This window comes from Uloborus diversus, chromosome 2 (assembly GCF_026930045.1).
Source record: "Uloborus diversus isolate 005 chromosome 2, Udiv.v.3.1, whole genome shotgun sequence".
NCBI classification, from domain to species: domain Eukaryota; kingdom Metazoa; phylum Arthropoda; class Arachnida; order Araneae; family Uloboridae; genus Uloborus; species Uloborus diversus.
The window spans coordinates 56,787,862-56,991,955 of record NC_072732.1 but is presented as its reverse complement, the minus strand read 5'-3'; the positions used below and the strand labels follow the sequence as shown (position 1 = coordinate 56,991,955).

General features: G+C 34.2%; 2 protein-coding genes across 3 annotated transcripts in view; both read right to left on the bottom strand.

Moving 5' to 3' along the window:
• Positions 1-13,309: 13,309 nt before the first annotated feature.
• On the bottom strand, positions 13,310-184,234 carry LOC129217051 (dual oxidase maturation factor 1-like). Of its 2 annotated transcripts, none has more exons than XM_054851291.1 (9): positions 184,181-184,234; positions 132,612-132,845; positions 50,610-50,667; positions 37,969-38,103; positions 32,336-32,410; positions 29,814-29,967; positions 25,160-25,371; positions 14,784-15,168; positions 13,310-13,925 (listed from the first exon to the last, which is right to left on the bottom strand). In XM_054851291.1, the coding sequence occupies exons 2-9, from the start codon at positions 132,777-132,779 to the stop codon at positions 13,838-13,840; spliced, it is 1,275 nt and encodes a 424-aa protein (XP_054707266.1). In that variant the 5' UTR covers positions 132,780-132,845; positions 184,181-184,234; the 3' UTR covers positions 13,310-13,837. The 2 variants fall into 2 exon arrangements, with proteins under 2 accessions (XP_054707266.1, XP_054707267.1); XM_054851292.1 differs by lacking the exon at positions 184,181-184,234 and adding an exon at positions 136,452-136,583 and having other exon boundaries at positions 32,348-32,410.
• A 10,822-nt stretch (positions 184,235-195,056) lies between these two features.
• LOC129235162 (ADP/ATP translocase 3-like) overlaps positions 195,057-204,094 on the bottom strand; it is a 21,137-nt gene continuing 12,099 nt past the window's right edge. Inside the window, exon 2 of the mRNA XM_054868851.1 lies at positions 195,057-196,401. Coding sequence (XP_054724826.1) covers positions 195,656-196,401 — 746 coding nt within the window. The 3' untranslated portion in view covers positions 195,057-195,655. The remainder of the gene's footprint in view (positions 196,402-204,094) is intronic.

The following is a 204,094-nucleotide window of genomic DNA, read 5'->3' as shown; positions in this document are numbered from 1 at the left end:
CTTAGACAAAAGCAGTTACAAGCTACAAAAAAAAAAAAAAAAAAAAAAAAAGATAAATTATTTAAGATTTAAAAGTTTCCATTGATGCAGAAATAGAAGACATCAAAGAAAAAAGTATGAAACCAAAACCTGCGACGGGGAAACAGTTAGCGCACTCTGTAAAAAGGAAATCAATGAACGATTCTGTTCACGAAGTAGAAAATTGTGCTTTCATCTATTGTTTGAAAGCACACAACCAATTGAAAAAAGTACAAGACAGGGTTCAATGTCTTAGATGTTAAAATGCAGTCCCATCACAAGTATTTGGTAAAATTATCATCATTCAACGAAATTTAGAGTGTTATTCCGCAAAATTGTCAACATTCTGCCATTCTGCGAAATTCGGAGTTCCATTCAGCAAATTGAGAATTTCCACTCTTCCAAAAGTTAATATTCGGGGAGTCCCTGCTTGTAGCAAGGACGGTAACGTACTGCTAGTATCGAAGGGTTCCCATTTCGTCGCTTCAGTTTTGAATTAAAAATTTCAATTTCAACGCAACGCTGCTATATAATTGATTTTGCACAACCTTATTAGACACTCAACCCTACCGATGTTCATATAAACAGGCTTCGACCGTTCTCTCTCTGCGAGAGGAACCTTATAATGGGGCCAGCATGCGTGTGTCCTTGCGGTTGAAGTTTTGCCGGGGGCGAGCAAGAAGGAGCGATACCAATCAACTTTCCCTTTTTCACCGAGACCGAATTTTTCTGTGTTCACGTGCCGATTGCTGCCCCGAGGCTCTGAACTATTTCACCGATGATCAGCACAGATACCCAAAGGAACAAAATCGGCGAGGGCTGGAGATGTTTTTCTTCTTTTGGCATTCTGATCTACTTTTTGCTGGATTTTGAAATCGAATTGTTTCGGAAGCGATTATCCACGGAACAATGTTGCATCACGGCTTTCTTTTTTCAAGGGAATAATTATATTAAGTTACAAATGCAAATTAACCTCATTACTGCCCCCCTACTCCCCAGAAAATAACGCACCGTTTCAGTTTAAACCTAAAATTGGAGTCAAGTGCGATAAGTCAGAAGAAAGAGGCTGTGAAAGGTGTTGGTGTTTCATCAGTCAAACTTCGTGGATAGCTATGAAGTCGAGAAGCTATTTTCGGATCACTTAAAATGACGTTTTTTACAAAGTAAAGCTCAAACCGTGTAAAGTTGTACTTTTTATGACTAGTAATGGAAATGGTATGTGGAAACGTTAGATTACCAATTTGGTTAGAAGAGAAAACCAATTTAATTTGTTGCACAAATTTTGTAGATTCGTGTTTTAGAATTAACATGGAATCTCTTTATTAATAATAAAATTGTGAGCTTTAGGATAAAATTTTCCAAATAAAAGCTGCAATCTTATTTCTTATTTGTGTGTTTAATTAGGTTAGTTATCTATCTTTTTGCTCGAAGGAAAACATTTTACTTTTTATAAATTACATCGCTAGCTAACCAATTCCACCAAATTTAATAATAGTGTAGAAAAATATCGGTTTCCAATCTATATATTATGATCGTTTAATCATTCGTATCAATTGCCTAGTTATTGCTTAGACAAAAACGTGTCACAATATTCAGGTCCTGATTTTCACAAGGGCAAGTGGCACACTTGCCCAGGGCCTCACTGTTTGGGGGCTCAAATCCTGGTATAAAAAACCTTTTTTTGAGCTTTGTTCACTAACTATTCAACAATTTCGTTGGATTTTGATTCAAAAATGAACATGTCTCTTAACAGCTCTGACGCAGCTGTTTATTAAATATTAATGAAATCAAACAGCTTACAGTTTCATTGTTTTCTCTTTAAGCATTTCATTTATGTATATTTCAGCAAATACATTTTGTTTCATTTAACTCGTTAATTAAGTACTCGTAATTAATTAATTCCTCGTTTCATTTAACTAATCATAAAATATCAATGTGTCAAACGAGCACACGCCCAAAGTTTTGGCTTAAAACAGGGGTGTTCACAAGGGGGAATTATGGCGCAAGTTGCGCCATAATTCTTTTGGGGGAGTTTTTTTTAAATTTATTTATTTATTTATTTAAATTTATTTATTGATTTATTTTATTTTATTTCATTTTGTTTATATTTCATTTCATTTATTTATTTAGTTTGTGTATGCGTGTGTTAGTCATTGGTGTAGCATAGAACTTTTGAAATAAAATAATAATAATTATTATTATTATTAACAATAAATGTATAAATAAATAAATTTAAAAAATTGAAAAAAAGTAAATTAAATAAAAAAGAGAGCTAAAAATAAAAAATAACGAGCATCACATGACTTCCTTTTACTCCAATTTAATGTCATTTCCCCATTACTGGCAATTTTAATGTGATTCAATAGTTTGCTCTCTAAATATCGCCAACAGTGGACAAATTAAAACGGATTTAAAAAAAAAAAAAAAAAAAAAAAAAAAAAAAAAACCCGCCAAATTTGTCGCCAAATTTGCGACCGAAATAATTTGCTACCGAAATAATTAAACCGAAATATATTGCCAAGTTTCTGCCAAATTATAACATCACTTGAGTTTACATCGAAGTTAGCAATGATTTCCCCCAAAAAAGGGGCAAAAGACCCCTTTAGAAATACTCGAATGCAACCAAAAGGGGAGGTACACAACTAGACCCCACTAGGAGTCTACGTACCAAATTTCAACTTTCTAGGACTTACCCTTCTTGAGTTATGCGACATACATACGCACATACGTATATCCGCACATACATACATACGTACATACAGACGTCACGAGAAAATTCGTTGTAATCAACTCGGGAATCGTCATTACGGATATTTCGCGTGTCTATACGTTCTTAGGCACTTATCCACGTCTGGTCGAGTCGAAAAAAAAACCCCTTCGGGGGTGAGTAAAATGGAAATTAAGGTCGATTTTTGAGTGAAACTTTTTTTCGCGAATACAATACATCCTTTTTACTTCCTTTTACATAAAAGGAAGTATTGTATTCGCGAAAAATTTTTCACTTAATCACTTCACTTTTAATCTGGTTTCAATTTGGCCACTGTTGGTGATATTTAGAGAGTAAACTATTGAATCACATTAAAATTGCCAGTAATGGGAAAATGACATTAAATTGGAGTAAAAGGAAGGCATGTGATGCACACATCAGCTCGTTTGTAAAAGGAAGTAAAAAAAGAGGGTTTAAAAAAATGGGGGAGGGGAGAGGGATTTGTGTCATTGAGCTTGTGGGGATGAGCACTCCTGGCTTAAAAGCAGGCTTATAGAAAAGAAAACCATCGGAGTATCTGCCCTTGCTGCTTTTTCGGCACATACTTGATGGATCATTTTGGTGCCGAATAAAAAAAAATTAGCCAAATTTTCAGCTATTTATTTCAATCGAACTTCGAGTTTTTCAAAAAAGGCCTGTTTCTTCGATTTTTTTTTTCATAGTAAAATTCAAAATTAATGAATGGTAATTTTTCCCCTTATTTTTAGGAATAAAATACATGAAAATTATTACAGTCGATATACAGTCAGTATTTTTTAACGAAAAGCCGATTTTTGGAGACGGAAATAAGATTTATATATATTTTTCCAATGGCCTTTCTAAAAAGTGTCACTCCTCAAATTTTATCAGAAAATGTCTTTTATACTCCTCTATACTCAGGAACTTTTTTGAGTTTTTGGAAGTGGTGGAGCAATACGATGAAAATTAAAAAGTGATTTTTTTTCATCATTTTGCGTTTAAAACAAATTTAAATATTTTTGATTGCAAAAAAAAATTCATTTGAACTAAGTCAGTAAAAAATCGTCTGCTAAGTGAAAGAAAAATAAAAAAAAAACTTCTAAAATACTATCTTACTAGAAAAAACGAGCTGATGTGTGCCTCACATAACTTCCTGTTACTCCAATTTAATGTCATTTTCCCATTATTGGTAATTTTAATGTGATTCAATAGTTTACTCTCTAAATACCACCAACAGTGGCCAAATTGAAACCAGATTAAAATAATAAAAAAATAATAATAATAATTTGAATTTTGACATCTTTAATTCAAATTATGTTTTTCGCAATCACGTGTGTGTGTATGTAGGCGTGTGTGTTTGTGTGTGGGGGTATGTGTGCTTGTGCGTAGGGGGTATGTGTATGTGTGTGTAGGCATATGTGTTTGTGTCTGTGTGCAGGCATGAATGTGTGGGTAGTTGTGTGTATGTGTGCATGTTTTCGTGTGTGTGTAGGTGTCTATATGTATGCGTGTATGTATGTGTATGCTATGTGTGTGTAGGTGTATGTGTGTGTGTGTATGTGTGTGTAGTTGTGTATCTATGCGCGTGTGTGTAGGACATGGATGCAACCTGGAGACGGATTTCGCGATAGGTGCAGCATCGTGAGGAGCCGGTCGACGGTGATGGTGCGGAGGGTGGCGGTGGGAAAATAAAATGATAGGACGCCAAAAACAGTCAAATGAAAGCAATAAGCAATCGTGATTGCTCAAAAAAAAAAAAAATCGCCAAATTTGTCACCAAGTTGACGACAAAACTTGGCGACCCAAAAGACTTGCGATATATTGCCAAGTGTCTGCCAAATTGTAACACCGCTTGAGTTTACATCGAAATTAACAATGATTTCCCCCCCAGAAGGGGCAAAAGACCCCCTTAGAAACACCCGAATGCAACCAAAAGGGGAGGTGCACAACTAGACCCCGTACGTACCAAATTTCAACTTTCTAGGACATACCGTTCTCGAGTTCTGCGACATACATACACACATACGCACATACATGCATACATACGTACATACAGACGTCACGATGAAACTCGTTGTAACTAACTCGGGAATCGTCAAAATGGATATTTCGCGTGTCTATACGTTCTTAGGCACTTATCCACCATCAGTGGTCGAGTCGGGGGAAAAAAAAAAAAAAAAAAAAAAAACACCCTCAACATTCATTTGCACTGTCATAAATGAAACGCTCAATTTTGACGATTTGGCAATCCTTGAGCACTATTTCGTTATTTTCGACGACCCTTTCGTCATCAAATCACGTGATATTTGACAAAACCAGAAATCTCAACTTTTTGACGAAATTATTTCGTCCCGATATCGTCATATTGCAGTGCATTCTGGGAGTTTTCATTTCAGTCTTGTACTTGCTCGTTAAATTATCCTAAAGGCTTCATAAAAAAAGGTTAGTATTTATTAAAATTTGTATGTGCAATGTGCGTTTTCTTTTATTTGTTGTTACATTTTTGTTTAGTGTTGTGTTTGTAGTTGTGTTTAAAACACATTAAAATTGAAAACGAACCGTTCGATTAGGTTTAGAACTCTGTGTTTTTTGAACTAACGATGAGTCACCTCCACGTTAGGCTTAACTAGCATTGTTTTTTTATTTGCAAAAGGAAATGTTGGTTTATTGACATTAGTTTCCAAAAACGTACTTCCTTTATTTCGTTAAAAAAAATGTCAAACATGACCACAGAATTTGTACAAATTTAAACTTACAAAAAAAAAAATTCCACCGCAGCTAAACTAACGCAGATGATAAATACAGCGCTTTTATAAAAGGCATAGAACTTTGAAGCTTTTAATTTCAACGTTGAATATATTACATGGTTATGTGTTTTCATTCTTCTCCATGAATTTTACAAAAATAATTCTGTGTAACAAAGTGTATTTTTTAGTTTAATAGTTCAAATTTTTTTCACTGAGCATTTTTATTTTCTTAAACAAATATGTACCCATCCTCCAATAAGTATTGATATTTTTTCTTCTTCCACTCTACATGTGATGTTTTATTCAATGTTATAATTTATACAGTTGCTCCTAAAAGTGTTCGTACACTTATCATTTTCAATGAAATATTGCTCTACCCATTAGTGAAAATTAATATTTTGGAATGGGTAAACAATATTACAAAACTACATGAAATATTTTAATAGCAAAATGAAATATGATTTTGAAGAAATTAATAATCAAAAAGTATCAAGAACTTTATAACACAAAAGTGTTCGTAGAAAATATTTTTAAAATAATTGTTTAGCAATCTTTGAATAAAACCGATGAAACTCGAGGAATAAAAGCGCTTTATGCAATAAAAAATAAATGCAAACCGCTTATATCAGCTTTTGGATCGGAAATGATACCCTCTTTTTTTTATGCTCGTAGACAGGACTTATAAATGCTTACCCCATGTTGTTTATATAGTCTCTTTCCCTACGGCAGGTGTTTCTACCAATAAGTGCTTGTGTTCATTATTTGTGGACTCTTTTTTTTTTTACTTGCATAAAACATGAAGTAAAGTAAATATCGATTTAATACAAATCATTTTAAGTTAGAAAAGATATTAATTTCCGTAAAGAACTCTATCTTTGTGCTTGATATTTCAGCAGAATATTTTCAATATATTTTTCAATTTTTCCGCAAATTAAATAAATTAATGAAAATAGAGTTTTAAAGTTTAACCTCGATTTAAAAAAAATACATACATAGTAGCATGTTTTGAAAATAATAATGATAAGCATTTTTTGTTGTTTATTTCCACATTTAATACACTAAATTTATAAGTTTTTCTATGTCAATTTGTGTTACATGATTTGTGATAATTATGGGTTTTTCTATTATACATACAATTAAAGCAGCATTAATTTTTATTGCCATATTTGCCGTTTCAAGGTATTGTCAACAAAAAATGAGAAATCCGGGTCTACATGAAACCAGACTAAGAAGCATTTTATAGATGAACTACCAATCAATCCAAATGTAAATTACAGTTGTGATTTATGCTGGATGCAAAGTAAAATATCTGAAATTTTAACCGCACAGCTATACTTTAATTGAAAAATTGGAAGGATAATGAAAAAAAAAAAAAAAAAAAAACATCGATATCGTCTGGGGGTGTTTTTTATTTACTGCGTGAAAATTGCATATTTTAGAAATCAAATATGCTTGAGGAAAAGGTAATACTTCCTTATTAATTCTCCCTCCGTCTCAAACTAGTAGAGCGACGTTTGAATATTTTTGTACCAATAATTAATTCTGACGATTTTATAATTTTGTTTGAATATTTTTTAAAGATTTCAAGGTATAAGGATATCAATTAATCGAGTGTTGGCGCCCTGGGTTTTTGACTCTGATTTGGTAGTGGTTTAAGGAGGTAAGGCTCGGTAAGTATATGTTGCTTATTGATAACATAACACAATAAAATCTCTGAAAAAAGTAAAAATTAATCATAATCATCAGTTTCAGTACTACTTAATTTGTTAGTATCTTAATAGAACTAATTTGTGGTGGAGGGAGTACTTCAGAAAACATTCGTCAAGAAAAACTGCAAATCTGAAAGCGAAAGTCGGGAGAAAACGGTGTGTTTTGGCTGTCGGCTGAAATAAAAAATAAATTTAAAAAAAAAAAATCACAGATCAATAATTGTCGCACCCTTGATTATTTTTATAGCTCGAAAAAAAATGAAAATTCACTACTTGATATGCAAAGGAGTTAACTAGTTTAATGGCTAAGTAATGCTGATTGTCGATAAATTGAAGAAACTCTAATTCCAGAACGCTATTCAGAAATTAATTTCATATACCAACTGAGAGAAATCATTGTCTGTCTGCCTAAATAAAAATTTTGCCCATCCGCTGTAAAAATAACTCACTCTTGCAATCTGCTTGGAAAAAATAGCTGTCACCGTCGAAATAATCATATTTTGAAAAATATGAAAATGAAATCAGATGCTCCTTAAAGTCACAAGAGAATCGTAGCTTTTTAACTAAAGGGGAACAATTTTGAAAGAAATTGTGGAAAAATACTTTATTTCAGAAATAAGCTGCTGCATTTAATCGTAAAACTTACCTCGAAATAGAAAAAAAGATCAAAGTGCATGAGGGCATACACCCATGGACTTACACATTTACTTATTATACATATATTTTCTTTTTTAAACTCTTTTAGGATGGATCCAACATCATGGAGATAATCAGAACCAAGACAGACGAAGATTTTTTTCATAATTATAACAATATTCAGAGTGTTCGTATATTATACATTGATTTCATCTTACACATGTTTGGAAATAATAATAAAAACTTAGGGGTAAAAAGCAAAGGTATATTTTATAATTATTTAACAAACATTACACTAAATTAATTTTACCAAAAAATTTATTTCACATCTGCATTTTTTTAAGATTTATATTTTCAAATACCTTTTGCAATTTTGGCAGAAAATTGTTTTCAAAGTATGAAGTATGAAATGCATGCAATAATAAAGTTCCTGTATTAAACATAAATTTGGCCAAATAAACATTCTACATACAAGCAAAATTAATAAAACAAATAATTGATTGGAAAAAGAAAAAGGTAAGCTTTTTCTTAAGCTTATCAAATTTTATTTTCTGTATCTAATTTTAGAACAAAGATATACTAACTTAAAGTTGTCCATTTTATTTTACTTTTTCTTTGAAATTTGTGGTATAAGTTGGATAAAAATCTTTTTTTTTTTTTTTTTTTTCTGGAATTTTTTCATGCAATGCAATGAAGAAGAAAATCCCCAGCAAATTTCTCCCGAGCATATATCGATGTAACTGTGCATAATAGTGGCACATGATTTATCTTTCCAGAACCCAATGTCAGTTGAGGAAATAGCACTTTTATATTAAAATTAGGGCAGGGCGATGTAGGAATTTCTACATCGTGATGCATCGCCATCCTTACATCGCGATGTAGCGATGCATCGCGATGTAGTCCCAAACAGTTTGAAATATTCTTCTCGCTTTGGGGACACCCCCCCCCCCTCATGAGGGGAGTTTTCCTTACAAAAAATCCAGGCTTTTTCAGTTTGGCACATAGGTCTTTTAATCACATGGGGTAGTACCTCATATGAATACTACCCCATGGGAAACTATCCTATGTGGATTTCCAGCATCAAAGGACTTCTGGGCCGAATCTGGAAAAGATCCGACGAAAACTGGATTTTTATAAAGAAAACTCCTGTGGGGTTTGGCACACATAGCGGGACGAAAAGTACAATATGGAATTCCCAAGCATCAAAAGACAAATGTACCAAATTTGGAACAGATCAGACGAAAACTGGGTTCTTATAAGACCCCCCCCCCCCCCCAACACACACATGGTTTCCCACTGCAAAGCAGGACGAAAACGGGATTTCCCGAGCGTCAAAGGACATCTGTGACAATTTTGGAAAAGTCCTGATAAAACTTTTTTTTTTTAATAGGAAAACCCCCTATTTGGTGGTTGTCTCCCATAGCGGCGCGAAAACTACTTTATGAGAATTCCTGAGCATCAATAAACGAACCTCTATGCCAAATTTTGGAAAGATCCGACAAAAAATGAATTTTTTTCAATGTAAACACCCATCGGGGTTGCCCCCTCCCCCCCCCATAGAGTGACGAAAGCTAACCTCCGTGAATTCCTGAGCATCAAAGAGCCTCTATGGCAAATTTAGAAAAGATCGGACAAAAATTTTTTTAAGGAGAACCCCCAATGCGGGGTTGCTCTCCCCCCCCATCATGGGGGGTTGAAAACTACCATGTGTGAATTTCCGAGCATCAGAGGACCTCTCTTCCAAATTTGGAAAAGATATGATAAAAACTGTTTTTTATAAGAACCCCCCCCCCCCGTATGGGGGTTTCCCCCCCATAGAGTGGAACGAAAACCACCCTATGAGAATTCCTGAGCATCAAATAACGAAACACTGTGCCTAATTCGGAAAGATCCAGCAAAAACTGGATTTTTTTGTAGGAAAACTACCATAGGGGTTCCCCCCACCCCCCAAAGAGGGACGAAAACTACCTTGCGTGAATCCCCGGGCATCAAAGAACCTCTGTGCCAAATTTTGGAAAAATCCGACAAAAACTAGATTTTTTGAAGGACCCCCCCCCCCCCCGCCTTATAATGTGATGAAAACTACCTTGCGTGATTCTTGAGCATCTAAAAACCTCTGTGGCAAATTTAAAAAAGATCGGACAAAAACTTTTTTTTAATACGGAGAACCCCCAATGCGGGATTGTATGTCCCCCCCCCCCCTCCACACACATAGAGAGACATAAACGACTTTGTGTGAATTCCCGAGCCTCCAATAACGAACCTCTGTGCCAAATTTGGAATTTGGCACCTCTCTGTGGCAATGATTTGTTTTACCTTTTTTAAGAAGTTGTTTGTTTGCATTTTTACATAAATAAAAATTTGCTTGACATATTTTATGTGCCTCTTTTTTCAACAATTACTTGTCTTTTTTTTTTTTTGATGGGGGGGGGGGGGGCTGCAGGTCCGTTATTTCATTTTTTTTCCCCAAATATGGCAAAGAGTCTGTACTCAATAAAAATTTTACAGAAAACCAACCAGAACGACGGCCAGTCATGTGTAAAAGCATGAATCTTCAAAAATCAAGACGGGAGGGGGGGGCGTCAATTGACCCCCCCTGACCCCATAAATGACGGGCCTGTGAAAATGACTATACGCATTAAAATGGGAAACTACGGTGGTAAGATTCTGAAGTTACAATTTGATCACACGCACACGAATCTTATAAAATACAGTCGAACCTCGTTATAACGAACTTAAAGGGACCATTAAAATCGATGAAAAACGTGGTTCGCTTTATCCGAAAAACAATAAGACAAGGATTGCAAAAAAGTTCATTTCGGCAGTTATTTGTTATAAGCGTGTTCGAATTAACGAGGTTTGACTGTATTCTGAAAAATAAAAAAAACTATTGTGCTCCAAGATAAAAAAAAAAGAAATAAATTTTCTTAAAAATTTACGAAATTAACGTCCTCATATATGACGAAATTAATTTGACAAAACTAATGCTCTCAAAACCACGAAAATGATTCTTAATTTGACGAAACTAGAATGAAGAAATATTTTGTTACATTTGACGAAATTCGCATCCTCAAACCACTAACAAAAGCAGTTTCTTCAATTTGACGAAATGTTCGCTCGGAGCATATCCCTGGAAGTGGTTTCGTCAAAAACGAAGAAAATTTCGTCAAATTTGAAAATCCATTTTTGAGAGTGTGGGTGTGAGCAAAATGGAAATTAAGGTCGATTTTTGAGTGAAAATTGTTTCGCAAATACAATACTTCCTTTTATGTAAAAGGAAGTAAAACAACATAAGAAACCAGGGCCGGATTTAGGGGAGGGCAGGCGGGGCTACTGCCCCGGGGGCCTCCACAACAAAGGGGCCCCACAATAAAATTTTTACAAAATATCCTAACTTTCACGGGTCGAAAATATCGGATACATACATATATATCAAAATATTCGGATATATATCAAAACATCGGATATTTTCGAAAATATGATGATGTTTTCGAACCCTGATTAGGGGCCTCCACTCCTTCGTTGCCCCGGGGCCTCCACAGTTCCAAATCCGGCCCTGTAAGAAACTAAGACATATCCACCATGAAGTTATTAGGATGTAAAAAAAAAATGATTAAAGAGTTTTTAAATAAATATTATTCAATGCTAAATTGTACATAGAGACGATTATATATATATATATTTTTTTGACTTATCTCGGGCATGTTTAGCAATGCTAAACAACCCCGCTGAATCCAAATATCTGCAAAAAATCCAAGAACAGCAATGGGTCACTAAGGACCTCGTCCTTCGTAAAACCCAAACAAGATAGAATGTGCTCAGGTGAAACCTCTCCAGCAGAGCACCAGTGACACTCCGGAAAAGTCTTGATATTCCCAGAGAATCTAAGAGCTTTTGTGTGGCCACTCAGGAATCTCGAATATGTTGTCTGGAGGAGTCTACCCTTGAGTCTAAAGGACTCACCAGGACATTTTGCAAAATACCAGGCGTGTCTGGGAGGTGTTTTAAATTGGCGATTGAGCTCCATTTTTGAAATTGTGGAGATCTCACTGAAAGTAAGATCTCCACAAGGGCTCACACCCTCCGCAGCAGCAGATCTAGCCAAAAAAGTCAGCCCTTTCATTACCCTCAACTCCAACGTGGGAAGGGATCCATTGAAAGTGAAATGTATGTCCTGATGAAAGAGTATGTAGTAGACTCAGAATGTCCAGGCTGGTCTTGTCGCCCACATTACTCCAATTAGCGAGGTGCTGTATTGAGGCACGACTGTCAGTCAAAATCCAGATTTCCTGGAAACACTCCTCCCGCTGAACAGCACACTGCAGACCCTTCCTGATAGCAATCAGTTCTGATCTAAATACTGAACAGAAATTCGGGTTTCTGATTTTAAATTCCAAGGCCCCAGAGGGAGTAGGAATGAATACTCCACTGCCCGAAACGCCATCTTCTCCCCTGCTTCCATCTGTATAGATTTTCAAGGAGAAATGTGGTATATTATGTATAGTTTCCATGGCCATTTGTTTAACTAGGTCCGGTGGATCTGAACTCTTGATCACACTAGTCAGGAGCTCGTCATGGAAATAAATTCCCTCAAGCTCCAATCCAGCTCCTGCGTAACCCAGGAAATGTGTTTCCACATCGGAGGGAGGTAAGTAAGACGATTATATAATTTGTCCAATCTATTTTGAATAATTTTTCGGTCTGGATCCAATAAAGACAAAAATTTCAAACATTGAAGTAACTTTTTTACACCATTTAACAAATTTAAAAAAAAAACTGACATTAAATATAATAATTTTGAACTATTTATGATGATTTTTTAAGTATAAGGTTAGTCTTCGACACTGTCTTCATTCACAAAGACCCTAACAGACGACTCAATATTTCAGCAGGCTTTACTATTTTTGCCAAATATCGAGCATGAGGCAGAAAATATATGATCGCAGCAATGTGTGAGCAATGACAGTGCGCCTACCATTAGCACAGTCACGACAATATCTTGCAATCCCAGTGATGTCATTCTAATCTGACTGATAATTAAAAATGCAACGATATGTTTTTGACTTAATATGTCGCGATCTCACTTCAAGTTTTATAATATTAGGTGTGATTTCGACATAATGGAGCCATCCTCTTCATTCATCATCTCAGCTAAGTATGATATAACTTGAGGCGTTTGATTTTGACATATATTTTCTGTCTCATGCTCGATATTTGGCAAAAATACGTAGGAAAGCCTGCTGAAATATTGAATCGTCTGTTCGTTGATGAAAAAGTCACCATCTTTGTGAATGAAGAGTGACAAAAACTAACCTTACTTAAAAAAAATCATCATAAATTGACATATCTCGCTATGCTTTCTTTCTCCACAGTACACATTAAGTATTTTAAATCTATAATAGTGATTTCAAAAAATACGAAACTGTTATAAATTAAAAGCGATTTATTTTTACAAAGGAATTTACATCATTTTAAATACAGAACAGGAACTTCATCTATAATTTTTTGACCGTGCATCGTACATAATTTACATGGATTGTATTTCAAATTTTGCTTTCATTAAAAGATAAAAGTTACGCCTATATACATTATTTCCAGTAATACATATTTACATTTTGAATGATATAACAACAACAACATGCATAATAAATAATACAAAGTTCACGATTCAAATCAAAGTTTTTGGCAACTGGCTTGAATGGTGTGTGAAAAAAATCCGAATACCATTCATATATATATTTTCTAAATTTTCAACCATTCAAAATTGGTAGAAAATTGATGTCTATTGGCTGAGCCGTTTCTCTCTTCAATAACAACAATGGAATACGTCAGCCGATCTAAGGAATGCGTAGTCGAAGTTAGAACATCATTTCTTGAGATCACATTGGGGTGCGACGAAAAAGCTGTGTTTTGTAATAGTTGCGACAAAATCACTTTACTCCCTATACTTTCCAAACATCTCATGAAAAATTGAAGGAAAACATTGCGTCCTTTTGATCATGTCACCAAATTCCTGCTACTGATTTCATATCTATGTTCACATCCTTTCCACGTGGAGATATATGGGGTCCAGAGAAACTGTTAATTTTCCTAAAAAAAGTCATAAAACTCTTAGCACATAAGAAGCTTAACAAACAATGGATATAAGTTTAAATTCTCAAAGGAACACGGGGAAAAAATTGAAGAATAAAGCTACAGGTTACCGTCACAAAGCCGCAACTAAGGCTGAATCGATAGCAATTACAGCATCCAGGGACGGTAGTTTATCTCTTATTCTCGGCTCATCAATCATAAATAACAATAGTCACGCAGCAGGTGAATATCCTCGTGTAAAACACTCATTATATCTTCACTCTGGTAGCTAAAAATAGTTTAGCAAAGCAGAGGTCCGCATCTTAGTACGGCTCCACCTCAAAAAAGTGAAGATAAAAGTTGCGGTAGTTACAAATCACACACACACACGCCGCTAAAAAGCCGGAGCGAAAGTACAGTTCAATTTTTGGAGGTGAAGTTGTACCAAGATTGTGACTGTCTCGCTGGTTTACTAAAATATTTTTAGCTTCCAGTGTGAAGGTATACTAAGCACTTCTACAAGATTGTTCGCCTGCAGCTCGTTTATGGCTATACCAGACTGATGAGCTCAAAATAATGACGAAATGGATGCTGTAACTACTTCGGCATTGTTTTCAATCATGACAAAGACCATAACATTTGATTGCATTTCTGCAATAATGGGCTCATATGAGAATTAATAATTGTTTCAAACAATAATGTCAGACTGCGCCATTGAAAATTTCAGAGGAGGGGGAAGGTTGTTTTGAGGGGTATTTTTCACTTGGGGGGGGGGGGATTTGCGATATTTAGGATGGTGTGACCTGCTGTTGGGGAGGGGGGCACCCCCTGGCTCTGTGGCTAATGCTGACTGGGCTATGTCGAGGGCATGCTCACCTTTGCATGTAGGAAAGCTGCTTTCGTCGTCCAGCTTCCTTCTGCGCGAACTTGCCGAAATTTTTGAGGCTGACCGCTCTCTTTCCGTTGACGATGGTGCCGTACTCTCTGCCCTTGTCCTCATCCTCGTCGTCGTCGAACGCCCCGTTGACGAGTCCGTCCGAGGGGGCGTTGTGGGCTGGGCTCAGCACCGGGAAAGGGGTGGCGGAGACGGGGCCCAGGGAAAGGTGTTCCCTCACCGGGGTGGGGCCCGCAGCTGACGTGTCTTGCCCGACGAAGTAGCGATACGGCGTGTCGTAGTCCACCTCGAAGATAGTGGAGAACTTGTTTGGGAAGAAGTTGTCGATGATGGACATGGCGGTTCCCACGATGACGGATAATGTGCCTTGGAGAAGAATTAAAAAAAAAAAAAAATACTTATTTTTCTGAGATATGTAAGTTGCTTAACAGAAATGTTTTCTGAGTAATCAGGGATTGTTCAGTGTTTTTTTTGTGTGTGTGCACCCTTTTTTCGTTTCCTCTCTTTTTTCAATACCTCCTTAACCTCCTAAAATCACTATTTTTTTTTCGAAAAAAAAGAAAAAAAAAGTTGGTAAAAAAACCATTGAGGGTTTTTTTTTTCTGGACACAAAATGAATATACAGGTAATCTACAGGTTTTCCACAATTTCAGTTGAAGGCTGGGATGGGGTACAAGTTGTAAAAAAAGTTTGAAAAGTTCGGGGAGTAAGCGTAAAGGATTTGCTGGCATGTTTGTTTTGAATTTCAAAATATTCAAATCAAGTGCATTTTGATGATTAACTACAACCTTGTTAGGAGCTCTTTCTTATACAGCAGTTGCTTACTGTGGGAAAAGTAATTTTTCCATTTTTACTGATTTTGAGCCGTTCTTATGCTTGTAAATTTAACAATTTGACTAAATTTGATTTTAATGTTTTGAAATTCAAAATAAACCTGCAATCAAACACACTTTGTTTGCATATCATTTTCTTAAAATACACCCATCGTTCGTGTTCCCCAGTCACTCTTCTCCCCACGCAATTCCAAAAAATAACTCACACGAATTCTATCTATTAATTTTCTGCGGGGGAAAAGAAACTTTTTTTTTTTTTTTTGCCGGTGTTTTTGATAAAATTCGGTGTTTTTGATAAAATTCGTGCTTTAAATGTTTTTGGGCAATGCAAGGAATTCGTTTTTCTGATAATGTTTTCAAAATAGAAGAAGGCTTTAGAGTTTGAGTTTGTCAGAAATGTTTTTCCATGTGGAACTTTTCTTGAAAGTTCTTAATTTTTTTTTTAATAAATCATTATGAACTTGATTCAAATTGTAATTTCAAGTATATAACCAAAACAGAATTTTGTGTGACATTGCCAAAGTAAAGTTTTTATTTAATTCTCCATTGCCAAATAATGAGGAAAAAACAGCTCTTACACATCCAGCTATAACAGATACTTTACTGATAAATAGTTGCACATTTCACAAAATTCATTCATCCTGATATTTCATAAAGTATTCGAAGCGTAACTTGATTACAAAAATCAAGCAGTTTTCATTTATTTTACGACAGTTAGATGGAAATTAAACAGAGAGTAACTGGAAGTGCGATATAAACGTTTAGAAAGTTACAACACGGCATCATTAACTCAATTTTCATTGGGAAGTTGTCAGAAAAAGAATGTACTCAACACTGCACTCTTCGGCAGCCAAGCGGCTAAGAAATTAATGGAAAAGTGAGCTTTAAAGTGAATCAGACAAGTCGAATTCAAACTGGTTCAGGTTATTTATGACATCCGCTGATATGCGGTCAGGGTGAAAACGTTTTGCCTGTTTTTTGAAGGATTTCAAACAATTTGGACAGAAAGATTGCGTACAAACGAGACTATCTCTGCTTTTTTTTTAATCTTATGATTTATGATGTGAATAAAAAAAATTAATCATTCTAATATATTGCTTAAATAGAGATGAATCTAAAAGCAAAACTATTTAAAAAATGACAAGTACTGTATGGTGATTTTTTTTTTTAACAAAGCTTTTAAACTGATGATGTAGAGCAAGGAGAAGCTCGAAAAACCTGTATCCTTTGGAAAGTTTCAAAAGCTTAAAACCCACATTAAAATATTCGCTCTTAAGTTCAACCTCGGAATTAATTTGTTACATCTATTATCAGTTAAATTCGTAATTACTTTTATTCATTTTCGTCTCTGGAAACGATTAAAAAGCTTGTCCTACTCTTCGATGTGCAATAGTAGTATCGATGTGTAATAGTGCACCCAATCCTGTTTCTGTGCGGTCTTTTTTTGTGCGGTTTTTGGAAATTATTTATAGAACGAGCGGAAATTATTTATAAAACAAGTGCGAGGTAGTATCTTAAAGTGACGACAGAAGCCTCCCGATGGAAAGTCACTGTGACCTCTCAAAAGTTTCCTTATTCGTGAAAATCTTCGGGAGTTGGCAAAATTATCATCACTTGGTTTATTTTCATTTCGTTTATTTGCAACATTTTGGGTTATTTTCTACGTGAGACTTTTTTAATGCAGTTCCTATCCACCGCATAAAGACAGGTTTGGGTGTATTATTATAGCTCGATGGTCCTACCCAAACCGACACGAAGACTGATAATAAAAGCTTTTATTCTCAGAGAGACGGAGGGGGGGGGGGAATAGAAAATAAGCCTTTATTAAAAAATATGACAAAAAAAGTTTCACAATTGGGAACGCTAAAACTGGCCCCACCGATATTTGTTGCGAATAGCGGGAAGGCAAGGCGAAATAATGGGGTCGTTTCCAAAATTTTAAAAGCATTTTTTTCTGAAAGAGCATGCTTCAAAACATAGGATTTGACCATTTTTAAAATAATTTGTTTAAGTTTAATATTTTAAAAAAATTACTTAAATCGGCGCGCTTTCAATTTTTATGCTTCTGTCCGATGACATCACAAATGATAAAATGCCATTCTGTGTTGCCATTCACAGAGCAAAATATTTAATTCGCATCTTTACTCACGTGTATTGGCAACGATAGGGTTGATAGCAAGCGTAAAGCACAATATTTAATTCGCTTCTTGATTATCATAACGCGGAAACGTGGTAGAAAGATGCACCAAAGTGCATCATTTGTGACGTCATAAAGACCACACCGTGTTTGAAAAATCGGACATTAAAAAAAAATAATTAAAAAATAACTGTTGGAAAATAAAAGTATTTTCTGGGTCCATGTTATTTTTTTTTTTTTTATTCTATCAATTTCAGTGACAAAAAGTACTACTTTTGACTGAAGGAAACAACCCCATTATGAAAATAAAAAAAATATTAAGTGAACGAAAGCTATTGCAATTTTTTTTTCATAATTACCGATGCATACATTCTGTTATGAGAAAGAATGTTATCTAGTATGTTATGACGATAATTTCAAATTTTGGCAAAAGTACAGGTTATTAAGCAACTGTCTTTTTGCGATTTTTTTTTCAAAAGAACACATATAGTTATTACAAATTAGTTATTTTTCACTGTTGTAACACTGACGATGGTGAGAAACAACTATACATTTTACCAACGCATTCTTAAAAGTACATGAAAGCAAAGAGGGAAAAACATATAACCGAACTTTTTCAAATCTACACCAAAGATTTGGATACAAGGAGCAGTTATGGGGGTCGTGACCACCGCCCTTAATCTTCGACAATATTATCTGCCCCACATTGTGTTCAAACACTCAAATAATTAAATTTAAACGATTTCAGTGATCTTTTCAATTTATTAATAATTTCTAAAAGTAAACATTTGAAATTGCTTATGAAATTAGTAAGTAACGTTTATGCTGTATTATGTCTCTTATTCATGGTCGCTTAGGGGCTTTTTTTTTGACACCCAAGCAATTTCAGAAAATTTTCGTACCCAAAACCGTTGATTCGTTATTTTTCAGTATGACACCCCTCCCCTAAATCGGTATTCTGTATGCGCTCCGCCCCTGATCTAAAAACGTAAATTTCTTTTTCTTTTTATTTTAATTCTCTCACATAAACCAACCCTAATTATAGTATTGCTGGTATTCAACTTCCATGATGCGGACCTATACATGTCGCAGAAAAAAAAAAAAAAAATCACAGGCGTTTATGCGATTGAAAGAAACTATTGCTCAACGTGACGAAGTGCGCGACGTAGAGCGACGTTCATTTTTTAGAATTCTATTCTCTTGACTATCATTAATTACGGAAACGAGTTAGAGCAAAGTCATTACAAAACGACTAACTAGAAACATTCTTTTTTCCTAATTTTTCGAACAACGCGAAACCTTATTCAACAATCCTTTAACTATAATGAGTCAGGATTTGTAATTCTTTGAATTATCAGAAGATAATTGCAGTTCAAGTTGAAGTGTCGAAGATTTGTTACATCCAATCGATTTTAAGCGTCAGACTTGAACGAAAAGTTTGGACAAGGAAGTTCCCAGAATTGTTTAATTACTTTGATTAGTATCTATTGGCATTGCTAATATAACAAGCACGGTCAATTAATTTTGACCGGTTGCATTATAATGTCTCATTTCCGTAAAGTTTAAAAAAAAGAAAAAAAAAAGACCTTAGTTGAATTGCTAAGTAAAAATGCTTCTAAGAAGGTAACTGAGGAACAGGCAATCTAAAAATAAATAAATAAATAGTTTGTACACCAGAAAAGCACGTTGTTTTGGGTTCTAAATGGACTTTCCATTGTATTGCAACCGGACATAGTATTCAATTAAAAAAAAAAAAAAAGACCTCTGTGTCTGCCATTTTAAAAATGGAGGGTATGAAAATGGAGGGCGACCTCAGGCCCGACGAAAGGTCAGCCTAGTCGGAAATTAGGAGCCCGGACCTTGGAGGGATCCAGCGACACTGACGCAAAAAAAAAAAAAAAAAAAAAAAGAAAGAGAGAGAGAGAGAGAGAGAAAAGAAGGAAAGAAAAAAGAAAGGAAAAAAAAAAAAAGCGCTTCACGAGACGCTCGGCAGAAGTGATAACTTTCATAGGATTAATTTATTATCATTATTTAATCCTATGAAAGTAAAAATTGGCTTATGGTAGCTAAGCATCGAAATTTTTGCATTGTATGTTATCTAAAAATCTTGCGAAGACTGCATCAAGTACAGTTCCGTGACTTGTAGTGACTTCTTATGGCTTATCAATCATTTGTAATTGTAATTTGGATTGTAGGAACGATACTAAATTTTTAGCTAGATCAGAAGCAAAATTAACATTAAAATCTCCAGTTAAAATTAAAGGAATTGTATCAAAAATGGAACCGACTTCGAAATCGTTCTAAATGAAAAATAATTTTATTTTTTGATCACCATTCAGACTATCCCCGCGTTGCGGAGTCTGCGGGGATGAAGTTCGTTTAAAATATGTACACCTTATCACAGTTCAAAATTCTAAATGACGCAAGATATTTTTAGTATAACTAATCGCAAAAATGTTTTTGTTTTGAAAATAAATTAAAAGATTAAATGCTGTTTTGAATATATATTGTTTACAATGTTATTGGTATTATATTGTATTATTAAACTCACCTTTCGTTAGGAGATTGCGTTATGTTGCGACGATCATCCATCTTCTGTTTTATTACTTTTTTTTTTTTTACTATCACTTAACTCTTAAAGCTGACCCAAAGAGTAAAGAAACAAAATTTCCCCGACCATGCGCGCTTCTGTCGTATGCGCGAACGAAAGGAATGTCAGACAAGAGTTGCTAGTCCAGTCAATGCGCGAACGAAAGGAATGTCAGACAAGAGTTGCTAGTCCAGTCAATAGATACATTTTACCTTGCAAAAAATGGGGTCAAAGATTTTATTTTTTTAATTTGTACATATTGGTGCCGACATGGAAAAACCAAGTTATCCAACACGAAAGACCCCGGGAGAACTTTTGGGGGCCGAAAAACCACAAAAATTTATGACTTTTTTTGTTTTTTCCAAAATATCTCCGAAATGGTTCAACTTAGAAAAAAGTTTTAAATGTAAAGTTTAAAGAACATAAAATTTCCTACAACTTTTGTATTTATAACTTTTTTATAGCACAAATAACAAGCTTGCTATAGCTCTTTGAAAATAGGCAGTTTTCCTCCACTCCGAAAAAAAAATCTTTCACACTGAAAGCAAGGCGTCATAATTATTAGAACTTTAATAGAAACTTTAGTTTCAGAGAGTTTATCGACAGTTAGAGTAGTTTGAGTTTCTTGCTCCCCCCCCTCCCCCCCCCGCTGGACACAGTAGCAATTCTGGCTGACAGATTAGTTCCCACTAGACTCCAAAAACTAACGATGTATTATGAAACTGAAATACATATATACGCATTCATTTAAAGCACATACAACGATGCAATAATAATTTAAAAAAAAACCTTCCCCACTGCTCACGAACTAACTTTTCTGATCTGACAGAGGTAGTCTTCATCAGACTCCAATAATAGATGATATATTGTTGTTTGTAACTGGATTACACAATATATACATTCATTTGAGGGATATTATTCGTACATTCTTGTCTAATTATTGCAAACAAAGATGTGATTTTTAAATATTAATGTGAAGGAATGAATATTAGGCAGCTAATAAGCAAACAATCAACACAGTCATGCATCCTATGCTCTGTCACAATAATAATAATAAACCCTCCCCCACCGCTCACGAACTAATATTTCTAGCCTGACAGAGGTAGTCTTCAGTCAGACTCCAATAACATATGATTTATATTGCAGTTTGTAATTGAATTACAAAATCTTCTCATTCATTTAAAGCACATAATTCGTACCATCTATTCTATTACAAGGGAAAATGCAATATTCGAATATAAATGTGAATGAATAAATATTAGGGTGATAATAAGCAAACAATATACAAAAAGAAAAAAAAAATGAATAAATAAAGGTACAATAGTACAGTGAAACCTGTGTAAGTTGACCACTCGCGGTGCAGTACTTTGGCGGTCAACTTAGACAGGTGGTCAACTTATAAAGGGCGGGAATGATTTTTATTTTATTTTTTGTCATTTCTTGCACCATGTATTTTTTCTTTTTTAAGGAATTCACCCTTACTTTTTCTCTTCAACTCACATTTATTGTTTAACATTATTGAAAGTGAAACAATAATTAAAAATACAATTCAAATAATTTTGTTACTTTTTCCTGGTTTTTAACTATATTAGACACTGTAGTTTTAGAAATTCCATATATGCCAGCTAATTTTCTCTGGCTTTCTCCATTTTCAATTAATTTTAATATTTCATACTTTTTATTAATCTCAAGTTCAACTAACTTTCTTTTTGAAGCCTTTTTATGCAAAAATTATAGTCCAAAGAGCAACAAGCTCGACTCTCCCAGTTCATAAAGGCAAAAATAAAATGTCCTATCTCTTAATCCCTTGCACCAGAAACATGTAACTTTACTCATTAGCAGCCCCAAATCTGCGTACCCGCAGTGCAAGAGACCCGCGTCCTTAAAGGGGCTAACGGCCCTAGAAATTGAAGAAAAATAGAAGAAAAAACTAGCACTAAGACTTATTCACTTTAGTAATAGACACTTTTGGCCACTAGGGAGAGGCCCTACATATTTTACTGCAGGGGGCCCGAAATGTATAGATTCTTGGAAAGCTATCAAAAAATAATAATAATATTAAATGAATAAATAAATAATAAAATAAAATAATTTTCTGAAGAAAGTTTAATAAAATAAACCAAGTGGTCAACTTACAAAGGGTTTTTTACAACGCTCCAAACCAAATTTGGTGTACTTTAGTGGTCAAGATAGACAGGTGGTCAAGATAGAGAGGTGGTCAAGTTATAGAGGTTTTCCTTCATTGTATGAGATAGAACTAATTCCGTTCCTGACAAAAGCGGTCAACATAGACAGGTGGTCAACTTACAAGGGTGGTCAACTTTACAGGTTTTACTGTAATACGTAATGAACACTTTGAAAAAATTCTGCAGAAACTTTTTTTGAGGCATGAAAAACCCTTACAAAATGAAAATCCAACTGTAGAAAATTAATACCTACATCTAAATTACAGAGAGATTCATTCGACCTTAAAGCAAATAGAGAAATAACAACAAAATACGCTGTTTATCTTCTTCGAAGCCGTTTTGAAGGTCCAGGTTCTCCAAGTTCAGAATCTGTAGGGGGTAGAAAGAAGCTGTGATCCTTTAATTGTTCATCTCCTTGTTGCGGTAATTCCAAAAGCTCCTGGAACAAATTATCTTCTTCAGCAGTCTCATCCAAAGATGAAATTTCTGCAACATTTTCACAATTTGCGCCACTGCAGTGTTTGCACTTGCTGAAGCATTTTAAACCTGCCTTGTGACAAGAACAGGCTCCAGTACAGTTTTTCTTGCAGGTACAAGGTACAATCTTCAAAAGATTCTGAGTAACTGAATCTCTTTTCGTGTCAACAAATTAGACCTTGCGTCCTGCGTTCCCAACCCCATTTCTCTGGATCAATTATGTTGCCCAACCAACTTTGAATTTGGTGGTAGAACCGATATGAGTAATAACGTCCAGCATGCCCCCCCCCCCTCCCCGCACGTTGGAGGTACCCCTGCAAGATTTATCTTAGCCCTGTATGCTAGTTTTATAAAAAGATTAAATTGCAAAGCATCCAAAGATAGGTTCAAATACTTTACGTCACCTGTGTATAATATTTGCAAAATGTTTTCTCCAGCTGCAGCTAAGGAAGACATCATGATGACAGATTGGGTCCATAAATACTTCAATAGCTTCCTTAATTTCAGGAGTTTTTTTTTTCTTTTTTTTGACTATTTTGTACAACTTAATTTTGCCTTGGCCAAGATCGCCGAAGTCGTATCACACCCACTAGACGCATGGATGAAAATAATATTGCTGGGGTCAAACTTAAAAGATTTATTGGGGAAAAAAACAAATCACAAGCATTCCCTCTTCCAGGTTTTAAAAAGAACAAGTTGCTGAAAGGCTGTCCTAAAGCTGTCATCAGTACTCTCGCTCACTATAACAACCTTTTCAATTTCTTTTGCCTTTGAAAGAGCAGTAAGTGAGTGAGTCGGCATCATCTTGAGTCTGCCTAACTTCAATGCCACACTCTTCGAAATATGTCTCAAGAAGTAGAATAAGACAATTCTTTTTGTTATAATTTGCCAGAAATCTTTCTTAAGGAATTTAGTTAACATGTTAGGTTCAACCATTACTTCAAGGGAAGAGATTGATTGCTCATTGAGATAGCATTTGTGACAGGCAGTGTGAATTGTCACTTCTTTTAAGAACTTCAAAAAACGCTGATGTTCTTCATTTTGCCGTTTTGCGCTGCATCTTTGAAGATTTTCTGTTCCCTTCTCCTTCACAATCTTTATTTCGCATTCATGCAAACTGATTTCGCAAATAATAATGATAATAAAAAAAAAACACCTTGATCAGGCGTAATCATTTCTAGGGAAAAAATTGTAATTCAGAACACACAAATTGATAAAACATACTCTCGCTCAAACCCTGAAGTGACCAACATGAGTAGCTATTGAGTCGATTCATCTCATTTGGAGAAAAAAAAAGGGGGGGGGGATGGAATGGGGGTGTTTTGTTTAAATTAAAGGGAACGGAGGAATTTACCCTCAGCTGTGAAAGACAAATGATTTCCAAGGTCAGACTGCCGGCGTTTCTCCTTTTTTCCTCCGTTATCCGATGCGCTTTCACACAATTCGCTGAAGGGGTTCAGAAAAAGTGTGACTTTCAAGAAGCTGTAACTCGCTTGCTTTTCATGCTACAAAAATGTTGTAATGACAAAAGTTGAAGGAAATTTAATCCTCTTTAACATTTGCATTTCACGTTTTTTTGTGATTTTAACCATTTTTGAGATATTCTGAAAATACCACAAAAAATCACAAATTTTTGGGGGTTTTCGGCCCCCAAAAGTTCTCCCGAAGTCTTTCGTGTTGGATAACTTGGTTTTTTCATATTGGCACTAGTATACACAAATTTAAAAAATAAAATCTTTGACCCCATTTTTTTTAAGGCAAGCCCTTTTTTTTCTACCTATTGACTGGACTATGCGCCGTTACGCGTGTTATGTCACAAATCGGTTTACCCTCCCACAAGAAGTTATCACTTCAAAAAAGGGAAAAAAGAACTCCGAATAAGAGAAAACGTACAGATTAAGAAAAATTTACTCTGTGGCACTTAAAATAGTTAATATTGTCTAGTAAGCAGTTTTGTTTCCCCCCAAGTAAGCAGTTTTTTTCCCCTTCTTTTATGTTCTTTTTCTCGAAGGCGCAAGTGACCCGGCGACATAACTGACAAGAGGCCTACCTTGGCTTTCTACGGCCCTGGGGGACCCTCTTCCTTTTTGCGTCGAGTAGGGGATTTAAAACAAAGTACGAAATTTCTTCTTACCTGCTACGACGAGAATCCAGAAGCACCATCCAAATGAAAAAGTGAGGACCTGCACTTCAAAATGAATGATGAGGGGAATCTTGGGCAAAAGAAGGGCATAAATGGCATTGGCCGATAGAACCAAGAGTCCCGTCAGCACCATGGCATACGCTCCATAACGTGGCACCATGCACAGAAGAATATTCATGACCATCCATATAGCGAAAGATGTCCTGTATTGGAAATACAAATTGCATCAAATATCAAAAAATACAAGTACTGTCTGACCACGGATTGTATGGAAAGACCGATTCCGATTCCGAGTCACAACTGACTACAACTGTATTTATGTCGAGGACTGCATACTAAGTGCCCTGCCTCCATTATTTTTTCATACCGATAGATGGCAGCACCATCACTGGATCGTACAGTTAATGAGAATTTAGAACTAGTCCAGGAGCTAATAGCTACCTGGTGCTAGCACCCCCAGAGGTATCGTTTCACTTGGAGGACACTGAGACCACGAGCATATTTAACGTCGCCCCCTTTAATGACGACGGTGGATCTTCGACCATCGAGGTTCGAACTCAGGACCCTCCGGCCCCGAATCCGACACTCTACCGATCGGGCTACCACGGCCCGTATGGAAAGACAAACATACGTTTTACAGCCAGAAATGGACGAATCTATTTATTATCGATTTTATTTTTTACCGATGTCAGCTTTTGTAGAAGCAGAGTCTCATTCAAATGAGCGGAATACGCTCATCAAATTTCTACTTTCCTCTCTTATTCACATAGATTCGTCTTATCTGGACGTTTGAAAATTCCATGCAATCCGTGGTTGGACTATACGAGTGTAGTCAGGCTCTGGTAAGATGAGGCTTAACCTCAATGGAGTTCATTTCTTTTCAGAGAGAACAAGAGTTAGAAGAGATTAAGTTATTTTTTGTGCAGAGCTGGGTTGTCCTCTCCGCATGTAATTGGCGAGAAAGTTTTACATCTCTCTCTCTCTCTCTCTCGCTCACTGTTTTTCATTTAAGTCTTGAATAATATTTCTTTCTCTGTGGGTTATACCTTAGAAAAGAACTTTTTTTCGGTTCACTTTGTCCGGAATCAGAAAGATTATTTATTCTAAAGAACGCAGAATAATTTAAAATGTTTTTGAAAAGGAAGTAACTTTTGAAGAATGCATACCAATCGAACAAGTCTAGAATTATACTTGTTGCCAAGCATTCAATGACGATGCCGAGTATATAAATATGCGTTTCATTTCTGAAACCGGTTTTCCTCACTCTTATTTAGACAAATGGAAGCGCTTAATTCTTTTTCCATCCGAATTCAACATATTTGAATCAAATTATAAGAATAGTAGCAGTTCAGGTAAACAGCATTCGAAAGAATTGAAGTGCACGTAAAACGTAGTTAAGTCAAAGGTAGAAAGTGGAGCTGCGGAAATAATAATAATGAAGGAAAGGTCTATTCATGACGTGTTTACGAAGGAAATGCTGGCTTAATGTTGGGAGAAGAGATTTCAGAATTTCCGATAGTGGGCGCTTGTTTACAATTAACCCTGTAGTTGATCAATACCCCCCCTCTCTCCTCAATATTTTGACCTCCACCATTCCTTTCTCACAAAGGTATCAAATTATAGTTATCATAAGAGCAAACACAGGATTAGATTGGGATCTAATCCTGTCTTTCCTTTTCGCTCCTAGGAGCTATTTTTTCAATTGGACAATGTTCAGTCACACACAGCAAGGATGTCACAGATCTGCCTCCACCTCATTATCACTCGACCTTACTTCCTCTGCTCTGTTAACTGATTAATTCCAGATCGAGCATATCCGGGATCACTTGCAAGACTAATAAGTTGGACAGTTTACAAGTTTGATAGAATTAGAGATACGTTTACAGTAATTGTAGAACGAGATGACTCAAGATATGGTAGAATTATTTAATTTATTATTTTTAGGACGTGCATTTATACTCGAAATTGTATATTTGCTTTTTTTTTTCCTTATATTCAAAGTGAAAGGTGTCACTGCAATCAAACGAACTTAAACTCAGAATTATAAAAATTATCTGTACATCAAAAGTTAGGGAACTTGGTGTTAGAAGGCGGATGAACTGGTAGCTATGTTAAGGGTAGCTACGAAGATAGTAGCAATGTATTTTTGAGTTTTTGTATGCGTGTATGTATAACAATAAAAGATTTGATTTAAAAAATTCCTCCTGATTGCAACAGACGAAAAAAATACCAAGTGTTTAGCTATCGGAAATACTTTTACAACATCATACCAGACTTTTCTCTCTTAATGCCCGTCTGTATTAATTTGTGCATTCACGCTAGAGAGGGCCCAATAAGGTTCTAAAACCTCCATTCGTTTGAGATATTTCCTGCAATAAATGATCATTTTATAGATTGACCACGGAGAGAAGGCGAATAAACTGGAAGCGGAAACGGACCACTTTATTTTGTAATAGGTATAAGTAGGATCAGCGAGATCACGCGAACAATAAAACTTCACTGCTTGTGCGTTCTTGCTGATCCTACCAATTGCAAAATGAAGTGTTCTGTTTCTCTTCTCCGTTCATCCGCCTTCTCTCCGTAGTCAGGCTGTACTTTGATTTTGAAATCACTTCTATCAACATCATACTTGGTGAGCAAATTCTTTATGGCAATAAACAGTAAGTTACCCCATCTAAGTCATGCCTAAGACAGATTTACATGCAATGTACTGACTGCTCGGTTATCCCATCCAGAGACTGGAATTTCGTCCTTTAACCGCACCATGTCTGCGGACTCTCGCTGGTGAGATTAAATTTACTTTATCTACCAGTTTGTTGGCTCTCTCAGCTACAATGAGATGACATTTGCCTCCAGTTCGGTTATTCCCTTTTAAGACTAATGAGTCCGTAACAAGGACAAAACTGCAGTCTCTGGATGGGATAACTGAGCAGCCGGTATATTGTATGTAATGAGTGTACATGTAACCATGGAAATCCGAAATATGGTATGTGTCGACACAGAGGTTGCGATTGGAGATTATAAAGGCGGGGTCCAACATTTTTGAAAGCTGAAGATTTTACTTTTGGTTATCTTTGGGTGATTTAAGGAGGAGAGGCTTCGGAAACTCCCCCCTCCCCCCCCAAAAAAAATATTCGAAGCTGAAGTATCAAAACAAACGTATTTGGTGATGTAAAGGTAACTTCCCAAAAATAATCCCGCAACTGGTGTCTTAAAAAAGCAAATTTAGGACATCTTTAGCAATTTTGCATTGTTTAATCGTTTTAAAAACGCTATTTCAGGATATCTTTGAATGACTTAATGAGGAAAGAATGAGTTCGCAGGTTCTCCCCGGTAAATCTTTTGGAACTGATAAAGCCATAAAACATCAATTTTAGACTTCCTTTGGTAACTTCAAAGGAAAATGCGGAGGACTACTTCCGAACTTGTTTCTTGAGGTTTAAAAACGTATTTTAAAATTTTTTTACTGATCTCAGGGAGAAGCGGGTTCGATTCCTAGAAAAAATTCCGAATAACACAAATTTAGGCGCTTTTTGAAGGTACAAGAAGGAGGGAGCTTGTTTATGGAATCTCTTCTGGAAATGTTCCGAAACCGAAATCTAGAAAATGCAGTTTCTAGCTATCGTTGGGTGATCTTCCCAGATTTTTTTTTTCAAATTAAAACCTTAAAAACGTTCAGGCGATGAAAAAAGTGCTGGGGTGGTTGCCCCCCCCCCCCCCCCTTTGCCTCCCGAATTACTGCCACTGTGTCGAAATCAACCGGTGAATATCGAAATTCACATACCAAGGAAACCGGCGAAGGACCGAACATTTCCAGTGGATCCCAGTGAAAGTCAACATTCTCCAATTTCGGTCTTTCACAACAACATTACATATACACCCACACAAAGCCCCTCCCCCAAAAAATCTTGTTTGAAAATCTATATATTTGATTCTACGTAATTTAGCGCTTGACCCACTTCCGATCGAACGAAGCAATCTTTTTCCCAAGAAGATCACGACCAATCAGGCAGACGTAGATCTATCTGTCTATCTATCTATCCAATGAGGGCCGTGGTAGCCCGATCGGTAGAGTGTCGGATTCGGGGCCGGAGGGTCCTGAGTTCGAACCTCGATGGTCGAAGATCCACCGTCGTCATTAAAGGGGACTGGGCGACGTTAAATATGCTCGTGGTCTCAATATCCTCCAAGTGAAACGATACCTCTGGGGGTGCTAGCACCAGGTAGCTATTAGCTCCTGGTCTAGTTCTAAATTCTCATTAATTGTTCAATCCGGTGATGGTGCTGCCATCTATCGTTATAAAAAATAATGGAGGCAAGGCACTTAGTATGCAGTCCTCGACATAAATAAAGTTGTAGTCAATTGTGACTCGGAATCGAATCGAATCTATCCAATGAGCCATCAGCTCAAAAACTCATAAGAGGACTGCGTACTCTAGCGCCTAGCCTCTGTCGTTTATAAAAGTTGTTTAAATTGGTCACTAGATGGTGCGGTGTTGAGACGGAGGTGGGATAAGAAAATGAAAGGGACATCAGAGAAAAAACGAAGAGATCGCCGATGGGAAACCATCTAGCGAAATAATGCGGAAATCCAATAAGTCTGTGATGTGGGATAGATACAGACGTAGATATATTGACAACTTACCACAGCATGATGGAGGTGTAATATCCGGCTTTTCTGTACTTTCCACCCCAGGAAAAGCCCTCCATGTTTTGACTGAGGTACTCGGCGATGGTCAGGATCGGGAAAGGAAGACCCTTGATCAGAGCTTCCCGAAACTCCGTTTTGAGCTGCGTCGCTAAAAGCAGAAAAGCAGTTACTCCAAGAAATGCATTATTTACTCTTATTTCGACAATTGCAGATCTCGGTGCAAGAGGGAGACAGTTACACTATTTGCCGGTTTTGTGTTTTACATTAAAATGCGAAGATAAGTATCGCCTGGCAATTGTGGTCAGAGGTGTGTAAAAGTCGAATAGTATAAGGAGTCATAAATAACAATGGACAGTTGTCATACCGCTTGATAAGCTGCAAGAAGTCCTTCAGGAGAACATCAGGGCTTTGCATACGGATGAAGTGTCGAACGGCTATGCGCGAAAGACGGCATAGCAGGCGAACGCGCAAAACACCTACACACCTTTGAGTAGACAGTGCAATACCACATGCGTCGACGGCAAAGCAAAACCATATTGCAATTCTTGGTGGGGAGTGCCTGCACCATTCGCCAAACATTCTTAATCTCGCACCAACTGACTTCCATCTGTTTCCGGCTTTGAAGAAGAATATTGGCGAAAGGCAATTTGGAAGTAATGCTGAAGTCAAACAAACCGTTATACGTTTCTTTCGAATGTAAAGCCCTGAGTTTTTCCTGGAGAGCTTTTTGAAGCTTATCAAGTGGTTATGACAAATGTTACAATGTCCTTGGTACTTTGGCGGAAAAATAAAAATGTGTCTTATCTTTAATGTCTCCTTACATTTTTTGCCTTTCGCACACAACTCTGTCCACTGTCAATAGGGGAAACTTATTTTCCTACTCTCACTCGTATAAGAAGGAAAACTATTTTCTTTAATTTAGTAGCAAAACGAGGTATCTCCAACCAACATTCTATGAATATTGGTGAGATGATCTCGTTCCACATGAGATAGTCAAGGAAAGGAACTATGCAACAGACTACGTTTCAGCAGAAGAGTGATACTGCTCCGCAATAACTCAATGTATCAAGGAGGAACGTCGAAAACCCGGACGTCAAAAATCCGAAACGTCAAAAATCCGAACGCATTTCCATGAAGTTTTAATATATTTTCCTTCATGTTCAGTAAACAGTTCATTTTTGTTAAAAAGTAATTATTTACATATTATAGCAATCTATATGCTGTGCACATACCCCCTTGTGCGAATTAATGCAATCAAGTTGGGAATTTTAAATTTTCGAATTTTTTAGGTTGTTCAATCTTTGTTTATTACAGCTGTTTAGCCTACCAGTTGATTAGGCGCGATAACCTCACCTTTTTTTTCATAAATATTGTGTTTTGTTTAAGTGTTATAAATTTCTACATATTTTTGCTGTTTTTCTCAAATGTCACTTTTTATCTTTTTTTTTTAGCCTTATGTATTCCTCTACGGAAGACGCAGGCCATTGAGTGAAAATCTTATTGCATAACAAAAGAAAAATGATTTGTGCTTTGCTAAAAACATGGTGTAGAGATCAAGAATTCAAAGAAAAGTGCAAAACTCTAGTTGACACACAAAGGTGTACTAAGGTGTGTGTTAGGTAGCTATTATTAACATTGTAATTTTATCACATAACAGTTCCGTAGTAAAACATGAATTGATGAACAAAAAACCAAAACCAAATTGCAACAAGCCGTTTACCCTGATATGATAGTGACGTGCTAGGTAGCTATTATTAACATTGTAATTTTATCACTTAACAGTTCCGTAGTAAAACATGAATTGATGAACAAAAAACCAAAACCAAACTGCAACAAGCCGTTTACCCTGATATGATAGTGACGTGCTAGGTAGCTATTATTAACATTGTAATTTTATCACTTAACAGTTCCGTAGTAAAACATGAATTGATGAACAAAAAACCAAAACCAAACTGCAACAAGCCGTTTACCCTGATATGATAGTGACGTGTTAGGTAGCTATTATTAACATTGTAATTTTATCACTTAACAGTTCCGTAGTAAAACATGAATTGATGAACAAAAAACCAAAACCAAACTGCAACAAGCCGTTTACCCTGATATGATAGTGACGTGTTAGGTAGCTATTATTAACATTGTAATTTTATCACATAACAGTTCCGCTGTAAAACATGCATTGATGAACAAAAAACCAAAACCAAACTGGAACAAGCCGTTTACCCTGATATGACACTGACGTGTTAGGTAGCTATTATTAACATTGTAATTTTATCACATAACAGTTCCGCTGTAAAACATGCATTGATGAACAAAAAACCAAAACCAAACTGGAACAAGCCGTTTACCCTGATATGACACTGACGTGTTAGGTAGCTATTATTAACATTGAATTATTTTTTCACATAACAGTTCCGTTGTAAAACATGCATTGATGAATAATGTAATAATAATATTCAAACAAAAATTCTAATTTGATGTCACATAATCATCTAAATAATGAAAAATTATATACGAACTTTTATCCATACCTTCTACCCAGTTGAACCTTTCATTGTAGTTTATGTCCTCACTATTCTTGTGAATCGGATTAGCTATAAAAGTAGTTAGGTACAAAAAAATTAATGCACATGCACACACACACACACACATATATATTTGTATATAAATGTGTGTGTGTGTGTGTGCGATTGAAGAAATAGATAAAAAGATAAAAACACACATGTTGTAATAAAAAAAGAGTAAACAGTAAAGACCACTATTTTCTTATTTCTAAGTTGTATAGAACAATATTATACTGTCGTGCTAAACACAAAAGTCGTATTTTTTTTTTTTTTTTTTAAATCAAAAATGAGTTACAGTCACCAGGCGGTTCTTAGTCACTATGCTTTATGGTCATATGCCAATGGGAAATATTTAAAAAAAAAAAAAAAAAAAAAAATCCATCTGAATCAAATCCATTGAGCTGCACTTTTAAACGGCAATTTCTCATTTTGAACTCAGTTTAGCATTTTGAACTCAGCAGATACGACTTTTGCGCTTAGCACGGCAGTATAGTAAACCTCGTTTTTCTGAACTAACTTGGTGGTGATGGGCATAAATGAGTTCTCATAATCGAATCACTCGATTATTCAGGATCATTCGAGAGCTCGATTATCAGATCTCAAGTTCTCGATTATCAGATCTCGAATTGTCGATTATCAGATCTCGAGTTCTCGATTATCAGATCTCGAGTTCTTGATTATCACAACTCGAGTTCTCGATTAGCGTATTTTGAGTTCTCGATTAACACATCTTTCAAAAGATCTCCATTATCAGTCGTTCGAGTTCTCGATTAAAAAATATCTCGATTATCAATCTTTCGAGTTTTCGATTTCCAAAGATCTCGATTAACAATCGCTCGAGTGCTCGATTTCAGAAGATCTCGATTATCAATCCCTCGATTATCAGAACTGCTCGATACCCGAGATCTCGATTATCAAAAGTTCTCGATTATGCCCATCACTACCAACTGGCACTGAAAAAAACCCGGAAGATTGAAAATCTGGACAATCCGGGTAATATGGATGAAAAGGAAAAAAAAAAAACTTTAAGGGGAGTTGGTGCCCTAAAACCATATTTTTAAAAATAGTTTTTATGTATTTAAAATATTAAAGTTAAGAGCTTTCAAGCAACACAAAATTCATGTTTCTATGTAGATTAACAGTAACTTAATTTAAACATTAATGGGGCAGGAATGTATTAAAATGTTCGTGCAATTTTACTTTCAAACGTGATTTTCTCAAAACGTCAATTTTGAAAAATCATGTTCCTTTTTATGGAAAACTACTTTACATGTTTCTTTGAAATGTTCACCACATTTTATTCATATGTTCATAATTATAGTGAAGTGACATTTTTGCTTTAGGATTCATTTTTTCCTAATCAGCTGTTTTTGTGGTCAAAAAAGGTCTTTTTTTTCATCTAAAAAGTTTTTATTGTTTAAAATTTAATAAATTATGAAATAAGTAGAATTTCATTTTAGTAGACTTTTAGATATCTTTTGAAAGCACTTAAAATTGTATATTTTTATCATTAAAACTTTTTTAGAAAAAAAAATACATAAAGACATACATAAGACATAAAAAAAGAAAAGCTCGAATGTTTAACTTATGTGTTGTTACGTTCTTGCTATGATAATTTTAAAATATTTATGCCAACATGAAATTTAAAAAAAAAAAAAAAAAAAGAGATTACAAATTTTATCTCGATTATCCAAAAATCTGGATAAACAAGGTTCTAATTATATTCAGTAAATTACAACCAATATGTAATTTACTGAATATACCATGCCTTGCCTTCAATCTTCGAGCTGAACCGAACCATTGCTTCGGTCACTCGTCTGGTCTGTGCTAATTCTATATTAGCTACCATTTTGTTTGGCACTCTTGGCTTCCTTAAGAGGTTTTCCATCTCCAGCTCAGTCACTTTCCTATGCCGGGCTGATGAGTGCTAATAAGCACGAAACTGCAGTCCTCGGCTGGAAATGACTGAGCTGGCGGTGTATTTCATGTAAGGTTCTAATTAGTGATTGCAATATCGGTATACCGAATCTCGGTATTTCGAGCAATTTTGCAATTTCGAAATACTGGTATTTGCTGAGGTGAAATATCGGTATTTTCGGCATTAGCTGAAAATAATAAATAGTTTCAACTAAAGAACTTTCAACTTAATTTTTTAAAGATCTACTTAGACTTTAAGTATAGGGCAGACCGGGGCACGTTTACGCGAATTTTTTTCAATGAATTTTCTAAATTTTATGTTTTAACTTAGAAAATTTTCGACATTGCTGTTTGATGAAGCAGTTAATGGAGTCAAAATTGGTATATTCAGTTGTTGTCCAGTTTGTATTTTTAAACGTTACAAAAATTATTTTTGAGTCCAATTCGGTTGCGTAAACTTGCCCCGGACACGGGGCACGTTTACGCATATTTATTTTGACACCTAACGTGGTTCTGTTAGTATTTTGAACATAATGTCTTACCATCGTTAAAATAAAGCACATTTATTACAGACTGAATAGTGTATGAAGTAAAAGCTGAACGGGCATGAAGACAGCACTACATGGTTGTAAGCTATAAGATACGAATTTGTAACTCAATTAAAAATTAAATGGTGATTTTCAAACTAAATAGCCTGAAAATACTAAAACGTTTTCAGACAGTTCGGAGCAAAAAAGAGCGTCATCGCACGTTTAAAAGTAAGACTCAGTAAGAACGTGCGTAAAGATGCTCAGACGTCAACGCGTAAACTTGCCCTGTCACCAAATTTGGATTAATTTTTAACGTGCAAAAAAAAAAAAAAAAAAAAAAAAAAAAAAATCAGTTTATTATACAAATACAATTCTCAAAAAAGGATAAAATTCTGCTAATTTTTGTATATTTGTTCTTTCTTAACTAAGTATAATTTATTCACAATAAGCTTCAAAACGTTCAACTCAAAATTTACTCCACTCGGTAAAAAACAGATTATTCTTTCTGCATGATGTACCGAAGTTCGACTGATGCTCAAAAAATTGTGAATATATTTGCTAGGGAACAGCATCTCAATGTGTTATGACTGTTGGCTCTCCAGTTGTGATTCGTTTTGAAAAAAGGGCACTGCGCAAACGTGCCCCGGTCTATACCCTACATTTCTTTTTGCATGACACAGAACCAAAACCAATCTATTGATGTAAAAATTTAGCTTCAAAAGCCCGAACTAATCGAATATCATTGAACAAAAGTTACAGAAAGATTGCTAAATGACATTGTCAAATACTGACTAATAAATGATTGTTCAAATACCAGTATTAAAACCGGTATTGCGGTATCACATTTTAAAAATACTAAATACCGGTATTGAATTTTCGGTCCGTTATTGCAATTCCCAGTTCTACTGTACTTTTAAGTAATTAAAAATACATTGCTTGAAAAATATAAAAAGAAATACATCCAGAGGTGGAGTGGAACAAATATTTGTGGAAATAGAAAATGAAATGATTATTGAAAAATGTTTACTGCTACTCACTGCCTAGATGCACAAAAAATAGGAAACGATGTAGTTTTCTCGTGATTAGCCCCATGGCTTGAAAATAGATGAAGGCGTAAAAAACTGCGGAAGTAATCTTTTCAAAAGCAAGCGTAAAGACATGTCAAAACTATATTTTGAAAACCGCACTGACACGCAATGTGCACTTGCACAAATACAACACTACACTACACTTTCCCCCGTTTCTACCACTGTACGTGGTTTAATCGTTTGGATAGGGCTCCAAAGGCAGATTTTTTTTTTTTTTTTAAATCTTAATCAGGAGTCAAGTAACGCCTCATACAACATTCCCAGAGATCAGAGGCGTTGATTTGCAATGAGAACTTGGAAGACATTATGAGTACGACAGACTTAACGAGCAGAAGTCACAATTATAGAGCATGGAGGAACTTTGTCCGGCTACCATTGAACCCACGACCGTCTAGTTACGAATCTAGCGCCTTCAATTCGCGCAAATTGGACGCGTTTTTACGCCCGAAAAAGAAAATCCAAAGTCTTATGTCAAAAATTTGTACTGAAAATTGTTTTGAATTCGGATTTGCAAGCAAGACTCTTAGTGCAAGGACCAATGCAAGGTAAATTTGATATTATTTTCACATACCAATGAAACACATTAATAACGTCTACATTAATTTACTTCAATTTTAGATATTTTTCTATCAATGACGTACGCACCATCCTTCATCGAATCCAATAAAATGTTAAGAAGAAGTGAATTTAAGAGGTCTAGTACAATGAAACTTGTAAAGTTGACCACCCTTGTAAGTTGACCACCTGTCTAAGTTGACCGCTATTTTCAGGCACAGAATTAGATCTTGTCATATAATTCAACCTCTATAAGTTGACCACAAAAGTAGTGCACCGCAAGTGGTCAACTTACACAGGTTTCACTGTATTCTACAATAATAATAATAATAATAATAATAATGATAATAATAATAATAATGACAATCTTGAAGACATTGATAAAAAAATCTCCCTGTTTTTGAGGAAGAATCCGTTTTGTATTAAATATGGTCTTTGGAACAGCAACAACCAATGTCAAAAATATCAGTTTTGAGAAAATGGTTTTAAACTTTCTTCTCTTCTTCTTTTTTTTTTGGTTTATCTTACGTTCGCGCCCGAGCCCAGCGAAATGTTGCACTCCTCAAGTCTTATACCACATTAGGAATGTGCATATAACTTAGTTTTTAAAATTATACTTGAACTGCGATTGACATTGGTTGTTTTAATTCAATATAAAAATACTGATGTTGAAAAATTAAGATCGTAGAACTTAAGTAAATGATTACTAGACCGTAAAACAAGGGAACATTGCTCCTCTAGGGATACCATTGCTCCAAAAAGTGTAAAAGTTTTTATGCCGATTTTCGGTCTCTAATTGGCAACTTGCCCACCTGTTTACTGGTATCTTCGAACTAGATGAAAGAAATTCCGCATTGTCAACCACTTAGTCACTGAAGTCCTCGAAAATCAGTAAAGTCTTTTTGAAGCAGTGTTATCCCTAGAGGAGCTGTTTTACGGTATACTTGAATACTGGGGAGTTGCATCGCATTGATTGTTGTAGTAACGACGAGTTTATTATTTCGTGATCAGGTTTCTATCATAAATTTGATCAAGATGTGACACTGGCTGCTCTTGTTCCGCGGTACAGAAATAAAAGAAAAAAAGTTTTAAATAATAAAAGTGAAGCTCAGAAAATGCGCCAAAACACTAAGCGCGTCAATTGGTATGGTTTTAAACTATATAGTGCGTGTTTGGTTAGTTGAGCTATGATCCTAACAATGCTTACCTCATTTACGGGTAATAGAGAAGGGCAATTGGCATTGAGTTGAGTTGGGCTGATTTCGGACTAATTTTGCTAAAGTATTCCAACTTAAATCAGCTCCATTTCCTTTGCTTACCTAACTGCCCAAAAAGAGATAAACATTCACAAGGTCATAGCTCAACTAACGAGAGCTGCATTATAAACCATATTCAATAAACAGAATGCAATTTAGGGTAAAAATATACACTTAAAATTGATGGCAATAAAAGTTTAGCACGGCAATTGTTTTGTTATTTTTGCTTTTATTTGCCTTACCTTGTAAAGTTACGTTGACACTCGTAAGTCCAATTCTAACACTGATGTCAGCGTAGAGTTTTTCTTTTGAGAATGCTCTGTATGGCGTGCTGATTGAACCTTCTGAGACATGCCAGTCTGTCCCATTGTTGGAAACTGAAATAAATTGAATTGCGATTGATCTCGTATAGCAAACATTAAAATGAAAGGGTTGTCAAAAGTGTTCGTATACGTTACCGTTACAGTATAATTCAGTTATTTCATGAAATAACTATAGTTGGGAGAAGCCTAACTTGGCAGCATTAGGAAAGCTGCGCAGATCCTAATCACAGCATTACGATTCGCCAGGTTAGGTTTGACCCAACTACAAACAAGAAAGTTCAAATATATAACAGATGAAAAATGTCATGCTTTACCTAGTTACTCCATGAAATAGCTAACTATTCTATTCAAAAACTAATGATGGACCGCTAAAGTGAAAAAATAAACAATTTCGATGTTACTTTGTAAATTAATTGATCACAAATCGTTAAAATGTTTCGAAAAAGACATATATCCCAGGTTGGATGATTAACTGATACAGGGCCCTGCTCCGGATTTTATGAAATTAGGGCGTTTTAACTCCTCAGAACTTTTGGTACTTCAAGTTAGCAAAATGTTTTTCCGAAAAAGATTTTTCGTTTGGATCCACACTGAAAACATTTTAATAGGGGAAGGTTGCCGTCAATAGACCGGTTCCATGACTAGACCGCGAAGATATTTCCCGCACCACAGAGTTTGTGCAGACGCGTAATCAGTTTTAGTACCTTCCTTTGTCTGAAAACAGTCTAGCTAAAATTACTTCATCATATTGTTAATCGTCGGATAAGATTTCTATCACTAGTTATTGAGATTTTCATTTAAATATAACATGCTTTGAATATCACTGATCAATTAAACGTGATCATTGACTTAAAAGAGTGCTTTTTCAAGAACAACTAGTGTTCGCCCAGTGGTCGAAATTCGACCATATTCATAACTGAATATTTGAAAAAACTTGTATGAATTTAACTATTTCCGACATTTTTATTTCTACTCTTACTCATGTTTACTGCATATCTGGAAACACAATTTTTATATGTTTGCACAATACCAATGAAGTAGCGCGCCAAAGTAATCACTTGTAACGTCATAAAGACCACGTTTTATTTCCAAAATCGAACATTTAAAAAAGTTAAAAAAAATATCTGTCGGGAAAATGAAAGTTTTTTCTGGCCCCACGTTATTTCTTTTGCTTATTCTATCATTTCAATGACTAAAAGTAGTACTTTTGACTGAAGAAAACAACGCCATTGGAGAAATTGGTGTGGTAGTCGAATTCTTGGCTTGAATAATTTTATTTTGGATACTATGTTGTTTTGTGCTAACCCTATGCAAATAGATATTTCCCTACTCGTGGTTTACGTACGCAACGGAAAAACGTTTTTCGCGCAGGCATTAAAAACAAAAAATTTGACACCAATGGATAAAAATCGCCAATTATCCAATTTTCGAAATCTTCCCGTATGAAATGAAACATCAAAACTCAGTTTATACGTAAAACTTCTGTGTGAACAATATTACTTATAAAACGTCTACTATTGTTGAGTAAGTTGCTTCTTCGTCATCTCTACTAATAATAAAGTTGAAAGTCTCTCTGTCTGAATCTCTGTCCGGGCCTAAACCGTTCGGCCTATTCTCACGAAATTTGACACAAAATTAGTTTGTAGCATTGGGGTGTGCACCTCCAAGCGATTTTTAAAAAAATCCGATTTTTTCTTTTTCTATTCCAATTTAAAAAACATATTACGCTGCAAATTATCATAACGTGGAACCGCAACGTATGGCTAGCAAATGAACTTGGCCATATTGGCCATGTTCTACTCTTTGTTTACTTATGCAAAGAAAAAACATTTCTTGCGCTGCAATTGGTGCCAAAAATTTGAAACCAATAGATGAAGAGCACCAATTTCCCAATTATCAAAGTCTTCCCGAATGAAATGATGCTGCAAAACTCAGATTATGCGTAAAACTTCTGCATGAACAATATTTCCTCTAAAAGTTTAATATTATTGAGTAAATTGCCTTGATTTCTTCCATTAGAAATATAAAATTTCAAACAGCCAAATGAAAGAATTCTACTTGCTACATTAAAAATTGTTCATTCAAAAACACTAGACATCGCAATAATGGTGCAATTTTATATTAAAAAAAAATCGTCTTTGTGATTTGTTTACTGTTTAGGGAATAACTGACTAATGCACTTTTCAGAATTTTTGATCGCTTTCCTCTTTGCCACAAAGTTTCACACTTCACCATACCCCCCCCCTCCGTTCCCTTTGTCACATGTCACATTGTTTTAAATAAACGTTCTCATCAAAAAAAAAAAAAGGCTTGATGTCACATTTTCCCCAATGCATGTCCCTCTTGTCATTTATTTCCTCCCCGTTGTCACGAACGGTTAATTTAATGAATCTCACCTTAAAGAAGGACTTAATTCATGGTCAGCTCCTTGAAAATAGTCAGTTCTCTACTCTTTTTACGAATGAAATAGAAAAATATTTCTCGCTTTCGCATTGGTGCCAAAAATTTGACACCAATGGATAAAGTTAGTTAATTTCACAATTATGGAAGTCTTCTTGAATTAAATAATACCGCAAAGCTCCTTCAGCCAAATGAACGAACTCTACTCTAGGCAACATATAATTGTCCATGCGAAAGCACTGGACGTCGTAATAATGCGCCAATTTTATCAAAAGTTTACTTTGAGATTTGTTGCAGGCGATAGCAAATGCATGTATTATTGTGAGAAGAAGGTAATTTTATCGAAACTGAAAGTCCTCCCCCACTCCGTAAAATGATTTATTCAAATATTAAAATCACGAAAACATAATCAAAATGAAAATATTTTAGATGGCCGTAGTTACCTAAAAAGCCTCAATAATAAAAATAAATGGGAGAATTTTATTTCTTTACGCACAAGCGAGAAATGGAAAAACATAATATTATCCAGAAATTACTTCGCGCTAACTATGTCGCGTGAAAAAGCAAATAAAAATGAATTTTCACTAACTTTTAAATGCTTCTAGCGCTTTTTCTAGACAATATAACAGGTTTGCGTTTTCACACAGTATAACCGGGTGAAACGTGCTATTTTTCGCAAGCTTTCTAACCATACCAAGCTCGAAGCACTAAAATGACTTTTTCGTGTAGAAAAAGCGGTTTAAAATTGAATTAAAACTTAATGTTTCACCCTTCCAACAATGAATTTCAACAATGGAAAAGAGATAAAATCAAAAATTTTGATTTTCGCTAACTAAAAAACGCTTATATAACTTTTTTTTCTAGTGAATTTAGGTTATTGGACTTTGGACGCCCTGATAATTTCTTCGTTAGGAGTATTTTTTAAAGACCTTTCCAACCATATCAAATTCGAAAAAAATGGACCATCCGTTCGCGTAGAAAGAGCCATTTAGGACGAAAATACGTTTTTAACTAATGCCTCATTAATTAGCGTCTGATTTCAAAAAAAATTATGATGACACTAAAACTCGGCAATAGCTACTGAACAAAAAAAGAATGAAGGAAATCGGTTCCCAAACGGAGGAGGAATCGGTACCGAAAGAAAACGACTTGCCTATTAATATATCAAGATACCACAAATTCACGTCTCATCATGATTCGTCACAGCAGTAACACCTATAAGAATATTCAAAATGACGCAGTTGCTCTCATCGGACCGCTGTTTTCACGAATGGACCACCTGACAAAGTGGTTCATTGATGGAAAACCGCAAATATTGCTGTAACTTCAGCTCGATTACCTTTCGAATTGCTCAATTGTTTTAAAATAAATATGATGATATTGAAAGAAAAAAGTTTCTCTGTAATTCATTACGACTTTTTCACTTTATAATAATTTCAACTTAAATTTTTTTTATAAAATTGATTAAAAATTTTAGACATAATAATACAGTTTCAAATACTTTTGCTGTTCTAGATAAATGCAAAAATTAGTAAAATATGGCCAGTGGACAAGTGAGAGCATGTAACGAGCTACAGTAGCTTACAGAAATAAATCTTGGCATGGACAATAACGAAGTCTGCCGGCAATATAGAGTCTTGAAAGTTAAGATAAATAAATACCTTTGTGCTGAACATTAAAGTAAGAAAAACAACGTTAAAAAAACACAAATTTGCTAATTACAGCAGACACGTGTTTCGGCGTTACAGGGAACGCCCTTTTCAATGCAAAAAGTAATGAGCTTATGGAGGAAAAGAGATCCGACTAAAGCCAAAAGCTTGCTGTAATTGGCAAATTTGTGCTTTTTTAACGTTGTTTTTCTTACTTTCCTGAAAGTTACTCTAAACAGTCGTATAGAAAATAAAACCGGTTTGTTGTTACCTTAGTCACTTATTAAAAATTTAGGAGATAATCCCTCCGAAATAGGAATATAATTAGTGAATCATATTTTGAAACCAGAGCAGAGGTTTTTGGAAATACTTCCGAAAAATCGGGGGAATTGGCCTTTCAATAGGCTGAGAAAAATAACATGCCCGATAGATTTAATTAAGTCAAAAAGTCAGTTAGTAATATGTTCTCTGGTTGCTTGAGACTTTAACTTCTGGTTTCAGTAATAAAATGGTCAATAAGTTGTTTGACATTTTAAAGAGCAAGTACAATTTTGCGTCGAACAAAAATTTTCAAAATGGATTTCACAAAATTCCCAACAGAGGTTGAAAAAATAGTAGCTAAGAACGGTGTTGCACAGGTTGGGAAAATATCAAGTGGTGAACAAGGTGTGAAGACAACAGCTGTGTGAGTGCTAAGTTTTTTTGAGTTTTTTTTCCCTCTTAAATAAAACATTTTAGAAAATAAATCTCTTTTTCTATAACTTATTGTTATTTGTAGTGTTTATTAATGGCCTGTTTCAAATATTTGTAAGTTACGCATTGATTTTTTACTTTCTTCTATATCTAATATATAGAAAAAAGTATTGGATTCGTGCAAATTTTCGAATTTCGAATTTTGACGGATTCGAACGTTTTAAGGTGGGCTGAGTCCATTTCGACTATTTTTGGAAAATGTCTGTCTGTCTGTGTGTGTGTATGTGTGTCACGTCTGTGTGTGACCAGTTTTTTGCGGCCGCTCTACAGCAAAAACTACCGCATGAAATTGAACGAAATTTGGTACACATATGTGCCCCTATGTGAACTTGTGCCCATTAATTTTTGGCGCGAATTCCTCTAAGGGGGGTGGAGCAATGGGACGTTTTTTGAGTTACGCGCGCTTGCTATTCCTCAGGAAGTAACTGGCGGAATCAAACAAAATTTGGTCCATATGTTGCCCCTAACAGGAGCAGATGCTGATTCAATTTTGGTGTCAATAGCTCAAACGGGGGTTGAATTATAGAACGTTTTTTGTCGTCAATTGTGACTGCTGTATCTCAAGAAATAACTAACGGAATCAAACAAAATTTTTTTGACAAGTAGCCCTTAGTGGGTATAAGAGCTGATTTTATTTTGGTGTCAACAGCTAAAAAGGGGGTAGCGCAATCGCTCGTTCTTTTTTTCCATTGTGAGTGCCCTATCTCAAGAAGTAATGCTACGTTCTGGTTGAAATTTGGAATATATGTGAATCCATACGTAAACAGGCTTTGGTTCAATTTTGACTCCAATCGCTCCAAGAGGTGTTGATTTTTTTTTTTTTTTTTTTGCGAATAAAAATAGTTTTATTAATGCAACAATAAGAAAGATAAATCGTAATAGATTGTCGTCTGCGTATTTCTCGTGATTTTAATTGTATGGAAATGATCGGAAATATTATCCATAGACTAATAATAAGAGTAGACCGAGCTATGGCAACCCTTTTGCTGCTCATAAACCAAACCATGTGACTGGTGGATATCCTAGCAACAGCGGGCGTTAATCGTAGCAGACGATCAACGCCAGCGCGAAATAAAATAAATAGAATTGATGGAACACGGAAGAATGATCTTTTATGGAGTCCGATTTGTAAATTTGTTAGTCTAAGTTGTAAATATTTTGTTAATATAGTGAGTTTTTCGTTTAGATAGTATTGTGCATTTTCTTTAGTCAATTTCAATAACTCTCTAAGCAATAAAAGATGCAAGCGACCAAGAAGAATCAGCAAACGGTAAGATTTTTACCTACAGTTTCAATTTAAGATACCGATTAGTACATTTTTGCGTTAACGCAAAACGTTTACGCCATTTCGTTCACGCCAACGCTGACAGCTCCAAATGAAATAAAAGTTACCGAAAACTGATCAAAAACTATTACTAATGTCAAAATAATGCATAACTAAAAGAAAAACAGTTCAATCTCTGCACCTGGAAGTTTTTTTTAAATGAAAACACATTGTCTTAAAATACATGTCGAATGCCAAACTATAGATAATGCTGCCATCTAGCAACCATGCTGCCAAAGTCTTCGCCAAGCCCTTCCACTAGTCACATGATACATCTATGAACCAATTTTCTTCATCAGCAAGAATGAGAAAGCTCGGTCTACTGTTATTATTAGTCTATGATATTATCTCAATGATTTAAAATTTTTAACTGTTGCCATCTTATGTTTGTTAATAAATAAAATATTTGTAATTAATTCAAGTAAGGCTTTTAAAGTAACTTTCCATTTTCGCTCTTTGTTTTGTTTTTACAATAATTCAGACATGGGGATGGTCGTCAAGTTTTTGCATGTGTAATTATGTTTTTGTTAGGAATATTGCTTCCTCGTCAAGCATGGGGAGGGATCAGAAAAAGGAAAAATATAGAAGAAAGTTTCGTGATGGCCACAACATACTAGTTTTAATTTGAGAATGTGGTTCATCGGTGGAAACTCGATGGTCCATCCATAGCAACCGGTTGCTATGAATGGACCAAATGCTTAAATATTTATTTTTAATTTTCATTCTTTATTGTGTATATTTATCGTGAAAGTGAATATTATTATTAAAAGAGAAATATACTGAGAAACTGTTCCTATAATTAAAGTAAAATTTTAGTTGGATTTCCTTTCTAAAAAATTAGAAAACTCTTATGTGGTTCATTGACGGCAATCTTCCCCTATAACCTATAATCCCTATACCGTCATGATAGCACGAAAGTCGTATCTACACTTTTTATCAAAATAGAGTGACGGTCACCAATTGGTTCTTTGAAACATATTTTACCTATATGCACAGTTTTACGATCATTTGTGAATGAGAAGTATTAAAAAAAATCTTTAAAAGTATATCTGAATCAAATATATGGCGGCTTAAAACTTTAAAAGCAGTTTCTCATTTTGAGCTCAGATGTAGATACGACTTTTGCTCTTAGCACGGCAGTATAATGTCGTGCTAAGCGCAGATGTCGTATCTGAAGCCTACTTCAAAATGAGAAATTGCTGTTTAAAGATTTGCACCTCCATGTATTTGATTCAAATGCTACTTTTTCAGAATTAAAAATATATATATATTTCCCATTGACAAATGACCATAAAGCATTTCATTCAGGTAAAATATGTGACAAAAAAACCTCCTGTCAACAGTAGCTCAATTTTAATGAAAAGTGGAGACACGACTTTTGTACTTAGCACGGCAATATACAGCTATAAATATTGTAGTTTTTTAATAATTACGTCGATATATTTAAAAAACTGTTTTGCCTAATGATATAAAATATAAATATACGTATGTTACCTTGAAAGACTGAGACCTGGTAAATGTCAGTATTTACCAGTGAATGTCGACATTCCCAAGCAAAGACAACGGCAAAAGACCGAATATTTCCAGTAAATCATCAGTGTATGTTGGCAATCTCTAATTTAGGTCTTTCACAATAACATATTCATGCATAAGAAAAAAAAAATTCCCAGTCACTCCTAGTCAGAATAATTACAGAAGTGATAACAACATAATGAATATTGTTAAACTACTACGAATGACACATAACAAATTAAAATAATTTTAACAATTTAAATCAACACCCTAGTAGCCAAAACTGTTAGAAAAGTTTTGAGTTTTTATTATTTTTTATTAGCTCCCACCTGCTTACTCTCCAACAATCACACGCGGCTAATGCAAATTTTATCCGTATTTTCGTGTCAATTGCGGATGCAAAGAACTGGTAAGGTGTCAAGAAAGTACCATTTTGGATAATAATGACAATACTAATAATAACTATTCTTATTATTGCTACTATTTTAATTTTCTTTCGATATCAGCAAAATTTATTTTCCAGTTGCATAGTATGACATCTTTTATAGCACTAAGTATTTGTCTATTTTACAAACACTTTGGATTTTCTTAAGGATTAAAATCAGTAATGAAAGCATAATTGGCAAAAAATATTTTTGAATAGAGTGAAAATTTTACTTAGTACTCTGCAAACTATCAATGTTGGCTGGGGGATAGGAATCAATAATTTAACATATTTTCTGTTCGTTAAGAAATCCAACTATTCAATGGTAAGAAATGAAGAAATGCCATTGTGCAAAAGAGTAAATAAAAATACTACAACGTAAAATCGTAAAACATTGCAAAGAACTGCAAATGCATGTTTCATAAGCTTATCTTTTTTGCATTGAAAAAGGTGATCTTTGTAACCCTGAAACACGTGTCTGCAGTTCTCTGCAAATTTGTGCGATTTTACGTTTCAATGTTTTCTTTTACTATTCAACAATAACTTACTTTTTTTCTGATTGTGACTTGAATGAATTGACAACACCTAAAAATACTATTAATATTAAATGCTTGTGAGTGCGCGCGCGCACACACACATACCCTTTTTATGCACTGAAGTAACAAAAGTCATGGCATAGCAGTATGTAAATATACAGACTGCAGTAGTATTGCGTAAAAAAATTTGAAAATACAACGACAGTACTTTCATTTGTTTTTCTGTGTTCTTTGTGAAAACGTTCCTGACGTGATTAAGGCACAACGATAATTATTGGACTTAGAACGTGGAACAGTAGTTAAAACTAAACGCATAAGACGCTTCATTTCAGAAATTGTTCAGCAATTTCTCATTCTGGGATTCAGTGTCGAGAATGTGTCGAGAATACCTAATTTCAAGCATAACCTTGGCAGTGACCCACTGTCTGCACGTAACGACCGAGACCAGCGACGAGTGCGTAGAATTTTCATTGTTTATAGTCAAGCAACACTGCGTGAAATGACCCCAGGAATCACTGTGGACAGTACGACGGGTGAATACGTTGGGACAGGATGGTAAAACTTGGCTTTAATGGGCTATGGCAGCAGAAGATGGACTAGAGTGCTTTTACTAACTGTACGATATCACATGTAAACTCCTATGGACTTACGGCCATATCGTCTTGGATCGTAGACAACTGGAAAACCGTGGCTTGGTCAGATGAGTCACGATTTCAGTTGGTAAGATCTGGTGGTAGGGTTTGAGCGTGACGCAGAGTCCATGAACCCATGCACCCAAGTTGCCAACAAAGTACTGTCCTAGTTTGTAAAGGTTCCACAACGTTGGAAGATGTTTTTACATGTATTGGGACCTCTAGTCCAACTGCAAATCGTTATGTTCAGCTACTTGGAAACCCATTTGCAGCCACTCATGGAGCTCATAAATTCAATCAACAATGGATATTTTATGGAAGACAATTTACTATGTCACTGGGCCGTTACTGTTTAATATCGGGCTGAAGAATATTCTGGACATTAGCAGCAAATGATTTGGCCATCTAGATTTCTAATGATTAAATCTAATGGAACATTTATGGTATGTACTCAAAAGATCTACTCGTGTACATAATCATGCAACAGTAACGCTTCCTCAATAATGGACTTCTTCTTAGAAGCACCACGGCTCACTATTTCTGCTGGTTACTTCCGACGACTTGTTGAGTTCATTCTATACCGAGTTGCTGCATTTCGCCAGATCAAAGAAGGTATAGCATGATATTAGGACGTATCTCGTGGCTTTTCTCACCTCAGGGATGTCTATATATGCACACACACATACGCAAACACACACAGTCGATCTCGGTCGACTTGGGAGATTCACGATATTTATGACTTTAAAAACAGAGGTGAAATTATAAACGATGTTGATTTTTTAGAGACAATAAATGATAGTCCTTACTACTGTACAATAAAAATGCCTTACCCGTCTGTCGTAAAAACATCTATACTACCAAGTTTTGCTTCGTATAAACGTTATAAGACGTTTTGTGAAAGTAATAAGAAAAAGTGTGTGTTTACGTGTATTTTTTTTTTTTTAATGTTTAAGTTTAGTATGCCCGTACATTTTTTTTATAAATTATTTTTGATATCAGACCATTTTTTTACTAGTTATTAATCACTTTCTCTGGTTTTGTAAAATTGAAGTAGTCCTGAAATGCCCAAAATTTCTGTAGTAGCACCAAGATTTAATTTCTAGCAAAAGGATTCTGGGAACTCTATAGTCTTCAGAACTTATTTTACTGTGTAAATAACCTGATTTTCACCGATTGGGGGAAAATTAATTCTAAATTGAAAAAAAAAAAAAAAAAAAAAAAAATGCTGAAGCTTTGCTTCTCCGCGAGCTCCTATCCAAATTAAACCCTGAGTAGAAGAAAAGTAAGAAGGGATACACATAAGTTAGGGTCTTCATTAGCACTGCTGATTTTGTGGCAATCTTTTATTTCGTGATTGGTTTAAAACTGCTTTGTTTTTTCGCTAGTTTGCCAAATATCGACCACAATCTTCGACGCACCCACGTATTTATAAACGATAAAATTACTAGACTTAAAATTGTTGAGAGCTAAGAAACGAACAATGGAAATTAAAGATTAAAGACTCATTCCAATCGCTATAGCGACAACTGTTATTATTTATGGAACGATACTAGAGCACTTATTCCTCCTAAATAAGAGCACAAAAATCATTATCAATTCTCTTTTCTTCAGCCATCTGACAGCGGTAAAGAGACACGTAAAGGAATGTAAATTCGTTTAAATACACTTTACGTTGAGGTCGATAGGAATGTCTTTGCATTTTGACACAGCCTGTACTATTACTATAATTACCTGGTATGTGTGCTATAACATGTGGGCTGTTTCAAAAGTTTCTTCATAAACGTTCAGAGAAAGTAGACGACACAAAACTAAATCAGAATAACACTGGCATGTCTGACCAAAAACCGAAAACCCCTGCCTAATCAGCAGACTAATCCCTTGGCTTCCTACGATTGCCCGGCTTAAACTCTCAGGATCTTTTGCCTGGTTCTCCAACCAGTTCATCAGTACTGCTAAGCCTGCGGAACTGTGAATTGTGAGAGATTGAGACACTAGTTGCGTACACGCATTATCCAAATGTCAATTATCACTAGGGCCATTTCCATGGACATTTTCGACCCCGGAAAAACCTACTTTTCACCGCATTCCGGTTATTTGCGGGGTATATGTGAAGTTTTCTCCTCCTGCTTGCTTCTGGAGTGAAACCAGAGTTTTGACCCAGAATGCATTACGCGAAACAAGTTCGTCTACTTGCTGGATATAGCCGCTAAGGACGCTGGGTAAAAAACCGCTTTCTTTGGTATAATGGGAAACCTCTTTTTACACGGAGACGGGGAATTTTTCAATCGGTTTTTTGCGGAGCAGGATAAGGCATTTATGGGGTCGAAAAGTGTGTTGTGAACGCGGCTACTGGGTACAGATTTCTTCCATACGTTCTTGACTTTTCTTTTCTGCATCTCGCTTTCCTTATAACATTTTAGGTTGTGGCCTTAGACCAAACAATCCTTTGATATAGTGATTGGTTTTTGAAGTTTTTTACATTCCCTTTGGGTTTATAAACACCTTTTTAAAACTCCCCTCGTAACAGAATGTATAAAAATTACTGCTGTACGTTGAATAGATTGTCGATAAAAAAAGAAAGTCTCTTGGAATTATGCACTGTTCTACGCAAAGAATATTATACAATCTTGCAAAGACAGAGGTTTCGTATTGCGGAAATAGGTCATGGATAAGAGCTACAAAGGTTGGGGGTTGTTCAGCTTATTAATCAGGCTTCGCATGCAGATAAAAGGAGCAACATTAATATTTGGATAACGTCGAATGGGGTGACTTTATGCCAACATAGGGTGAGATTGTACCATATGAGCAATAGATTGTGTAGAATGTACCAATACCCAGGGTCCGATCAAGCCAAAGTGATGCTCAGGTCCTGGTAAAACTTGGTGGCCCACTTATAAGAAATTTCGTATATTTTCGTAGTTTCAAAAAGGATGTAGAAAAACGAAATTCTCCCCATTTTGGTGCCCCAAAAAATTGTGGTGCCCAGGTCCACGTACCCGCCGGACCGTGCGTTGAGCAGGCCCTGCCAATATCAATACATAAGTTATATGAAAGAAAAAGTAGAGTGCAGCACATTCAAACCTTCAATCCGTCATTCAAAAAAAAAACATCCTACCTCTTACAGTTACGCCACAATTTATGTGGCACAATGAAGCCCTTGCTGTTACAAAGTCGCCCCATTTGACGGTAATTTTGTAACAAGAAAACTTTATCACTTACTTATCACTTTTATTGACTGCTAAATGACTTTCCAAAGACAATGAACAAAATTTTATATGCACATGACTTAATATAATAATACTGTAACAATTGTCGTGAAAAACAACTTACGTAAAATTACAGCACCAACAAATAGGCTCGTAGTGACTGTTATCAAAGTTGAGACTCTCTAGGATGAAATATAAAGAAAATGAATCAGATAAAATATTTTTACTAATCCTGCGTATAGTTATTTTAGTCTTAAAACTTCCATGAATTTTTCAAAGCAAAATGTTGAAATAGAATATTTCTCTCTCTCATTTTAGTTTGTGAAAAATGCAGAACACGATAATTGATAAGATTGCTGTGGTCTCTTTTTAAAAACATTTAAAAACATACACACACACACACACACACACACACAAAAAAAGATTTTGTAAGAACTGGTACTGTTCTTCAACCAATGAGATGAAAAGAAAACCTCCGATTTACAGGTGGGAAAAGTGCTTATCTATTTATTTTCAGGGGTGCTAGTTTTCCAAATTCGAAGCAGAGAAACTTTGAAATGAAAGAATCATTCAAATAATATTTTTCCTTTACCCCATTTACACTCATTCATTTTCCACGGCAACGGGTTTGAACTGTAATTTTTCAGGCTTGTAGACCTTCCTCCATCCAAGTTGCTTTTGAATTATATTTTGCCTTCGCGTAGAACATTAATGAATATATGAGGGCAAATCAAAAAGTCTTTGCGCCTATTTTCTTAAGCCAAAATACGGCTGTAAATACAAAGCAAACATATACATTCCAGCAGTGGCAGTTCCTTGAACCGTATCAACCGTATCTGTTTTTTGCGATGCAGAGTGGAGCTGCTATCAGTCATTTGAGATGACTCTTGTTCTTCGGACGTCCGCAGCTTATGAGCAGCGAAGTGTTATTCATTTTCTGTGGAGCAAGGGAGCCCATAGCAATTCACAGAGAAATGCACCTGCAATCCAGACCTTGCCCTAGTGTTTTTCACGTTTTTGTTCCTCTGAAGAAGTTTCTGGCAGGACAGAGATTCCCATGGGACGAAGAAGCCAAGAACGTGGTCCGACGGTGGTTCCACAGGCAGCCGGAAGAATTATACCACAGGGGGATCTCTAATTTAGTGCTGCGATGGGACAAATGTCTGAAATGGTGTGGTAACTATGTGGAGAAATAATGAAAGGTACGTAGTACACTGCGTATAGTTGTAAATACCAGCATGTACCTGTTTTTGGTGAATAAAAAAGGAGACTTTTTGATTTTCCCTATTATTAAAAAAAGCATGAAAAAAATATTCCTTTAAAAGTAAATTTAAAGAACTGAGTTCTGAAATCTAACAGATTTTCCCTAAAAATCAGATAGAATAAGAGAGCTGTAAAAAGAGTCAATCAGAAGCAACAGGATCAATCGACACCATAGCCCATTGAGTTTAAAACTTGATCCACAAAATTCTCCTTTTCATTCGTGCTCTGAAGAAACCTGGATCATCTCAGGCGATACGTCAGCCAGCGAGACAACCTGGATGGACCATGGCCTACAAACCCGTAAAGAAGTTAGCATTATTGACGTCGGCCATGAAAGTCTCAGCTCTATCTTTGATTCGGCGGTGCGGTGTTCCCAAATTAAAACATAATGATGATTCATAACTGTATGAAAGTGGTAAATCTGACACGAGATAAATCGCAAACGGCTTTTCTCGCCAGTTAATTTTTTTTGGTCACTACAAATTATCTTCTCAGGTGGACCTTTCAGTCAACGTATTTAGTTATGATTTTTATTTCACCGAACTAGGTCTTTTCCATGAATGTTTTTTTCGTAAAGAAATGTTTTTTCTTCTTTCATTCCCAAAGTTTCTAAAATCGTGACAGGACATTTATTAACACTATCCAAATTTAAAGGAAAAAGAAATTTGATTATTGTAATTTAAAAAAAAAGAAGGTAGTTTAAAATTTAACATTATATATATATATATATATATATATATATATATATATATATATATATATATATATATATATATATATATATATATATATATATATATATATATATATATATATATATATATATATATATATATATATATATATATATATATATATATATATATATATATATAGTTTGAACTCCTAAAAATATCTCGTTGGGTGCAGTCTTGCACTGAACGGTTAATTTGATAGAACTGGAATCGTACGTTGTTGGCTGATGGCATTATGGCCAGTTTACGAGCAGAAGCATTCATTTAAATTCTTAATGATGTTTTCAATAATCCTGCACCGTAGAAAGCTGTAAAAAAAATAAAGATTTAAATTTCATAAGACAATTCACTTGCTATTATATACACTTATTTTATACATTTTCGTGATAATATCATTTACATTTACGAAGATATACACTCATTTCTATTCAAAAAGGGAAATTTAATTCGGAAGTGTTGAACTTACAGCAGGCAGTGTTGCCGGTTGCCCGTTAAACTTTGTCAATATTCCAGAAAGGTCGAGAGCATATACAAGATAAACACAATTATACTCGTATACTGAAATGTGAAACAAAAGCATAGAAAATTTGATAAAATAAAAGCATTTAAAAAATTATTTTACCCTTGCGCTGGATTATTATATTCATTGTACGCACTCGCATTGCTTTTTACATACAGAGGGTGGCCAAATTATTATACTCAAGTAAACTTTTCTGTATTTTTATTGTTTTTTATTGTTGTTACATAGTTTTATTATTTGAACACATTTTACAGTTTATTTAAAAATTTAAAGTTTATTCTGGCAACACTTTACTTTAAAAAAAAAAAAAATTAAATGTATAGACGTCAGTCTCAGTGTCCGTTAAAATTTCAAGTTACAATTTACTTCTTGTGAGTGATTTTTGGAAAAAAAAAATATTTTATAAATAATACTAGTTAACTCAAGTAGCCCATCACGCACTGAAAGAATGCCATGCCTCATCCAAGCCATGATAGTAGCAAAAGGTATAGTTTAACCATAAGTAGTAAATAATTATTTTTTTACATGTTTACAGTATCGATCAGAAACTACTTTACGTTTAAGATGTTTATTCATATAGTTTAAATGAACTTTAAAATGTGTTCAAATAATAAAACCAGTTGCGGATCTAGCCGATCATTTTGGGAGGGGCCAGTCGAAACGTTTTTAAAAATTTGTTTGGGCTGTTTGTCCTGATGGTCACCTCTCAAACAGTGCAGAATCAGTGATTTTTTTGAAAAGCCACCGCCTCTACCTATCTTAATACCAAGTTTGAATTTAAAAATAACAACAGAAATATGGGGGGGGGGGGGGATTATAAAACTTCGGACACTACCTTAGGCTAAGTTTATTAACGACGGAGGGGAGGAAAGGGAATTGTGAGTTACTTCTCCCTCTCTCATTTTTTTCCTCCCCCCCCCCCCAATTCGAAACTGGACTTAATTTTAGGCTATCTTTGGGAAGGAAAGGTTTGGTGGCTCTCCCACGAAAATTTCGAAAATCAAAAGTTTAAGCTGTCTTAAAGAAGTTGGGGAAGTTCAGAGACTCTCTCCAGAGATTTTTCGACATTCAAGTCTGAAAAACAAGATTTTTGGCTATCTATAATGTCATTATGATATGTCCTTATTTAACTAAAAGTGAAGTTAGACAGCTCTAAATGGGAAATATTTTGAAATGACGTCCTGAAAACAGGCTACCTTAGGAAGGAAAGGTTCAGGAACACCTTTCCCAGTAATTGTTTGAAGGTGGAGTTTTAAAAACTCAATTTGAGCAATGTTTCCAAATTGAAATGCTAAAAACATATTTTAGATTATATTTGATGACGTTAAAAAATTATCAGGACCAGGTCAAAGATCAAGTTTTGGGAGCTCACTATGTGCTACTCTTTCAACATTTATCCATAGTTATATGTTGAAAGAGTGAGGGGGGGGGGGATCTTCTCTTTTGGAAATGTTTTGCCATTGAGACTCTAATAACACAATTTTAAGCTAGTTTTGGGCGTGCTAGAGAAGGGGATGGAAGATTCGTGAGATCGTCGTCTATTGAGATGAATGGAACTCTCCCTGCAAAAATCTCATTTTCAAGCTGTCATCACGATAATAGTCGGGGAGGAGGAGGGGGGGGGGGAGTTTTTTACCGGAATTATTTGTAATTGAAGGCTAAAAAAGGATATTTTAAGCCTTTTTTTTAAAGGGATAAAGGCTGTGAGTAAACTCTCTCAGAATGATTTTTTTTTAAATTGAAATCTAAAATGCAATTTTTAGTTATTTTTCTTGGCCGTTGTAGGGGAGCATGGGAATAAGGGGCTCTCCTCCAAAAAAGTTTCAAAATCTATAAAAACTGGTTTAGGCTCTTTTTGATCTCCTGAGCAATAGGTATGCTCGGAGGACAGCAGCATTTATAAATCGTCCAAGTGTCTAAGTTGACATCAAGAAATGATGTAAACGACGGGACAAAATTTTAGGAGTAAAAAATTTCTGCTTCTACTTGGAACCTACATTTCTTCTAAAGTAAAATATATGTATTGAATTTTGTTACCTTCCTTGTTTTTCTTCTAAAAAATTTCTACATTTATAAGGTTTCGGGAGGGGCTATGGCCCCCATGGTCCCCTCTAAATCCACCGATGAATAAAACTATGTAAGATACAGATAATAATAAAAAACAATAAAAAATACAGAAAAGTTTGAGTACAATAATTTGGCCACTCTCTGTAAGTAGAGAGTATAGAGTTTAGCTGTGCAACCTTTTCTTTTAAGTATGAGTTTCAGGTAAGATTCTTCTTCTTCTTCCCAAGTACTTCACAGCCGGTTGCCGGTCAAGGCTGTCTTGAGTCAGCTACACCATCTTAATCTATCTGAAGCTATAATCTTGCTTCCCGAAATCGGTTGATTCCCCAAGTCCTTCAAACACTTTTCTACTCTATCTATCCAACTTGTTCTCGGTCTTCCCTTTTTCTTTTTCCCCTTTGGAGTTTGAAAAGCTATTTTATTTACGGGATTCTCATCGCTATATCGAAAAACATGTCTCAACTACCTAAATTGAGAAACCTTGATCACTCTGACTGTGTTGGGTTCTCTGTAGTTCGATTGAAGTTTATGGTCATATCGTGTTCTCCAGACTCCACTCACTTTTACTGCCCCAAAGATTTTTCTCAAGATTTTTCTCTCAAAAGTCATCAGTTTCACTTCATCTTTGTTAATTGTGCAGCGTTCACTCCCTTTAAAACAATTGGTCTTAGTCTTAATCTAGGTCTAGTACCATTGGTCTAGTGTCAGGTAAGATTAAAATGGAAAAAGTCATTGCGTTATGGAATAACGTATTCGTATAACGTATACGGTATAACGTATAAAATGCAAGATCTTACAAAAATATAAAATAATGTTCTGAAGAAATATTTAATTTAAAACGATATATCATCACCTCATAGCAACAGTAGGATAGCTAACTGTTGTTTTCAGACTTGAATGTCTTACTGTTGCTCTGATTCTACGATATCAAGCATTTATCGTTTTGTTCTCATTAAATGTTTATTGGTGAATTGTATCGCATATCAAGCAAACATCAATATACACTCTAAAAACATATAGAACAAGAGGTTCATAATGTTGCATAAATTATATCTTTTACATGAATTTAGAAGTTGCCCATATTTTAAAGTTTCTATTCACAAAATTTTCAAAAAAAAAAAAAAAAAAAGCATCGTTAAAATTTTTCTTTTTAAAAAGCTGTTTGAGTTCAATTTTCTTCTATGAGAACTATTAAAATGTGGAATGAGTTGTCAACCCTAATACTTTTTGCAGCGCTAAGAAGAACAAAACGTTCTCTCTAGAGCTAAACGAGCCTGCCCTACCATATATCAGCATCGATTCTCTTGCATCAGATCAATCTTATCTAAATTAACGAATGTTGTAAATTATGCCGAATATACCAGTTTGACATTTCACACTGATTTCAAACAGTAAAAAATACTTCTTTTCTTGTGACAAAAAAAAAAAAAAAAATGATACAAGAATTTATATCAGATTACATTTCTCAAACTTCTAGGGTCCATTTTTTAAATAAAATTTCAACCTTAAATGAACTTTTTTAAAATTGGAGCACTTTAAGTGCTCCCAATGAGTCTAATATTTAAGGGCATAATTTTATAAGAGGCAAGTTGAGCAGAATTACAAAAAATACGTCTCTCAACACAAAGTTTTGAATTGGAATATTAATTTATAAATCTACAAATAAGTAAAAGCCAGTTTTATACAATGCAAAGACAACAAATGCATTAGCTTTAAAAATAAATAAATAAATCAATCAATTTAATTATAAAAAAAACCTTTACGTCGTTTTCTATAACGGGTGAATAACGCTATTTGAATTTCAAAGGCGCATAGAAATTGTTTAGATAAAACAAATTATATTATTGTTATCGTATGCTTTTTAAGTAAAGAACTGTCTTTTATGTGGCACACACATTCAATTCTGGATAACTTTTATTTTAGCATTTATAGCTGAAAATATTTTAAAATGTATACTCCCTTGGCCTCCCTTTTTCCTACTGTTTATACACAAATGTTTAACGTTCTTTTTTAAATAACTTGGCATAATGTATTTTACCATAATCAGACATCTAAATAAACATCAAAACATATTTTATCAAAAAAACTTTGTAAAAATATTTATTAACACATAAAAAATTATTCATTTTCACGTGACATAATAATTATGTACCCTCACCTGGTGAAACTAAAAGACTCTATTATTTAGCATTGAAATTGCTAAAAGATGTCCTTGACCGCGAATAACTCGCGTAATACAGACTAAAGTTAAAAGCAAGCTAAGGGGGCTGAGTAAAATTCAAATAATATTCATCAATTCTCTTCATACTGCAACAAAGCGTGCTTGTGCCAGTCGTTTCGGTATTTCCCCTGTACATATTTTTTAATTTTATCGTTACCTAAATGTGCGTTTGTACAATGCAATGGTTGTTGTTTGTAGACTTCAAGGATTTCGTTTAGGTTACGGTAAAAATAAAGCGTGATGTTGTTTTTATAGATTATGTGTGACCTTGTCACTTCTCTGACGTCATTCTCTGGCAGTTTGAAAGTCAATAGTGCAGCCCCTTGAAGGCATATTTTCCCCGGGTGCCTATAAAACTCAAAAAACTTGAAATATCACCTGGTATTCATCTTTGCAAATACAAAAGTAACGATAACTAGTGAAATGGGCCATTCTCCTGTTATGCACGGGACATTTGTAGACATTTAAAGTGCAAAAAAAAAAAAAAAAAAAAAAAAAAAAAAAATTAAAAATGATATTTATTCATGTTTTTTTTTTTTTCAACTGGATCATAAATCAAGATTGCTTCTGAAATTTCAAATGCAGAACAAAACTACAAGTTTAGGTAAAGTATGTAAAAAATGATTTAATATGCTCGTTATGCACGGGACTCAAAAAGAAAAAAAAAATCCACTCTTACTTCTATATCTCATGAACTCTGTGAGTTTAGAACTTCTATCTGACTCTTGTACTTTTTTTCCTAGCAGCTAAATAGTACTCCAGTCCTATTATGTTACATTTTGGTCAAATACATTAATTAGAAAAATTGCAAAACTTAATTTATGTTATGCACGGGACATGTCTGAATTTCACTCTTATCTCAGCTATAAGAATTCAAAAGTTAAAATGGTAGTTTTGTTTCTAATGAAATAAAAAATAATATTGGTAATAATTGTACTATTTTAAGTGAAAGTTCAATAAAAAGTATTTTACACAATTAATATATATATATATATATATACTTTAAATTGATGTAACCATTAAAATGATATGTTACTTCATACTAAAAAATCATTGAAATATCTACCTAAATTTTCAGAAAAAAAGAAAAAGCAGCGGTTTCTGCTACTGTTAAAAACTTGGGCTTAAACATTTATAAACTACCAGTGTAACACAGTCAGTGATCAAGAGTCTCAGAATCTGGTCCTCCAGTTTTTTTCTACCCAGATAATGTATTTTATAACATCAGACGAAAGATGAGATTGAGATCACTATTTGTAAAAGTGGTCAAAAAATGTAGTAAAATTTTATTTAGTTACATAGCTGAAAGAAGCATGTTCTATTTTTAAAGATAAAAATCCAAACTGTTTTATCAGCCTTCAAAAGTTTTGCATGCTACGAACAGAAAATGTTTTCTTATGCGTCTAACACCAGAAGCTCAATCAAAATGCATGATATATGAAAACGTCTTTCCTCAACTAAATCATCAAAAAAAAATTTCAAAGTTTTTTTGGAAGGAATCTTTTTTTTTTTTTTTGCAGTTATTCTCAAAACCAGATATGCACCGAACAATTGGTTGGTATTCGGTATACTGCTTATTCGACAGATAAGCCGAATATTCGGTTCGGTCGAATACTATATTCAGCAACCAAATAGTTAACAAATTCAAATATTAGACAATTGGAAAACTATATGGAAACATTTTTTTTTCTGTACAATAAATGAAGGTTATAGTGTTAAACCAAATACGGCCATTAGACCGTCACGTGCGGTTATAATCAGACGCAAAGCTTAACCAACATTTTGAAATAAATATCAATATTTTAATTACACAAAAGTGAACACATTTTTTACAAATATTTGATACAAAGACACTGCTGAGACAGTTACATTTTTATTAAATAACTAGCTGAAAAACCCGGCGTTGCTCGGGTTAAAATACATTGCATGTTTAATGGTACATAAAATATTTAAGAATTCTCTTTTTAACGTAGATAATATAGGTTTCTATTTTAAATATTGAGAGACTTAGTCGACCATTAAACATGCGATGTATAGAGAGTATAACATATTAATTAACTAATTAATTAATTGAAATTTAAATAATTATAAGTTAAAATACGAAACATCTTAGTAAATTGAAAAGTTATGTTTTATTTTCATAATTATTTACGTACTATATTGAACATACAACATATGACAAATACATATATATATATATATATTACATACTATTATATGATCACTGTTCACTCTTGACTCAATTAATCTTTGCGCGACTGTAAACACGATTCAACTGACGAAAAATCACTGACTTTTTGTTTATATACCATCGAATTTCGAAATTTCTAGTACCAGAACAATCTGAAATAATCAGTCTGTTCTTTCTCACTTGTCAAAATCACTTGAATTCACATGATCACTGTTCACTCTTGACTCAATTAATCTTTGCGCGACTGTAAGCACGATTCAACTGACGAAAAGTTACTGACTTTCGGTTTATATACCATCGAATATCGAAATTTCTAGTACCAGAACAGTCTAGAAGATTACAAATAGATCTTAGCAGTTCTCCACGTTTTAGAACTATCTAGATCATTCTAATTTTTTTTAGAACGTTCTAGATCATTTTGGATATTTCTAGAACCTTCCAGAACATTCTAAGCCGGTTATAACGTTCGCAGACGTTTTGGAACTTTCTAGATCATTCTAGAACCTTTTAGAACTTTCTAGATCATTCTGGAAATTTCTAGAATCTTCTAGAACATTCTTAGTCGATTGTACCGTTTGCGCATGCTTTGGAACTTTCTAGATCATTCTAAAAATATTGAGAATTTTCTAGAACAATCTAGATCGATTGTAACAGTTGCACACATTCTGGAGTTTTCTAGACTATTCCTAAAATTTTATGAACTTTCTCGTAGTTCTCATAAGTTAGAAAAGGACAGACATATACTTTTTCACATTTTTGCCACCCACAACCACTCACTTCCACCCACCGCGACCAAGCTCCCTTATTCCCACCAGAAGACCAAGGGGCGCTTACCACCCCAGGCAGAAGTTGATTGGAATTGGTGGTGATAGAGAAAACCCTGTCTTTACGTACGCACATTAGCATTTTATATATATATTAAGAAAGATTAAGATTAAGATAAGATTAAGATTTTTTTTTTTTTTTTTTTGAAATTTAATTTACTTGCATGCGTCAGGTGCGGGACGTCCAAAGTCAACCTCTTGTAACTTGCTAGATGAGTTAGTTAATATCTTTGCTCTATTAATATAACATTGAAAAAACAAGTTGTAGGTTGTGAAAATTAAGGTTCCAAAGTGAAGGAAACATATCTCATCTGTTGAGAAATAATAATTTAAACCGTGGAAAAAAATTATGCAGGGTTTTAACATACACATGCTGGTTTTTTAACAGATTTTTTTTTTTTTGAAGAAACAAATGTTTTCAAAATTTGTCATTGTTTAAAAATGTGAAATCCAATTTATGCGAAGTAAACAGCAAAGCTTCAGAAAAATAACAGGTTAATGATTTGAAAAATAAGTTTTTATTACTATTATTATTATTATTATTACTCAATCTGTTACACTAGTTTATAAAAATATTGACACGAGCACTGTAAATGTTGCTGCAAAAATTGGGTAGTGGTGAAGTATGACAAGAGTTTGTATGCTGTAGAAGTTACTAAGTTTTGGGTTACAGTATAGAGGTTTCTGCAATGGAAAAGTAAGAATATTTTTTTAAAACGGCCTACGCGAGATGATAAAGTATTCTACAACACAACTGAAGTTGTTGAAATAATTCATCCACTTGCAGTTATAAATGCTTGTGGAGTTTTTGACTTTCTAGATTTTTAGAGAAATTCGCGTTATGCACGGGACATGAAAACAAATGCTCACATTTCTTTTAATATTAAACCTTTATTTAAAAACTTTTTAGGCATGAATTTTAATAGGAAAATAAAAGTATGTTCAAAGCTATTTCTATTGTTCGTGAAAATGAAGCATAAAAAACAAAGAAGATCATGTTTTTGCCTTACGCACCGGACATCAAATTTTTGTTCAAAAAAGTCCTCCTTTTTTAAAAATGTTACATCAATGTTTTTTTTTCTTTTATTCATAAAAAGGAACATAATATAGACACATTTAAGAGTTTAAAAAAATTATATAATATTTTACTGTAAGCCAACAACATGCAAAGTATCCTGGTTGAGATGAAAAAACTAAAAAATCATAATGCTGACTTTCCAAAATTAATTTTATGTTTAAAAATTTTGTTAAAACAAATATTTTATCTCATTTCCTGAGGTTCAACTAACATACTTTAATACTGCATAAATAAAAAAAAATATATTTCTTTTTAAAAAATTCGGCTTCAGAAGGTTTACAGTGGAGAATGGCACAAATAATGAGTGTTAAACTAAACAGAAAAATTTTCTTTGGGAGCGCAAAAAAGTCATTTTCCGTATATTCACACACACACACACACACACACACACACACACACACACACACACATATATATATATATATGACTTTTGGAATATACATTCAAATGTGCTCACTTTCCTGTTTTTGGTATTAAAAATACTTTTTAATATTGTGGTTTTTTGTTTGTTAAAAGTGAAAAAATGAAACTCCCTTGTCAGCGTTAAAGGTTATATATTTTAAAACGGTTCATTTTCAACGTTTGTTTTTGAACAGTCTTCGTCATGAGCATTTTTTTACCAACAAAGTTTGTTTCAAACAAATTCGCTTGTAAGTTTGAACTTAGAATTTCTCCGTAGGTGCTAATGATAATTTTTTTTAAATTGAGAAGAGCTTTTTCCAACAAAGTTTGTTTACAGTAGATACGTTTTTAAGTTTGGGATCTATTTTAACATTAACTCCTACGAGAGAATTTCAAATCCTTTTATATAAAAGATTAACAGTACTAAAAATTATTTTTTTAGCACCCCCCTCCCCCCCCCCAAAAAAAAAGAAAGAAAAAAAAGAAATCTATGCGGATTCTGAATGTATTTTTTTAATTAGCTTTCAAGTAATAGGAAAAAAAATAAGCAAAAATCGAAATAACATCTCTCGTAGACATTGAACTAAATTAGTAATTTATTGACTGAATTAAAATAACGTAAATTCAAAGCGCAAATCCTTTTGTGGTGGGGAAAAAAAACATGTTTTTCAATTCTAAAGTTTTATTTAATTTTTTTATATCTGACAGCGGAAAATAAAAATAAATGAGAAGTGCTTTTTTTTTGCCTGAAAAAAAGGCCTGCAGACGATTTTTTTTTTTGATTAAAGTTATTTGTTTTGATGCGCCTAATTATTTTTTTTTTTTGTTTTGCTAACGATTAAAAAGAAATTTCTTTAAAAAAGTTAATATATTATTGGGGGAAAAAAAACACTTCCTTTATAATGTTGCTGTTAATTTCGTTGTATATTCTTAGTCTTTATGCATTAAGATTTGAGATTATATGTAAGGAGAAATATTTATTTGTAATTCTGTTCAATACCTCTCATAAAATATACGCTCAAATATTAAACAAAATATCTAAACTTAAAATGTTCCTATTAGAAAACTTTTAAACTGTTTAAATTTATGCAGACGGTTGAAAATAAAATCTTACGAGTTCAAAAAACTGAACTTGATAGAAATTCTATATCATCTGCAATAGAATATGTTAGTAAGTGTTCATTCGTTTTTTTTTCTTATATATGTGCTTTTACAACACTACGTAAACTAATTTTCTCTTAAAGTTTTGGATTCCCTTTGAGATGAACAGCACTACATAAACTATTTTTTATATCTTTTTGTATCCCCCTTGAGGTTCTTCCTACGTATCAAAACTGATCCACCACTGAGAAAACAAAGTTTTGCTTACAAAACACGATAAAAAAGAAACTCTTTTGTTATGTCAAACTCTATTATTTGTTTTATTCTTTTATTTATCTGAAGGTTTTTTTCCATTGAAAATATACAACGTTTAAAAAAGCCATTAGTAAGTGAAGGACACTCAGGGCAAACGGAATCGTTTCTCGTGGAACATCAGCGCTTCACTGATGGACCTTAACCACCACGAAATTCTACGTATACATTTGCAACATGTGTTGATCATTTCCGAGTCCAGTATGCGGATGACGACTTGCGTAGCGTTAAGAGTCAAGGAAATAATGAAAATGCAGTCATTTAAGGTAACATTGAACCACGTCGAAGCAACCACGAGCACTTCTTCATATTTTTAATATAGGACCATTTGGGTCAAAAGGAAACAGAATTTCAACATTTGAACTTTGTATCTTTCCCTTTTTTTACACGACTACACGTTTGGAGAGTAACTAGCTATGAAAAAAATGACTTTATGACTTTGTTAGCGAATGAAATCATGTTTCTGTTGCCCCAGAGACAAGGGGTGAATGGAAACACGACGTATGCAAATTCGCACTCTTATCCCCCCCTCCCCAAAAAAAGTTCGCGTACTTGATCCAACTCACTATATTGAAATCAAGTTACACAACTTTGGGAATGGCTTCATACAGGGTGCTGCGCAGGAACTTCCTTTTTTGAATTTGGCGCGCAAAAAGTGTGGAGCATCACAGAGTGGTGGGGAGAGGCTCAACGGAAAGATGTGAATGGGAAGTTTTGTTACATGATGCTTTCAGTTGCTGTCATACTTTGGCCGAGGCAGCATCGCGCTTGCACTGTAGAGTAGACGTATTTTTCCAACAGCCACTCGATCGGAATGGGTACTTAAACTGACCAGCACGCTCGACTGATTTAATCCCCGGTGACTATTTCTTGTGGGGATATCTGAAGTCTCGGGTTAATAACAATCGTCTACGAACCCTGGAGGACCTGAAGAACCACGTCCGAGCCGAAACTGCCAATATACCGGTCGACGTGCTCCAAAGAGAGCAAAACTTCAGAGTTCGGCTGAATCAGTGAATTCACAACGGAGGGCAACACATACAAGATATTACTTTCAAAACAGTGTAAAGCATAATCTCCCATTATACTGTCTGTTTTCTTTAGCCGAGACCTAGCGCCAATTTGCGCATGCGTCAAGTCTGCTCTTATTTTATCAAAATGGGGAGGAAAACCCGGAAGTAAAAAGTGCAAAATAACGGGATCAGCAGTTCTTCCAAAGTAGCGTCGAAAAAGACAGAAATAGCAAGTGCGAGCGGAAAGTGCCCATCCTCAACCTATCGCCCTCTTTTAAAATGGAATATATCCTGAGTGGTAGTCTTTGCTTTCGAGAACGAACAGTATGTGACGATAAAAAGATAATAATAAAGAATTTTTAGGTACGTAAAATTTTTATTACATTAAAAAAAAAGGATTTTTCCGCACCCCACCCGGTATAACAATTTAAGTTAGACATCATTTGTTTGCGACGAAATACGGGCTACTCAGTATTAACAAATTTTGAGAAGTCACTCCACTATTATATATTTAGAAGAAAAAAAACTACGGATAAAAATTTTGCTAATACTGGGAAAAAAAAAAAAAAACATTCCCTCACAACCTATACGACGCTTTAGATCTCCCTGAAAACTCGCTCACAGTTGTGTGACATCTACATGATCACTGACAGGTGATTCAGACTGGCCAAATAAAAAACTGCAAAGTTATCACAGATTCGCACACCTTCGTATACAAGCCCCGGTTTCTTCTATCTAATGGGTTAGAAACACATCATCATATTTTATATAAATTAGTTTTCATGGACCAAAATTTCTTTAGTTATTATTAGGGGAAAAGGTGTAAATGTGGACACTCTCTTTTGTTTTTGATTTAAAGTTACTTTCCTCTCGAAAAATTCTAGATTTTTGTCTTTCATTAACAACTAGAATAAGTATCCTAATTGCGAAAAGGAAAAAACAATGACTAATATCGATGACTTCATTTCGAAAACGACGATTTAAACAAAGCTTTAAAAAAATTCACCATGAGTTGAAGATAGCTATGAGGAACTGCTATGGAACTTGCTATGTGAACTCTTTTGTCGGGCACAACGACTACCCCAAACTACAATTGACCTAAATAGACGCTTTTTTTCCCATTTTTGTTTTGTTGAGATACAATATTAATGCGATATGGGAAGAATTTGTTTCTCAGCGCAAATTTTCTCAAACCGTCTTCGGGCGCTCAAACCCGAATTACACAGCAACGACGATTTCCTGATTCTGATTCTTTGTGACACCGATTACATTTTTAAAATTTCATTTTCGTAAAAACTTGGTAGCAGCTTGGAAGCAGCGTGCCTTCCCTTCAATAATTCTATGTCTCCTTAGAGAGGCGCTCCCCTTTGTCATGTATTTATGTTTTAAGTTTTAGCAGATTGGTAACATCGAGAAAACAAACCACGTAACTTGATATTGGAAATGATTAATTTTAAAATTGTACTGATCAGAATTGTTGGTAATAAAATCATGATACAATGCTTAACATGGTGTCAGAAGTGGGATGAAAAGCTGCTATTGTTGGAAGATTTGCAGAAACTTTTGATGATATGCCAGAAGTAAACCCATATTTTGATGACATTGCTCTAGGTTCATCGTCCATTGAAAAGCACTGCAAATTATTGCATAAAGTTTTAATGCGAGCTAGGGAAGCCAATTTGAAATTCAATATCAGTAAGACCCAGCTTGCAAAGTCGTCAGTTAATTATTTATTCATTTCTGTAGAAAATATTTTAATCCTTTTTATTTCCCTTAAAAAGGGCATGTATTTATGTTTTAAGTTTTAGCAGATTGGCAACATCGAGAAAACCAACCATGTAACTTGATATTGGAAATGATTAATTTTAGAATTGTACTGATCAGAATTGTCTTACTAATATTATATATGCCAAAGTTTGTCTGTATGGATGTATGGATGTATGGATGTATGGATGTTTGTTACTCTTTCACGCAAAAACTACTGAACGGATTTTGATGAAACTTTACAATAATATAGCTTATGCATCAGAATAACACATAGGGTAGTTTTCGTCCCGTTATGGTGGGCCAAACCCCCTTAGGGGGGCAATAAAACACAATTTTTGAATAAATTCTCTAATATTGGGATGAAAAAATACTTGCACATATTTACATTATATGTCCATCGAAAGCTCTGATTTTTCTGCTGAAGATGGCACCTGTTTGAAATTTCTAAGTAGAATAAAAAACGAGTTATGAGCTTTTTAGATCCATGTTCGAAGGCTTTCCTAAACTCAATACAGTATTTAGTGTATCATCTCAACTCCCTGTCGATAGCGACAATTGTTGTATTGTTGACTTTCTTTGCTTTTCGTGATTGTTCAAGGCTTTTCTCAAGTCAAATCTTGAAGTAAGATTTTTGCACAAGATTGGCAAATAATACATCATTTGTGTGTGTGGCTGATGATTTTCCATTTAAACGAAACTTTAATGTAATTAATGGTTTTTATTATTATTTATGCTGATTGAACACTTACTGATTATCCAATCAACCAGCAGATCGCCAAAATTTTTGCAGAAAGATTTCCGTAGCTGATGCATTTTGCAGTTTTTTCAACGTTGCTGTTTTTGAAGCCGAAGACTGTCATATAATGTATTGAGACTCCTTGACGTTTAATATGCATTTTATTTTAGTTGAATTTGGGAACCAGCTTTTCGTTACAACATTTATATCATCTTAAGTCGTTCTGACAATATTTTAAAAACCTAAAGTCACGTTCACTTACAATTATATTAAAAGTAACATTTGATGAAATAATTAAATAGGCAAGGCTAAACTATATTACACGCCCTTTCTTTTCAATGAAACAATAAAATAAAACGAAAAAAAGGAAAATTAAAAATTCAAATTTGTTTTAAAGTTTCAAAGCAAAATAAAAAGTCAATCATAGTCTTTAAAACGAATTGGCGGTCTAGTAGCTCTTTTGGGTCTCGCCATTTTAGGAGTAACTGGAACAGCTTGTTTCACTGGGGTGGAATCGTCTGACTTTTTTGGTCTTAAGTGTATTTATTCCATTACGGCGATATACAGCTCCTTCTGCGGACTGTACTAAATATGATCTTTGACTGTGTTTCTTTATAGTTCCTGGTATCCATTTACGATGATCAATCTGTACGTACACTGGATCTTTTACATTTAAAGATTTTAATTTCGTTGTTGAAAAATCATAATAATATTTTTGCTTCTTTTGATTTTCCTTGAGTTGCAGAATGGTGCTTCTAGTGGAAAATAAAGGCTTTAGTAAAATTGTCTTCTGGGGTACCACTGACCTTAAGAGTCTTCCCATCAACATTTCTGCTGGAGAAGGCAATTTAAATTTTGGCGTGTTATTGTACTCCAAGATTGCTAAATTAGGATCTCCTCCTGAAGCTCTGACTTTCAAAAGAATGTTCTTCATTGTTCCTATTGATCTTTCAATCATTCCATTAGATCTTGGATATCTAGGAGATGATGTTATAGGTTGAATATCATATGATTTCAAAAATGACAAATATGCTTGACTGTCAAAAGGTGGGTCATTGTCTGAATGTATTTTCTGCGGAATTCCATGTGTACGAAATATTTGTCTAAGTGCACTGATCACTGCTGTAGCAGTTTTCGTGTTGAGCTTCCTCAATTCTATAAATTTTGAATGGTAATCTATTACTTGTAAAAAGTTATCTCCATCCAAATACATAAAGTCTACGCCAACTTCTTCCCAAGGCAGTTTTGGAATATCATAAGGCATTAATGTTTCTTTCTGATTTGCAGTTTGGCGCTCTTGGCAGACTTGGCATCGCTCCACGTAATCTTTAATATGTTCATTCATTTTCGGCCAGTACAAAGACACTTTAGCTTTATTTTGACATGTAGTGAAACCTTGGTGTGCAGAATGCAATTTAGACAACACATAAGATTGCATGCTCTTTGGCACAACAAGTCTATGTCCAAGAAAAATCAAGTCATTACTATCATGTAACTCTTCTTTAAAATTCCAATAAGGTCTCAGTTTTTCTGGAACTTGACTAAACTGTTTTGGCCATCCATTTTGTATTAACAACTTTAATCTGGATAGATCTTCATCCTCCTTTACAGCATTTTGCATTTCAGTTGTTCGTTCATCTGTTGTTGATAGAATCGTATGTACAGTTGCAGCTCCTCCCTCCAAGAAACTTGTGTCTGCATAGACCTTAGTAGGACTTCTAGATAGAGCATCTGCTACATAAAGTTTCTTCCCTGGGACATATACAAGTTTAATTCTGTATTTTAAAAGTTCAAAAAGCATTCTTTGCAATCTTGGCGAAAGATTTTCAATTGGTTTTTTCAACAAACCAAGAAGAGGCTTGTGATCTGTCTCCACAACTGTATCAGAACCATATATAAAGTAGTGAAATTTTTTACAACCATTCACAACAGCTTAAAGTTCTTTCTCTATTTGGCTGTATCTTTGCTGAGTGTCATTAAGTGCACACGATGCATAGCAAACTGGGTGGTCTCCTTGTAGTAAAACTGCTCCTAAGCCGTATTGGCTAGCATCAACAGAGACAGTAGATTTTAAATCAGGATTATAGTACGCTAAAACGGGTGCAATGGATACACATTTCTTCAAATTTTCAAACACTTTTTGTTCATTACTAGTCCAAACAAATTCACTCTTCTTACTCAGTAGTTTTCTCAATATTCCTGTTCTGTCTGAGAGATTTTCGATGAATTTTCCTAGGTATGTAATCATTCCTAAAAATCTCTGCAATTCTGTTTTATTAGTAGGTGCTTTGAAATCAACAATAGCTTTAATTTTATCGTCATGAACTGAAACTCCTTCATTAGTTAAGTTATATCCTAAATATTTCACAGACTTTTGTTTAATTTGACTTTTCTCTTGGGAGAGTTTCAAACCAGCTTCTTTGGCTCTGTTTAAAACTGCTTTGAGTCGTCTATCATGTTCCTCTTCAGTTTTACCAAAAACTAAGATATCATCAATATAGACAAGTATACCCTCCAAATCTCTAAAAATAGATTCTATCGTATTTTGATATACTTCAGGGGCGCTCGATAAGCCGTAAGGTAATCTACGAAACCTGAACCTCCCAAATGGAGTGGCAATTGTACATAAACTTGAACTTTCTTCATCTAAGGGTATCTGTAAAAATGCTGAAGATGCATCCAGAACTGTAAAGAATTCTCCTTCAATCTGAGAAAATAAGCTCTGTTGTGTAGGAATAGGATAGTGTTCTCGTTTAACGTATTTATTTAACATCCTAGGATCCATGCAAATTCTAATTTGATTATTTGGTTTCTGAACTATCACTATAGGATGTACCCAATCAGTCGGTTCAACAACCTTTTCTATGACACCTTGGTCTACCATTTTATCGAGTTCACGCTTCACTTTCAATTTTAGTGAATATGGAATTATTCTCGGAGCTGAAATTTTGGGTTCAGCTCTGGCATCGAGCTTGATCTTATACACGTATGGTAATTTACCCAATTTTCCAGTAAACACATCTTGGAAATCTTTAACAATATCCTTACCAAGCACAGAATCAACATGAACTGATGACTTTCTATGAACAAATCCCATTTTTTCACAAGCTTCAATTCCTAATAACGCACTTGACTCTTGGTCAACAATAAAAAATTCAATCAATTCTGATTTATTTTTAAATTTACACATCAGTTTAGAGGTTCCTATAACTTTCAGATTATGTCCCGTGTATGATGTTAACTTTTTCCCTGTTTTTTCTAAACTCTCATTTTTCTTCACATCTTTGAAGATCCTGAAAGGCAAAACATTAACCTCGGCTCCAGTGTCAATTTTGAGAGATACTTCTTTATTATTTATGCAAACATTTTCTCTCCATTCTGACTTTAAAGTATTAATTTGACATTTTACTGAATCTAGTTTAACTGAATTGTCTTCGTCTTCATTTGATGTCGAAAAATTATCATTACTGTTAAGTTCATTTATTTTCTTCTTTTTCTTTTTCTTCATTTTACATGCAACGGAAAAATGATTCAAAAGAGAACAATTATAGCATTTTTTCCCATATGCTGGGCATTTTCCGTAATCATGAACTGTTTCACATTTGGAACAACTTCTGTCCATTTTGCGATGACTGTCATCGTTTCCTTTATGCCTGTTAAAAACTTTCCCGTGTTTATTTTTATCCTTAACAGCATCTATGTCTTTCGGATTATAGTCCGAATGTTCACTCATAATCTGAATTTGTTTAGTACTGGCTTCTTTTGCCCTACAATACTCTATAGCTTTTCCCAAAATTAGCTCGGTTTCCATGAGCAATTTTTCTTTCGTCGCGGAATCTCGTATACCGATAACTAATAAATCTCGAATTAAACTGTCCTCTTGGTTCTCAAAGCAACAGTCTTTCGATAAATTTTTCAGATTTGTGACAAATGAGTCAATAGATTCACCTTCCTTCTGCCTGCTATTAAAGAATTTATAACGTGCAATCACAGTATTTGTCCTTGGCTGAAAATAATTGTCGAAAGCATTTAAAACTTCGTTGAAATTATTTCCAATTGCTTCACTAAGTTTGAAGCTATTAAATATGTCTATACATTCTTCGCCCATTATTCCTAATAATAAAGCTACTTTCATTTTATCTGGCTTCCTTATTTTATCGGATGCCTCCAAATAAAGCATAAAACGTTGCTTAAATTTACTCCAATTCTCGGACAAATTGCCGGATAATTTCATACTTGAAGGTGCTTTCAACTCCATTTTTTAGGTATATACTAATCTTTAATCAAGCATTAAAAACTCAGTTTCACAATAGCCAGAATATATCTATTAACTGACCTTTTATTATATTGCATAACTACTAACCTTTTTATAATGCCAAAATCGCTGAATTTAGGTTCGTTTCCAGCTGCCACCATGTCATATAATGTATTGAGACTCCTTGACGTTTAATATGCATTTTATTTTAGTTGAATTTGGGAACCAGCTTTTCGTTACAACATTTATATCATCTTAAGTCGTTCTGACAATATTTTAAAAACCTAAAGTCACGTTCACTTACAATTATATTAAAAGGGAACTACTTTGATATACCCCCCCAAATCGGAAATTTGGCGACTTTTTTTTCTCGCCAAGCAAAAAAATTAATGAAATCCAAAAATTGTTGCCACAAAACTTTTTTAAAAAAACTCAAAAATGGTACAAAATACATGAAAATACTAAATTTGGCAATCAGCAAAAACCTAAAAGTTGAAAAAACCTAAATTGGCAACATCAAAATAAGAAACAGTAACCCTGAAAAGTCCGTAGGGAGTGCCAGATTTGGCGCGTATTTTTTGGGGGGGTATATCAAAGTTATACCATTAAAAGTAACATTTGATGAAATAATTAAATAGGCAAGGCTAAACTATATTACAAAGACTACGTCATAATGTTTCTCAGCTTTCACCATGTAAACAAAATATCGCCAATCAAAGAATTTTCAAAAGACTTTTTTTACTGTGTTAATTAATCCAGCAACTAAATTAGGCAAATCCATAAACAGCACAAAAACTTCCATTAATTTTCCTTTTTGCACAATTTCAAACAATCACCAAATTTTATTACTTATTTTGGTAACATTTCGGATGAAACTGTTTAGCGCCATTTTATGGTGACCAAAAATATCTCAGCATCTGGCGACGATATCTCTGTTACGAAAATTAATATCATAACGTTTTACAAAGTAAGGAAAGAATGGGAGAGCATCATCGAAGGTACCCCAAAACGACTTTCGCAAATTCGGAAAAATCGCACCAAGAGCCCACAATGATTGAAATTTCCCGAAATAACTAAATCAAGAATAAGGGGATTACGAGCACAGCTACTTTTTTTTAATTACTTCGTACTTCATTAGCCATACAGAGAACGTTTTAGACTCCATGTTAAAAAAAAAGTATCAACAGATTCATCTTTTTAAACATGAGAAGATTAATTTCATGTTTTGTAAATTTGTATATGCTTAAATATAGTGCTTTCGTTTCCAAATCAATACTATTTTGTTCTTTATACTTATTGCTATTTTAGTTTTATGGGTAAGGAAGAAACTCGATTTTTAATCACGTCAAAAAGATGTGTTTTAAATTCTTTCACTTAAAACAGAAAACAAAAGCAAGTAACGATTTTTTCTAATAATTATTACTGACCCAGGCAACGCCGGGTATTTTTGCTAGTTGGTAATAAAATCATGATACAATGCTTAACAACCTTATATTTTAAACCATTGTGTCAAACGGTTTGAAACACACATTTGAGGCAGTGAGAAGCAAAGGGATGCAAGTGCCAAAATTAAAAATCCGGAGGTAACCAGTGCAAATAGTAGGTGAACCTCTCCTCTGTTTTTTAGAAAGAAATAGTATTAGAAGCCCTGGTAGGTGCTGTTTTACAGCATGATTTAGAAAAACTTTTCAATGAAAACCTACCTAGGACCGCAACTTTAAAAGCATTTTACTCAAAACTTGAAAATGTTCACTTACATCCCTTTGCTTCTCACTGCCTCATTTGATAAACTTACAGATGCATATGTTCCAAAACTTCATACAGTCTGACCACCGATGATATGGAAAGGCAAACATCCGGTTTAGAGGCGGAAATGAATGCCTCTATTAGTTTTCAGGAGTGGTAGCTTGTTGCCTCCTAATTATTCAGGCGCAGTTTTGTAAAGATGACAATTTGATCACGGTAATCGTTTTTTTTCAAATATAAACTACATTTGATCTATATTTTCATAATAAAACTAAGTTATTTATTTTTCTTACAACACAGTTTTGAACTTACCATTGGGATTTTAAATTTCCGGACGAAAGGAAAAATTTTTATTTATTTTTTGTTGTTTCCAAAAAAACTCTTTTTGTTTCCCCTTCCCTAATTTTCAACTTAGAAAATGAAATTAATTAATAAGATCCCGGTGACATTATAAAACGCGTTTAATAAAAACCCCATCGCTATTACTGCCAGATTCATTCAGGTGGAATCCTCTAAACTTGGCCGCTCGCCAGATTCCATGTCTTTCGTGGTTAGACTGTACGCAAAGTCAAAAACTCAACTGATCAAAATATTGAGTTGTTCAATAATCATATTACTTGTGATAATTCACTCTCCTACTCATTCTGCTTTAAGAATTACCCAACCTTTGTCTTTACAATGAAAGGCTTTTGAAAACGGACCCGCTGTTCAAGGTTAACAGTAAGAACCAGAATAAATAAATTTAAAAAAAAAAGTAAAAACCATTGAGGGAAAAACACTGCGTTTACACATCTGCTTGCGTGGAAAAAAGAAATTTAAGGGAAAAAAAATATTTAAGCAATCCGAAAATGCTAATCAAAACATTTCTTTCTGAAGGAAGAGAGTGAAATAGTAATGTCTTGAATTGCATCGGATAACAGGAATTCGAATTTCTCAGTCCCGGTTAGCTGAGACTATCGGACCGTGTAACGAGCTAGTCGTTTAGCCAATCTTCGGATTATAAAAAGATTACCTTTTTGTACTAGCTGTAGCTTGAAGTAAAATAGCGTAATATGAGAAATTTTACAACAATATTGCACTTCTTTCATTGTTTATTCCAATTTGCAATTATGGATCTACATTGTTGAACATTGGATAATACGATGGATGACGTTTAACAGGCACGTGGGCGAATAGAGAAAAGTCAGATATAACAGGGAGCATAGGTTAATTAAGTACTGGACATTTATGGGTCCAATTACCGAACATAACAGTTTATATCGGTTACGAAAGTATTTTACAGTTGTGTTTCAGAAGATTGCGCCCCCGACTTTAAGTATAGACGCTGCTGTTGGGGCAAACCTAATCAGACAGCGTCGTAATGATGTGATTAGCTTTTCCGTAGCCTTCACAATGTTGCCAGGTTAGGTTTTCCCCAACTATGGAGTACTTCTTATTCTGCAAGGTAGAAATTAGCTGTCTACAAAAGGAGAAATTTTGTGGTCAAATTTGGAGAAGTTAAATTACATATATAACTAAGTTTGCGAACTTAGTTGAAAGCTGATCGCTCCGATCGCATAACGGCAGAAGTAAAACTCAAAATCGCTTTGATGTGGGTAGCTAGAAACTAACTCTAAGGTGTGCTCTTGTTCCATTGTTATTTTATGTGTTCACGACAATATGTCAGTCAATAGAGTTTCGAATTGTGAGCTGATTACCAGATGTAACTGAACATAGTGGGTAGAGGATAAAGGCATGAGTTGTTGGTAGTGGGTGTAACAGAATAGCTCATTTGGAAGAAGAGTGCCACAATTTGAAGAAATGAAAGTTCAAAGGAGAAGCGTTTGAAGTTTAACTTTTCAGGCGATTTGAAGCAAGAAAGGTAAATTTGCTGTGGTCTCCTGCGGTTCATATCCGAACAAAAAAATCTGTCATTATTTTTCGATGAAGATAACGTCATTTGAATCCCTTTTAGCGAAAAGAAAAAGAAAATTAAAAATTTCGTATTGTGGCATTCTTTTTCCAAACGGCCGATAAGTCAAATTTCAGATAATAAATGTATCGCATAATCGCAAATGTTAGACATTGTGCGTATCGGACAATCAAACAACTGATTGCCAGATACAAGAATGCAACATTCAGAATTAGTTCCCGATATCTGACAATCGAAAGCCAAAAGAGAACACAGTAAAACTGTCAACAGACTGTTAGTGTTGAATGTATTGGATGACTGAAGTACAACTGATGAAAAATTACAGTTAAATAAATGAACGTTTAATAAACAGCTATGCAAGATGCATTTCATATATACATATGCACTGTATTTCATAAAATAGGAGCAAGACTTGAAGAAGTGATAGCACTTATCAAAACTTCCGTCAAAGAATACACAGATCGGAATAAAGACGCAAAGAAGGTTTTTAGGCAAAATGGAGGTTTTACGCAAAGATGGCATTTAAAAACTTTGCCCATGGAAACGCTAAAATTCCATTCCTTTTGCGAGTTATTGGGGAAAAAATGACACTAACATCAAGTGAATTTGATAAAAAGGTATAAGAACCGGTATGCAAAATTAATGCTTGATTATTCCACAAATTTCGCCGTCCTGAGTATACCCAGTATCGTTGTAGGAACATACTGGGAGATCTTGCCCTCCATTATCAGATGTTCATGAAATGATTTGCAAATGGAAATGGTTCAGAGACTCAACAATGGTATGGAGAGCGGTTTCTCTTAACTATCGATATAATATTTCTAATGGATTGGGATAAGTGGCCCAGTAACGCTGGCCCCGCGCTTACCAGATCTTCCTTTCGATTACCAGCCCCGCACTTATCAGATCTTCCTTTCGATTTCTTTTTGCAGAAACAGATGAGAACGCTTATGTATGAGACTCAAACTGAATCTGAAGAAGACGTAGTAGTTAGATTCTCGAACACAACCAGGGGGAGTGTGCCATATGGTTGGTGTTGTTAGTAAGTTCTACTATTCATTGTTCTGCCACGTGTATAGCTATTGCCAATTACTGTTTTGAACACTATCCTATGATCATAAGTCATTAAAATTGCCTCTGCCCGCCCACCTTAGTGGCCAGAGCAGTCTGACTGCAATGGGGAAATCCCAGACTCGAATGCCGGCTCGGGCATGGATGTATCTCTCTCCTGCCACTGTACTTTCTTTGTGGGAATATGCTGCTGTGCTGTGAATGGTTGCCTACCCTATAAACGGGTCCTTATGGCATGTGTGTACTGTGGAAGTCGGACTGCACACCAAATTCCGGTACAGCAGGGACGGATACAAAAGAGGGGTGGTGGGAGCTATCCTTTGAAGGATTCTCCACCGGTAGTTTTTCGAAAATGAAGTTAAAAAATGGAAATTTAGACGAATATCGTTGATGTTTGGGGATGGGCGGTTTGGGTTTGGAACCCTATCCCGAAACTGTTTCAAAATTAAAACCTTTGTGATCACTATTTTAAACCAGTATAAATAGTAAAAAGTAAGTACTGAAAATCAATCGCCCCTCCCTTGAAAAATTTCTGGATCCGCCCTTGCGGTAGAGTTGGAAAAGTAAAGCAGCGCACCCCAAATGACCTGCTTAGCTGGCACAAAACAACAGTAATAACAATATTAAACTTGCCATTGTAAACTAATCGTACTTTGAGTGCTCTTGCTTCGTATAATAACATCAAGCTCGGAACCCTTTGGAACCTTTGCGTTTAGATTTCGACCATGCGTCCTCTGATGAAAGTTGTTTGCTTTTACATGTACTATCACTTTTTAAAGTTTTGCCCATGTTTTACGAAGCACTTTTTGCATACTCATAAAATATCTTCTTTCTCGTTAAAGGCATAAACAGCTTCAAAAATTGTTCCTATCTTTTTTTGAGCAATCACGATTGCTTATTATGCTCACTTGACCGTCTTTGATGTTGTGGTTCCTTTTTCAGCTTGGACCAGGGGCATCTGCAGCACCACCACCCACCGGCTCCTGTGCAGGCGCGACTCCTCTGGTCCTGAGCACTGTGCCCCGGAATGAACCCGCTTCTCCTGGTCGGTTGCATCCATGACCTACACACACGCCTTCATACACATACACGCACATACACACACGCCTACACACATGCTTTCACACACATACACACTACACACATGCTTTCACACACACATACACACATGCCTTCACACGCATATACACATGCCTACACACATATACACACGTCTACGAGCGTACACACAGGTCTACGCACACACACATCTATACACATGTAACCGCTCAGGAGGAGGAGCAGGTTTGGGGGTACAGGAGCCGTTTCTAGAAACAATAACTCCCATGAGTAGGGTCCTGTAGCAACTCGTGATTGCGAAAAGCATATAATTTGAACTCAAAATTTCAGAATTTAAATTAATATCTTTCTTTTTTTGCGTTTTCATTGTATCCGCACCCAAAAACAATAAGAAATTAATCATGATGAAATTGTACAGTCATACACAAATTCAATACATCTATCATGCTATTGTTCCGATAAATATCGTAATGCAATATTCATTGTCTCTAGCATGTCCGTTCTCAAGGTCTTTCAGATTTTAACCAATGTTCTGACTCACCAACATCTTTTTTTTATTCAGACATTCATTCATAAATTTCAAACTTTAATCTACCGTTCGACTGTAGGTTGGTGAAAAACAGTATATCAAAGTACAAATACCTTATTTTTTCACCAATCACGCATATGTAAATAACGATATGACACATTTCGGAATCAGGTGATTTAAATGTAGCTCCACTTTCGGTCTCCAACCTAGAATCTTCTTAATATCCATAACTTGCGGAAACGTGTGTTTATAATTCATGCAATAACTCTAACTCATATGCCACATATAATCGTGCATGATGGTGAACTCAATTCATTTGGATTGTATTTTGAGGACTATGGTCTTCGTATATGTTCAACCAGACACTCTTATACGAGCTTCCAAAAGTTTCATGCAAAATAACAACCGTAATACTTCAACCGGAAGAATAATTTTATGAAGTACTTGGCGACTACTACGGACAACTAGTCGCCTTTAATGTTGTATTTCTTTATGACATTTACCCTACGACGTTGCTTGCAATAAGAATTTAAAAGAAGGCACCTGCGGTGATCATTTAATTCGTCTCTTATGCAGTTTTTATCACGTGAATTTTTTTCTTCTTCAGCTGCACTTCAGCCTTTTTGTAAAACAGTAATGCAGGGTTAACTAGAGCTCAACTTCTAAACTGAAGACGTGTGGAAGTCTTATACAGTCGTGAGAAAGTTAAAGGCAGTATGTGTAAAATTTTCCTCTTTTTTTGCATTTTTGTCATTTATTGTAGTCGATCTCTCGAGCTTTATTGTACGTGCTTGCTTATTTGGTTTCCAATGAAAACAAAACACGAAAAAAACTTCAAATTCAAACATTTTCCTGTTATTATGGAATCCAAAGCGCATTTCTTCAAATATCTTAAAAACTCATATCTGCAGATATGAGTTTACCTTTCTACGGCAGCACAGTCTTCAAAACTGATTTAAATGTGTAGATAGTCTGAATTCCGCACAATAAGAAAATTCACATGAAAGTTTAGGAAAGTGCTGTAGCTGAGCTCCCATGCAAAGTAAACCCTGGGGTTAGCATAAAAGAATGACCGGGTTTTTAAAATTTATAGTCTTGAAACTACTGTTAGGTAAATTTTCGTTTCGTATTATTGCAAACGCCGCGCCGCAACGCTGTTTTTCACATTTCATATACAGCGCCTGTCAGCATTTGATTTACCCTGATTAGAAACTTCTGAATTTGCACAAAAACCTAATTCCGTCAGTGTAGATTGTAGCACCGGAATGTCGTTTTTTAACAAAGGGGCTATGGTTACAATGTGTTAGTTATTTTTCTTTTCGAGCTATCGACGATTGCTATCTTGACTTTACCCGAGAAAAACTCTCTTTAACCCGAGAAAAGCTTTTCTCGGATGACTTTTCATCCAGAAGCTCACACTTCTTTGCATTGAAAAAGGTGTACCTTGTAGCACCGAAACACGTGTCTGCAATAATTTGCATGTTTTGTGCTTCAATACGTTGGATAATTGATTATTTTAATTTTCAGCACAAAGGTATTTATTCGTTAGTTAGACAGTCGTAAGTTTGGATTTAAATAATAAGAATTTTAGGCGGGTAAAACTGATGTTGTTGTTTGCCCATGAATACGGTGCAACCATCTATTGTTATTTAACTGAATTTTTTGAGCTAGTTTTTATTTAAAAGGCAGTGGTGGAAGGTTATGAACAGACACCACGAGGTCAACTGGTGTCTCCTGTTAATTTGAATTTAATTAAGTTTTAGATCCAAAAATACAGAACTTTTGCACATTTTGAAGAGAAAATGGGAATTTTGTCCATTACTTATCCTTTCCTCATCCTATCTGTTACTGGGTATCATCAGAATTGTCGGTGTCTGTTACTGGGGTTCGCACTTTTTTTCGAAATGGAGCAAATAAAAATAGAATTAACTAATGCAGAGGATCCAGAAGCAGCCAAACGTGAGATGAGATGTAGTTGCATGAGAGAAAAGTAGCTTTAAAAGTCTAAATACATTAAAATGCTCAGAAAATTTAGTTAACCTGGGAGAGCGATGTTTTATGCATGTTGTGTTACTGGTGGCGTTACTGTAAACGCTGTCAAGGTCAAATCTCAATTTTTCGAAGCCGCACTATATCTAGGGTTTGGAAGTCTGGGCACATACCAGTTGGAGAACTCATTACAACATCAAAACAAATTGATTTTTTTCTATTAACTTATTAAAATTAGTGAGTTCTTTGTTTCGATTTAATTTTAAAAAATGAAGATACTCGACCAACAAGATACATTGAAGAATAGGAATATTTTGATGAGTAAAATATCACAAATAAAAGTTGTGTAACATTACATGATTTTTGAACTTTATACGATCCATGCTTTTCTTTTTTATGATGAAAATCATTGCTAGACATGCATTCTAAGTGCAGATAGAAACGTACATGAACACTTTGGAAGTGATATTTTTCTATTGGTATTGACGCATGTATACTTAAGGGTGCATTACAAAAACTATGCACTTGAAACCAAATTAAAACGAGATAAAACAACTTAAATGTTTTAAAGATGACACAATTTAAATTTATGTCGCGGATACAATTTTATACAGTTACACTACTGTTCAGAAGCAGCGCTAAAATAATTTTGTTACAGTGAGTTGATTACTTAACTCAAAGAATTATGTTCACGGTTCACTCATATCTTCATTCAGAAAGTTTCATTTATAGGTTGTTAACTCAAAATTAACATATGGTAGAATCCATGTTAATTTAATCATGGAGTCACCTTGATAGTCTTGGAATTTTTTGAATGTAACATATATTAAAACTTATGAAAAAGTAAGATTAGGGTATACAGTACCCGCCACTAATAAAATCACTGGATTATAAAATCAGCCGCTTTTTAAAATCAAATCTGGAAGAACAGAATCATTGCAATATCAAAACATGTTAAAACCATCTCTTAATATAATCATTATCACCGTTTTATAAAATCACTTTTGGACATGTTGTGTACAAAATTGATAAAGAAGCTCCAAGAAGTGAAGTAGAAGGTCTCAGAAGATGAGGAAATCTCGTTGCCGAATTTCCCCTCTTTAATAGATGTCAGAAAAGCGCTTAATGTTTATGTTATACTATGTACTTTAGAGCAAAGAGAAAAATATAACGTTGAAAGTTACAGTGCATTTTGTAAAATCTTAAACGATATTGAATCCTTACTCTCAAATTCTGTTAACCAAACTGCAATACGCCAATATTTTAAGACCCGTGTGTAAAAAAGTAATAAAAAAAACCCCCTCATGGTTAGTAAAAAATGACAGCTGTATTTTGAAATACTTCAAACAAAAATAAATGACGTAATTCATTTCTTTTTTTACAATGTAAGTATGCCGGTTTATAAAATCAGCCGCTTTATAAAATCAAATGATCTGAGAACGAATGTGATTTTAATAAGCGGCGGTCACTGTATTTTGGTTTTCTCAAAAAAAAAAAAAAAAAAAAAAAAATCTGGGCCGTGATGCAGGTTGCCACTTTACACGCCGCGGGATTCAATTCTCACTTGCGATTTTCGACAAAATCTTCAAAACTCTTTTTCTCAGGAACGGTACAACATACTTTATTGCGATTTGTTTTACTTAAAAGGTTAATTTTTTTCTGATTAAAAAGTTATGCAATATTTTGAAATACGTGTTTTAGTTTTCTTTCCAGTCTTATGAGGAAAAAAAAATTATTTTTTTTTCCTGAAAAATGAAATTTAAAAATTTTCATTTTTTTTTTACTGTTGACCAGTATCACTGAGCACTACGTTTCCGGAAAAGGAGAACTTTCAATTTTTCGTTTAACAGATTTTAGAAGCATTTGAAAAAATGAAGGTGTTTCAGGAACTCGGCATGTAAAGGAAGACCTGAAAATTCAAAACTTTTTTTAGCAACAAGTGGCCAGAAAACATTTTTAATTTAGTTATAGAGCAAAGTTTTCATTTTGAGTTGACGCTTCATCTAGGATATTGATTTAAGTGAGAACAAGATGGTACACACACACACACACACTGCGTTTTTCGAATCTTTTGGCATTACGCTGAAAGGTTGCGTGATGAAAAAGGTTATGTTTCAGCTAATTGGCTGGAAATTACGTTCTTGTTCTCATAAAAAATAAAATTCTTGGATAAAGTGGCTACACAAAGTGAACATTTCGCTATATAATTAAATTAAAAATGCTTTCCGGCCATTTGCTGCTAAAAAAAACTTTTGCATTTTCAGGTCTTCCCCTACATTAGGGTTCCTGGGAAATCCTTGTATTTTTAAATGTCTCTAAAACTTGTTAAGTAAAAAAGTGGAAGTTCTTATTTTCAGGGAATATAGTGTTCAGTAGTATTAATCGGCAGTAAAAAAAAATGAAATTTTTTTTAAACTGAAATTTTTGGTGTGTAAGTTTTCTTTACTGCAGTGTTAAAAAAAAAAAAAAATTTAAAATATGTTTCACCGTTCCCGAAAAAAAAAAAAAGAACTTAAAAGAATTTTTCAAAAATCCCAAGTGAGAAAAGATGCCCTGGCCGCCATCTTTGGCGGCCTGTATCAGAAAATGTTTTGGACAAAACCAAAACATAGCGGAGACCGGGGCTAGTAGTGACACTTTTGTCATTTTTGATATTATCTTAAGATTTGAACTGAGATGTGAAACATTTAATGCATCATATCATTAGAGTAAACCTTAAGCAATATATTTACAAAGCAATTATCAACATTTTAAACGTTTTTCATGACATAAAATGGAATTTGCGTAGCCTCTAAGTTTGTCTCAACTTGCCCCGTAGCGGGGCTAGTAGTGACATGCTGGAGGCACATTGTGACACCCAAAGAACGCGTACAAATACGTTGTAACATGTACAGATTATGCAAGAAATGCAATTAAATGGGATATTTTAAGTGAATAATGAAATAATTATTACTTTATAATGCTCTGAACACAAAAAAGAACACCTTCATGTTTCCAATAATACTTTAAACAAAACGAAAATAAAATAGTTAAATTATTAACGCTTGTGAACTCTTTTTTAGAGACACATTAGAAAACTGTGTTAGTCAAGAAAGATAAAACATAGACCAGCATTAATTTTTGACCATGTTAATCTTTTACTCGGCACAATGTGTACGCCCATATCCTACAGGCCTACCTATTTTTATAATCACTCATTATCATCACTTGTTTCAACATCCGATGTGCTGTTAATGCAAATAAAATAATGTTTCTTTTTTGGTACATTTGACAAGAGACCAGTTTTTAAGTGTCACGCATTGTACCCAGTCTTCTGCGGGTCTCGAAACTTTGCATTGCTTCTAGGAAACTGGACATAACCAATTTTTATCATCTTCAAAGCTATCCGAATCTTTTTTCTTCAATTTTTTTTAATAACGTTGGTGGATCTGTAAACGGTGACTGACGTTACAATTTGACTCTATTTTTAACTTACAAATTCAGCGCTGTCTTGAAATTAAATTTTGTTTCTTCTGAAATCGATCTAAAATATCATGATATGGCACATCACTGCCCCACACGTGTTTTCAGACTTGAGGAAGTTTTTTGTGCGAAATTGAAGGGGGTAAAAAAACGTGTCTGATGTTACGCAGAAGAGACATTGAGAAAATTCTCTTCAAACTAATAGCGTAAAATCTAAACAGATTTTTCCCCCTTCAAGTGGAGATTTTAGACTTGATGAAAACACTTTGTTTTACATGAAATACACCGCCAGCTCAGTCATTCCAGCAGAGGTCTGCAGTTTCGTGCTTATTAGCATTCATCAGCCCGGCTTAGGAAGTGACTGAGCTGGAGGTGGAAAACCTCTTAAGGATGTCAAGAGTGCCAAACAAACTGGTAGCTAATATAGAATTAGCACAGACCAGACTAGTGACCGAAGCAATGGTTCGGTTAAACTCGAAGATTGAAGGCAAAAGGCAATAGTATTTTCGGTAATTACAGAATAGTATTTATTACAGATAGTATTTACTGAAAATACCATTGCCTTTTGCCTTCAATCTTCAAGTTTAACCGAACCATTGCTTCGGTCACTCGTCTGGTCTGTGCTAATTCTGTATTAGCTACCAGTTTGTTTCGCACTCTTGGCTTCCTTAAGAGGTTTTCCACCTCCAGCTCAGTCACTTCCTAAGCCAGGCTGATGAATGCTAATAAGCACGAAACTGCAGACCTCGGCTGGAATGACTGAACTGGCGGTGTATTTCATGTTTCTGCCTTAGCCCTGGCTATAGGGCGGTAACTTACTGAAAACACTTTGTTTTGTTGGAAAACTTAAAAACGGAGAGTATAAAAATTATTTAACATCCGTGACTGATGATACAAAGATTTTGTGACTGATGTTACAATTACAATACATGCCGCAATTATAAATTATTTCCCCTTAAAAATGAAATTATTAGCACATGTTTTGTTTAAAAAAATTTATAATAAAAGAAAAGTATATTTATAAAATTTTAAAAGATATATTTTTGATGTATTTCATAAAATAAAAAGTCCTCTTGCATTTATGACATCTAGTGCGTTACATATTTTATTCCTTTCTCATGTGAATAATAAATTTTATTCACATTGATAGGCTATTTCCAATGGCTTTCTGTTTGAATCTTGACCGTCACCAAATACTCCTAGTTTTTAATTTCAATGTATCTAACTTCTCGTGATACCATTGTTAGTGATATTCTTCGAGAACCCGTTCTCTAGTTGCAGTCAACAATTTTGGAACATGTTCAGCTGGAAGTGATTCCCTCCTTTACTGCAAAAAAAGTGTTGTTGCTAACACTTGCTGCAGCTTATAAATTAAAGAAAAAGTATTACTCAAATATAACTCTTTATAACATGGCTGTGCAAGTCGGATGGTGATAGTTCTGAAATTTGCATGAAGCTGTGAACATTTAGAAATATTTCTGTATCAATGATATAGCACTTTTTTCAAATGTATCACATTTAGAATTAGTTGTATCTGCTTGTCAAATTTCATGTTGGAAATGTTTTTTACGGCTGCAGTTTCTTTTGTGAAGATATAACAAAGAGCACTTTTATTAACTAACAGATTTTACGAAGGTTTCATTATTTTGAAGAGGGGTAATGCAGCTAATAATTTAAACCTGGGACTTCAATATTTTAAAATTGTTCTACTCTTGTTCTACTTTATGTTCTAATATATCTTTTTAGTTCCATTCTAAACTAACTTTGGTAATTATGCTAGGTTTTAAAAATTATTTTATTTATTTTTTATCGTCCGCTCTTTTTAGCTTCTACCTTTTTTTTCTTACTTTTTGTAATCTTCATGTTTTTCTTTATTTCTTAAGTATCTCGCCGCCTTTTTTGCCTTTCTGCAGCAATCAATGGCATTTGTGCAATTTGTTTGAGGTTTATTACTGAAAAGAGAAATGTGACTGATGTTACTGTGACTGATATTACATATTTTAAATAAGTTTTAAATAATTAAATTCAACTATTTCTAAATATTTAAGGGATTAATATTAAAGATATCATCATAAATGAAGAGAATATGATTTTTTATTAACTTGTGTTTGTTTTTGTTTAAGCAATGTAAACCTTTATACAATTTTGTGATTGATTTTACATTAGTGTGAGGCCTATTTTTTTTTTAAATATTAAAAGACAATTATAACCGTTTAAAGTTTCTTTGTTGGTCTAATCTCTTCCTGTGTAAACTAAATTTCAATAAAAAGTAAGATTGTAGACATAACAATTAATTTCCTAAGCGTAAAAAAGGATTAACTTTTAGAGCCGTTTATACAACGACACATGGGCACTGAATAGTGTTGTTAAATTTTGCCTACAAAACTTACAAAAAATGTGTTTATAACTTTTTGTGCACAGTTTTATAAAAATAGTCTTTTTCTCCTCACATGAAAGAAAAAAATTACTGATACAATGAAGTTTTTTTTTTACTGTGATATCTCTAGTTTCATGGAATTGGCCTGGTGTAATTTTTTTTGCACTTTTTGGTATTTCCGTACAGTTTAAAATTTTGATTTTTTCTTCAGTTTGTTTCTTGCGTTCTCTTGCTTTTTACTTTGCTCGACTTGACTCTTCACGTACGATTGCTAGAATAACAGGTTTCAAAGCATTTACGAGCAGAGTGCTTGCACTTTCGATTTCCAGCTTTAAGTGGTCGTCTTTTTTTTTTTCTATAAAACGTACCGCTGTTGCAATGCTACTGTCAACTGCCATAGTCTCATCTAATTCAATGAGAATTCTCCGTTCTGAAGACTGTACGGCATTCTTACTATCATTGACTAAATTTATTGCTGAAGTGTGGGATTTGATAACAGCTTCATATTTTTTATTTTCAGTATCATTTTGGTCATCAACGCTCTCATCTCTGATGGATAGCGGACCGGGTCAAGTAGTGACACTGTCACAACGTGCCTCCTTGACTTTGTCACAACTAGCCCCGTGTTACGCCATTTTGAACTTTACTGAATAATTTCTAAAATAGTATCATGAGCAACAAATGAAATATATATAATAACAGCTCGAAACATAGGTATTTAAAAAAATGTTAGGAAAATTTTCACACCTCAGTGCCCTTAGTGGCAATGACAATTCCAACGCAGGTCACAAAATTTACTTTTGCTGTAGAAAACACAAGAAATATTTTTATCTTGAAAACAGTCAAACGCTTTACTTCCAAACTTACACAAGACACTGAGACTATCAACCTGCTCACTCACATGACGCGACACGTGTTGAAACCCATTGACTCAGTATGGAGGTTCGAAGGCACAAAATGCCTCTGGCACTTCTAACCCCGGTCTCCCCTACTCTAATCTTATTTTTCCATTACTTTTAACATGTGTTACACTCAAAGAATTCCAAGACTATCAGGGTAACGCCTTGGTACTGCTGGGCGTCAATTCTATCAGGCTGGTAGAATTGACATGGATTCTAACGTATATACGTGTATATAAAGGATGAATTTAACCTAATCTGCCAAACGAAAGAGGATGTTAGAATAGCCCAAGTGGAGTATAGAACCACCTACTATCGTATCCAATTCGTAACCGCAACCGAGTTACGGTAGAAAGTAGAAAAATGTGCCAAAAACTAAATTTCTGAGATTAACACCGATTTTTGAAATTCCTGGGAATTCTCCACACAAAATAAGAACACATTTGAGAAGAGCAAGCAAAAAATCCTATGAAATGAAACTTTTTTTTTAAATCGAAATAATTAAATTTTTCAGCGAGCTACAAGCTTTGAAACATTCGAAGTACTCAAAGTTGAATTGGAGCTGAAATCTCTATACGGCATTTTTAAAAACAATCGTTTGAGCTACAACCGATCAAATCTACTAAAAACTGGTCCACCTCCCTAGCTTTCAAATGACATCACAATAAACTATACCTTTAAACCTTTTATTTGAAAGACTAAAATCAGCTTTTGTCAAAAAAAAAAAAAAAGACTGGCAAACGTATCACAGCTCTTTAAGTACAAAATCCATGTGCAAATTTCTACCTCTTTCTGCTTTTTGAACCAAATAAAATTTTTAAACATAATTATGGTAACACTAGAAAATCGCTCGTCAAGGTATGACGGGTGAAAATTGCATCTACATTTAAACGAAACAATTGCTTGTTTAGTGATATTTTGATAGCTGAAATTTTAACCCCAACTCCAGTGGATTAACCCTAAACTCCCTGCATGTCAAATATTACCAAAAAGTATTATCAAGTCATCATGCCGTGGAATGAGTTTCATTGCTGATGACGTCAGGGGCTTAACTCGATCACTCGCTATTATATATGAGGATGTTTTCTCGTTGTTGTTTGTCCAAATATGGCCGGACACAAGAAAAACTGGCGCCACTCTCTTGGATTCTAGGTGCGTTCTTTTTTCTTTTACGTTTTCGTTTCATATCGCAAAACTATTTATTTGCGGGTAAAACAATTTATGATGAATTGAAGAGCGTGAGATTACCTTTAAAAAGTTATTTTTATTGTAGCTATTATAGGCGCAGAAATATTTGTTTTCAAAGTTTACAAGTGTTGATCCAGAGTCCGAGCTAAAACGAAAAGTGACATGTAATCCTTTTGCAGACACAATAAATAAAGAAAAGCGAGGAAATTAGTCACTTTTCCAAAAAATCACTTTGAAATTGAATATCTCCGCACCTTTTACAGCTACAATAAAAATAAAAATACATTATTGAAGATAGTTTTATGTTCTTTAATTCAACATAATGTATTTTCCCCGCAATTAAGTAGTTTCTGCAATGCAAAACGAAAACCGAAAAAAACGAACCCAGAATGCATGAGAGCGGCGCGAGTTTCCCCGACATCAGGCCATACTTTGACAAAATAACAAGGCAAAAACATTTTCATCTTATTATAATATCATATAAATTGGTCAAAAAACAGCGGGAGGTAGAAATTTTCACAGGGATTTTTCACTTAAAGGGCTGCAATACGTTTGCTACAGTCGTTATTTTTATTTTTATTAATGTTTTTGACAAACGCTGATTTAAATTTTTCAAGCAAAAGGTTTAATTTCTGCCGAATTGGAATTCCAACATGATAGTGTGATGTCTTTTGAAAGCTAGTGGAGTGGACAAGTTTTTATAGATTTGACCGGTTGTAGCTTAAACGATTGTTTTTGAAAATGCAGTGTACAGTTTGCCGCCAATTCAACATTGAATACATGTTCCAAAGCTTGTAGCTCGCTGAAAAATTTAACTACCTTGATGGAAAAAAGTTCCATTTTATAGGATCTTTTTAAATAAATGTTCTTAATTTGTTCGTAGAATTCCTAGGAATTTCAGAAACCTGTCTTAACCTCAAAAATTTGTTTCTGTTTTTTTTGGCTCATTTTTCTTCTTTTTACCATGACTCAATTTCGGTTACGAATTAGACACGATAATGGGTGGTTCTGTACCGAACTTGGATTCTCACAATATCCCCTTTAGTTTGGAAGATTAGGCCGAATTCAGTCAAAATGCAAACACATTTCCACTATATGACCAAAAGTAAAAGACACTTTCAAAAATTCACGTTTTTAAGGATTTTTCAAGAAATCAAGAGAATATTGGCTTTGTTACTTTTATCACATAACGGTATGCTCTAGCTGACATTTTCCAATAAAAGTTACAGCTCTCTCGCTTTTCGGGGATCAGTAACAAATTAAGAAAGACAAAAATGTTTTTTGATCATCACTCATTCTAAATAGCTGAGAATAAGCTGTAATGTTCAGAAATTAGCTTGCAATGTACAATTGTTTTACATACTTCCAAAAAAATATCAGATATTACGAAGATATAGGCATTTCTTTTAAAATTAGGAATTTTATTTGAAGACTTTTGGCTCATAACCCGCAAAGTTTTCCGTCAAAGCTTACCAATTTTTCGGAAAACTGGACAGCATACAAGAGAAGTATAATATTAAAATTTGAAAACAAAACGTTGAAAATTTGATAAGATATGAACTTATAAAACAATAATATTTTTACTGCAAGTGCGCGAAAAATAGTAATTTATAACCTTTATAATCTAAATCCCAACTAGATTCTTCAACTCATAATAAAATTCCTGTTCAATATCTTAAATAGTCTGAAAGGTATCAGCGACCTAATGAGCCGAATTTCAACAATTCTTGAATAAGCTCCGAACCGTAAGGGATCGTTCGCAAATAAACTATTTTTATTATGAATTACACTAAACGGTTGCAAGCAAAAGTTGCCAACGCGCAAACGCCCGTCACTATTCGTCGCCTATCCAAGAACTGTTGAAATTCGGCTCATTGGATCGCTGATAACATTCTGAATTTTTAAGATATTGAACTAGTATTTTATTATGAGTTGAGGGATCTAGTTGGGTTTTAGATTCTAAAAGTTTTAAATTGTTATATCTTTCGCGTATGCGCAGAGAAAAATAATTGCTTTAAATGTCCATATCTTATCAAATTTTCAACATTTTAGTTTAAATTTTATAATTATACTTCTTTTGTATGCTGTCAAGTTTTCTGAAAGTTTGGTAAGCTTTGATGGGAAGCGAAATGATGAGCCAAAAACCTTCAAATAAAATTCCTAGTTTTGAAAGAAATGCCTATATCTTCGTGAATATCTGTAGTAATGTAAAATAAAGTATGTAAAATAATTGTAAATAGTAAGCTAATTAATTTCTCAAATTTACAGCTCTTTCTCAGCTATTTACAATGAATTATGATCAAAAAACATTTTTGTTTTCCTCAATTTTTTACTGATCCCGAAAAGCGAGGGGATATAACTTTTATTGGAAAATGACAGCTGTAGCATACTTTTTATGTGAAAAAGTTGCAAAGCAAATTGCCCTTTAATTTCTGAAGAAATTCTTTAAAATATGAAATATTGAAAGTATCCTAATGCTTTGGTCATGTAGTGTATATGATTCGTTTGAAAGTACAAATATGACTGATTGGTTTGATGAATCAGTTGTTTAATCAATTGGTCAATATTCTTCAATCATTCACTATATTGTTGATATTTTAACAATCGATCATTTATTCAATTAGTTATTCGTTCAGTAAATGAATCAATTGAATACTCAATTTTTTTTCGTTATTTCACTCAGTCAATGAATCGTTTACCTATGAAATCATTCAATCAATAATTCATCCATTGAATCAATACATCAATCGATCATTCTTAGTCTCAATCAATAAATTAGTGATTCTTTGATTCATTCAATTACTTAATAATTCTATCAATGGTTCACTAAGTCAATTATTTATTCATTCAATCCATCGCTTAAACTGCTGTGAGTTCGTAATTTCACTTTGTCAACCAACCATTCAATCAATCATTCAATAACTTATTCCATCAACCATTCAAACGCACTCTCCCATACTTATTCAAACATCTGTTCAATCAGTTGTTTAATCAATAAATAAATAAATCTGTTGCTCAATAGTTCGTTCGTTATTTCACTCAGCCAATGAATCATTAATCTGTGGACTCATTCAACCGACCACTTTATCATTCATTCATTAAATAAACCCATTAATAGTTCATTCCTAGTAGTCTCAATCAATAAATTGGATATTCGTTCGTTCATTCATTTATTTAATCATTCAATCAATAGTTCAGTTAACAAATAATTCAATCCTTCAATCCATCGCTCAAACTACAGTAAGTTCGTAAGTTTACTTAATTGATTCATCATTCAATCAATTATTCAATCAATCTATAATTCATTCAAGCATGCTGCATTGATTCAAAAATCCGTTCCTTCAGTTATTCAATCATTAAATGAATCAATCTATTGCTCAATCGTTTGATAGTTATTTCACTAAACCAGTGAGTCATTAATATGTGGAATCATTCAACCAATAAGTCTATTATTCATGCATTTTTAATCATTTAATCAATCTTTCAGTAAACCAATAGGCCATTCATTTAATCCATCGCTTACACTAGAGTAAGCTCGCAAGTTTACATAATTTATTAGTCATACATCATACAATCAATTATTCAATCAATCTACCAGTCATTCAAGCACGCTGTACTTATTCAACCATCAGTTCAATCAGTTATTCAATCAATAAATGAATCAATCTATTCCTTAGTCGTTTGTTCGTTATTTTACTCAGTTAGTGAATCATTAATCTGTGGAATCATTCTGTCAATCAATGTATCATTCATTCACTGAATCTATTCATCAATATTACTCTCAATCAACGAATTGGACATTCGTTCATTCATTCTTTTTATTAATTATTCAATCAATCGTTCAGTAAACCAGTAATTTATTCGTTTAGTCAATCGCTTAAACTACAGTGAGTTCGTAAGCTTACTTAATTGATGAATCATTCAATCAATTATTCAATCAATCTACCGGTCATTCAAGAACGCACACCTGTACTTATTCAACCATCCCTTCATTCAGTTACTCAATCAATAAATAAATTTATCTGTTGCACAATCATTTGTTCATTGTTTCATTCAGTCAATGAATCATTAATGTGTGGAATTATTCAGCTAACCGGTTTATCATTCATTCATTGAATCAATCAATCAATCGCTTATTTTTTGTCTCAATCAATAAATTGGACATTGCTTTTTAATCGTTTACTTAATCATTCAATCAATCGTTCAGTAACCAACCATTCATTCCATCAATGCATCGCTTAAACTACAGTTAGTGCGTAAGTTCATTTAGTTGATGCACGCTTCAATCAATTATTCCATCAAACCACCAGTCATTCGAGCATGCTCTCCCTTACTTATTCATACATCTGTTCAATCAGTTATTCAATCAACAAATGAATCAATCTGTTGCTCAATTGTTCGTTCGTTATTTCACTCAGTCAATGAGACATTAATGTGCAATCATTCAATCAATCAATTTATCATTCATTCATTGAATCAATCCTTCATTCTTAGTCGCAATCAATAAATTGGATATTTGTTCATTCATTCATTATTTTATCATTCATTCAATCCTTCAGTAAACCAATAACTCATTCATTCAATTCACCTCTTAAATTACAGCAAGTTCGTAAGTTTACTTAATTTATTAATCATTCAATCAATCTACCAGTCATTCGAGTACGCACTTTGTATTTATTCAACCGTTCATTCAATCATTTATTCAAGCAATAAGTGAATCAATCTATCGCTTTTTCGTATGTTCGTTGTTTTACTCAGTCAGTGAAACATTAATCTGTGTAATCATTTAAACAATCAATGTATCATTTATTCATTGAATCCATCCATCAATCTTAGTCTCAATCAACAAATTAGACATTCTTTCATTCATTCCTTTTATTAATCATTCAATCGATCGTTCAGTAAAATATTAAATCATTCATTCAGTCCATCGCTTATACTACTGTGAGTTCGTAAGTTTACTTAATTCATTAATTATTCAATCAATTATTCAATCAATCTACCATTCATTCAAGCACGCACTCCTGTACTTATTCAACATCAATTAATAAATGAATCAATCTATTGCTCCATCTATTGCTCAATCGTTTGTTCATTATTTCATTCAGTAAATGAATAATTAATATGTGGAATCATTCAATCAATGAATTTATCATTTATTCATTGAATCAATCTATAAAGCGTTCATTCTTAGTCCCAATCATAAAATTGGTTATTCCTTTTTTTATTATTTCGATTATTCGTTTATTTAATCATTCAATCAATCGTTCAGTAACCAATCATTCATTTAATCAATCCATCGCCTAAACTACAGTTAGTTCGTAACTTCACTTAATTGATAAACTATTAAATCAATCATTCAATCAGTTATTCCATCAATCTACCAGACATTTGAGCACGCTCTCTCTTACTTATTCAATCATCCTTTTAATCAGTTATTCAATCAATAAATAAATCAACCTTTTTTCTATCGTTCGTTCGGTATTTCACTCAGCTAGGGAATTATTAATCTGTGGAATCATTCAACCAATTAGATTATCATTCATTCATTGAATCAATCTATCAATCTTTCATTCTTAGTCTCAAGCAACAAATTGGACACTCATTCATTTATTGACCTTGTATGAATCATTCAATCGATCGTTCAGTAAACCATTAAATTATTCATTCAGTCCATCGCTTATACTACAGTGAGTTCGTAAGTTTACTTAATTCATTAATCATTCAATCAATCCACCAGACAGTCAAACACGCACTCTTGTACTTATTCAACATCCGTTCATTCAGTCATTCAATCAATAAATGAATCAATCCGTTGCTCAATCGTTTGTTTATTGTTTCACTCAGGTAATGAACCATTTATCTGTGAAATCATTCACTCAATCAATTTATTATTCATTCATTGAATCAATTCATCAATCGTTCATTCTTCGTCTCAATCCATAAGTTGTACATTCCTTCATTCATTCAATTATATAACCATTCAGCCAATCGTTCAGTAAACAAATAATTCAATCCTTCAATTCATCGCTCAAACTGCAGTAAGTTCGTAAGTTTAATAAATTGATTAGTTATTCAATCAATTATTCAATTAATTTACCATTCATTCAAGCACGCTGTATTTATTCAACCAACTGTTCATTCAGTTATTCAATTATTAAATTTATCAATCTATTGCTCAATCGTTTGTTCGTAATTTCATTCAGTAAATGAATCTTTAATGTACGGAATCATTCAATCAATCAATATATCATTCATTCACAGAATCAATCCAAAAATCGTTCATTCTTAGCATCAATCAGTAAATTGGACATTATTTTTTCATTTGTTTATTTAAAAGTTCATTCAATCATTCAGAACCGAATTATTCATTTAATCAGTCCATCGCTTAAACTACTTATTTCGTGAGTTCACTTAAATGATAAACCATTCAATCAATCACTCAATCAATTATTCCATTAATCATTTAAGCACGCTTTCTCTTACTTATTCAATCATTCATTCATTTAGTTATTTTATCAATAAATGAATCAATATGTTGCTTAACCGTTCGTTAATCATTATATTTAGTTAATGAATCATTAATTTGTGAAATCATACGTCCAATCAATTTATCATTCATTCACTGAATCAATCCATTAATTGTTCTTTCTTAGTCTCAACCTATAAATTGTGCATTCGTTCATTTAATCACTTATTTAATCATTTAGTTAATAGTTCAGTATCCAATAAACTAGTAACTGTGGAATCATTCAATAAATAAATGTATCATTCATTCATTGAATCTATCCATCAATCTTAGTCTCAATCAACAAATTTGATATTCGTTCATTCATTCCTTTTAGTAATCATTCAATCAATCGTTCAGTAAACCACTTATTTATTCATTTAATCCATCGCTTAAACTGCAGTAAGTTCGTAAGTTTACTTAGTTGATTATTCAATTAGTCTACCAATCATTCAAACACACTGTACTTATTCAACAATCAGTTCAGTCAGTTATACAATCAATAAATTAATTCATCTGTTGCTCAACCGTTTGTTCGCTATTTTACTCAGTGAATAAAGATTTAATCTGTGGAATCATTCAATCAATCAATGTACCATTCACTCATTGTATCAATCCGTCAATCATTCATTCTTAGACTCAATCAATAAATTAGACATTCCTTCATTGATTCATTTATATAATCATTCAATCTATCGTTCAGTAAACCAATAATTCATTCATTCAATCCATTCTTAAACTATAGTAAGATCTTAAGTTTTCTTAGTTGATTAATGCATCAATCAATTATTTAATCAATCTATCAGTCATTCAAACCCGCTGTACTTATTCAACCATCAGTTCAATCAGTTATTCAATCAATAAACGAATCAATCTGTTGCTCAATCGTTTGTTTTTTATTCCTCTCAGTCAATGAATCATTAATATGTGGAATCATTCAACCTATTAGTTTATCATTCATTCATTGAATCAATCTATCAGTCTTTCATTCTTAGTCTCAATCAACAAATTGGACATTCGTTCATTTATTCCTTGTATGAATCATTCAATCTATCGTTCAGTAAACCAGTAAATTATTCATTCAGTCCATCGCTTATACTATAGTGAGTTGGTAAGTTTACTTAATTCATTAATCATTCAATCAATCCACCAGACATTCAAGCACGCATTCCTGTACTTATTCAACCATCCGTTCATTCAGTCATTCAATCAATAAATGAATCAATACGTTGCTCAATCGTTTGTTTATTGTTTCACTCAGGTAATGAACCATTTATCTGTGAAATCATTCACTCAATCAATTTATTATTCATTCATTGAATCAATCCATCAATCGTTCATTCTTAGTCTCAATCCATAAGTTGTACATTCCTTCATTCATTCATTTATATAACCATTCAGTCAATCGTTCAGTAAACAAATAATTCAATCCTTCAATTCATCGCACAAACTGCAGTAAGTTCGTAAGTTTACTAAATTGATTAGCCATTCAATCAATTATTCAATTAATCTACCATTCAATCAATTATTCAATTAATCTACCATTCATTCAAGCACGCTGTCTTTATTCAACCAACTGTTCATTCAGTTATTCAATTATTAAATTTATCAATCTATTGCTCAATCGTTTGTTCGTTATTTCATTCAGTAAATGAATCTTTAATATACAGAATCATTCAATCAATCAATATATCATTCATTCACAGAATCAATCCATAAATCGTTCATAGCATCAATCAATAAATTGGACATTATTTTTTTATTTGTTTATTTAAACGTTCATTCAATCATTCAGTAACCAATAATTCATTTAATCAGTCCATCGCTTAAACTACTTATTTCGTAAGTTCACTTAAATGATAAACTATTCAATCAATAATTCAATCAATTATTCCATTAATCATTTAAGCACGTCTTCTCTTACTTATTCAATCATTCATTCATTTAGTTATTTTATCAATAAATGAATCAATATGTTGCTTTACCGTTCGTTCATCATTTTATTTAGTTAATGAATCATTAATTTTTGAAATCATATGTTCAATCAATTTATCATTCATTCACTGAATCAATCCATTAATTGCTCATTCTTAGTCTCAACCTATAAATTGTGCATTCGTTCATTTAATCACTTATTTAATCATTTAGTTAATAGTTCAGTATCCATTAAACTAGTAACTGTGGAATCATTCAATAAATCAATGTATCATTCATTCATTGAATCTATCCATCAATCTTAGTCTCAATCAACAAATTGGATATTCGTTCATTCATTCCTTTTAGTAATCATTTAATCAATCGTTCAGTAAACCACTTATTTAATTCATTTAATCCATCGCTTAAACTGCAGTAAGTTCGTAAGTTTACTTAGTTGATTATTCAATTAGTCTACCAATCATTCAAACACACTGTACTTATTCAACCATCAGTTCAGTCAGTTATACAATCAATAAATTAATTCATCTGTTGCTCAACCGTTTGTGCGCTATTTTACTCAGTCAATAAATATTTAATCTGTGGAATCATTCAATCAATCAATGTACCATTCACTCATTGAATCAATCCATCAATCATTCAATCTTAGACTCAATCAATAAATTAGACATTCCTTTATTCATTCATTTATTTAATCATTCAATCTATCGTTCAATAAACCAATAATTCATTCATTCAATCCATTGCTTAAACTACAGTAAGATCTTAAGTTTTCTTAGTTGATTAATGCATCAATCAATTATTTAATCAATCTATCAGTCATTCAAGCCCGCTGTACTTATTCAACCATCAGTTCAATCAGTTATTAAATCAATAAACGAAACAATCTGTTGCTCGATCGTTTGTTTTTTAATTCCTCTCAGTCAATGAATCATTAATATGTGGAATCATTCAACCTATTAGTTTATCATTCATTCATTGAATCAATCTATCAGTCTTTCATTCTTAGTCTCAATCAACAAATTGGACATTCGTTCATTCATTCCTTGTATGAATCTTTCAATCTATCGTTCAGTAAACCATTAAATTATTCATTTAGTCCATCGCTTATACTACAGTGAGTTGGTAAGTGTACTTAATTCATTAATCATTCAATCAATCCACCAGACATTCAAACACGCACTCTTGTACTTATTCAACCATCCGTTCATTCAGTCATTCAATCAATAAATAAGTCAATACGTTGCTCAATCGTTTGTTTATTGTTTCACTCAGGTAATGAACCATTTATCTGTGAAATCATTCACTCAATCAATTTATTATTTATTCATTGAATCAATCCATCAATCGTTTATTCTTAGTCTCAATCCATAAGTTGTACATTCCTTCATTCATTCATTTATATAACCACTCAGTCAATCGTTCAGTAAACAAATAATTCAATCCTTCAATTCATCGCTCAAACTGCAGTAAGTTCGTAAGTTTACTAAATTGATTAGCCATTCAATCAATTATTCAATTAATCTACCATTCATTCAAGCACGCTGTATTTATTCAACCAACTGTTCATTCAGTTATTCAATTATTAAATTTATCAATCTATTGCTCAATCGTTTGTTCGTTATTTCATTCAGTAAATGAATCTTTAATATACGGAATCATTCAATCAATCAATATATCATTCATTCACAGAATCAATCCAAAAATCGTTCATTCTTAGCATCAATCAGTAAATTGGACATTATTTTTTCATTTGTTTATTTAAAAGTTCATTCAATCATTCAGAACCGAATTATTCATTTAATCAGTCCATCGCTTAAACTTCTTATTTCGTGAGTTCACTTAAATGATAAACTATTCAATCAATCATTCAATCAATTATTCTAATAATCATTTAAGCACGCTTTCTCTTACTTATTCAATCATTCATTCAACCAGTTATTTTATCAATAAATGAATCAATATGTTGCTTAATCGTTCGTTCATCATTTTATTTAGTTAATGAATCATTATTCTGTGAAACCATACAGCCAATCAATTTAACATTCATTCATTGATTCAATCCATCAATTGTTCATTCTTAGTCTCAATCCATAAACTGTACATTCGTTCATTCAATCATTTTTTTAATCATTCAATCAATCGTTTAGTAAACCGAAAATTCATTCATTTAATCCATCGCTTAAACTACAGTAAGTTCGTAAGTTTACTTAGTTAATTAATCATTTAATAAATTATTCAATCTCTCTACCACTCATTCAAGCACGGTGTACTTATTCAACCATCAGTTCAATCAATTATTCAATCAATAAATGAACCAATCTGTTGCTCACTCTTTTGTTCGTTATATTACTCAGCCATTGAATCATTAATATCAGGGGGTTTATACTCTCCGAGAAAACCTGGAATTGTCAGGGAAAATGACATAGTTAAAAATGTCGAGGAAAAGTCAGATAATTTTCTATATTTGCCCCCCAAAAATTCGTTTCCGAATTTTTCCCAGGGAATTTGGTTCTGTGAGATCTAATCTTCATTTTTATCGACGTTTCCTGAAAAAATTGTAAAAATTTTGAGGCAAAATGACGCTGGCAATAAAAAAAGTGGCAACCCAAAAAAACTTACGCAGTAGCCATTTTTGACACGCAATAGTTCCCAAGAAAAAAATTCCTCGGATGAACAGGAATAATGCACAAAGTCAACAGGGGAGAAGACAATTTACTGCTTCTGGAGCACAAAATTGAAGATAGGAGGGCCGATCGGGGAAAATCGTTTTTTTGTTTGGGAAGTATTTTTAGCTACGTGTGAAACGGAGTCGACATTTTTGGTCTTTCGCAAGATGGAAGTAGACACGATCCTTAAATGCCTAAGTTTCCAAAAAACAAAGTTGAGTTGGATGTTTTCTTTAACTGCAAGCAAATAAAAATAACACAATGTGGGGCAAATTGTCTTTTTTAGCCTACTTTCCCAGTAAAAGTATGAAAAAGAAGAAAAAAGCATGAAAGAAGGCTTAATGCATCTTAAAAATTTCGCGAAAAACAAAAAAAAAGTCAAAAATAAATAAAATAATTAAATATGTATCGGAAAATTAAAAATTGGAAAGTAGGGTATTGAGATGGGGAAAAATGCCAGTCGGTCTGTCTGTCTGTCCCCCCCCCCCAATAACTTTTGAGTGAATAGTCCGATTAGAAACATTTTTTTGTTCGAAAGATCTCGGCGAGGACACCTCATTTCTATATTTCATTTTTTGATTTGAACTATTTTTTGTTCAATTTTGAACAGTTCAAAAAAACTTAACATTAGCGCCTACGGGTAAATTCAAGGCAATTCCGAACTGTGAGGCGAATTTGCTTCAAACAAACTTTGTAGGAAAAAGCTTTTGATGAAAAACTTGTATATAAAATATCTTTTTGATTTGAACAATTTTTCGTTCAATTTTGAACAGTTCAAATCCCTTAAAATTAGCGCCTACGGGGAAACTGAAAGTCAATGTAGATTCCGTACTTAAGGCGGATTTACTTCAAACAAATTTTGTTGGAAATAGCTCTTGACGCCAAACTTCAGACTCCGACTCCTAGAATTTAAGGGCACCTGACTCCGACTCCGACTCCTGTGTCCGACAATTAATCAGACTCCGACTCCCCGACTTCGACTCTGATTTCGTAGCTTTGGCAAAAATTTATACACGGAGGACAACTGACTGACTCCGATTCTTGGATATTCGACTCCGACTCCGACACCACAGCTATCGTTTTAACTGTGAAATAATTATTGTTGATATGACTTGTTTTTATTTTCACGCTAAAGTTTTAATTTAGGTATTCAGTTTTCGGCGGATAAACTCGAAATCATTTATGTTTCTACATAAAGATATGCGCAGACGATTTTTTTTTGACAATAAAATTATTTCTTTAAGTTGACATTTTATCGTTTTTATTTATTTTGGTAAGTGCATTAAATCATTTAAAAAATTTTATTTTTTGGCAGCACGGTAAAAGAAACGATTTTTTTTTTTTTTTTTTTTTGATATGATCTATTTATTTTAATGAGTTTATCAATTTTAATTATTATTCTTTCGTTTTGAAAGCTGTTAAAAAAAATTTTTAATGGAAAAAAGTGCATTAGCTGCTTGTTCTTTTTTTGAGAATATTGATCAGGTACTAGAAAGTAGTATGGGTATACGGGAAAGTAGGCTCGTTTAGTTCTAGACGGAACTTCTTGTTTTTAGTTATGATTTTTAATAAATTTCTTGAGAAATGAAAAATTTTGATCTTAAAACTTAATCTTATCCTCATTGCCTTGGACGCAAATGTGCAAAAAACTTTTCAACTGAATTGTAGTTTCATGAAGATTTATTATTTTTAAATTGCTTTCATGTTACAAATTCGAAAAAAAATTCTTTCTTTTTGAGCAATCACGATTGCTTATTGCTTTAATTTCGCCGTCCTTGATGTTGTGGTTCCTTTTTCAGCTTGGACCAGGGACACCAGCACCACCGCCCACCGGCCTCTGCAGGCGCGGCTCCGAGCACTGCCTCCTGGAATCCGTTTCTCCTGGTCGAGGACGTCCATGTTCTACACACACGCGCGCTCATACACACATATACACACACATACACACACATACACACACACATACACACACATACACACACACATACACACACATACACACACACATACACACACATACACACACACATACACACACATACACGCACACACACACCGTCTACGTACATACACACAAGTCTACGCACACACACAAGCCTACGCATGCACGCACGCGCACCTACACATACACACACGCCTGCACACACACACACACACACAACTATACACACGTAACCGCCCAGAAGGAGGGGTAGGCTTGGGGGGACAGGAGCTGTTTCTAGAAACAATAGCCTCAATGAGTAGGGCCCTGTCGCAACTCATGATTGCGAAAAACATAATTTGAATTCAAAATTTCAGAATTCAAGTTAATTTTTTTTTTTTTTTGTGGTCGCCATATTTGGTCATTCCCAAGGTAGAAGTCCACAAGACTTTTTAAGTGCCTAAGTTTCCGAAAACGGCTGAAATCGTTTGTTCGTTATTTCACTCAGTCAATGAATCATTAGAATCATTCAACCACTAAGTTTATTATTCATTCATTGAATCAATCTGTTAATCTTTCATTCTTAGTCTCAATCAATAAATTAGACGTTCGTTCATTCATTCATTCATTTATTAAATCATTCAATTAATCGTTCAGTTAACCAATACTTCATTCATTCAAACCATTGCTTAAACTACAGTAAGTTCATTAGTTTACTTAATTGATTAATCATTCAATCAAATATTTGATTAAACTACCAGTCATTCGAACACGCACTCCTGTACTTATTCAACCATCCGTTCAATCAATTATTCAATCAATAAATGAATCAATCTGTTACTCAATCGTTTGTTATTTGAACGAACAAATCATTTAACGAACAATTAATTTGTTCAATCATTCAGCCAATCAGTTTATCATTCATTTATTAAATCAATTCATCAATCTTTCATTCTTCGTCTCAATCAATAAATTGGACATTTATTCATTCATTCGTTTACTGAATCAATTCATCAATCTTTCATTCTTCGTCTCAATCAATAAATTGGACATTTCTTCATTCATTCGCTCATTCATTCGTTTATTAAATCAATCAATCAGTTGGTCCGTAACCAATCATTCATTCAAACAATCCATCGCTGAAACAACTATTAGTTCGTAAGTTTACTTAATTAATTGATCATTTATTTAATTATTCAATCAATCTACCAGTCATTCAAGCACGCATTCCTGTACTCATTCAACCATCCGTTCATTCAGTTATTTAAGGTATTTTGTCCACAATATTACCTTTTGTTTAAAACGCTCCGCCCTTCATTAGACACGACAACAACAACAACAGGTTTTATACCCTAGACATACGTCCACAGACTCCTCACCCGCACTCAAAATTTTATTTATTAATCAGAATAAAACTGAATCAAAACTAATACAGATACAATTATACACATTTTCTGGACAACTTGAAAAAAATTTTTTTTTTCTTTTCATATTTTTCAAACATACAGCATTCCCTTCACATGCATTCATCTCTTTCATTCTTACCAGGAGTTCGAACACACTCACCATAACAAGATTTCCATACTCAATCTTAACCCTTCTAGCTCTAAAAGTTCCACTTCCCTTAATATCCTTCAGACGCACATAAACAGAATTTTCACATGCATTCACAATTTTCTGTTTCAATTAGAATATTCCTTAATCAGAACTATTATAGTAACAGCACCTTACATTCTACGAACACTTTTAATTTAAAATGTTATTTTTTTCAAAATAATTCAAGCATAATACTCGCACCCTTCACATGCATTCATTACATTCATTTTCAACCGAAATTCTAACACGTTTACCATCACAACATTTGCCAGCATAATCGTAATGCAGATTTCCACTTAATGTCCTTCAGGTATACGTCAACAGACTCTTCACACGCATGCACAATTTTCTTTCTGAATCAGAATAACCCTTAACAGTCATATTTCCTCACATCATCTCAACAGCTTTAATTATGTTGCTTCTCTTTTAATATCTTTCAAGCACACCACATCAAGCCCATCACATGCAGTCATTACTTTCACTCGATTTAGGAATTTGAACATGCTTACCATCACAACACTACCATGCACGATCTTAACACTAATACAGTTGAACTCGCTTATAACGAACGAAAATGGATCGTGATATTTGCTCATTTTAACCGAGTGCTCGTAAAAAACGAGTTCGTGAACAAAAATCATAAACATTCATCATATTTGTTTTTTTCTCATTTTCTGTTCAATCTATGTACATTACCAAATAAGTTGGTAAATTTGCTTTGAACTGTCTGAATGTCTTTTTTTTTTGAGCAATCACGATTGCTTATTGTTCTCACTTGACTGTTTTTGGCGTCCTATCATTTTATTTTTCCACCAGCACCCTCTGCAGCATCACCGTGGACTGGCTCCTTACGATGCTGCTCCTATAGCGAAAACCGTCTCCAGGTTGCATCCATATGCTACACACACGCGCATACATACACAACTACACACATACGCACACACACACAACTACACACATACGTACACACACACATACGCACACACAAACACGCATACATACAGTCACCTAAACATACACACACACACAAACACATACACATACACACAACTACCCACACATTAATGCCTGCACACAGACACAAACACTTATGCCTACACACACATACATATACCCCGCCTCCACACACACAAACACTCATACACACAACTACCCACACACTCATGCCTGCACACAGACACAAATACACATGCCTACATACATATACACATACCCCCTACACAAAAACACACATACCTCCCCCACACAAACACACATGCCTACATACACACACACACACACACACACACACACACACTCGTGATTGCGAAAAACATAATTTGAATTCAAGATGACAAAATTCAAATTAATTTTTTTGTGTCATTGTTTTTGATGAAAACATAAACACACATATAATTCTTAAATGCTTCTTTACTCCGCAAATTGAAAAAAAAAAGGGATTTATCACTTGTTCTCAGAATCTATGACTCATCACTAAATTTCAGTTCACATCAGAATGTAAAAGGATTTTTCCGAGAAAAGATAAGCGGAGCTGAAAGTCGATATAACTTTTATGAATCATGAAAATATTGCTCGTGTTCAGCGAAGTTTGCTCGTTGAAAGCGAGTTAGGCTCCCATATACATAACAGTGTACTAACAAAGTATTTCTGATTTCCTCGCTAAATTCGGGTTCTTGTTAAATCAGGGCTCGTTATAAGCAAAGTTTGACTGTAGTTTAAAAACTTTTGCTCCTCCAAATGTCCTTTACCTAGTCAGAAACAAGTCGACAAACTCTTCACTCGCATTCACAATTTTCATTCTTAGTACACACATTTTATCAATAAATTTATTTTTAAATAAGACTGTGAGAAGCAAACAGATGTAAGTAGACATTTTCAAGTTTTGAGTAAAACGCGTTTAAAGATAAGGTCATAGGTAAACTTCTATAGAAAAGTTTTTCTAAATTATTCTGCACAGCAACCAGGGCTACTAGTGCTATCTCTTGCCCAAAGACAGAGAAGAGGTTCACCTATCATTTGCACTGGTCTTCTCCAAACTTTTAATTTTTCCACTTACATCCTTTCGCCTCTCACTGTCTCAAATGTTAATTTTCTTCTCATATTTCTCAGACGCACAAAATTTTCTTCACATTCACTCATAATTTTCATTAAAAATCAGAAGGGTAACACAATTACATATCTCACAAAATAACTTAAAATGCTTCTTTCTTCTCATTATCCTTCAGACTTGCGATATCATACACTTCACATGCATTCATACTTTTTTCTCTCATTCGAAATGCTAATACACTTGCATTTATTCATATTTCTCACACTATCTCTACCATTTCGGACACATGAAATCGCACGTTTCACATATAATTAAAATTTTTTACTCTCCTTCTGAATTACAGATGAAAACAGTCCGTAAAAGACCGGAAATTTCGGCAAAAAGCGGAAAAAACCGTTCTTTTCCGAGGCAGTTTATTTCCGATTCGGAAAAATTGAAAAATTTAATATTTTCAACTTTTCAAGGAAGTTTTAACTGAAATTTTCAGCAAAAAGTGATAAAATTAGTAGATCTCATACTCAAATTCTAATGCTATTTCCTTTTCCCTTATCCTCTCCTTGTACGTTAAAATACTGTCTAACCTTGATAATGCAAGTTATTGTATGATAATAAAATTTACATATATAGATAAAAAATATTTAATATTTTTTGCCCAAAAAATGAAATGTTTTCTACAAAATTATCTCAATCATATCAATTATATACTTATTTATTTGTTAGAGTGTCCTAAAAAATTGAAAATCGGTTTTTCAAGTTGCACATCCTCTTATATTTTTCCTTTTAGATCAAAACAACTGCAAAAAAAGTTTCATATAATTTAAACAACGGCTACCTGTGTGTGCGTGTGTGCCGACTTGCGTCTTAAAGTGCAAACCAGCCCTGTGTACTAGGCCGAATAAGATTTTTTTTTTAAGTTCAAAATTTCATGTTGATAAAAAAACGTTGCCTCTATAGCCCCGCATGTATCACAAAAATATTCATCCAAATTTAAAATATTTAGGTGTCCATCAAGAGACCCCTAAAATTTATAATTTTCTTCAAAAATTTGATCTTTTTCGATTTACCTTTTAAAAAATTACACATACATTTAAAAAAAAATATCAGGTTCAAAAATTATTAGCTAACACATTTTCAAAATAACATTTGCAAATGAATAATAAAAAAAAGCATTTAAAATGATAAATTTAACTTAAAATTGAAAAGATCCATATTTTGAGTACCCCATGTGGGAGACTTAAATATCGCAAGAGAGAAAAAATTGCTATTTAACGCAATTATCGACTCTATTGTTTATGTTTTTTACCTTGATAATTTCTTAAAATTTACCTTACATTTTACAAAATATATAGAGAAATTAAATCAATTTTTTTAAAGAAAATTACAAATTTTAGGCCTGCTCGACACTTAAATATTTTTTGATTTGGATAAATATTTTTGTGGTACATGTGCGGCGTTTTATAAACATGAAGTTTCAAACTTCCCAAAAAAATATTTTTTCGATTCGGTCTAGAACACAATGTTGGTTTACACTTTCAGGCACTAGTCGGCCCGGGTTGCCATTGTTCAAATTGTATGAAACTTTCTTTACTTTTTTTTTTTGACCTAAAAGGAAAAATATAAAAGGGTGTGCGACTTGAAAAATCGACTTTCGTTTTTTTTTTGGGGTGGGGGGGGGACACCCTAATAACTATTTTATTACTAACTTTTACATTCCATTGAACAAAACTCAACTCACTTTTACACAACGCAGAACGAAATTGAAACTTAAATAAAAAGTTTTGAAAAAATACACTCAAACTGAGATAGTGCGTTTCAAAATTTGGCTGTCGCATATATTTAATTCAGATATCATTTTTTTTTCTTTTCGGAATTTTTCTTAAAAAAAGATTCCCGGTAAAATGACCCTAAAACATTTCATTTATTAAGCAATATGCGAAACAGAGAATAACTTGGTAACAATGACTCAATTTTGTTCAAAAGTGCAGGTATGACTACTTTTACTACTGTGCTTACGAATGGAAAGATAAAGAAAAACCAATTTAGTTTTTATTTGGACTTCGACTGGATTGGAGAAAATCAAAACTCAAAAGCTTTCATTTTCACACAGTAAAGTTACATTGCAAGGGAGGGAAATATACTTATTTTTCTTTCAAACACTATCAAACATGTTTGAATGTCAATGATTGCTATTATTATTTCAAGTTTCAATGGCAATCTAAAATAGAAAACCTAATTGTTATGAGTAAACACACCTTACCCAATATTATTGGTTGAACCACGATTTGTCTTATTTCTCGTGTTTGACCAAGAAAGCTCTCGGTTATAAAACAAAAAGGCTATTTTTTTCTAATGAAACTTACCTTTATGTGTATTTCTGTCAAGCAGAAAAAGATGCCTGAATTTCACTTGTTTTTAACGCTTAACCCTTTACATGTTCCAAGAAAACTTAAGAAACCCTATTTTTATTCATAAAAAATCAAAATTTCCATTTTTTCCAATTTTTAAAGAATTTTTTTTTTTACATCTTTATTCAGAATACAAACACACACCATCATTAGATTTATACATGTTTTTACTGCAACTTCAAGTGTTCTTTTCGTTTAACTATCCTTCTAACATGTGATATATATTTTACATGCATTGAATTGTTTTTAATCTTGCATTACCTTTTACATTTCGTCCTCCATACCAATTTGAAATGTTTTCTTTCCTATTACGAACCTTATGACATATATCATACATTACACAAGCATTCCATTAATACACTCCCACATCATAACATTTTCACACATTTCATCAACAATTTAGAACATTCTCTTCCTCATAATATCATTCATACACCCATCATAGGATTCAACAGGTGTAACCCGACTTTTATGTCTTTATTACATACGCACGCGTCAAATACACCGTCGCCTCAGAGCAACAGTAAGACATCTTAGTGTTATTTCTGGGATTGGATGTCTTACTGTTGTTCCGAGGCGAAAACATTTACAAAATGTTTTCCCATTCATGCTTACACTAGCTAGCGTATCATTACATTTGAACGAATTTTCTTATAAATTTATAATGTTCTTTCCCTTTTAATACCGGGGTTGTCGGACAAGTGACATCATACCCCACATGAATTCTCAAATTTTTTCCCTCATTCCTGCTAACACTCACATATCATCACATTTGCACTAATTTTTTTATAAATTTAGAATGTTCTTTTTCTCTCGATAAGATTCAAACGAAAAACAAGATAAAGATCACTTGCATTCCCAAAAGTATTTTTTTTTTAAAACGTACTCGCGTATATATCATCACATTTTCGCGAAATTTCTCATCACTTCAGAATACAGTCAACTCGTGCTACAACGCGATCCAACTTACGCGAAATGGCTATAACGCGATGTTTTCCCCAGTGAAGAATTTTAGATCTAACGTAAATTCCTCACCCGCAACACGAAAATTTTCGGAAGAGAATTGCGGTGTGTAAGTATAATCTTTGTTATTAGCTACTAAATTTTTTTTTCCGTGAATGGACCTTCAACGCTTCACCCCTTTAGCATCATTGAGAGCGGAAATTCCCACATCGTACTAGTCTGAACATCGCTTATAGAAATACTCGTCATTTTCCATTTATTTTTTTCATTCTAAATGTGAATGTTGATGAAATATAATGAATCCTAAAAGCGCTGTGTCATCTAAAGTTTGAAATTAAAAGAAAAAGAGAAAGTTTCTGACAATTAAAGAAAAACGAAAGGTTATGTGCATGAACAAATATAAAATGCGTTGAAGGTAGCACGACAATTAGGTAGGAGTGAATTTTCCATATGTGCAGTTATAAGTCAAGAAAAAGGAAATCCGCAAAAGTTCACCGAGTAATATCTAATGATCAAAAATTATGAAAATGGAAGCTGCTTTTGTATTATGAATTCAAGAAATCAGGTAGAGGGGTGTTACCATAGTGGAAATGAAAAAAAAAAAAAAAAAAACTAGTGAAGCAACTGTATTATTCATTTAAAAATATATAAGAAAAACGGTTTCGTCATGCAGCATAAATTATTATCACCTTCACTTTTTTAAGTTACAAATATCATTACTAGATCCTGGATATCCTATACATTACAAGTACAGTGCATTTGTTTTTCTTACTACATACTGTACGTACCGTCCTGGTTTATTTTATAACTTTCTTTCCCATTGATCATTGATTTTGTGCATCGTAGCAGTATTTTGGGTTGAATAAAACGGTATTTTTTTTAAAATACAAATAAAAATTTAGTTCTTTATGTAAGAAACAGTAATGTATAGATGAGAAATGATTTTTAAGTTTTAGGTGGTGTTTACAAGTGTTTAAAATAACTGGATAAATTTATAAAAGTTTTTACACACACCCTTCGCCACAACGCGAAATTTCGACTTACGCGAGAGGTCTTGGAACGCATCCCTCGCGTAAGTCGGGATTCGACTGTATTCCTTTCCTTTAAAAAATATTCAAACACATGACACCCTACGCATTGCATGAGTTCCAAAATTATTTTTCTCATTCCAAATAGCACTCACATATTGTTACATTTGCACGAATTTTCTAATCAGTATATAATTTTCTTTTCCTCTTAACCATATTCCAACACATGACATCATACGCAGCACACGCATTCCCAAAATATGTTTTCTCATTCATGCTAACACTCGCATATCATTGCATTTGTACGAATTTCCTCGTAAATTTAGAACGTTTCTTTTATCTTAATACTATTCAGACATATGACATCATATGTATCGCATACATTCAAAACCTTACGTCTCATTCATACAATCGCATATATCATCAAGTTTTTACGATTTTTCTTATCAGCTTTTTATAACGTTCTTTTGCTCGTAATAACACTTAAACAAATGACACCATACGCATCCCGTGCAGTATCCGAAAATCTTTTCTAATTTTCGCTAAAACTCACATTTCATCACATTTGCACGAATTTTCTAATTAATTTAGATTGTCCGTTTCCTGTAAATAATATTCAAACGCATGACATTATACAACACATGCACTCCAAAAAAAAGTTTTCTCACTCACACAAACACTCATATAAAATTTTCGCACTATCTTTTTCATCCATTTGGGTTGTAGTTCTTCTCTTAATGACATTCAAAGAAAAAACACCATACGCATCACATGCAATCCTATTTATTTTTCTCTTTCATGGTAATACTCAAATATCATTACTATTGCACGAATTTCCCCATCAATTTAGATTGTTCTTTTTCTTTTAATAACATTTAAACAAATGACATCATACACATCTCATGCATTCCGTAAAGTTCTTTTTCTCACTCACATATCACCACATTTGCATGATTTCTTCTCCATTTTATAAAAAACTATAAGGTTACTTTCCCCTTAACAAAATACAACTCATGGCATCATACGCATCACATGCGATCCCATTTTTTTTCCTCGTTTGTCCTTGTGTATGACACATATTATTACATCTGAACGAATTTTCTAATAATTTTGAATGTTCTTTTCCTCTTAATAATAATCAAATACAAGCCACTATACGTTTGAAATGCGTTACCAAATATTTCATATCATGCACTCGCATATCGTCACATTTGCTGAATTTTCTCATCATTTTAGAAAACCCATTTCCTCTTGATGATAATCAAACATATGACATATGCACCGCATGCATTCCGAAAATTAATTTTTTATTCACGCTAAGACTCACTCAATATCGCTTTTGAAAGAATTTTCTCATCAATTTAGAATGTTACGTTCCCCCTAATATTCAAACACACATCATACGCATCACATGCATTCCATAATTTCTTTTTTTCATTCGTGCTAACACTCACATATCATTACATTTGCACGATCTATCTAATCCATTTTGAAAGTTCCATTCCTCTCAATACCAGTCAGTCACACGACATCGTACAATATGTGTGTGTATTTCCTATTTTTTTTTCCTCATTCACACTAGCTTGCCCGAATTTGTTTATCTATTTAGAAAGTTCCTTTCGTCTTAATACAATTCAGACACATGACATCATTTGCATCACATGCATTCCCAAATTGTATTTATCATTAATTGCTGGCACATCATACAACTTGCATGAGTTATCACAGAAGTTTAAAACGTTCTTCTCGCATTTTCTCGCAATGACATTCAAAACCACGACATCATGCACATCACATGTATTCCAAAATTTGTTTTCCCTTTATGCTAACACTCACATATCATAAAACTACAAGAAATTCCTTACCTATTTAAATGTCTTTTTCCTATTAATAATAATCCTTTCGTCTTAATACAATTCAGACACATGACACCATTTCCATCACATGCATTCCCAAATTGCATTTATCATTAATCGCTGGCACATCATACAACTTGCATGAGTTTTCACAGCAGTTTAAAACGTTCTTCTCGCATTTTCTCGCAATGACATTCAAAAACATGACATCATACGCATCACATGCATTCCAAAATTTGTTTTCCCTTTATACTAACGCTCACATATCAAAAAACTACAAGAAATTTCTCACCTATTTGAATATCTTTTTCCGATTAATAATAATCCTTTCTTCTTATTACCATACGCTTAGATAACACCGTACCTAAAGTAAGAAATAACAACGTGAAAAAAAGCACAAATTGCAGATTACTGCAAACACGTGTTTCGGCGTTACAGGGAACGCCTTTTTCAATGCAAAAAGAAATGAGCTTATGGATGAAAAGACATCCGACAAAAGCATTCGCTTTTGTTTATTGAAAAAGGCGTTCCCTGTAACGCCGAAACACGTGTCTTCAGTAATCTGCAATTTGTGCTTTTTTTTCACGTTGATATTTCTTACTTTAATGTTCAGCACAAAGTTATTTATATACCTAACACCATACCTACTTGAACATACATATACACAACGGCATCTCATCATGTCTACACGCATTTCCACTACAGTTTCAAATATTCTTTTACAATTATACCTTTCTGACACGTGGCATTATACTGACATGAACTTCGAAATCTTGTTCTTTATCCACACTAGCACACGCATATCATCACATTTAAACGAATTTCCTGATGAATTTAAAATGATCTTTTCGTCATAATAACATTCAAACAAATGACATCATACGCACCATGTGCATTCCCAAAATATTTTGTTCATTCGTGCTAACACTCACTCACTATTACATTCGCATGATTTTTCTCATAAATTTAGTATGTCCCTTTCCTCTTACATTCCAACATATGCACACAATAAGCAATGCATGCTTTCCCCCCCTCCCCCATTTTTTTTCTACTCGCTCGCATATCATCACATTTGCAGATATGTTCCTATTAAATTAGAATGCATTATTCCTCTTAATACTATTCAAACACATGACATGACACGCATCACATGAATTTATTTTCTCATTCTTGCTGACATTTAGACATCATTACATTTGCACAATCTTTCTCATCCATGAAAATGTTTCTTTCCCTTTAATACCAGTCAGTAACGTGACATCATACCAGACATGAATTCCCTTTTTTTTTTGCTCGTTCACGTTAACACTCACATATCATCACACATACACAAATTTTCTTATAAATTTAGAGTGTTCTTTTCCTCTCAAAAAGATTGAAACAAATGACATCAAAGAATCACATGCATTCCCGATTTTTACACGACTTTTTTCACTATAGTTGGGGCAAACCTAACCCTGCAGCATTATGATGGCTACGTAGATTCTAGTCTCAGCATTACGACGCATCAGGCCTGCCCCATCTCGTAAGAAACAAATGATATGCATTCATAATTTTCTTTTTTCATACATGCTACAATTCACATATAATGATTTTTTCACAAAATTTCTCATCAATATAGAATGTCCCATTCCTCTTAATAATATTCGAACGCATAACAACATATACAACACATGCATTCCAAATTTCTTTTCTCACTGACGCTAACACTCACATATAATCACATTTGCACCATCTTTCTCATCCATTCAGAATGTTCCTTTCCTTTTATTATTCGAACAAATGACATTATACGCATCTTATGCATTCCTTTCTTTTCTCATATATGTTACGATTCACACATCAATCCCTAAAATTTCCCCGAATTTTCCCATCAATATAGAATGTCCCCTTTCCTCTTAATTTCTTTACCCATTCATGCTACGATTCACATAACTGTACGAATTTTCTCATCAAATTAGAATGTCCCTTTCCTTTTAATAATATTCGTATACATACATGCCATCATAAACAGCACATGCATTCCCAAATTTATATTTCTTACTATGCTAACACTCGCATATCATTCCCTTTTGCACGAATTTTACTTTTGTTTTAGAGTGTCCTTTTCTTCTCAATAATTTTCAATACAAGATAAAAAAAATTGCATCACATTAGTTCCCAAAATTTTCTTTCTCATCATCTAACACTCACGTATCATTAATTTTCCCCGAACGTTTTCATCAGTTTAACAAGCTATTCTTTTCGTTATCACATTCAAACAAATGATATCATACGTATCACATCCATTCATAAGTTACTTTTCATATGCATGCTAAGATTCCTATTATTACCTTTGTGCGAATTTTCTCATCAATATAAAACGTCTTTTTCTGAAAAATTACGCTAACACACCATGTGTTACACCCGCATTCCTAAATTTATCTTCTCATTCACACGAACACTCACATATCATCACATTTGCTCAATCTTTTTCATCCATTTAGAACATTCTTTTCTTTTAACATTCAAGCAATTGACATCATACGCATTTTATGCATTCTCAAATTTATTTCCTCATTAATGCTACAATTAACATAATTGCACGAATTTTCTCATCAAATTAGAATGCCCCTTTTCTCTTAATAATATTCAAACGCATGACATCAACACATGCTAACACTTGCATACCATCACATTTGTTCGATCTTTCTCATCCACTTAGAATTTCCTTTCTTTTAACATTCCAGCAATGGACATCATACGCAGCTCATTCATTCCCAAATTTGTTTTCTCATTCATGCTACAACTCACATAATTGCACGAATTTTCTCATCAAACTAGAATGACCCTTTCCTCTAAATAATATTTAAACACTTGACATTATACGCAACATATGTATTCCCAGATTTATTTTCTAATTCACTCTAACACTTAGGGGAAACTGGGGTATGGCGGTCAGCGGGTTATGGCGGTCACTATGATTTTTCGTAAAGTGAATAACTCAGATTTAAACTGATTGGTGCTGCCATTTCATGGCAGTTTATAGATGTACTACTGAAGCGCTGGTCATGTTGCCAGTCGTCGTTTGCCTGTTGGGTAAGAAATACTCTTTTGACGTTTCGCTGTTTAGATAATAGTTTAATCCCCTAACTGCTCTTACTGTTTTCCTTTCTTGAAACGAGATTGATCTCACGAGACCAAGGTAAGAACAAGGTAAAACACTACGTGTTGTATCACGTAGTGTTTTACGTTACCAATGCTATTAACGTTTTAAGCATTGGTATTTGTTTTTTTAGCCGTGGAATGAAAACATTTGATTGGGGGTAATGGTGGTCACCACATTCCAGGTAGTGGCGGCGCCCCCTGAGAGGTATTTATGTGACATGTGCTCTGGAAAGTAAAATTAACTTTAACTTTTAAAAGCTCATAAATTATGTAAACATATTTGCATTGCCCTTATAAAGGGTGTCCTGAAAAAGGGTGTCCTTAGACTTCCCCTAAGAGAAAATGAATATAAAACTTTACTTTGTATTAAATTTGAAACGCAATCATGCAAAATTACGTACATATAGTATATTTTACCGATTGCAGACCCAAATTCAGTCTTAATTAATCTTACCTATTGGAAAAATAAAAATATTGCAAAATCGGTTTTGACCGATATTACCCCCACCCTGGGGGTAATGGCAGTCAGTAATGTCATTTACTAATTAATCGTTGTAAAATAAGAAATATGAGGATTTTTAATGACCTAAGCACGTTAAACTGAAATCTTTATGTTTATTTTATTACATAATTCCGCTTTTTAGATATTACAAAAAGGAATTGAAAGTATAGACATAATATGAAGTCAATGATTTAGAAAAAAAACATCTTTCCATGGTAAAAGAGGGATCACAAAAACAGGGTGTCCTGAAAAAGACTGACTGTTTTCAAAAATTGATCACAGGAGAACGGTTAATGGTAAAAAAGAAATTCTTGCAGAAAATTCATGTGGTGGGCGCTAAATTTTTTCCCTCAGAGTTCCAAATTTTAGTTAAAAAATGTTTCAATAGATGGCACTGCACAGAGCAAGCCGATAGGTCAAAAAAGATGAATTGAAATTCACCGAATTTTCCTCTGATTGCGACATAGGAACACAGCCGACGATTGTTTGAAAATATTGTTTTGTTCATTTTTTTTTTCGAAAAATTATGGTGTAATTTTCCATCCTGTTTTTGATTTACGGGCTTACTATACCTGCAGCACCATCTATTGCAAAAATTTTCAACTAAAATTTGGAACTTAGGGGGGAAAATTTACGGCCCACCACATGAATTTTCTGCAAGAATTATTTTTTTTTTATCATTTACCGTTTCCCTGCTATAAATTTTTAAAAACAGTCAGTCTTTTTCAGGACACCCTTGTTTTTGTAATCCCTCTTTTACCATGGAAAGATCTTCTTTTTTTTTTTAAATCATTGATTTCATATTGTGTCTATACTTTCAATTCCTTTTTGTAATATCTAAAAAGCGAAATTATGTAATAAAATAAATATAAAGATTTCAGTTTAACGTGCTTAGGTCATTGAAAATCCTCATATTTCTTATTTTACAACGATTAATTAGTAAATGACATTACTGACTGCCATTACCCCCAGGGTAGGGGTAATATCGGTCAAAACTGATTTTGCAATATTTTTATTTTTCCAATAGGTAAGATTAATTAAGACTGAATTTGGGTCTGCAATCGGTAAAATATACTATATGTATGTAAACTGCGTTTCAAATTTAACACAAAGTAAAGTTTTATATTCATTTTCTCTTACGTGACCGCATTAGCCCAGTCTCCATTACATATTATCACTTTTGCTCAATCTTTCTCGTCTATTTAGAATGTTCCTTTCTTTTAACATTCATACAATTGACATCATACGCAGCTCATTCATTTCCAAATTTGTTTTCTCATTCATGCGACGATTCACATAATTACACGAATTTCCTCTTCAAATTAGAATGTCCCTTGAATCTAAATAGTATTCGAACACGTGGCATCATACGCAACACATGCATTTCCAAAATTATTTTTTCGTTCACGTCAACACTCACATATCATCACATCTGCTCAATCTTTTCAGCCATTTAGAATGTTCCTTTCTTTTAACATTCAAACAATTGACATCATACACACCTCATGCATTCCTAAATTTCTTTTCTCATTCATGCTACGATTTATATATTTGCACAAATTTTCTCCTCAAATTAGAATGTCCCTTGAATCTAAATAATATTCAAACTTATGACATCATACGCAGCACATGCATTCCCAAATTTATTTTATTCACGCTAACACTCACATATCATCGCATTTTGCTCAATCTTTCTCATTCATTTAGAATATTCCCTTCTTTTAACATTCAAACAACTGACAACATACGCATCTCATGCATTCCTAAATTCTTTTTCTGTTTCATGCAACAATTCACATAACTGCACGAATTTTCTCATCAATTTAGAATGTCCCGTCCCGCTAAATAATATTCGATCTCATGACATCATACGCAACACATGCATTCCCAATTTTTTTCTCTCATTCACGCTTGCACTCACGTATTATCGCATTTACTCAATCTTTCTCATTCATTTCGAATATTCCCTTCTTTCAATATTCAAACAACTGACATCATATGCATATCATGCATTCCCAAATTTCTTTTCTCATTCATGCTATGATTCACATATCATAAAATTTTCGCAAATTTTCTCGTTAAATTGAAATGTTCATTTCCTATTAGCATCAATCAAACATATTGAATGACTCAAATATATCGAAGTAAACATCATATGCATTACATGCATTCATATAAATTTGTTTTCTCATTCCTGCGAACACCTCACATATTATCACATTGACACAATATTTCAAAGCTAATTTAATTTTTTTCCTTTCGTGTTAATTCCGTTCAGACACGTGACATCCTACGCATCACATGCATTCCCAATATGTATTTCTCATTCACGCTAACACTCGAATATAAACACATTTGCACGAGTTTTCTCATAAGTTTAAAAAGTTATTTTTCTCGTAAAAACATTCAAACAAATGAAATCATAAGTATCACATGCATTCTTAAATCTCTTTTCTCATTCATGCTATGATTCATATTATCACATTGGTACCAAATTTTTCATCAATATAGAATTTCCCTTTTCTCTTAATAACATTCAGGCACATGATATCATACGCATCACATGCATTCCTAAGTTTCTTTTCTCATTCATGCTAACACTCACATATCACAACATTTGCACAATGTTTTTCATCCATTTAAAATGCTCCTTTCCTTTTAATATCAATCAGACACATAACATACCACGACACAATTATTCCTATTTTTTTCCCTTATTCATGCTAACGGTCGAATATAATCATATTTGCACGAATTTGTAAATCAATTGAGAAAATTCTTTTCGTCTTCATACCATTCAGACCCATAACATTACTCATCACTTGCATTCCCATTTTTTTTCCTCATCATGCTAAAACTCGCATGTCATCAAATTCGCACGAATTTTCTCCTGAGTTAAGAACGTTCTTTTTCTCGGAATAACATTCAAACAAATGACATCATACACACCTCATACATTCACAAATTTTTTTACCCTCCTGACACGTGACAACATACACTTCACATGCATTCCAGTTGTTTGATATCCATTTTAATGCACGTGCATATCAACACAATGGGGTTGTTTCCTTCTGTACTTTTGTACTACTTTTAGTCACTGAAATTAATAGAATAAGCAAAAAAAAAAAAAAAAAAAACACGGTCCCAGAAAATACTTTTATTTTCCCAACAGTTATTTTTTAATTAATTTTTTAAAATGCCTGATTTTTCAAACAAGGCGTGGTCTTTATGACGTCACAAATGATGCATTTTGGCGCATCTGTCTGCCGAGATTCCACGTTATTATAATCAAGAAGCGAATGAAACATTGCTCTCTACGCTTGCCATCAACCATATCGTTGCCAGTACAGGTGAGTAAAGAAGCGAACTAAATATTGTGTTCTGCTAATGGCAACACTGAATGGCATTTAATGATTTGTGATGTCATCGGCAGAAGTGTAAACAATAAAAGCGCACCGATTAAAGTAATTTTTTAAAAATTGTAAGCTTAGTGAAATTATTAAAAAAATGGTCAGATCCCGTGTTTTTAAGCATGCTCTTCCAGAAAAAAATACTTTTAAAATTTTGGAAACGACCCTATTACACGCAACAACCAACTATTCTCAAAATGTTAGCACTCTTAATACCCTTAAAACACACGACGTCATACGCTTAACATGCATTGCCAATTTTAATTCTCATGTAGAAAACTATGAACTTGCATATCACATTTGCACACATTTCCTCAACAATTTAGAAGGTTCTTTAACTGTTAATATCCAAAAGACACATGGCATAATACGCTTCACATGCATTCCCCAAATGGTTTTTCCCATTCATTATAATACACTTGCATATCACTATATTTGCACGAATTTTCTCAACAACTTAGAATTTTCCTTTTCTATTAATACCACTCGGACACCTGACATCATGCATTTCACTAGCGTTTCCGGTTCTGACTGTCTTCGAATGGCATTATGTTTGCATATCAATATATTAGCATGCATTTTCTCAACGGAAAGTGTTCCTTTCCTTTTAACTTCATTTAAAAGCATATCATATCGTCACCTCCGAGCAAACGTAGTCTCAGAAACAACAGAAAGGTATTCGGAACTCCAGCGCTCGAATACGCTACCTTGCGGTGATTTACAAAACTGCCGATGAAACTAAAACATTGCCCCGTTGCGTTCCACGTGTGTCTGTTGATGTAAACACAGGCAGTTTGTTCTGAGTATTTATTAACGCAATCGATGAGTCTTAGTTTGCTTTCAGCTACAGAAATTAATTCGTCCCTTAGTAGTATTCCCGAGCTTCTCAAAATAATGTTAGTTTTTCTTATTTCCTTCTAAAATATGAGTTGATTGAAAATAGTGAAAGCGAAAACTGGATTAACAAACTTGGATAACGTTATACAAGGTAAAAAAATTTATTGTTTTGTATGAATTTGTAAGAATATGATTTTTTTTTAATCTTAAATTAATTTAACTAACCATCTTTTACAGCGGCATTTAGTTGGAATGGACGGTATGCAAAATATTTTCTTGAATATATTATCGTAGAACAAAATGAAAAATGTTTCACCGAGAAAGAATTTACTTTATTCCTTTTATTCTCAGCTGAAAGGTTTCGCCAAATTTGTTTAGGGTTATAGTTTTAGTATTGTGCGAGCAAAGTAGCCTTGGCGAGATTTCGCGTTTTTAGTTAAACCATTTTTAATTTTTATCATAAGTGGAATAAAATGGTAGTAAGATTACAGAATTCGATAAGTAAAAAGAAATAATGGTCAATCAACTGAAAAGAAAACTACCACCATATATCCGTGAGAATTTTGTTGATGATTCGCATAACATGACACAATTGAATCGTAGCTCAGAAATTAGAAAAATCGAAACAGAAAATTTTTAAATTAACCGATTCGGGAATTCGAGAGAAATAACTCATCAACAAATGCAAAACAATAAGCGCTAGCCAAGCAAGGCAAAGAAGTATCATCTTCTTTCGATAATAATTTGTAATGTCATATTGAACTTTCTAGCATTAATTGTTGTTCTTGTCAGGCCACAATTATTATTTAGTTTTATCAAGAATTGATGAATATCGAATTCAACATCGTGGAAATAGCTGCTTAGAACTACGAACTACGTAGTTTGCATTATTCTTTGACGTTTAGTAATGCTTCTTGAATTCTCATTTCTTTCTACGTGGGCCAGAATATCCACAAGACTTTGAAAATTAATTTAAAAAGAATAAAGCGAAAAATATCATACATACGAACAAAAATCACAACACTTTTAGCATTTTCTTCGTTACCACATGCGTTTGTTTTAGTTTTTAAGTCGGCCATTAGACAGTGACTGCAGTGCCCCCTATAGTTCGTTGGAGTTGCGAATACTGTTGTTCAGAGGCGACGTGACGACAGGCTTCATATGCATTCTCGATTATTATTATTATCATTCAGAAAACTAATAACCTGTATATCATCAGATTTGCGCGCATTTTCTGAAGAATTTGGTTGTTTCTCATTTTTCAAAAATATTTTTTTCCGAAAGAGCATAGTTTTAAATTGTGGGGTGAGTTACTTTTTTTTCGTAGTTTTGACTTATTTTCTCTCTAAAAACCATAATTTCAAAAGACGTTCAGACGTTGTTTTCATTTTCGCTGTTGACATCACAAGTGAGTAAGTCGCTAGGGGCACCAGAATAAAGTTTCCGAACATTGCCAAACTTTGCCAAATGAATATTTTATTTAACTAATTTCTCGCAGTGAAAAATCACTAAAAAGGGGTACCTTGCCAGAAAAGACCGATTCAAGATGACTTTCCTCACTTGTGACGTCACACGATGAAACATCTTGTTTCAGGAATCTGACATTTTAAAAAGTTAATTAAAAATTAAATGTTGGGATGATAAAAGTATTTTGAGGCTCCATGTTAATTTTTTTTTTTTTTTGCTTATTCTATCAATTTCAGTGACTAAAAGTAATACTTTTGACAGAAGGAAACAACCCCATTAAGAATGTTTCTCTCCTCTGAATATCATTCGGACACATGACATCATACGTTTCACATGCGCTCCCCAATTTTTTTTTTCTCATTCATTCTAATACACTTGCATATATACGGTAAACACCCGATTATTCACGGACGGCTTGTCCGCGGCCTTTTACACTTAAAAAAAAAATTAAAAAAAAAAAAAATAATAATAAAAAAAAAAAATAAATAAATAAAATAAAATAAAATAAAATAAAAACGGCGATGATTAACTTAATGTATGTCTTCATTAAAATAAAATGCACACATTTTAACTTAACAAGTGCAACTTTTATTTTTAGAGATTGCTTTCTTTCTCTTCCCTTCCAATGACATTAAACCTTTTAAGATCACCGAAACCTGACTAGGTTTTATTTATATATTTAGAAGCTAAACAGCTTCACAACATAGAGGACTGTGTGCCAAGCTCCTTTCCTCCGGACACACACAGGAAATATTGACAACACAAAAGAGGGAAATAACACCAAGGGCACCGGCGGGAATCGAACCCACGACTTAGCCCCGGCTTAGAAGACGAAGCTTCTACCACAGAGCCACGGAGGCACCCAAACCTGACTAGTTGAAACTTGATTTTTACATCTACACTACTTACGTGCGTAAACGAGTGACCAGATCAGCCCAGAAAAAACACCTCTCCCTTCCTCTTTGCGTGTTTGGTGTAACCTAGATTTATCGACTGCAGTTAATCTGCTTGCACGATTTGCTCGCGTACGTGTGTAATCTGTTTGCTATAATGAGTGATCCTTTTCTCGCTTTTATATTAGGGTGTTTCGAAAAAATCGATCTCTTTATTTCGAAATCTCGCTACCTCTCAAAAGTTGTAGTTTGGTATCCTCAATTGGGGAAAAATAATTTAAAAATTCTAAGTTGACATCTTCAGTTCAAGAGGCTTCATGAGGCTCAAAGTTTGAAAAAATATGCTAAAAATTCAATTTTTCAAAAAATAATAAAAGTAGTTTTTTGTTCATTTTTATAACGCAACAGCCATAAATTGTCAGTATGTAGCGTAGCATGAACCAAAAAAAGTATTTTATAGCTTTTACATAAGATCTTTCGTTTGCGCATACGCTTTAAATTAGGCTAAAATCACCTGTCCAATCTCAGGCATATATGCGAACTAAAGATCTTATGTAAAAGCTGTAAAATATTTTTTAGGTTCAAACTATGCTACATACTGACAATTTATGGTTGCTGCATTATGAAAAAATACAACAAAAACTAATTTTATTATTTTCTGAAAAATTCAATTTTTAGCATATTTTTTTCTAATTTTCCGCCTCATGCGCGAACTGAAGATGCCAACTTTGAATTATTTTGCTATTTTTCGCCAATTAAGGATACCAAACTGCAACATTTGAGAGGTAACGTGATTATGAAATAAAAAAACGATTTTTTCGGTTCACCCAATTTTACATACACTGTTATCGTTTTAGGAATAGCTTAAATGTATGCAAGTGTTACTGATATTTTTAAGCACAATTTGCATACACTTGCATCATTTTCCCATCATTTACGGATGATTCACGAATTTACTTATCCGCGGTTACCGTGCCACCTTATTCCACGGATAATCGAGTTTACTGCATGACCATATGTGTAGGAATTTCCTCATCCACTTCGAATGTTGCTATATTCTTCGATTGTTGCTATATACTTAGTACTGCGTTGACACATGACATCATAAGCTTAATTTGCATTCTGTAACGTTTTCATCTCTCGCGTAAAGACAACAAGAGAATTCATAGAACCTAAGAGACGTTTAATACATCTAATTTTTACAGCTATTTTACAATTATTTCATGTTACAAGATATTTGTGAACTTCGGGAGCCCATCGTCTGTGGCTCCTCAGTTCTTTGCTCAGTAATGTCTCTTCTCTTTGACCTATTTTCCTTATATACGAGACCCCTTCGGTGGATGAGCCTGTTATTGTTTACTCCAGACTCGCGGTGGAATTTTTCCTGCTACCTGGGATTTGGAATCTCGATGACAGTGGCCTGAAGAATGTTCGCTATAGTGTCACAGACATCATCTCACACCAAACGGAGAAAGAATTTGTGCACAACAAATGTTCAGCTCCGGGTAGAATTCAGCTATTTCGAAAACAACACTTGCGGGCTTTTTCGCAGAAAAGGGATGTCTGTGGCACGTATTCATGCAACTTTAGACTTATAGATCTTCCATTCTGATGATAGATATAAAACACAAGCGTAACGTGTTTTTCTCACGATGAGTGTGGTCTGGAAAATAATTTCTAGATCGACCCCACACATTGAATCAAAATAGCAAACAGCTGGAGGAATTGCATTGGTATAATTCCTAAATTGCTTTTTTCTCATTCATTCTAACGCACTAATTTAAAAGGAAATTTTTCTATCACAAATCTTCATACACGTAATATAGTACGCTTTACCCACATTCTAGAGATAGGCGATGTCTTGCTTTTTAATGATCCGTTCTTCAGAGGTTCGTGCATTTTCTTAACCCGTACATTGAACTCGTTCATTTGAAAATGTTGTAGGCGAGCTCTACTCACGTAAATTGAAAACGTTACATTGGATCAGTAATAAAGAACAGTAAGTAAAATTACCTGACAGTAAGAAAAAGTACCGATAAAAATTTAGCCGAAAAATATTTTATTATTTTGTGAGATATTTCTTGGTGATGGAGTGGCACCGAGGTAAGACATGAGATCTGTTTTCCACTCCGGAAATTGCTGGTTGGATTTTAACATGGTACAAAATTGGATAATTTAATTTTATTTAAAAAAAAAACTAACTTGAAGTGACATTAAGAAATTTCTGCAAAAACAATCACTGAATACCGTCCCATAAAACATTTTCATTGCTAAAGGAAAAAAAATGAAGATTTTTGATATTATACATTAGGTATATATTTGATATAGTGCATCATTTCTAAATAGAAATATTTTGTCCCCAAATATAAAACGGTCACAAATGAAATGAAAATTTATTTTGAAGATGTATAAAATGAAACTTATATCAAAAGACATTTTAAAAAACCTAAAAATTTGAGAGAGAGAGAGAGAGAGAGAGACATAACTAAAATAAATATCATCGTTCAAAAGAGCGACCGTTCATTTCAAGGAATCTGTCTTCAAGACCCGTTCGTTCATGAACGACACATCTCTAATGCATTCAGACTAAAAACAAATTTCCCTCATGCATTTTCTCATACCCTTGAATATTATCAGATTTATACCCATTTCCCCAGCAATTCAGATAATTCCTTTCCTGTTAACACTCTCCAGACTCGTTGCATCATATGCTTCCCTTTCATCCACGGTTTTACTCTCCAAAAATACTAACGCACTTTTATATTATCATATTTGCACATATTTTCTGTGAAATTTAATATGTTCCTTTCCACTTAATAGCATTCAGACATATGACATCACACGCTTTGCATACATTCTCAATTTTCATTCCCGTTAAGATTACTAACATGTTTAATCATCATTACATTTCCGTGCAATTTAAATGTAAAATGTTCCTTTTCTCTTAGTAACCTTCAATCATTCGCACATTCGACGCCATACTTTTTATATTTATTCATAATTTTCGCTTTCATTTAGAATTTTAATACGCTTACATACGTTTACACGTCCACGCTTTTTCAGAAAAGTTGTAGACAGAAGTGTAAAACGTCTCTTTCTGCGCATTTTGTAAAGAGTGTTGTTCGGAAATGTTCTATTTTTCTTGAAATCCGTCAAATACATCACTTCGAACGATTGATATTCAGTCGTCAAAACGTTCGTTTTCAATCAGAATACTATATACACGTACTATAATAACATTCGTAAACTCTCCCATAAATTTTAGCTCAGAATACAGTGCCCGCCGCTTATTAAAATCACATTTGTTCTGAGGACATTTGATTTTATAAAGCGGCTGATTTTATAAACCGGCATACTTACATTTAAAAAAAATGAAAACCTTTAAAGTTTCAATACTCTAAAAACGAAATGAATTACTTCATTTATTTTTGTTTTAAATTGGTCCTTTTAACTAAATATGAGGTTGAGGAACATTTTTTTACATTTGCACAAGGGTCTTAAAATATGGGTGTATAGTTGTTTCAATATCGTTTGAGAGTTAACGAAGTGTTTTGTTAACGTTCAAAATCATATTTTCCTCTTTGATATCAACAAGCCCTTTGTTGACATCTATTGAAGACGCAAATTTATCACTGAGATTTCCTCACCTTCTGAGACCAATTCCTTCCTTATTTATCAATTGTTTATGTATGATATCCAAAAGCTTCTTTTTATAAATCGGCGGTAGTGATTGTATTAAAGGATGGTTTTGCATGTTTTTGTATTGCAATGATTCTGTTCTTCCAGCTTTGATTTTAAAAAGCGGCTGATTTTATAATCCAGTGATTTTATTAGTGGCGGGTACTATATTTCCTTTCCTTTAATATCTTTAAGGCAATTGACATCTTATGCTTTACGTGAGAATTCCCACTTCTTGACCCCTCTTTCAATAAGTCATCACATTTTCTCAACAATTGATGTTTAAATTTATCTCATATTCCTTGTTATATTCCTTATGCAAATCAGTCTACTGATACAATACTTCGTAAATAGTTTTCTAACTGTAAAGTCATTCACATAAACTACTCTCATAATAAGCTGATATCGAGCATACTTTTAGAATTAAAAAATGTTTCAAATATTATAATGCTTGCCTAAATATCATTAAGTAGGGGAGGGGGCATCACGCGTAGTAGGAGGAGAAGTTATAATATCTGGCACCAGGATCCAAGGAACATTTCCCTAAAGAGGTAAATCATTAAAAATATAGTTTTGATAACAAGATGTCTTATCTTGAATGAGTCCATTTGTGATATAGGGAAGAGAAGGAAGCACTATACAGCACAAGGTCAATGACCGTTATTGACAAAGTAAACCGACTTTCCTCCCATTTTAACCAATGGAATGGTTTAATTCCTCGTCCGTCGGAATTCTCAAGTTATGTTCAGAGTCAATATACGTATTGCGAAAACAGTTCATGAGCAAATCAATGTTTTTATAGCAAGTGTTTCTCAAGATGTCCCCTTACATCGCTGTTTTACTCAGGGGCGTAGCTAAGGGGGGGGGTTTGGGGACAACCCCCCCCCCCGAAATGTTTGTCTCAAGAAAAAGGAGAGAGAGAGAGAGAAAGAAAGAAAAGAGAAGAGAAAGAAAAGGGAAGAGAAAAAAGATAAGAAAAAAAGAGAAGAGAAAAGAAAAAGAGATGAAAAAGGAAAAAAAAAAAAGAAAAACTACTTTTTCTCTGAATAACAATGGTCAAAAATTCACTTCGCTCCCCCCCCCCCCAGTGTCATTGAAAATCAGCTCCATGAGTGACCCTCAAGCGTAAAGACGCCTCATTCCTCACTCTGCTGCGACATTTTTTTGATAATTGAGTGAAATTACACACTTCGCTGCAGAAATAAGATTGATTTGTTAAATCCACGTATATATAGCCTTTTTTTTTGTCATAGATTCTGCAAATTTCTAAATATGTTTAATTTTATGAGCTGCGCTGTGGGAATATTATATACAGTTGAATCTATATTTCGAATTTCACAGGAGGGAAAAAATCGAGATAAAGAGGTTTTAAGATACGGGGCTTTAAGAAACTTTATAGAAATTTGGAATATGATGGTGAAAATTTGAAATCGATACTAAAGATAATATGGGCTCTTGATTAAAATTCCTCTGTATTAGTTTGGTTAGATCTTTATTCTGTTATTACATTATTAAGTGCTTTATTGCGAGTTTCAGGAATCATTTTGACAGTAAAAGAAACTTTAAGCATATCTTTTTCAAGAAAAAGTCTTTTATTGCTTTTTGGTGCCTGATTTCTTTTTTCTTTTTTCTTTTTTCTTTTTTGATTAATTATTTATCCTCTTGAGGTTATCAATTGCTGCAAATATAACCTGGTCAATATTCAAAGATTTTCCCTTTTTCTTTACTTGAAAAAATCTTAAAACTTTCTTGTCACTCCTATCATCTCAGTTTTCTATAAGGAATCATAATTTTAAGAAAGAGAGCGACCAAAGAACAGTACTAAGTTAGATAACAGAGCAAAATGGCTTTTAACTTGAATGACCTTTAACCATTAACTTGAAATACTCATCCATAATGCAACTAATACTCAACCTATGAATTTCACCCCTTTACTCTTCTTCCAACAAAGTGCTCGAAACGACTGTCCTTTTGTTAATCTTCCTAGAAAACCTATTCGTGGAACGCATTTCTCCCTTTTTTGCCCCCTCAGCCCATTTTGTTTCGAGTTGAAGAAAATGCTTTAGCTTGCTGCTTTAAAGATCATTGGGCTTCGAATCCGAAAATGATAGCATAGCCGGAATTCAAGACATAAGGTTTTTATTGGCGTTATGCTGTCATAGTCCAAACGATCTTTGCTAACCAGAGTATCCACCGCAATCACATCGATTTGTCGAAAATGTCAGCCAGTATTTACTGCGTATTCTTTTAAAAACGTGCGGGCTGAACTATTTGGAATAGTATGATCTAAGTGAACGTTGTTGTATAATGAAGCGAGCAAAACCGATAACAAGCTTTTTAAAACCCAAAGAAAAAAAAAATGTAAATGACGAAAATGGTTGCTCTAAGTAGAGAAAGTTAACGTCGTCTGAAGAAAACGAAGTACAGTCTGCTGAAGCAGCATTAATCCCATCGAACCATTCTGAAGGAAATTTTATTTTAATTTAAAAGAAAAACTACATAGCATTACAGGAATAAAATGTTCAAAAACGAAATGAATCTAGACTGTTCTGTACTATTTCTGTTAACTTGGTTCGTATTAAAAAGTAGAAACTAAACAAGACTTCTGTTTATAATACTAGAAAATTGCTGTTGCTCTCTCAAATAGATATTTATGTAAATTCAAAAGTAGCTAATAAAATTTAAAATAAAAACTTGAGAGGAGAACAGATGGTATGCAGCTTTGTGCAAATAACTTTCTACCGCCTATATTTCTTCCCTTTTTTTTTTAATTCAAATTTTATTAACTGCTTTAAAATTAGCATAAATGTAAATACATATAAAAAGCATCATATATATATATATATATATATATATATATATATATATATATATATATATATATATATATATATATATATATATATATATATATATATATAACGATATGAAAAGCCTTTTCATTTTTTGTAGGTTATAATCAAGAAGTCTTTTTTTATTTTATTTCATGCTTTTAGTGCGAACCAAGTTAGTAAAAATAGTCTGACCACCGATGAGATTGAAAGTCAAACATCCAGTTTACAGGCGGAAATGGATGCATCTATTAGCTTTCAGGGATGCTAGCTTTTGTAGATGTGTGTTAGCCTCTAAATTAATCAGTCACACTGAAATGAACGGAACACGCTCATTAGATATTTGATTTTCCCCCTGATTTGGCTAGACTGGTTTTGATTAGACCCGTTGCTAGAAAGTTTCACTTTAAGTTAAATGGAGGAAAAAGTAAATAATTAATTTGAATTTTGACATCTTGAATTCAAATTATGCTTTTCGCAATCACGAGTGTGTGTATGTAGGCGTGTGTGTTTGTGTCTGTGTGCTGGCATAAGTGTGTGGGTAGTTGTGTGTATGAATGTGTGTGGGGGGGGGGGGTATGTGTATGTGTGGTAGGCATATGTGTTTGTGTGTATGTGTATGTGTGTGTATGTGTGTGTGTGCGTGTATGTATGCGTGTGTGTGTAGGACATGGATGCAACCTGGAGACGACTTTCGCTATAAATGCAGCATTGTGAGGAGCCCGTCGTCGGTGATGGTGCGGAGGGTGGCGGTGGGAAAATAAAATCAGCTAACATCAAAAACAGTCAAATGAGAACAATAAGCAATCGTGATTGCTCAAAAAAAAGTTAAATTTTCCAAAACATTAAAATAAATAAATAAAAAAAAAAAAAAGTCTTTGCTTTTGTTTTGTTTGACACAAGTATCGAACTTGGGGCACCCCATTCCAAAGTATGTAAGATTCACCTCTCTCTTATTATTTTTTTTAATACTAAAAAAAGTTTACACACATATACACACACACACACACACACACACACACACACACACATATATATATATATATATATATATATATAATAAAAGAAGTAACCCCCCCCCCCCGAAACTCGGGTCTAGCTACGCCTCTTTACAATTATCCTCTTTGAAGATAACTTTTATCAATAGTACTGACACACTTTTAAAATATTCGGTTTAAATATGAAAATGAACATGAACACAAGTTACTGTTAAAAGACCGAAATTGGAGACTGTACACATTCATTGGTGAATAGCAATACATACCAAATACGTCGGTGAAAGATCGAATATTTGATTATTTAGCAGTAAGTTGCCGCCCCTAAGTGAGGCCTAAAGCCAAAACTACATACAATATACCAGACAGCCCAGTTATCACATCCAGATGCTGCAGTTTTGTTCTTATTAGAACTCCTCAGTTTGGAATTGTGAATAATCTGCTTCCAGCTCGGTTATTCATTATTTCAGACTGATGAGTTCTAATAAGAAGGAAACTGCAGTCTCTGGATGTGATAACCGGGTTGTCTGGTATATCGCATGTATTTGATTATGCTCGTGTGCACTCGAACTATCACCAGTGAATGTCTATAAGCGCATACAGCTTGCTATAGTGTGGCTCTGGTAAGTTGATCCACGACCTTGACAATTTTTACCTCTTTTTGGGGTAAAAAGGAAGGGTAATTGGCGATGCGTTGAGTTTGGTTACTTTCGTAGTAGTTTTGTGAAGGTACTCCAACTCAAATCCAAGCCTATAACGCTTCCCTTTTTCAATACTTCACAGAAAGAGGTAAATGCATTGTTGACCTTGTAATAATATTGTCAAGGTCATGGCTCAAGTTCTTTGAAATTCATCTATAGAGTGACACCTCACCGTGATTACTCACTTCACTCAGCAAGAGAAGAGAAAAGGTTACGCGTGTGACGGTTTATCACTCCTGAAATACGGAGTAGGAAGCGTAAATCTCCATTCAACATTCACTATTAGTAGAAGGTGGATGCCGATATTTCCCGGAGTGAGTTTGAAATTGGGATATTTATTGAACATTTCGGACATGCACCAAGCGGCTGTGCAAGTGTTGACATTTACTGGTGAGAGTCGACATTCTCCAGATTTCTATCTTTCACGAATAGATAGGGTGTCTCTCACGGAAGAGGATACACAACCAATCGAAGAATACAACAAATTTCTGGCCAAAATATTGCAGCATCAGTGTTGATGAAAGTTATCATATTTGCGGATTTTTCTCTTGTGATCCCGGGTGTCGTAAAAAGTATCTCTTTAAACTTTTTCAAAACGAGAAATAAAGCTTCTTCTTAAAATATGAACAATTTCCTATATTCGAAAGTAGCTATGATATCCAAAACATATCTGTACGTGAGGATTAGACTATAATGTAAAGTCAAAATAGACGATTTTCTCCTCATGTAGCCATAACCAGGAATGCCCACTTGGGGGGGGGGGGGGGGTCATAGCGCAGACTGTGCCATTGAAATTTTAGGGAGGTTTGAAGAGTATTTTTCCCATTTGGTGTTGGGGCTCTTGCTTTTGGGGGGTCATCTTGTTATTAAGGGGGGCGCCCTTGCTCTTAGGGTGTGGGCACCCCTGCCATAACAATGTAATTCCATAAATTATTTTACTTATTCTATTTTATTTAAATTGATAAAGATAGGTTATCTACCATGGCCTATCACTTATACATCCTCCAGTTTTTATGCGTGCTATTCATTTAGATGTGGCCACTTTTAGTGGTCCTGGCCTGACTAGAATGATAGAAAATTAATAATATTTATTTCCCTCATACGTAACTCTAACAGAACATCTCTCATTCATTTGTCGCAAAAAAATGTTTACGGAAGTGAGTCCAACCATCAACAAATACATTTTATGTTAGAAAATAACTGCGATGCTTCTCAGCGTAAAAATGAAGATTGCTAAAATGAGCCCTGATGAATGGGGATTGTTGAATTGCAGACTTTTATCTCTTTAAGAATTTTTATTTTTCAGTCGTTTTTTATAGTATCACGAAGCACTTTAATAGGTATTAAATTAAAAAAAAAAAAGACATTGCATAATAACGTTTAATTGCGTTAAAGGTAATGATGAAATCAAAGATAATGATAATGTGGAAGCTATAATGGAAGTCTTCCGATTCATTCAAAAGCTAAAAGCAATAGAAATTCTACTCAATTATTTTAGCTCAATTCTTGGGATGTCACGATTGTTTTTATGTGTTAGAACTTGGAAAGACTTAAAAATTACTATGCTAGGAAACAGAAGTATAATCCTACACTGTTAAATACTTAGAGCGATGATTTAGCGAAATTTGTTGAGCTATGATATATATTTTCTTTGTACTTTGATAAAACTAATGAATAAATATTGCATTTGCATTTTGATATACAAGGTTCCGTTTGTTGTTAGTTGTTTTCGCACATCTCTCGCTTAATCATTTTTTTTTCTTGCAACCATTTGAGTCGATATATATGAGACATTAATTACTGAGGGTAATTTATAGTTTTGCGAAAGGATGGACTCAAACGCATTTTTTTTTTTTAATATGAAATATATTTTATTTGTTACAGCATCGAAATTTTTGATTGTAGAAAAATATCTACTATATTTGTATGACCACTCATCATCGAAATTTACATTTTTAGACTGTCTGACATAGATTCAATAAGATTTTTACATTTTTCTTTAAAAATTTCGACACTTTTGAAATGTTTTATGGTAATCTCTATGAAATATTTTGTTTTAATGACAAACCTTGATTATTACCACTGAGAATAGCTCTCCTTTTCAAGTACAATCCCTTCGGCAAAGCTTCTGTAGTAGATTATCCGAAGGTTTTCTTCTAGATCTATGCCAGGTTCAAAACATTTAGGTCGCGTTAACGAAGAAATGCCTCATTTTGCTTTGCGTGTGTATGTTTGATTTAATTTATTTGTTCAAAGGTGCATATTTACACACACATAATAAAGTGTTAAGTATGGGCTGGCTCAAAGAACTGTACGAAAAAGAATTATAAACAACAGTAGCGCATATGTTAAAATCCGTCTTGACACTTGCATTGCGACATATATTCAGCTCAATACCGTCAGAAGCGCAAAATTTTAATTTTTGATTTAGTAGCGACATGTTGGACTAACATGTTAGATTTCGAAATGAAATACTGTCACAAGTGATTAAGTTGAATGTGTAATGAATAATTATTGAGCAATCACGATTGCTTATTGCTTTCATTTGCTTGTTTTTGGCGTTCCTTTGATTTTTCCCACCGCCACCCTCCGCACCATCATCGTCGACGGGCTCGTCACGATGCTGCTCCTATAGCGAAAGCCGTCTCCAGGTTGCATCCATGTCCTACACACACGCGCATACATACACAACTACACACACACATAAACAAACACACACACAAACACATACGCACACACGTACACAAACACAAACACATACACACACGGATACATACAGACACCTACACACACACACAAACATATACACATACATATACACAACTACCCACACATTCATGCCTGCTCACAGACACAAACACATATGCCTGCACACACATACACATACCCCGCCCCCACGCACACACATTCATACACACAACTACCCATACACTTATGCCAGCACACAGACACAAACACACATGCTTACACACACATACACATATCCCCTACACACAAACCCACACGCCTGCATACACACACTCGTGATTGCGAAAAACATAATTTGAATTCAATATGTCAAAATTCAAATTATTTTTTTTTAAAATTTAATTTGATTTCACTTCAAAGACCAATATGCTAGCACTGCAATACCGCCATAAAATTAAAAGTTAAAAATTTGTACTTGTGGCAGTATTGAGCAGGATGCACGATGAGTGTATGTTAACAAAAAGGTACTTGAATATTTTTCAATGTACTCATACTAAAAATTATAATCCAGGGACTCCCAAACTTTTACGATTCAAGGAACCCTTTGAAGAAATAGAAGTTTCTCACGGCACACTAATATATATTGATATATTGATACCATGGACACACACACACATTTCGCGGAGCCCATCGTCTGTCACTTCGGCATCCCAGTGTGCTGCGGCGCATATAAGCGATCTTTACTCAGGTAGGGGCCTCTCGGTTTTGGGACTCCTGATTGGCCAGCCGACGTGAATTCGCCGCCCATGTTTATTTTCTCATCCAACGCATGTGAACTAAATTTTTTCCTCAGGAGTTCTGAATTAACCTTTGAATGTTTTTAACCCTCTCCCTCCTCCCTCGAATAATGTCGAGAAAAACTTGTTTCGAACTGAAGTAATAATTAGACCATGCAAAACAAGATTTCATGGAGATGGAGGACGTTTTTATGCACTGACCAATCAGTAGTCTCCAAATTTTTACACGGTCTCTAGCAAAGTAAAGGTTGTTTATATGCTGCCGCGGCACCCACTTTGGAAACTCCTGCTATGGGCGGAAAAATTCTTTTGCATAAACATGTACAGAAGAGTATATTTTCTGTCTAAAAACAAAATATCTGTCCATCATAAATTTTGTTGAGAAAGAGAGAGAGAAATATTCATTGTATCTTGAAAAATATCTTGTCTAGCCAATTAAAGTCTCCCCCCCCCCCCCCTCCATCATATTGCTTCTGACCTTATGCTCTACAACGATTCAACATCAGATTTTGCAGAAAAGAGAGACCAAATACCTCTTTCCTGATTCCGGGGAAGATGAGCAGGAACGCAATGAAGAGTGTGGAGAAGGACACGTAGATGAGGATGTTCCGGATGTCTTCCACAACCGGGGTTCTGTTGGCATGGGAGTAGAGAGTGGGCCCGCCGTCCACCCTGAAGGCGTCGAACCAACCCCGCAGCATGGTCTAGCGTGGCTTGGGTTAGTCCGATTCGATGGCACTCACTCCGTTCGGGTTTGGGTCATCTTCCTGAATGAGAAAGAGATGTCAGTATTTTGCGTGGGCAGCGGGATCAAATGGAGGCAGGACATTTGGGAGATGACCCTAACCTACTGCTTTAGTTTCGGAATAGAGAGATGACGTAGGCGATGATGTTATTTAGTTATTTTATTTTTTGAGAAAAAAAAATAAGAAAATAATCTCTTGTCGTAGTAAACCAGGGCAGACTGAATAGTGAATGAGCACTAAAGCACAATCGCATTTTCAGAATTTCATAATATTATTAAAACTTGGTTTATTTGGTACATGAGCACACCTTTTGAACGCTTTAAAGAGAAGTAGGGGAATGTGGGGAAAAGTGAATTAGTTAAGATGACTTAGCCCTTTCAAAATGAACAAATAGGAAATTTGTTTGAAAATTACAGTACATAAAGCAAAAGCAATGTATATTGAAGTAAAACTTACATTGAAACATTACTTTTTATTTTGGGGAATAAAATTGTGCTTTTAAAAAAGTGGAAAAATTTCACTTTTTTATAGGGCAAAGTTAAAAATGAATTTTCAAATGAAATATTTACAATTCTATTGCAAAAAATGTTTTTGATCAAATGAATGAGTAAATTAAAGGATGAATGAATGAAGGAAAAGATAATGAACAACAAAGTAATTAAGATATTAATTAATCAATTAATATATGAGAAAAAAAATGAGTGAGTAAAATAGTCAATGAATAATGAATGATCAAATAAATCAATTATTAAATGAAAGAATGTAAATAAATTAATTAAAAATTGAACACATAAATGGTTTAGTAAATGACTGAAAGAGTAAACGAAATAAAGTATTTCACTTTGCCTGCATGCTCTTGATCTATTGTAAAAACTATTTAAAACACAAATAAGCTTAATATTACATAAATGAACACTGCACTGAGTTTTAGAAGGTCTCAATAAATATTAAAAATTTCAATGAAAATTATTTTATCATTTGATAATTAAAAAAAAAAAGTTCAACAGCAAAATATTACAATCTGAGTATCAATTTTCAAAAATTGCTTCTAATTTTTCTGGCTGGAATATACTACATGTGTAACTACATAGTTAAAATATTACCCGATAGGTGGTGCTGAAAGCAGAGTAAATGTGTAACAATTTCATTTTGCACTACATTCCCCCACCCGTATTTTTAACTTAAAACGTGACAGCTCAAAAATTAAGGTAATTTCCATTTGTTGGAAAATAGAGAGAGGAAAAAAAATTTACCTATTAAAATTTTGCATTTCGGTTTAATTTTCTAAACTTAGTTTAACATTCCTTTTTTCGAAGCAATAGAAATTTAGGTTAAAATATTTATTTTTCAGGCTTATTTACTGAAATTTTCGCGAAATAATTTTTGTTTTTAATAGTATAGCGAAAATATTTTTTCGTTATAAAATCAGTAAAAAATACCCATCAACTCGCATTTTCGTCTAGAATTAGTAAATGTTTACATTTTACTTAAATATTAATTGGAAAACTCTTGCTAAAATTTTCAGCTAGGGGCAGTATTTTACAGGATTTTTCTGCATTTTAGTATACGTTGGTTTTCAAGGCATGAAATATTTTGATTTTGAAAATTGATTTCAAATAAAATGAGATGAATGTTTACAATTTCACTTTTGGCAACTCATTTTATTTCGTTTCATCTAAACGTCAAAATGGAGGCTTCCACAAAAATAAATAAATAAATAAATAAATATCTCAGCATAGTTTTAAAATTTAGGAAACTAATCTTTGAAATTTCGAAGGAGTATTTTTAAATAGTTACAATAATTTAAATTTTAGTAAATTACTTTTAAGATATAATAGAACGCACCTTTTATAGTTTAAGGAATTTAGTTTTAAGAAGTAATAAAAACTTTTTGTGTGTGTGTGTGTGTGTGTGTGTGTGTGTGTGTGATCCTATGGTTCAAGCTTTTTTTATCTCTTGAAATTTATAGTCACAGAAAATATTAGGTTGCAATCACAATTTTTACATTTGAATCATTTTTCTGAGAAACTCAATTAACAGTTTAGAAGTGTCAAAATATTTCTCCATTTTTTAAAAAAACTAATAAGTTGTCTTCTTTTCCTGATATTGCTTCTAAAGGAGTAAAAGGGTTTCTTTCGACAAAGCTACTTAAATAAAACAAGTGAAAAAGTAAAGCATGTTTTATAATTTTGCTTAAGAGAAAACGACGTTTTAAGGGATTAGAAAATTCAGAAAATATCGAGTTCTCTTAACTCATTAAATGAAACTTAAAACTATTGTAAACACACTGAATAAAATTTCATTGTTCTAGTTCAGTGGTTTCCAACCTTTTTCAGCCCATCCCCCCCCCCTGTAGCGGTAGGCTGACACCTAACCACACTCTCTCTTCTTCCTTGAAAAAAAATAAAGAAAGAAAGAAAGAAAGAAAGAAAGCAGAAGTTAGAGCTTGCTAAAAGCGATATTAATGAAAATATAAATTTTAAAAATGTAAAAGTATTGGGGTTTTTTTTTTTCGTTTTTTTTCTAAATGATTTTTTCCTAGCAAAATAATAGGTATTTGAACAAAAAAAAAAAAAAAAAAAAATACTAAGATCATTGACGTACTTTCCAAAAACAAAAGTGCGTTTTTTATGAAATTACATGTTTTTTTTTTTTTTTTTTTGGAATTTGATGCGGATTAAATATCACTGACACTAAAAATTGAAATTTCAAAAATTCATAAACTTGGCGATGTTTTATGATATACTACTTCCTTAAGGTTCAACCGAGGTGCGAGGAGGAGGGTCCTTAACTTTGTTTGTTTTTTAGCTTGTAATTTTTTGCCTAAACTCTAAGCAATGCAATCAAGTTTTACAACATTTAAAAAGTGACTTTTTAAATGTATGTTTTGAAGTTTAGGACTGTTTTTAGTTTTCCAATATTGGTAACTGCCAAAAATTTTGTCTTGTAATTTTTTGATTGCCGTTTAATTTGATATAGTTTTATTTTTACAAACAATTTTATAGTGTTCTTTCTCAATTCTTCTTCAACCCTATGTCCACAGGAAATTTTTTTTGTGTGTGTATGTGTGTTTTAAAAATAAAGTTTTACAGTAATAATTTTAGAATCCAGATGATGCATTTAATAAAACTGCACTGCATAAGCATTTTATAGACTACACAATTATTTTGAATAACGTTATAGAATAGAAATTGTTGAAAGATTTTTTTCTGGTTTATAGCTATGATCAGAAAATATTTTCAATACATATGTTGCTAATGTAATGCACAACTGTTATAGACGTGATTATTGTAGTATTTAAAAAATAAAAATAAATAAATAAAATGCTTTTAGATTAAAATTTTTTTTTTTTAACTTGGCAAGATTTTAAATTTTTTTTTAAAAAATTATGGGTTAAGAAATAAGTGGGTATCCAAACCTTTCAAAAATTACTTTTAAAACTTCAATTTCAAAAAATCAGAGCAGGATAATGCGACTCCTTTATTCAATAATATTTCAACAATTATCCGTACCTTAACGGAATTTCACATCAGTACACAAATTTTAATAGTATTACCCGTCAATTGTAAACTGTATTTTAATTTGCCTAAGGTTCTATAAGGAAGAAAAACTCAAAAATTCAAATACCTTTTACAATTCGGTGCGGGGGAAGCTGCTGAATTAATTCTAGGACCCCCTAGCTCACGGGGCCTGAGGAAAATGCCTTCACACACGCACACCACACTCAACCACTTTCCGAACGTCTACAGAAGATATTCGCAGAGATACTCTGGGCTAATCTGTGCCCAGCGAAGCGTAGAAAGTGGTCTGAAGCAACAAACGTCAAATAAGTGAAAGTGAAGTCGGGGAATTAAAACAGATAGGGAGGCAACAGCGTCACGTGGTCGACAGTGGCCCACTTCCGATAAGGTGTGCGTGAGCAGTTTACGGAAAAAGGGGTCAAGGGCTACCTATACTCGGCGGTAGTTGACCCTTGCCGTCGAATAGCGTTATTACTGGGAAAACCTTGTTTCTTGTCTCTTTGGACTTTCGCCGCTCACTGCTGTCTCGGTGGTGGTTTGCATTGGAAAAGACGGGGAAGGTCGGCCACTGCAGGGGAACTGGCATCTCTTTCAGAATCTTCCCAGCCTGTGTGAAATGAGAACTAGAGTTCGAAGACCCCACCTTGACCAAGTGACATTTGATTGTGTTTTTGATTTGCGAGTAAATTTGTTTATGGCAATCAGTATGCAGCAAGCAACAGCGGGGTGGTTGGCATATAGACTCTCCAACGAATTGCAGTTGGTGTGCAGAAATGTTTTTTTCCGAAATGCAGAGGACAGAGCTGTAACTTCCCATTTATTGAGGAAAAGGCTTTGCCAAAGATTTCTATTAGTTCTGTATATATAGAAAAGTTTTAAGAGGCTATAACTCTTAAAACTTTTATAAAGAGTTAAACTGGTCTATAACTCTATACCATTAAAATTTAATTATTTTGAATCAGTTATTAGTTTGGATAATTGTGTTAACTAATCAGTTCTCCACTAGTGTGCCGTGACCCCTGAATAGAATCATTAAGTATTATTTCTTTCCTAGGATGTCGTCATCACGAATAGTTGTCTTTTACTATCTCAGTAAAACACCATATATATATATATATATATATATATATATATATATATATATATATATATATATATATATATATATATATATATATATATATATATATATATATATATATATATATATATATATAGTTAGGTTCCTTTTTTAATGTACTTCATTTTAAAATAGTTAAGAGTCATAAGGAAATAACTTTAAAAAATGTTACAGTAAAGCATAAAATAATAATAAAAAAATAATAATAAATTAAAATAAATAAATAAATAATGTCAATAACAAATGTCCCTAAGAAGAATTCAAAAACTTAATAATACTAATCAAGATAATAAATTAAGGAAAAAAATAATACTAAGCAAAATGTTTTATAGCTTGTAGCCTTATTTTTTTACTTCTTCAAGAAAAAATGGGTTTTCTGTCTTTTGTCCGTTGCGATATCTAGTTTTTGTACGCTGTCAGAAAAATGACGGAATACCTTAAAGATAAAACAAGCTTTTAGTTCCAGCATCTCTTGGAAACAGGACTTAGTAAACGGATATGAAATTTTATTACAAATCAATCCTATGCCATAAGTGCTCTTAATCTATCTAACTTAAATTTCTAATTCAGAATGACTTTCTTTTTTTTATCGAAGTCCTTAAAAATCACAATAATAGGGTTGTTTCCTTCAGTCAAAAGTACTACTTTTAGTCACTGAAATTGATAGAATGAGTAAAAAAAAAAAAAAAAAAACATGGACCCAGGAAATACTTTCATTTTCCCTACAGTTATTTTTTAAAATGTCCGATTTCGAAAACAAGGCGTGGTCTTTACGACGTAACAAATGATGCAATTTGGCGCATCTTTCTACAGCGTTTCCACGTTATTATAATCAAGAAGCGAATTAAATATTGCGCTCTACGCTTGCTATCAAACATATCGTTGCCAATACACGTGAGTAAAGATGCGAATTAAATATTTTGCTCTGTGAATGGCAACATTGAATGGCATTTCATCATTTGTGATGTCACACGACAGAAGCGTAAACAATGAAAGCGCACCGATTTAAGTTTTTTTTTTTAAGTATTAAACTGAAATAAATGATTTAAAAAATGGTCAGATCCTATGTTTTCAAGCATTCTCTTTCAGAAAAAAATGCTTTTAAAATTTTGGAAACGATCCCATTATAAAATGGGTGTGTGTAACTCGTAAACCTATTACGCTCATATGTAACGAGTGTAAGCGATTATACTTTTAACTGAAATATATTTAACTCAACGTTTAATACTTTTAACTGAAGCAAAAGCTTTTAACGTTTCTTTAACTGATTTCTTGCTTTTTTCTTTATTTATATTTACATTGATTCGGTTGAACGAAAATAACTGTACAAAGTTGCTGGTTAGAAAGATAAAAGGAGAAAATCATACTACATGGTACATGTCCTCCAACTCGAGAATGACATACTTACAAAAACATTGAAAGATTAATAAAATAAAATGTAAGTGTTATGAATTATAATATTGATACAAATATTTCGTAGTTTAATTCGATTAATTCATTAATTATGTATTAAATTGCATACAAATAACTTCTGTGAAGAGTTAACTATGCCTCAGTTCCTCCTGGTGCTGCGAAACGATGCGGAAAAGACAGATTTACAGAGAATCGATAGAAATCGCGACATTCATGGCGATTCTCGTTATTTGACAGTGAGCAGCGATTCGATTTCAAAACCGTTCGCTATCGAACTCAATTACTCGATATAGAAAAGAAATTTTTGCTCGTTGTCGCTACCTTTGAATGTAGCCACTTGATATCGAGCAGCACAATCGAACGTGACATTTTTTTTTTTTGACCAATCAGAATGCTTTTTTTTTTTTTTTTGTTCTAAATGTGACCTAATCGAGTCTGAACTGTTTATTGGGCTTTAATTAGCGCATGCAAAGCCTATAGTTAGGGCAAACCTAACCTGGCAGCGTCATAATGCTGTGGTTAGGATCTGCGTAGCCTTCACTATGCTGCCATGTTAGGTTCGCCCCAACTATAGTGTTTGCTTTTCAAATTTAAAAATTGCGAATTTTGTCCCAACTGAAAAAAAGCCAATACTATATGATAGCAATCTTGAGGGGGTGGGTCACAAAAAAGTAGAACTTTAATTCATTTTGTTTTGGATTCAATTTTTTGATCAATTGAATTCATGGTAGCTGATGCGCTGATGTTCAGTATTCGGTAGTTAAATTTAAATGTTCCGGGAATAATTATCATGCTTTAACTCAAAAAAATTCGGAGAAAAGGGTGTGCTTGGTTCTTCTGACCGAGACGAGTTCTACTACGAGTTCTACCAACGTTAGTTATATACAGGGTGATTATAATTAAAGTTCCACTTTAAAAACGATGTAAAAATAAAACAACTGGTCAGAATGACCTCAAATTTCAACGGAATATTATCGAAGAAGGGGGAAAACGTATGACAGAAGAAAAATAAATAGTTGGAATTTTTAGCCATAGATGGCGCTGCAAGTGTCAGAATATGTAAATCAAAACACCTGTCATGCGCCCGACTCATTGAAGTTGTTATAAAAATGCCAAATGCACGTTTTTTTCCTCGTTTCGTATATGAGAAGTTCACTATGACTGTCTCAATGAAAGACCTGGCCGTCCCGATCACCTGATCTTAACCCGTGTGACTTGTGGATATGGAACTATCTGAATGCTGTTGCGTTCAGTGCTCCGATTGCAAACTTTGCTGAGCTAAAGACATGCATTGCGCAACACATTCTAAACGTGACCCCGGAATGTGGAATATGCTGTTCCTCGATTTCAACTTGTTACAGAAAACGGGGTACATTATATTGAACATCTTTTGCGCCAGTCTCACGAAAATTAAAGACCGATTTGATTTTTACTGATGCTTTTAATACGGTTTTCGGCCTCAGCACAATTAAAAACCAATTTTTCCCGTCCGATGTGATATGACCTTTCCGTGTTGGATGCGCTTACTTATTACTTAACTAACAGTATCACACCAATATCCTCGTGCACGCTGAGTAGTACAATGTTTTAACGTATAGTTTACACTTTAGGTAATATTTTTTGATTTATTTGTCATTTGTAGTAGACCACTATTAAATATAATGCTTACAGCGCCATCTATGGCTAAAAATTCTAACTATTTATTTTTCTTCTGCCATCAAGTTTCCTCCTTCTTCGATAATATTCCGTTGAAGTTTGACGACTTTCTGACCAGTGGTTTTATTTTTATAGCGTTTTGAAAGTGGAACTTTAATTATAATCACCCTGTACAATTATACAAAAACAGTTGAAGTTTTGCCCATAACTTAGTTACTGCTTCTCTTTTACACTCCGGCTGTTCAAAGGGTTATTAAACTTATTAGTGAGTCGGTAGGTTGGGTATTTTGGGATGAGATAAGATATGGATTAATGGGAAAAACTTTATGCTCGCAGTCATCAATGCAAAAATTGCGTCACGGTCCAACTTCAAACATTGAAACTTGTTTAAAATAATATAGTTATTGTGAATGTAAATTTTTTTTCACAAATGTATATGTATCAGTTCTGTGAATAACTAGTCTTCCCGGAAATTGCAGGGTGGAACACAAAGCGCAACCCCCTACTTGTGGTGGTTTCTGGATTGTTAATGCAACAAAATATAACTGCATTTCCAACAAAGAGTTGCATAATGCACATTTGTTGTAAAAAAAAATCTCTATATATAACAGGAATCTAAAAGAAGAAATACCGCCATGTGCAAAAAAAAAAAAGACTAAAAATGTCGATTTTTGGTTAATTTCACGAAATTTGGCGGCTTATACGCGAACTAAACTGTAAAGGAATGTAAATAGTATTTTCATAGATATATGAAAAAAGTGTTAAAATGAAGCATTCAAGTAGTGTTAGAACAAAAATTTTAAACTTTTGGATTTTCATAAAAATATTTGAAAATTGACCATTTTTTTACCCTTTTTTTTTTCAAATTTTGCAACCAATGCGCGATTGAATAGACATAAATGTTAATGTTTTTAATGATTTTTCCCATGCTTAGGACGACAACGCACAACTGGTTTTTACTGTTGGAAGTTGCTTATCTAAATTTTCTTTTTTTTTTCGGCCCACCCTACTGGACAGCATGGTACAATTTTTCAAGTGGTCATTTTACAAGATTTAAATAAAACAATTTACTGTCGTGTCAAACTCGAAGCTTGCAATTGAAACTGTGAATGAAACTGATTCAAAGTTTATTTGGAAAACTTTTCATTCTTCATAATGTTTTAGTTTGTGAATGCAGATGTACTTCTGTGTTTATCAATAACGATAAAAATTGGGTTTCTTGAAAAATCGTCCACATCAAAAAGCAAAATGTGGGAATGAGGGCTCTGATCTTTTGAACGAAAAAAGTTTCATTCGGATTAAACTGCAAACTCCAAAAATATTAGAACGGGGAACAAAGTGATGGATATAATAGTAACAATAAAGATAATAATAATAACAATAATGATTATTATTATACTAATAATTATATTTAGAATAATAATTATTATTTTATTGTCGTTGTGATAGTTATTGCTGTTGTAAATATTGTTGTTGTTATCCTCATCATCATCAACATCGTATCATCAACATCATCATTATGACTTTTATCATTATTATTATTACTATTATTTTATCACTTAATAAAGGTAATTTCACGATTTTTAAAGAATCGTCACCAAGCGTTTTTTAATACATATTTTTTAAAACTTGTTTGGTAAAACCGACAAAGAACGATATTAATAAAGACAAAAGTGTGAGAAAGAAATTTCAATTTGGAATCAAATAAAACTGTATTTGTAAGACTTTAAACATGTAAGACTGCCAACATTGTAAATAATTAACTCTTAATTTCACTCCTTGTACATCAGCTTAATAAAATTAAACCCCTCAGCTCGAACAGGAGTGTTTGTCCGTAAGTAGTGATTGCAATACCGGTATACTGGTATACCAAATACCGGTATTTCAAGCAATTTTGCAATTCCGTAATACCGGTATTTTCTGAGGTAAAATACCGATATTTTCGGTATTAGCTGAAAACAATATAAATAGTTTCAACTAAAGACTTTTCCATTTAACTTATTAGGTATCTACTTATATTTTAAATGTGTACATTTCTTTTTCCTATGATACAGATCCAAAATCAATTTACTGATGTAAAAATTTGGCTTCAAATGCACGAACTAATAGAATATCGTTTGTCATAAGTAGCGGAGAAATTGCAAAATGACATTGTCATTACTAGATGGTGCGATGAATCGCATTTATTTCCGCTTTGGGCACCATGTGTTTATTTTTTTCTATTTCCCCGATCGCTCACTTTCCTTTTTGTGAGAATTAATTTCGAGTGTAATTTTGAATGCATTTGTCCTATGACCAATGTATTCCAACCGTCAATTGCAGTAATACTTTATAATTTCTTTTTTAGTTATTCGTCTCAACTGTACTAAATTTTGGCAAAAAGTTTTTCTTGTTAGCATAACAAATGGTTATTTGTTGTCACCAGTATTGGTTTGTTGTCCTGTCTCGTTATTTAGCTTTATACGTACTTGGCAAGATAATATTCAGAAATTGTATAGTGACTTGAAAATCTGCTAGTGGTAAAGCATAATCAATTGAAACTTATTTTCAGATATTTACATAATTATAATTGCAAAGAATTTTGAAAAGAAAGCAGAAACGAATAAGAAAATCACTTAAGATCAAATTTAGTCAAGTTTATCGTAAATTTCAAACCAAAGAGTTCATAAAAAGCAAAGAGAAACTTCTCTTGCTCTAGATAAAATGATGTTAATATTGGAAAAGTATCGTCTCACAGAAAGAAATTACAATTAGCTATAAATTAAAAAAAAATAATTATGCACACAATGCAAAAGAAACACACACTCACATAAAAGGATTTATCCAAAAACAACAAGCAAGATACCGAATTATTTGAAGATGAAAAACTTCTAAATAATTATAGAAGGTGTATCGCGCATTGTTAACAGTACCACCGACCTGAGTAAATGCAGAAAGAGTATTTTCAACTGTAGGAAAGTTGAACACTAAAACGAATTCCAGGCTTACAGACAATTCAATAGATGCATCATGTTCTTTTACTTTTTTGACTTTTTACTACAACTGTTCCTTCATTTTATATTTGTTCACAATACGTTTTCATAAATAATACAATTTGTGCACAAAACGATGAAATGTGGCAACGAAACAATATGTTTTCAAGCCTTTTTTGAGAAATTTCAAATACCGGTATGGAATGCCGGTATTCCAGGATCACGTGAATTTTTGGTTCGGTTTTGCAATCCCTATTTGTAAGTAATAAAGTTCATGAACCTACATTTAAGAACTTAAGTTTAAAAAGTTTCCATTACGAAACGGAATTTTGCAGTAAGTTACCGCCCTAAGCCATGGTCTATCGCAGAAATACATAAAATACACCGCCAACTCAGTTTCGCCTGTTTTCCGCCTCCAGCTTAGTTACTTCCTATTCCGAGCTGATGAGTACTAAAAAAAAAAACGAAACTGCAGTCCTCGGATGAATTGACTAAGCTGACGGTTTACAAAACGGAATATTTGAGAATGTGAAAATACCACACTGAAGAGAGATCATATTAGTAAAATTTTGTATTTTATTCAGTCTTCTTTTTTTTTCCTGATGTAAAAAAGCTTCTTACTCGTGCCATAATACCTATATTAGAAATGTCCCATTTTTATTTTCATTAATGCGCGGCGTAAAAACCCATCCATTCGTATTTCTTAAGGAATACTAACGTCTACTTGCCCATATAAAGGGTGTCCCAAAATTAACGCAAGATTTGAATTTGCCGCCATTTTTGCAATAAATGGTTGGCAACCCTGAAAAAAGAACAATTTGACAGCTGAGAGTTTAGGGTAATCAAAAATGGAGCGTTATACGATACAATAACGCGCTTTCATTATTGAACAATTGTTTCAAAAATAATGAAAGTTGAGGCTGGTCAAGCAGTTACTGTTATTGGCACTCGGTATCGCAACACGGTAATGCACGGGTGGTTGTGGGCTTGTCGACATAGACCTTTGAATTCAAATAACCCCATAAGAAGAAATTTAAAAATGTTAAATCACACGATCTAGGGTGCCAATTCTGATCACCGAAATGAGAGAGTACGCGAATAGGAAATGCCTAATGCAGTAATTGAAATGTTTCACTCCCTCTAGCTGTAAGGTACAATAAGCACCCCATTTTTACTAACCCTAAACTCTCAACTGTCAAATTGTTCTTTTTTCATGGCTGCCAACAATTTATGGAAAAAATGGTGGCAAATTCAAATCTTGCGTTAATTTTGGGACACCCCTTTATGAGTTCTTTTATTTACGAAGAAATAAAACATGGTTATGGCACAATACAGTTGTCAAACCAGACACGTTCACTCAATAGAGGCAAATGATATGTTAATTAAACTAGAGGTCAAGTTATTATTTGGCCACCATCCCGAGGGTATGTATTTCTTGAATTGTGTATGGTAGAACGTTTGACGATGAAGTAATGAATGTGCACAAAAAACTGTCATTTTCTTTTATTGATAGTTCATAACCCATTTTTAATACGAGTGGAGGGGAACTGGATCGCCGTGGACTAGTAGAGAGCAGTAACTACAGATTTTTCATTGTCTTGCATTTTTGTCATCTATTGTACGTCAGATTTATTGTACAATTTATTTGGTTTCCGCTGAAAAGAAAAGTGTTCAATAAACGTCTAATTACAACATTTACCTATTGTTAGTATGAAGTCTAAAACAATGAGCTTCTTCAAATACCTCGAAATGCATGGGAAAGTATTGGGTGCATGACTGGTAAACTTTCTGCGAAAATATTGAATTATAAATACATAATTCTACGTAATTAATACACTAAAAGATGTTCAAAAAGTTTTGATTCAATGCCATGCTCTAATTTTATTGAAAGAAGTGGCGGGAGTTCCCAGCACGAGTGTCACTCTTTTAGTTCGTGGTGTCATTTCCTCCCCCCCCCCTCTCCTATACGCAAAAAAGTATTGTTTGTAAACATGTAGTTCATAGAAGTTTTTCAGGAGTAACTTTTTTTTTATTAGTACAGTGCTCGCCACTAATAAAATCACTGGATTATAAAATCAGCCGCTTTATAGAATCAAATCTAGAAGAACAGAATCATTTCTATATCAAAACATGTTAGGTTTATCCTTTAATAAAATCATCCTCGCCGTTTTATAAAATCAAACTTTTAGAGAGCATGTGTTAATTCTTCTCTGAATAGAACCAGGATTTTATTTTTTCTTTCAAGGATTTAAAACATTACAGCACTAATAAAATAACAAATTCTACAAAACCGAAAACAAAAGGTAAAGGTTGTAGGTTTTTTTTTTTTTTTGGGGGGGGGGGGTTGAATGAAAAAAAAAAAAGAAGAATGAAGCAGTCTCAAGATAATTGTTTCAGAGCCATATATTTAGTTGGTGATGATGCCTGTTTCCACTTCGCAGAACTTTTTCGAAATGCAGCCCTGCTCACTCACCACTGAGTCAATCAGTTCGTACTCATTCAGCTATCTACAGCGGTTGACGGTTCAGTTTTACAATTGAGTTAAAATTGTTAGCTAGCAAGTCGTGACGACTTGAGTGTGAAAGATTAATTCGAAATTTTGAATTAGTATGACAAGCTTCCTAAATGTAGTTAGTGTGATGCTGCAATTAAATTAGGATTTCTCAATCTTTACTTTCAAATTCTCTTATTCAAACAACAATAAGTCAATATTTTAAGACCTTTGAGAAATTTTAAAAATGTACCTTATGTAAGTTAAAATGTCAACTGTATTTTGCAACTGAACTAAAATAATACAATACAAATAACTAATCGTAATTTATTTCGTTTTTAGAGTATTTATACTTAAAAACCTTTTATTTTTTTCAGTGCATGTGTGCCGGTTTATAAAATCAGCCGCTTTATAAAATCAAATGTCCTCAGAACCAATGTGATTTTAATAAGCGGCGGGCACTGTATGGTATAACAAAACTATAAGTTAGCTTATAAACATTAAAATATGTACAAAGATGAATTATGAATGAATTGTATGATGGACTAAAACTGAAAATATAATGCATAATGTTTTTAAACATATTTTAAAGCTTTCAGAAATAAAGTACTTACATTATTCATCAAATCCGAAATCCATTTCGGATGTCAACACCAGAAAGGTGTCATCCGAGGCGGACCACCCCCTCCACCCAGCCGTGATTACGCAATTACTAAAAGTATACCAAACAAACTATAAGAATTCATTGCTTTCGATCGTTTAGTATATATGTTGTGGCAATATTAACCGTAGGAAATGCTCTACTTTCTGTCAGAGCAAACGGAAAAAATATGACTCTTAAAATGGTCCCAAAAAAAAAAAAAGCTTCTCAACTCTTGTATTATGAGTCACAGTCTCAGATATCGATCTGTAATCTTTACTAATAATAAAGCTGAAAGTCTCTCTGTCTGTCAGGATCTCTGTCTGTCAGGTTCTCTGTCTGTCAGGATCTCAGTGACGCGCATAGCGCCTAGACCGTTCGGCCGATTTTCATGAACTTTGGCAAAGTTAGTTTGTTGCATGGGAGTGTGCACCTCGAAGCGATTTTTCGAAAATTTGATTTGGTTCTTTTTCTATTCCAATTTTAAGAACAAAATTATCATAAGATGGACGAGTAAATTACAAAATTATCATAACGTGGAACCGTAACATGAGTACAAGCCAATTGGCGAGAAAATTCACCATACATTATTTGTAAATATACAGGCGAACCAAAAGACCTTTTAATTTTTCTATTACGGGCAAAGCCTTGCGGGCCCCTTCATGCTTTGCTTCATACTAATAAATGAAATAAATTAATATTATGAGTTGCCAAAATTACTTACAAGTATCTAGGAGTGCGTTTAGATTTTGTTTTTAAATATAAATATGAAACATACTTTTGAATTAACATAATAATGACTGAAAAATTGTCCAATATAATATGGGACACACATGGAAATTATCCAAATGCTTGGAAAAATTTATTTATTTATTTACTTAGTTCATTTTATTTAATTTTATTTATTCGTTCATTTCATTTAATTTATTCGATTAATTGAATTAATTAACTCTTCCATTTAATTATTTATTTATTTATTTAATTTTATCTATTGATTAAATTTAATTTTTTGAGATGTGTCAATATGTCGCCGGAGCGCATTATATTGTATTTTTTGGAGCAGGAAAATACCTAAAAGGAAGAATTATAAAATAATAGTAGCAGTCGGGATGACCACATTTTAGAAAACAAAAGTGCCTTTTACGTAAGGGTGTTGCAATGAACCGGTTTCAAAAAATTGTTTCTCACTTTATCTTTCCTGAGGAAGTTACTTCCTCGACATTGCGAAAATTCCTTTTCTCACACATTATTACCTTAGTTTCGAATCTGATACACGCTCTCAAAAATATTTCATTTTTTATGGCTTGAGTGTTATGTTATGAGAATGATATGTGACTAAGAGGAGGGTTTTCCCCATTGCTTTGATAATTGTACGTTCTGCAGAAAAGGAAGATAAGAAAGTTTGGAACTGAACGAATGGAAAACATTTTATTTAAAATTATATGAATCAGCATTTCTTCCGAAAGTAGCAATAAGTAACGTGTTTTTTTTTTCAATTTATGCAACGATAAAGGAATTTTAGAATTCATTGTGAGTTAGAAAAATAAAAATAGAGTAAAATTAAAAAATATACAAATTGACCTTTTTTCTGAAAGTAAGTAAATGTAACTTTTTTTTAGAAGTAGATTACGAAAAAGGAATTTCCGAGATGATTATTAGTTGGAAAAGTAAAAGTATGTGATCTGTTGTTATTAATTGGGATTTTGTAGTGAGCTTTTCCACGAAAACAAACAATGAATAAAGAACTTTTTTTTAAAAGTAATTACAAAATAAATTTTTAGAAATGAAGAAAATACTAAAAGATGACTTCATTTTTCATAACTATATTCCAAAATTCAAAAGTCAATTGAAATTAAAAAATGATAATTTAAAAGTGGTTGGAAGTTTGTATCGGACCCCTTCAACAGTTTTTAAGGAAAGTGTAATATTCGAATGAAACCTTTTTATTTTAATTTTTTGTTCAAATGATCTTCAACATGAAACATTTCCAGGCCTTATTCTCTGTTGGAGTAGTTTTTTGTCCTGTCTTGAATTAAACAAGCTTGATCGCAAAGAGAAGAATGTAAGTTTCAACGAACTTGTAGATTTTATCATATTGAGTCTATTTTTGATTCGTTTATAAACTATTTAACGTTGGCGTGAGTTGGGAAATATATAATTTTTATCAGGTGACGCATGACTTTTAAGCAAAAAATCAGAGAATTTAAGTTTTCTACTTCTCATTTTAAAATAAATGTGAGGGGAAAAAAACAAAGATTTATGTGGGTACTATATGTAGACAAAATGAATTATCGGAATTCAAAATTTCTAAAGCGCGAATTCATATAGCAATTTCAAACGTTTTCAAGTCACGAAAGACATATAAATGGATGAGTTTTATTTTGGGATAAAAAATTTTCTTTCATTTATAATTTAACTGTTTTATGTCTTAATTTTTGAAATATTAATTTCTAAATACTGATAAGAATTAATTAAACTTTACTGACTTGAACTGTTTTGTTTTCAAGCGATATTTCATCCCGGAAAGAAAAAGTGTATAAAATAATAGAACATCGACAAATTTTAAAGATAACTATTATGGATAGGCACGTATAAAGCGAAAGAGAAAAGGCGAAATTTAACGAAATTTTAAGCATAAAAATTTTGGTTTTTCATACCAGATAAAGACAAAGAGCTATCTCATATTTACATTGCACAAAACATATCAACTTATTTTTATTTTATTTGAAATGGTAAGCTACCCAAGTGCAACACAAAATAAGCGTAAAAATAAACAATGAATTAAAGAATAAATTCTGCAAAGAAATTGCTAATACTTTTCATTGATACGAATAAAAACAAAATGTCAAAAGAAGAAACAGAACTTTGATATCAAACGATTGACGAAATGGAATCAGTTAAACTAATCCTCAAAGTTACATTTGTAACTTCTTGATAGAAACATTGAAATTCATATTTTTAGCAACTTGATCAAATCACTGTAAAAATAACTTTTAAAAGGTGCTCTGATCCCTTAGAAAACTTGCAGTGAAGTTCATTTCTTAAGCCTGAAGTAACACAAGGAGCGACAAATTGTAAGAAAGGAGGTGTAGTGCATTTGGGGCAATTTTCTTTAAACGTTCTATGAACTTTCAAGCACATTTGACGTTTCAGAAAGAAGAAAATTTAATGGAATGCGAGTCAGAAATATTTATGTCTGAAAATTGATCAATTTGTACATGCTCCGTGCATTTTAAGGATATTTAATTTCGTGAAATTGCAGAATTTAAAATTATGTTGGCATAAACCTTTAATAAATAAAAAATTATTCGCGCAGCACCATGTCTCGCTACACTTTCCAAACCTTATGCAGTCAATTCTCCGTATCTCCCCACTTCGTTGCTTCAGACATCGCTCACCAATCAGCCCTTTGTTTTCTAAGTTCAAAGATAATATTCTAAAGCTCAAATTCTTTTGTTAATTTATTTTCTGATAAGTCTTCCTGTATGAGTCCATGTAAAGGTTAGATGAAATGAATTAAACTTTTAGGAACAAATTAATGAATTAATTTTTAATTCACTAAGAAAGCAATAAAGTAGGAGGAAATTTAACGAAATTTTAATGAATAAAAAAAAATTCTAAACATTTATATGTAAGATAATATTACTTTTGTTCCATAATTAACTAATATCGACTTGCAGAGCTCTGTAACGATTAAAAAAAAAAGTTTAATGCTTTGAATGAACTTGAGTGAAAAAGAAGAGAAAAACCAAATGCAATATATGCGAGATGATGCGAGTGATTTAACTCGAGAGACAGAAGGAAGAAGCACTCGATCCGTTCTTCTGATTTCCGTCAAGTTTTTCCGTCCAATCCTATCTTTTTTCTTCAAGCTTTTTATTTTCTTCCGACAGATCATCTCTAAATGAAATCTCAACTCCTAAACGCAAGGCATGCGAAAGCCCTGTTACTTCAAATCCTGGCCTTGGGTGGGTGCATTATCCAAGGCTACGCCAATGACCTACAGGTGGATGACCGGGATTTTTCGGTTGCGAAACAGCTTGGTTGAATCTGAGAATCCTTGGAGAGGGCCCCGACCATTATGTGGTGCAATCAACAACGGAACACGCTCCACAAGATTGGGAAATGACCAGAAGTCGTTGGCTTCCGAAACGAACGAACTGTTCTTAAATTTCAATTGTAATGCACGATTAGCCCTTGATTTAAAGAACATTCCACTTGGACATTTTCTGCTCAAAACTGCTTATTACACACAGACTCGGTTAATGAACCTGCCATGCAAAAGTTAGGCGTCCTCGACACTTGGCCTTTTTTTTCTTTTAGTTGCCGAAGTTTTGCTTGGGCGCAGTTTTAAAATAATTCACATAACTCAAAGAAAGCTTTTGACTTCCGATAATCTAGTTATTGTTAAACATTTCGTTCCAAGGAAAAATAGGAAAAACAGGGAAAATTTCTGCATATAATCGCCAACAATTACAACCTTACTGATAAAATTTTTGATAAATAAGAGAATTGTTGAAAATCACTTTCAATTGAAAAAAACTTCAAGTTGGCAACTTTTCTTAACCCGGGAGAACTCACGTGCTGAACATAACACAAGGTCGCGCAGTGTGCCTGTACGGTCCCATGTATAAATATTTGCTTAATGCAATTTATGCATAAAAATTTTAACAAAAGTTTGATGTTAATTCGTAAAACAGATATTTTTATGTGCAAAAAACAATTTGGGAGACTTTAAATTAATCACTATAAAATGTTTTCAAGAAATACGTAAACTTATTATATTTCCAAAAAAGGAACAAAATAAAGAAAAAACACTAAAAAGACACTTAACACATACCTATATTAAATTTCATATGTATTTATCACGGACATAATTGGAATGAATCTTGAAAATAAATTGTTCGCATTTAACTCAAGAGATTTGGATTTTTTCGATTTGGCTCCCTATTGGATTCGGCCTTCGGTTGCGCTTTTTCCAAAAATGAAAACCTAACTACCGGTAAGTGAAGAAAACGCAAAAGAAGATTTAGAAACTAAACTAATGAAGTTCAAATTCAAATCTGTTCAATTGCACCACCGAAAAAAAAAAAGATTTTAAGTGACTGGGTGACTGTCAGGACCTCGCGCGAGTTCTCCCGGGTTCTAATATACATAACCACTAAATATTCAAAATAATAATAAATGACACAAGATATTTTGTAAGGTGTCCATGTTCTGTTTGGAAAAAACTGGGCGTTGATGAAGCGTCAGAGAAGAGAATTCTAAGAAATGCTAAAAATCTACACCATTGTTCAAAGATTGAAAAAAAAAAAAAAAAAAAAATACACACACACACACACACACACACAGAGAGAGAAATTCGATGTGAAAAAGCGAGTTTGAATATTTTCTGTATAATATATAAAGCTAGTAAAAAGTGAGGAATGGGTTTAAATTTACGACCGTTAGGTAAATTTCATTATGAAAAGTTAGGCGTCAAAAGTGACAACTAGATGAGAAATTGTTGTAGTCAAGATACGATTAACGACCACTTATTTCGAGCCTTGGCACATACACTGGAACGATCCCAGAGGCTGAGGATAACAGCGAAAAGTTTATATTTGACAAAGTTTTAACCTTTTATTTGAAAAATAAAATGTGATTCTAGCGATAGTATTGCATGAGACTGGCACTCTTAATTGTTGGATTAAATACTCAGTTAAAGAAAAAAACTCTTTTTAATTTTACTGTTTACAATCGAGGCAGTGAGAAACAAAGAGATGTCCGTGCCAAAATTAAAAATTTGATGATAACCAGTATAAATAGTAGGCGAATCTCTCCTCTGTTTTGGGGCAAGAGATGCTACAAGTAGGCAGGGGAGTGCTCAGAAGTTTTGGGGCCCGTCTAAATGACTTTTACGGGTCTCTCTCCAAATTGTTTACCCCTACGCCCCTACAGGTATTTCAACCCTTATTTTAGAAATCTCGGGTCCCCTTCAGGCTCAGGCCCGGGCCAACAGGTGTGTCCCCCCCCCCCCAACCCCGTACCAGCTCTTGCTGGTAGGTACTGGTAGGTGCTGATACACAGCATGATTTAGGAACAGTTTTCAATTGAAATCTACCTAAGATCTGAACTTTAAACCCGTTTTACTCGAAACTTAAAAAAGCACACTTACATGCCTTTGCTTTTCACTGCCTCAATTTAATTTTACAATTTTTACGTTATACTGCTTTTAACTATTTATATATAAGTAAGGTGACCTGACATCCCATATTGAATAGGACAGTTCTGTTTTTAGATAGCTTGTACCGTTGGCCCCAAATCTGCAGAAATAACCGTTTTTTTAAAGTGACTGAAGGAACATTGAATGCTTCAACCGAAAGTCGTTTAGTAGAGGTATTTAAGCATTCTTATGTGAATGAATTAAGTCTTGCGTGATTTTTGAATTAAACATAATGTTTGCCTGGCCCTAATGCACCTGCAAAAGGGGTATTTTTGCTTATGAATAATTTGCAGACTAGCAAAAAAGCACAATAGAAAACTGTGATTCCTAGGGCAATGTTGATTGTAAAAGTAAATTGGATGAAATTCTGCTAAGAATTTTATTCTTAGTTAAAACCAGCACCAAATGTACTCAAGTAAATTTGTACGTTAAAAAAATGCTATACTAATTTTTTTAACAGTTCATTTCTGTTTTAGTGTATCCTAAACTAAAAATGATCATGCGACGTCTTTTTTAATGCTTATTTATTTATTTATTTGTTTAATGCTAATGCAGTTGTCCAAAATTGTTATTTGTCTATGAAAAAAAAATAATTTGAATTTTGACACTTGGAATTCAAATTATGTTTTCCGCAATCACGAGTGTGTGTATTTCGGCGTGTGTGTATGTGTAGGTGTCTGTATGTATGTGTAGGAGCCTGTATGTATGCGTGTGTATGTAGTGTATGTAGTTGTGTGTGTAGGTGTGTGTGTTTGTATGTATGTGTAGGAGTCTGTATGTATGCGTGTGTGTGTATGTATTTGAGTGTGCGTATGTTTGTGTGTGTATGTGTTTGTGTATGTGTGTAGGTGTATGTATGTGGGTGTGTGTTTGTGGGTGTGTGTGTACGTGCGTGTATGTATGCGTGTAAGTGTGGGATATTGACGCAACGTGGAGACTATTTTCGCTAGAGGAGCAGCATCGTGAGGTGGCCGGTCGACGGTGGTGCTGCAGAGGGTGCTGGCGGGAAAATAAAATCATAGGACATCAAAACAATCAAATGAAAGCAATAAGCAATCGTGATTTCTCAAAAATGTGCGTCACGGGACGCTCGGCAGAAGTGATAACTTTCATAGGATTAAATTATTATCATTTTTTAATCCAATGAAAGTAACAATTGGCTTATGGTAGCTATAATAAGCAACGAAATTTATGCATTGTATGTTATCTGAAAATCTTGCAAACACTGCATCAAGTACAGTTCCGTGACTTGTAGTGGCTTCTTCTGGCTTATTAATCATTTGTAAATGTAATTTATATTGTAGAAACGATAGTAAATTTTTAGCTCGATCAGAAGCAAAATTAACGTTAAAATCTGCGGTTAAAATTAAAGGAATTATATAATAATCTTCATTTACTAAAGCAGAACCTTCTTGTGTATATTTTAAAAGCTGTTTATGAATAATTTGAATAATACTTGAAACACTTTTGTTTGGAGATATAGATATGTTGGCACTAATAATTTGTTTCTTTGCTTTATTGGAACATTCCACTATACACATTTCACCAATATCATTTTGTGTACCCGTACTAAAGCTTGTAGCATTATTAACATTTAATCCTATATTTAGAGAGACAAAACTTATGCAAACAAGATCATTCTGATAAACTGCTACGCCTCCTGCTCTTATATTTTGACGCTTTAATTGCACAATACGTTTAAAAGATGGAAATAAATTTTCTTATCATCATTCCTTCCCCCCCCTTGCAAAAATCACCAGAGACCCTAACCGCACAATTTATTGGATCCCTCGCCACCCCCCCCCCCCCCAAATAACTAACTTTTTAACGAGTGATTGTTTTAAAGTCAGTTTAGATTTTATTCTGTGATGCATAAATTAAATGTTTATCTATTATTTTTTTATTTTCTCGGCCGTCCCTAACCCCCGCGTTGCGGAGTCTGCGGGGATGAAGTTCGTTTAAAATATGTACACCTTATCACAGTTCAATGCCCTAAATAAAGCCAGATATTTTTAGCATAATTAATCGCAAAAATGTTTTTGTTTTGAAAATAAATTTAAAGATTAAATGCTGTTTTGAATATATATTGTTTACAATGTTATTGGTACTATATTGTATTATCAAACTCACCTTTCGTTAGGAGATTGCGTTATGTTGCGACGATCATTTATCTTCTGTTAGTTTCATTACTTTTTCTACCATCACTTTACGTTTAAAGCTGACCCAAAGAGTAAATAAACAAAATTTCAGCGACCATGCGCTCGTTTGTCGTATGCGCGAACGAAAGGAATGCGAGACGAGAGTTGCGCCGTTATGCGCGTTATGTCACAAATAGGTTTACCCTACCATAAGAAGTTATCACTCAAAAAATAGCCTATAGCCTTTCTCAATAATTAGACTATTCAACACAAAAAGAATTTTTCAATTCGAACCAGTAGTTTCTGATATTAGCGCGTTCAAACAAACAAACTCTTCAGTTTTATATTATAAGTTAATTATTAAGAAAAGTAAAACAATAATACGTATATTATACTTTTGTTTTACGAACCATTTTTAGCGTCGTTTAGGATTTTCTCTGAAAAGTACTCTCGAAATTTGCCTCAGGGCGGACTCGAACCTACACCCACTGGATCACAAAGCCCACACTTTCAGGTCAAGCCACCATGGTTACCCATATTCTACGTTCTAAACATTTTGTATTATAATGTAAATTTTTCCGTTCTCATAACATTTTTTATTGCTGCTCCACTCCTATTAGTTATAGCGTGATGTTATAGAGCCTATAGCCTTCCTCAATGAAAGGACTATTCAATAGAAAAAGAATATTTCAATTCGAACCAGTAGTTCCCGAGATTAGCGTGTTCAAACAAACAAACTCTACTGCTTTATATTATTAGTATAAATAGATTATGCTTAGTTTTTTGAACGGAGTCAAAACTTTTAAAAAAAGAAAGAACACCCTTCAATTAAGGTTTTGCAGCAGCAAGGGGCGGATCCGGAAAATTGGTTTTTAGACCGTAGGTCTATTTTTCGTCATTAGCCGTCCCGGTAAGCTTTAATATGAGGGGGGAAATTTCTTCAAGAAAGAAGAAAGATCTCATACACCGACAGAAAAATAATCTACAGAAATATAGTCTAAGATAAGATATTGAAGAGAACTGTTTTTATTTTTGAAAATTTATTTATTTATTTATTTATTTATTTTATTTTATTTTATTTATTTTTTTTTGCTATCGCAGGCTGCTTGAACTGCTATGTAGACCGGTCAATTTAGACATAAAAATAGTGATCAAATAACAAAAATTCCGGGAAAGCTAAATTTTTGTAGAGACCTTGGGTTTAGCATTACAAATAAGGGGCCAAAAGTCCTCGTCGATCCCCTGTGCGCTAAAAAAGTTATTCGGGGTCAAAGGTCAAAATTTTAGGTTTTTTGGATTTTTCTCAGAAACGGTAAGTTTTATCGAAAAGTACCTCAGACCAAAGCTGTAGATCTCAAAATTCTCTATAAAAATGGTCCTTATGATTTTTATCTCCAAGACCAAACTTTCCCAGATATTGCGTATTCTCAAAAGACAGCCAGTCACTTACAAAATCCCCTCTACTCGCATGGCCTTGAATAACATCTGGCTATTCTAATCCGTGTGGCATCGTTCATGTACCCGGAGGTGCCCAACCCACTAAGGGTATGGGCGCAGGGCGCATCCCTCAGTATCGTGGAGCCCCCCTCAAAAACAAGAGCCTTCTCCAAAAACTGAGAAAAATACCCCTCTAAACACCCCCCCCCCCTTTAAATGTTTTTTGAGCTCTCAAACAGTAACCACATTTCATACAATAAAACATAGTTTGGCTGGCGAGTCGCATTATTATCTTGACTCCTGACAATGTTTGGCCTTAGTGATACATTGTAGTTAAGATTTCTAGATTCTAAAATCCATCTATCTTGGTTAGACAACAAACTGTGGTTGACGCTTCTTCATAAAATTTTGCGCGTCGTCTCGCTGCTTTAGTATAACGTGAGGCATTGAAAATCATATAATTCAATAGTTACGCAATCAAGCACCATTTCTTTTAAAGTTTTATCCGATATTCTTTTTTTAAGAAGATGATCCGAGTTTTCCCACTGCTGCTTATCAAAGAATTCAAGTTGAAATCTGGAATTGTAAATTTTCGCTGTACAATCGAATTCTTCAAACTTGTCATCGTATTATGTTTGGATCATCAGCTCTTGTTCTACAAACTGGTTACTTAGAGAATCTAAAAAATATGACACTAGGTATTGCGGATGACCATCAGAGAACTTGTTTCGAGACGGATTACGACGACCAGTTCGAAGATGGACAAAGAACATTAATAATTCCAGATTTCAATTTTGAAGCTGAGAGAATACTATGAGCTCATTAATAAACGGAACTGGTAAAACTCGGCAGCTCCCTCTTTCAAAAAGGGGACTTTCGATCAAACTTTGAAAGAAATTGCTTGATGGCGTATCTACTGAGTAGTATGGCTTTCAAAACCTCACATGTCATACTAAAGCAGCGAGACGATAGGTAAAATAAGAGAAAGAAGTGTCAGGTACAGTTTGTTGTCTAACCAAAAGGGATGGATTTATTCGATTCAGATTAGAATCTAGAAATATTAAGCCACAATATCATCAAGCCACAATTTCAATCAAGACTGAAAATTATGAGAAGCAAAATCGTTCAACTCGCATGCCAAACTTATGTTTTATTGTAATCAATGTCGTTACAGTTTGAGGGCTCAAAACCCATTAAAGTTTTTTTAGCAACGTCTTTTGTTTTAAAGGGTGACTTATGTGGGCTGTTGCAAGCTACATTTATATTTTAAAATTTTTATACTTAACGTTTGTTCTCTATCATAGGTAAATTTGATATTTTGATCCAAAGTTATGAGCTAAGTGGAGAATTAACATTTTTTTTTACTAGATAAGAAATGCTTTTATTGCTCTTTTTTTCCGTATCTAAGTAAGAATTAATTTAATATGAAAACAAAACTTTTACAAAAACATAATTTCTAATGTTTTTTCTCTAGGTACGGAGCAACACTGTGTTAATCAATTCTGACACTATATTGGTCAAATTCAAGATTCAACGCATGTGTGGAACTTTAAAATACAGTTTATTATTAAAATGATCTTATGCAATGTGTAATCTACACAAAAAGCCTGCTCTTAAGAGCGATAACATCAAATTTATCAAATTTTGATACTTGATGAAATTATTGTAACTTTTTCCAGTTTTTATGCATTTATGATCAATTTCAAGGCGGAGCCTCAGAGATATTTTTTGCGGTCGAAATCCTTTTGCATAACCAAATATCTCTACAAAAGGCAATTTTTCCGGGTTATTACTTAGAGTTTATCAGATTTTGATTTTTTTCAATCCACCCTAATGAACATATCCAGTACTTCAAAAGTAAGTCCACCATCCAGCTTTTGTTGTAAAAAACACTGCTTATTTTGTGGCGAGGAAGCGGAGGAAGAGGCTGAGAAGAACAAAACGCAGAATAATCGCAGAAAAATTCTTAATTTTTCTACACTTGCATTCAAAGAATCCCTTTTAAAATTAGCTAAAGATCGTTCGGAGGTGTGTCAAAAGCTGCCCTTGCACGTTTTAATGTTGAGTATGATTTAGTCGCTGCTTTATGAATATTTCTGCGATAATTCTGCGCTTTCCTCTTCTCAGCCTCCTCATCCGCTTCACAGCCACAAAATAAGCAGTGTTTTTGAAAACAAAAGCTGGATTCAAATTCACTTAATCGCGCTACAGTACGAGGAGGATTAACTTTTGAAGTACTGGCCTGTTCATCCTCACGTTGCAGCAGAGATTGAACTTTTCCGGGTGTATGTATGATTTTCTACAATTCACGCGAATTGTAACGGACTTTTGACTTCTTAAATAATCAGCATTCTTATAACTTCTCCCGACACTTGCATCGATTAAAGTTGGCATTCCACGACTGCCCAGCACAACAGTTTCACCTTCAGCCAAAAGTTGATTGCAAATAAAGCAAAATTATGACATTTTTTCTTAAATATTGATCAGCACAAACAGTAGACGCTTGTAATAAATACGTTTGGATTGCACGTTTAACTCTAAAAGAAGCATGTACGTCAGCTCACCTAGAAGGGGTCATGGCCCAGACTGCGCCATCGAAATTTTTGGGGGGATTGTTTTGAGGTGTATTTTTCTCAGTTTTTGGAGGGGGGCTCTTGCTTTTGAGGGGGGGGGGGGCTCCGCGATATTGAGGGGTGCGCCCGTGCCCTTGTTGGGTTGGGCACCCATGGATATGTGAACGACGCCACACGGACTAGAATAGCCGGATGTTATTCAAGATCATGCGAGTAGAGGGGATTCTGTAAGTGACTGGCTGTCTTTTGAGAGTACGCAATATCTGGGAAATGGTTTGGTCTTGGAGATAAAAATCATAAGGACCATTTTTACAGAGAATTTTGAGATCTACAACTTTGGTCTGAGGTACTTTTCGATAAAACTTACCGTTTTTGTGAAAAATCCAAAAAACCTAAAATTTTGACCTTTGACCCCGAATAACTTTTTTAGCGCACATGGGATCGACGGGGACTTTTGGCACTTTATTTGTAATGCTAAACCCAAGGTCTCTACAAAATTTAGCTTTCCCGGAATTTTTGTTATTTCCATTGTCTAAATTGACCGGACTAATGGCTTAGATGGCAGCACGTGTTTATTATGACATTTAACCGCACGGTTAAATACAAAATCAGTCGAACTACGTTCGTTTTTTAAGCGTAGCTTTTCGAATGTAGTAAAAATGTTATTGGCTGTTTGTTTTTTCCGAAAGAGAAAAAAAAAGTATTTTACCCATCGGGTTGTTTGTAATTTTAATGTTTTGCTTCGTATTCTAATAAATACGCATAGGTTAACTAAATGAAAAGCGTAGCTTCAATTTGGGGTAGTAATTATTTTATTTGTACAAAAAGTCAAAAGTTGTCAGCAGAAGAATCTACATTTCAGTAAACGATTTTATTTTCTAAGCAAAAATGATTCTTTTGTAGTCCGAAATCTTAAACCTGATACTTATATTTTCGCTTATATTATGCTTTAGTTTTCTGATCGGAGCCCTAAGTTTCAAAAACGGAAGAGAAAAAATATCCTCACAACTAAGAAACAATTTAGCTACAGGTTGCATCAAGTTTTCGTAACAGCAAGGAGCATTCCAATCTCATTCATTTCATTGCCTGACTTGTATTACTTATTGTATTTTTAGTGTTCATGTAATGCGTGATTAGTCTGGTTTTTTGATACAGATAGTCCGTGCTGGGGCCGAACACTATTTCTTCAGGTCACAAGTCGAACGCTCTGCCGATCAAGCCATTCAGCTCTGGTAGTCGCAGCGCAAGTTAAACTTGTAAAATTAACCGAAAACCTCAGTCCGGTGCTTTAAAACAGGTTTTTTTAACCAAAAAAAAAATTTAGAACGTAGGTTAATTTTTCGTCATTAGCCTGCACGATAAGCTTTAAAATGAGGGGTAAATCAAAGAAATCGATCAAGAAATAAGGAAGATCTCACGTAGGAACAAAAAACAGGGTACAGAAATAATATATAAGAATTATTGGTTAATTAATAAGAAAAACATGACAAAGATACGTATATATATTGATTTTTTACAAATCATTTTTAGCAACGTTTAGGGTTTGCTCCGAAAAGTGCCCTCGAGATTTGCCTCATGGCTGACTCGAACCCACGCCTACTGTATCGTGGTGCCCGCGTCTTCAGGTCGAGTCACCGTGGCTACGCAGGTCTTGCGTTCCTAGCATTCTATATTTTAATTACATTTACCCCGTTACGCGCGTTATATCACAAATCGGTTATCCCTCCCATAAGAAGTTATCATTCAAAAATTAAATGGTCACCTTACGTAAAACTACTGAAAGCGATGCATTTTGCTTTGCCGTGCAATCAGTTTACTAAGTTCTCATACAAACTGCGTTCAGTGGTGCAACCAGAATTTGTTTCGGGGGAGGGGGGGAAAGAATTCTTAAGAATTGATCTTAAAAATTTTTGTATGACTACATACATAACCCCGAAGGCCCCCTCTTCCTACATCACGTAGTGACTAACCAGATCGGAGTCGTTCGAGAATATGACTGCATATAGTATTATTATACTTTTCTCCATCATATCGTAGGGGGACCCGGGGTAAAATGGGTAGCCGGGGTAAAATGGGTATAGTTACATTTTTCTTGATTTTATTCTACTGGACAACATTTTTTGAAAATACAAAAATATGATGAAAATGTTTACATATCAGGCAACATTTTGACTTGAGGAAAAAAAATCTAGCAACTCATTTACCAGGCTTAGCAACAGTTTTAATTTTCAGAACACAAAACAATACGTTTATAGTGAGTGATAAACTTCTTTCTAAAAAAATTTACAGGAAGATTTTTGGAAGTTTTTTATTTGGATTTGATAGAAAAAGAATTTTTCTAACAAAAAACTCAAAAAATAGGTAAATTTTAATATTTACAAAAATTTTATAGCACTTTTAGTTGTACGGGGTAAAATGGGTATAGCCAACATTTTCGAGTTAAAGACATTGAATGCAAGAAGATTAAAAAACTTAAATTATCTTTGCAAGACAAATGTTAGATATTATTCATCTTTTAAACTAAAAGTATGTTTTTAAAAAGTTTTATAAATAATTACTCTGTATTTATTTGTTTTATTTTAATTACTATAACTTACACCAATTAGTACTTAAAGGTATTACATTTTTCGATTATTACTGATATAGTTCATGATTACTGTAGGTTAGTGATTTACTGTAAGTTTATCATGTATATGGTTCATTGCTACATATTAGAAAACATAGTAAGTATTGATTGCTAATACGCTGTCTTTTTAATTTCCTTTTAAAACTACCAAACTCCCATGCTCAGAGCATAGTCTAAGTACAACCTCACGCACCATCACAACAGAATCCTTATGTCTCATAGCAAAGTTGTACTGAATAACTAAATCCTCCTGCTATACCTCTTGGTTCACAGCCACTTTTTAGCACTGGTAAGGAAATGAAAAATTTACAAAAAAAAAAAAAAAAAAAGTTCAAACAAAGTTGGGAGAAGTTTTAATTACAGAGCTGGTGGCTGCAAGATTGTACACGAACAGGCAAGAGGCAAACAAAAGCAGAAAAAATAAATAAATACACATAAATTAAAGAAATTAAAAAAAAAGACATTAACAATAATTGATAAAATAACTAATGAAGTAGGAGTGAAAATTAGTGGTTCTCCTAATTGTTCATCCCAGCAATTGGTGACAGGGCGGTTGTTAAATTTGTGGAATTCATAGGTTTAATCACTGAAATCTCAGCTGAAGGTGAATATACTGAGAAGTTTGCTACAAAATCATCTGCCAAATTATCCTATGTGCTCTCCAAGAAAGATGACATGTTGATGTTGTGCAGGAATCATAAAGTTGTAAAAATACTACCTCAGCCAAACCGCAAGACTTTGCCAACGCGCCTTTTGTCCAAAAATTTGGTTCTGTAAACATTTTTTGTGGTTGTTTTGGATTAAAGTTTTTATCCTCCAATGCAATTATACTCAATTTAAAAAAAAAATTCTCCATTAGTTACAGTGTAGTTCAACTTAAAACAGCATGTACCCATTTTACCCCGGTGTATACCCATTTTACCCCGAAGCACGGGGTAAAATGGGTATACGCAGGGGTAAAATAGGTATACCCCTTTACACTAAATTTAAAGTAAAAAGTTAACACAAACTATGTCCAAATTAGACCTAAGATACACAATGTATAGAATATTGAACAAAAACACAATTATATTTCATGATATTTCTGCTATGGGTCACTGAAATCAAAAATGCTGTTTTTTATACCCATTTTACCCCGGGTGACCCTACCTTTTCGCCTGGCGCCTTAAGATTACCCGTCATCGGATGGCACGGAATGCAGAAGGCAAATATTACCATATTGGTTACTAAGATTGGCAACGTGACTCAAGATCAGGGGTTCCAGGGCAGGTAACTTCTCTTTCTGCGCCCTTTGGTTGAAACCCCGTTCTAAGGTATCCGAACGTTTTCCCGAAAATTACTTGTGCAAAGAAGTTGTAACTTCTATTACCTCCCGACGTAACCACTGTGAAGATTTGCAAATTTTCCACAACAGCGTAGTGTTTTATCGATGGCTGCTTACTAAAAAAAAAGGTCCTTCTTTAAAGTTTAGTTTCCTTTCCAATGAAAAGTCACTGAAACAATGGTGACTCGGTGGGAAATAGAACAACTATATAAAGTAATTCGGAATAATTTAAACTGAATATTGTTTGGCAATTGGCGTCATTATAATGCTTAGTTTAAATTTAAAGCAATAAAAAAGCGAAGAGCAGAAATAGATCAGTGAATGAAAGTAAACTGAGATAAACATGATCATTGGTTCGCAAATTTTTAACGAAAACTTAAAAATTAGAAGTAATATTTAAACAGATTTATAGCAAATTTTTTCTTGTCAAAAGATGGTTTATATGAAGTAATTATAGACAAATCGCCTGATTGTGGTAACTGTAACGGGTGGGAAACAATTGTCCAGCTGTCTTTTATATACATATAGAATTTACATTATAAGCAAATACTTAAAATATGAAGTATTTTGTATTTTACTGTGCTTTTACGATTTTTGCATAACTAATATAAGGTTAACCTGTAGTGGCCAGTGCTTCAGAAGGCTTCAAGGCTTAAAATGCACTAGTAGTAGCTACAGTGAAGTATATTTTTAAACTGTTGGTCTAGATTTTTAATTGCCCTTCTTGAAACCAAATGAGCGTACTATATAACCCAACTCTTTCTAAATCGTCCCAATTTCTACAAATGCCAAAATTTCGATTTGTTCAATTTTTATCAATTTTTTTTTTCAAACCTCATATCTGATCCAGTAGTTGCTACTCCAAAATCTGAAAATTTCAGCAGTGGTCATCTGACATTCTCGCATCCGAAGAACTTACATTACTTACCTTAAATTCAAATATCTGATGAATAAAATTGATTCAATATGATAGTTGCATTAAGTACCAAAAAAAAAAAAAAAACTCATTACTATTGTTCATTTATTTCTTCAAAGTATATAAGTAAACTTGATGTGACCACTACTGAAGCACTGACCGCTACTGGCGTTTTACCTTACAAAATTAAAATCTGTCCCACTCCACCCGACTCTCCATTATGTAAGCAAAGCTCTTTTTCTTCTATACAAGAATAAATATTGCTTGGAGAAGAGTAATCTGAAAATTTAAACCTATAAGTGGCGAAAGTAAAGTCATTCATAAACAACATTCATCTTTCAACGTCTTATGCAAATAACAGAAGAATACATAAACCTAGATATTTTTGACAATGATGCTCGCTGAGCTATATATATAGGAAAAGCGTCATTCAAGTCACGCAGTGTTTCGCATGGGCAAATGATTTAATAGCAATTAATGACGATTGAGAGTCCAATGGTCGATTGCTTTGCAGTTGGAAAAGCAAAAAAAAAAAAAAAAAAAAAAAAAAAAAAAATATATATATATATATATATATATATATATATATATATATATATATATATATATATATATATATATATATATATATATATATATATATATATATATATATATCCGCTATTGCGTCTTTAAACTCAGTTTGCAACGGATACTTTTAAAGACTTAACTATTATTTCTTTTATCCTGTAATTATATTATTTCATCAGAATGAAAGTCAAATCGTTTTCTTTTTGAACAAAGAACGATTCATTTTTTTACTAACGTGTACCGTTGATTTAAAAATTCAGAACTAATTTCATTTGCAATTACTCCTTGCAATGTGGCGATACACACTAACATGCAAATTTTCAAGAAATTATATGCTCCACGCGGTTACACTGTGTAACGCTTGACAGGGATCCCATGATTAATAACTGGGATCTCCATAATTGCGTAGTGGGGCTTTCCAAGATTGACTACTGCGCAGAGGCAGAGAGCGCCTGAGTTCATATGACTTCAGACAGTCGTGAAGGCATGACTGGAAACACTCCTGGCCGAATAGCGGGATAACATTTATGGCATATTTTTTGACCGCTATTCGGGAAAAAGGGCAAATTGGCTGCCCATCATGTAAGCTGTTTGTAGAAAACAAATTAGTTTGTATGTGTTGTGAACATGGTCTCTTCAATTCTCTCCAAAAATTGATTAATGGAAGGTGTGATTTAGAAGAAGTGGGAAAAATCCTTTTCATCAAATTTTAAACAGCTTCACAAACTAAATCCCGAACCAGAGACCTGTTCAGTGTTCACCCGTTGCAGAAAATTTCTCTTCGGAAAGGGGTGGAGCAAAATTATTTATACTTTCAATATGCACGAGTAGTATTACACTTAAAAAAAAAAATACATGCACACAGTTGAGGTGGATACAGGTTACCTTTTTAGGGGAGGTCAGGTCGAAGAAAGTAGGGTTTTGGGTACGACAAAATACTGAATCTGCTTTGGTGTCAATTAAAGCACTAAATCTGCCAGAAATAAGGCACCTAGTATTGCATAAACGTTATTAATAATTTCATAAGCAATGGAAAAAGGGATAATTCAAACATTTACTCCTGAAAATAATTAATGAGTTAAAAAATTCTGCAATCATTTACATTTTATTTACAAAGCATGTGAATATAATGTGGATGGATAATGTTTTTGACTGGGGGGGGGGGGGTTGTACGACCCTCATGACCCTTGTATCCACACCTTTCCTTGTATCCACCCCTGCACACAGTAGTCAATGCATTTCATTTCTTAAAGCTATGGAACAACAATGGAGTTTTTTGAAGCATCCTCTAAATCAGTGATTCTAACCTAATGATCCGCGAGTAATTTTCATGTGGTCCGCGAAGAGCTGGTGAAAACTCAACTACATTATTTTTATATTTTTCATTAAATTAATTACAGAAAACTTTTGGAATCATCTCATTTCACCTAAAATTCTTGCGAAAATATTATTTCCATCATATGTGGTCTACTTGAGGTTCGGAAGGGTAGTATTGTACTAAGTGATTCTCAGTTAGTGAAAAGATTGAGAACCACTGCTTCAAGTGAAGTACGTAATTTTGGAATTTAGTGGGTGATACCGGTAAAAATATCTTTGAAAAATTCGTTGTCTCGAAAATAGCATAAAACGAACCCAGTGGCGTACCTAGCATGGGTGACACTCGGGGCGGTAGTTTGTGGGTGTCACCCTTCCCCTATAAACGCAAAAAAAAAGGAGAAAAAAAAAGGTTTTCAAGCACGAAATTCATAAAATTTTTAGAAACAACTACATTTGTGTTTTGCGAAATTTTAAGTCAGATAATGTGCAAACGATAAATGAAAATAATGAATGTTTTTCATTTAATTGCCCAAGACGCATGTGTGCGCCAAGAGGTCAAAAAAGTAAGAGGGTATATGAAATTGCTGGCTCTTTAGTTTTTCCTAACGTATCTCAAACACAGACAAATATAATGGGCTGCAGTATTTTGGTATAAGAGGAAGTCAATACCTGATCTAAATATTGACAATATGAACCTATTCATGAGTACAGTTATTCAGTCCATGATGTGAGGTGAAAGAAGGGGGTTTCTTCCTGGAAATCTTTCAAATTTGTAGTTTTAAAAATGCATTTTAACTTCATATTTTTCAAAACATGCAATTCCTCTTTGGGTGTCCCCCCTTTCGTACGGGTGACCCAGTAGCGAATTTTTTTTTGCGGGGGGGGGGGGGGGGCAAAAGGAAAAATTAATCTAACTGTTTTTTTTTTTTTTTTTTTTCATTTACTTCTCTATATAACACGAAGAAATGTTTCACCGTTATTTAAAAAGAAGAGAAAAGACAAATTTTATTTGAATAAAAGCAATTTCGTTTGCTAGAAAAGTAATACTGGAGAGCCCATAGGCCTGCAATTTAACTTACTGGTTTGGAACTCAAAGGAACGTAATACCGTCATTCGTCTATTAATTCTTCTTTGATGAAATCAGTAATTGACATTATAAAAGAAATGTGTTACGATGTGCCTAAAAAAAGCTATGAAAAATTGAAATGCCGGGGGGGGGAGGAACTTTCCAACTTCTTGTGCTCCCTCCAAAAATTATTTCTGTATCCGCCCCTGGGGGGGGGGGAACGCCCCCATCGCAGTAGCAATGCCACTGCATAAATCACAGGTCACTAAATCCTCAATATGTCAATGAATCGGTAGTAAATTTACCCCCCCCCCTCAATGACGCAAATTAATCATAGTTATGATTCTGACTTTCAGTTGAAACTGAGACAGATAAAAACTAAAGATTTCTTTTCATTTGTCGTCCTACTATATGCAAATCTAAACGATCCCCCAATTATTTGAAACATGGCTTTTTTCCCCAATTTTCTTAATAAATACTTTTCGAAATTAAACTAAGTTACGAAACAAAAATCTCTGTTGCCAGAAATTAGTAGATTATCCTCGTGTCAAGCCCCACCAGAATTTGACCAGTGACCCACAGCCTGAGAAACGCTGATTTGACATTCAGAATCTATCTCGGTAAAGTGAAGTGGATATTCTGGCTAATTAATAAATCGGTCAGACTAAGGCGTTCCCACTAATTGAGTGAACTTGTGCTAGTGGCACACTGAATCTCACAACGAAATTTAGAAACTCCAAGTGGTAGTGACAAAAATGACACACATTAGTACTTAAATTGGCAAATCATCCAACCTGTGTTTACTTGTTTCTTGAGAAATGTATTTCTATGCGTTTGAGATGAAAGCAACTTTTTCGCCTGAAGAAAATATTTTTTAGTTAGCTCATAAGAAATTAATTTAAAATTATAAAAAATTAGCTGTTTTGCTGTGAAATGTAAACTTTAATTAATTCCTCGGCGATTGATTTTTTAGATCTCATCCTTCTATTAGAGACGATTTAGTCGAACGCATGACGAATAGGATTCACTGAAATGGCCAAATTAAAGTAAATTGAAACATAAAATACATTTCTACTTTCTTCTATACCTAATATATGCAAGAAAGTATTAGTCTCGTGCAAATTTTCGAATTTTGATGGATTCGAACCTTTTGAGGTGTGCTGAGTCCATTTCGATCATTTTTGGAAAATGTGTGCGTGCGTGTGTGTGTGTGTGTGTGTGTGTGTGTGTGTGTGTGTGTGTGTGTGTGTGTGTGTGTGTGTGCGTGTGTGTGTCCGTATGTGTGTGACCAGTTTTTGTGGCCACTCTACAGCAAAAACTACCGCATGAAACGAAACGAAAATTTGGCACACTTATGTGCAACTATGTGAACTTGTGCCCATTGGTTTTAGGCGCGAATTCCTCCAAGGGGGGTAGAGCAATGGAACGTTTCTTGAGTTATGCGTGCTTGCTATTTCCGAAGAAGTAACCGGCAGAATCAAACAAAATTTCGTCCATATGTTGTCCTTAACGTGGACAGATGCTGATTCAATTTTGGTGTCAATAGCTCAAAAAGGGGCTGAGCTAAAGAACGTTTTTTGTCATCACTTTTGACTGCTATATCTCAAGAAATAATGAACGGAATCAAACAAAAATTTATCGACAAGTATCCCTTAGAAAGGGTGCAAGAGCTGATTTCATTTTGGGGTCAAGAGCTGAAAAGGGGATGGTGCAATCGATCGTTTTTTTCTTTTTCATTGCGAGTGCTATATCTCAAAAAGTAATGCTATGTTCTGGATGAAATTTGGAACAAAGGCGAACCTATATGAAAACAATCGTTGACTCAATTTTGGCGCCAATCTTTCTAAGAGGTGCTGAATTTTTTTTTTTTTTGGCGAATAAAAATAGCTTTATTAATGCAACAATAAGAAAGATAAATCGTAATAGACTGTTCTTTAGCATATTTCTTGTGATTTTAATTTTATCGGAAATATTATCTCAATGACTTAAAATTTTTAACTATTGACATCTTATGTTTGTTAACAAATAAAATATTTGTCATTAATTCAAGCAAGGCTTTTAAAATAACTTTCAATTTTCGCTCTTTGCTTTGCTTTTGCGATAATTCGGAATTTGGTTCGGTCCTCAAGTTTTTGCGCAATTTAATTTTTTCTGGGAATATTGCTCTCTCCTCAAGCATGGGGAGGAGTCAGAATTCATTAGAAATATATAGAAGAAAGTTTCGCGATGGCCACAATATACTAGTTTTCAACTATATTATTTTTTGAAGTGAAACTTTTTGTGTGAGGGTGTAGAATCCGTTACTTTTTTTGTGTGAAGGAAGGGACATTTTTCTTTGTTACGAAAAGTCGCTCATGTTGCTCTTCTTGCTTCCTTTTTCTCTCGTCCGTGGTTGCGTGGCGATCACTGAGTTGGTTATCAACAAAGCATTCGTGGAAACACGCGTGAATAACCAACCTATTTCGAATATTGTTTAATGTTCTCGTTGTTTATGATCTATTTTTTTTTCAATAGAAATGTACAATTTTGTTGTGAATATGCCGAAGTCAGGCACAAACAGAACAAGAGCCGGGCGAGAGAGAATGCGTGTAGGTGAAGTGACAATTCAAAATGTTAAAAAAAGCACACGTCATGGGACAAACAGTCGATGCAGTTAGCTCATCCTAGAAAATTTAGAGTCTGAGTTTTAACTATAGTCGAATCTTGATAACTCAAAGCCTTATAACTCGAATATTCCTTTATCTCGAAGTTTTCATTCGGTCCCAAAATAATTTTATGTTTTCAATACAAAATTGTCTCGATGTCTCGAATGTTCTCCTTTTAAATCGAAGTTTTCACGAAGTTTCGCTTACATTTTACACATAAAAATGCAGCCAAAATTTAAAAAAAAAGAGGGTTGTTTTTCTCCTTTATCACATTGCTTTGTTTATCAGCTTGTAGGAGAGGGGTAATTTATTTACAATAGTGTATCTTAATGCGCACAGTATTGAAATATATCTTGAAACGTATCCGATTAAGCTACTTTTTGCCATGACTGACGACCTAAAGTTTCATTGCTGACAATCGTTGAAAAAACTTGAAAATTTGGCAAGAATTGAAAAACGTAAGCCTTTTTTTCCAAAAAATTTGTGCTATTAGGATGAAAGACGGTTAAAAGAAATACGGACTGAAGTCAAGAAATCGGGTCTAGGACATCAACAGTAGTCGAAACTGCTTTTAAAATAATCTGTTCATAAATATTATTCGCTTAAAAAAAATTGTAGTACTAATAATTAACTTTATCGAAACTATATGTGTCAAAGTCAATCTATTATGCACTATTTCTTTAAAATAAAATAAAAGTTATTTTTAAGAAGGCTCGAAAAGGAACTTCCGATAGCTCGAATTACCCAAAACTCGAAGTTTTTTAGCTGGTCCAGTAAAATTTTTAAGAAATAAAAAGTCGACTGGTCGATTCTTGATATCTCGAAGTCACTTAGATGTTACTTTACCTCGAAGTTTTAAGTCGGTCTCGAAATAATTTTTTGTTTTCAAACAAAGTCATCTCGATAGCTCGATTGTTCTTTCAAGTCAATGTTTTTCGGAACGTTTTGTCATCAATTTATGCACAAAAATGCAGTCAAAGTAAGAAAAAAGGTCCACCCCCCTTTATCACATTGCTTTGCTTATCAGTTTGGACGAGGGGGAGGCCTGGGATTATTTATTTACAATAGTGCTCCTTAATGCGCACAGTGCTGCAAGCTTGTGTAATGTGAAAAGTAACCGATAAAAGGGTTACTTTTTGCAGTGGTTGAAAACCTAAAACCTAAAATTTCATTGCTCGCTAATCTTTGAGGGACTGATCTTTGTTGATGTTGAATGTATTCGGACTATTATAAAACTATTCGGAAGATCTATTCAGAAATTAAAGAAGACTTGAATATTCTGAAAATGTAACTGCGTGTGTGAAACCTTGTTCTTCTGAGCGATTATGAAAGCTGTTTGTGAGAGTTTGCTTGTGCAGATTCTGGTAATTAAGAGGAATTTTTACCACCTCCATCTAAGCAGCAAGTATCAGAATTTGCTAATATTTTACTGCAGTACTTGGAAAATTCCGAAAACTCGGAAGAGTTAATTTTTAATGACGTTTAAAGATGTTATTTAAAAAAATGTAAGCAGTCCAAATAACTTCTTTTTTCAAAGTATCTCTTAGTAATATTTACTCTTTGTGAAAATATTTTTTTGTAACACTAATAATTAATTTCACCGAAACAATAGGTGTTACAATCTAATGTACTATATCTGAAAAAGATAATATAAATTATTCTTGAGATGTTGCCATAGAAAATTTTTAGGGGAGTTGTTTTATGTGGGTATTCTGGTGGAGAGGGACCTGGGTTCTCGTTCCTGCAGGCTCTATAGTAGTTAGGGGTGGGGTAACAATGACCAATGAGTATGAGAATGAGTAATCCCTTTGTATATAAAAAATGCCATCACTTGGGTGATCGAAGAAGCAATCGCAGCCCCCGGCTTTTGAAATATATTTCATATTTTTTCACTTGTGCACTAGTTTTTCTTTCTTTCTTTACACCAAATCTGCCTGGGAAATCTTCGAAATGACAGACCAGGGGTTCAAGTCTTTTGTGGTATACATAATATTGATTTATATTATATGTGACGAAAAACTTCTTGAAAATGAATGCCCTTTTCTTCATGAAAATATTTCGGAACTCAGTTTTGTCGTGGCGCCATCTGTATTCCGCTTTAGGAAAACAAATCAATTAATGGAGTAATACTTAAAAAAAAAAAAAAAAAAAAAAAATAGTGAATTTAACATCGAGGGGGTGTAGTGGCCAGTATGCATACAGAGTTTTCACTTGGGAGGAGGGAGCGCCGCTTAATTCACAGGATTCTTTCCATGTATGCATACAGCAGAGGTTAACAGGGGTTCCAACAGGGACGGATTTTTTTTTGGGGGGGGGGGGGGGGGGCACAGGGGCGACGCCCCATCTCCGTTTTTTTTGGAGGGGGGGGGGGTCTTCAAATAATAGCAACACATCTTCCAAAATCTTGAAACAAAAGATAATGATTTGCTTTCTTTTTTTTTTCTCTTTTGAACTATTCAAAAGTGAATATGAAGAGAATAAATGTCCCTTTTCTGATGGGAGATTTCTTTTTTGCGGGGTGGGGGGGGGGGAGGTCTTTCTTTTTTTGTCTAATATTCATGAAATTCTGAAGAAAAATGAGGCTCTTCCTTTTTTTTTATATTAGAGATAAAGTTCGGTATTGCATAGTACTCAATTTGCGTCAGAGCTCTAGTATCTGCTTTTTCATCCTCAGCGGCTTTTTACGAATTTAAAACTATTTACACACGCAGTTTGCAGAATTTTTGGCTCTTGCACTTCTTTTGCTAAAAATTAATTCGGCTTCCAAAAAAATCCTTATTTGGCAAATTTTTCTGACTGTACCGGCAGATTTTGGAAAGAACATTGCAACATTCATATGATTTTTTTTTTAAACTTTTTAAACTTATTTTTAATGTTGCCTAATGTTCTTTCTCATCGGATGTTGTGTATAAACGATAATTTATTTTAGCATTAGGTAAAATCAGAATTCTATTCGCCAAATTGAGAATTTTCGCCTTCTCAAATATTTTAGTTCGGGGCGAGTCTGTCTTTGGTACACAATGGTTATTTCTTTTGATTTACCTTTTAGTATAAAGCAAGTTCTGTGTATAAAAGGGCTGGTAACGAACGGATTCATTACATTTTTCGTGACATCAGATGTGATACTCCCATCGCTGTTTGTTAATTCGGTTTAACCGCTGTGTTACATCAAGGACCTTCTTGAAATCTATTTCGAATCACTCTTCCATTTGGATGTCAGCCAAACTTGCAGTCGTACCCACTTCTCCCGCTCGTTATTATGTCCTCTTATGTTGTAAGAAATGTAGTCGTAGATGCAGGCTATTCAGGCATTTTGACGCTTTTACACAATAGCATTCGCAAGAAGCGTTTTTGTCACAAGTTTAAAAGAGGAATGGTCGTGAACGCGTGTACTGTCGACAAAATAAATTACTTTAAAAATAAAAAAATAAAAAAACCGCCTTCAAAAAAACACCAAGGAACTAAAAAGCAAAAAATAACCGATCACACTTACATACTATTTCCTACCTAAAATTAGAAATGAAATTTATTTTACAATTCCAGTACAAAAATCAGCTAAACTAAACACCCAATTATAAAACAAACACTGATTTTAATTACTATACGGTGAATTATTTTGAATACCTAACTAATTATATACGATCTCTTAATTTTTAACAACCTTTTGAAGTCGGGGCCTCCTAAAAACTACTGCCTAACGTAACTGACAACCCAGCGAATCCTGAATTAAACACTAATTTAACTAAACACGAAATTAGTCTTTAAAACTAAACCTATTCAGTTACGTTAGGTAGTAGTTTATAGGAGGCCCCGACTTCAAAAGGTTATTAAAAATTAAGAGATCGTATAAAATTAAATAGGTATTCAAAAAAATTCATCGTATAATAATTAAAATCAGTGTTTGTTTATAATCAGGTGTTTAGTTGATTTTTGTACTGGAATTGTAAAATAAATTTCATTTCTAATTTTGGGTAGGAAATAGTATGTAAGTGTAATCGGTTATTTTTTGCTTTTTAGTTCCTTGGTGTTTTTTGAAGGTGGGTTTTTTTATTTAAAAGTAATTTATTTTTTGCTTTTTAGTGGTGTAAATATAAAATAAGTTCGCAAGATAGAGTATGTGGTACATGACGTTGAATCCTTTCTTACGCGTATGTCGAGTAAGAAAACGTCGAGCACATGAGTCTGAAAACAACTAAGATGCGCACGATAGAAAAAGAAATAGGCCACAGCATCTCGGAAACTTCCGACGACTGTGAAGAAATGCTTTTTCAAATGCGCAACTATGTACAAAAAAATTTTGTCTTCGTTATCATTTCGACTTTATCAAAGTGTGCTTTCCGAAAGCAAATGCACGAGTCACTAAAAAAACAAAAAAAAAAAAAAAATCGCTTTAAGTTTAAAATTGTAAATTTTAAAATTGTAAATTGTAAACTATATTTGAAAATAATACGTATCACACAACCCTTGATAAAGCTGTCATAGATTTAGGAAAATAGAACTTTGCGAAAGGACGAGTATACGTAGCTCTCAGCATAGTCAAGACTTGAGGTAATAGCTCGATTTGATTTAGAACCCTTTAAACTTACAACTGAACCTCACGATGAATGAGCATTAGTAGAAATGCAACAATTGATACATCTCATTTCTGATGAAAAGTATAGACTAGACTTAGTATTTAGTTAAAACCATTTAAATGTTTACAGTTACCAAACTACAAATAAACTGTAAATTGCAAGTCGTAAAATTGTAAATTATAAATTGTAAAATTGTAAATTGTTAAATTTTAAATTGTAATTTATGTTTCACAAGAATACGTGTCATGTAACTAGTGATGAAAGTCGCATGGTTCTTCAAATGCCCCCATTATGAAGATAAAAAAGTCCACTAGAATGAATTTTATTGTAACGGATTCGGTGCGACTTCCACTTTCTTGAAATGAAGACACAGTTCTTGATAAAAACACAGGAAATTTATTTACACTATGTACAGGAAAGATCGTCAACAACTGCTAAATTATTCATCAGCAATTAAGCAATTATCACACAACACCGTAAACTCAACGTTTACACACGTATTTACTTCCAAATACGAAAACAACACAGCGAAATGCCTCGCAATAAACAGAGCAAAAATGCTCTCAGTTCGAAATCCTCAATCGAAACTCCCCTGTTTATCCATCGCTAACGGCTTATATAGACACCGAAAAGAAATTTCTCAAATATTCCACACGCTTCTGTAAAGTAGTAGACCGTTATCAAATTTTATCAATGAACAAAAAGGAAATAGGGGTCGTATATTTTAGCCATATGAAAAGGGGTTGTATATTCATTACGGGAAACTATTTACAGGTTTTGTAACATTGCCCCCTTCCTAAGGACTGAGTACAATCCCCAGAAAGGGTGCCAAAATTCTATCACAAGTTCACAATTACACACATTAAATAATAACTAACAGATACAGAAAACACAATAATAATAAGAAATATTACTAAACATTAAAAGCAAAAATTATCTACAACTTTTATGTTATCAACCATGGTTGTTTACGTAATACTCATGAACTATGGCCATAGTATGGGGGCTAACCGATCATAATGTACAACCCTAGGTTTTGCATTAGGTGATTTTTGGATCCTCACTACGACGTCATTTAGTCGGTTAAGGACTTTGTAGGGTCCATCCCAATGCGACTGCAATTTGGGTGACAGACCTTTCCGTCGGATGGGATTCCATAACCAAACCTTGTCGCCTTCGTTGAATTCATGTCCAGTAGACCTTGTGTCGTATCGGGTCTTCATCTTCTCCGCCGCGATGTTGATTCGCTCTCGCGCGAAGTTATGAACGTCTTCCAACCGGGCCTGGAGATCCTGGATGTACTCCTCAGGCGATGCAGGCGCATCCGGAGGACGACCGAAGACGAGATCACAAGGTAGCCGAAGCTCTCGTCCGAAGAGCATCTGAGATGGGGCATATCCGGTGGTCTCGTGGACAGCACTGCGGTAAGCCAGCAGGAACAAAGGTAGCTTCTTGTCCCAATCCTGTTGATTTCTGGATACCATAAGCGAGAGATTATTCAGGATTGTGCGGTTAAATCTCTCCACCATGCCGTCCGATTATGGGTGTAGTGGTGTTGTCCTAGTTTTCTCAATTCCGAGAATTTGACATAGGCCCTTAAACACAGCAGAGATGAAATTCCTCCCTTGATCGGAATGAATCTGCAAAGGTGTTCCGTATCTCGAGATCCAATGTTGGACTAGAGTCTCTGCTACGGTGGTAGCTTCTTGATCTGGAATGGGATATGCTTCCGGCCATTTGGTGAAGTAGTCGATGGAAACAAGAATGTATTTGTTCCCATCAGCAGGTCTTGGTAGAGGACCCAGGATGTCGATCCCAATTCGTTCGAAAGGAGCTCCAACGTTGTACAGATGTAGCTTCCCCTGCTTCTCTTCTTCGGTCCTTTACGAGCAGCACAGGTGTCACAAGAATGGCACCACTTCTCCACGTCATCCTTCGCCTTGCTCCAGAAGAAGCGCTCCCGAACTTTATTGAGGGTTTTCAAGACACCAAAATGTCCTCCAGTCGCACTACTATGTATTTCTTTCAGAACATCTGAAATCCTTGATCGGGGAAGTAGTAACTGCCACCTAGATGTTTTGCCGTCGTCAGATTCCCATTTCCGGTGTAGCACGCCGTTCCGTAAATGGAGTGAGTTCCATAAAGCCCAGTATCTTTTTGTTGCAGGACTGAAGATGGAAACGTCCTGCCAGCTAGGGCGTCGACTGTCACTTTCCATGAACTCTAAAATTGGTTTTATGTCGGGGTCTTCAAGTTGATCTTTTCGAACTTGGTCATCACTCCATGGATCAGGTACTGATGATGTTGGAGTCACTGTCACCTGATAGGCGGTAGGGCTAGTCGTTCCATACTGTTTCTCGATTCGGGAACAATAGTGGCAGTTCTCAGGACAGGGTCTCCTTGATAAAGCATCAGCATTACCGTGAGATAACCCTTTTCGATGCTTGATCTCCATGTCATATTCCTGGAGCCGCTGTATCCATCTGGCTATCTGGCCTTCCGGATTTTTGAAGTTCAAAAGCCAAGTTAATGAGGCATGATCTGTCCGAAGCAGAAATTTTCGGCCGTAGAGGTAATGATGGAAGTGTTCTACAGCTTTCACTATGGCCAGTAACTCCTTTCTGGTGACGCAGTAATTTCGCTCCGACTTTGATAAGCATTTGCTCCAGTAAGCGATGACATGTTCATTTCCGTCAATTTCTTGGGATAAAACAGCTCCGATGCCCTCGTTGCTCGCATCAGTGTCCAGGATGAAGGATTTTTCAGGCTGAGGATAGGCGTTGATGTTAAAGCCTCCTTCAGTCGTAGAAATGCATCTTCGCATTCTTTGGACCATTCGAACTTTTGCTTGCTCTCCGTCAGCTTATGCAAAGGTCGTGCAATGCTGGAAAAACCCTTTACAAACTTCCTGTAGTAGGTGCAGAGCCCCAGGAAACTTCGCAGCTGATGGATGTTTTCGGGACGACTCCAACTCTTGACAGCAGACACCTTTTCTGGATCGGTTTGTACACCTTCAGAAGAGATGATGTGACCAAGGTAGTTCACTTCCCGGCGGAACAAATTACATTTGGACGGGCTTAACTTCAGATTGGCTTCCTTAAGCTTTTGCAGCACCTTCCTAAGATTTGCCAGATGTTCTTCGAAACTGCGTCCCACGATGATGATATCGTCTAAGTAGACCAGACAGGATTCGTAGGAAAGTCCTCTTAACACTGTCTCCATAAGACGCTCGAAAGTAGCTGGTGCATTGCAGAGGCCGAAGGGCATCACTTTAAACTGCCATAAGCCTTGTCCAGTTGTAAACGCTGTCTTTTCTCGGTCATCAGGGAGTATCTCAACCTGCCAGTAGCCGCTCTTCAAGTCCAGGGTCGAAAACCACTTGTGTCCGGAAAGAGTGTCCAAGGTGTCGTCTATCCGTGGAAGAGGGTAACTGTCTTTCTTGGTGATTTCATTCAGCCGTCTGTAATCGACACAAAATCTGGTGGAGCCATCTTTCTTTCGGACCAAGACGATGGGAAAGGCCCAAGGACTGGACGAGGGTTCGATGACATCATTCTCCTGCATCTCTTTCAGGAGGGTCTCAACCTCTTCCTTCTTGGCGAACGGTAGTCGTCTTGGATGCTGTTTAATAGGGGGGTGTTCTCCAGTGTAGATCCTATGCTGCGTTAAATTCGTACGGCCAACATCCTCCGATGTAGATGAAAACAGATGCTTGAAGTCGTCCACCAATTGTTCCGCAGCAGTTCTTTGATCTTTCGATAATGGCGCACTCCCAATTAACTTCGATGTCAAGGACTCAGAAGACACAGTTTCGAGGGAATTGATTCTTCTAATGATGCAGTTTACAGGAGTACAAGTTGCTAACACTTCACCTTTCCGAATATTCCTTGGCCTTTCACTCACGTTGGCGACTCTTACAGGAATTACATCCTTAGAAGGTCCACAAGTGTAGATGCTACCAGCACTCCTTTTAGGTTATTGCTTAGGTTAGGGTATTCAATGAGTCCAAATCGAAAACTATTGCTTTCTTCAAGGGAGCCAGGTATTAATGATTCTGACCTTGAGGGAATCGATAAATCTGTTTGGGCTATTATTTGATGAGCGGATTTTACATCACTTTCTGCAGGGAAAACGGCTATGTCTTCTCTCATCGAGTGCAGCTCATTAGTCTTGAAGTCGAGAGTGAAGTCATATTTCTTCAAAAAGTCCAATCCGAGAATGAAAGGGTCCGTGATATTAGCGACGAATGCCGTATGATGGTAGGTGGCATTCCCAAACACTATTTCCAAGTCCACTTTACCGTCAATCTCGATCTTGTCACCTGTCACAGTCTGGAGACTTACGCGTGGCGATGTCCACAGCAGTTTCAATCCAAATTCACGAGCCACATCTGTCCTAATGATTGTCACATTGGCTCCAGTGTCGACAATCAGTCTGCAGGGGTTCCCATTTACATGTGCGTAAATGAAAAGTCCATCACTGCCACTACTAGAAGAGGAAATCTGCAGAGCTCTAGTGGTGGTGATTTCCTTCCCTCGCGTAGCTTGGCGAGCCGGACAACTCCTTCGCAGGTGTCCTTCACTACCGCATTTCCAGCACTTCTGCTCTTGTTTCTTTTGGGCTGTTATGCTGCTCAGATGTCTTGTCAAGTCACCGAGTTGTCTCTCAAGTTCAGCGAGATGGGACGACCTGGAATCAGACTCATCAGCTTCCTGAGTCCGGATTAGATGGCGATCCACACGGGTTGCTTCTTGGGCGGCCTCGTATCTCATCGCATACACAACAGCAGAATTCAGGTCTTTGACATCCGCCATCCGTAGAGCTTTCTGGATTTCCGGATCTCGAACCCCGTCGATGTAGTAGTTGAGTGCCAGGTTGTCTCGAACATCCGCAGGGCAGTCGTAAAAAGCAAGATGAGACAGTCTCTCGATGTCCGCCGCAAGCTCTTGCAGGGTTTCCCCAGTTTTCTGGAAACGGGACTTCAACTGGAGTCGGCTGAAATCTTTCTAGCACTTCTCACCGAAGCGAAGCTCCAACGCAGCTGTGAGGGCGGCGAAATCCAGGCGCTGGCTGTCCGGAAGGGTCTGAAGAATGTCCGCTGCGTCACCTCTCAGGGATGCTGCAAGATGGCAGGCCTTGGTAGCAGAGTTCCATCCGTTCGCTTCCGCCACTATCATGAATTGGGTCTTGTACACCTGCCACGAACTTTTCCCATCAAATGTGGCAAGTTTAATGGACGGTCGAGCAACCGATGTGGGAGCGCCAAACTGTACAGAGCTGCTTTCCGCGATCGCCAATCTCCTTTCCAGGTCTTTAAAGATGTCTTCTTTAAGTTGATGAAATTTTCTATCTTCTTCTTCCAGTTTATTTTCTACAGCAGTGCATCGGCCTTCAACGGAACTTAATTTTTCTTCAAATTTCTCTTCGATTTTATTTACCACTGCGATGAATCGGCCTTCAACTGCCTCAAACTTTCCTTCAATAGCATCAACTCGATGCTCTATCTCATTAAATTTATTTTCCATCACAGTCTTTACCGAAGTAAGATCGTTTTTAATTTCCTCTTGGTTAGAAACTAGGTCAATTTTCAGCACCGTTAAATCACTTTTCAATTGGTTTTGATTAGCCGCCATATCGTTTTTCACAGAGGTGATTGCGTCAAGAAGTTGTTTTAATTGTTCATCCATTGCGCGAGTAATCACCATAAAAATAAAGTCCTAATTCAAAAAAAGTGTTTATGAAAAAATGTCCAAAGTCACACTTACTCCAAGAAAGTCCAGAAGAAGCCCCACGTTGGTCGCCAAATTGTAACGGATTCGGTGCGACTTCCACTTTCTTGAAATGAAGACACAGTTCTTGATAAAAACACAGGAAATTTATTTACACTATGTACAGGAAAGATCGTCAACAACTGCTAAATTATTCATCAGCAATTAAGCAATTATCACACAACACCGTAAACTCAACGTTTACACACGTATTTACTTCCAAATACGAAAACAACACAGCGAAATGCCTCGCAATAAACAGAGCAAAAATGCTCTCAGTTCGAAATCCTCAATCGAAACTCCCCTGTTTATCCATCGCTAACGGCTTATATAGACACCGAAAAGAAATTTCTCAAATATTCCACACGCTTCTGTAAAGTAGTAGACCGTTATCAAATTTTATCAATGAACAAAAAGGAAATAGGGGTCGTATATTTTAGCCATATGAAAAGGGGTTGTATATTCATTACGGGAAACTATTTACAGGTTTTGTAACATTATGTTTGCTTCAGAGAATCCTTGATTCAAAATTTTCATTATTATTATTCTAAATAATAATGTATTTTAGTACTTTCTTTAACTATGGGTAAAGAAAACACATACCTTTGTTTTATGGCATTTTTTTAAAACAATTTGTTTTATATTTAATCGTTCGTGAGGGAAATAACATGAAATTTATTGTTTTTTACCCATAACTTTTCTCTAAAGAACAAATGGGGTAAATCAAAGATTTGGAACCTTAGAGTAAAGTTAGACCACCCCCTATCCACTAAACAAAAATAAATAAATAAATGAATGAATAAATAAACCGGTTCACTAAGCGAGACGATATACAAAGTTAATAAAGTACAATTCGCTTTAAATTTGAAGTATGACAATTTAAGAGTTGCCTCAATTTCATCAAATCTGAACTTGATTACCATTAAACCGCCGGAGAAATATACCGTTTCAAACAAAAAAAAAAAAAAAAGAAAGAAAGAATTTTCCTAAACGGTACAGGCAAAGGTGTGCACAGAAATTTTGTGGCCCGTCACAAATGACTTCTCTGCGCCCCTCTTCACATTGTTTACCCCTATAGATCACCCCTAGCTTAAAAAAAATTGGGCAAACTTCATTCTCAGTCCCAGACCAACAGGTGTTCTCCCCCCCCCCCTGTGCACGCCCCTGAATACAGGTGTCTTCGAGTATTTGTAGAACATTGTACAAAGAAGAAACTAATACCACAAGTTCAGAAACTCCTACTTTTTTTTTTGAACTGTGCTAATTAGTATGATCCTAATTTCAAATTAAACTGACGGCATTGTGAAATGGTAAATCTAGAATACTGGTCAAACTTGAGAAATCAGACACCAGTTACAACATATTATTATACAAGTTAAATCATCGGGGGAGAAGTGTTCTGCATTCAATTCCCCTTGGATTGAATACTAAATATGTTTAAAAATTGAATTATCGAAAAAAAAAAAAAAAAACATTTTAGTGAATAAATTAAGTTATTTTTGTTAAAAATAATATTAAGGTAATTGATTCAGATATCAAAGTAGCAAAATATATTTAATTTACTGCTTTGCTACGTAGTAAAACATTGGTAACACCTATAAAATTAACAGGCGGCGAAAATTAATCATCCATATACCGCGAGAACTTTCGTTCAAGACGAAGGAAAATCCACTTGACCTGTGACGTATTCCGCCCGCTGACGTAAGCTGAATTGCGTATCCACAACGTGTGAAATTCAAAGTTTCTTTGATTTCTCCGAGACCCCTTATCAGATCCAGACCAAATTACCATGGGACCATCTGTGAAGTATACCCTTCCAAACAAAAAAAAAAAGAACTTTTCAAATCAGTCCAGTAGTCTTGTATTAAACCGAAAACATACCTAAAAAGCCGCATGACGAAATCATAACCTCCTTTTTTGAAGTCGGTTAAATAGTTATACGTGCCACTGTGAACAATAATTGTAGCCGTTTTAAATCATTCATTGAGACCAGACTTATGAGTCAATATTTTTTTTTTTTTTACTCGATTTTCAACAGTATCAAAATTGATTTTCATATTTTAGCCAATCATTTCACGATATTAATTGTGTCAAATAAAACGAATAGCTTTCAGAAATTAATTCTACTTTCGTCACTTTAGTAAAATTGAGGGAACTATCTTGAAGTTAATATCTTTTTCTGTTTTCGTTTCTGACTTTGTAGTACACAAAGGCTGCCTTTTGAGACGAATACCCCATATAATAAATTTCATATTTTAGCCAATTATTTCACGAAACTTAGTTGTGTCAAATAAAACGAATAGCTTTAAGAAATTAATTCTACTTTCGTCACTTTAGTAAAATTGACAGTACTATATTGAAGTTAATATCTTTTCTGTTTTCGTTTCTGACCTCGGCCGTAGGCTGCCTTTTCAGGCGAGAACCCCCTGCCCCCCCCCCCCCCCGCTCCTCTCTCAACGCATAAGTGAGTATAATCATCAGTCTCAGTCAACCTTCGTCAACACTCTTCAGCAATGACGAATTTACTAGCTTGGGGCTTGTTGCAAGAAATTTTTTGGAGCAACTTTGTCTATCACAGAACATTGTAAAGTATTTATCATGAGCATTTTTGCTTCCCCTTTGAGGTCCCTATGGTCGTACGATCCCTTGCAATTGCGACATAGTAAATACGCCTCTGCGCTTCAGGATGGTGGCCTATTCAAAAACAGGGCTGCGAAGTCGGGGTCGTGGAGTAGGACTGATTTTGGGGTAAAGGAGTGGGAATCTGGAGTTGAAGGTATAAAATTCCAAGGATCGTAGTCTCGGTAATTTTTCCTCAGATTCCTCAACTCTGCCACTGCGGCTGAGTCAAGAGTCGGTCCTTTTCCCTTCGACTCCACAGCCCTGCTCCAGATGATTCCAACTTGACAAACTCATCTCTAAAAACTAAGCTTGACTATTTTTTATATATTACTATGCTTTTATTCATTACTTTCGAGCGTATTCCCCCCAAAAAAATCAAGCATATCATTTGTCGATGCCGAAACGGTGCAGGAAAATTGATAATTTAATGATTTTTAAATTGAAACTTAAAGTTAAATGTGTGCAACTTGAATATAAAGATGAAGAAATGTTTTATTTATTTAATTTGCAGATGATGCTGTAAATATCATCAACAGTTCTGAAACAATTGATTCCTCTGAAAGCAACGTGAACTTTTCATTAACAATGTATTTTTCATGTTAACAGTCTTTCAGATGCGCCTTTAGATTTTCTTTTTATTTTGATACACGTAAGATTCAAATTCAAGAAAAGAAAAGAAGAAGGTAAATGTTTAACTCTTCCGTGCTTTTTCCATTTCTTTTCTTCTTTTTCGAGTGAGTTCATAAATATATATTCTTTTTCTTTCTTTTTTTGTTCAACGAGCAGAGAAGTAACTTCACGCTCAGCATTTTTAGCATTGCTTGTACTATATCGTACAGATATGAAAAATTATCATATAAGCTTTGTGCTACAATATGATTAAAGTGAAAAACAACGTAAATAAAGCACAAATATTGGAGAAGATACAGCATATAGCTATTTCAAGGCTACAATGGAGCCTCTTCATCAGTGCAGAAAGCTCACCAACACAACCAAAAGTTGCGAGAGAACTATGTTCTCTCAACAATGTTGGAAACATTTGTAATAGGAAGAATCAGCCTGAGAGCACCGAGTAGTAAAGGTGCGTCCTTTTCACTGATCCTATCTGTTAAAAAATAATAACAAGCAACCTATTACAAATGATACAAATGACGTTTCAGCGTCAAGGTAAACCGTCATCTCTCCGTGGTCAAGCTTTAGTTGAATTTTCAAATCTCGATAGACTTGATAAAACGAAAAGCTAAGAACGAAGTTAAACCACTTTACGTGGATTTTGAAAAGGTTCGTAGAACGCAGTTAAACCAAAAATACTCAACATGTGGTTCGTGGGTCATTTGTATTCCGCCATACTTTTGTGATTGACCCAGTAAAGACGTCCAAAATGTTTGAAAAGTCACGATATTAACTTATTTTTATGTGAGTAGCAGTGCAATAAAATTTGTTTAAAAATTCCCCCTCTTTGCAAGAATTTACATTTTGTTTTTGTTCCGAAAAAGATCGCATACTGTAGTTGGGGTAAAACTGAACGAGTCAGCGTCGTAAAGCTAGTATATTAGGATTCACATACCCTTCCCAATCTTGCCAGGTTAGGTTTGCTTCAACTATAGTTGAATTTTCAGCTGTATTATCAAAGAAATACACATTCGTTTTCATTATGTTTTGTGGTACGTTCCGTGTAACATAGTTGCTACACCGTCTGTGATCCGAGGGGGAAAAAAAGTATCTCTGGCTAGACTCGCATTCAAAATTTTTTCATTCTTACGTGCATTCATGACGTCATTCTGACGTATGCATTCGAGGACGTCATCGATCCTTGCTTGGTAACCAGGGAAACGCTTCCTACGCGATGCATGCCGGCTTCTGTTACTAGTGGCATAGTTTTTTCTGGCTTCTCAGCATCGTTTATTTTTGGGCCATCTTTGTGTTAAAGAGTGTGTAAGAGACAAAGGCATAGTGTCTTCTGGGGGGGATGCCAGTCGAACCAGGTGTGTAGAACTTTATTGAGACAAGTATCTGCCTTAAGTCTGGTGGATTTCATATTTTTGTGGGGTGGAATACCAAGTTAACGAAGCCAAGAACGGAGGGAAGCAATTTTGCATTTACAACGGTAATTTCTGTAAAAGCTTACTGAATTCAAGCCGCAATCTTACATATCATAACAATTTTAGTTGTTTAAGTAACTTACTTGTTATTAAATCTCAATAAAGAAGAACTGGCATGGGTTTTTCTTTAAAGATATTTGCTTTATTTTTAAGTAGAAACTGAAGCTTTTTTTTTTTGTTACATCTACGCGCAAGTATGAAGCTTAATGATCTTTATCTGGACGAATGTTGACAACAAAAAATCCCAACGGCACCAATTTTAATTTAAATATTTTCTTTGTAAACAGTTTCCCAATGTAAAAGGAGAAGCTATATATGCTTTACTTTTAAAATCTATCGGTGAAATATTAACAGGAATGCTCCTCCCCTATGAGCATGGACGGTACCTCCTAAATATCGTAAAGAGCCCCCCCCCCCCCTAAAAAATGAGAAAAATACCCGTCAAAGCAACCCCCTTCCCTAAAAATTTCAATGGCGCAGCCTGCGCTATGACCCCCCCTCTCCTAGGTAGGCACCCTTGATATTACAGTAGCATGGATAAAGAATAAAAATTACGAGTTCACTTTACTGTGTTTGGATTATCGTGAACCTCTCTTTTTATGCACTGATGAAGAGGGTCGTATAGGTAGACTCGAAACAGATGACCGCTGGGCTTTAAATTAGTTTTGTCGCTTTTATTTGTGCTGCTTTTATTTACTTTGTGTCATTTTTCTGCTTATATTTGGTACAAAGTGTCGACTATTTTTACAAATTAAAGAAAGCATAAATGAAAACTTTCTAAGTTTTGGGAAGATTATACTTAAACACTATTTGAAAAATAAGTACCTTCGATCCTATAAAAGTAAAAGTAGCATCCTCATTTTTAAACGTAAGTTAACCGGTTTATCCCCAGTTTCGCCAACACATTTCAAATTTCCTGCCACCTTTAATGTATCAAAAGGTATGATTGATTGAAACTGAAAAGCAGAGTGGGGGGGGGGGGGGGGTTCGTGTCGACGAAACTGGAGAGACACCAAGTTATATTTACGTAGTAAAATGAAAAAATCTATAATCATCTAACCCGAATGGTTGCTGATACGAGCGAGCTTCCAATGACTCAAACAGTTTCTTTCTCTTCATCTAGACAAAAATGTTACTGAAGAGTAGCAAAGTGTTACATAGTGATGAAGAGATGATTTAACAACACGATGATTTATGCTTGAAATTCCACTAATTTTTTTTTAAACTCGAATGAATCATTAAAATATGGATTTAGTAAACCTATTTCAAAACTAAGTAAAACACAAATTAATAGGCTCATCTCTTAGTTATTTGGTGTATAGGTGCAACGATGATGTAAAAGAGAAAATGAACAGATTTGAAACTGGAGGTATACAATTTTTGTGCATGTTTGACGAATTACCGGAAGAAGAATATTGTTGAGAGTTAACTCATTAAAACAGGCGATTTCGACACATTTTCGTACATGTTTGACACATTACCTGGATGAAGAAATTTGTTGCCGTTGAACTTTCAACTTGTTCCTCGTATACGTTTGATAAATTGCCCGGATGAAGAAGTTTGTTGAGAATGAACTTTCAATTTGTTCAACAACTTTACTTATTCATAAAAAAAAAGTGATTTTGACTACTCGTCGTGTATGATAGACAAATTACAGAATGAAGAAGTTTGTTTACAGTGAGCTTTCAATTTGTTCTACATCTTTACTTACTCATCAACAAAAGCTATTTGAACACACTGTCTTGTATGTTTGTCAAATTTTCGGGTGAGGAATTTTGTCGACAACAAACTTTAAATTTGGTCTAAATCAGTGATTGGAAGTAGCGCGTTACAAGTAGCGAAGCTACTGTAGTAGCTACATTTTTTTGTAGTTTGTAGTGTAGCGCAGTACTTTTAAAAAAAGTAGAGTAGCAAGAAGTTCGCTGCAGAAAAAAAAATAGCTTGTAGCAATTTCTAAAAACTACTTTTAAGTAAAGTTTCAAAAAAAAAAAAAAACGAGATTTGTAACAATTTGACTGGTGCAAGTCTTACACGAGTAAAACTTGCATCAATCAGATTCGTAAGGCTCTGAAAAATACGCGCTGACATCAGACATATTTTGACGCCATATGAGGTAGTGAGAAGCAAAGGGATGTAAGTGGACATTTTCACGTTTTGAGTAAAACGCTTTTCTAGGTAGACTTTCATTGAAACATTTTTCTAAATTTACGTTGCATAACAGCAATAGCACCTACCAGAAGCTGGTATATTCTTTGGTAGTACTATCTCTTGCCCCAAAGCAGAGGAGTGGTTCACCTACCATTTGTACAGGTTAGTTCCTAATTTTTCATTTTGGCACTTACATCCCTTTGCTTCTCACTGCCTCATATGTTCTATCTCTTAGACGCCATAGTTTGTTTGGCATCAAAATGTTCACATTTCCCGAGTATTTGCCTTCAGTAGAGCATGGCTTAGAAAGAAAAGAATAATTGATAACTGCCAAGTACCGTATAAAATGGTCCAACTATGGGCCACTTTTCGATGTTTTCAATGAAAATTCCGTGTACATCTTTGATTTAGAAATTTGAAGACTTAAGCAATGGTAGCTATACATCTCGTCTTTCGAATGAAATGTTTTTAAAAAATCTAAATTGGGAAGAAGAGGAGACTGAATTTTTCCCCCGTGGCCCATAGTTGTAACCCGTAGGGGTACAACTATGGGCCATCTCATTTTAATCTAGAAAACACTATGAAAACTTGAACTGACTTATTGTCTGAGACTACATGTTGTCCTCTGCTTGAAAAAGCATAAAGAATTTTTTTAGTTCATCATTTACATTTTTTTTTCAATTTTTTAAGACTTAATCATCATTTGTCGTTTTGAGCGATTAATAAAGTTCAACATGGTAAACGTAGTTAACGTTCTTTATTTCTGCCTAGGTTTTGACACAGAAGCATTTGAAAACTAGAAAAATCTCACCAACTAAAGGCTAGGTACCTATACATAGATCTCAGAAAATACGTAGGTCTGAGAAATTTTAAATGAGATCAAAAAAAGAAAGAAAACTAAAATGCAAAATAATTTTTTTTGTTCCAAATCTCATCAAAATAAACAATTTTTAAAAATTATCCCAGTTTGTATTTGGTCCGTATTTTAGTCAGCACCTTCTACAAAAACTCCTAGTACGGGATCATGAGTGCGCGGGTGAATAGGGCGACCCCCAAGCCTTCTTCTGTATTCTATTGCCATTATTTACAATAAATAACACAAAATGTGACGGAAGCATCCCTACAGAGAATAAAATTAAGCTCCAAGCCACTAAAAACAGTGAAAAATAGGTGGCTCATTGTTGTACCTTAACATTCCCATTTTCGATAAATATTGAAGGCTTGTGAAAACTACGAAACATTTTAAGTCAGCAAGCGGCTTAATTCATAACTGAAAAATTAGTAAAGCAAATCTGAACTTACCAGATCTTGGAAAATAGTCTAACCCAAAGAAGACTTATGGCTCTTCCACGAGTGAGTCGAATCATGCACTAAGAACGACTAAGTTATCTAAGGTATACAAAAACAATGGCAATCTCTGATGAAGCGTTTTTAGCTACCTAAATGGTTACACTACTTGGTGATTTTTCTTTTAGAGCTCGTAAGTTCGAAAAAGAGGCCGCTAGAGAGCAAAATCAACGCCATGGCAATAGCGGCCCATTGTTGCCCCCTTGGCACAAAGTTGTACCGTTTTACGGTAGTACCCAGTTTGTGTTTTCTGTCAGCAGAGAATGTACCGAGGATGAACATTTTAGATGTCAATAAGATTATTGTGCCAATATCCTCCTAATATGGAAGCTACTGTAAATGTTATAGAAGAGGATGACACTGAATTGCCCTCTAACCGGCTAACAATAAATATTAGTGTCATAGAAATGTATGATAACGGAAATGCTTCCGTTTCGTGCAAAATTTGGTCGGTAAGCAAAAAGGTATGAATGTCATCCGCATTTACAGTCGAATTTCAACTTACGCGATGGATGCGTTCCAAGATTCCCCACTTAGGTTGAAATTTCGCGTTGAGGAAAAGAGTATTTATACGATTTTTTTATGAAGGTACCAATTATTTTAGATATTTGTAAAAAGGCCTCACACAAGGGTCATTCCATCCAGATTCAACGGATGAGTTCGCTCGACCATTTTTAATTTTTTTGAAACTCATATCCCAAAAAGATGCATATGAATGCTGTTCAAAACCACTTTTATTTTTTTCTCTAACCTTAACCCTTGATTTTTTTAGAGGTCATCAAAAGTCATTTTCGCAGTCAAAAATGGGACTTTTAGACCTTTGCATTTTGGCCAAAATCTATTTGAATTACATTTATGGCAGTTAATTTTACGCTTTGATGTTAAAGTGCATAAGACGATAGTCTTACATGCTGTGTTACATGGCCGTAACTTAATAATTAAAATAATGGCAACAGGTTAAAGTTCAAGGTCAAATGTAAAATTTTTACTCATTTCAAAGGGTCATAACTCGCTTAGGGGATAAAAACACAAAGTGAAATATGGCAAAAACTAATCACTGGAGTCACACTAATGAGAAAATATAGCTGTAATTGTGTGTTTGTTTACTCTTTATAAATTACAGCCTTTCAAAGATCAGAAAATTGAGAAAAATGACATTTTTAGACCCCTGTAAACCAAAAGGGGATGGAATTAAAATTAAAATTTCTTGTCCAATTGAATATTCCATTCAAGTACTATACATGTTATATATATTGTTTTGTGTATCTGGTTTGTAAAAAAGATACAGGTCTTTGAAATTGAGCAATTTTGCTAGTTAATTTACGCACTAAAACAAAAATAAAAAGTGTGAAAACTTTATTGCATTTTCTTAAATGGCCTATATAATATATTATACTGGAAAAACATATTTTAAGTATAAAAAACTATTTTAATTTGATAACTTAGAAATATTTGGACATGAATGAGTAGTTCATACTTGATTGCCAGCTTAAGTAGTTAATTTATAGACTATCTACACACACAAATTTTCAATACACATTAACATATCTAAATTGCCTTAAACATATGCAAAAACATTATATATACAAAATTAAAGTTTAAAAAGCGCGTTTTTTATTTCTTGTTTGAGTGTAGTTTTGAAAAAATGAACTCACCTAGTAGTCCTATAGTTGTAATGATTAAAGCAGTAATGATGACTCAAGTATATGGCGTTTTGGAATGCTTTACCAAGGCACATTCATAATTTGATACTTTGAAAATGTACTAGGAGCATGACAATGACATCAGTTCTAAATTTAGTGATCAACACAAGCTGTGTAATAACTTTTTTGACAATAATGGGCATTTTCTTTTGATAATCTTTTTAGTACTACACTATTCTTCGTACCTATTGCTAGGGGACAATAATTTTACAGAGATAATATGTAAATACGATGGCATAAAGCAGTGATTACATGTTGTATTGGGAATTTTATTTGCAGAGTCAAACCTTTCTTGTAGCATTTTTTCAGCTAGTTTAATATATTAAATGCTCAAAAGTATACATGCAATGTTGAGTAGCAAAAATGCAGAAGGTATGCATTTCTGTAGGAATTAAAATGTGACTTCTAGTAGTTCTTTGCAAGCTAGTCTTAGTAGTATCAATTCTTTTTACGATTCTTCTGATTCTGTTACAATGTCCATTACCGTTTGATATTGCATAGAAATGCCATTCAGCTCTCAAGTTAAAATCCGTTTCGTGATTACATAAATTAAGAAAGTTCTTTCTATTCTTGTTGTGTATTTGAGTAAAGTATTTCAGTACGCCACATGCTGTGTCACCACCAGAACTATAGTACTACTGTGTGAGTTCATTTTCTCAAAACTACACTGAAGCAAGAAATGAAAAAAGCACCTTTTTTTTCCTTTCAACTATGTAGATAATGCTTTTGCACGTTAGGCAAGTTACATAAGTTACTGTACAGAGCGTATGTTTGTATGAATTGAAAATTTGTGTGTGTAGATAGTCTATAAATGAACTACTTAAGCTGTCACTCATGTATGAACTACTCATTTATGTCCAAATATTTCTAAGTTATCAAATTAAAATAATTATTTTTATACTTAAAATATCGTTTTCCAGTATAATATATTATATAGGCCATTTAAGAAAGTGCAATAAAGTTTTCACGCTTTTTATTTCTGTTTTAGTGCGTAAATTAACTAGCAAAATTGCTCAATTTCAAAGACCTGTATCTTTTTTACAAACCAAATACACAAAACAATATATATAACATGTATAATACTTGAATGGAATATTCAATTGGCCAAGAAATCTTAATTTTAATTCCATCCCCTTTTGGTTTACAGGGGTCTAAAAATGTCATTTTTCTCAATTTTCTGATCTTTGAAGGGCTGTAATTTATAAAGGGTAAACAAACACACAATTACAGCTATATTTTCTCATTAGTGTGACTCCAGTGATTAGTTTTTGCCATATTTCACTTTGTGTTTTTATCCCCTAAGCGAGTTATGACCCTTTGAAATAAGTAAAAATTTTACATTTGACCTTGAACTTTAATCTGCTGCCATTATTTTAATTATTAAGTTACAGCCACGCAACTCAGCATGTAAGACTATCATCTTATGCACTTTAACACCAAAGCGTAAAATTAGCTGCCATAAATGTAATTCAAATAGATTTTGGCCAAAATGCAAAGGTCTAAAAGTCCCATTTTTGACTGCGAAAATGACTTTTGATGACCTCTAAAAAATCAAGGGTTAAGGTTAGAGAAAAAAATAAAAGTGGTTTTAAACATCATTCATATGCATCTTTTTGGGATATGAGTTTCAAAAAAATTAAAAATGGTCGAGCGCACTCATCCGTTGGATCTGTATGGAATGACCCACAAACTATTTAAACCCATTTCGTAACTCCATTTTTCCGAATTTAAACGTCAAGAACTGAAAATTTACTGTATTTAAGAAGAAGCTGTGTTATTGAATAAAAATACAGTTAGGGGACACAAAATCAGAGGGAGAGAATGACATAAAATGAAACAGTACAGTACGTATAGTATATAGTGATAATAAAGTTCAGCACTGCAATAGTACTGTACTTTAAATACAGTAATTACATTCGACGCACTTTCGTTCAAGAATATCGAAAATTTTTAAATTTCTTTATTTGTCAGAAACTTTCCATTATTCCTTTTTAAACTTTAGATAAACAGTCCGTTTATGTGAAATACTGTTTCATCAACTTCATATTTAGAATGAAAAAGTATCGGAGTGGCGATTTGTTGATTAACAAATCGATGTTTCTCGACTAGTGTGGGGCTTTTAGTGATGCTAAAGGGGAAAGTGCATTCACGAAACTAATATTTAGTACCCGATTAAGAAGGTGATACTAAAAGTCTTGCGATTCCCTTCGGAAAATGTTCGTGTTACGATTTGAGGAATTCGCGTTAGCTCCAAAATTCGTTAATCGAGAAAAATCGCTATTTAGCCATTTCGCGCTAGTCGACACTTGCACATTGAAGTAAAGTAAGCATTCTTAGTTATGTTTCATATTTCGGATATTCATTAATATTTCATTATAAATGCTCGTACCGTTTCGGATATTTTTTTTAATTTCTTTATTTTTTCCTTTTTTACTGATTGAGTGTCGATATATCAACAAAATAAAAGTCAATTATTAAATATTGTAAGTTTCCGAGATCATTTGGTAAAATTGAAAAATGCTCTTATTTCATTTTATCAGTAACGTAAGAAAGGAGATGGTGTCCGGGTCGAACCCCTACCTTGAAACTCAAAATCAATTACCTAGTTCCTACAAAATATGCGTGCCTGTAAAATTAACTCCTATAATGAAATTTAAGTTTTTCTCTTTTGTTTAAAAGATGTTTTTCACCATCTAAATCAATTTTCTGTACAAAAATGTATCTCTATATAAAGTTCTAAACAAATCATGACTGCATCTACTATTTACATTTTCAAGTAGCCGAGTTGCACTTCTGGAATGAAATATTCACTGTCAGGAAAGGATTAGGTTGAATTCCTTCAACTTTTTAAATCCCTTCTTGCAGCGAATATTCGTAAAAATCGTAAAAAAATGTTTGGAATGACAAATTGGCCCGGTAAAGGACTGAAACAATAAATAATTCTTAGTAATGTTCCATTTTCAAATGAGCCAATTTATTAATCTAAACCAGTTTTTCTTTAATTTTTTCGTTCAATCCTCGAACGATGTGTATGTGTTAGTTTTTTATTTATTTATTTTTTAAAAAGTAGTGAAGCAGCGACTACTTTTCAAAAGTAGTTTGTAGTTGCTACATTTTGAAAAAAGTAGTTGTAGGTAACTACATTTGTAATAAAGTAGTTGTAATTGTAGTTCTCTACAAAAAAAAGTAGTTTTTCCAACCACTGCTCTAAATCTTTACTTACTCCCCAGCGCAAGCGTTTTCAACACATCGTCAATACATATAATATGCTTGACGAATTGTCGGATAAGGCAATTTGTTGACACTGAACTTTCAATTGTTCGACATCTTTACTTTCTAACCAAATCAAGCGATTTTGACTCATCGTCGTACATGCTTGACAAATTTCCAGATGAAAAGTTCGTTGAAATTGAACTTTCAATTGTTCAAGATTTTTACTTACTCATTAAAACAAGCGGTTTTAACTAATCTTCGTGTATGTTTGACGAATTTCCGGATAAAGAAGTTTGTTGCGAATGATCTTTTAATTGTTCCACATTTTACCTAATTAAAACATTGACTCATCGTCGTTTATGTTTGACCAATTGTCGAATGAAGATGTTTGGTGGCAGTGAACGTTCAATTATTCGACATCTCTACTTATTCATCAAAACAAGAGATTTTGAACCTTCGTCGTGTATGTTCGACAGATTGCCAGATGAAGAAGTTTAGTGACAGTGAATCTTTAAATGTTCGACATCCTTACTTATTCATCAAAAAAGTAGTTTTGACTCATCGTCGTGTATGTTTGACAAATTGCCGGATGAAGAAGTTTGGTGACAATGAACCTTCAATTGTTCGACATCTTTGCTTACTTATCAAAGCAAGCGATTTCGACTCATCATCGCTTAATGTTTGACAAATTGCCGGATGAAGAAGTTTGTTGACAGTAAGCTTTCAATTGCTCTACATCTTTACTTACTCATCAAAACAAAGGGTTGCAACGCATCGTCGTATGCGTTCGATTAATTGCCGGATGAAGAAGTTTGGTGACAGTGAACCATCAATTGTTCGAAATCTTTACTTATTCATCAAACAAACGAGTTTGACTCACCGGCGCTTATGTTTGACAAATTGCCGGATGAAGAAATTTGTTGACAGTGAACTTTCAATTTGTTTTACATCTTTATTTACTCCTCAAAACAAACGATTTCAACGTGACGATCATCGTATGTGTCTGACTAATTGCACCGGTTGAAGAAGTTTGTTGACAATTAGCTTTCAGTTAGCCCCAAATCTTTACTCACTTACCAAAATTAGCTTTTTCGACAGTCTGTTTGACAAATTGAAGAATGAATAAGTTTGTTGACTGAACTTTCAATTTGTTCTACATCTTTATCTACTAATGAAAACAAACGATCTCTGCACATCGCCAAATGCGTCTGACAATCAAAGGTTACACGTTAGAAGGGGGGAGGGTTGAGATGGGGAAAAGTACGTCTGAGAAACTACCGGATTAAAAAGTTTGTTTACAGTGGACTTTCAAGTTGTTCCAAGTTTTTACTCACTCATAGCACGCGTTCTCAACAGATCATCGTATATGTTTTACAAATTGCCGGAGGCAGAAGTTTGAGGACAGTGAACTTTCAGTTAGTTCCAAATCTACTTACCAACAAAAACAAGCAGACTTTACAAAGCTGAACATTTTAACATATCGTTGTATTTTAGGAACAGGATGAGATTTTATTTTACATAATATGTATGAGCCATAAAACTCTATGTTAAAACACATGAATATTCTTCTGAGAAAGCTTGAAAAAAGTGTTGGAAGGCATGTAACTCAAAATTGATGTAGAGAACATGACATTCAGGTGTCACACATTCGATATCCTATTCTACACTATATTTGTCGGTACATGACCATTTATTTACGAAATGTTATTGAAAAATAAGTTAGATTTATGGTATCCAAATACCAACCGGTTTTGATTTCGATTTTGTTTTTACTTCTACTCATAAAATCATTACATGATCCCATCCGACAATGAAAAAGAATATAATTTGATAGTCTGTAATAAATTTAGTTTAACAATGTATCTGTCGGCATGCAAGTAAAATGTACTGTCTGCTGAAATTTTCAAGGACAATTTTAGTTTTTGACAGTTAACGTGGGTGCCGAGGAAATTTTACGATAAACACTTTGTGCTAACTTTTGGATTTTAGCTAGAGTACTTCAATGTCAATAAATATAGTGTAATATACGAGAAGTTATAAAAAAAAAATATATCATATTCATTGGTTCTCTCTTTCATGCTGACGTTACCGTTCATTCAACCGATGATTAAAAACGACACAAGCATAATATCACAATGTTTTATTCGCACTGTGCTCCCGACAAATAAGTAACTTTTAAACCATAGTTACATGATTTGAAGCAGAAAACAAAGTGCAAATTTCTCATCTATGAAACAATATACATCTCTAACATAATCATTGAACACTTTTCTGCCTTCCACGTGAATGTGATCGGGGTTTTCATGAACTAAGTTCAAATTCCTTTGCTCGTTTCTTTCTCCTTAGTTATCGCGATGCGAGGGGACAACTTGAGTTCTAAGGCTATACAAATTATTAGATTTTTTTTTCAATGAAACTATCGGGGATTTATTGAATTTTGGATGTATTTCGTGAATTATAATAAGAATTCAATTTCATAAGAAAAATGTTCAACCCTCTGTACCTTATTTTCCATAACTCAAAGTTAATACTGCCTGTGAAAGTTGAAATAAAAAAACTTCCAACCGCGAACCGTTCTGTTACATCTCCTGTGATTGAGAAATAAGTCCAAAACAATATCGACATTACACTGTTGTGTGTTCCCGAGGTTTTGACTACCTTTGAAATAATTCTTTTTGCATTGTATTAAAGTGCCTAGAGCTTTGTTTAAAAATTAGATTAAATTTAAATCAAGAAATTCCTAATTTCATCGTATAATACTAAGACAAATGCTCCTCCAGTGCCTCGGATAACGTTGGAAAGAGCTCCTTTGAAGAAAGCTCTTGGACCTTCACTCTTGCCGATCTTGATCCAGCAATCCAGGGTGTTCTTGTACAGCATTTCGCTCTTGGCTCGTCCACTCTGCATCATCATACGCCTCCTGACAGTGTCGAAGGGATAGGAAATGATACCGGAAATGACGGTGACGGTCTGGGCAATCATCCAGGACACGACGAGGGGCGTGTGCTTGGCATCGGTCTTGAGCATGCCTTTGCTTGTGTCGTAGAACCCGAAGTAGGCTGCCCTGTAGATGATGATGCCCTGGACAGAGACGCTGAACCCGCGGTACAGACCCAAGAGGCCGTCGGTCTTGAAAATCTTCACCAGGCAATCCACGAGTCCGTTGAACTGTCGGTTCTGGGCGCCCTTGCCGACGTCGGCGGCCAGTCGGGTTCTGGCAAAGTCCAAGGGGTACACGAAGCACAGGGAAGTGGCCCCAGCAGCTCCACCAGACGCCAGGTTGCCCAAGAAGTATCTCCAGAATTGCGTCCTTTTGTCGACGCCTCCCAAGAATACCTGCTTGTACTTGTCTTTGAAGGCAAAGTTGAGGGCTTGGGTGGGGAAATATCGGATGACATTGGCTAAGTTACCACGCCAGAAACTGAGGATTCCTTGTTCTTTGGGGATGCGGATGAAGCAATCGATAATACCTGGAAAAGACGGTAAACATTAAAACAGTGTTCATTTCAAAAAAAAGAAAGAAAGAAAAGAAAGACCATTAACACCTGAGTATTTAGGAAAGAAATAAAACATTTTCTCTGTGAGATAAGCAAAGAGTATCAACGAAAAGAAATGGCGACAAAGTCGGGGTTTGCGCCGATAATAGGCATTAAACTGAACGAACACTATCTTGGAATATGACATTATAAAGCATGTTAGTTCAGGTAAAAGCAGGGCTGTGGAGTCGGAGTCGGTCATTTTCCTTCAAAATCCACAACTGTGCCAGTATTTGCAGAGTCAGAGTCGGCCTGATTTTTGAGGTAAAGGAGTCGGAGTCGAAAGTTCTAAAATTGTCGGAGTTGGATTCGGCCATTTTCCTTCTGATTCCACAGCCCTGATTAAAATGGAACAAATATTTTTGCAGGCTGTGAACAATCCACGGAAAGAGCAATCCTTTTATGCCTCCTCTACACTCTTGGACGAGACCACGAGACAAGACGAGATCGAGAATGTGGATGGAGGTCTTCCCTTGGCTCGTGGCGCCTCGCCTCGTAATTGTCTCGTCTCGTAGTGTCTCCGTTTTCTAGCGGTAAACTACACACGAGTCAAAGGAATATCCCGCGCCATGATGGCGCCGCCATCTGTTCGCGCGCGGAATATTCTCCGTTTTTGTTTTTAGCAAGCATAGCTTATTTCTTCGTTCTTCGCTACTCGTTATGGCTGGTAATATTTAATATTGTACGGGCAAGTTGATTATTATTTTCTGCTTTTTATTTAATTTTATAATTAACTATGAAATTAACTATGAAATGTTGTTTCATTTTAGTACATTTCTATGAAATATTTAAGGTTGCAAAACTCTAAAAATATTAAGAATTCTTAATCAGGCTTTATAATTATTTGTAAACTTAATTCTCAGATTTTATCTTAATTTCGCCTGTACTTTTAATAATTCACCTGCACTTGAAACAGCATTATTAAAATGAGTTAATTCAGTTCAACTGCTTGAAAAAAAAAATGTTTTTGACAGTACTTTTGACAGAAGCATTTCGAAGGGTTTTTTTTTTTTTTGCCGCACAGTGTAATTCAATGCTATGAAAATCATGAGTACAGATCTGTATATTTTATTTTTATAACTAAATTGTATAATATTGTGGCCATTTTTGGTTGTAATCTTAATTTTTAAATTCACATTTGTTGTCATAAAACAGTTTCATAAAAATAGCGGATAAACATATTTGTCAACCACCATCTCTTCTTCCTCGACTTCTTTTTTGCCTTCTTGGTGTTGTAAATGTGTAGGTAGTTGTATGTAAAAAGAATACAGGCACCTCGCAAACTCTGCATCTACTTCGTGGTCCATTTTGTAAACAAACAAGCGGATTGACAGTTGAAACGCGCGCGAATGCTCGTGACATCACCGGCTTCTGCGTGCGCAAACACCTCGCCCGAGAGTGTGAACGGCTCTCTCGTTCAACGCTTCCCTCGCCATGACGTCACAGATCTCTCGGCAAAAAAAACCTCTCGTGCTTTTCAGGGAGAGTGTGGAGCAGGCATTAAACAAAACCATTTATTTGAGGGCAGTTATTAAAATAGAGTCCGTAGAACTACGTTAAGTCCAGAAAGGGGACGAAGCATTATTTCAAACGAATTTCAAAGCTACAGCCGAGAGCACCGAATTCCTATAATTAATCAGTTATGTCACGTGCTCAAAGATACTGAAACTGTTGGTGATAACTGTTGAAGCAATGGCAATCAGTGCTACTACAGCCACAATACATCTGTATAAATGTGTTTCTACTGGTGATGGGCATAATCGAGAACTTATGATAATCAAGATCTCGAGAATAGAATACTTTCGATAATCAAGTGATTTGTGATCGACATCTTTTGAAATGGAGTACTCGTGCGATTTATAACACTGTGTGACAAAATTTTACTTTTTTTCTATAACATTTAGAAAAACACCTGATTTATGTCAAGTTGGGCTTTCTAAACATGAATATATAAACTAAATTCTTGCAACACGTACAATTTTATAGTTATGACAAATTTAATTTCCATAAATGGCTAAAAACTGAAATTTTTAAACAGAATCTAAACATGTTGAACTACTTATGCTTTTGAATCAAGTGTAGTAATAATGTACACTTATACATACATTGTGAAGAGAAATAGCACAGGCATCACTGAGTAAAAAGAAAAAAGAAAAATAAGCCAGATGATATAAAAGAAAATGATGAAAGTTTCTTTTTGTCTTGTGAATAGTGAAATGATTTGAATTAGAAACCAACATTAATCTCCCAACATTTTTGCATTCCATTTTCCTTGGTAACATTCTTCTATACGTTTAATATCTTGATGAAAGTGTTCACATTGCTCATCACTCACCATTGCAAGATTAGAAGGCAAAGAATCGAAGTGAGAATGCACGAAATGTAAATGTCGTTCTGCACTCCATCGTTTCATAGTTTTGCAACAAGTTTTCACTAAAAAATTTAGTCTTTTTAGTTTTATGATTGACTAAAAATTCTCGAGTAACCTCCTTTAGAGAGAACCAAGCCGGTAGTTCGTCTTGGGTGAGATTTTCATCAAGGTCATTGTTTTTTCATAAGCGTTCTTATTTGTGGGCTGATATAAATGCTTTCTTTTTAATTTAGCATCACTCATTTTGAGAAAAACACTTTTCAAATGCAGAAATCCTTTGCAATATTTAACCATACGTTTGACAAAATATTTCGTCACACCCAGTTTTGTATGTAAGGGTGGAAAAATCATTTTCTCATGGAATAAGAGATAAATTAAAATATTAAGTGTCGCCACTTCAAAGACTTACAACAATTTGAATTCAAATAAAATATTCTATTAAACAATAACTGTGGCAGATGATATTTTTTACAGTATATACTAATAGGCTGATTTATACTCCTAATTCTTGAAATATATATGGAATTAAACTCTTTTTATTTCATTATAAGCGAGGGTGCATGAAAATGTTATAGAAGCTATAACTAAGAAATGTGACGTGTTAAGACACCCATATGATTTGGCAAATTTGGATACAATTAAATAAGTAACGCAAAACACGTGACAGTATTCATGTCAGAAAAATCATGTCACACAGTGTAATCGAGACCTTTTTAAATCGAGTACTCGAGCGATTGAAAATCAAGATCTGCTGAAATCGAGTAGGGAGCGGTTGATAATCGAGATCTTTTGAAACCGAGTACTCGAGCGGTGACTACTAGATATTTTGAATCGAGATCTTTTGAAATCGAGTGCTCGAGAGGTTGATAATCGAGATCTTTTGAAATCGAGTACTCGAACGATGACTACTCGAGATATTTTGAATCGAGATCTCGAGATGTTTTAAATCGAGATCTCAAGATGTTCGAGATGTACTCGAGTCTAAAAGCTATGAAAATTAACTACACGGGTTAATTTTCATAGCTTTTTCAGACTCGAGTTGACTTCTGCAGGGGTGACCACTAAAAAAATAATAAAAGGGGAGGGGGCGGTCCATGGCGTGTCCAGCGCCACTAAATTTTTTTAGGGATGTTTTTTTTTTGGGGGGGAAAGGGGGAGGAGGAGTTCTTTTTCTAGACCATCGTTTCTTAATTTGTTCGCTAAGTGGAACCCTTTTGAATATCCACTTTCTTCGTGGAACCCCTGTGTTATCCTTAATAGTATAGTTTGCATGCAACATTCTAGAAATGGTTTATTTTCAACAAAAACATTTTTTTTTGTAAAAAAAAAACATTTTTCGACTTGAAATACTAGTTTAAAACTGAACTCGAATTTCTCTTATTACTATTTACAACTCGATTCTAGGAAAATTTCAGAGTTTTTATTTAAATGATCTAGTAGCTTCCATTTTTACTATGACACATACATCTTTAATATTAGGCTTTCTCGAAAAAAATTGTTTTCTCAGATCAGGCTCAGCACTAGGCCTGTGCTGATATTTAGTTTTTGTCGACAGATAAGTTCAAAACATGAAATTTAGTTGTAAGTAGTAAAAATATCCACAAGAAAGTTCGTGACAATTGAGGACATTCATCTTTAAAATTGCACCATAATTTCACTGGATGGTATTATTTCAAATTTTTTGAAGCAAATAAGGATCATTTGCCATTTCAATTAAAGAGTCGTTTTACAGAGCTGACATAATTGAAGGTCATACATTGACAATAAAATGGCTTTTTGATCCACGATTGATATTTTCTCAGCGGAAAATACTCAGAAAACACTAAACTCAAACCAAATTCTTAAGTGACTACTTTGATCGTTTTGCATGAAAAAAAAAAAAAAATTGTAGAACCCTTGAGTGATCTCCATGGAACCCTGGGTTTCCGTGGAACACAATTTAAGAAACGCTGTTCTAGGCGGATGCTTCGTAACGTTTGACCATTTGAGAGTGTGTGTCATCGCCCTACGAGGTGCAAAGACATCCAATAATGTCTTTAAATCCAGAAACTCACTATTTTGGATTGAAAAGGGATTGCTGGAAACACCAAAACACGAGTCTGCAGTAATTTTTATATTTGTGCTACAAAACGTTTGTTATCTCCTATTACATTTGTTTCATTACCTAATGGTGTAGTCGAAGTTGACATAAGGGGATAGATGTCCCCTCAGGTTTTCTACTAAAGTATTCCCCCTTTTTACATGAAATATAATTTTCATTTTAATACCTCTCAAGTGAGAACCTAATTAAAGTCCTCCAAACTTGACTTCCACCACCGGGACACACAACCCATTGGTCACCCATAGACCCGTCCATGTTTTCATACCTTAACACCTTTCGCTGAAAAACATATTACTCGACTACCCAAGAATCGACTACCCCCCTTCATCCCAAAGAATCATTTGATAATCTAGTATTCGACAGCATACATTCAATTACAACACTATACGAATGAAACATTCGAGAAGCAATTATTTCATTTTAAACCATTCAGATCACAGGAGCGTCCATTCCTTAAGTGTACTGACGCACCCTTTAAAAACCACGGATCCCTCTCCCCCTTCCAGGAATACTCCCTAAGAAAGCTAACATCCCCTACGAATTACAATGGTACAGCCCGCGTCATGACCCCCCTCCAGCCGAGGGCATCTCTGCACAGGCGGCCCTTCAATTTCTATTAGAGGGGGCAAGGGTTATACTCGTATACTCCATGCCAATTTTTCCGGAAAACAACAAAAACCACGTCCACTTATATGTAATTTTTTTTTTTCAAACGATCCCCCTGACCCCCTAAATGACGGGTCTGCTTCTGCAACTGAGTCACTCCAAAAGTCATTTGCACGAAAGGTTCATTCCTTAGAGCAGGAATTAATAAATGGAGGGAGCAAGTTCAATCATTGGCATTAGCAAAAGCTGAGACAAAGACCCCCAAGTCACGTGACTCAACAACGACGAATGGTTGGCATGTTTTGCGTGAAACTAGAAAAAGAAACCTGATTTCTTCCAATGTTTTGCTTTAAAATTTATCACGTGACTTGGGGTTTTGCTTCACGAATGAAAGTCTTTACTTCCTCCATTTTATCTCTTGTCAATAGTTCACTCGATTATAAAATTCATCGAGATATACAATGCTCGAGTGATTGCCGTCTCGAGAACTCGAGCAATCAACATCTCGAGGAGTTCACAAATCGAGAACTCGAGCAGTCCATCACTCTAGAATTTGGAAAGTGATAATCGAGAACTCGGGATACGATAATGGGGTCGTTTCCAAAATTTTAAAAGTATTTTTTTTGGAAAGAGCATCCTTAAAAACATAGGATCTGACCATTTTTTAAATAATTTCTTTAGGTTTAATATTTTTAAAAAATTACTTAAATCGGTGCTCTTTCATCGTTTAACGCTTCTGCCGATGACATCACAAATGATGAAATGCCATTCAGTGTTGCCATTCAAGGTCCAAAATATTTAATTTGCATCTGTACTCACGTGTATTGGCAACGACATAGTTGGTAGCAAGCGTAAGAGCGCAATTTCGCTGCTTGATTATCATAACGTGGAAACGTAGTAGAAAGATGTGGCAAAGTGCATCATTTGTGACGTCATAAAGACCACGCCTTGTTTGAAAAATCGGACATTTAAAAAAATTAATTTAAAAAAAAAAACTGTTGGGAAAATGAAAGTATTTTCTGGGTCCATGCTTTTATTTTTTGCTCATTCTATCCATTTCAATGACTAAAAGTAGTACTTTTGACTGAAGGAAACCACCCCACTGAGACCTCGTGACAATAGAGTTCTCGAATGATCTTGAATAATCGAGTGATTCGATTATGAGAACTCGAATATGCCCATCACTAGTTTCTGCACTGACTGTAAGCTTTAAGCGCTACGGATTTCATGTAAAAAGAAAGTCCTCTCGATATTTTTGTCTATTCAGTACCATGAACAGCGACAAATTTTATTTACTTTGATGCTAACAATCATACGTTCGACTTTACCACCACCTCAAGCGAAAAAAAAAAAAAAACATCCAATATAAAGTAGACACTAACTTCTAGCACTTGACCGATGCATTGGCCAGGCCGATGCATCGGCGCCGATGGTTCAAAATTTTATTCATCGGCATCGGCGGCCGATGCCAACTTGGAGAAAACATCAGCCCATCGGCCTTGGAGAACATCTAAATGCCGATGTATCGCCGAGTTTTTTCGGAAATTCAAAAGGAAAAAACCTGACCTTTTTATTTATCTCTTTTTTACAGCATACTTAAAAGTAAGTACAGCACAGGGCCTGAAATAGGGCAGCAACGGGACCAACACCAGTTTTGAACTTGGGAAATATGCCGAGGTTTGGATGACTACCGAAACTTTGATAACATGGCAGACACTTATCAAACACTCACTTTGATGAGAGTTTTAAGAATTTTATGCTGTTATTTGAAATAATTAATGTGTGTTACCATGTTAGTGGAGAAGTTAAGTAAAAAAACGAGGCTTAAATTTGGGGGATAAACTAATGTCACGGGACAAAATTTCTGAAAATGTTCCTTCCCGAACAGAAATCGAAAGCCTCGATGTTTCCCCGATTTTAGCTTACGCCTTACCCCTATATTTAACACTAAACAAATAAATACTCGCATATTCTGACATATAATCTGGCCTGAAGACTTTAACTGCAGTAAGAATACAACGATCGGAATAATCATAAGAATAGTGCGGGAAACACCGCACTAAAAAGTCATTATTTTGATGTCTTACTTTTAAGGCCTAAAAAATAGAATAGCTTTTTTTCACTGAGATCCTTATTTATACTTTTATAGCTCGTCGTCTTAAAAAAAAAAAAAATTGCATGCTGTAATTTTATTTTGACGGTAGCTTTAAATTTTTTTTTATGAATGAAAAATGAAAAACAATTACATTTCCTTAATTATTACATTAAATTTTCCCCCGACTCTATTAGTATGAACTAATTAATAAAATCATTTCTCCATAGCTATTGAGGGTTAACGACTAAAGAAAGCAAAATCAAGAAATTTAATGAATTTTAATATTATTGAATGTCAGAAAAATGTTCAAAAACTTACATAAATGCTTTTATTCTTTCAAGTAAATTATATCTTTCAAATAATTCTAAAATTTAGCCAAAAAATAATTATCCACTGTTAAAAATGTTTAACAACGTGTAGCATACTCAGTAAGTATATTCACGTTCAGTATACT

Bases quoted from the DNA above. Each gene is read 5' to 3' on its own strand.
- LOC129217051 (XM_054851291.1), bottom strand. From the start codon at position 132,779: ATGCTGCGGGGTTGGTTCGACGCCTTCAGGGTGGACGGCGGGCCCACT. The intron at 50,668-132,611 runs GTATTTGGTCTC...ATTTCATCCTAG, and splicing joins TCCCCGGAATCAGGAAAGAG to AGAGTCTCAACTTTGATAAC. The intron at 29,968-32,335 runs GTTCGTATATAA...TTCTGCTTTTAG, and splicing joins GGTAGAAGGTATGGATAAAA to CGACGCAGCTCAAAACGGAG.